The sequence below is a fragment of the Erpetoichthys calabaricus genome, chromosome 10 (genome assembly GCF_900747795.2).
Source record: "Erpetoichthys calabaricus chromosome 10, fErpCal1.3, whole genome shotgun sequence".
Classification (NCBI taxonomy): Eukaryota; Metazoa; Chordata; class Cladistia; order Polypteriformes; family Polypteridae; genus Erpetoichthys; species Erpetoichthys calabaricus.
Window position 1 is genome coordinate 60,966,494 of NC_041403.2, and position 288,358 is coordinate 61,254,851.

At 37.5% G+C, this 288,358-nt stretch overlaps 2 protein-coding genes across 5 annotated transcripts in view; one reads left to right on the plus strand and one right to left on the minus strand.

The window, feature by feature from the left end:
- Positions 1-2,164: 2,164 nt before the first annotated feature.
- pappa2 (pappalysin 2) lies at positions 2,165-242,207 on the plus strand. 2 transcript variants are annotated; one of them, XM_028810464.2, is made up of 23 exons: positions 2,165-4,154; positions 26,644-27,694; positions 58,216-58,364; positions 88,992-89,285; positions 91,416-91,608; positions 92,565-92,686; positions 100,806-100,988; positions 113,919-114,219; positions 118,226-118,354; positions 123,881-123,972; positions 131,299-131,495; positions 131,796-131,909; positions 136,051-136,186; positions 137,434-137,647; positions 141,821-141,986; positions 143,498-143,675; positions 173,636-173,849; positions 174,958-175,126; positions 177,977-178,109; positions 178,369-178,478; positions 194,322-194,393; positions 222,707-222,805; positions 240,805-242,207. In XM_028810464.2, the coding sequence occupies exons 1-23, from the start codon at positions 3,263-3,265 to the stop codon at positions 240,907-240,909; spliced, it is 5,313 nt and encodes a 1,770-aa protein (XP_028666297.1). In that variant the 5' UTR covers positions 2,165-3,262; the 3' UTR covers positions 240,910-242,207. The 2 variants fall into 2 exon arrangements, with proteins under 2 accessions (XP_028666297.1, XP_051789156.1); XM_051933196.1 differs by having other exon boundaries at positions 137,434-137,608.
- An 18,790-nt stretch (positions 242,208-260,997) lies between these two features.
- astn1 (astrotactin 1) overlaps positions 260,998-288,358 on the minus strand; it is a 1,266,263-nt gene continuing 1,238,902 nt past the window's right edge. For all 3 annotated transcript variants that reach the window (XM_051933197.1, XM_028811318.2, XM_028811317.2), the window contains one exon: positions 260,998-264,251. In XM_051933197.1, the coding sequence (XP_051789157.1) occupies positions 264,014-264,251 (238 nt within the window). In that variant the 3' untranslated portion in view covers positions 260,998-264,013. The remainder of the gene's footprint in view (positions 264,252-288,358) is intronic.

The window sequence follows — 288,358 nt, forward strand, 5'->3', positions numbered from 1 at the left end:
CTAGTAAAGATACAATGGGCAGCAAATGCCTCAGGCACCATTATGTAACGTGCCGGCCCTGTATGTCTATTTTTATTTATATCTATATATTTACACACACACACACACACACACATATGCATGCATGAACAAAAAATATATTTTTCAGTTCATTGCAGGGTCCATTTGTGCATACTCACAGTCACGTAAGGGTTAATATGGATGGAAAGCTCCACATGGACAATGACACCAGATTTGAGCCCAAAATGATGGATCTGTGGTGCAGCAACACTATATAGTATGTATATATACTATACACTGCATGTGTAAAAGCAGATTGTTTTACAAATATATATATATTGCATTTATATATGTATATATGTGTATATATATATATATATATATATACAGTATATATATATATACAGTATTAATATATATACTGTATATATATATATATATATACATACAGTATATTACATTTGAAAAAACATTTTAAATAACTGAAATGAAATTTGAAGTTAGCCTGCTTTTAAACATAAACAGCATGGTACTGAAATAAGTCGCAGTCCTTATGGGTTAATCAGTTTGGTAAGGTGAATCTTCCATGCAAAATCAGGAACACACACTGTGGCAAAGCATAGCTAAATATTTGCAAACAGACCACATGTCCCTGTAAATTTTAGCATAAAACATTGTAGCATAGATATTTCATTTACATTACTTGTGCATTATTAAAAAATGCTATACAATACTATACCATATAGTGCAATACTGTATATTTTTAAAAGTTGCATTACAACATTTGCAAGTGCATTTTCCTGCAAAAGAAGACTTAAATTTACCATATGGACAGTAAAACAAGTTCAAAGGGCTTACGATAAGTTCAAAAGGTTGAATAGTTCATTTCAAATACTTGCTTCAGTTGCTCTTCAGATAAAATCATATCAATTGCAATGCATTTAAGAAGTTAGTGCAAATTCAGTTTTCACTTGTTTTTTCATTAAAGAGTTTAAAGTGTCCACAGCGTTGCAAACTGCAATGTAAATAGAACTGCTGCTTCAGTGGCCTTTAGGATCAGATCATCAGTATAAAGTGTGAAGCTGAGTCCTCAGCGTATGGGAATAATTGTTTGACAGATTTGTAAATTTAGTTTTCAGGATAGTCCTTTATTTTGATGGATGATCTTTTTTTACTACACCTTTTTGCACATGTCAAGCAGATGTGATTTTCTTTATGGCAGTAAGATACTGTAGCGAAAGAGGGAAAGGGGGACCCGGCCTGGCTGCAGAACACACTGCAGGTTTCCAAAGACAGAGAGAGAGAGAGAGAGAGAGAGAGAGAGAGAGAGAGAGAGAGAGAGAGAGAGAGAGAGAGAGAAAAGCGAGGGGGAGTGAGAAGTGGGAGGGGGTATCTCATGTAGAGAGTGAGAGAGGGAAGAAAAAGGGGAGACCTTCTTGTATTTAAATTTAAGAAGACATATTTGCAAGAATAGAGGCTGGATCGGTGATGTCAACGTATGAAGAAGGAGAGAGGGAGGAAAAAAAGAGCAAAACGGCGCAATGTTCTTGGATCTCTAAAAAGGGGGCGGGCTAGGGAAGAGTCTGATTTGGAAACAAGTGGAGAGTTTTCTTTTTCTTTTTTCACTATCTATAGCCGCATGTTTGGCAGTTTACTGTAATTTTTTTTTGTATTGATGTTATCAGTTTCGGTTAAATTTATTATGCTTATCAAAGTGGATGTCTGTTATAATTAATAAATTTAATCATACAATACTTTGATGATAAGTACGTAACATAATTGCTGCAGGTTTAAACGACCCCAAAATGTGACGTTTGGTTTAATTAATCTAGTAATGCTTTTCCATTTACCTGCTTTGGCGCAGAAGCTGTTAGAGCTCAATAGAACTTGAAGGGCACTGAAAAGCGCGAATGGCAGAGAGCAATTGAATCCTTGAATGAACTTTTTACTCGTGTGTGTGTGTGTGTGTGTGTGTGCGTGTGTGTGTCACTGTGTGGCAAAGGGAGGAGGGGGTGTTGAACTTTAAATTAGGGACCTTTTTTCTCTTTCTTCCCCCACCCCCGATGAAGTGATTTTTTTTTTTGGTTTCATCTTTATAAGAGTTGTAATGTAACCACAACAATCTGGGGACCTTGATGTGCATACGTATAGATATTTAAATAAGCACACCCCTAGCCGCACGCAGGACAGGAGACGTGCTGATTGATTTAACCATAAAGGCGCACCTAAGAAGTAGCCTTTTGATTGATCCGCTTAGCCAAAAGGGGGAGGGCGAGGAGGACCTGGATGTCTTATTGATTGCTTTTGCCGGCTCAAAGGAGGAGAAGCTGTTTACATCTCAGAGAAGCTGAACATCAGCAGGTTTCCTCTGAGGAGCGCGAAGCAGGAGGAGGTGATGTGATGTGATGCTCTCTCGAGAAACAGAAGGCACCAGTTGAAGTTATTCTCGCTTTCAGCAGATGCTTGTTCGGTTTGACTGTTCTTTTTAATTTTTTTTGGTCAATGTGGGACTAGTGTTGTACTGATAATAACAAGAGTACGTTAAACACTTTATGGATGGGACTTTCTGAGCTGGTTAATGCACTGCTTTTAACATAGTGAAAAGAAGCAAGGAAGAACTAACTTCTGCGGGAAATTACTTTTTTTTTCCTTTACACTGAATACAAATAAATACATATTTTGACTGTGTTCTCCTCATCCTTAGGAGAGAAAGCTTGGTAAAATATAGATCTGCTCGAGGAAATTGGCAAGGAGAAGTTCGTTTTCGTTATAACAATGAAAACCCGTTATTAAGATTGTGTTTATTAGTATTTATTTCGATACGTTCGCGCACCCTTTCTTCTGTTAATTTGTGCTCTGATGAAACTCAGGTATGTAAACCGAGCGACTCTGCATGCCAGTCAGAACGATGACCGGACAGCTTTGGCTAAGTGAAACCAGGGAGTTGGGCTGGATGCTGTCTTTGCCAGTACCACAAGTCGCCTGTACTTATTAATTTCTTCTAGCTGTATTCATCTCCCACCCCTGCTCGGTTCCGTTAACTTGTAGGTAATGGCAGGCACTGCGAGCGCAGGGAGATCACGATAAATACACAACGCGCTTGAGACAAGTGGTTAATAAAAAATGACAGAACATTAAAAATGTAGTAAATAAAGTGTGTCTACACTTAGTTAAACTGAATGTTGCTGCTATAATTCTGGGCTACCTGTGAACGGTTGCAAATATTCACCAAAAAATTGAATAGATATTCACATCTTGGAAAATGCTGACTTTTAGACTACTTGCCATTGTCCTGGTGATTGTAAATACCTGGCTGCTATATCCAGTTCATTCAGACCCCATTCGAAGATATAAGAGGACACTAACGTGGAGAGCGGAGCAGAAGCGAGCCTCTCTGACCGGTGAGAAATGCTGGCAGTACAGCGGGGTCCGACGGCGGCGGCATGCGCCTCAACACCACCCCCTTGGGGCTTTCCCGAGAATACAGGACGGGACAGCAAGATTTTATTATCACCGAGCTTTTCTTTCAGATCTAAGATGGTACCAAATCGAAAATAACAGCTTCTACGAACTTAAAAAATCATTCGAAACTGGTGTGGGAAGTACATATCACACCAGAAACTCTCAAACAAACGTGACTAAAAGCAATTGGGCACCATCAAAAGGATTTGAAAGATACGCGCGAAAGAGACGTTCCCTTCCAGCTGCTGTAAATAACAAATCGAGAAAAGTTTTGACGGCAAAGCCTACATCGACCTCGACGTTCAAGTTAAGGAAAAGGCACGGCGCAAACTCAAGGACATATCGTAGCCATAAGTCTAGGCGATCAGTGGAAGAACGTGCAACAGAAAATGAAGAGGAGAAAGTACGGTTGAATCACCAGAGGCTGACCAAGCCCAAAAGCACCGATTATAATGGAGAATCTGACGATTATTCTGAAGAACATCAAGTGGCGTTAGATCCCAGCGGTGACATGTGGGAAATAGAAACAAACGTCGAATCACCTCAAACGATGAAAACAATGTACTTCACCGGTAAAAAAGAGCAACTGACGGTCCATCCTAAAGCTGCACTGGAGTTGCCCCGTCTGGAGTTCAGTCTGGAGCTGTGGGTGAAGCCAGAGGGAGGTCAGAATAACCCAGCAATCATAGCAGGTGATTACCGAGTCCGTGTTTGTGTGTATGTGTGTGTGTGAACAAGAAGAAAAAGTACCATCAGCTTATGTACATTGAAAAGGCTATTATATATGTCATCGTACATTATAGCTATAGTAGATATTATAATGCTTGTAGTTAATATGTCCCTCTATCCCAATACATTTTGAGGTGCTTAATGAATGTAAAAAAAGGAAAGTCACTATTATGATTTTTATTTATTTTTATGGTATCCTGATGTAGTCAAAAGTATTGGATGATTTTCTAAAGACAAAATGATGCCTTTATCCTTGCCGACTTGCATCATTTGAGATACACTTGGTTATGTGCCTTTTGCTTTTCCAATTGGAGCACAGGTAGCCGAAGTGACTTACTCATGGTCATAAAGTGCTAGTGGCAAGATTTGAAGCCACAACCTCTGGGTTTGAAGTCCAAAGCCTTAACCACTATACCACACTGTGTGAAACTAATTATATTTTACTATTTGAATGAAACTAATTGCATTATATTATCCTTTAGTCCATTTTAACCTGCTCATCTTGCTGATGTCCACAGCAAAACATACACACCCTTGACTAGTCCATGACAGGGCAAATACACAGAGAGAGCGAGAGAGAGTGAGAGAACTGAGCCATCTCAAAGTTATGAACTAATATAATATGTGAGAAAAAAATGCAGAAGAAGAGAAAAAAAAGCCATACTAACACAGAGAGAACATTCAAAACCCACACAGAAAATGATCAGGCTAGGCTTCAATAATGGTCTCCTATCTGCAAGGATGCTGTCCTAAACCCTGTGTCACCAAGGTGCCCTCAGTTAGGCAATTATAAGTGCATTTCATTGTGCTCACTGATGGCTGTACCTACTAACATTTAAATCCTTAGGGCTTCTTTTGATTCCTTTAAACAGGAGAAGTTTGAATCAGTACTGACCAGTGTGGCAAGGGGAAAATTAAATGGGGAAATAGTAATCAATTGGGGTGGGGGAGGTTTATAATTAAAGCTACAGAAAACTGTTTTGATATGGTATAAAATTTTGTAAATATCCTTGTAGAACAGGGGTGGCCAGCTCTGATGCTGGAGAGCTACAATGGCTACAGATTTTCTTTCTATTTTCTTAATTAGTGGGTAGTTTTTGCTACTAAATAACTTAATTTAATTTATGTGCTATTTAAGACACAGACCGTTTAAATCAGTGCTGAGTAACTTCGGTCCTTGAGGGTAGCAGTGGCTTCACGTTTTTGTTCCAACCGAATTGCTTCATGAGAAATCATTCATTGCTGATGAAGCACTTATTCCTCAAGTGACATTTTTCTGGTTCATTTTAGTTGTCTCAATTGTTAAGATTTTGTTTATTTTAGTCTTAAAAAGCTGTAGTAATTGTTTTAACTGCTCCTTATTAGCAATACGTTGTAAATGACAAAGGAACCAGCAGTTTTACATCTAGCATGTCTCCAATTATACCCGTGTGTATTCATTATTTTGTTTAATAAAGTATTCAGCAGAAAACTGAAGAGAAAGCAAAGAACTGAAAATTACTCGTCCATTTTAGGGTTCAAATCACTTGGATGATACATGCATCATTAGAAAGGAAAAAAAAAAACTTCTATGATTTCAAAATGAACTGACGTGAAATTAAATAAGATGTGTTATTGGTGAGGATTGCCTTCTAATTAAGCAACTGGGTTGGAACAAAATCTGCAGCCACTGCAGCTCTCCAGGATCGGAGTTGGCCACCCCTGCTGTAAATCCATCCATCCATCCATTTTCCAACCCGCTGAATCCGAACACAGGGTCACGGGGGTCTGCTGGAGCCAATCCCAGCCAACACAGGGCACAAGGCAGGAAACAATCCTGGGCAGGGTGCCAACCCACCGCAGGACACACACAAACACACCCACACACCAAGCACACACTAGGGCCAATTTAGAATCGCCAATCCACCTAACCTACATGTCTTTGGAATGTGGGAGGAAACCGGAGCGCCCGGAGGAAACCCACGCAGACACGGGGAGAACATGCAAACTCCACGCAGGGAGGACCCGGGAATCGAACCCAGGTCCCCAGATCTCCCAACTGCGAGGCAGCAGCGCTACCCACTGCGCCACCGTGCCGCCCATTTATCTTCTTTGTACCTGCTGTAAATGTTTAGAAATAATGCTCTGCATTGTAAAATAGAGTTTCATACAGTTTTACTGTGAGAAAATGAAGCAATTCCTAGGCCTATATTGCTAAAGACACTTCTGAGTTGAGTTGCTTACATCTTTGTTTAAATGTATAGAAAGAATATAATAGACAAACTTGTGTAATCCAATGTAGGGTTGTGGGTGCAAGCACTGGGTGAAAGGAAGAAACCAACCCTGAACAAGATTGCAGTTCATCGTAAGGCACACACAACACACACACACACAGAGTCACAATAGGCCAATTTGGATTAACCAACCAACCTAATGTCATTTGAGGGTGTGAGTGGAAACCTGAGTTCCTGGGAAAAAATGCAGGCAGACACCACATGGACAACAACAAGAGATAAAATTCAAACACAGAATGCTTGACCCAAGAGGCAGCAGTGTCAGTCAGTGCACCAGTCAATGTAAAGAAATATTTAGACAAATGTGTTGGCCTGTATTAAAAAGTGCTAAAATGCTGCCTTCTGTGCTGTAAATTCAAATACAATCCCTAACCTTACTGAAATAATAATTATTATTTCACAGACTAAGTGAAGAAGTGAGTATAATAATAAATAATAATAATAATACATTTTTATTTATATAGCGCCTTTCCCATGCTCAAGGCACTTCACAGAGTTTAAGAGAGAATGGCAGGGTATACAGTATATAATATTGTACTAAACCAGATAAATAAATAAAGAAGAGTAAGATAGTAAATTCAGAGAAAAAGCCTAACAGACAACATAATTGATGGTCTAGCACAGCGGTAGGCAACGTCGGTCCTGGAGTGCCACAGTATGTGCAGGTTTTTGTTCCAACCCAGTTCCTTAACGAGAACTCAATTATTGCTGATGAAGCACATATTGCTTAAGTGACATTTTAATGCTTCATTTTAGTGGTCTCGCTTGTTAAGGTTCTCCAACCTTAATTGCTTATTTCAATCTTAAACTGCTGCATTCAGTGTTTTAATTGCTCCTTATTAGCAATAAGATGTAAAACAGGGGTAGGCAATGTCGGTCCTGGTGAGCCGCAGTGGCTACAGATTTTCATTCAACCCAATTGCTTAATTAGAAACCAATCATTGCCAATCTCAGACCTTATTTAATTTTATGGCTTGTTAGTCTGTGCAATGTAAGGCTTTTATATCGTAGATTTTTTTCCTTTCCAAGGATATCATCCAAATGATTTGAAGCCTAAAACAGATCATTTTCAGTCTGTCACATTTTTCTATTAAGTGTTTTATTAAATCAAACCGTGCATGATGAACACACACAGATGTAATTGGAAAAAAGCTAGCTGGAGAACTGCTGGCTGCTTTGTCTTTTACATCTTATTGCTAATAAGGAGCAATTAAAACACTGAATGCAGCAGTTTAAGATTGAAATAAGCAATTAAGGTTGGAGAACCTTAACAAGCGAGACCACTAAAATGAAGCATTAAAATGTCACTTAAGCAATATGTGCTTCATCAGCAATAATTGAGTTCTCGTTAAGGAACTGGGTTGGAACAAAAACCTGCACATACTGTGGCACTCCAGGACCGACGTTGCCTACCCCTGGTCTAGCACACACACACAGGTTACACGAGCATCTTGACAGAGAAGTAAACTGAGAGGGAGGTAAAAAAGTCAGGTAGAGCTAAAAGCCTTCCTGAACAGATGAGTTTTGAGTTGTTTTTTAAAAGAATTCGTGGAGTCAGCTGATCTAATTAATTTCGGTAGGTCATTCCAGAGTCTGGGCGCTATACAGCTGAAGGCCCTGTCACCCATGGAGTGTAGATTAGTGTGGGGTACAACAAGATTGCCAGACTCAGAGGACCTTAGTGGGTGGACAGGCACATAGTAATGGAGAAGGTCACTGATGTTGTTTGGTGCAAGGTCGTTTAAGGCTTTGTAGGTTATTAGTAGAATTTTAAATTCAATTCTGTAAGACACAGGGAGCCAGTGAAGGCGAAGCAGGATGGGTGTGATGTGCTCGCTGCTGCTGGTCCATGTAAGGACTCTTGCAGCTGAGTTTTGAATAAGCTGGAGCTGTGATATAAGATTAGAAGGGGCACCTGCTGGTAGGGAATTACAATAATCAATGCGGGATGTGATAAAAGCATGGACAAGTTTCTCAGCATTAGAGAAGGAGAGAAAGGAGCGAACACAGGATATGTTACAGAGGTGAAAGTAAGAAAGTTTCTTAATGTGATTTATGTGAGCAGAATAAGAAAGGGAGGAATCAAAAATGACACCAAGATTCTTTGCAGTAGAGAGGCAGGTCTGATGAGATCACCGCCAAGACTGGGAAGGAGCTCATTTTATTAAGTTGCACTTTAGTCCCAATTTGCAGGAGTTCAGTTTTGTTGCAATTTAAATTTAAAGAGTTCTTCTCCATCCAGGTTTTAATTTCACTGAGGCAAGTTGTGAGCTGAGAAAGCTCTGATGAAGTTCCACTTTTAACATTGAAATAGATTTGAGTATCATCTGCTTAAAAATGATAACCCAGTCCAAAGCTACGAATAATATGGCCAAGGAAAGGCATATAAATACAGAAAAGCAGAGGACAGAGCCCTGTGGAACTCCTTGTATGACTGGCGCTGTGCTGGACCTGCTGTTGCCAAGACTAACAAACTCTTGCCTATCAGTGAGATAGGACTGAGTATCATTAAAGAGAAACTGCAACAAGACAACACTTCATTTAAAAGCATGGATTAGGTTCTGATTAATTAATATGATAGAGTAAAAGACAGCAGACATACTTGAGCCATAATTATGATATGTTAAACAAATGTCAAGGATGCTTAAACTACAGTGAGTAAAACAACTTAAGTTTCCATGCCATGGCTGCCAGTAAAGGAATAAATGGCAGATTATAAATCACAGTTGAAAAAGGTGCAAAATTGCAAGAGCAAAATTTTCTGACAGCAAATACATTAGAATAAAAGTTGTTTTGTGCCTGTCATATGGGCAAAGTACACATGAAAATTCAAACACTTGAATCTGCACATCATACTTATTGATAAAACATTTGTAGATGTGGACGTTTTCGGAGCTAAATTCATTACAGATATAGCTAACAATACCATGGCTCAAGTATAACTAAAAGAGATGCCTAAACTCCTTAACCCAAATATCTGGCAGTCCTATTTGCAAAACCCACTTTTGCTTGCTTAGGGTAGTAGAGTGGCTGGAAAAATAAAGAGTTACCAATATCAAATATTGGGTGAGCAAGCTGACCAGTTTCCATGGGTTTTGGCATACATTGTTGCCTTTGAGGATTCTGCATATATGACAGATTTACTTCCAAATGCAATAAAGAAATGAAATATGAACAATCTAAAGAAAGCTCCAGAATTATTAATATTACATCTATTCATCCATCAATCCCTCCCAATAGATTTTTCTGTATGTGTTTTATCCAGTACAAGTTTGCTTTGTGTTGGCGTGTATCACCAGACGCGGTCCCTACAGATTTTCTGTTTGTATAGCTTTGACTGATTAAATCAGAGTAACTGTGTAAACCCATGGGGAGAACATACAAACTTCTCAAGGAGGGACCCCATAACTTGGGTCCAAACACTGTGTAGAGGCCGTAGAAACTGCTGCCCTAATTTATTCCCATTTGTTACATATTTTTGTTGTCCGTACATTTATGGCAATCAAGCTTCAGGGTGGCAGGAGTTGATCCATTTTCTTACAGTATTATGTGGCAAAAGGCACTTAGCTCTGTTATAATTGATACCATAAAGGAAGACACCTAGCAATTATATTCTTAAAAACTTAGTGTATGCAGATGTGCTCACGGACATTAAGTGCAAATCATCTACTGCTACAGAATACTATCAGAAACATAATAAATTTCAGTTATTAAATCCGATTCCTTCTTTTTATGTGATTTTGATCAAAAACCTTTGGAAACTAATTGTGTAATTTAATTGCCTACTAATGCACAAACGGGGATCATTAGCTTTTACGTATGTGTGAACCCTTCACATTTAAAATAATGTATCTCAGATTCAAAAAATGATAAAGAAAGTTCATTTTTCAGATTGATTATATTCTACTCCTAAATAAGCCATTTTTATGCAGTGTCTAACAAACTACTGTAATTACATCAAATACTCCCAGTTAAACAAAAAAAAAAAAAAAGGAACGTAAGAAATAACAGAAGAAACATAACATAACAAAAGAAAAATGTTATTCACCAATCAAACAATACCATGAATTAGAAGGACTGGATGGATACATAGAGATGTCAGACACATTAAGGAGAACAAGATTGTAAAACTGAATTACATAAGAATGGTGAACAACATAAAGGCACATCTCATAATAAACCCAAAACACAGAGAAACCCAGCAGGTATTTGGCCTTAGAACATGTAAAACACTAAAGTGGGCATCAATTAAATAGAATTACCTGTATACTATCAAAATGAGAAAAAAATATTATAAATTTAGCTTAATTTGCAAGTTCAAGGATTCACAGTCCTGGTCCCTGAGGAGCTCCATTTCTAATGGCTTTTGCTCCAGCCATTTTCTTAATTAGATACACATTCCTGCCATTAGTTTTTTTTTTCTCTCCTGTTGACATTTTAATAATGTTTCTGTTAATTATTTCCACCGCCTACTGAATACAAAAGTGTGTAAGTTGTTAAATTAAACACCTTGGTTGTACTAAAGCATGCAGCTTAGCCTAATGAATAAAGAAATGGGCTAAAAAATTTGAATCCTGATTTGAGTCTGCATCTGCACATTCCGAAACACTTAAAATCATGAGAAACAAAAAAAAGTACTGAGTCTCGCAAACAAAACAACTTCGGTGAGAAATGTAGACAGATTAAAACACGTAGAGGACTCCTTTGTATTCTAAGTTATATTATTGACAAAAAGCTTTTGAAGTTCCTTGCAAAGGAAAAGCAAGCTAGAAAATCAGAATTACCTTCTGATAAAATAAAATGCTGATCACTCCCATCTGATAATTAGGAAGAAAAAGCCCAGTAAAGATGGATGGAGAAGGCTTTGAATACCACAAATATATGAAATGAGATACAGAAGGAGTGTAATGGTGCCTACAGAAATTTTACTGACAGGTGATCAAGCTGACTAAAGTGATATAATTTATTATTTTTAAGAATAATACGTTTTATAAGGAGGTATTCCCTGGTCACCAATAGATCCATATATTGTTTTTTTTCTTCTGTTCCCTCTTGTTTGAATTGTCTTTGCTATCCCAATGATTTCTTTAAGAAACTGAAGCCACTGCTGTGATAAGTACAGGGAGGAGAACACAAAATCAGTGCATTCAACAATATACAAACCTACAGCATGTATTTAATTAGCAACATCTGCACACTTAAGATTCAGTTACTCCATTTACCCATCCATTTACAGCCAAGGAGCCTATCCTAGTAGCATCAGGTGTAAGGCAAGAAGCAGCCATTGACAGGAGGCCTGTCTATTAAAGGGTTCACACACACCGACATTGGGCAAATGTGGAGTTGCCATGACAGTCTAACCTTCTTGTGTTTTGGATGTGGAAAGAAAATGGAATAACTAGTGAAAAGCTCTCTCACAGGCACAAGAGCAACACGCAAAACAAACAGCGGTCGGGATGGGATTTAATGCTAGTGGTTCAGAGCGGTATTGTACTTTTCCCAATCACTGTGTTGTCATGATACCCAAGGCTGAGTTAGTATTCATTATAAATGGCACTTTATAAAATAAAGAGGAAGCACTGTGCTGCTCCCATAACTCCAGAGTCTAAATTCAGGTCCACGTTTGTTCAGTGTCTGTTTGGAGTTTGTGGATTCTCCATGGATTTTCTCCTCCATCTCAGAAAAGTCACATTTATTGACAGTTATACATTAGCTTTGCATGAATGAATATGGGCAGATGCGTGAGTGTGCACTGGAATGGACTGGCACCCCATCCTGGGATGGTCTCTGCCTTGTGCATGATTCTGCACAGTTAGGCTCTGTTCCCTGCAATCTTGAATCATATAAGTTGGGTTTGATGATGGATGGATTGATGGATGGATAAATGAAATACATTTTATTTGAAATGCTAATGCTGACTGCTATTCAGTGTTTGTTTTATGTATTTTGTTGGAAACTACTGTATAATTAAATATTGAACAGTATCAGGTTTGCTGTACTGGCTCTGTCTATGTAGAATCTACACATGTTCCCCTCTGTTTTTAGGAGCTTTTTATTTGTAAACTCCAGTTTTCCTCCCACATCTAAAGATGTGTGTGTGCTTTATTAATGAATGAGTGTGGGGATGTGCATGAATGTGCCTTGTGACGGACCAGAATTGGTTTCTGTGTTGTGCTGAGTGCTCCTGGATTTGGCCCTGAATGCCCACAACCTTGAATTGATCAGGTATTTCAGTAAATGAAGAAATGGATGAATGTTTTTGTTATCATCTGTGGAAATGATTCAGATGGAATCAACATGCTGATGATCTCAATAGTGCTTTTCAGTAACAATTCATGAGAAATTAGGCAATATAAAACACACACTCCTAGAAAATCTAATTCTTTTTCACATAAACCTGATACTTAAAGAATTGCTTTCCCTTGAGCTCTGTTAGTCTGTTTTGCTTGGAGAATAGTTTGAAAGATAAAAGTTTTGTAGTCTGCAAGCAAGGGTAGTAACTTTCCAAAAATGCTCTTTATATGAGAGTAGGGAGGCAGAGCAGTCTGGAATAAAGTTGCCAGCATATTCTGCATATGTCTGCTTATCTTTTGTTGTACAGTTTATTTTATATTGCAACAACTATTAAAGTGTTTATATTTTGACTATGAGGTGGCAGAGTGGTGTAGAAATAATGAATGTTGCTTCACAGCCTCAAGGACCTGGGTTCAAAATGGATTTTTTGAACCAATGTATACCAGTTAAGGGTCTATTGCATTGACATTACATTCAATGCAGGAAACCAGTCTAGTTTTTTTCCACAGGCAATACCTTTCTACTATTAATGAACTTTCTTTTTTAATTAAATATTATTGTTCTTCTGTCTGCTTGGTATTTCCGTGAGTTCGTATTTAAGGTATAGCTTTGAAATATGTATCCATAAAAGGTAAGGAGTTAGACACTTATGAAAGCAAGCATCAGGTTAATGTGGCTCCGGTTTTCATCCCCACATGTACTTTGTTGACTGCACGGTGATGGAGCTGCTGTCTCGTAGTTAGGAGATGGGGGTTCTCATTCTGGCTGTTCCTTGTGTGGAATTTCCATGTTCATCATGTGGGTTTTGTAAGGGTGCTGCGGTTTTCTCCAACAGTCCAAAGACAAGCAGGTTATCTGACCTGGTATTGCTAAATTAGTGTTAGTGGGCTTGTATCCTCTCTGCAATGGACTGATGCTCTGTCTAGGTGTTGCCCCTGCTTTGCACACAATGAATGCTGGGATAGCCTGCAGCTGGCTTGCAACCCTCCTCTGAATATGTGGGTGAAGACTAGGAAGATGGAAGGATCTTTGCTTTGAGAATACAATTTAAAACATTTTGTTTGTAATAAAGTCGTATCCATGAAACTTATGCTCTTATGATTTAAGTGATTATATCTATTCTGAGGGATATAGTAGTTGCAGATATATAAAACTACTGTGTGTTCCATTTCTAACTATGTAATGTATCTTAAAAAGGGAGCATATAACAGTATTGCATACTGTTTTAATAATAAAAACTGTATTGTATGATCAGTTGTGTGAAATAAACAAAGCCTGCACAGCAGGTCAAAACTGAATGAAATGATGAACACTACATCAGAGAGCTGTGTGATCCTTAGTTCGTGTTTACTGAGAAATCCACATGGGATTGCCCTTTTCTTGTGGTATGTTTAAGTATGACTTCACAGATTGCTGCTTAGACCTTAAACAGATCCTGTTGAGTGTAACATGCTACTAGCTGACCATTAATTAACAGTTGCCAATGAAGAGCAAAACCACTTGTTTAACGTTTGATCATAATGCCTATATTGTTGCTTAGGCATGTTTGAAAAACATGATGTTGAAAGTTTAAATATCATAACAGTGCATCATAAACCTTGGAAACTGACATGATAATCTTTAACCATTTGCTAAGAAAAGTTCTTCCAAGAAAGGGCTGGAAACAGATTTGTTGAGAATGGTGTTTGTACCATCAGTGAAAATAATGGCAAATGTGTATGAAAATTTGGAGCAGGCATATAATGATCAGTCTTGCATACATTTTCAAATTAGTTATTTACAAGTGATATGTAATGCCAAGTGATACATAATGCATCTGCAGCCATTTACTTTCTTTAATCGTTTAAAACATATAAAATTTACAAGGAAACACTCTACTTCCACCTTTAACATGCTAATAAGTCAGCTTGTGCAATGTCCTTCACTGTCATTCAGTGTTTCCTAAACAAACATATCATATGCTCATGCCACTGTTATTTTCTGGCCACACTGCCACTTGCTGTGTGCAGGACCCGATCCCCAATAGTTTACGATGAAAACAGCCAGTCAGCCTGTGTAATGTGCCTCACTATAAAACAGAGTCTGACGTTGTTCTTTTATTGTCAGCAATGCCGTGTACCGGTGCCGCTGTTCTTTTCCTGTCAGCGAGGGTGCATGGCTGTGCCCTGCTTAGCAAAAGAAGGACCTGAAGTCCAATAACATGGTTGAGTTAGCCTGCACCTCCAGTTGTTGGGGTGTGTTATGCATATCACGTCATAAGCTCTCAAGATTAAGGTCAAGGTTTAAGGCCCAGTGGTACACAAATTTTTGAGTGACAGACAGACAGACAACCTTTAGGATTTATAGGTTGTGGTTTTTCTGTATTGAAATGTGTGTAAACACTGTGAGGTTGCTGGGTAAATTATTTTGTTTAATTTTTAAAAAATGGCTTTGATTCTTTCAGGCATTATTATGCTTTTATATATAATTACTCAAATTTAACTGAAATTTAGATGAAGTCAGAACTCTGTGTTATATCCTTGGTGCAAATCTCTTTACCTCAGAAAGGCTAAATATTAATTTGTCAGTCCTTCAGTAGGTTTAATTCAGTTTCAATGGTCTTCCTGCATGAAGAATTTAAAGATTTTAACATGTTCAAAATACTATTAGCACTGCATGGTAGAGTTGTGGATAGTGGGACTACCTTATTGCTCCAGATGACTGAGTTCAGACCTAACTACTCTGGCTTACCTCCCCATTCCAAAAATGTGTAGTTAATGGTAATTCACAACTCTAGACTACCCATGTACATCCTGTAAGGTATTTACACTTTACTACTACAGCTTGCCTATGAATTCTGAACTTGAGTAAGCAGGTTCAGGAAATGAATGGAAAAACGAGGCTGCCAAAATCATGACTCAGACTAAGTTCAACAATCTCAACAAACTTACTAAACTACACTGGCTTCTTGTCCATTGCTGAATCTGCTTTAAAACTTTGTAACAAAGTTGTATTTCCTATAGCCCAGAATGCCTGTCTATACTAATTACCATGTATTAACCTGATAGATACCAGAAATTAAAGATTTTGGTACATTTTATTTTTATTTTCTGTTTCAAGCAAACCACATTAAATTAATTATGATAGCTGGTATCATATTGCAAACAAATAAGCACATCAGCAAAGCTAAAATTTTGTGACTGTGTTCAACCTGACATGCCATTGGATGATTGTTAGAAAACATAAACAGGAAACAAGTTTCATCAGAGGCAGAACTTTACAAAACACACAGAAGGTGGATCAACTTGGGTTTGACCAGACCAGAGCCTTTTTATACAGAATGTTAGGTAATATAAAATAAAAAAACATACATTTTTGAAGACATAAACAATATTTAACACTCACTTTTAAAACTATTTTGCAAGTTTAAAGGATTGGTTATTTACTAAACTTATACAGTAACCTGAGAAATGGTGGTTTACATTTGTTTGCACAAAATATAAATGCACAACTAACACATATAATAAATAATGATCAGTTGCATAAACCCTGTTAATCACCTTCATGTTATACAACATTCTGGTTTATGGTTGCTTTGTCTCTCGGCACACTGCTACAGTATGTGTCTCAACATCCTATTCTCACCTTTTAAAAGTGAAATGTACAAAGCAGAATTCAACATAAAAGTTTTGATAGAACATAGTAGGATGGAAAACGTACTTGTCTTCTTCTAGGCATTTATATAAAAAACATCAGACAGCTATAAAGATGAACAAAAATTTTATTTTGACAGCCAGCTTTGAATGAACAAAGTCGTCCTTCAGTAACATCAGACTCTACCAATATTTCTTGAAGTGAATTGTATTCAGTTGGGAACTGTAAAGAGGAGATGAAACAATGTGAAGGTATTGGGGCACCATCCTGGTGACCCCGTATAAGTGAAATAAGACAATAATGAAAAAGTAACAAGTTGCAGGTGAAGTCCTTTCAGATGGAAGATCAGAATTTAGATGACTCAAAATGGCCAAACTTCCAGTCATATGAGTTCCAGACAGGAAGGGGCAGGTCCAGGAGGGCAGATAACAGAAGTGACATCAGTGGTGGAACAACCGTCAATCTTTTATTCTGCAGAGGTAGGAAGAGACAAGGCATTAGAACACACTGTCAGCCCCTGGTTTGGTGAGTAAAGTCAAAATGTAATTGAACTGTTTATATAATTGCAGTTATCACAAGCACCATAGAAATCACAATAGAAAAACAAAAATTGAAATTTTTGACAGTTGTATATATAACAAAGTATCTCTAATTCTTTTCTGATTAAAAATCATATTTTAGGTTTAATTTATTATAGTTTAGATAAGAATGTAGATTATGGTGTTGCTGCCACAATACAGACTTCTTTATAGAGAAATCATGTTAAGCATCAGGTTAGAATGGAAACATTGGCAAAAAATGAGTAATTATGAGCTACCAAGTGAATTGGAAGGAAAAAGGTGAGAGAGCTGGTAGTTGTTACAGCTGTGATGTTAAAAGTAGCTGTTGAGGTAGCATATTGTGGGCCACACTCTGAAATTAAAATCACAATAAAAAACAAGCTTTTGTCAAGAAATCTATCCAATTTATTTGTCTCTTTAAAGGCAAATCCATGAAGAGAATATGTTAATAATAACATAAGGAATTTAATTAATTTTGTCTAAAGTTGTCACAATGAAAACTTTTGAAACTATCACTCTATTAAGAGTTTAAAAGAAAATATTGTAGCCCTGGACTAGTGGACTTGGTGAACTACTTTGAAGGCATGGCTGTAGCCTGGTTGGCTTATCTCTGATGTATTGTACCATGAGCTACAAGGTTGCTGGTCTGTTCTCCATCTTTGACTCACTTTGTGCCTCTCAGAATGTTACTTAGCTTGTTTGTGATCTAACTGCTAAAATATCCATCAATCTATTCATTTCTTTAACCGTACAGTTAAGCAATCAATATAATCAATTTCACAATAGATAGATAGATAGATAGATAGATAGATAGATAGATAGATAGATAGATAGATAGATAGATAGATAGATAGATAGATAGATAGATAGATAGATAGAACTTTATTTGTCAACAGTGGGAAATTTTACTTTTGCAGAAGTTCTTTAAATAAATAAATGAATGAACACATAAATAAACATACATTCAAACACACTATGATATGAACACAAACTAGAATGACTAAAAAGGAAGAAAAATAAAAATAAATAAAACTCCTGACATGGCAGTTTCAGTGACAGGGATGCATTATGAGGGCATATTGCTGTTGGTATAAAGCAGCCCCAGTAGAGTTTTTTTTAACACACTTCTCCTGAATAATTCATTGGCTGAAAGTCCTCAGTGTTATTGTGTCAGAGAGAGGATGCACAGCTTTGTTCATAATGGCACTCAGTTTGGTTTTAATTCTGTCTTTCACAACAACCTCCAGGGGGTTAGAAGTGCACCCCATAAATGAACCTACCCTTTTAATTAGCTTGTTAATTCAGTGGGCCTCTCTTGAAGTGATGTCCCAAGCCTAGCATACCATAGTATAGAAAATTGCCCGGGCCATCACAGAGTTGTAGAAAATGTGAAGGATGTCACTTACCACATTAAAGGAATGCATTCTCCTAAGAAAAAAAGAGACTGCTGTGCCCTTCTTATGTAATTCCTCTGTGTTATGATACCAGTCCAACGTTTCATTGATGTGGACCCCCAAGTACTGGTAGGAATGAACCAGACATAGAGGCTCTTTGGTGTGGTGAAAGTCAATAGCCAGTTCTTTGGTTTTGTTGATGTTAAGTTGCAGACATTTCTTTCTGCACCAGGAAACAAAGTTCTCCACCTGACACCTACCCTCTGTCTCATTCCATTATCAATACATCCCATAAGTGCAGAATCATCTGAGAATTTCAGTAAGTGACATGACCTGATGTCATATTTACAGACGGGGTGAAGAGTAAAGAGGAAAAGAGGCAAGGCCGTTCCTTCTGGTGCTCCATTGTTGCTTACATCTGTATCAGAAACACACTCCTCGAGTCTCACAAACAGTTCTTTATCCAAGACACCAATGTCTCATCCACCTGGATAAGTCGAAGCTTACCTCTTAACAGAGATGGCTGGTATTGAAGGCACTGGAGAAGCTGAAAAACATACTTTTTACAGTGTGTCCAGCTTAGTACAGGAGAGAATAAATCTCACGGAGCAGTGCATCCCCCACTTCAATCTTTGTCTCATAGGCAAACTGCATTCAATCTGGGTGGTCTACCACAAGATGACTAATATAGTCCAGGACAAGTCTTTCAAAGGTCTTGATGATCTGAGACATAAATGCCACTGGTCTGTATCTATTAGGTGAAGAAATACCTGCCTTCTTTGAAAACAGAAACAATGCAGAATGTTTTCCACAGCAACAACACTTTCTGGAGCCTTAAGGACAGACTGAAAAGGTGATCTGTAATGCACCTTGAAACAAAAACCTGCACATAAAATAAATACATTTTTTTGTCATATGCAAATCTTATCCAAGTTCTTCATTAGTGCTTCATTTAATAAATGTGAACATTATATTAAACTAGTAATCAATATGTAGAACTGTAGAAAAATGTAATATTGACTAATAATTTATTAATGATCCACATAAGCAGTTGATATGTAGATTTTTACATATTACTATTTGGCATAACATCTTGGACAATATTATATGAAAGACAGAACATACTATCATATTTTTAAACTCTGAAGGGTACACTTAAAAAAATAAAGCCCATTGCATTATGAATAATATGGCAATAAATAAAGGAGATGTATTAAAAACAAGTTTACTTTTAGTCAGTATGCTGCAGGTTTTCTATCCACAAAGAGTCTAGGGACAATAAAATGAAAGACAACTCTTCATGGTAATGTCTTTTCCCTGTCCAAGGGCTTCCCTTCCCACAACAATCAAGTAATGTGATAATTTGTTTTTGTTTTACAGTTTATGTCAGATGTTTTGGAATGTTCCAAATACCTTTTTGTGTGGTACTCATTCATAATTATGGTAGAAACACAATGCACGGAAGCTTTTTTTTCATCTTCTTTTTTTTACTTCAGACAATAGTCTGTAGGAAAACTTTATACATTTTATATTCTTGTTTGCTTGTGTTTTTCTTCATGAGTCATTACAAGATTGAAATACAAGCGTTGTCGACAATTGCTTGCTGCGTTTATTCCCTTGTTAGATGTGGAATAGTAAATAAATGTTTCTGGTTAGAAAGATAATAAATGTCATCCACTATTATGAATAATTTTAAAAATGTTTATTTGCAATAAAAAAATTCACTCCCACGGGCTCTTTCACTTTTTATGATGTTTAGAATAGCAAATCTTAATGTATTTAATTAGGATTTTGTGGATAATCAAAAAAAATGAAACCAAACTTTTAAAGATTCTTAAAAATATTTTGGATCAGAAATATTTGTTGCCATTATTCAACTGTGTTTTTTTCACAAAAACTTAGGTTAATAACATCTACTGTACATCATCCCTAGGAAGTCTCTTAATTCATCAAACAAAAACCTTTGTAATGAATATTAACAAACATTCAAAGCAAACCTTTTCTAATGTTTCTGAAAATCTTCAATCAGTGTAAAAATATTGTAAAATGTTCACAACCAAGATGGAGAAAATATGGCACAACTATAACACTAGGAAGAACAGGTTGTCCTCTAAAAGTGAGTATCCAGCCAAGAAGGACACTAGTTAGGAGGCCACCACAAAACTATTTAAAATAAATTACAGTCCTTTGAAGCTAAGCTGGGAGCCACTGTGCTTATAACAAGACTTCAGGGCCAATAGAAAAATTTCACATCAATTCACAATTAGACTTTGCCAGAAGAGCATAGGAGAATATATGACCAAGTGAGAGAAGATTTGATGGTCTGATGAGATCAAAATTTTGGCCTGAATGCCATGTATTGTATTTCGTGCAAACATTACTCTACTTGTCTTTTAATGCATTATGCAGTTGAGTCGATTCTCTGTGCTGTGGCCTGAAAAACTCTGGATGATGAGTAGGTAAACATATTTTGAAACTCTGGCTGAAAACCTACTGTTATTTGTGTGTAGACGAGGATGAGAAGAAGACTCTTGTTTCAAGCAGGATAATGATACAAATCCTATATCCAAATCTACACTGACAGGCTTAACAATGAAGTAGAACAGAAAACACTAGACCTCATCCCAATACAGAAAATGAAGTAGAATCTGAATATTATTGTTCTTCAATGGCTCCAATCAAACTGGCAAGAGATTGGGCAATCTTTAAACAAGAAAAGCTCAAAAACCACTGCTCTTAATTGTATAAAGTTGGCACAGCAGTATTGTAAAAAATGTATTGCTGAATGTTCTACTGTTCCAACTATTGGGGTTCAAATGTGTTAGTTGCTATTTTTTTACTTACTTATAATTCATTTTGAAGATTTTTGATATTTTTACCACACTACTGTATCAATTCTATCGGAGTGTCCTTCTCAGCCATTAACCTGCTTCATGCACTTAGTCCCTGTAATGACAAATTCAACTAAAGAAGCAGGCAGTTAACTTAGTTTAATATTGCATTGCTGAGAATATCAATATTCTATAATCATATAATAATGTGCCAGTCCACACCATACAACATGGTAATGCAAGATGTTATGAACTTTTTCTACGTTGCATGTACACCTCAGTCACAGTGGGGGTGGAAGACCTTGATCAGCTCATAGACTGGCCTTATAAGACTTACATGAAGTGTCTAATTCCTTATCCGCTTCTGGCCTTGTTCCAGTCAATTTTTATCCCTGGGCTTATTCAGCTAACTCCCTGTCCCTGTTTGTGAACTCACTTGGGGCTTACTGTATGTAGCTAAAACATGTCTCTGATATCCAAGGAAAGTGACAGGGAATTATCAAAAATGCCAGATTTTACAGGTGTTAAAGGCAGTTCTAAGTAGCTAAGCAAAATATTAGTAAAGTCCATTACCATCAGAGATAGATTTTAAAATACATTTTGTGTAGTCTTGAACTCTGTTCATTCGTGAGCATAATTATAGTCCACATATAACAGTGTTTTACTCTCCCTGTGTCTGCATAGATTTTCTTCTTGGTTCTCCAGTTTTCCCCCCAAACTCTCAAATAATAATAATTCCAATGTGATCCTGTGTGATTGAGTTTGGGTCTATTGCTGCAAGAATTTGAAAAATAATGTATGACAAAAAGCGAAAAGTGGACAATAGAGATACAGTGGATTCAGAAAATATTCAGACTTATTGTATTGTAGATTTAATTTTAAACAGATAATTTTGCCATTTTTGCCCTTCAATCTACACTCAGTTTTTCAGAAAGGTTTGCAAATGTATTAAAAATAAACTCTACTCAAAGAGTTTCATTTTTGTCTCATAACACCAGAGAACCTGTTTCCTTATGCTCTCTGAGTTCTTTAAACTGTTATGCGTCTTTTACTCAAGAGTGGCCTTCATATAGCCACTCTGTCATTAATGCCTGATTGATGGAGTGCTACTGAGATGATTGTCCTATCGACAATCTTGATAGAAGACTTCTAAAACTGCTAGAGTGACCATTAGGTTCTTGGACACCTCCCTGACTGAGACCTTTTTTGCCCAGTGTCTCAGTTTGGCCAGATGGAGAACTCTAGGAAGAGTCCTGGTGGTTACAAACGTCTTCCATTGTTCAATTATTGAGGCTACTGTGCTCCTGGGAACAGTCAAAGCTTTACAGATTGTTTTATACCCTTGTCCTGCTCTATGCCCCACCACAATATGATCAAGGAGGTCCACAGAGAGTTTCTTCATGGCTTGGTTTTTTGTCCTGATATACAATGAGAATTGTGGGACCTTGCATAAGGGAGTGCCTTTCTAAACAATATTCAATCAAATTCCATTTTCCATATGTGGACTCTAAGTTCTAGACACATCTCAAGGATAACTAAAGTAAATGGTATGCTCCTAACCACAATTTTGGAGTGGCACAGCAAAGGGTCTGAATACTTACTGTATATGAATGAGAGATTTCATTTTTTGAATTTTAATACATTTTTGTAAACCTTTTGGAAATCATGTTCTCACTTTGTCCCTATGGGTTATTGAGACTAGATTGATGGGCAAAAATATAAAATGTATCTGTTTAAAGTTAAATTAATACTTTCTGAATTTAATGTATATTGCAAATGAATGGTATATACAGTATTCATTTGTTATGTCAATACAGTGCATATTTGCAGGACTGTTACTGAACTTTGCATATCAACTTCATATCAAACAGCCTTACTGTAGTCAATATTAAAAATGTTTAATTTCCCTTTTTGGAGTTGTAATTGTTTTTTTATTTCTTTCCATATTTTAGTTATTTACAATGTTGTGCTTTTCATTTCCACCTTTCATTTGTCATATAATTGTATTTGTCTTTTAAAAGCTCAGATTTTTCTGTTCAGTTATTGAATTTAATTGCCTCTACTGATTTGTGAAAGGTTTTAGGCAACTATTACTATTTTTCATTAGTACTGATGAATGCAAACCTCTGTCCATTTTATGAACTCACTTAGTCCTTTTCAGGCTGTCAAATGGATGAAGCCCCTTTTCAAATGGAAAAGGTGCACATGTGTATAGAATGCCAGTCCATCGCAGGGCACACGCACATACACCAAAGCTTACTCATACAGGGTTCACCTATTATCTATGGAGAGCAGCCCGGATACAGACAGGCAGACACAGATGGTTTCAAACCACATACACGTTTTTCCATCCATCCATTTTCCAACCCACTGAATCCGAACACAGGGTCACGGGGGTCTGCTGGAGCCAATCCCAGCCAACACAGGGCACAAGGCAGGAACCAATCCCAGGCAGGACACACACAAACACACCCACACACCAAGCACACACTAGGGCCAATTTAGAATCGCCAATCCACCTAACCTGCATGTCTTTGGACTGTGGGAGGAAACTGGAGAGCCCGGAGAGAAACCCACGCAGACACGGGGAGAACATGCAAACTCCACGCAGGGAGGACCCGGGAAGTGAAGCCAGGTCTCCTAACTGCGAGGCAGCAGCGCTACCACTGTGCCACCGTGCCGCCCACACATTTATTATACATACTATTTACAAGTGCGCACACAACCCAGTGCCCCTGCACCAAGCACCCTTAAATCCAGGCCTTCCAACAATACTTCTCTCTCTCTCTGACCGCCTCCACTCCTCTCCTCCAAGCTCTGTCCTCTTCCACCTGACTCCAGCTGACGAATGGAGGGACGAATGGCCCCTTTTATGTATACCCGGACGTGCTTCAGGTGCCTCCCGATGAACTTCCGCCGGCACTTCCTGGTGTGGTGGAAGTGCTGGCTGAGCACCCGGAAGCACTCCGGGTGTCCCTGGTAATCCTTCCGCCAGCACCAGCACAGTGGTGGAAGTGATGATGTCCAGGCCTTTTCAGGCATCCGGGCGCCCCCAGGCGGTGACCATGGGCCCCTATAAGGTTGAGCTTCCATGCTCTGTTCCCGTGGTCCCCATACCAACCAGGGCAGCTGCCCTTTCGTGGTCTATGGGAGGCGTAATCCCTCTTCCAGTCCTTCCAAGCGTCCCGGCTAGGTACCGCCCCCAGCCACTCGCCACATACCTTATGATTCCTGCCTTTGGGTTGTGGACAGAAACTGGAGTAAATGGAAAAAAATAAATAAATACAGGGAGAAAATGGAAACTCCATACAGACTGTGGTAGTGTCTCTGGATCTATTGGTACATTGCCCTACTGTGCTGCCCATAATGCAAATACAGTACATGTAAAAAATTTGCTGTTAATCAATTTAAAATCTAATTTTTCTTTAGGAGCATTTCATATATATAGTTTATTAACTAGTGATGTGTGTGAAGGCCAGAAAATGTCACCATATAGGAAAACAACCATAGCAGAAATAAGCCCAACTGAGAAAAACAGCTAACCATTAGAATCAATTAATAGTAACATTCCTACAAGGCCAAATATGCTGTTACTGGATTTTGTCACAGAAATGTATAAGTTCAAGTCAATTTATTTAATGCTGCATGTTACATTCACACTTTGATTATTTAGATCTTATAAGTTAAAAAAGTAATTTGACAAAAAAGAACTAAATGACAGAAAAGACCTTTCTAAGTCAGGTCATTTATTATGGACAGTATTTTTGGGGGGCCAGCCTGGCCTTTTACATCATTACATTTTGGACAGTAGTACACTGCAATTGACCAGTTGAGCACTGAGTTGTAGTTGGTTGTGTGGAGTGGGAATTAAAATGTAATTTGCTTAAGAGAAATGTAGCTGGGCACTGGCAAACAGACATGTTTTGTTTCAGTTCCTTTATGTGGACAGCAGCAAACCCTAGTGGAACTGATTGGAAACCTTCTGATCATACTAAAGAGCAAGATGCAAAGGGATTTCAGTAGAACAGCTGGGAGAAGCACTTACCAGTGGAGTTCTCAGCATGTTGTAATTCCACATATTTTAGGCAATCTTTTCTCAAGTTTTATAGTGCTTGGATGGCATAGCCATAAAAAAAGGGAAATTAAATGTGCAACAACACAATATATTAGTGACCATAAGCTGGTAAATGAATGAAGTGATGGTAAGGTGCCACAGTAGTAGTAAAAAGGCAGTTGAAAGGGAGATAATTGGAATAAGGCAAAGGGAAGCAAGTGAGCAAATCACTTACACTTGTTAGAAACCCAAATGTCACGAGTCTTTTTATCTTTCATCTGCATCCTTAGTAAAGCCATATTTTGAAAAACGTGACTCTGTTCTGTTGGTAATCAGGGGTCAGGACTTTGCAAACAAAGAAGAAATTTCCAAAATGTCCATGTTTGAGCACTTTTAAAATGATCTTATTTTGGAACGTGCTTATACAGCACTGAAATCCTCTAAGTCACTGTATTAATCTTTTACTTAAAGTATAAGAATTCCAAGACTCCAAAAAATGTAATTTTAATTGAGCTTAATATTCTGGGTGAAATTTGGAAATTTCCTGTTTTTGGTTACGTAATTAGTTGTTTTTGGTAAGGAAATTTGCAAATTTAAGATTTTTTGGAGGGGCAAATAAAACAAACTTGTACCTTGGTGCAGTGTGCTGTAGATTTCCATAACAAAGTACATAGGCAGATATGATGTGGGCTCATTTATGATCTCATGGCACCTATGAATAGCTTCTTAACTGAGAGCTAGACAGCGATTATAAATCTTTTAAGTAACAACTAAAAGTATTTGATGTCTCAGCAATCTTTGAACCATCTCCAGGAGGAAATTATTTAGTGCTTAAGGGAGATTTTGATTGAGAGATGTCTTGGCTAAAAGGCTAAAATAGGGAAGGAAAAATAAAAGGAAGAAATAAAAACAGAAGAGAAAGCACTCTCTGCCTGTCCTCTCTAGAGAAATGCTCTTGAGAAGAGCGCATTCCAAAATAACAAGATGACATCATCCTTTTTGTTGTGTCCACCTGGAGTGAGATAATTGTTTCTCCATGCTCTAGTCTATATCTCACCTCATGCCCGCTTTCTAAAATTCCGCACTTTCCTTACTTGTCTTTTACTTGGCCAGGTTAAGATGATAAATCTTAAAGTTTAACTCAAATGCTGTTATAAAAATGTTAGAACATAAATTGTCATTTTTAGAAAAACAGAAGCTACAAGCTAATTTTAATAATCATTTTGTAGGTTTTGTCCTTTCTGTCTAGGTATTAATTTGGTAAACACAGTTTTCTCAGCAGAATTTTTTAAATGTGTCTTTTTAGTTAATATTAAATTTAAAGGGTAAAATAATTGAATTAACCTATGTGAAATAATATTGTCTCATAATTCAAGTCTGACTACTTAATGACTCAGTTGAATTGCATTACAGGTGTTTTTGACAACTGCTCTCATTCCCTGAGTGATAAGGGCTGGTCAGTTGGCATCCAAACGGTGGACCCTACAGGAAGACATGAAGCCCGCTACTTCTTCACAGTCCGCACTGACCGTGCTCTCAAAGCTACTACTGTGTTTGGTCATCAAAGATATCATGCCAATGCATGGACTCATCTAGTGGTAAGCTATAATGGACAGAGAATGGTCCTTTATATTGATGGAGCAAAAGAAGGTGAAAGTGACATGCAATCAGGTGCCCTTTACAGTTCATTTATGGGCACTTGTCGAACCCTGATTCTTGGAGGTGACCAATCTGACCGTCCTCACAATTTTCGTGGATACCTAGGAACAGTTTTATTGCACAGATCATCCCATGGTTTGCATAAACTGCCCATTAGCATTTCTCACAAAGGGCCCTATTTTACATTTAAAGGTGATTTCTCTAAAGTAGAAGAACAGTGGACAACTTACAAAGATGGTGACCGGCCTCTTTTAGAAGCTATACCATACCTAGAAAAAGAACTAGTGTCTCCATTTGTTCCAACTCATTGTGGGATAACAGTATGTGAAAATGTAGATGTTATCTTGAACTACAATAACCACTGGCCTCTCAGAACTGAAAAGAAAATCCATTACAGAGTGGTTAATATTTGTGAGGATGATGGAGGACACCCTACTGTTTCGCACGATCAAATTTCTCTTCAGCATCGGGCTTTAAACAATGCGTTCAAGCGCTATAATATCACTTGGGAACTAACAGTCCATCAAGTCTTTAATTCCAGCCTCCGTCAAAGGATTATTCTAAGTAACTGTGAAAAAAGCAAAATTGGAAATGATCATTGTGACACCGAATGTGATCATCCATTAACTGGATATGATGGCGGAGACTGTCGATATCATAATCGCTGCTACCCATGGAAGAGACAGGATGGTGTTTGCAACATGGAGTGCAATAATATACTTAATGAGTTTGATGATGGCGATTGTTGTGATCCTGAAGTCACAGATGTTACAAAAACTTGCTTCGATCCTGAATCCATATACAGGTAAGCATTTGCAAGTTCATTACACATTATTATCACTTTCACAATATCATATATATATATTTGGTTTATTATTAACACATATAAATTATCTTAAATCGCCAAATGCTCATCCCTATCTTTAAAAGAATTTTCACCTCCTGTTCAGCATTCACAGTTAACCCTGCTTTGAAAGTGGGTCTGTTAGTGAGTATGGAGTACTCAGTCATGCTTAAGTGTGTAAGAAAAGTTGGAAATATTCTAAAAAATGAATGGTCAAATAAAAAAAAACTTAGCAGGCAATCAGTAGAAATAAAAATACTCAAAGAGAAGACAAAAATGTCAGTTGGGGATTGAGGACAAGGATATATATGGAAACATGGCATGGTGTGACAACAATCCTAGATAGACTCTGTCTGGACGAAACTGTGCAACATTCTTGTGACCATATCTCAGTTCTGGCCAAGGATTTTAATTATGAACCCATACCACTTTCTAGGCCACCTTAACCCTGATCAGGGTCACAGAGGTTCTGGAGCCTATCTCAGCATAGAGTGCAAGAAATGAACAATAGGGCACCAGTCCTGCACTGGGGAACACACTCACTCACATACACCATACACCTACTAGGGCCAATTTAGCCTTACCAATCTACCTGCATGTCTTTGGACTCTGGGGGAAACAGGAGCACCAGCGGGAAACCCACACAGGCATGGGGAGAACATGCAAACTCAACACTGAAAAGAACTGGGACGTGGACCTTAGAGTCCTTAATGCAAGGCAGCAGCTCTGCCACGGTACCACCCAAATTATGAAATGGTAACCTACTGTAAATTTATTTTAATTATGACTATTAATTATTATTCAAATTAAAAGGTAAATACTGAATTGTACTTGGCCACACATGTTTCACAGATTATTCATTCTATAACTGGTGGGAGATGCTGTTTATGGAGAAAGGTACATGAATGGTTAATGACACATTAATTAGTTGAAAACTGATTTAAACTGAGTAGTCAAATTGGAAGTCTTTCTAGAATCCATTCTTCTTACCAGTGTACTTACCTCTGATTTATAAACACCTTCTTAAACACTTTACATATAAGGTGCATTAAGTATGTTTACTGCCTGGACCCAATCTGGTTAACCGGTTTTCTCCACATACTTCACTGTGATCTGGATGAAGTGGGCTTTGATAATGAATTAATTCATAAAGGAATGAATAAATACACATTGCTATTATACAATTCTGCAAAAAGTAACCAGCATGTACTGTATATTGCTCTAATTCATATGAAGCCATTCTTACTAAACTGTGACTTTGATATATTTGTAACTGAATTCAACAAAACAAGCAGAGTTCACGGAAAATTCACAACAGAATTTGATTAAAACCTATACATACATGGAATAACCATAAAATAATGCATTTATACTATTGGACATGTGGGCGGATATCAGGGTTTGCGTCCCTGGTCCTCCCTGCGTGGAGTTTGTATGTTCTCCCAGTGTCTGCATGGGTTTCCTCTAGGTGCTCCGGTTTCATCCCACATTCCAAACACATGCACGTTAGCTGGTTTGGCGATGCTAATTTGGCCCTAATGTGTGGTTTGTGTGTGTGTGTGTGTGTGTGAGAGAGTATATGTGAGTTTACCCTGTCCAGGGTTCGTTCTTGACTTGCCCCCAAAGATAGCTGGGATAGGCCCCAGCACCCCCGCAACCCTGTTCAGGACAAAGCAGGTTAGAAAATGACTGACTGAAAGGACTGACTATTGGACATTTTATTTTATTACAGTATGACACCCTAATTAATGTATCTGAGATATTATGAAATCGATCATCTTGAAAAATTCTATAAAGTCAAATTGAATAGTCTCTACTGACTTAATTTTGTTTATTGTGACTGGGAACTCAGTTATGATTAGAGAGGTAGACAATTAAGTATACAGTAAGATAAAAGATCCCTAGCAATGACCACACTCATAGCCAGGCCATGGGAAGTGGGCATCAGCAGTGGCTGCTGTGCCTTATAATTTGGTAGGATGACCTAGAAAGGTAGCAGTAGGGGTGTCTGAAAAGATATGGAATGAATTTGCCCAGGACACCAAAGGGGAGTCAACTGCATTTGTCAGGACTGTCTGTCCATCTCCTTCATAAGAAGATGAAGCTAGTGCTTGTTTTTTTGAAACCCTGGAGATAGATATTCTCAAAGTGTATACATGGAGGAAGGATAGTAGGGAACAAAAGTTTTTTTTTTGCTATCAAATTTTTATTAAGTAAACAGTAAATACAAGTTACAGTAAATCAAACATAACACATGAAAACATCAATACAAAATAAAACACCCATCCCACTACACAGCCCCAAACAGCACAAGTTAATCAAGGAGGAAAGAAGGCACAGCGGCACACTGGATAAACTATTTGGACATCACGCAAAGCTACCATCCAAGTGTGACTGAACGTGTTGTATTGAGATTTCCAACTTAAAGCCAGGCCTAACTTTGCAGTGGTTGTGTACAAATTGAAAAATCTTTGCTGGAGAGAGGGAAGAGGAAGAACAGAAGGATCTAAAAGAAGGTAAACGTGAGGACTAAATGGGGTATAATAGGAAAGGACAGAAGAAACAAACTGCAGAACCAAAGAGTTTATGTCAGAAGTTCTGCAGTCCAATAAATGGCAGAGTGAAGGACCTTGATGTTATGCATGCCATCTTCTGCTAAGTGCTCTAGTGGACAGGTAGCGTGGAGGGCTAAATCCTTTATTTAGAAAACTAGGGAGAATGCTAGGAGAATGGTCTTGGTAGTCACTAGAATGTTCCTGGAAGTTGTCCTGAAATAAGGAGGAAAATTATTCAGTTTCAGTTCAGTTCAGTTCATTATAAATAAAAATATCAGTAAATATAAATTTTACAAATGACTAATAACATAACAAATACACATAAAGACACAAATTTGTTTAGATGTTAGAAAAAGAAAGTAGTTAACGTAAATGGAACCCAACAACATCTGTCCAATAACTAACTGTTGAACTATGGGCTATGGCCAGTTGATAGTGGAGGGTTTATGGCAGGATCTCAACTTAAGTGGAAGGACAGAGCATAGAGAGCTTGGATTTAAATGAACAACAATACCAGAAACTGGATCAGCCACTCTACCTGACAGATTGGACACAGAACCAGTAAGAGGTTATATTGTATACCTTGTGGCTCCAATATTCATCCAGCCATCCATCCATTTTCCAACCCGCTGAATCCAAACACAGGGTCACGGGGGTCTGCTGGAGCCAATCCCAGCCAACACAGGGCACAAGGCAGGAAACAATCCTGGGCAGGGTGCCAACCCACCGCAGGGGACACACAAACACACCCACACACCAAGCACACACTAGGGCCAATTTAGAATCGCCAATCCACCTAACCTGCATGTCTTTGGACTGTGGGAGGAAACCGGAGTGCCCGGAGGAAACCCACGCAGACACGGGGAGAACATGCAAACTCCACGCAGGGAGGACCCGGGAATCGAACCCAGGTCCCCAGATCACCCAACTGCGAGGCAGCAGCGCTACCCACTGCGCCACCGTGCCGCCCTCCAATATTCAGTACACTAATATCTATTTTTTTAATTAACCCTTTCTTTTATACTTATTTTGGCCCCCATGGCATTATTTGTATTCAGGAACAGCTCAAACACATTATTAGGAATCCATTATCAATATAAAAACTGGTAGTCTGAAAAGTATTCTGTTCATTTGGTTTCACTCTGGACTTCTGTAGAAGTTATCTAAGAATTTCATATTTGATGTTTCCCATGATTTCAGGTTAGATACGCTTATTTCTGGCAGGTCCCAAACTTTTAGATGGCATAATGCCTTACAAAAACTACTGTCATTACAGGAAAACCAAATCACTTACATGGTTATTATCATCCAGCACCAATCTGAGAAAATATAAATGAAAATTTGAAGGCAAGGAAATATCAGACAAATCTCAATAAAGACAGGTAGATGTACAAGTCTATGTGAAATGGGGTTCAATAAGTGAAGTGGAAAATTCTGCAGTCTGATGAAGTGAAAAGTAACTTTTTACCTCTCAACATAAAATGTGTTGTTTAATTTGAATTTAACCCTGTGCATCAGTCAAAGAACAGGATTCATATAATGGAGGACTGCATTGTAACAAAGGGCAGAGAAATCCAAAGAAATGTAACAAAAAAGTTAGAGCTCCAGGGAAAAAAAGGCATGCTTAAGTCTGTAATGGAGGCTTTGAGAGGAGATTCATCTCCTTCTGGGTTTGGGGGTGGGCTTACTGGGTGGTTTGGAAGGTAGGGGCAAATACTCCTGACATCCAGTAAAATAGCAAAATCAACAATGTAGTGTCTTACAAAAGAGAAAACTCTGTCGCCAAAGTTGAGTATTATTCTTCATCAACAATCTACATTCAAGTTGAGCGACTGATGAAAAATGGGCAGAAACTATAATCTAAAGATATGAGAAGTGATTAAAGAAAAGTTGTAAAACACTAGCCTGTACTAAGTCGGGGTTGGGGTGAATACTTAATATATTGTGTGAAAAAAGATCATATCTTTGTTTTAAAAATCGATAAGGAAAGATCAGTTGTCACTTTAACTATATAGTATTTTGTTGTTCTGAATGTATTGCTGCTCCCATTTTGGTACATACATAAGTTCTAAAAAAAATTGAGACAGATGAATATTTTATTGGCACTCTAAGATGGCTGATGGTACAAACATAATCTATCACTTAACATGTAACATGTGAAGAAGGTTGGATCAATTCTAAGGACTGTAGGGTATTTGATGTTACAGATTCATTTTCATCTACAGCCTGTCAAACTGGAAATACAGAATCTCACAATGTAAATGTGCACTTAGAGAATAAGGGAAAGAGATCCGAATGCCGACAATCTTGCGACATGTCTGTTCTAACCTAGAAGCACCTGCTTTTTACAAGCAGAGGGCTGCACTAAAACTCTGCAAATTTCAAAATGCACCTTGAACTGTACATAATAATGTGGCACCACCTAGTGGTAATTTTCTACTGTGATCATACCCACTACATCATACAGTGCAAGTATATAACTTCCATATAAAACACAGCCAGTGCTTCGGGATTTCTTTTGTTTCTCATTCAAGTAAATAATAAGCAAATGTTACGGTAATGCATACAGTCTTTATAATCCTAATGATTTCTCATTCTTAAAGTTATATTAAGTTATAAACGTTCTTAATAGGAAATAATCTTTCATCACTATAGTGGAATACTTTTTATAATGTTGGGAACTGCTATTTTGAACGACACACGGCATGATCTTATCATGATGAAATTCATAATAAATTAAAGAGGCATTTGATCTTGTGTATTGCTGCAGTAACAGTTGCATAATGTAAATAATTATCAGTGTGCTTGTAGTTAAGCTTTAAAATAGCTGGCCAAAATGTGTCCTATTTTTCCAGCTCTAGCTCTTTTAGAAAAAGCAAGGAGCGCTTTTTTTTCCACTGCATGATAAATGATTGTACTATTGTAGGTCATAACCTTATTATAATGTATCAATTGTAACACACATTTTTCAAGCGTTATAAATAGCTTTGTATGACTAACTGAATGACTATTCATTGATGTGCTAATTTTTCCATGTAGTATGCAAGAATTTGTATTGCTGTAGTTTGTTTCCACGGTCAGGTGCTGTCATGCTAAGGTGAAAAGCAAAGCAGGACTTTTTTAAACAAGGCACTGCACCATATTCTGTATCTGTTCTTAAAGAATTCCTGCTGAGATGAATTGGGCCCCAATGATACATTTGGACAGGAGGCCGAAAACACTTGGCGGCACCAGCGTTGTTTTGCTCTGGGCTGCCTTGTATCAATCCTTTGAAGAGTGCAACAGCAGCTCAAAAGCCAGACCTAGCAGGAGGAGGAGGAGGGAAACGGAGATAGAGGTGATTGCCAGATTGAAGGTATTCATTTTTGGCTTCCAGCTCTAGAAAGTCAAAGATGCACTCGTCTCTTTTTATTTTATTTTTTTCTTTTAAAGGCAAAAATAAGATTTGCACTGAAATAATCCGGCATCTTAATAATGCCCCAAACCTAATGGGTGACTCTGTAAAGAGATGTTTGTTGAAATCCAGTTTGGATGTCTGAATTTGAATTCCTTTTAAACAGGCAGACAAGTAAACAGAAAGATAAGTCAGCCTTGTGGCTTCATGTGGCATTTGGACAATCTTGTAACCAGCCTTAACACCCTTGGTGAATGAATAATAACACCTTGTGATACTCAGTCAGGCATTTTGTGTCTGGTTTACTGGCTGCTTTCCTTCTATGTACTGTAGAAGTCTGTTTTCCAGCTATTTTAATATTCCTCTCTTTCTGTTATCAATGTTTCTCAACTTATTTTGATTTAAGGAACACCCTTCCCCTCTTTAATGATCACAGCCTCATCCTGTGAACTTCATCAGAGCTCCTACTCTGCAGCGGAGAACCTGCATTTTCTTTAAATAATTTGGTGAATTTGTTTGATTACTGTCTTTAAAAGAGTAATAGTTATGAAAAGCTTTAAGGTAATTTGGATAACAAGTATGCATGCATTATGTAATCCACCTTTATATTTATTTGGCAGAGGAAAAGATTTTCTAGCTTTGAAAGTACGCACTGCACATTCTGAAAAGTACAACAGGTGCCCTTGACCCCTTTGTTAGAAAAATCTTTGAAGTAACATACTTTCTTGTTTTAAGAAGTGGAAATAAATGTAGTAAAGACTCTTTTATCAACACTTTCGTCACTTTCTTAGCAGAAAATATTCTGAGATCATTCCCCAAACTAGGAAACCATAGTAAAAGTTCTCATCCATCCATTTTTATTCTATTAAAGGGTTGTACAGAACGAGGATTGACAGCATCAGCATTGTGTGTAAGTCAGGAAACAACCCAGGATAGTGCACTGGTTGAATTCAAGGTATATATCCTCTACACCATGCCAAATTACAGTTTCCAATTTTACCTATCATGTCCATATTTGCGATGTGGGTGGAAAACCATAACCAGAGTAAGTCTATGCGAAATGTGAAGGATGTGCCAACTCTACACATACAGTAAGACCACCAGGAATTAAACTCAGGTCCTCAGGGTTCATCATGCTGGCCTAGAATATAAGTACAAGGCATAACATTCTCAAACATGTTAAATACAAACAAGGAGACTATTCTGAAGGCATCATGTGCATGGTACAAATGTTGGGTGGAAAACCATAACCAGAGTAAATCCATGTGTATATTTGGAAGACTCTACACATGCAATAATCAGGACAGGAATTAAACCCAGGTCCTCAGTTAAACATTTACATTTATATAGCACTTTTTTGACACTTAAAGTGCTTTACATAGAAAGTAGAGAACCTCTTTGACCACCACCAATGTGCACCATCCACCTGGATGATGCGATGACAGCCATTTTGCACCAGTACACTCACCACACTTTAGCTATTAGGTGGCAAAGGGATGACAGAGGTAGTTGGCTAATTAGGGACAGGGGATGATTAGTTAGCCAGAATGACTAGGCTGAGGTGGGCAGTTTAGCCTGGACATCAAGATACACCCTACTATTTTTGAAGGATATCTAAGGATCTTTTATGTCCACAAAGAGTCAGGACCTCTGCTTTATATCTGATCCAAAAGATGGTGCCAATTTTTACGACACAATGTCCCCGTCACTACACTGGGAATTGGGATCCACACAAAGACCACAGAGTAATTGCCTCTTGTTGGTCTCACCAACACCACTTCCAGCAGCAGCTCACAGTTTTCCTACATGGTCTCTCATCCAAGTACTGGCTGGGCCCAAACATGCTTCAGGTGGATTTCCTGTTCTGAAGTGCATGTGCTATGGAAAGTTGCATCATGCTAGCCTAGAATAAAAGTTCATGGCATAACATTCTCAAATGCGTTAAATCCAAATATGGAGCCTATTCGGGAGACATCATGTGCATGGTAGGAACCAACCCTGGCTGTATACATTCACACTCAGATGCAGCAAATTTAAAACTGCTAGTAATTATAATGTTTTCCTTGGAGGTGTGTAAAGTAGTACCCACAGAAAACCCACAAAGACATGGTGAGAATATGTAAACCATTGGGTGCAGGATTTAAAGTTTGCAGTCTTTACAGAAATGTCAGTTTATTGCCATTAGTTTTGTAAGTCCCATCATTCAATATGTAACTCTGAGATGGTCCAGGGAATGTTGAGGCTAATATGATTATTCCAACAGATCACAAGCTTACATTACTGACTTAGTTTTTTTATTAATGCAACAAGTGTTCTGCTTGGATATTTAACCTTCACAATAGTATTGAGTCAATTCTAACCAGTTTTGTGTTTGAAATCAATAAAAGCACTAAAACAGGGGTGTCGAATTCCAGGCCTGGAGGGCCGCAATGGCTGCAGGTTTTCATTCTAACCATCTTCTTAATTATTGATCAGTTTTTGCTGCTAATTAACTTGTTCTGCCTTAGTTTTAATTAACTTGACTCAGACCCCCTTAGTTCTTTCTTTTTCTTTAATTAGCAGCCAAACAATAATGAGACACAAAACGAGCAAACAGGTGACCAGCTAACCACATTATCTGAACATAAAGAAAGGTGATGGCCTCAGTAAGGTTGATCTCTCAGGTATATAATCAGAAACAGAAAATCAACAGTTTGGGAAATGTCTACTGTAGCAAAATAAGGGCAGCAGCAAGCCGTGGAATTAAGTAATGGGTTTAATTAACAGCAAGAATCGGCTTCCCATTAAGGAACTGGTTGTAGTTTGAAAACCCCATTTCGCTGGTCATCTGTTGGCTCGTTTCATGTCTCGTTTCTGTTTGGCTGCCATTTAATGAAGAAAAGAATCAATTCAGAGGACTGAATCCTTAAAAACAGGGCTATTAAAATGAAGGGAAAAGCAGTTAATTAACAGTGAAAACAGGTCACTGATTAGGAAAAGGGTTAGAATGAAAACCTGCAGCTACTGCGGCCCTCCAGGCCCGGAGTCCAACACCTGTGAACTAAAAGCACCCTATATTTAATCTGTTCAGGATTAAACTTTCTGATCATTCTACATTTCCCAACATTAATGAAAAGTTAAAAAAAGTTAAACATCCCATTTGTACAGATTCTAAAAAATGTTTATCTTGCAATGTCCTATGGGTCAGTTTTCACCCAGAATTGACTTAAATGGATTTTCAGTTCATATTGTTGTTTACCACCCATAGAAACATCCTAAAAGTCATCTTTTCATCACAGAAATATGAAGGTTTTCAGTGAAGTGACCTATAGTAAGTTTACAAAAAAGCAAAAAAGTTTCCAAATGTCACATTTTTGTACCACTGCTACACATGTTGAACATTGTCATGTCCTTCAGAACAGTTTTGATCCACAATTGAATTTAATGGACTTTCCAGTACATGTAGGTTATTTGTATAGCACATTTTCCATACAAATGATATAGCTCAAAGTGCTTTGAAGATTTTAAAGAAGTAGTTTAATTCAAAGAAAAACAAATTAAATAATATGCATAAATAATATACAAAAAATAAATAATGCACACTTAATTAAGACAGTGCAAGTGGAGTGGATGGACTAGGATTTCAAGGGGGTTCGAGGTTAATTTCCTACCCAACTGGGAAGCTGTAATGGAAGGATGTGGATGGATAGGCATCCTGGCTGGTTTAGTTGCTGGTAACTCTCCTGGTTGGGAGTCCATAATGGGCTTCCTGGGGCCATATATTCCCTCTGTACACAGGATCGCAGCCACCCTTATATGGAACTTCCATTTGTAACCCCGCAGGTGATATTGGGAGCTACAGTTTTGAGAGGCAGCCCTGTTGGGGTATTTGGGTGTCGTCAGGCGGAGCTCCAGGGGAATGCTAGCCAGAATTTGAGGACTTTCCACCATGAAGTAGTTTCGGTTCAAAAGACACCACCTCATCTACATCATGGAGTCAGAGTCAGGAGGAGTTGGATGACACTCTTGGAGGTGTAGTGTAAGGAGACAGAAGGTGACCAATTGTGTGTGCTATTATTGTGCTGGACTGATTTAACTTTGTGAGAGATTTATTGTATATTAAACATGCTTTTATTTTACCTGAAATTGTGTTTGGCTGAGATGTGTCTGGAGTTGTGGGGTGCCCACTGGTGGTCACAGCAGATATATAATTAAGATAAATAGAGTCCTTAAATATAGAATTAATTTTTTAAGTATGTAAATGACAGTCCGATGATAAGATCAGTTGGTCAGGATGGACAAAAAAAATAAAAATAAAAATCTGTAGGAGTACTGGGCTAAAAAGACCGCCATGCCCCCACTGGGCATTCTGACTGACATAAATGTTCTTAAGTAGTTATTTATTTATTTATTTTTTAAAGACTTTATCGTAGAGGATTTGAAGCAATGGATCCCGTGGCTGGTTGGTGTATTTGCTTTCATTCAAACATTCAAGCATTACATATGGCAGCACAGCACTTTGATCAGGTGGTAGTGGTAGCACCACAGAAGAACTGGAAAAAATACAGAGAAAAATAAAGATTAATAAAGAATGCAGATTCATTTCAGAGTATGATGATTCTATGCATATCTAGTTTATTAAGTGTAGAACAAAAATGTAGCTACAAAAAAGCCAAATTAAAAAGTTGTTTTTTAGAATTTTTTTTAAAAAGATCCACATTGTTAGCCTGATATATCTCTCTTGGTAAAGTCTTCCAGAGTTAGGGTGCAGAAAAACAAAGGGGTGCCTCACCACTTCTTTTATGTTTAATTCTTTTAATAAGCAGATTGCTATTAGAAGATCCAAGGTTACAACTTGAAATGTAGGGGGATAGGCACACCAAAATAAGTAGAACGGAGCAAGATTATTTAAAGCTTTATATACCATCACCAGTGTTATAAAGTTAATTCTAAAAAAACACGGGTAACCAATGTAACCCGTAATGCTAAAACTGGTGAGAAGAGCTCAGAAAATGAATAGAAGGGTAAATGTGTAGTTCTAATTAATATTTAAATACAATGAATGTCCTTGTGATGGTCAGCCTATTGGCAAATCCTGTCCAGTGGTGCAATAACATGACCTCTTAATAAGTAAACATAGAACTCCTCACTATTATATTAATGTATATAAACAATGACATATATTTGCACACATATGTAAATATTTTATGTATAGTGACCAATAGGGCACTTTGGAATGATGCATCCACCCAAAAAGACACCTAGGGCCTCATGTATAACACGTTGCATAGAATTCTTACTAAAAAAATGGCATATGGATAAAACTAGAAATGTGGGTATGCACAAAAAATTCAGATACATAAAACTGTGCGTAAACAAAGTTCTACGCACTTTCCCTTTATAAATCCCAATTGATGTGAATTTTAACGCACATGCACAACCCTACAGCCCCACCCCTCCCAGAATTTCGCCTATTTGAATGTGCAAATCAATATCAGCGTTTTGTTAAAAGACAATGGCAAATGCATGTGTATGAAAGAAGAATTTCAGTGAATGCAAAATGGAGGACCTACTCAGTGAAATGGAGCCATGGATAAACATACTATTTGGTGGCATAAGCAGTAGCATAAGCAACAAAAGGAACCTGATGGAATAGCACAGCATGGCAGTGCCCGAAATTAGAAAGAAGTAGTCATCAACATAAAAAGGCGAGTTGCAGCCCATCGTCTGAGTGTCAACACCACTGGAGGAGGTAGCGGAATTCTGGGGCTCACACCTTTTGAGCAGCAAGTTGCTGCAATTAATGGCAAGACATTTATATATCTTGCCAAAACATTAATGAGATGCCTTTTTGCATCACATATAATTTGCACATTAATAGAGTGGAAATGCTTTCTATTCATTCTCTGAAGACCCCTTTATAGCAATGCGTGTGCAGTCGGTCGCTCCGATTACATTTGGTAAAATGGACGTTGCTGCGAATTGCGCTTTGATTTTTGCCCATTCAAACACAGTGTAAGGAAATCTTATATATCTATATGACAAGCATTTAATATCTTTCCATACAGCTGGCATGGTGCAACTCAGTGATGATTGAGAAATACCCGATTGGTCACCCAGTTCACATTGAAAAGCTCCTGTGGCTAAAAACCAGAGGGTGGACAGAACTTGCCTAAGGAGCAGGTACAGCACAATTCCTCAAAGTCTGCCTTTGTAAAGCCGTCCCTAGTTCAGCACGCAGCTCCAACAGGAAAGCTCTTGAAAGTCTAAATCGACTAAGAAGCCAGTCATCATCATGGGGCAAGAAATTAGTATGATCTCTAAATATGGGCTCTCATCTATTTCTTCCATTTGCAATGTCTTCTAACAACGGTAAAGCAGCCATTGTAGTTGGAATAGTTTGGCAGTTCCACACACCATTATATTGTTACAGATTGTTTACAATCATGTATTTTAAACTTGTAAATAATATGAAGTTAATTTCAATGTATTTAATAAAGCCTGTGTCATGGATGCGAATATAAAAAAGAAAGGAAAACCACACAGAAATAGTTTCACTGCTTTAATGCTGGGAGCCGCCTGTTTACAAAACCAAGCAGAAGCCTGTGTACGCATGGTCTGAGGCTGCCGTGAAAATGTGCATGACATTATGTCAAGTTTAGTTTTTATACACCTCAATGTGGAAACAGGCATACGCAACATTTTTATGCATACGCATCATTTATACATGAAGCCCTTGGTCAGTGCAGTCACTGGTTAAAAAGTAGTTTATTATAAATAAAAACAAATAAAACAGGGCCAAGTAAAATGGAAGGAGTAAAAGATAACCTGAGCTAACTACCCAACTCTTTAATAACATGTTTTTTCTCGCCTTTTACCATACAGTAAAGACAAAATGGATTACGCTTAATGCCTGCTAAAGCCACACAAAGTATGCTCTCTAAAGTAATATTGAGTTGGTATTATTAAAGTAAGTATCAGAAGTGCAGCAATGCATAATAATGGATGTGTAACAATTTAAAAACATTCTGAACATGACATTCTGCACACTAGACACATATTCTACACTATCACAATGATGTTTAAGTCTCTGTTTTGTATGCCAGTAAGCAGATAAAATAAATAGAAAATAGTTGTGTTATGACTATCTGAAATTGATAAATAAACATGGAACTTTTTCATTCTTTCGATGCTAGTGGATGTATCATTTAATGGCACCTATCCATCATTCCTCCATCTAACCATTTACAATTAGTGCAGCCCATTCTGGCTACCATTGGCTCAAGGCAGGAATCACTACAGGGCACATTCAGGCAGCAATAAATTCACACTCAGCCTAATTTTAAAATTTTCATCTTGAAATTATGGATGAAACATATGCTCAAAAAGAAAATCTATATGGACAAAGGGAGAACATGGCCTTTCTATGCAGAAAGATGCTGGAGCACAAAATCAACCCAAGTCTTAAGAGTTGTGATCAACAACAATCATGGTGCCTCTCTAAGCTGATATCAACCTTATTAAAGGCATGACAATGTCTGTCAAAAGTGTACATGAAAGTTAATAGTGTGCCAACAGTATAACTAAGCTTTAATGTGTGAAGGATGGCTGCAGTCCTGTGATATTCTGACTTTCAGCATCTGGCTTTTTTATGAATCAAAATAGTCAGCCTGAGCAGTATGTCAGGTTGTTAGATCTCACGTTTATTTGCTTGTACCACGTACAGCCATTCATAAGTTGAATTTCCAGAAGTGTAAATTTGTATGGTTTTTCAAAAATAGTGAAGATTAAAGAAAACCATGCAAGAAAGCTACCAAAATAAAGTGACCAAGGCTTTAGATCAGAGTTAATAAATAAAGCAGTGTCACCTTTGAATGTTTGTGCTGTACACCAATTATTAAACAGATGTGCCTTTCAGTATAAAAATAAAAATATGTTGTAAGTTAATAGGATGATACCCATTACACATGTCTTGACATTAAAAAAAATGTTGCTTTGGGGCAGAATGCAGCACTGTGTGATTTAAACCAGCATTTTTAGTATAGGAGATAATAGATAAACCACAGGCAGACCATAACTGTTCCTTGTAAAATATACAGAGTCATAAAAAACTTTAATATATTTTCTATGGGTTGAAATGTTATTTACCACATGCTTTTTTTAAGCATTGGAGGAAACCTTTGAAAGAGAATTGTAAAAATATGTACATAAAATTTTAAAAAGAGGACAGAGTGATCCTGCCTGGCTTAGTCCAGAAAACACTAGTAGCTTCTGGCTAAACATAAAATCTGTAGTAGGCCTCAAAAACGGGGGCAACATTTGAAAAATAACCTGTCTGATAGTTTACCATGAATATCTAGGGCAGACATGCAAAAAAACATTTATTTATTTATTTATTTTGCCTTTTTCAGGTTGATAATTATTTATTCAGAAATTCTGTTTTCTCAAGCCAGGGGAGAAATGCTGGGGCTGCATTATTTTCTTTGGCTAGCAATGGCACATTTGAAACCCTCAATCTGACGAAGAAAAAAAAATAAGAATTATGAGGGACTATTTCTGAACAAGGCTTAGTACCTTGAAAACTATTAAAAGGGTGACCTATCAGATATGCACAATGGGTTCCAGCATTTGAAGTCCATTGTTAGTGTGTGAGTTTATATGTATGCTTGTAATATTTTCTAGTGCTTGTGTTGTGAGTGCAAGAGTAAAGAATTTATATTGCTGGTGCTTATCACTTTGGTTGGCATATATTTTACTTATGTTGTCAAGAGCATGGGTTTTTCATTACCACTCTAATGTGCATCCTATGACAAACTACATTTTCATGTTTGCTTGTACACTGTATCATATATTATAAAAGGATTAAACCCATTTTGTTCTCCCTGTACTGTATATAAAGTGATAGGGGCTGAGTGCACGAGGGGTTGTGGGCAGGAGAATGAAACGCAGATTATGGCAGCCTTTATAGCCTTCTAAAAGCCCAGCTTTGCCACTTTTTTCCTCCTCCTACTACTCCTCTACAACTTGACAAGTCCCAGCCTATTTCTTCCCAGATTACAGATTACTTTTGTTAGACCTTCCAAGTCACCTCGTAAATAAACAGAGATTAGGGCCCAGCTGGCAGTGCCTTTACTCTAACACTGGCATGGGGACATGTGGTGTCATTACCATTATATATTTCCCACTCTCCTTTGCATAAACCTTGCTCATCTTTTCTACTGCTTTATTTCACTCTTTCTTAACTTTGTCTTTCAGGACATAGATAGATAGATAGATAGATAGATAGATAGATAGATAGATAGATAGATAGATAGATAGATAGATAGATAGATAGATAGATAGATAGATAGATAGATAGATAGATAGATAGATAGATAGATAGATAGATAGATAGATAGATAGATAGATAGATAGATACTTTATTAATCCCAAGGGGAAATTCACATACTCCAGCAGCAGCATACTGATAAAGAAAATATTAAATTAAAGAGTGATAACAATGCAGGTATATAGACAGATTGACATACACCTCTATAACGTATTGTGTTTTATGGCACCTTAATTTTGGATCACACTGTAAGGCATAATTTCATACTGTATATGCACAAGTGCCCAAATCCTCCATTACACATTAATGATGGTACTCATTTAGATATTATACACTTTAATGGTGTTGACTACTTCTACTAGTAATTTAGTTTAGTCTTATATTGTACTTTAACAGAAGACAAAACACATGCGCAGATTTACAAATGAAAATTAGCGTATGCTATCCTAATGCAGGATGTTCATAAGAATGTAGTGATTTACTTCTATAAGGTAGAAGTACATAGTAAACAAGTATGGTTGTATCAAATGTTTGAAATATTAAAATGTGTACTTCAACTTAAATGTTGAAAGATTCAGTATTCACAATGGTAAAAGAAAAAACAAAAATAACATCATATTTGTAATCACTGACCTTAGTAGTCTAAAATGACACCTCACATGCTTTTTTAACCTTCTGGGAGTGGCTCTTAGAGGGCTAGGATCACTGGTAAAGAATAAAATATTATTCTTGTATATCTCTATATATAATACGCTACCGTGGCTGTTTGTTTGCCTGTCCAGGATTTTAAATCACCTGTAGCTCACAAACCGTTTTAACTATTGACCTGAAATTTGGTACATATATACTATGTGACATCAACTATCCGGTTTCAGGGTGATGATTGACCTCCACGGTTATCCTCTTTTTTTTTATTTTATTGTAGAGTCAACTCTCAGCAGCGGCCAGCAGGGTGGCCGTGCGGTGCATGCGTACAGGCACCGTTCTCATCCCTACCACCTTCGCTGTCACTTCCTCTACCTCTTCACATCTTAAATCATTCTTGAGGCAGATTGAAGACTTAAGTGCCAGCTCAAGTGAAAAATTAAAGAAAAAGTACTAAGTAATTGCAACACAAACACTGACTTAATCAGTTTTAACATGAAAAGATGCCAACAAAAGAAGAGAAGAAGCGGGTTGCTAGGGTGGAGAAAAGAAGAGCTGCTCAGGAAGCAGCAAGCGCATCAACCTCTGAGCAAATTAATGCTAAATGTAGAGAGAAAGAGTATGAAAACTAGGAATGCTCAAGTCAAGTGTGTTCACTGCACGTTATCGTGCAGTGCGCCATTACTGGTTCTTATAAAATATGGTACCATGGCTGTCAGTTTGTCTGTCCAGGATTTTAAATCACCTGTAGCTTGCAAACCATTTGACTTATTGACCTTGTTGTACACATATACAACGTGACATCTACTATCTATTTTCGGGGTGATGATTGACCTCCAAGGTCAAAGGTCAACCCAGGAAGGTCAAGGTCAAAAATCAAATAACCTGTAGCCTGAGTTTGGTACACATATGTTTACTATGCTGAAACTCTGCACTACAGCTTTATATTAAAAGTGAAGAGTTTTGGAAATATTACACTTTTTATTTTTATTTTATTTTATTGTAGAATCAATTCTCGGCCGCGGGCAGCAGAGCGGCCGATGCGTACAAACACGTACTATGGTCAAGTCAAGTGTATTCACTGCACGTTACCATTGAGTACACCGTCACTGGTATTATAATATTCATGATCATCAACCTTGAAATAGCAAAAAAATGACACTACACATGCCTACTGTATATTACCAATCCCCATTTCTTCAAAGTTTTGTGTAAAGAAGTAAATTTAGCCCCTTATATATCGTTAGTGGTGAACCCTTGTGGTTGGCTGATGTAGCATGCTCAACTTCAAGTCCTTCTGATCAGTTCTGATGAAGACACCTACTGATGTACCCTTAATATAAGGGTGTAAAATCCTGTACAAACTATGATCCAAAATGTTCTGAAAATGAGGGTTTTTTGAGGTCTAGAAGGCTAAAAACAGGGGAAGTCCAAAAAAGCTTAATATCTTGTATAACTAGACATGGACAAATGAAACAGTATATCATATGTGGACATTTTCTTGTACCAGTCAATCAAGAGGCACCAGGCAAAGAAAACTGATTTTAAAGTGTTCTTAAGTAAATCTTCTTTCTCATTATGTTGGGAATTGGCTGAGCCTCCACACCTAACCCTTCCTTTTGCCTCAGTCCCTTCTGTGAATATTGCATCAAGAAAGTTAAGTTTTGGTTAAGTATTGCTATCTCTGTAATAGTCACCTTCTTACTACCAGGCTAAAGAACAGCTTTTACCCCAAAGCAATCAGCCTGTTAAATGCACAGCGATCACTGCCCCTTCCTAGAACAGAAACCACCACTGATTGAGCTGAACTTCTGCATCCACCACACAGTCACACACTTATACATGACCCAAGTGGAACTCATGACCATTACATTGACTGTAAGTCTCACTGTGACTTATTTACTATCTATCTATTTATGCTTATATTTACCTTTATTTTTACTCTGTGTATATTTTTGAACTGTTAACAGTAACGGTGCTTCTCATAGTTTAATATCTACTCTTATATAACTTTATCTAAGGCATCTATAGGCTTGCTCTAAATTATATTTCATTGTATTATATAGTGACAATAAAGGTATCTTACATCTTACATATTCAAATCTTTCTTCACCTTAAATTCTTTTTATTTATTTATTTTTTTGTTTATTTTTGACCTTTTTCCTTTTCTAGTGAACTTACGTGTTTGGGTTTCAGCTTTTTATACTCTTTTAGTGTTTTCATCCTTTTTGGATTTTGATAGTGTTTTTATATGTCTGCTTTTGACCATTCTCTTTGGCTAAGACTTTTTATTTAAGCCACATAAAATTAACCATTTTGCTCTGCCTGGCTTGTCTAGATTTGCAGTGTAACCAAGGTGCAACACTGCTGGCTGATTTTCAACTGGCATCCTAAAATACTGGTTGAAACACACTAGTTTTCATAAATACGGACAAGTCATGCATCTGTCATTGTTGATTCCCAAATAAAATTCTGAACTACAGCTTAAATGGAGTATCTTGTTTAAGGAAGTGTTATAACAGAAAACCTAGAAGAAACAAGAAAATTATTAATAACAGATAGACATGATAATTTTGTTGTCTGTGCCATTTTGTATACTGACAATAACCATTAAAAAGATGCTCGTGGCAGACAGTTGTATTTTGTAAAGATTTTGGTGCTGAATATTCTTGTGTTTTGAACTTAACACTATTTGTGCTTGTCGTAATTGTCTGGAATTTTTAGACAGAGTGTGTCATTTTTAAATTCAAAGATATGAAGGCAGAGCTTTTGCTCACAACAATTGGCATAAACCCTCTCTCATGATAAGATGTCATGCACTTTGGCTGGAATAATTTCTTACCCATTGATCCTGAAACATAGTTTACGGCTTACTTGATGTATTTAATATTTTTATGCCATTTCCTATGAAAGTCAAGTTCTTTTTTCACAAAATGTTGATAAGACTGCTAAAGCTAATTTGTGATATTGGGACTTTTAGAACTTTTGAAATTAATTAGATCGTATGGTTTTTATCTTAGTGTTTAGGCCTAATACCTTGCATTCAAAGCAAACATTAAATTATATACACACCCATTTCTCACAGTAATCCTGGAAAGTGAAAAACACATATAAGACTGTGTCCTCTTATAAGTAACACATACTGTATACAAACCTTTATTGGCTTTCTGTTTTACATGGCACTCCTCACATTCAGGGCGTGTTCCACAGTAGACAGATTTTAGGGTTCGCTTTGTGGTTTCTCACTAAAGTACAACATTGTATAGTAACAAAGTGGAAGTACTTTGGAACTGTACTGTAGTATGTTTTGAGAATATTTCTGTGTTACAGGAATATACATGTACATTTTTCTTCACTTTTATTTAACTACCTTTTCAAATGCAGTTACTTTAACACTTGTATATTTTTTGCTAGAGACATTTATTATCAAACCATCAAACCAGAAAGCACTTGACTACGCAATTATGCACAATGCTTTTCTCATTTTTCTAAATACAGCTTCAACTGATTTTTAAATGTGCTCTGCTGGCACTCACACTCAGTTATCTCAGTTATCTACTCAGTCATTCCAAGTACATCACCCGCAGCATGCAGTACAGGACGGGGTTGGATGTCGATGACGTACAGTCCCAATCTCAGTCATTCTCTGAGCTGATGCCAAGTTCAGACACTGTCCTCACTGCAGCCTCTGAATGGGGCGGGTTTGGATGTTTGTGGTAAGGCTGAATATTGGAGATGCCCAATCCAACTGTCAGTTATTTCCACAACTGATACTGCTGTGTTCAGACACTGTTCTCATGGCAGCCTGCTGAACGGGGGAGGGGGGGCTGGGGGGTGGGTCTGTTGGGCCCTTAACCTGCAATTGCTGAGCGCTTTGAGTAGTAAGAAAAGTGCTATATAAATGCAAAGAATTATTATTAATTATTGATCATCCTATGGTATCCTGGGCATCATGGCTCCAACACAGTTCATAAACTAGTAGACAGGCTCGTAGAAATTTTGAAAACCAATTTCAGTTTTCATGAGAAAAGGTAGCTTGAAACTGATTAACGTAAATGGAACCCAACTGTATCTATCCCTTGAAATATTGTTGAATTTTAGACTTTGGCCATCTGATAACACAGGAGTAGGAAAACAAAGACTAGTTAGCAGCATCTCTTTGGGTTCAATGATCAATTATCTTCTTCTTCTTTTGGCTGCTCCCGTTAGGGGTTGCCACAACGGATCATCTTCTTACATATCTTTCTGCATCTTGTTCTGTTACACCCATCACCTGCATGTCCTCTCTCACCACATCCATAAACATTCTCTTAGGTCGTCCTCTTTTCCTCTTCCCTGACAGCTCTATCCTTAGCACCCTTCTCCCACTATACTCAGTATCTCTCCTCTACACATGTCCAAACCAATGCAATCTCATCTCTCTGACTTTGTCTCCCAACCGTCCAACCAGAGCTGACCCTCTAATGTACTCATTTCTAATCATGTCCATCCTCGTCACACCCAGTGCAAATATTACCATCTTCTCCACCCATTCCACCCTGCCTGCACTCTCTTTTTCACCTCTCTTCCACAATCCCATTACTCTGTACAGTTGATCCCAAGTATTTAAACTCATCCACCTTCACCAACTCTACTCCTTGCATCCTCACCATTCCACTGACCTCCCTCTCATTTACACACATGTATTCTGTCTTGTTCCTACTGACCTTCATTCCTCTCCTCTCTAGAGCATATTTCCACCTCTCCAATGGTCAATTATAATAGAGAATTTCAAAGATAAAGTCAGATACTCTCGCAGTCCTGGAGACCTTGGTTAACTGGTTGCCCACCTCCTCCTGGGTGTTCTACAGTACAGTTTGTGCTGGAGCATCTAATCTGATGACAGAATCTTTCCACCTGATGATTCCAAGGTTCCCAGTATTTCAGATGACTTTTCCATGTGCATAAAGCAGCTTAGTTATTAATTAGGTATTTGCATTATAAAAATTCACTGTACAAAGCGGCTTACAGAAATGAATTACCATTTTCTTAAGGCAAAGAAAGCCCGAGCTCTGCTCCTATTAACGCCTACCCCACCGAATTAAGATCGCTGCTTCAAGTTGCAATTATTTAGTTCACACACAAGGAGAAAGTAGTCTGAAGTATTTTAAGTTAACCTTTTTTGACTATATATAAAACAAGGAGAGATTCCATATTTACCTGCACTTTTGATAATTAAACACACTTAACACACTTTATTCAAAGTATCACTAGCGCAGTGTCTCTACCTGACACTTGCAGTCACAGAAGTCCATGTGTTAGAAAGTGAAGCAGTTCATTTTCAATACTATGAAAAGCCTTTTGAATTAAACAAAATAAATTGTATATTGCAAGATAAAACATGTCACCTGGAGTATCCTACTCATGTTTCGACTAAAACCAAATCCATTACCCCATTAATAGAGTGTCCTTGTCCATAGCTAGAGAAAGGCGCTAGCTGCAAATGAAACTGAATAAGATAAGACGATGGTTGGATGAACGCCTGTAATTCTTGGACCTAAAACTTTCCAGGGAAGCCATGACTAACAGATCTCCTCTCTTCCAGATTGGGTATAAGCCACTAATCCGATTTATCCCTATAAAATGTCCAACACAAACTATATTTAAATGCTTATGCTTTGCTGAGCCTGACACACAATGTGAGTGCAAATCTTAAATACACTGAAGCCTACTGTGGCATACTCAGCACACTGCATAGAGAGGCGATGAGAAATGTTAGTTTTTCTTTGGGAGAAGAGTCAAACATGAGCAGCTACTGTACATATACTGCTTCCAGCTGGCACAAGGAATAGATGAGTGGGTTCTTGAACGAAAAACAAATATATTGTACATCATCTTGTGCTACTTGGTTTTCCAGTAGAGCTAAGCACTTCTGTCTCTGGTTCTAAATGAATTTTAACCAAATGTGTCTGCTAAAAAGCGGCGTTCAAGTATGTAGTTTATGCAGTCTCCCTTTTCGGAAACATTTAAGCATTTTCAATTCATATACCAGTGTTTGGTCTTTTAGAATAATAGGACATGTAAAGCAACCCAATATATAATTATAAATAGTTTATTACTCAGCTAACCAAAACTTGCCATTATGGAGAACGTACCAAACACTTGAACTGACCTAGAATCACGTGAAGGTTTTGAAATGTATCATCTGTTTAGACCAATTATGCATTTCAGTTCATAAACAGTCGCTGTTGTAATGCTTAAAAAGTGTATCAATGGCAGTGCCGTATGCACATACACACTTTTGTGGGTTACTTTAACACTATAAGAATTAATTAAAGGCTGGTGATTTTGATGTGATATTTACCCTAAAGTAAAAAGTGTGATATTATATTGTAACACATTCACAGTATCCTGGCATGTTTGCAGGTGATGAAATTTTATGTTAAATAGCATATGAAAGTATGGAAAGAAAAGCCAAAGGCAAAATCATACAAAGTTTAATTTGCTCAACACTCATATTCACAAAACATACTGCATTATATTATTATATTTAAACTTCATGCATTCAAGTTTATTTAAATGGATTTCTTACTGATTTTCAGTATGTGCTACTACACATAGTTAGAGAAGAGGTGGATAGGATTCTTCACTTTTATTCAAGAAAAATGTATAATTTGTATGTGATATGACTTTACGCCATCTTTGTCCAATTTTCAGTATATCCAAGGAAAACTGTCTATAGAATCAATTCAAAACTGCAATCAATAATAACAGAAAAAATGTTTGAGAACTTGTATCAATTATAATATCAAAATCATTATTACCTGATACAAATATATTTATATATTACATAGTGAAATAAGAGCTGACTTGGTTGATGACATTGAAATGAATACAGTGTATTGAAAACAACTTACACAACCAATAGATAGATAGATAGATAGATAGATAGATAGATAGATAGATAGATAGATAGATAGATAGATAGATAGATAGATAGATAGATAGATTTTGCTTTTTAGAGAGCTCAATAAATCAATAATTAAATAAATACACAGTGTGATCTGAACACATACCAGAATGACTAAAAAGCAAGAAAATTAAGAATAAAGAAAACTTCTGACACAGTCCCAGTAAGGCATTATGCAGACGTATCGCTGTTGTTATGAAGGAGCCCCAGTAGTATTCTTGACACACTTCTGATAGTCTAGCATTTATTGCAAGATGGTTTCATGCTCTTGGAATTTAAGTGTAATGGTTTTAAAATAATTTAAGTGACAACTTAAAATTCCTCAGTTTTATTTTTAGTTCAATTAATTTTATTCGTATATACTATAGTGTCCTTTTCTGAAGACAGCTTAGAGCACTTCGTTAATCAAAATATTCTAAATGAAAGTTGTTCACCATGAGTAATAATTTGATCAAACTGTAACACATAAAAAAGTGCCAATATCAGTCATGAGTAAGGACTATGGATTAGGATGTCAGTAGATTAGAAATGCAGTTGTATTTGATTCTGTTTTAATATTTAATATTAACACCTCAAAATGCAAAATCATTTATGTTTAGTTAGGTTATATAGTGTGTACAGTATTATTAAAAGAAATCAATATATTACTAAGCCAAGTACCACTGAGTAAACACAGGTCATCCTTAAGAATTACTACATTGCAGTCTACCAGAACAGGTTTTTTTTTCTAGCAAACAAATACTAGGAAATAAACCATTAAAAAATCAATAGAATTGTGGAGACACCCAAGTATTCCATTTATTTTGAAAGGCTACAGTATGTACATCACATGTAAATATGTCAATTCAAAGATCACAGAATATTGGTTGGCCTTTTCTCTCTTTATTTTTTAACTGTCTGCTATTCTCATTCTTCTAGGACATCAGACAGTGTCTCTTTAAAGGGGGGGATTTTTTTCACAGCCTACTGGTAATCAGGTTGTGTTTATTTCATGACAGGCTTCAGGCTTATGATGGGTGTGATTATCATTACAGAGGAGGCCAGGAAAAGGCAGCCTAAATTCCTGGTATGACACTCCATTCACTCTTTAGCTCCCTTAAAAGTAAGTTAGTATAGGAAGAAATTCATACTTACATAAGTGGTCTAACATTTTCTAATACTATAATTTATAAACTACTACTACTAAAAGATGCCTGCCTGTCATGGTGAAAGCCACTTTTCATTAAAAAAATACAATTCTGAAAGTTTTCTTCTGGTTTTGTGTACATTGACATAGATGTTCTCTAACTTCAGATTGCTAACAACTATTATCACTAGTGTTAAAAACACAAAATAAGGCCCAATTCTAATTTTCTCACTCCAGACGTACATAGCTAGGCTTTATAACAGTCAGAACTATGGCATCACTGATAATGAACACTTTATTTTTACCATTACCATACATATTGCTGAATGCTAAACATCTGTTCTGGGTTTGAATCAGTCAACTTTGGTACTGATTGTACAAAATTTAGACCCTCTTCTTACTGTCCGAGACAAGGGACTTTGGCCACTGATTGATGACCACAGGTCATACTGAGGCTTCTGGAGCTTTGATATCCAAGTAGGAATAGCTAACTATTGACTTACTTATCTTTTAATTTTGTAATTCTTGGGCTAACCCAACACTATAACACCTTCGTGAATAAGAACATCACATTTATGTTAAAATAACATTTTGACCGTTAATTTCTTGATGGTTCTTGTGCTGATTATTCAGAAAGAAATGGACATGTGCCTAACAGTTTAGTCCCTTAAAAGCATTACCAAATCAGGGAGCGCATACTGTATAGCATCTAAGTATGCCACCTTTGGTTGTACAGCAACTCTGTCAGAAGAGTGAAAGCTCAAGACAATCAGTATAACCTGATGGGCCTGATCATAAACTGACTTTATTACCAGTTTTAGTTTCACCAAAATAATTCATTACTACCCATAATAAGCTGATCTTCTCAAAGCCGATACACATATAAATAGCAACAGACTGGTGTCTGTTACAGGGTATACTGTAGATTTGCATTGCGTTTGCTGAAATGCTTTATGCTTTAGTTGATGAAATGTTTTCAAATGATAGAAATTTTTGCCCATGCTGGCTACTTTATATCTCAGGAGTTTTGAAAGTGCCTTCTATGCATCTGATAGTTTAAATGGAAATATCTCAAATAGAAATGTTTTTTTTTTTTTTTTTTTTACAGAAAATAACAAAAATGGTTCCAGTTTTTCAGGCACTGGTATTACACTCATGGTCCAAATATAACAATTATAAAATCTATCTTTTTCCGCACACTTTAGGCAACACTCATTCAACTATTTTACTCTGTGCTGTTATTAATCTTAATAAAAAAGATTGTGTGCTTGGCTAAAACAGAGACTCTCTAATCCCATCACAAAGCTGCCCAAAGCTGGCTCATCCCAAAACACTTACCACTCAATTATGAATTTTTTTTCCTTACCAACCTAACCAGGGCTTCTGTAATATAGTGCTTGGCAAACACTAAACAAGATGCTGTACATGTGAACATTTAGTATTTCAGATTTTTATCATGTGTGCAAAAGTGTGTTATTTAACAATTCAAAGTTAGCATATAGTGTACTGCCTTCTTAGTGCTTAGTACTGAAAAGACACCATGTAAAATAAAGATTGAGTGATTGACTATTTGAGAAACAATAAGTCCAACACATTTTTTTCATCTTTTCACTACTACCTACACTTTCTCTATGCATCAAATGGACAAGTTATTTCATGTCAAGGTCAGTATGAAGTAGTATTATGCCAAATATATTCAGAAATGATATCACAGATGGACTCTGATCTGAATTGCAGGATATAACCTTTGTATATTTTTCTTTTTTTCCAGTGTATTTGTGCTGCTGCTTCACACTTTGAGGTGAACTGGAATTATTAGATTATCTTAGTTTGTGACAGCTGTAAAGAAGAGGCAAAGTCTTATTATAACTTTCTTTTTAGCTTGGATAGGTTCCATTAAATCTTAGCATTAGTTAAGGTTGGACAAATATATTACAATTATTGAGAATGTAGAGATAATTTTATATTTTTATCAATCTCTCAACTCTCTTACTCTCTCTCTGTATATATATATATATATATATATATATATAGTGATAATAGAGGCACTGTCGAACCCTTGAACCCTCAGACCAGATGTCAGACACCAGATAAAAGTCCAAAATGAATATTTATTATTATAAATAAGTGCACAAAGCACCCTCCTCTCCACAATACTCAATAAACAATCAATACACTATAATCACAATACTCAATCCTCCACTCCCAGACGCCTAGCCACCCTGCCTCCCAACTCAGCTCAACATCTGGGATTTCCCACAATCCTTTTATAGTCCTTGACCTGGAAGTGTTTCGTCTTCTCTGTCCACGTGACATGGGACACTTCCGGGTCAGATAAAAATCCTTTTTCTTCACCCCGGAAGCACGTCATTCCTTGTGTTGCTGTGATTAAGACCCACTTCCGGGTTATGGTGCAAATAACAATCCCTGGGCCTCCCTGCAGCGACTCCTGGTGGCCCCCGTGGTATCCAGCAGGGCTGTGCATTAAAAGTCCACTGTCCATAATTCCCTGGTGGCATTTGGGGTAGCTCCATGCTGCAAGGAGGGCTCCACCTGGCGGCCAGGGGGTATTGGCCGGGATAAATAGCCGGCCATATCTCACAGTATTTCCCCCCCCCAGCGAAGAACCAAGGTTCGAAGCAGCCAGCCCCGCGAGGGATGTCCTCCTCCAGGAGGATCCATGGGTCGGGCCATGGCTACGTCGTCGAGACTCCCCGGAGAACCTAGGGGGAACGTTGTATCGGGAATCCCTCTGATCCCCTATCCTCCGAGGACAACTTCGCAATAAGTGGCCTGGCCAGTGGCAGTCGTAGCATAGCCGCCGTCCTCCCATTTGTATCCCTCTGCGTGACTGGAAACACTTGGGAAACTCTGCCTCCGCCCCTTTTTCCACCGAGGAGGGTTCCACGGCCACCTCTGTAGTTCCAGTTCTCTTTTCTATTTTATCAGGAGACCTGTGCTTCATTTTTGGGATCTCCTGTTTAATCTGGGGCATATCCACAATTTGGGTCTCTCTATGTGTATGAGAAAGCCCCTTTACTGTCTGAATCCCCTTTGATTTACATATAACTAGTGTTGGTGTTTTCAGGGTCGCATCGCTCCGGCAGACAGCACTATTCAGCTGCTCCGGCTCGATCGACCCTTCCATCAAGCACCCGGTCCACGTTTCCGCCTCTCTTGTAGGGCTCGCGGTGACTTGGCACTGCGTCCCTATTTCATTATATATGGTACCGATTGAACTCACCTGTACCACCGCATTTATCATGACAGGAGGCTCCCAACCAAATCGCCGTAGGTACTCGTCTACCTTTCTTAACGGCACTTCAGCCGCTGCTCCCAGCTCTCCAACGATCTTCTTTATTGTTGCCACAATCTGCAAGAAACTGTGCACGGGCTGAAGCAACTTTTCCAGCTTGCGCACGTCCAAAAAGTTATTTAATTCAGCAGGAGGTATGCCAGGAGATAACTAGCCTTACCCTCCGGCTGGGAGCCAATGAGCACGCCCGCTCCTGGCACGTGCTCTGACGGGTTCCGCAAGGGAGCCTGGGATTTGGAGTTTTCGGAGGTCTGCGGTGCCACTTTTGGCTGACTGCGATCCATCTGTCTCAATTTATTGACGGACCGCTCAGTCATTTCCCAGACTTCCTTACCTTTTTGTAGGGAGAGTGGTGCTTCGCTCGCCTTCCCTTTCCCTTTTGGAAAAACCAAGTCCGTCTTTTCCTGGGTGAAGACGCAAACAGCAGGATACGGACCTTCTCCTTCCCACAATCCTTCAGGGTGGGTCACATGTCTGTCACCGGCACCCGACTTCTGGAAGTCTTTCTCGCTCGACTGCTCCACTGATGTGAGTGCACTACTGCCTTCAGAATTCTCTCCTGCCTCCTGCAGAACCTCCGGATGGACCCCTGGGAGGTATGCGCACAGGACAAAATTCATTATTTTAAATAAGTTTTCAAATTCGCTCCCGGCACATACCTCATTGCCATCGTCCTCTTCTGGATGCTTCTCCCGAAGCACGTAACTGCTCCGTGGCTCATCTTGAGCGCAGGCAATGTTGAGCCCTAGACCTCCGCTGTTGCTGGCGCTCTGCTTTGTCTTCTTTTTTCCCATTACATCCTTGGTAAAGGTGAGGTTTGGCAATTTTTCTCTGCCTGTCATGACACTGCTTTCTTAGGGTTCACTGTCCACAGTAAAAAATTTTTAAATTCAGGTCCTCTGACAAACCAACGGCCAGAGAATCCTGCCGGCTACACCAACTGTGATAATAGAGGCACTGTCGACCCATTGAACCCTCAGACCAGACGTCAGACACCAGATAAAAGTCCAAAATTAATATTTATTCTTATAAATAAGTGCACAAAGCACCCTCCTCTCCACAATACTCAATAAACAATCAATACACTATAATCACAATACTCAATCCTCCACTCCCAGACGCTCAGCCACCCTGCCTCCCAACTCAGCTCAACGTCTGGGATTTCCTACAATTCCTTTATAGTCCTTGACCCGGAAGTGTTTCGCCTTCTCTGTCCACGTGACATGGGACACTTCCGGGTCAGATGAAAATCCTTTTTCTTCACCCCGGAAGCACGTCATTCCTTGTGTCGCTGTGATTAAGACCCACTTCCATGTTATGGTGCAAATAACAATCCCTGGGCCTTCCTGCAGCGACTCCTGGCGGCCCTCGTGGTATCCAGCAGGGCTGTGCATTAAAAGTCCACTGTCCATAATTCCCTGCTGGCATTCGGGGTAGCTCCATACTGCAAGGAGGGCTCCATCTGGCAGCCTGGGGGTATTGGCCGGGATAAATAGCCAGCCATATCTCACTATATATATATATGTGTGTGTGTGTGTGTGTGAATATATTTAACTGTAAGAGTTAAAAAGTAGGCACAGACTTTTGTAGTTCAATTACCTCCTCCAAAAGCAATTCAAAACATGCATGCAGCAACATCTAACCATTCAGTTCATTCACAGGCTGGTCAGCCTTATGCTGACTCATAATCTAACACTGACATAATAAATTCATAAACAAACATATTTTAAGGCACTTGTCCTCAGATGGACTCGGTTTGTTTTGTACACACTGTGGCAGTGACTTCAACAATATGGTGCCATTTTGGATACACCATGTTTGTCATGAAGCATAAACAACGGCTCCAAACTTTGTGAACCCAAATACATTTAAACCCATTGTAACAGCCCCTCCCTTTCCCCTTCAACACTTCTGCTTTGGCCGTATCCCAAAATTCCCTCTTAAAACTGAAAATATGCTCAGCGTTCCCTCTCGCGTGCCTCCCTGTCAAAACCACTTTTGCGGAAAGCCGTCAACATTAAAACCTTCCATGATCAGAAGATCACCACCCCCTGCTCTTTGGAGGACAGGCCAAAATCAACAACAGATTTTTGCTTTTCCTTTTTTTTTTTTTTCATTTAATAAAAGGGCATCTCTTCCTTACATCGACTGACACGTTAACTTTTTGTTTTGACTTAATGGCAACAAAGTTTTACAAGACAGAAAAGGTCCTATAAAATGCATCAACAAATTAACTTAAGGCCAGGAAACTTAAGTGCTGTTATGGGAAGCATGGCGTCTTTACCTCCTTTTTTTTGACAAAGCTTTTGGGTATGGTATGGCTCAGTTGCTGAAGAAACAGCAGAAAAATTCTGACATTTGGCACAATTCTAAGAAATATGGTGAAATCTTAAAGCAATCTTTGTTGCAATGATTAAAAGAATCTTCACAAACCAGAACTGGCAGAGTTGCTCCTTTGGCTCTGTAATAGAATTTTTGTAATGGGAGGCCAGTTGCTGAAATTCAACACTTATTGTTGCTTCTCTTCCTCCAAAGAAACATGAAACAATTTAAAAACGATTACTGTACTCTACCTTGCCAATTACTTTGTCCTTGACAATTTAAAGCTCATAACAAAAAGTGGATGTACAATATTGCATTGTACTTTGTGCTATGTTAATAGCAGAAGTTGTTTGCATTTCTAACAAAAAGAAAAAATAATGCAAATAAAGCACAGCCTTAGAGTGCCAGTTAAAGTTGATGCTGTCATTTACTTTGTACAAAATAAGTTTATTTCTAGCAAACTTGCCGTCAATAGTCTGCATTTGCAGGTTTCATTTGGATCCATTATGTGATTCATTAATATAATAACAGCTAACACAGTAGTTGTTCACTTAGAAATCACTTAGAATAACTTTGCATTTAATTACTGCCATCAGGTCCATCAGACCACCGTAACATGTGCCGTCATGTCAACAGCCAACTCAGCAGGCTTCCCGACACTTCAAATGCAATTTTATCTTGTATGCAGTCATGATGCTAGAAGCAGAACTTGCTCATATTTAGTTATGGATGATGTGGAACAGTAAGAGGCTTACCCGGACAGTCCTGGATAAATGTCTTATTTAATACACAGTAAATTGCAAGTTTCTAAGGTAATTTTTCATAAAATTAATAATCAAGGAATTCTCTTTTTCTCTCTCTCTCACAGAGCCTACATGAGTGTAAAAGAACTTAAGGAAATACTACAGCTGAGCGGTTCTGACTTTCTTAATGTATACTTTGCGAGAAATTCAGTCCGCGAAGAGCTGGCAGGAGCTGCTACATGGCCCTGGGCCAAAGAGGCCCTGAGTCACTTAGGTAAGAACTATTTAAATTCCTTACTTTTTCAGACTTTTCTTGTTTTTTTGAAAGAAATTGACAAAATTAAAATTTTAAAAGTGTTTTATGTGAAGACCACACTTTTAGTTTTCATTTAGCCACACAAGATAATACAATGCAGAAGTAATAATCACTAATGTGTATTCAGAAATTAGTAAAATGTTAACTTTGAAATATTACTGATACTGTTTAAGAAATCAACTGGAGATCTTGGTGATCTTACCCTCCTAGCATCCATCCATCCGCTCTTTGTTACCCTTCATATAGATCATAATGGTTTGCTCTGTGGAATTAAACATGCCTCTTTTAAATATTTAATGGACATATAAAACACCTTTTATGTGGAGTAAGTCAGCTGAATTTTCATTCATATTTTAAAACTGATACTGTGCAGTTATTGCTAAACAAGCTTAAATTAAGGTATTAGCACATTTACCCACTGATTCTTAGGTCTCAGGATACCCAATATATTCCACAAGATGGAGCTGTCATTGCAAGAAATGCTGGGTTAAACCATATATCCAGTTCTTTCTTCAGAAACTGTCAATCAGTTAGAAACTTTGTCTAGTGCTTTTTTAAAAATAAGGATTAATGTTCAATCCGCCATTTGGTCTTTGCCCTTAACCTGTTACACTGGCCTGGAGAGGACAGCATGACAACAAATATCCATAGCTCTAGCACCAAATTTTGTTAGTTATGTTAACAAACTGAAAGGCACTGTGTCTTTTTCATTCACTTTCAAAGATTTTAATTCCTGGCATCAAAAATTCCCATTTAATCATAAAGATCAACACAATTTCAGAAATACAGTATCTGCAGAACACTTTGGAAGCACTCAATACATATTTTATGGGATATATTATTGCATATGTCTCTGTAAACTAGAAGGATATCAGAACTAATTACTGAGATATTTAAGACTGATACAAATAGGTATAAACTCCTTTAACTTGTGTTACACAAAAATGGTTGTCATTACACAAAGAATTTAATAATTTGACTATGAAAATATGGCAACAAATGTTTAACCATGCTACTTTATTATGAGCATGGAGAAAAGGCTCATAAAGTTCTAATTCAACAAATACATGAAAAGCAAATGTGAAACACAATTAAGGAATATTGTAAGTCTCAGTACATATCAGAATGTAATGGAGGAGAAGTTCATGTCAAGAGTTTCTTCAATAAATTAAAATTGCTACAACTCTATAAACTATACATAGAGAAACTAGACATGGCTGGTGTTTGTCATAATTCAAGGTGCTATTAAATAAATGGGGAAACCTACTGAATCAATTGGAATTTTATAAAGAGATTCCTCCTAAACTAAGTAGGTTAACGCTCATTATATCTGAGGAAGCTAGAGTAGATGCTGTCCTACCCCATTTTCTACTCCAGGTATTCCTTACTGTCTTTCCAAAGAAGAATAAAGATGCTCCTTAATGTGTATGTTATTGGCCAATTTCGTTATTGAATAATGATGTCAAGGTATTGGAGGAGGTTTTAGTGAACAGAATAGAGAAAATTCTTCTTTCAATAATATCATATGACCAGGATTAAATGGATTTATTACATACAAATATCTATAATCAAATCTACCATTACTTCTTATCCATGGATAAAGAAAAAGCTTCTTAAAGAGTGGAATAAGGTTATGTGTTTGGGTGCTGTGAACATGTGACTTTATCCAAAGTAGTTGTGCTTGAGTCAAATCACTATGCTCTTACCCAAAAATCCCAGGTAAATATCACAACTATTTCATATTAGAGCACAGAAGTGTACAGTGTTACGTAGTATATTTTTTTTATAATTATTCATTTGGTTTATTTTAGAATCAATTTTTGGAATTTATTTTGCTTATTAATTTTGATTTTACATAACAGTATTATTTTTTTAATGTTATTCTGTTGACTATATTTCACTGCTGTCTTGTAGATTGTTTCTGACTTCAGGTGCCTCCATTATGTTTAGTTTGTTGTTGCCAATGGTGCCCCGGTTGCTATTACATTGCATCATTACATCAAACATATAAGGATGGTGGCATCCTCTTTGTTGCATCTAGTTTTCTGGTTAAATGCTAAAAGACTCATAATTTGTGTTCCTTTTGAATTTTTTATTTTGATTCAAGATTTTTTTACTTTGTTTGTGCTTTCTTCATATTTGATTGTGGCTAGTGTATTGGAATGTGGTATTTTGGTGATCTGATTTTTGGTTCTAATCTTGGCCTATTATAACAATCTGATTCTTCTCTAATGTTCTGTGTCCAATGCTTTTCTGAACTGTCTTTATTGTCCAGACAAAACGTGCTTTTAACATCTGCAGTCTAGCTGCTACAGATCCATCTTTGGAAATGGTCAGAAATAAAGTGAATGATAACTTTATATAACAAGGAACAAAAAATATCTGTCTATTCAGACAATATGCTTCATACTGACGATGAGTTTGGATCATGCTAAACTTAGTAAGTGAATTTTATAGAACTTCTGAGTCCAAAATGAATCTGAATAAAACCATGCTCTTTCCATTTAACTTCCAGACTGTTGCCTCCTGACTGCTTTTATACTTAACCTTCTTTGAACTTCAGAGTTTGAAGGCAGTCATTGGCTGCTATACCTTTACTCCTTCTTATGTGTCTCACATTCACACTTCTACTTACGTACAATAACGACACCAAAGCCAAACTGACCAATCACACCAAAGTCAAACATATTAATCAAGATGCTCTACAGCAGGGGTTCACAACCTTTTTCATGCCATTTTCATGTCACTGTCCCCCTAAAAGACTTACTTTAGGTTGAGGACTACCTACCTATCACTATCCAAAAAAATTACTTATCACACATGTCTATAATAAACTGCTATACAGACCTACTATCCGTTAAGTACATGTAATAAAACTATATAAAATAAGGCACTTTTACTAAGGAAAAAATAGACTGATCATAATAAATAAATAAATAAAATTCACCCTAGCCCAAGTGTGACTTTTGGGCTTGGATGTTCTTGTACAGTTTGTTCACTCTGGGATGCAGTTGGCTTTGGAAAATAATTTGAGAATGTTCCTCATTTACATGTGTTCTGTTTTTGGTTTTCAGCACTTTCAAATCTTCCTCACACAAGTATCTTGTTGAAAATGGCAAGAAGCATTGGATGCCTTCTTTGCTCAACAGTGGGTATTCATTTTTGAGACTGCTCCAAAATTCTGACAGGGGAATAGCAGAGAATTGCATTTTCAAACTCCCATCATTGGCTATTTCAATTAATTCCTCTTGTGACTTCAAATCAAGACAATCCTCTTCAGTTCTGGACTCAAATGGATTTCTGATGCCATTTACAGTAAATGATGATTGTCCAGGTCTTGGAAAAAGTTGCTAAAATATACCTTCAGATGTGTCAGATGTCACAATATTACAGGCAGGACTATGTCTGCAGGCACGTTTGATGTTCCTACGTCCTGATGAAAGAATGGAAACATTACAGTGTTTCCTTCATTTAGCTTTTTTCCCAAAGTCCAATTTTTGTATAAATGCACAGACTTTATTTTGCAAATTAATTATGCTGTAATCATGGCCGTGCATGCTCCGATTCAAGGTATTCAAAAGTTAAAATACGCCGACCAAATACGAAAGCTTCTGAACCCATGACTGGTTGTCAAAACAGCTAGCAAACTGTAAGTTCTATGACGCAATTCACGCAGCTCTTGCAAAGACTGTAAAACTGAACTGCGAGACAGCCACCAGACCCCAGAATGCAGCAGAAGGCTTTCAAAACTGGCCGCCATGTCACATCTTGAAGCACTTGTTGCAATTTGTACTCCAAAATTTTAGTGACAAGTGCTTCTCTGTGAAGTATGCAGTGTGTATCCATTACATCTGGCACTCTAGCCTTTATTAACACATTTGAAAAATGTCCTGACCTGTTGTCTTCTCCTGAATTTCTTGCAGAATAAAAGCTCCTCAACAAACTTTCCATCTCCAGTAAATCTGACACAGACAGTAGGCTGTGCTGTGTTAGATACATCTGTTGTTTAGTCTAACTGCAGTGCAAACCAAGGGCTGTTTTTTACCTGTTCAAGTAATTGATCTGTTATATCCTCAGCCATGTCAGATATCTATCTACACACTGTGTTGTCTGACAATGGGACAGTATCAGTTTTACAGGCAGCTTCCTCACCAAGCAATTCCCTAACTATGTAATATTGAGCTTTCTAGGTAAGGGAAATGTGATATGACACCAAAAAAATGCCTTCAGTGTCCTCTCTGAAACTGTTGCTTGCTGTGTGAAAGTGCTCACTTGTTTCACAAGCAGGGCTGCTTTTCTTTGGAAAAAATCAACATGTTTCCCAACATCAGTTGAATGCTTTTGTTCTAGATGTCTTTTCAATTTAGATTATTTTAGATAGATAGATAGATAGATAGATAGATAGATAGATAGATAGATAGATAGATAGATAGATAGATAGATAGATAGATAGATAGATAGATAGATAGATAGATAGATAGATAGATAGATAGATAGATAGATAGATAGATAGATAGATAGATATTCGTTTAACAGAATTTCCTGACAAAGAACGCTTTCGGGGCGTTCTAGACTCTTTTTTCCTCAAACAGCACAAGTCCAAACTCTGTGTATGACGCTTCATACTTTTTAGATTTAGATTTTGCTTTAGAACATATAAATTTAAAGCAGAACTACAAGATGGGTTTTCTTTGGAATGTTTACTTTTTAAAAAATAGTCCATCATTATGTATGTTTTAGCATTCGACACACTATGTCTAGCTTGCTTTGTACTGCTTTAACACCACAATGCAATGTGTATACAGTAGCCTTCAAGTAGCATTTGAAAGATGCATTTATTAATAGGAATAAGTGATGATGATATTATTAAAAAAACAAGGTAAACTAGAAAAATGCTTTATTGTTTTTATTATTTACAAACTTTTTAAATAATAAAGTCTGTTTTTTTTCCTCATTTTGTAGCGGACCCCCTGCCATATCCTTGCGGGTCCCAAAGGGTTACATGGACCCCAGGTTGGGAACCACTGCTCTATGGGACCAGGCACACACATACACCTTAGCATTTTATCATACAGTAGATTTATTATACTGTTGACATATTGACAAATCATTTTTCAAAAAGTTTGACTCATTCATAAGCTGATTTAGAAGGCAAAAAGCACTACATAATAAAAAGGTGACTTTGCCAGAATTAAAAGTGGGGTGACATGTCATTACCTGACTTTCGTAATTTTTTCTAGGTTGCAAATATTTGCACTATGGGATGGTGAAGGAAAATAGAAGGTAATGGAAATGCACCTGCTTAGTTAGCGTCCATGTCTCTCTTTATATGTTTGCTGTGTCCTCCAGTCATCAATAATTATTATCAATGTACTAACAAGACTTCATTATCCTTTCGAAATAAAGCAGAAATTGCACTCCCTGCAACACCAATTCCAGGATAGTTTTATACTCCTGACCGTCTTTAAAATATTGAGTATTTAGCTCATATAAGATATTAAATATCTGGACCTTCCAGAATCTTTATATTATTGATAACGTATTTGTACCTTTTGATAAACTATGTCTTAAATATGGAATTATTTCAACCCACCACTTTATTGAGTTGCAAGTCAAAACCTTAGTTAAGAGTAACCTGTCTTACTTCCCTAACCTTCTATCAGGTTAAATATATTTTATCTAGTAATGAGGAGACTATTAATAGTATTTCTAGAATTTATTTATTAATGTCAGCATTAGATGATATTAGGAAACACTAGGACCTCTCTTTTAAAATCTTCGGCAAGGAGTTGGTCTTGGTTATTCATATAGTACATTCTCCATCAGTCTTTACAAAAGGTGATGTAATTCATCTTAAAATTGTTTACATCTTTCTAGAATACAGTTATCCTAAATAATTAAAGAGCTGGACCCTTAATGTGAACAATACCATCTAGCACCATCTTGACTTGGTCATATGTTTTAGGACTGTCCTAAACTAAGACCATTTTGGGAGAAGAATATATTCTCACCTATCACATAGTGCTGGATTTATAGTTATTCGTAACCCTGTTAATGACATTGTTTGGAGTAATATCTAATGGAGTGATATAAAGTTATATGGAGTTGTATAAAATTTTTAGTTTTTTTTTATAGCTTATATTTTCAGTGAAGGCCTGTGTTTTAAACATCAGAGAATGCAGATTTAAAGTTATTTTCTTGAATTATTTTTTTTTATGCCTGTTGCCATTTTTAGGTCCAGTAGCTAGGACACTAGTGATTGTAGCTAGTGGTGTGTCTCCAGACGTCACATCCAATGAAGTCATTAGTGCAACGGTTTATAAGGCAACACCAGGGACTTCATTCTCCAAGTTTGAGGATACTTAGTGAAGACTATTTGTCAGAACTACTTTAGCCTTCTATTTAATAGACATGTTTTGTTTCTCCCTTTGGCTTGATGAAAGATAGGCATCCTTTCTGGTTTTGACCCAAGCTTTTTTCTCAGACTAAATTTTCATTTCTTGGACCTTTTCGTCTTCTAACTCTGCATTTTTGCCAGTGGCAGAACAACATTTTTAGCGAATTTACTTATTTTACTTAACTCTAAAATGATATGTTATATTATCTAAAACTAGACACATTTTCTGTGGGTTGTAAAGTGCAAGTTTTTTTTCAGAATTTGGCAAGAATTTAATAATGTTATTCTAAGATTCGTCTGCGGGGATGTGGACATTGTTTCTGTTTTACCTCCAATGTTATAATTTCTGTGGAGAACTATTTTATAAAGGGATTTTTAAAAAATAACTTTTCAAGTTGGGTAAGGGTAGGGTTTTAAGTGTTAATAATAATTTAATGTGGTCTTACTTTCACTGTGAAATATTGCATTAATTTTTTTTAAGGTGACTGTGCTTTACACTCTATATTGTACTGTACATTTTATAGTATTTTGTATCTTATTGTATAGTTAGAACTCTATTAATTTTAATCCATAGAATTCATATTACTTAGCCTAAAAAGGAGTTGCTTCTAAGGATCTTTGAAACCCATACATCATGGTTGAGCGCAGGCAGTTACCATAATGTAAATGGTGCTGTGATTCCATGAAAAAAACACTACCACATAACCATGAAAAATGATCAGAGGTGGGTGTCGCGTGACATCTGGGTCATGCACTTCCTGGTCATTGTGGATAAAACCAAAACAGTATTTGTTGGTGCGTTTATTATTCTTAACTGGTTAAAAGAATGTTTGGTTTTGTCTTTAATCATGATTTATGATTACAGTTTCTGGTCTTGACAAACAATGGGAAGGATTTTTGGTTTAAGAATTTGGCTTAGCTATCTAATATGTTTCATCTTCCGGTCATTATATTACATCTTTGAAGACAAAACTTTAAAGAAGCATATATACTGTAATTCACTTTCATTTTATTTTACATTTATTTGCTTAGCAGACACTTTTATTAAGCAGCTTATAAAACACATCAACATTTTCAAGTAAACATGAGACTGAGGAACTGTTTAAGGAACAAGTCTACAGGACAAGGGTACAGACTTCATCATTACAAGTGAAGAGCTCAGAACAAGATACAAGCTTGCTACAACTGCTTAGTTACAGAAACCTCTTCTGCTTCTTTCGGCTGCTCCCGTTAGGGGTTGCCACAGTGGATCATCTACTTCCATATCTTTCTGACCTCTGCATCTTTTTCTGTTACACCCATCACCTGCATGTCCTCTCTCACCACATCCATAAACCTTCGCTTAGGCCTTCCTCTTTTCCTCTTCCCTGGCAACTCTATCCTTAGCATCCTTCTCCCAATATACCCAGCATCTCTCCTCTGCACACGTCCAAACCAACACAATCTCGCCTCTCTGACTTTGTCTCCCAACCGTCCAACTTGAGCTGACCCTCTAATGTACTCATTTCTAATCCTATCCATCCTCGTCACACCCAGTGCAAATCTTACCATCTTTAACTCTGCTACCTCCAGCTCTGTCTCCTGCTTTCTGGTTAGTGCCACTGTCTCCAACCCATATAACATAGCCGGTCTCACTACCGTCCTGTAGACCTTCCCTTTCACTCTTGTTGATACCCGTCTGTCACAAATTACTCCTGGCACTCTTCTCCACCCATTCCACCCTGCCTGCACTCTCTTTTTCACCTCTCTTCCACAATCCCTATTACTCTGTACTGTTGATCCAAAGTATTTAAACTCATCCACCTATGCCAACTCTACTCCCTGCATCCTCACCATTCCACTGACCTCCCACTCATTTAAACACATGTATTCTGTCTTGTTCCTACTGACCTTCTTTCCTCTCCTTTCTAGAGCATATCTCCACCTCTCAAGGGTCTCCTCAACCTGCTCCCTACTATCGCTACAGATCACAATGTCATCAGCAAACATCATAGTCCACGGGGACTCCTGTCTAATCTCGTTTGTCAACCTGTCCATCACCATTGCAAATAAGAAAGGGCTCAGAGCCGATCCCTGATGTAATCCCACCTCCACGTTGAATGCATCCGTTGCTCCTACTGCAGACCTCACCACTGTCATACTTTCCTCGTACGTATCCAGTACACTTCTTCTCCACTCCTCAGGCATCCTCTCACTTTCCAAGATTCCATTAAACAATCTAGTTAAAAACTCCACTGCCATGTCTCCTAAGCACCTCCATGCTTCCATAGGTATGTCATCTGGACCAACGGTCTTTCCATTTTTCATTCTCTTCATAGCTGTCCTTACTTCCTCCATGCTAATCCATTGCACTTCCTGATTCACTATCTCCACATTATCCAACCTCTTCTCTCTCTCGTTCCCTTCATTCATCAGCCTCTCAAAGTACTCTTTCCATCTGCTCAAAACACTCTCCTCACTTGTGAGTACGTTTCCATACTTTATCCTTTATCACCCTAACCTGCTGCATATCTTTCCCAGCTCGGTCCATCTGTCTAGCCAATTGGTACAGGTCCTTTTCTCCCTCCTTAGTGCCCAACCTTTCATACAACTCATCATACACCTTTTCTTTAGTCTTCGCCACCTCTCTCTTCACCTTGCGCCTTATCACATTGTACTCTTGTCTACTTTCTGCATTTCTCTAACTATCCCACTTCTTCTTTGCCATCATCTTCCCCTGTATACTCTCCTGTATTTCCTCATTCCACCACCAGGTTTCCTTTTCCTCCTTCCTCTGTCCAGATGTTGCACCAAGCACCCTTACTATATCTGCTGTAGTTTCCCAGATGTCTGGTAACTCTTCACTGCCACCCAGTGCCTGTCTCACCTCCTCCCTAAACTCAACATTGCAGTCTTCCTTTTCAACTTCCACCATTTCATCCTTGGCTCTGCCCTCACTCTCTTCCTCTACTTGATCTCCAACATCATCCTACAGACCACCATCCTATGCTGCTTAACTACACTTTCCCCTGCCACCACTTTGCAGTCTTCAGTCTCCTTCAGATCAACTTTTCTGCATAGGATGTAATCTACCTGTGTGCATCTTCCTCCACTCGTGTACGTAACCCTATGTTCCTCCCTCTTCTTAAAATACGTATTCACCACAGCCATGTCCATCTGTTTGGCAAAATCCACTATCCTCTGACCTTCTTCATTCCTGTCCTTGACACGATATCTACCCATCACCTCCTCGTCTCCACTGTTCCCTTCACCAATATCCCCATTGAAATCCACTCCAATCACCACTTTCTGTCCCTTGGGTACACTGTTCATCATTTCATCCAACTCACTCCAAAAATCTTCTTTCTCACCCATTGCACACCCAACTTGCTGTGTATATGCACTAACAACATTCATCATCACACCTCCAATTTCCAGCCTCATAATCATTACTCTGCCTGACACTCTTTTCACCTTCAAAACACTCTTGGCATACTGTTCCTTCAGAATAACTCCTGGCCTTACTCCCCTTCCATTTAGTCTCTTGCATGCACAATATATCAACCTTCCTTCTCTCCATCATATCTGCTAACTCTCTCCCCTTACCAGTCATACCGCCAACATTCAAAGTTTCTACCCTCTGTTCCACTCTTACTTTTCTCCTCTCCTCCTGCCTCCGGACACGTCTCCCCCATCTTCTTCTCCTTCTTCTTCTTCGGCCAACAGTAGCCCAATTTCCACCACCATCCTGTTGGCTAACAGTACTGGTGGCGGTCGTTGTTAACCCAGGGCTCGACCAATCCGGTATGGAAATTTGTATTGTTGTCCGCATATTGATTTGGCAAAATTTTACACTGGATACCCTTCCTGACATAACCCTCCCTATTTATCTGGGCTTGGGACCAGCACGAAGAAACACACTGGTTTGTGTATCCCCTGTGGCTGGGTTGGTTACAGAAACCTAAATGTTAGAAAGAAATTACCAAACAAGAGTGCTTTCAGATGCTTTTTAAACACATTGACGGAGTCTGAATTTTGAATGGAGGTGGGCAGCTTGTTTCCCCAGCTAGGAGCTACACATGAAAAAAGTTTGTATTGAGATTTCTTGCCATGCAGAGGTGACATCACCAGTTGCTGTTCATCAGCAAACCTCAGTGGGTGAGAAGGAGCATAGGACCTCACAAGTGCTGATCCACTGAGCATTTTGTAGATAAGCATCAAGATTTTTAACTTAATATGTGCTGCTACGGGGTGCCAAAGTAGTGATCTGAAAAGAGAAGTGACATGTGCCTGCCTCGGTTGGTTGAACACCAGATGTGCTGTTATATTTTGAATCATCTGAAGTGGCTTGGTGACACATGCCGGTACTCCTGCCAGCAGAGATTTGCCGTAGGCCAGACATGTCAAGACCAAAACCTGGACCAGGAATGCATACTTCATTTATCATTAATGGTATTGGCAGGTTAAATGAGAATATTTTTCAGTTGTGTTAATTTCAAAAGTAGTATTTTACATACTATAGATGTGGGTCTTAAACTTCTAAAGAGAAAAGTACTGAGAGAAATGCAAACACTTTAAAAAGGGTACCCCTCTGCTTAGAATTAATGTAATGGATAGTCTGGATTGAATTTTACCTTTCCTTGTATTAAAACATTTTACAAATCCCATTGCTGCTGCCAGCTTCTGAAACTGAAGACAATTTTTAAAAAAAGTATAAACTATTTTATTCACAATTCAATGTGCTTATTTTTATAACATTTTAAACATGGTGCTTTTGGCCACAGTGCAATATGGATGGTTTAAAGTGTTAATATGACAAAATGTTAAGTTGTTAACATTTGCATTTATAAAAAGTATTTGAAGGTTGAAATAATAGCTAACACAACCTGATGTACTGAATCAAAAGAACAATGTTGTATGAATAATGTTTTTTGATGCTTACATAGTGAATTAAAAAACTTTATCTTTAGTACATATTTAATTACAACGTAATGTAAAAATAATTTTTCTGTTATTTTACTAAAGACATTTGATGGCAGCCTGGTCAACGTGCATTGTGCACCATCCATCCATCCATTATCCAACCCGCTATATCCCAACTACAGGGTCACGGGGGTCTGCTGGAGCCAATCCCAGCCAACACAGGGCATAAGGCAAGAAACAAACCCAGGGCAGGGCGCCAGCCCACCGCAGATTGTGCACTATTTGAAGCAAACATTTTACATAACACATTGACTGCTGGAGCATTATTACCACGATGCTGCAGTATAGGCCTATGCATATATGATAAATAATGAACACTGTCATTACCCATAAAAAATCTAAAGAAAAGTATTAGAAAGGAATAGTTTGATTATCAATTAAAACTTTTTCAAAACTCTGAAAATGTAAATAAGTCCAATGTAAAATACAAAGAAAGTGTTAGTAACTTTATTTTCACAACAATATGAATGACAGTCCTCAAAGCATGGCACCACACAGAGTGCAGGCTTAGAAGCACAAGTGCTGCAAATATAACACGTTTCTTTGCGCTGTCCACACTTGTTTCACACAACACATTTGGCAGTTGGTGACTGTTTGAGGTCAGTGGGCTGCAGAATGTCCAAGGGGAGCTGTCCTAACAGTCGTGACAAGTCGGATGCCTTGTGATGAAGAAACGCCTTTGGACCAAATATTGTCAGAACTTACAGGTTCTTCATCATCCAATTTATTGTCACTATCTTGATCACTGTCATTATCATCAAAATATTCATCTTGCAACAAATCTAGCTGTTTCAAAACATCAGCAGCATTATACCTTTTTTGAAAAAATATAACAATGGACTGTCTATTTATAACACTGTTTACCATAAACTGTTGCCACATAAAAAAAAAACAAACAAAAAAATCAATGGCTGTCCACTAGATGACAGCACTGTAGTAGGTAACTGAGATGTGGTATTAAAGATCACCTGCATGCTGGTGGTATACTGAGGAGCGAGTTTCATTATATGTCATGCTTTAACAGGCTCAATGACATAAAAGTTAGCACATACCTCATGTTCAAGGTGTTAAGAGTTACAGCATGCTGGGGCGCCAAACTCAAGAAGGAGATGCAAACTCTGGGGAAGAAGCCAGTTTCTCACAGGCCAAGTTCACACACTCATCTATATTTAGACTCATTCAGCCAGTTTAGAGAAGACAGTTTAGCTCAGGGATCTCAAATTTCAGTCCTTGAGGGCCACAGTGACTGCAGGTTTTCATTCTAACCCTTTTCTTAATTAGTAACCTGTTCTTGCTGCTAATTAACTTCTTTAATTAATTAATTTGAATTGACTTGCTCTTGAAGACTCAAAACCAATAATTGTTTCATTTTCCTTAATTAGCAGCCAAACAATAGTGAGATACAAAATGAACCAAAACATGACCAGCAAACTGTGACCATCATACAATATCTGAAAATATAGAAAGGTGACGGTCTCAGGAATATTGATTTGCTCAATGCCCAAAACAGTTTAACAGTGCCCTTAGAAAAGTAAAAGAAAAAATCAATTTTGAAAATGTATGCTATTGCACAATGAGAGCAGCAACAAGCCAAAGATTTAAAGAACGAGTTTAATTAACAACAAGTATCGGCACCTAATTAAGCAACTAATTGGCGTGAAATTGGTTGGATTTTGAGGCCCTGACTTAGTTGGTCTTCTGTTGGCTCACTCACTTCACATTTCATTCCTGTTTAAGGAAAGAAATGAATCAATTCAGAGGAACGATGAAGAAATTCTGGGGAACAAATTTTAAAAAACAAGTCAATTAAAATTAATTCAAAAGAAGTTAGTTAATTAGCAGAAAAAACAGGTTACTAATTAAGAAAATTGTTAGAATGAAAACCTGCTGCCACTGTGGTCCTCCAGGACTGGAGTTTGAGATCTCTGGTTTAGCTGAAATGTGGGCTTCTGTTTTGTAAGAGCACATTTCCATAGCCAAAAGCTTGCCCAAAAACATTCTAACATTACAGGCTGACATGTAAAGACATTAATATATTTTCTAACCTGTTGCACTCTGCCCACACTTTGTTTTTCTCTCCTTTTTTCAGGATCCTGACTGCTATCATGAAATTGAGTCTTTTCAAAGGCAAAATGAGTGTGAGGTCTCCAAACATAATCCAAGAAGCAGGTCAGGATCCTCACTAACCTTCCCAGAAAAGGCTTACCCTAACTCAGCCAAGCCCCAAATGCTACTTGAAGGCTTCAGCCAGTACAGGCCCAAGAAATGGGGTGCTGGCAAAACAATTCTATCAAAAAGACCGACAAGAGGGAGGATAAGTGCCATCCCCCAGCTTGTGAACAAAAAGAGAAATGAAGGATCTTTATAAATCAAACATTTATTACCAAAAATAAAAAAGAGAAAATGTATTTCCTAGAAGGCAATCCTAAACAAACAAGATCAAAAGCAGTATCTGGAAATCCAAATTCAAGAAAAACAGGCAAGGTTTTCCCAAAAAACAGAAATAGCAATACTGAGAGAACTCCACAATGATTAAAATGATCTCCTGCTCCTGTGAACTTCGAAGGCTGACTTTGAACGCCAGAGAGCGGTGATGTCAGGGTGGCCAAGAACAAGAACCAGCCATACATTTAAAAAGACAGTACACAATAATAAACATTATGGAAAATACTTAAAAATATGACACATAATAACTCCAACACAACACAAATAACATTAAAATACATACACACAGCACAGTCCAAAGACATGCAGGTTAGGTGCATTGGCGATTCTAAATTGTCCCTAGTGTGTGGGTGGGTGAGTGTGTGTGTCCTGCGGTGGGCTTGCGCCCTGCCCGGAGTTTGTTCCTGCCTTGCGCCCTATGCTGGCTGGGATTAGCTCCAGCAGACCCCCATGACCCTGTGTTAGGATATATGGGGTTGGACAATGACAGACTGATACATACACACAGGTTAAAATGTATATATAACAATGAATATATTTCAGAAATATACTTATCCACAAGTTGTGAGATTCCTACCCTTAAAATTCGACGAACGTCCAATTTTCCTTCTGTAAGAAGCGTTGTTTGCAGGGTGTTAGTAAATGATGGTTAGTGTTAACCTCATGCTTTATTTTATATGGGTATTACAGTATATTCCATGCCTCTGTGGATCATAAAAAAATTAGACACAATTTAAAAGAACTCTCTAACAGTTTTTTAAAGATTAATCTTCACATGAATGCCTGAAAGTTTTTTTTTTACATTTTGTCAGGTATAAAGATACACATACACATATTCCTTCCTCAGTCATGACAATTCCAAAATATTGTGTGTACCTGACCAATAAATAGAGTTGTCTTCCTCACTAACAATAGCAATGAAAAATAAAAAGAAAACAGCCAACAAAAGTATCTGAAGACCCATGAAAGATCAGTCTTCCCCCCTTTGATTGGTCTTAGAATCACTAGAAGCCCCTGAACATCCTTAATGTACAACCCCGATTCCAATGAAGTTAGGACGTTGTGTAAAACGTAAATAAAAACAGAATACAATGATTTGCAAATCCTTTTCAACCTATATTCAATTGAATACACTACGAAGACAAGATATCGAATGTTCAAACTGATAAACTTTATTGTTGTTTTGCAAATCTTCACTCATTTTGAATTTGATGCCTGCAACATGTTCCAAAAAAGCTGGGACAGGGGCAGCAAAAGACTGGGAAAGTTGAGGAATGTTCAAAAACACCTGTTTTGAACATTCCACAGGCGAACAGGTTAATTGGAAACAGGTGTTTGTCATAATTGGGTATAAAAGGAGCATCTCCAAAAGGCTCAGTCGTTCACAAGCAAGGATGGAGCGAGGTTCACCACTTTGTGAACAACTGCGTGGGCAAATAGTCCAGCAGTTTAAGAACAACGTTTCTCAACGTACAACTGCAAGGAATCTAGGGATTTCATCATCTACTGTCCATAATATCATCAAAGGATTCAGAGAATCTGGAGAAATCTCTGCACGTATGCGGCAAGGCTGAATACCAACACTGGATGCCCGTGACCTTTGATCCCTCAGGCGGCACTGCATTAAAAACCAACATCATTCTGTAAAGGATATTACCAGGTGGGCTCAGGAATACTTCAGAAAACCATTGTCAGTTAACACTGTTCGTCGCTACATTTACAAGTGCAAGTTAAAACTCTACCATGCAAAGCGAAAGCCATATATCAACAACAACCGGAAACGCCGCCAGCTTCTCTGGGCCCGAGCTCATCTGAGATGGACTGATGCAAAGTGGAAAAGTGTGCTGTGGTCTGACGAGTCCACATTTCAAATTGTTTTTGGAAATCATGGATGTCGCGTCCTCCGGGCCAAAGAGGAAAAGGATCATCCGGATTGTTATCAGTGCCAGTTTAAAAGCCAGCATCTGTGATATAATGGGGGTGTGTTAGTGCCCATGGCATGGGTAACTTGCACATCTGTGAAGGCGCCATTAATGCTGCAAGGTACATACAGGTTTTGGAGCAACATATGCTGCCATCCAAGCGACGTCTTTTTCAGGGACGTCCCTGCTTATTTCAGCAGGACAATGCGAAGCCACATTCTGCATGTGTTACAACAGCGTGGCTTCATAGTAAAAGAGTGTGGATACTAGACTGGCCTGCCTGCAGTCCAGACCTCTCTCCCATTGAAAATGTGTGACGCATTATGAAGTGCAAAATACGACAACGGAGACCCCGGACTGTTGAGCAACTGAAGTTGTACATCAAGCAAGAATGGGAAAGAATTCCACCTACACGGCTTCAACAATTAGTGTCCTCAGTTCCCAAACGCTTATTGAGTGTTGTTAAAAGGAAAGGTAATATAACACAGTGGTAAACATGCCCCTGTCCCAGCTTTTTTGGAATGTGTTGTAGGCATCAAATTCAAAATGAGTGAAGATTTGCAAAACAACAATAAAGTTTATCAGTTTGAACATTCGATATCTTGTCTTTGTAGTGTATTCAATTGAATATAGGCTGAAAAGGATTTGCAAATCATTGTATTCTATTTTTTTATTTACGTTTTACACAACGTCCCAACTTCATTGGAATTGTGGTTGTATTAGTTCATTGGACTACCTGAGAAAACCTTTATGCCAAAGATTTTCATTCTTTATAAACATTTCAACAATTAGTAGTTACATTGTTATTAATTCACTTTTATTTCTAATATGAACAATTAGAATGATGCAAAATCAACTACATTATTGTAAATGATTTTTAGCTCATCCATAAAAAATAGCTCACACCCACCTCCTTGATAAAGTACATTTTAAAATATCAGTCAAAGCTTTACCTAAAGGCATTGTGGCTATGTCTCTAATCCACCTTTCAGTATTTAATAGTAATAGTAGCAAGAGTGTCATTGTTTATGTCATGTTTTGTGCTAATATTATGTCATGAAGCAGAACAGATGTATTTAATAATGAACAGGTATTTACCAACTAATATAACATTTGTTTTATGTCAAGGAGCTTGCATTAATACAGTGTTTAACATTTTAGATATATTATTTTCTAATATCCTAGGTGGAGGATCAAGGACAGATTGTGGTGTCTGTAGGTTCATTATACGATTTTCATTACACGTTTTAGGTCATAAAAATAACGTCACTTTAAGATGTCCAGTTCAAAGGAATTATGAAAGACTGATCATATCGATGATCTAAAATTCTGTACTATAGATGATAATAGCTACTGTAAAGCTACACCCTTAAAGATAATGATTCTAAAATGGCACTTTATTGGGTTGCATGGTTCTTCATAGAATCATTGATTGACAAAAAAACATTTCATTCTGAGAGAGGTTCTTTGCATAAAAAGTTGGTTCTTTGGGCTTTATATGGGAACAAAAAAAAATCTTTAATGTATAGTTGGCTGGCTAGCAGGATACTGACAGATCAAGAAAACCTGAACGTAATCTGTGTTATTGTACGTAGAAACAATTTATTAAAATAATAATTGGTATTTTACAAATTTCCTATGTATGGAACCTGTAACAGATCTAAATATATAAAAGTTTTTCTGGAACTTTCATGTGGATGGATCTTTTAGGAACTAAAATGGTTCGTTCTCCCGTTTCATTGCTTGAAGAGCTTCTTTGGCACTTTTGTTGCTAGGAGTGTATACTTTCTCTGTAACAGCACAAAGATCCCTTCCAGAGACCCTTTTTACTTTCTCATATACGACGTCTAGGGAAAGTATTGTAATCATCCAAAGATTCGATGTTGAGATTTTGATGAATCTCAACGTTTTAGACCTCCCTGACTTTCTCGTATATGAAATCTAGGGAAAGTATTGTAATTGTCCAACGATTCGATATCGACGTTTTAGACTTCCATGAGTCCAAAAATACCATTTTTAGAATTATGTCTGTGTGTCTGTCTGGGTTTGTGTATATAAGTATGATAACTTGAGTAAGCTTTCACTTAGGTCAACCAAATTTTTCAACAAGTATTAGGTACAAAGCACAGATTTCTATCAACTTTTAGGCTATTTCAGTTAACTGGAAGTGATACTTTACCTTTTATTCATGCAGCTGCAGAGTCTGATGTAATCAACTTTACTTTTATAATAATTGTTCAATATATTATTAATTTGATTTGTTGTCGCTTCTTCTTTAATGTACATAATATAAAAATATAATCATTGTCTTGTGGTTTACTCCTCAAACATCCATCCTCAAAGCTGAGTATACGAGAAAGTCTAGGGGAGACCACTCCCGATTATTTTTAAACTAGCCTGGTTTTCACATGTTTGTACTGAACACTGAATATCCTGGGTATCATGTATTAAAGGGCCAGAGCCAAGGAAACTCTTAACATCTTCTTTTTGTTTTGATTTTGTGAACAAATATCATCATTGTTAACAAGCTGGAAAAATTTAGAAACTTCATTACTATTAGACAGAGTTTAGCTCAAGTCTAGCCAATTTAGTCTCTGTTTCAAATATCCTGGCTTTTATTTTATCATCTGTGCACCAAAGCTTTTGGGTTCTTAGAGCTTAATGTGACTATAATTCTGTGGATAAATTAGTGCTGCTGTAGATTGAACACTGATTGTTACATCAGACCTACTGCATTTCTCAAGAGATTTCTTCCTAGCTAAGGCCGCTATTTCCTTATGCAGAATCTGAGACTTGTGCTACTTTATTTCCTACTTTTTCAGTTTTTCTAGATTTACTGTGTGTACTATACTGACCCATGCTTTTGTTTTTGAAATTTTTTTGTCTTGCGCTTCTGCTTTAGGATTTCACTTACTATAAATTGCTTACTTTACATTTTTCCCCAAGTTTATCATAGCCTTATATCCACAGGTGATTGCTTTCCATGCACCTATTCAAATCTTCTAACCAGCACAAGCAGAATTTCACTATTTAAGACTATTCTCTTTGTTTATTCTCCACTGTCTTGGCACTTTCATTTGGACAAGTTCTTTTTCAAAGACCTTTGGGTCTGATATTTGCATATTTCTCTCTAACACTGAATAATAATGGGGCCCAGAAAGACACAGATGTCCTAACTGTGTAAGCAAACTGGGTCGATCCAATTTTCCAACATGGTCTTCCAATTTTCATGTTTTTCCCATCACATTTAAATGAACTAAGCATTTTTGGCAGACAAAACTATCAGTAAAGTATTGCAGCACTTATAATATACACATGTACCCTGAGCAAGCATTGTTACAAAGGAACATAACTGCGGAAGGTTTTGCTCAGTTGCAGGGCAGCTGGTATTTAGACCTGTTGCAGAATGAACAGCGGTACTCTTAAACAGCCACTCTAGTTGACTATGCATTTGTATGCTTTTCAGGTCTTTAATTGTGTGGGCTGAGGGCTGCTGGCAGAGGCTCTGACTTGGAGAATCTCTGCTGCACTCTGCTGTCATAGCTCCCAGCTTGGAAAGGCTTCACTGGACCACTATTGAACTTAGTCCATTGAGTTTTGGCAGCTGACACTTAAACTCGTCTGCATTCTTCCTGCTTCTTGCGCTCACACGACTGCACATATATCTATGAAGCAATTATTTAACTGTGGTTTGTTTACCTACTCAGGATGAACAATGAACATACTTTGAAAAGTAATTGGTTCCCTTTTTACTGAGAAATCCAGCTTCCTTCATTTTCTACCATTGAACCACAAATATTACACTTTGACATCTTCTTTTTTTCTACATCCTTTACCTTGCCAGTAAACTGTTTTGCACACTTTTCTGAACAGTGCACCTGTCTAATGTCTTGTAATCATCTTTATGTATTTCTGTAGGGTTACACAATTAGACTCTTTGATATTTCCATGATAACAGTCAAGTGAAGTTCACAAGATTGTGTTGCTATTATGCAGTGGCACTTTCTTGTGTTCCCTGTCTGATCCCCGTCACTGAACCCGTTATGTATTTTTCAGGATCAAGTACACACTGTCATCATGGAGCTGATTTTCCTTGTATAACGTAGTATACTATATACTATACAACATTACCTTACTACAACCTGCAGGAATGAATACAAATAAGTAATATGTTTAAATTTATAAAAATGTATTATTATTATTATTATTATTATTATTATTATTATTATTATTATTATGTGTCCTCTGCACACAGTACAGGAAAGGGACAACCTCTGTTTCTGATATTTGATATATGCAGTACTTTTTGTCAATACAATGTTTGTGTAATAAATGCATGAAAATGTCAATGTGTGTAAGACAACTCTCAATTTAAACAAAATTAAGAGGCAAACTAAATAGCATATTTTGAAGTTTGATTTGTTAGGGGTATGTATAGAATTACTGCTGTTATAAAATTACTGTACTGTGGTATGGCAAACTTGAATAAAAATAATTAGATGAGAAGGAAAAAAGTAGTATTAAGGGAAAATAGAACTGTTAATGAAAAAATAAAGTGAGGGAAACTTAAGAAGTAGTCAAAATATTAATAGGAAAATTCAGTGGCAACTATGCAAAAGAATGTCGTACTGGCAAGGTAAAGCTCGGGGAGGTCATATATGGAAATAGATTTTAAATTAAATGCATGTGGTAAAATCTTTTGATATTGAGTTGGATCAAATGAAAAAGTGTAGTTTAGCAATGCTGGGGATGTACGAAAAGATAAATTAAATTGTAAGATCATCTCAATGCTGGCAGTGACACAGAAAGTGTTGGCTCTTGTTCATTAGTATGGTGGGCTAACAGGTAAGAGTCCATAGGTTTATTGACAGCCTAAAAGCAGAGGGCCTGCTGGAATTCTTCAGGCACAGCTGGTGGATTAAAAAAAATTACTAACTTTATTCATGCCCTTTTTAAGCTTCAGAAATTTCTTGGCTGTGTAAACTAAGCGATGTTCTTTGTTCAATGCTTTTTCATAGGACATAACAGTTTAGTGGTGGTGTATGATTAATCAAAGACCAGATTTGCACAATTACTGTGGTATTGCAGATCAAAAATTGAAACTGTATCTTGTTAGTAAAAAAGGGATGATACATTAAAATGACTGAGATAGTGATTATTGTCACCAGGGGGCACCTCTAAGCCATTGTTTAGAATGCCTGATGTCTGGAATGAGCAGTGAAGACAGAGAATACTGTATATAGGATAGTACTCATACTGTACAGTATGAAGTAAACCATGTATTACGGCACATTTGTTGAATAAATTGCATATATATATAATGACATTTGCAAGTCTACCCAACATGACTAAATGAATCCCGCTCAGTCTTTTACTTTTGATGATCATTTCTGGGATTTAAAATTCTCACAAAGTTTAAGTTCACATCAGGTTACAAATAAAAGAATGTCCTTTGCAGTAAAAAAAAATCATATGCTTTGCCTATAAATGTATCTTTCTGTGTTATATTAGCTTCAAATCAAAACAATGTAAGAGATGTGTATTTTGGCCTTCAATGGAGGGTGAGCGAGGTTGCAATACTTCCAAATACATTGTTTTTTTCTGCCACTGTGAACAGATCTCACACTGCTTAGGGTCTGCTACATTTTTGTTCTGCATCCATCTATCCAACATTTTCACTAATGAACACTCAGCCTGATCCAAATGCATGTTTGGCTTTGGTCCACTCCTAGACATAGTACCTCCATAACAATGAAGATTTATTTAAAAACTAAAGTTCCTTTTTGCTATTTATAAGCCTAGCAAAACCCTTTGTATTATTATATTTCAAACTGTACACTTTCTTACTGTAAATAATTACAGCAAAGCCTATTTTTCATAAGTAATTACCATGTAATCCTTGACTTATATGCAGAACAGGTTTTGGAGGAAAAACAAGCTTGCATTTCTCTTTTAATATATTGTACTTTTTTCACAAAGTACAAAATCATGTGGTTAGGTTGATTATCAACCCTAAACTGTATTTTTCTGACCAACCATAACATACACTTGCTGGCCACCATGTTAGGTTCAACTGTCCTTCTCACATGCAGACATTCACTGCCCAGTCAGTGACAGTGTCACAGAGTATAGGCACATAGTAAAAATCAAGGCAGATAGACTGGAACAAAGAGACTGTGTCTGCAATTCAGAGGTAGAAATGGCAAGGCTGATTATTTAATTACACTTAGCATACATCATAGTAGTGTACAAGAGCCGTTATGGTGCATTGGAGTTTTTATACTTGATAGTCTCTGGCATGTATTATGAATTCATTACCAACAAAAATGCAACCAGTAATAGTGGCCCTATTGTCTTGTTAAGCCTTGTCATTAATAGTGTTATGAAAACAGCAGAGCGGTGTTAAGCCAACAGACTTTGAGTGAAATTACATTTTGACCAGGAAGTGACAAGAGAATAGTCCTTTATTAGGAAGAAATCCAAGCAGATTTAGTTCTTCAGGTTAAACTTGAAGTCCAAATGAAAACCACCAGAAAGGCCATAATCTTAATGCTGATCTCCTACTCTTTCCATAGTAATCCTAGCATTAGTATCCTGAATGCTTTTTCATTGGTGACATATTTTCAATACCCTCAAGAGTGTGCCACCATCTTTTATAGGGGAATGTGTGATCACAGGTCGCAACCATGTGGCTTGTCAACCAGGGGGAACTTGCAATAAATAGTATGGCAGCACGCAAAAATTGAGGTGCTCACAGAAGAACAGCAAACAAAATGGCAATGCAATCACAACACAAAAATAATGACAAACATAAATAATAATTGAAATAACAGTACTAGCATTTCCAAAAATGACACCAAAATAGATCAGAATGATGCAAAAATCCAATCATAACTAGCTGGGTTTACTGGTGACTCAGACTCTTTTCAACAAAACTCTAGAAAGTATGTCTTCATTGTACTACAAAACCAAAGGCTACCCACAGACCACATTGCTTGGCTTCAGTTATTCCAGCTACTGATAATTTTGTTGTGATTAGAGGATCAGGATGAGGGAAGAAATCAATAAGTCAAAGTGTTCATGCAGCTATATTTCAGCAATGCAGACTGGTGGTGAAAGTATCCTGGTGTTGTTTTTTGGCAAACACTGGGTCCCTCAAGTATGAATAAAGCAATAGTTGAGAAACATCAGTGCTGGCTAATGCTCTATGACACAAACCTAGGAACTTGATACTGAATTAATCTTAATACATTGTCCTGCAAACTAAACATATATTCAAATTCAGTCAAACATATGTTCCAGTATGAGGTGAGAGAGTCAATTTTAACTACTAACCCACTATTAGCTAATTTTCCAAAGATCATGGGACAAATTGGAATAAGGTCAGAATGTTGGTGCAATGGTTAGCACCACAGTTTCATAGCTCCAGGAGACAAGTGTTTGAATTATGGTCTCAGCCACAGTGTGGAGTTTGCATAATCTCACTGTATGTATATGAGCTTTTCTCCGCTATACTCAAGGTGTTTATGTTAGATGAATTGGTGATTCCAAATGCACGACTTGCCTGTGCCACATCCAGGGTTGGTCTTTGCCTATCTTCTGATGCAGCTGGGATAGACGACCCTATTTGGACAAAGCAAGCATGAACAAATGAGAAGTTAACAGATGCTGGAATAAACATGTAGAGACATCCCAGTGATGCCCTTTTGACAGCCTCTTGCATTCATATTCCTGACTAATGTAGGCTTTCGTGAAGGCAGATCATTAAAAGGTTCACTATTAGTTAAGTACACATAAATGTACAATTAAACTGCAATAATCCAGTCTTAACTAGCAGTATATGTTAGGTGGAAGTATGGCTTTATTGCACTAAGAAACTAAACACTAGACCCACAGAGAATGGGGAGAATATTGCATGACTTGGCTAATTCCAGTTACCAATGATTTTTTGTGCTTAGAGGATGAGGATGTTGGAAAAAAATCTAATCTAAGAGTGTTAGTGCTGCTATATTTTCAGTAATGACTGGGGCAGGCAGCATATTGATGCTGTTTTGTGGCAAGCATAAAGGTGTTGCTTTGTAGTAACACCAACAGGCTATCCATCCATCCATTATATCCTAACTACAGGGTCATGGGGGTCTGCTGGAGCCAATCCCAGCTAACACAGGGCACAAGTCAGGAAACAAACCCCTGGCAGGGCGCCAGCCCACCACAGGGTACACACACACACCCACTAGGGACAATTTAGGATTGCCAATGCACCTAACCTGCATGTCTTTAGACGGAAACCGGAGCACCTAGAGGAAACCCATGCAGACACGGGGAGAACATGCAAACTCCACGCAGGGAGGACCCGGGAAGCGAACCCAGGTCTCCTTACTGCGAGGCAGCAGTGCTATCACTGCGCCACCGGGCCGCCACCAACACGATACTAAAACACTAATGCCTGACCAAGTGAATGACAAAGTGATTTCAAAGTGTAGAAAGTGCTCAAATGAAGATAATGCTCAATACAAAGTAGGTTTACTATTTTAGCAGACAGTGTTGGTTTAGTGTTGGATTGCTTATCACAATATTAATGAAATTGGAACATTTAGATTCATTTTTACAGTGAAAATGTTAATAACTGTTTCTTCACATGATTTCCGTTTGTGTGGAGTTTGCTTATTCTCCCCATATCCACATGGATTTTTTTCTAAAATGGTCCAGTAGTGAGTGATTCTGGGAGTGTGCATAACTGTGCATTGTAACTAACTGCATTCCTGCATAAAATTGGTTCATTTCTTATATCTGATGTTGCTGGGATAGTCACCTGCTCTCTGGACTAGGAAGGTTCATGAAATAAAATACATTTCTCACCAGGAATCAACCTTATTTCAACAGATGTATAAACAGCTATACTGTAACTTTACTATAAAGTGGAATTGAATGATATTTACTAGAAAAGGATAGCGTATAATATTATTATTATTTTTTTATTCATTGGCTTGATAATTGGATGCTTAATGCAAGCAATGAAAAAAGATGTTGTATGCAACTATAATGTGGGTCACATGGTGGAGCAAGTTCTGGCACTTGACTGCCTGTGGTTCGCATTTTCTTCATATGTATATGCAAGATTTTTCTGGCTACACCAGTTTCCTCCCACATCCAATGAAGAGGAAGGTAAATTTGTCTTGTAACCGTAAGCTAGCCCTACAAGAGTAAGCAACCTGAGCAATGGACTGGTGACTCAGTGTTGGTTCCTGCTGTTGTGCTTAATGTTTTTAGGACAGGTTTTTGTCAGTTACATGTTATGTGATGTGTGTTCTACAAAGCAAGTCAGTCAGTGATTTGCTTTTCCCACTTGGCAATTACAAGTCGGCATTTTAGTCTAGTTTTTCTATCATTCTTAAATTTAACACCTATCTAATAGTTGTGTGTTGTGGCCCATTTCACTCACCTTTCAGTTTCAGTTAGACAGCAAAAATTTCCAGAGATGAAAAAAGGAAGGGTGCTGTTTGCCCTTAATTGTACTGTGTTCACTGCCATCATTATAATTCAAGCAGCTTCTGAACATGAGATGCTGAATGATAATAGCATGCATTTCTTCCAGGAAAGGCGTTGCAAGACCCATAATTAAACTTTTTTTAGCCAAGAGATATTGTCAAGCTTTGGTCACTAAGTTGCACATGAAACTAGAAAAGGGGAACAGGTTTCCAAGGAATAATGTCTTTATTGCTGAACTGGCAGGTACAAACACAAGACTTTTTCCAGACAGGGTTTGTCAACAGCAGAAAAGCACACATGAAGCAGCTGTCAAACGTGACGCTTCAGCTCCCGTCTCTATGTCAAAAGAACACAAAGTCCTCCTCATTAAGTGGGTTCAATGGCTCAGAGGCAGCAACTGGAGCAGGGGAAGTCTGATTGATCGAGGACAGGAGAGTGAGCCATTAGGTTGGTCAGGGCTCGATCTTTTAAATGTTCTAAACCTCGTGCGATAAGCATGTCACACAGAAAGCCCACAAGCCAGCAGCTGATCCTGCAATGGGGATGGGTAAGAGTTTGTTTGTTTCTAGAGCATGCTGCTTCAAGAAATCATAATCATCAAGCCCCTCAAGAGGGAGGCTTTGCATAACCTGCAGGGCATTTCCTGACAAAAAAAGGGCGACAATGGCAGCCCAGTTTCGTCTGTACCAGCACATCAACGTGGCTGTCTGCTCAAAGCAGAAGAAGAAACTCTCTGGGTCCTCCAAAGGGGCCACCTTCACAAGCATGTCCCTGGGAAGGGCAGTGGGTGAAGCCAGCACATCCTCCGGGTCTGCTGGAAGGGAAACATTCAAAGGATCCATCTGTGCAACACCCCATTCCTGGTACCACTTGTCAAGCTTGGGTCAAAAAGTTGCACAGAAGACTAGAAAAGGGGAACAGGTTTCCAAGGAAAAATGTCTTTATTGCTAAACTGGCAGGTACAAACACAAGACTTTTTCCAGACAGGGTTTGTCAACAGCAGAAAAGCACACCGGAAGTGGCTGTCAAACATGGCGCTTCAGCTCCCATGTCCAGGTCAAAAGAACACAAAGTCCTCCTCACCAACTGAGTTCAACAGCTCGGTGGCAGAGACTGGAGAAGAGGCAGTCTGAGGGAGAGAGGACAGGAGAGTGAGGCATTAGGTTGGCTGGGGCTCGATCTTTTAAATGTTCCAAACCAGCTTTCAGCTGATCCTGTAAGGGCAGCTGTATTTCTTTGCCAAAGTATTACTGTTAAGAGTGCCGACACCAGTCACAATCTTTGCAAATGGCACTTATCAACCAAAAGACAGGTTTTGTCTGGTAATCCGTGCTTTCATACTTTGTGTCTAAAGGGGGGGTCAGAGTGCATGGTATCAAATAAGGAGAGGTGATGAAGTATTTTAAGGAGATGTTCAAAAATGACCACTGTTCTTCAGGCCAGTAATTCATGTACATTTTGCCACATTATCATTTCTATTGATGACATTACTGACATTGGGTCTCTGAATAGTCACTGCTAGGATACTGTGTTATTTCTAGGGATAGGCATGTGCATGTGGTGTTTTCCACAACACGCAAAGTCACAGCTGCCACCTTATTTGTCATAAATAAAAGAAGCGGGCTTCAGTGAGAAAACAAATTTATTAAATCTTAGGAATTGTTTTGGTTTTCAACTTCTCCCTTTTCTAGTGACATTGGTTACTTTCATAACAAAGAGGCCATTCTTCATTTATTTGAGTATTAAACTGCACCCCTGTGACTACTCTAATTGTTTTCTCCCTTAAGATAATTACCTTGAAGATTGCCTTTTGTATTTGGGTCAAGACAGCCAGGGTTGTGTCCTGATGGCTATTTCTGAGGGAAATCAGTGAAGTCCTGGTCGGTATTTGTTTGCTTTGAGGCCAGTTCTCCCCTTTATACTATTTTTATGTCCCTGTTTCATATCAAAAATAATTTAATTTTGTACATTGTATTCATTATATAGTACAACAGAAACAGGTACAGCAATTAAGGCATTCCACAGTTTATGGCTGAAAAATATTTACATAAAATAAAACTCACTTCCAAAAGTAATATACCATAAGATTACACATATAATTCAAGAAAAAAAGTTTATTTATTTTGGATCTAGTTTTTGGTAGAGAGCATCCTTACCTCCTGTGTTACAGCATGGTACAGCAGTTGCTCAGGCGCAGACAGGACAGCACTGTAGTGTGTGGTTAAGAGTGCACAACAGATCATTGGCAGCAACCTACCTAGTATCGAGGACATTTACATCAGCAGGTGCAAAAGTAAAGCCTCCTCCATTATGGAAGATGTCATTCATCCTACACATGGACTGTTTGCCCCACTCATGTCAAGCAGGAGATGGCGCAGCTTATGGGCTACCACTGCCAGGTTAAGGAACAGCTTCTTCAGGGATTCTTTTAGACTAATCAAACCAAATCAAATCAAATAGCCTTTTACTGTCAATTCTCTATATGTGCAGAACATACAGGAGAATCGAAATACTGTTTCTCTCTCACCTTCGTAGTACAATAAAATATAATATAAAAAAAGAAAAGTATAACATATAAGATAAATAACATTACAACTTGTAAAGTAGACCTGTGTACAATGTTCAATAGTCAGTAGTGCAAAAGCCAATTACAGTAAAAAATGAGAAGGTGCATTATAGAGTAGCTTATGAGATGTTCAAAAAGACAGACAGTTAGCAGCAGATGTAATATTGAGTCTTTATATAATACCAGCTGTGGTAAGGTACTTGGTAGATAGTGACTCTTGTTACGGTCCAGGGGCAGGGGGCAAGGGGGGAAGGTAGTGGAGTTCAGCATCCTGACAGCTTGGTGGATGAAGCTGTTAGACAGTCTTGTGGAGCGGGCCCAGAGGCTCCGGTACCTTTTCCCTGAGGGGAGGAGGCTAAAAAGGGAGTGTAAGGGGTGGGAGGAGTCACCAGCAATGCTGATGGTTCTACGGGTGAGACGGGTTTGGAAAATGTCCTTGAGGGAGGGCAGTGGGGCTCCAATGATCTAACTGGCCGCATCCACTATGCGTTTCAGGGACTTCCTACAGGAGGCAATGCAGCCTCCATACCACACAGAGATGCAGCTGGTGAGGATGCTCTCAATTGTGCCCCGGTAGAAAGAGCACATGATGGGGATGGGTTGGTGGTGGTATGGTTAACTTGTGCTCTCCTCAGTTTGCGTAGAAAGTAGAGGCGGGTATGAGCTTTCTTGGCCAGTGATGTGGTGTTATCTAACCAGGATGTACATCCCCAGGAACTTGGTGCTACTCACCCGTTCCACAGCTGCACCATCGATGGTCAGTGGGGGGTACTGTGAATGACCTCTCCTGAAATCGACCACAATCTCTTTGGTCTTTCCCACGTTCAGGAACAGATTATTGTCTTTACACCACTGGACCAGTTGGCTCACCTCGTTCCGGTAGTTGGCTTCGTCATTGTTGGTGATGAGGTCGACCACGGTTGTATCATCTGCAAACTTGACAATGTGATTGGAACTGTAGATTGGTACACAGTTGTGGGTCTGCAGGGTAAAGAGCAACAGGCTGAGCACAAACCCTTATGGGGCCCCTGTGCTCAATGTGATGGTCTTAGAGGTGATATTGCCGACCGCATATTTTGTGGCCTCCCTGTAAGAAAGTCCAACACCCAGTTGCAGAGAGAGGTCTTGAGTCCCAAATGGCTGAGTTTTTGTATTAGATGCTGGGGAATGATTGTGTTGAATGCTGGACTAAAATCTAAGAACAGCATTTGTACATAGGAGTTCTTTGAGTCCAGGTGGGTGAGGGCTGGATGGAGAGCAGCAGAAATGGCATCCTCTATGGACCTGTTTGACCTATATGCAAACTGAAACGGGTCATGGGAGGAGGGAAGAATGGACTTAATGCTCTGCATAACCAGCTGCTCAAAACATTTCATGATGGTAGAAGTCGGTGCTACAAGCTGATAGTCATTATAGCTAGATGGGAGGGGCTTCTTAGGGACAGGAATTATGGTTGTGACTTTAAAACATGTGGGAACAACAGCTTGGTCCAGGGAGATGTTGAAGATGTCAGCAAGGACATCCTTCAGCTCCTCAACACAATCCTTCAAAGAATGATCAGGTATGTTGTTTGGTCCGACTGCCTTCCATGGGTTGATCCTAGAGAGGGTTCTCTTCAAGTTGGCTGTGGCCAGACATATGGCCTGCCTACCCTAGGGAGGAATGGTTTTCTGTGCCGGTATGCTCTTTTGTGTCTTGAACCTGCCAAAGAAGTCATTTAGGCAGTTAAGCAGTGTGATGCCACCTTCACAGGTCTGTGGTGGGGGTTTGTAATTATTGAGGGTTTGGATGCCACGCCAGAGAGACTGTGCATCTCTAGTGTTGCTAAAATGTCCAGATATTTTCTTGCTGTACTACTTTTTTGCTTCCTTGATACCACGGGACATGGTTTTGTTTTAGTAGTCTCATGTACTAAACTATTGCTACTGCCTTTTTTATTTGCTGTTAATTACAGGGCATACATTTATCTGTGAAACCTTTATCACACTGCGGTGGGCTGGCGCCCTGTCTGGGGATTTGTTCCTGCCTTGCTCCCTGTGTTGGCTGGGATTGGCTCCAGCAGACCCCCGTGACCCTGTGTTAGGATATAGGGGTTGGATGATGATTGACTGACTGACTGACCTTTATCATAAAGTCTATGGGGTTAAGGGGCTACTTTTTATTATGTATTTTTTATGGGGTTATTGTGGACTCTGTTTAATTGTTTAATTACCGGAACCCGAGTACCTAATTTTGTATCTGCCTATGGATGTTAGAATGACTATGAAAGATCCTTGATTGATGATCCCTGTCTACCAGGTCAAGTGACACAGTATCACAATAAGCACTTCCTTCCTTCCTTCCTTCCTTCCTTCCTTCCTTCCTTCCTTCCTTCCTTCCTTCCTTCCTTCCTTCCTTCCTTCCTTCCTTCCTTCCTTCATTCGAACTCCAAAGCCAATGCTTTGATCCTGATCCACTGCTCAGGATCATCTGAACCCAGCACTGATAGACTAAAGGTTTTTGGTGTAGTCAAGATTTTTAGTCATATAAACAATGTAAATTGAAATTAACAGTTGTAAGACTTTAACTCTTTGCTTTCTGTTCTATTATTTGTTAGTTGTAAAAGGGAAATGTGAAGTACAGTAAATTTTGTCATCAGTGATAACTCAGCAAATCCAAAATCAAGCACAGATTTTTTTATTTTTATTTTTGTTCTTTCCTTTTGGTAATTCATCATATCTTAACAGTTTAGAACATTAAGTTATTTGTATACAGTTTCCATTTTTGTAATGTAGCTGTGCTTCTTTTTCTTTTAACCTTTACAGGGGGAATGGTACTAAACCCATCATATTTTGGAATAGTCGGACATACACATACTATGATTCATGAGCTTGGACATATTCTGGGATTATATCATGTGTTTAAAGGAGTCAGCGAGAGAGATTCCTGTGATGACCCTTGTCGAGAAATGGTGCCGTCTTTGGAAACTGGCGACTTCTGTGCTGATACAGCACCAACACCCAAATCCAAAGTGTGCCGAGATCCAGATCCAGTCAATGATACCTGTGGTCCAATTCAATACGAGGGAACACCCTTTAATAACTACATGAGCTACACAGGTATCATGTTCAAAATCATTTTTTGAGCCTATTTACTGTATTCAAATGGATGGTAACGGGAGGCACTTGTTACATGAAAAAAGTCCTTTTCCTTATATACACAGATATCAGCTCACAAAGAAATCCCATAAAATAAGCAGTACAGGAAATAAAACTCAAAAAGTATAGAAAAGCAGCACATTGCTTGATTTTTAATGCTGGTGTAAATTCACACATACAATCAGCTGTACAGAAAAGTGCCATATTATCATTATCAGGGCAAGAAGGTCTGATTCAACAATTAAAGCAGGATCACATGCACGTTTCTCATCTTTTGCAGAGTTCCTTATTAGTGTTGATTGGCGAATTTTGCCCAAGCTCTGTTCACAGCAAATATACTGTATTCACTGGTAACCTTGTTCATCAGATATTTTCCTGTAGATTCACCCTGTGGCTGGCTAAGGTGAACTTTTTCCAGTGCCCCATAATGCTTTGCAGGGCCAGCATGACATCACAGGGCTGTAGCAGCCATGCACAGAACTTTAATGCATGTATATCATAAGCTCCTTGCTGGTCTGGTGCTTTAGGCATGCTAGATGTCACAACCCCATAAGTATTTCAGCCTTCTATCCTACATTCTTTTAAAACACAAAAAGCCAAAAAACGTATCAAACCTTCTTCCTTCAAATATTCTTTTACTGTATGTATCCACCTCCCTTTCTCTTTCCATTGAACTTCCTTTTCCATCACTTTTTGCCCACTTACTCATTGTCTCTCTTTATCATATGTCCATATCACCTGCTTTCCCATACTTTCTTAGATTCCTCTCCCACTTTTGTTTTATCTCTGATTGCCTCATTTCTTATTTTGTCATTTTTTGTAAATCCACACATCAATCTCAAGCATTCTCATTTCTGCCACATACAGCGTCTTCTCCTGCATTCCCTTTACTGCCCATGTCTCAGCTCCATACATCATTTCTGGTCTTAATACTGTCTTAAAAACCTTACCTTTAACCTTTGCCTTATTCTTTGATCGCACAATACTCCCAATACCTTCTTACAATTGTTCCATCCACACTAAACTCTATGTTTTATCTTTGCACCTAATTCTCCATCTTGGGCTGCTTCTGATCCTAGATATTTAAATATAATCATTATTTTCAATAGCTCTCCCTGCAGGCTAACTCTGAATCCTGATCATTATTAAACTTCAAATATTCAATATTCTTCCTATTAATCTTCAATACTCTATCTTCCAAGGCTCTTCTCCATTCTTCCAACTTCCTCTCCACTTTTTCCTTTCTGGTTTTACACAACATAATGTCAGGAAAAAGCATGCATCAGGAGCATTGGATTGTTATCCCATGGCTCTACACACCAATAACCAAATCAAAGAGGTAAGGGCTTAAAGAAGATCCCTGGTGCAGACCTACTGTAACTGGGATCTTGTCTGTTACCACAACGCCACTTTTAATCCAAGTCCTAACTCCTTCATACATATTCGGGACAATCCTCACATACGTCTCTGGTACTCCTTTCTCCTTCATCTAACTCCAGACCTCATGACTTGATACTCTATCATGAACCTTCTCCAAATCAATAAACATCATATGCAAACCTTTTTCTGTGTTTCTCCATGAGCTCAATGGAAAGACTGATGGTAATGTTTTGATCTCAGTAAACCTTTTTAGATTACGATCCATATAAAAATAAAATAACTTTGCTTCTTAAGGGGCCTCCATGTAGTATTTTTTGTTAAGTCAGGGTGGCAATCAATTCCTCATCGATGAGTAGCCTTGAAATTAACATTACCATTTGACATTTAAATGGTTAGCTACATTTAAAATGTGAAGCTCTTAACTTTAAAATTTGCCCGGAGTCTGATTACACCACTGCATACAATATATGCATATATCATATTGTCTTTTGTTTATTTCCTCTTGATTGAATTACTTCCTTTTATGTCCCAGTGGTACTCCTGCAGAAAATATCAACCAACCCCTGTTGGAATCTTGACCTAAAGCCAGGATTATGAAACTTCTGGCCTAGCAGTATTAGTTTATGACCCACTTCAGAATCATTTTGAAGACTCCATGCATAGTCTGTGCCAAGGTAATAATCCAATAGTAATATTGACATCTTTTTACAGATGATGACTGCACTAACAGCTTTACTCCCAACCAAGTGGCCCGAATGCATTGTTATGTAGACCTGGTATATCAGATGTGGGTCCACAATAAAAAACCTGCTCCAGTTCCCATTGCTCCCGTGGTGATTGGACAAACAGAAGAATCTGTGTCTATTTACTGGCTTCCATCTGTGAGTGGAACATCATATGAAAGGTATGAGACATTCCTACAGATAAGTAAAAATCTAGCCATGAGAAATTACTGAGAGTTTTCTTCTCTTTGTAGCCAAGTCAAATTCTGACAACACTTTGATATTACATGTCTTCCGCATGGATATCTGAGAATTGGTTTATTGCTGTCCAAGTCCCCTGGAGAATTGCCTCAAGTTGTTATTTTGACATCAGCAAGTGTATCCTGCTGCAGAATTAATCTGTTTCTTGTTTCGTGACTATTATCAGGTGCAGAAAATGAAATTGCCAGCAAAATTAAGTCATAGAAAGTTTTTTTTGCAAATTTGATTCAGTCTACAGACAGATAAACTTCTGAAACCTGGCCATTCCATCTCAGCAATTAACTCAAGGCATATGCAGCAGTCTTTCGCAACTTACAAAGGACTTGAATTATATCCCCTTCTGTCAGCTTGCATCTAAGTGAAGCGTCTACCTTTTAACTCAAATTGGCAAAGCGCTCTAAAGAAGAGTCTAATTTCAAAAACATGGAAAATGAGCTGCCATGTTACTCCCGTTGAAAACACGGGAGACAAAACAAAGGTATCCTTTTAACTGAACCATTCAAAGGAGTGTTTAATTCTGTGATTAGGAATTGTTGAAAGCTGGATTATAGAAGGGGAATTGGTGAGTAGCATTAAAGGAACTTTTAAAGCTAATTCAAGAGGTAAACACCTATTATGCTTCAAACCGGAAAAGAAGAAGAACAACAATAAAGGCGATTTTATATTTTATGTCCCATTTAACATTTTAACAGATGCTGTCTGGTGCCGGCTGACATGTTATAAGTTCATTTTTAAAATGTAAACAGGGACTTTTTTAGAAACCTATTTATTGTGCAAAAAGTATAGTATGCTTTTCTGTGTTTACTATCTGTTTGGTAATTATTGTGCAGTTAGGTGGAAGTAAAGTGCAGTTAAGCTCAATTTCTTTCTCTCCTAGAGAGGTGGGAAGTTTGTGCGAACAATGCAATGAAAATGGAGCATTTCTTCAGTATGCATACTATGCTACTTCACCAAGGAAATGTGATTCCTCAGGTTACTGGACACCTGAAGAGGCAATAGGTGAGAGGATGTGGCATATTTGGTACAGACTGGCTGGCTTAATGCTTTTGATTTTATTTACTGTTCTTTTCAGTATTTTATTGATCCATATAGTTATATAGTGACATCATAAAGGAATATCCAGACCTGGAAAATGTTGCTTTTTGTCAGTTATTACCTTGAAAAAACATTTATTTTCACATTTATGGAAGAAAATCAGTAATAAAGGTCCTTATTTTTTGGTGCAAACATAAAATTCTTACACTGTAGTGGATATAGAGCAAAAACTGGTTTCATTAAGACTGGGCATTTAATTTTAATATATTTAACAGCCTTTATATTAAAGGTTAGATTGTGATGTTAACTGTACATCTGCCATCTACAGCCACCAATTCCTTTGCAGGGTTCTGGGGTGCCATAATACGTTAGGGCAGAAACCAGCCCTGGAAGAGACACCACATTCCCTCTGAGACCATATTTCTTTCCTATACAGTATAACTGATAAATGAACTTGAAATCAAAAGATCAGTTATTTTTGAACCAGTGGGGGCTCCCTCCTCAACATATTCACTTCTCCTACTTATATATAGAATGTATGCAGTTTATGACAGTGTATGTAAAAGTCTCTGAGCAATTAAAACAAAGCAGGATACTAAAATAGTCAGTGTTTCATGATACTAAAAAAGGGTTGCTGCTCCTTAATTTAACGTCATCATATTTTATTTTCAAGGTTTTGAAGGTTCAGACATGTACTGTAACATCTAATTTGATCGGTGGTATTCTGTCAGCTTAGGCATGAAATGGTCAATGCCCTTGAATTAATACATAACATCAATGAGTTTACTGCTTTAAGAAGACTAATTACTGATCATGTTACAGTCACTGATGATTCAGTCCTAACTAGAGTATTATTAAATAGTATTATTTTTGGTTTCAATATATTTTTGTGCAAAATATATTTTTGTATTGTAGTGTTTAGTAGTTAGAGCTAGCAGTAGAGGCAGCAATATCAGATGACTTTCTCTTTGAACATTTAAATATGCATGCTCCTCTTGGATATCTTCGAGACAAAGTGAACCTGTAACTGGTTAAAACACTCAAACCATTTGGATTACTCACAAAAATTATTTATTTTATTTTTACCTTATTCATAAAATTGCTAAATATGAACTCAGGTACTGTATAGGTGAAAATAACAGGAAAGTGTATATCCTGCATTACTTCTGCATCAATGCTATCTATAGATACTTTTGAAGTAATGATATATTAATAATAATAATACTTCATTACATTTATATAGCACTTTTCTCAGTACTCAAAGTGCTATCCACACAGGGAGGAACCGGGAAGCTAACCCACAATCTTCCCACAGTCTCCTTACTGCAAAGCAGTAGCACTACCACTGTGTATTACTATAAAGACTATTATTATAATTTGTCTCATGTAGAGGAATGTATATCAGACATATCATCTGCAAGTGCTTTCAATAATAAACACATTTCGCAAACAGAATTTCAAAAGATCTTTATCACTTTTAAAATTTAGACTGTCCTGATGAAATATATTTTTTCACATTGAAAAAACAAAAACTGCTTTACGTTCCTTACAGATTATGAGATTAATAAAAAATTGAATAATCTCATTTTGCCATGTATTAAGTCTAGTATAAAAAAATCATTTGAGTTATGTACTTTAATTAAATCATGTACAGCAGGCACAATGGAATCCTATGAACTACATATATATTCATGGTGTCAGTGTTTATCCATTCATTTATATTTATGACGATGACAGTAGGTGCTTTTCGCAGTTCATGAAAGCACAACTAAAACTGAAGGGAAATAAAATGTCCATAGCTGTCATGTCATGTCATTTTCTAACCCGCGTAAGCCATACAAGGGTTGCAGGGAGTGCTGGAGCCTATGTAGCTAGCATAGGGTTGGAACAAACCCTGAAAAGGGTGCCTGTCCATTGCAGGGCGAACACACATACACCAAACACACATTAGGGTCAATTTAGCATCACCAGTTCAACTAACCTGCATGTCTGTGGACAGTGGGATGAAACCGGAGCATCTAAAAGTAACCCACACAGACCCCATGCAGGACTTGAGACACTGGTCTCCTTACTGCAAGACAGTAGTGCTACCACTGCGCCACCTGTCACCTCTGTCCATGGCTGTATGATACTGAAATTAAATTATATTTTTATACTGTATAAGTTGTGTAATGTTTTGTTATTTTGAAAGTTAAATGATGATAATTTAATTATGACGTACATGACTTTTGGTCAAAGCAACTTTAAATCTCCAAGTTCATTTTGTTTTTCTTATTGATAGGGTACCTATGAAAGAGACTCCATTGAATAAATTTGTCTAAGACTAAATTAATCACATAATTTAGTAAAATATACAAATGCACATATACTGGGCTCTTTAATTTACTGCATCATTTATAACAATAACTATGCTTTGGTGCTGTATGTTGGTTACCTGTGATTATTTAATAACTGACTTGTTGTAGAAAATCACTTTTATAATATTTTTGTAGAGGCTTTCAAAACAGAAAAATACTATATCTTTCTCTATAATGTTTGTAGATTTTTAGTAGTAACAAAGCAGTCTTTATAATCTTAATCTAATATATGTAATATGATAATTTTGTACACTGCAGTACTGTAAAACCAAAAATCTTAGCACCTTCAAAAAGAATGAAAAGACTGAGGTATTGTATGGAACTATAACATACAGAATACACATACTGTATAACTTCGCAGTACACATTATAAACGAGGTAGCATACAAAACATAATCTATAATATTGTTAACCTTGCCTAATTCACTTCAGGTTTAGGTGGTGATGGAGCCTATCTCAGCAGCATTGCGTCCATGGGATCCAGAGATCCAGTTTGGAACTGTAGATATATTTAATTAATTAATGTATGTTTAGGATGTAAGAGGAAAACCAGAGGGCCTAAAGAAAAAATTCAGGAAGACATGTGCAGATGTTCAGGCAACAAACAAGTGAGGGGTTTTAACAAAGGACACTGGATTCATGAGGTAGCATCACTAACAACAGCAACACAGTGACACCCCTTCTGCCATCTAAATACTGCATCATACTCTAGTGATGAATTTAAGCCTAATTTATGTGAAACACTTCATCAATAACAAGCCAAAATCATGAATGGCTGCCCAAACAAAATTAAAATAGGGATTACCTAACAAGCTACATATTTTATATGGTTGAGTTATTAAATTATTGTTGTAAAATGTCTTAATGTTCAGATATAATGGCATACTCTGGTCCCAGTGTCTGAACTTGGTCTAAGATAAAGGGAGGACCTGCTTTTCTTTGCCTGTTGGGGGTGTGTTTGGGTGGGAGAAACTGGAAAAGATGAACAAAGAAATGAATCATAAAGGACTAATTGCCTTCATATCTTAAGGGAAAAAAAGTGTCTTGTTATGAACAACTTAAAACCAAAGGATCTTGACATATTTCTGCAGTTGGGTAATGCTGGTTCATTTCCAAAAATTAGTTACACACACATAAATGTGTACCAAGTTTGTTTCTGAAAATGAACAGGTTTCTAACAGATGCAAATGATTATTTTAATCAGGATACTTTTAGGATGTAGAGGCGTACACCTGTAATAATGCATAGCTTATATTTTTTCAGATAGCTGAAAAGTAATATGATGAATGGAAAGTTTAGTAATTCATCAGTCAACAAAACAGATGCTGAATGGAAAACTGTCACAGGATGCACTGAGCTCATTTACGTGTAATATTTTGTGTATGTCAGAAAATTGTGTGATGCTCACAGAAGAAAGAGCAACAGTAATTTAATAAAATGAGTATTTGCCTGGAAAACAGCTAATATATCCTATAATCAGAGTAGAAGCATTTTCACATTTTCCACCTACTCATAACATGAGGCCTTTTAAGTTAACACAATTTAACACATGCAATAAAGGATGAAAAAGGAGTCAAGATAAAATCACATATCAGTAAGGAAGAGAACTAAATTATAGAATCTAATAAAATCGAATATTCATCTTTGGAAGTTAATTTTATTCAAGCTCTGGGAGCATTGCTTGATTCCTATTAATAAGAATGAGTAGAAAACTGTAATTCACATTTAATTTACTTTTTTCATAAGTGAATTGAAGTCATTCTGTGACCATTTCTCAGTTTTAACACCCATTGTAGAATTAGTAGCCTGTATTTGTTATGTCATCTAATCCCATTTATTAAATTAAGAAATATGACAGATAGCTTTAGACACAAACAACTGAACGTTTTCTTAAATAAAAAATGTTTTTTGGGCTTGTGCCATGAATAGAAATATGAAAACTTAATAATAATCGTAGACGTTTTTAGTCATTGTAATAGAACAGCAGTACATGCCATATTGATACTTTGCACAAAATTACATATTGTTTCTCTATTTTTGTTACAAGTCACTAAAATGTAGTAATGTGTTATTCATTTACTTTAAATTTTGACTATTTTTTATTTAATTTTATCATTGTCTTTCTCTGTAACATCATCACATGCTTCTACTTTGAAATAAGCTACTATGTCATTGCACATTGCTAGGGTGGATTTTCTATGTGCATGACATCTTGCTTTAAAAAACGCAAGTTGCACGCTTACAAAATTCTGTACATTGTTTTTGAATAAAGGAAGAACAGTAGTAAAAGCTTTGTAAGCATCAGCATTTTAGTGAATATGTTTTACATAGAAATTTATATTAAAAGCTTATTGAATAGTAATTACTGTTTGGCAAACAAATTAAAATTTATTGAATGGTATTACAACATCAGAAAAACACACCATACAGCCCAAAAAGCTTCCCAATCCTATAGACCTAATTCTTTCAAGACAAAATCACGTTAAATTTTGGATGTCCCTAGAGTCCCACTGTCCACTGCACTACTTAGTTCTCTATTTGAAAAAAACCTACTAACGTTTCTGCCAAATTTACCATTAACAAGTTTTCAACTGTATCCCTGTGTTCTTGTTGAACTGATTTTAAAGAAAGAGTCTCAATCTACTGTACTAATTCCTTTCATAATTTTAAACACTTAAACATGTCACCTATTAATCTCTGTTGGCTTAAACTGAAAATTTGCAACTCCCTTAGTCTTTTCTTTATAACTCATACATTGCAATCCTGGAATTAGCCTAGTCTAGTGGACTTTCTGGACTTTCTCTAATGCTGCCAAGTCTTTTTTATAGCCCCGAGACCAAAACTATACACAGTACTTCAGGTGAGGTCTCACCAATGTGTTACAAAGCCTGAGCATAACCTCCTTTGACATGTACTCTACACAACATATACTCTGCACATCATACTATACTGTGTAACATTGTATAACCAAACATTATGTTAGACTATTTAATGGCTTCTGAACACTATCTTGAGGTTGATAGAGACAAACAGCAATGCACTATGATTTTCTTTACATGACTGCAGCAGAGATTCAATTTCCATGCATATTGAATTCAACTCTTCGAAGGGTGAGTTCAGTGGTTTAACATCTGCCTTTGTATATGTGTGTTTAACCTAGCTGTATCACACATTAGCCTTGTGCTAGTTTTTCTTTATCTACAGCATCTAATTGCTTTACTAATTAAATATTAAGACAACAGTTCATCAATGGTGATATTTTAGCAGTCGCGATAGCAGCATGCAGTGGTAGACTAAGCTATTGAAGAGTCATTCTTGAATTTGCCTATGTATACTGTATATTTGATTTGTTTTTATTTTTTTGTTTCACTTAAAGGTATATATCTAATGTTGTGTGTGTTGGGTTTAAGAATTCGTCTAACCTAAATGCCTTTGGGCATATTGGAGGAATCTCCACACTCCACACAATATACGAATGCGCCTGAGATTCAAACCAATGGTGTTAGGCACATGAAGCAGCAGTGCTAATGACTGTGCTGCCATGCCATCTTCCATAAGAGCAAGTCACCGAATTATCTTATAATTATCATTGTTTATCTTGCTGGTGAATAACATTTCCATTGCAAATGCTATATGGCTGTCTTTTTCACACCACTTAACTATCAGATACAGTTCAGTCATTCACCTGGATAATGTTTTGGATTGTTTAAACACGTTTTTAATTTATTTTCACATCCTCAGATATGTGCATTTTTTAAGTATTTTCTGAAAAGGCAGTGATCTTCTAACATTTTAGATATCTGAGTGATTTTGTGCTGTTTTACTTCCTTTTTACCTGGAAACTCCACCCAGTACAGTTGCTGTGAATGGGAAAGTGAACAGAAGCATTAAAGTGCTAAAAACTTGTGTTAAAAATTATGACTTACTTCTAATTTTCTTTTGTTGTCATATACATACCTCAGAAACACCAAGGCACACTTTCTGAAACTGAAACCTTATGGTAAATTTTAAGGATTTCTTTTACATTTAGACTTGTTCCCTATAGACCCCATTTTAGACTGCAGGTACAGACACACCATTGTTGACATACAATTTCCTGTGGCAAATTAATCTCATCATCATCGTTCAAAAAAAAAAATCATCATTTAATGTTGCTTAAAAAACTTTTGGTTTCCTGTTACCATATAATAAAAATAACTGGTTATGGAAATTAATAGATGAATGTAACATTTTTTTAACATTTTGTAAGGTGTTTTCACTTGTGTTATTTTAGTTGATGTCCAATAATATATTTGGTGCTTTATAAAATTGTAAAAGGCTTTGGATTTAATTTTTATATCTGTGTTTTTTCAATTATTACGTGCATACCTAATATGTTTTAACAAAGTTGTTAAAGAATCTCATGTTCTTTCTATAAAAAGAAGTAATGCTGTACAGGTGGCTCCCATACTTTAGTTTCTCATGCTTACCAACTATGTTGTGCCTAATCCTGTAGCCAGCAGAGACTTAAGACCTTGCCAATGTGGACATTTTGCCAACAAGTACAGTATATTATAAATTTGTTCCAGATCTGCACACCTCCATTTTAATGGTTTAATGACATATATCACTGAAGCTTTAATGATATGTATCACTGGACTTGTCATGAAGAAGTGAAATAAGACTGACCTTTGTCGGTACGTGGACTAACCTTTGGAATTTATCCATTCTTATGTTGTTATCTTTAAATTTGGCACAATATAAATAAGTGAATTAACAGCTCTGAGTGTCAAAAGAGAGCACAACACAAGGAGTAAAACATATTAGACATCTGGTGGCCATTTGCTGGATCTTCAGGGATACATAGGAGTGGAGTCGTAGGGTGAAAGGCAAACACTTGAGTATTACAGTAACCTCTGAATCCTTGACTGGTGTTCCTCTCAAAATGGTCCCTGTAATATTGTACTTGCTGTCAGCCTTCTGCATACAGTATATCACACCCAGTAAGCACTCTGTTTCTAAGTATTCTGCCAGTTGTGTATTTCATGTTATTGAATATTCCCCAAAAAGATATCACCAAAATGCCATTGCATAAATAGTATATACATTTGCATTGTAAATCACTTCTTGTTATCTACTGCTGTACAATAAGTGGTCTTCCATGTGCCTCTACCATTTATCTATGTGACTATCCATTAAAAATATTCCATCGCACAGTATTCAGTGGCAATTTGAAAATTGTTACTTTCTTTTAATGGTAATATTTGAGAAACCATTTCATTAACCAGCTAAGACATTCAATGTTAGTGGTATATAAGTGGAACAGAACAGACATGGCTGATTCAAGTACAGATTTTATTATCTCTCTTGTCTCAGCTCTGAACATAATTGAGTCACAGGTAGAAAGGGTATCTTATAATGTCTTAGCAAATAACTAAATTCTGTTACACATCTTTACAACGCCTTAACAAGTAACTGAATTACCAGAATAATTGAATGTGGGGTATTTGATTTCAGTGCTGTGAAAAGTGGGTGAAGTATCATCTGGTTTAAAATGAAAACCAAAACTTCTATAATAATTTCAGTGACAATGCTTTATTTTCCAAGTTTAATTTTATGAATACTGTATTATGAAAAGCTTAAGTGATTAGGTACAGCGCACTATACTATACACCCTGCTAGAGTACATTATTTGCAGCCATAAACACACTTATATTAAAATGACACTGTTTTCTTTTTCCAATAAGGTTCCCCTGATGTTGATCAGCCTTGTGAACCAAGCCTCCAGGCATGGAGTCCAGAGCTGCACCTGTATGACACCAACATGACAGTTCCCTGCCCTCAGCTCCACGGCTGTTCTCTAGAACTTTATTTCCTTCATCCAATTGTTGGGGAGACTCTTACAGTGTGGACTACATACATATCTGCTGGTAAAATTGTGTTTCATTTATATTATTTTATTTTCTGTATTTCTTGTGTATACATTGTTTAAAAATCATGACTTAAAATAAAACCATTTATAGTAAATAGCAAGTATAATAACTATTGATCCATTAATCCATCCATTCTCTGAACTCTTCCATCCATCCAGGAACAGTCAGACAGAGAGGGAAAATGGGAGCACAGGAGCTGGATCTGGTTAAGGCAACCAGTGCCAATGCTCAAAGCTTTATTAGCTAAATTATTTAAGAGCTATATCAATAATACTGCAATCAAACGTAAACCTTTTTTATAGCATTTTAACAAACATGGTAGGTCAGTAATTAAATGCGGATAGACAATGAAATAAGACATAAGAAAAGTACTTATTTTAAAACTGTACAGCTGTCAGGACTTAAGGGGAAGGTGCCTTGTGTAGAACCAGGGAAGGGAGTGTCTGTTCAGGAATCATGAAAAGACCATGTGGATCTTTCTGGGTTGTTTGTGCTCATTGCACTACCTAATAACTTCAAGACAGTGGAATTTATATTAGTTTAGTCATTTACTGTATATGGTATGACTAAGCTGGGACTCCTGCTATCTTGGTTGGTTGCTGAGCAACTTTCCCCAAGCAGCAGTTACATGATAGGAGCAGCAATGTGGAAAAAAGAGAGAGCTTGGCTGATGGCTCTGCTCAGACTTCTTGTGTATGTTAGTAGTTTTGCAAAAACCTCACCTAAGTTTCTTTAGTGTCTTTTTGTGATCATGTGCCTTGACTACTTTCACTGATTTTTGGATTAAACGTTTGTGTTGTGTCTTGTTTTGGTATTGACTGTAGATCACCGGCCTGTTTTGCCTCTTTTGCTCATTCTGGACTATTCTGGTGCAGTGGCATGTGCAGCCTGCTGAGATTGATTGGGTTCTCATTGTGACCATCAAGATTTTTACATAAAAGTGACAATGGACTGAAATTGTTAAATCAAGAGACAAAGATTTTAAGAGATATTTACAGAAGGGGCTTAAGGCATTTGCCAAGGACAGTACAAAAACTGTCATGTTCAAAGGATTTTCCTAATTTTGTAGTCAAAAACAAGTTCAAAATCAGGAATTACTAACTAGCATTTTTTCCACAACAACTTTCCTTTATTTTTTTCCTTTCTTTTTCAGCATTTGTGCACCTACATTTAATAGCATGGTTGATATGCAGTGCATGCACTACATGTCTGGAAACATGGAGCAACCTTGCAACTACCATCACCCAACCATATACAGTACAATGAACACATAAAATCTTGTAATGATTTGCCTCAAAAGCAAGGTAAAAAGGAGAGGGAAACCACCAAAATCCTGGCACTAAATAAAGAACTAAAAGAAAATACTGTAAGGAAGTTTAGAAAGTAACCAGGAAGCAAAAATAAATTCCAAAAATACCAACAAATAATAACAAGTTTTCAAAAAACAAGAAGTAATAAACAGAAAAGGTCAAAACTGAAACAAATTCTCAGTAACAATGTCAAATCCTAAATTGAAATCAGACAATAGACCAAAAATCCAAACAATCAAAACAAAAAGATCAAAAAGGCCAAAAGAGTGAATGTAAACACTAGTAAGATGATCAAAACTATGAAGGAAAGATTCAGTGCTTTAACAAAAGGCCTAACTGAGGTTTAACCTGTATAGGCACCATGGGTGCTTGTTGGGAGGCCCAATCAAAGCAACTATGGCTCAGAGTTTAATTAAGAGTATTGTTCCACCAATATCAAACTCAATTTAACATTTAGTTACATTATTGATGGAAACCAAAGCTAAATTAATTACACAGATGAAAGGAATAAACACAGAAAGTACAAAGTAAAAGAAAATCAACTGAAAGAAATAATACAAAATTAAAAAGAAACATTAATAAGAATCCCCTTGGGATTAATAAAGTATCTATCTATCTATCTATCTATCTATCTATCTATCTATCTATCTATCTATCTATCTATCTATCTATCTATCTATCTATCTATCTATCTATCTATCTATCTATCTATCTATCTATCTATCTAAAACAAAACCAAGGGACGGAGCTAGTACAATGCTATCATACAATCTTAGCATCACCAAATAAACATTAAAAATATTTTAAAAATAAATACAGAAAAAACTGAAATCATTTACGTAATCCCAGTTGCGACTCTCCTCATATGGAACGGGGACATTTGTTAAGATGGATGTCTTAAATAGAACTGGTTGCAGCAGTTTTGGTGCATATCTTTAGCTGGAATCCAAGAATGGCCTTCTTGCCCATAACCTCTCCAGTGAACTAGACAGAACGTTATTTGTCTCCAGGAGGGATAGTTGGCTAACAAACTAGCTAACTATTGCATGCGAGAATCCAGTAGGTGGATTTCATATTCTGGTTCCCCAACAATAATACCTGAATGTGGTGCTGCAGTTGGCAAACGATGGCAACTGGAATAAACAGACTTCAAGCAAAATATATAAATTAAGGAAGAATTTTAACGTTGAGCTGGCAAGACCACCTAATGCATAACTTGTGCAGTCTGCTTGATTATTTTAATATGGCCAAAATACCTTGGAGACAGTGTCTGTGATGGAACCCTCAGCTAGCCCTTCTAGCCAACCAGAAATTTAGGGTAACTTGTTTTGTTTCAAAGCTCCAGCTTTCAACAGGTTCTCGCAAACTCCGGTCTAGACATTTTTAAAATTAATGAAAAAATAAGAGGCACTAGGGACTGCAGACATAGATGGAACAATCAGACAGTGGGTGGGATGTTTAAACCATAAATGCACTTGAAAGGAAAACTCAGCTAAAGGAAGAATTGCTTTCCAGTCTGACTGGAAATCATCTATATTACATCTTAAGCAGTATTCCAACTCTTGATTAATCCTTTCTGTATGTCCATTACCCTCTGGATGATAACCAGAAGTGAAATTTATTTGTATTCCTAGTTTCAAACAAAGTCTTTGCCAGAAAAGGGAAACAAACTGGGGATGTCAGACTGATACAATGTATTTTGAAAATCCATGTAAATTAAAAATTTCTGATTAAGATTAAGATTTTGGCCAGCTCTTATGCAGATGGAATCTTCTTCAAAGGCACAAAATGGGCAGCCTTAGAAAATCTATCAACTGCAGTACAACTGCAATAATAACATAACATTGTGAGGGAGGAAGATCAGTTGCAAAATCAACAAAGATGTGCTCCCCTGGTCTCTCTGGAGGCCACATAGGTTGAAGAAGTTGAATGAAAATGGGTATTTAAAGTCTTCTTCTTAATACACATTATTAGTATCTTAATGTAATCTTCCATGTACTGTCTGATAAGGCCAGCAAAAGTTTTAGGAAATTAATGTTTTAGTACTTAGAACTTCCAGATTTTGAGAAAGTTAATTTTAAACTTTTCGAGGTACCAAGTCAGGCGTAAAATATAAACCCATTGTCACCTTCTCAGGAGGGGGATCTTTTCAAGTACTTTTATGTCAGTTGGACCAGCAAATTCTACTGCTGCTGGTGATTTTTTTTTTCTGCAGGAACTGTAAACTGAAGCTCATACACAGTATCATTAGAATCAAAAAAACAAGATAGAGTGCTGTCTTTGACATTCTTATCACCTTCCCAATAAGAAACTACAAAATTAAATTGACTAAAGATGGCATCCACCATTCTTGCTTTAATATTAATGCATTTAAAATTATTTAAATATATTGCATTCTTGTGATTACTAAATAATAAGAAATGTATCTCAGTACCCTCCTACTGAAGTAATTTGCCGTGGTTTGAGAAGATGTTCAATAAATCTGGAACCAATTGGACCCCCATCTACTGTTAAATTTGTATTTGTAGGATGGGTGCCAAGATGGTATTGCTACAGCAATGCTGAATAAAATTACCTGCAGCACCAGGATCTACCAAGTTATATATTTTGACATTATTCTTCAGTCATTGGTGAAAAACTCTGAAACACAATACAGTGAGTTCATCAGGCCCTCTTGTATCCTCTTCCTTTGTTCTCTAGATGTTTCAGAACTTTTCCCGTCTCTCTCTGTGGTTTAGACACACATACTCTGTAGCTTGTTTATTCTTTTTCTTTAGGATAGTCTAGTGCCTAATGTTAAAGGCAGGCTTATAGCCTCCTTTAAGTTTTTCACCCATGTCATGGCTGGCCATTTCATTTCTTTATGTAAAGAAATTAGGGCACTATTGTTTTACCTTAATTCTGCCAAAAGTGTTTTGTAATTATACTGTGTCCCCTTGTTATGGCCAGCCATAATTACTTACTCTAATTAATTATATAGATGAACCATTTTTACTGTAACTAAAGTGTTTTATGCTCTCTTAAGGTCATCAGTAATGGTTGCTTCATGAAATTTAAAGTTGCTGACCTTCTCCACAGCATCCCCTTCTATGTACATATGAGTATGTTCTGTGTCCTTCTTCCTGAAGTCTATGAACAATTCCTTGGTTTTGTTGACATAAGTGGTAACACCTGTTGTCCTTGCATGACTGTGTCAGAAGGTCTTGTCTATAAGCCTACTCAAAATTGTTGGTAATCAGGGCGATGATGGTGCTGTCATTAGCAAATTTCATGATGGAGTTTGAGTTGTGTTTTTGTGATGTGGGAGAAATGAGAAGTGCATGTAAGAAATACATGGAAAAAGGGACACACATGTCATTTTCATTAAGATGTTGATCAGGTTAGGAAGTTAGTTCAGGTACCTGGAGCAACGAAATATTATACAATATTTTGATGCCTTGAATATAGGAAGAGAAGAAAAAGCTCAACCCAGTTTCAACCCAGTTATTTCTTGAATGAATTTTGAATTTATTGCACCACACATTTGTCAATGAACACTGTTTAAATAAATCAGCACAATGTACTTTTGCCCCAGTTTTTGTTGTTTAAATGTTTTAATTGCTCTAGCCATCCTGGTCATGACTATCAATATCCAGATTCAAGACGGTGATGCTAGGGCAACCCAGGCATCACAATAAAGAGTCCAGAAATATTGCAGACATTCAGTTTCAAAAGTCAAAGCATTATGGACTATAACTCTTTAGCAGTGGTTAGGAACTATTTACTACACATTTAAAAATAAAAAAAAACGTATGTTATGTGGGTGTTGTGTACTTTTCTGTGTAATTTAACTATGGATGCTTCCAAAATATCCTAAAAACTGATTAATTGAATTCAGAGTTACAGGTTTGGTCAAAGGGCAGCTTTGGATGTAATGCAGGAACTAGCCCTGGACACAATACCAGCCCAGTTTAATTTAGAATCACCTTCTAACCTAACGTGTCTGTGTGTTTGTGTTTGTGTATATAGTGATGTGTGAGTCACTGTCTTGCACCCAAGAGTAGACGCTGAGTCCAAAGGCTCAAGAAAACCAACTTTATTCCAATCAAAACAGGAACATTCAAGGGATTTATTCGAACGGGAGCTCCCAGTTCAATACATACAGACATAGCAAACAAGCAGTACCGGTGCCAAGTCAGTGGCCGAGTTAGAATGTTCCCTGCATCAACCATCGGGTGACAGACGCATTACGCAACTTGGTGGTGCCGTGAACCTGTGGTTACATTGGTGATGGACAAGCAAACTTTGACAGATGCATCAACCTGCGTTTTGGTATGCATCACAGTTGGGGAGGGTTTCAAAGGGTCTGAAATCATCTTACTATATTTAAATATATATACATACAGTACTGTGCAAAAGTTTTAGGCAGGTGTGAAAAAATCCTGTAAACAAACAATGCTTTCAGAAATATAAATAATGATTGTTTATTGTTATCAATTTACAAAATGCAAAGTGAGCGAACAAAAGAAAAATCTAAATCAAATCAATATTTGGTGTTACTACCTTTTGCCTTCAAACCAGTATCAATTCTTATAGGTACACTTGCACAAAGTCAGGGATTTTGTAGGATTATAGTCAAGTGTATGATCAACCAATTATACCAAACAGGTGCTAATGATCATCAATGTCACACGTAGGTTGAAACACAGTCGTTAACTGAAACAGAAACAGCTGTGTAGGAGGCTTAAAACTGGGTGAGGAACAGCCAAACTCTGCTACCAAGGTGAGGTTGTGGAAGACAGTTTCATGTCATGGCAAGATTGAGCACAGCAACAAGACACAAGGTAGTTATACTGCATCAGCAAGGTCTCTCCCAGACAAAGATTTCAAAGCAGACTGGGGTTTCAAGATGTGCTATTCAAGCTCTTTTGAAGAAGCAAAAGAAACGGGCGACGTTGAGGATCGTATACGCGGTGGTCGGCCAAGGAAACTTAGTGCAGCAGATGAAAGACACATCAAGCTTATTACCCTTCGAAATCGGAAGATGTCCAGCAGTGCCATCAGCTCAGAACTGGCAGAAACCAGTGGGACCCAGGTACACCCATCTACTGTCCGGAGAAGTCTGGCCAGAAGTGATCTTCATGGAAGAGTTGCAGCCAAAAAGCCATACCTCCGACGTGGAAACAAGTCCAAGCGACTCAAGTATGCATGAAAACATAGGAATTGGGGTGCAGAAAAATGGCAGCAGATGCTCTGGACTGATGAGTCAAAATTTGAAATATTTGGCTGTAGCAGAAGGCAGTTTGTTCGTCGAAGGGCTGGAGAGCGGTACAATAATGAGTGTCTGCAGGCAACAGTGAAGCATGATGGAGGTTCCTTGAACGTTTGGGGCTGCATTTCTGCAAATGGAGTTGGAGATTTGGTCAGGATTAATGGAGTTCTCAATGCTGAGAAATACAGGCAGATACTTATCCATCATGCAATACCATCAGGGAGGCGTATGATTGGCCCCAAATGTATTCTGCAGCAGGACAATGACCCCAAACATACAGCCAAAGTCATTAAGAGCTATCTTCAGCGTAAAGAACAACAAGAAGTCCTGGAAGTGATGGTATGGCCCCCACAGAGCCCTGATCTAACATCATTGAGTGTGTCTGGGATTACATGAAGAGACAGAAGGATGTGAGGAAGCCTACATCCTCAAAAGATCTGTGGTTAGTTCTCCAAGATGTTTGGAACAACCTACCAGCCGAGTTCCTTCAAAAACTGTGTGCAAGTGTACCTAGAAGAACTGATGCTGTTTTGAAGGCAAAGGGTGGTCACATCAAATATTGATTTGATTTAGATTTCTCTTTTGTTCATTCACTGCATTTTGTTGATTGATGAAAATAAATGATTAACACTTCCATTTTTGAAAGCATTCTTTGTTTACAGCATTTTTTCACAGTACTGTACATATATATGGGAGTGTGGGAGGAAAACTGATATTTTAAAAGATGTAATTGTGGATATAGGCAGGTCAGTTGAAAGTCCTGTTTCTGTGTCAGCTGTGCCTATACAAAAGGCAGAACAGGTAGACCTTTTAGCTTCCTGACTTGAGGCTCAGCTCCTTCCAGTGTGTTTTTCTAAATTTTCTCTCCATAAAAGTGTCACAATGATAACCCCTCCTGATATTTTGTGTCAAACCATGACCAAAATGGAGGAATATTGATGCTTGAAGTATGACATAAAAATGAAATGTGTTAGGCTATCCATGTTTGTAGCAGTCTTGTTTCATATCTTAATGTGTTTCACCATTGGAAGTTTGTGTTGCATGTGTTGATGCAAGACATTTATTTGGCAGTGTGAATAAGAACAAGATAGCATATAATGTATCAGTTTGGTGCCATGCAGCTTTTCCTTGGCAGCAGAAAAGTTTCAGATAAGTGTGAGTTCCTCTGCTGTCATGTCAGAGATAGATGTATGCTTGAATATGTGTATGTATAAGTTTTTGTGAAGGTTTCTTCCAGTGTTATTCTTCCTTTTTGCCATTTTCAAAGGTGCATGACACCTACCACTGTTTTACCTCAAACCTTAACACCTGCTGTGTCAATATTTCTCTATGCACCCAAATTCATGCCACTCACATTGTAATGGAGATAACATGTTTGCAATGTTTTATGACTTGCATCATAGTCTGCTGAAACCTGATTGTTTCTTGACTGTGGAAAGCATGATGATAGTCACTATGAATCCAGTTAGTCAAAAGAAATGTATGCTGCTCAGCTGCATATGATTTAGCAGCTGTTAGTTAAACATGTGGAGTTTATAAAACATTAATTCTTTTACTAGTGGTTAGCCCAGCCTCTTAGCAAAGGTATTGTTTTCCCTGCTATTTACATGTCAGCTGGAAATTTGTTGTACATTTAAATTCTGATTGCAAAATAAAATCTACAGATATTATTATATAATATAAAGCTGGTGATCTATACTTTCTTGGACAGCAATAATTAGAAAATTGTTTTAAAATATAAAGTTTTAGCTCAAGTATAACTTCAAGCAGAGTTGAAATGCTTATACACCAAGTGTTTGATGGAGGCGATTCTATGGAGTCTGGGGACCCTAGGCAAAATAAACACAAATCCTTTATTTTAATTTTCTGGAAAAACAGATTATATACAGTATACAAAACAATACAGTAAATACCTGTGTATTGAGAATAGGAAAACAATAATAAAAGAGTAAAGTACATTTTAAAAATCTAAATAAGCAGAAAAGTAAATAAAATATAAAAAGGTGCACATGGTAATAAAAAAATAAATTAAAATTTTGAACATTGCGCTCTGTCAAAATCACAGTTCTGGCTGAAAGCCTCTCCTGGCACATGGTAGATTGTGATTTTGTGGATTGGCTCCATGCTCTCACTTCTATTTGTGAACCCCTTAAGCTGACCACCGGCGATAAACATAACCAAGATGAGCTGAGCAAATGAGGACACACATGTAGCAAGGGGTAGTTGCAAAAAGAGTTTATTTAAAATCAGTCCAAATCAAACAGTGTCTAAATAAATAGTGAAATGCTCCAAAGTCAATAAATGAATAATCCATAAAACAGTGACAACTGTAGAGGTTAAAATTCCATAAATAAATCCATATAAACAAGGTTAAAAATCCTGCAGCAGGAGGCAATTCTTAAAAACACATTCCCAGGTGCGTCTTTTCTAAAACCAACGTCTCCTCTACTTTTTCTGCACGGGATCTTGCAGCAGAGGAGACTCCCAACCAACAGGCACAGCTTGCCTTTTTCACAGGCCCAGGTCGCTGTTGTCCAAGGCTTCCAAGAGGGCACCACCGCTCCTCCCGCTGCCAGCCTTACACGAGTAAGTGATAATCTGGCCACTCCAACTCCCCTACAAAATAATCAGCTGAGTGGCCTTCTTCAGCCCCAACCATTGGCCTTATGGTCCTCTTAAGCGCTCTCCTCCTGGCTGCCTGCCTCCTGTCTTCCACACTCTGGCATCTCCAAATCCTGCCACGTCTGATAGGAAGAGTCAGGAGGAGCCATAGTGCAATACTTACATTTTCATAGCAGTCTAACAGCTTTCAGTTTGCCTTATCATTATTAGGTTCCTAACGTTGTCCTACAAAGTGCACATCTTCCCAACCAACTCAAAATATATGTATACAGTTAGGTCCATAAATATTTGGACAGAGACAACTTTTTTCTAATTTTGGTTCTGTTCATTACCACAATGAATTTTAAATGAAACAACTCAGATGCAGTTGAAGTGCAGACTTTCAGCTTTAATTCAGTGGGGTGAACAAAACGATTGCATAAAAATGTGAGGCAACTAAAGCATTTTTTGAACACAATCCCTTCATTTCAGGGGCTCAAAAGTAATTGGACAATTGACTCAAAGGCTATTTTATGGGCAGGTGTGGGCAAGTCCGTCATTATCAATTAAGCAGATAAAAGGCCTGGAGCTGATTTGAGGTGTGGTGCTTGCATATGGAAGATTTTGCTGTGAACAGACAACATGCGGTCAAAGGAGCTCTCCATGCAGGTGAAAGAAGCCATCCTTAAGCTGTGAAAACAGAAAAAACCCATCTGAGAAATTGCTACAATATTACGAGTGGCAAAATCTACAGTTTGGTACATCCTGAGAAAGAAAGCAAGCACTGGTGAACTCAGCAATGCAAAAAGACCTGGACGTCCACGGAAGACAACAGTGGTGGATGATCGCAGAATCATTTCCATGGTGAAGAGAAACCCCCTTCACAATAGCCAACCAAGTGAACAACACTCTCCAGGGGGTAGGCGTATCGATATCCAAGTCTACCATAAAGAGAAGACTGCATGAAAGTAAATACAGAGGGTGCACTGCAAGGTGCAAGCCACTCATAAGCCTCAAGAATAGAAAGGCTAGATTGGACTTTGCTAAAGAACATCTAAAAAAGCCAGCACAGTTCTGGAAAAACATTCTTTGGACAGATGAAGCCAAGATCAACCTCTACCAGAATGATGGCAAGAAAAAAGTATGGAGAAGGCGTGGACCAGCTCATTATCCAAAGCATACCACATCATCTGTAAAACACGGTGGAGGCAGTGTGATGGCTTGGGCGTGCATTGCTGCCAGTGGCACTGGGACACTAGTGTTTATTGATGATGTGACACAGGACAGAAGCAGCCGAATGAATTCTGAGGTGTTCAGAGACATACTGTCTGCTCAAATCCAGCTAAATGCAGTCAAATTGATTGGGCGGCGTTTCCTGATACAGATGGACAATGACCCAAAACATACAGCCAAAGCAACCCAGGAGTTTATTAAAGAGAAGAAGTGGAAAATTCTTGAATGGCCAAGTCAGTCACATGATCTTAACCCAATTGAGCATGCATTTCACTTGTTGAAGACTAAAATTCGGACAGAAAGGCCCACAAACAAACAGCAACTGAAAGCCGCTGCAGTAAAGGCCTGGCAGAGCATTAAAAAGGAGGAACCCCAGCATCTGGTGATGTCCATGAGTTCAAGACTTCAGGCTGTCATTGCCAGCAATGGGTTTTCAACCAAGTATTAGAAATGAACATTTTATTTCCAGTTATTTAATTTGTCCAATTACTTTTGAGCCCCTGAAATGAAGGGATTGTGTTAAAAAAAATGCTTTAGTTGCCTCACATTTTTATGCAATCGTTTTGTTCACCCCACTGAGTTAAAGCTGAAAGTCTGCACTTCAACTGCATCTGAGTTGTTTCATTTAAAATTCATTGCAGTAATGTACAGAACCAAAATTAGAAAAAAGTTGTCTCTGTCCAAATATTTATGGACCTAACTGTATATATGTACTGTATATTTTTGACAGGTAGTGTTTCTATACTGATTGATGTAAACCTAAGCTGTACATGCAACAGGAGTCAGGACATACAACATATAAACGTGTCACCGACAGGCTGAGAACAAATTGAACCAGCGTTTAATTCCAAGTTTATCATTGTCTAGGAGTTTTCAATTCTGAGGGTGTCAAAAAAAAGCCAAAAAAAAAAAGCCAGTATATATGTATATATATATATTTATGTATATAAAGCCAGGGTGTGGATCTCATGATGTTTTAAAAACAGTTCTCAAATAAAACTGGCATCAGAGAAGGCATTTGGTTATGTAATCATTAAAAAAAGAGCATTCAGCTATGCAATAGACTGATTGGGGGACAAGTGAACAACAAGGAAGGTAGCACAGGACAAGGAAAGGAATTTCTAGGGCCCCATCATCGGAGATGAAGAAGACACTCTGTCAGTGCAGAATTACAGTGGTCAGTATATACCTTCTATTTAATATGTGCCCCTAATGAGTAGGACGCAAAGACGCATACACCAAGAGAAGGTAGCAGCTTGGAAAGGAGCATGTAATTGTACCTCAGGATGCTAACAATTTGGCAATCCAATAATTTGGTTCAGAATTATCATGGAGTGTTCATACATTTGTTAGTAGTAGTTCTGATTTGGCAGGGAAGCCTGGCTTTCATCTGATTGAGGTAGTGAGGGTGTTGTTAAAATGTTTAAACACTTTCTAGTTACAAAAGGAGACATTCACATGTTGGAAGCTTATGTTACAGCAATAGTAGAAGGGGTTACAAGAGAGACTTACAATGTAATGAATGGGGAACATCCCCTGATTTTGGATGTGTTTACGGCATGACTGGAAGTGATCCTTCAATTAAATTTTAAATCTCCTCATAGCCAGGATTTTTAATATCCTTAAGGTTTGTCTCATTCTGCTCACTATGTTTTGCTAATCATTTGCTTAGTTTGTAATCACTATGGACACCACTATTTTGTATTGTTTTGTGAATGGGCATTGGCATTGGCATATTGTTTGCCCTTGCCGGGTCATGTAACAAGCATTGGCCGATGTCTTTAATTATTGTCTTGTATGTATAAAGTAGGCACAAGGTTATGAATTTGAGTTTTGGATGAACTTCATTTAAAAATCTCTGTAGATTTTGTTTATTGTTCTGATTGATTACCTGTTTATGATCTCCCTTTTTCACTCATCTCTTGAGATTTTTTAGCGTGCTTGTTTTTCCAGTCACGTATACTATTTGAATTCCAGTACAAAAACACTCCAGGGCGAGATCCTCATGAAGCCAAGAAAGTGCCACTGGTAAAGTTAAGATGGATCATGTTAAAGGTGGCTTTTAAAAGAGGAAACTTATTTTTGCTTTTACAATTTATTTTAATAAAAATAAGGGGTACATTGTAAGGAGTAGTGGTGTATTGTTAGAAGAAACTGTAATTGATCTGCTTTGGAATGTGTGTTGAGAGGATGGATGGAGGTTAATAAACTGTATCAGTAGAAATATCTAATAAGTGTGAAATTATAAGAAACCATGCTGTATAAAGAATCAATTACAATACAGTGAATCATGTTCAACTGTGTAACTTGATGAAATTTTTACTATATGACCAAACCACTGAAATGTTAAATGATTGTGAAATGTAACATGTTTTATTTAACATAAATCAAGAATCTTGGCACTTTCATATTCAAAAACATTTGTATAGATAATTGAATCCTCTATCGGTAACACCAGTAATTACATTCTGTTTCTCCCCTTTTCAATTATACCAGCATTTTAAGATACTAATGAAGGTAATCTTCCCTCAGAGTCTTCCAATGCTATCTCAAACATTGAGGTCGTCACAGAGCACGGAGATTCTTTCCAGATGGGTCCTTTCCACACATTCTGTGATGTGCCACTTACCATTCGTCTGAACACAAACAAGAAAGTAAAAGGGGTGAAGATCTTCACTTTTGATGAAAAAATGGAAATTGATGCAGCCCTCCTTACTTCTAAAGAAAATGACCCAATGTGCTCTGGCTGCCGCCCACTTCAGTATCGGGTGCTGAGAGACCCTCCTTTTCTCAAAGGCCCTGTAGTTCAGCAAGAACGCAAGTTTACAGATAAGTAAGAGTTTTCATTTTCTTGAGATGTAATGGGTGGAATACAAATGCATGGAATTTGTGGGACTTGTTATTGTGAATTTCAATCAAGTGTGTTGTTTAGTATCGTACATGGGGCATCAACACATAAAACTATTGCTAAACCACTTCTCCTGCATATGCTGGTGTTATTATATCTTTTTACTTGATTTGTATAACTGAACTATTTGTATCTATTAATATAATTTATGAAAGCTTCAAAAGTTAATAAAGTGCTGATCACATTTAATAGAAAAGTCATGATGTAAAAAATGTCATCTGAAATACAGTGTAATGAAGACAGGCTTTGAGAAATAGTATAATTTAAACCACAATATTGGCAGTAAAAGCTGCTGTTTATCTCTTTAAGTGTGTGCCAGGTCTTTAAAAATTAGACTTAAATATACAAAACAAGTGCAGTGAACATTTATTTTGTAATCTGCAACCTTTATTTTACAACTTTTACTACTATAATATAACAAGAGTACAATTTATAGTGTAAATGCAATTTTAAATATCCATTTTTCTTTAAATGATGCTTACTATTACTACTTAATAATATTGTTTTTTTAGCAAACTGACAGCTTTAATTTGTGTGCTTGACGTTAAGAAGAGCTGTGAAACTCTGGCTCAAGAATTTAAAAACTAAAAACACAGAAAAGACACTGTTTTTATTATAAATATTTATTGATATTCTGTATCATGGCAGAAATAAGTTTAACAACATAGTTAAAGGTACACTTTAGAATGTTTTTCACCTCTATTGGTGTTGTCAAGTGTTGGTCACTATTGGGTCCTGCACTTTCTCCATGATAGCAAGAGATTAAACATTTTTCTCGGCCACCACCACATTACATGGTATAAATAAAATAAAAAGAATGTAATTTTTGGCTGGAGTATTACTTAACATGTCCGGAGGCATTCATGTTAGTTTTAGACAGCTTCAAACAGGTTTAATTTTCAGATTCAATTGTTCAAGCATTTAGAAAAATAAAGTTAGTCCTCAAGCTAACTATATTTAAAAATAAACACAATCACCTGGTTTCATTTTGACAATTCAAAAGAAGACAATGTGTTTCCAGGTTATGTCAGTGCAATAAACACAGGCTGAGCAATAAGTAATTATTTCCGGCTTATAAAATTAATACATTTACTGCAAAGTTCTTTAATATGTAATGAAAGAATATAATTTTATAACGTTATAATGCATTCCAAGTCTTAAACCATTCTGGAAAGGCAGTTCACCTATCAAAGAAGACCTAGAATTGTGGACTTTATTTAATCCGTGCAGTTGGCTGGGATGCGTTCTTTTGGTTGCTTTTATGGCTTTTAAAAGTGCTTATCATTTTATTCTTCCAACTTAGTCTGATCTTCAACATTGACTTTACTGGCACTGCTTTGTTTTGCCAATGATTTACAGTTCAATATATAAAAGAATCATTTGTGCAGACAGTGTTGCTTAAAATAAGCACTCATGGACCAGCAAATTGTATTTTGTGTGGAATTCTTAGACAGAACCACCTTTGAGTATGGCATTATAGTGGGCACCATCTGCAGTGAAAACTCTGCTTGACTTTTCATGAATAACAGTGGTAACAGAGATGTAGCATCAGTAAGCCAAAGGTGGTTCTGTGGTGGGATACAGACGAATGAAGGTTGACATATAATGAAAGGGTAATATGCAGGTACATAACTACAAGAAAGACTAAGTTACAGCTTATGAAGAAACAAATTATGTTCCCAGAAGTTGCTAAAGGACATGCAATCCATAAGGTGCAAGGGATGCCTGACTGTCTATCAAGAGAAACCGAATAAGGCCAAGGAGAGTTGGTAGAAAATTACTAGACCACAGCGGTAACCATGTTGAAGTCAGGGACTATCTCCTTGTAGGAAAGGCAGACCCTGTGGAGGCCTAGACACCACAGCATGGTTCTAAATGGGGCCTGACCTATCCCTTAGAGAGAATGGGCAGCAAAAGGGTGTCTGAGAAAGCCCACCCTTTAAGGGCAACTGAAGGCTCAGGGTTAGAGTGGCAGGAGTCCTGATGTGTATTAGCAAATGTATCTCGATTATTGATCCAGAAAATATTTATGAGGTTTAGCCTGAAGTTACTATATGGATAAAGTATAACAACAAGTGACAGATAGAGAATGAGAAAAAGAAAGAGATTTGTATATGTGTATATGTATTTATACAATATAAACATTTCAAGAGAGAGAGCGCAAGAGTGCTGTGCAGAGGTCTTAGGCACATATAAAACAATCTGTAACGCAAAGATGCTTTTAAAAATAAAGAAATTAACATTTTCTATATGGCTAAAAATTTTACTATAAAGAGCAATAAACATTAAAAAAAATAAATCAATTGATTATGGCTACCGTTTGCCTTTAAAATTGCATTCATTCTTTTTGGTACATTTTTGTGCAGTTTCAAAAGACAATTGGCTGGTGGTTTGTTCTAAGCATCTTGGGGAACTTGCCCCAGCTACTCTGCAGACTTTGGCTGTTTCGCTTGCTTCTGTCTTTCCAGGTAATCCCGGGCAGCCTCACTGATACTGAGATCAGCTATCTGCTGAGGCCATATAGTTTGTAGCAGATCTTCTTATCCTTTTTTTTGCCAAAAATATTTCTTTATAACTTTGGCCATGTGTTTGGGGTGATTGACCTTTTGTAGAATGAAATTGAGACTGATCATCTGTCTCCCTGATAGTATTGCATGATGGATGAGAATCTGCTTGTTCTTCTCATCATTGTGGATTCCATTAATTTAAACCAGCCAGCACCATACCTGTAGGAAAGCTCTGCCATGGATGTTGGCTGCGAAACACTATTCCATGTAGAGCTCTCCAGCTCTTCTACAGACAAGCAGCCTCCTGTTTGAGCCAAGTGTTGCAAATTTTGACTTGTCAATCCAGAGAACATACTACCATTGTTCAGTACACCAGTCATTATGTTTTGTGTGTAGAAGAATGACGTTTTGGCAGTAACTCATTCATGAAGACCATTTCAGACAAGATTTCTCTGAATGTAGAGAGATGTACTTGGCGTCCAGTGGTTTCTGTGAGTTCAGAGTTTGTAGCAGTGCTGGACTTCTGATGATTTTGAAGGGATGTCAACTTGATGTATTTTTTATCTGGTGCACTCTGTTTCCCTGACCAATGACTGCGTTTCTGGTCCTCATCGTTACCTGTCTCTTTGTGCTTCTTCAGAAGAGCTTGGACAGCACAACTTGAAACTTCTGTCTACTGTGAAATTTCTGCTTAGAAGAGACCTTGCTGACTCAGGATGGCCACCTTGTGTCTTATTGCTGTGCTCACTCTTGTCTTGGTGTAAGAAGTAATGATTTGATGGTTAAATGGTCTTATATGCCACATCATCAACCTTATCCCAGTCTGATTTCTTCTACTTCCATTTCTGTTTCAGTTAATCGGTTTGATTCAATCAACTTTTGATGTCATTGATCATTAGCACCTCTGTTTTTTTGTTTTTTTGTTTTTTTGTGTAATGAAGCACTCAACTATAGATTTGCTATTTAATTAGTTTTGGTTACTTAATGCTTAATGTGTTACTTTCTTAAATGAAATACAAAAATGACTCTTTGATCTTTTATATGAATGCTTGGAAATAAGACATTTACATAAGACTTTTGCAGAGTACTCTCATTCTCTCTCACACTCTGTACAGTATATATTAAATGTATATACAGTATGTGTGTATAAACTGAATATGTATATTTATGTATATAAGTAGATATATACTGTATGTATGTTTGTGGATATATTCTGTTCATATAATTAACTTAACCCTTTTTAAGCAATATAACACCTTTCTCAAGGCACATTCAGTTGATTCCTTGTCTTTTTTCTTATACAGTTTTGAAACACAATGAATCATTGCTAACACTACAAACCTTATTGTTAAAATAACTTTATTTGTAAAGTATTAAGTATTTACTAATGTAAAGTGTGTTAAAATAATCTGTATCCATTTCAGAGAAGTTACCCTGGGAAGAAGGTACAGTTATAGAATAATTGTGGAATCAGAAGAAGAGCACAGTGAAATTTCACCAGCCCTCCTACACATCCATGGTGCCCCATACTGTGGAGATGGACGAGTACAACAGTAAGAAAAGTTATAGCTTTACAGTTTAACTAAATATCACAAAAGCATTCAAATAATTAGCTTTTATTTTATATTGTAAATATTTGTGTATTTTTAACATCTTATAAGGCCGTTGAGGAGGTAAAAAAAGAGTGCGGCCAACTTTTTCCTTTGGAAACTCCTATTTACTCCAAAATTCCAGGAACTCACTGCATTCGAGTGGTGACATTAAATTGGCCTGGTGTGAGCTAACGTTGGTGTTTGTGTGAGGTTTCCCTGCAATAAACAGGCATCCCAAACACAAACTTGTCAATGTTGTTGGAATACTACTTCTGTTTCTGCTCTTTTTCTAATTCTGCGTATGAAACTCATAAACATAAACACAAAGATTTTCTTCAAGGAATGTTTTCTATGCCAGTGTTATTATTAACATTGTTGCTTTTTACAACAACAGAAAACATGGGTTTTAAATTATGTCTTCATTTTTACAGGATCATTGCATACCAGGTGCAAATTAAGTAGAAGTAAATAGGAACAGTACAATCATAAATACATGTGTTCTCCATTAAATTGTCTTTTAAACAGACACCAGATATTTCTTTCTAAAAGAATGCAAGCTAACAATGTTTCCATATGCATTTCTATAAAGAATGATTTAAATTTTGAGAGTATCTTGCAGTGTGGCACCGTGGTTAGCACTTCTGCCTTACGACTATATGTGAATGGATTTGAATCCTGTCAGGTTACTGTCTGTGTAGACTGTGTACATTCTCCTGGTGTTCAAGTGGATATTTCTTTAGGTACTCAGATTTTCTATTTAAACTGTAAAGATGTACAGGCCTCTGTATCGTCTGCCGCATGAATGAGTATGGTTTGGTGCATGTCTGTGCTTTGAGGTGGACTTGTGTCTTATCCAATCTTGGATCCTGCCTCGCTCCAGATAACATTAAGTGATTTCTAAAACAAAAGGATTCTTTAGGCACATTGATTAGGGAACCTTAGGACAGAAATCTCATCATATTTTGTAAAACAATTCTGAATCCGAACAGTGCAGAATCTGATTGGCTAGGTGCTTATTCTGTTTGATAAAACCGATTGCTCTGGGTACTAGAAAATTAGAAAGAGCAACTGAAAATTCCAACAATTATTTGTTTCTGATTGACCAAAGTTATTCTGTATCTCATCTTAAAAACTTTAATTAGTTGTATTTAATCTTTAAACAGATTGCTGAAGCACTCATATTGTGCATGTACATGTGAAAATTGGATACTTTTTCTTATTTGTGAGTAGTTTTGTTGTTTGACAAAGGGAGTTTATAAAAGGATACTTTGATAGTCTGGGTGGAATACAGTAAATTCAATACAGGGACCAAAACGAAAGGGGATAAACAGAATCTGCAAAGTTTTAACAGGTGTAGCTCAAAATAAATATACTAAATTAATATACTACATGAAAAAAGCAAAAAAATGTTCTAGAAGCTTGACTTTGTGTACCAAGACACCATTTCTTTGAGAAACAAAGTGCATACCTTGAGAAAGGCAGAAAATGTAGGTACATGCACACATGGAAAAGCAGCTTAGTAACAAACAGAATTTTGTAGACAACAGAAACACAAAATGGCGATGATGACATCAGAAGCAGAAAACAGCAAATAATTAAAAAAAAAAAAATAATAATAATAATAAAAAAAACCACTTAATTCCTTACAACACCCAGGTTGACAGTTTAGAAAAGTATACATTTCCATCAGCTGACTTGTACACAGATATGGAGTGTGTTTGCCTGTGTGTTGTGCATGGTCACCTTTACAAAACTGTACAGCGGAAAGAAGTTAAACTGGTAACCAGAGTAATATAATTTTTTAGATTTCTAATAGTTCACCAATAACTTTAATTTACTAGTGATTTTGAGGGTGATAAAGTACCATTAACAGCATCAATGAAGTTAAGGCTAATAGATGAGTAAGCAAACAAATGAGGTAAAGATTCTCAATTGCTCCATGAATCCTCACTACAAATGATTATTAATAATAAACAGGCAAACATAAATTAGTATACTTTATAAAATATGTATGGCAACCCTTTACAGGGTTGTTTCCTGTCAGTCCATTATAATGTACATTTAAAGACTTGTAGTACAAGTGTAGAAGTGTAGAAGTCCTTTTACATCAGGCCAGTTTGGAATTATAAATTAACCTATTACATACATTGTTGTGATGTGGCAGGAAAACTGTAGTTTTTGGAGAGGGGTGAACCTATGGACTCCACACAAACCTAGATTCTGAATATGGGACACTGCAGCTATAAGTTGGCAGTCCTAACCACAATACTGAACCAGAACTGTTGCATTTCCATGCAGATTTTCTCAGCAATCACACTGTAGATAACTGAGATCAAAAGAAAAGGGGATTAATAGAGAATCATCACTAAACTGACATATTTTTTTTATTATTAGTGAACAATATATAAATATAGCAAATATATACAGTATGTATTGTACCAGTATATGGTGCTTGTCAACACTGACCCAATCATTTTTTGCACATTTCAGCACTCTTTTATGTAGCTTACTATTCTTAGAATGATGGCTCAGTTTAGCTACACTAGGATGGAAGTCTTGTAACTGGTGTAATGGTGGCAGGTGTAGTGACTCACTCACCCAAAATGGCCAATGTGGTGTGAGGCCTCTGAGAACAGCCGGGGAAATAGGCCAGAATTCCCATGTGCCTGCCATGCACCCAAAGGCAGCCTAATGTCCCACTCTGGTGGCTGCCTTTGGCCTACACCATGCCAAAATGTGCTTTGTTTCAAAAGATAAAAAAATATAAGTAAACTTCAGCCCCACCTATAGCCCCACCTAAGGGAAGATGACCATAAACCTGGTAAAAGGAGATTTATTTCACAAAAAATTCTGAAAATAAAACAAAATCCTCAAAAGAGCGAGCAGAAAAAAGGCAAAAGGAGTTGTCAACATGGCAGTTCTAAGCAAACAAGTCCCAAAACTCTATCCAGAAATCAGAATCTCAAAAACAGAAGCGATATAGTCAAAAAGCCAGTAAATACAAGGGAAATATCAACAGCAAAAAAAGAAGAACTCACCCACCGCCAGGCAACTACAATGTTCCTTGAGGGACTGCAATTTAAAGGTCTGGGAGCAGTCCATCAGCAGAGAATGTCACCTCTTGGGGAACCACCAAGAAAACACAAGGAACAAGAAAGAACATACTCTTATAAATATAATCTAATCAATAAAAATGGACAGTTCATTAAATTAAATAATGATAGTCAAAGAAAAATAAAAACATTGATATATAAAAGAAATGTAAGCATAAGTCAGAGAGGAAACTCTTGCCTTTTTTATATGCTCCTCTGCAGTTGGCGCTGAAGCTGCTGATTTGAAAATGGAATGTCAGCTCATACTGCTGCTGACTCTGTGCTGATGTCATCTCCAGAGTGATGCAAGAGTGTTCAACAGTGAACAAGAGGCACTTAGCATATTATGTACTTCCGTACACTCATCGTAATGTGCCTGATATTGAATCACTACTGATATTAACAAATCAGACATAACAAAAATAAGGTTAAAGGCCATAGTTCAAAATGCTAACATGTTATTAGTGTAGATATGCAGCAGAGAAAACAGAAAAAGAAAAAAGTTGGTTCAAATTTGCATAAGGTCAGTCTCAAGACTAGTTGGTCTTGCAGTATCTTAGAGGTCTGCTAAGAAAAGTGATTTCCTTCCCATAATAAATTGAGCTGGTTACAGTGAATAAAGTTACCGTAGAACACTTTTTGAACTGCTGTAATAACTAACCTCTTTAAAATGGCAGGTTTGGAAAGTTTCTTTAGAAAATTATTACCCACATGATTCCAATGTAACACCTCATAACAGTTTCAAACTGACTCGATGCAAATCGGGGTTGTAGACCCTATTCATGCAATACTGAGAGCAAACTGTAAACCAACCCTGTGTGAGCCAACAGTCCATGGATTGGATTGTTGATTACAGAAAGAAAGAAAGAAAGAAAGAAAGAAAGAAAGAAAGAAAGAAAGAAAGAAAGAAAGAAAGAAAGAAAGAAAGAAAGAAAGAAAGAAAGAAAGAGATATTCACCAATATTTTTCTAATAGATTATGTTTCAGAAAACAACCAAATACACAAATTAAAAACACCATACTTTGTGTTCTATAATTGTCCACTTGATCAATTGCCAGTACATGGTCACTTCTTGTAATGACACTGCTCACCACTATTAGATATCAGCTGTGGTCTGCAGACACCATTGTAGCTACAAGCTGTGCATTGCACAATGAACATGTCACACTGTGATGTCTGCAGTGATCTTTTTTGCACCAGTTTCACATTTGAGTGACTAGGCAGTTCACACCATGGTTTCCCTGCAGAGAGATCGACCAAAGTTAAATAACAGAAAAACTGACAGAACCCACATCACTCCTTGTAAGATGCATTGTCTTATGCAGATGTATTACCAGCAGTGATGGGTAACAAACATGATTAATAAATATGTTTAGTTTCAGCTGGTCAACAATGAATGTTAAGGGTAAAATTTGAGAGGATAGTCAAAAAGGGCCTTGTTTTATTTAATTTCAGCAAATCATTAGAATTAAAAGCATTCTGATTAATAAAATCTTCTGATGACTAATATCTTTTATTCATCCATTCATTTTATTGCTTTATTTTTTAGATCCTATTAATCCAGCACAGTAAGACATTCATTAATCACACATGAATCCCTTGTTTGGTGCTTTGCTTCTTGTAATATATAAACAGTTACATATTTAGTAAGTTTTCATAGCCTTCTGCAAATACTTGGGATTGTGCACGCCTAGAGTAAAACTCAGCTATAAAATCTTAGTAGGCTTTATCTGAGAAGCCAGAAAAAGTCTGGTGATATTTTGTCTGGGGTTTTTCTGTTTCTTTATAAATCACTTTTCCCTACATGTGAAAACTAGAAAAACTGAAAAGCAATGTTAAAGGAGAAGTCCATTATTTAACAACATTTTAGGCATGTAATAAGGTGTCTAGAAAGGTGAAGCGTCCATCCTTGATATAAGCTTTGCAAGATATAACCAGTAGTGTACATGCAGGGAGGCTGAGAGGGATGCTTGATGTTGTGTCAAAAGTCCAACACAATTACCAGCCAGACTGGCCGCTGGTTAAATGGAGTTTTCTATTTAGCTCAGCAGTAGAACCCGCTGCTTGTAAGTCCCAATGACCCGATTTTGTGTCCCTGCCATGCTGTCTCAGTGTAGGAGGGAGCTACAACCTGAGTGAATCCTCAACAGAGACATAAGGTCAGTGGGAGGATGCTACAGTTAAAGCACTTATTGAGAGCTTTCTTAAATCTGCACCTGATTATGTTGATACAAAGTGTCTTCCCAAAACATAAAATGTCCATTTTAACTTCTTATTTTGAAATGTACTTTTGACCATAATTTTTAGTAGACATAAGGTAATAAGCTGAACAGCGTCAGCATTATTTGTTATGGTAATATATACATAATCTAAGTTTCCATTTACAATTTGTAGGATTTATGGAGAAGAGTGTGATGATAACAATCTTCTTGATGGAGATGGCTGCTCTAAGCAATGTAAAAAAGAGGAAGGATTCAGTTGTGATGGTATGTTACAGTTTCCAATTCATTAAGGAATTAATATTGTTATTTATGTACATCTGTTTATGCAATAATCTTATTTAGCAAAGCTTCACTTTAACAAATATTGCTGACCTTGACAAAAACAGATATCCCATCCTATGAAGAAATGTTGATTAATTACAGTATAATACATGTTTTCTTTTGTTTGCAATCAGAAGTAAAACAAATGCAAGCTTTTGTATCATGTAAAGCTAATAACAATAGATTAATACAAATATTTCAGTCTCTACACCTCCTCCTGAAATTTGCACAGTGAAATAAGTATTGTCTAACAGTTATGCTGTTACACCTTTCTCCTGATATCTAGCTAATACTGTCCTTGTTACTGAGAGAGTAATACAATCTAAGCACACAAGACAAAGGCTAACAAAAAAGAAATTATGGGTTTTCAATCTGTAAGCTCATGCCAGAATATACAGATGTCAAAGGTTACAATGCATTTTGAATTATAATCTAATAGAATTTGATTATTGAACACTGACTAAAGAATTACACTCAGCTATTGGGCACACCACATACTTAAAGCTACTCTGCATTACTCTGCCTTATAAACTAATATAACCTCATCTTTATTTCTGTAGTGTTCTCTCTTTTAATTTTTTAATTGCTGATAAAGACATCAAAGTTGAAATTTACCTAAAAACAATATATCTTATTTAATACTGAAACTTTCTGAACTGTGTCATAATAAATGGTTCTGTAATTCTTATATTTCACGAAGACAAACTTTTGATTTCTAGTTTCATAGCAGCACTTCAAGTTACAGCCTTGTGCACAGCAATCCAATTATAAATCCTTGGACACTACACCAGATCAGAAAATATCTGGTCTAACACAAAAGCTATGGGGAGGCAACCCCACCTACAAAACTGTTTGTCACAAAAGGATTTGCAGTATATGTGAAAGTTATAATTTTGAGGCAGCATATAACCGAACACGTACATCTTTGGAGATATGGGGGAGAGGGATTCAGAGTACCTCGAAGAAGGCATGGAAAGAACATGCAAAGTTATTACAGACAACTAGAAGCATTGTTAGGCCACAACACTAACTACTGTATCATAATGCTGCCCTTATATTCTGCATGACTTTAATAATACAATTATGAGAACATAAATCTGCTTGCATTCGTAAATCATTAGCACTTACAACATAACTGAACTCATTGCGGCTGTAATTTACTTATATACAGTATGCAGGTCTTTGTAGATCAGTATCATCAGAATCAGTCCGTTTGTGGTACTAGTTCCAAAATACCCCAAGTCTCATCAGATTGTGTTCAAGGATACTTCTTCTTCTTTTTCTTTCGGCTGCTCCCATTAGTCTCCCATTTAGTCTCTTGCACGCACAATATATCAACCTTCCTTCTCTCCATCATATCAGCTAACTCCTTCCCTTTACCAGTCATATAACCAACATTCAAAGTTCCTACACTCAGTTCCACTCTCTTAACCTTCCTCCGGACACATCTCCCCCTCTTCTTCTCCTTCTTCGACCAATAGTAGCCCATTTTTCACCAGCACCCTGTTGGCTAACAGTACTGGTGGCAGTCGTTGTTAACCCGGGACTTGACCGATCCGGTATGGAAATCTATCTTGTTGTCCACATATTGATCTGGCAAAATTTTTACACTGGATGCCCTTCCTGATGTAACCCTCCCCATTTATCCGGGCTTGGGAAGAAACACACTGGTTTGTGCACGACTTGTGGCTGGGGTTAATGTGTTCAAGGATACAAAAATGTTTAAATTGATAGAGAATTCAGAATTTGGACTTGCGCACAATATATATATATATAGATAGATATTGTCACACAAATGACCAAAACACATTGAGAAGGTTTGGGGCAGCCACCCGTATAATTTTTCCCGGTTGCAAAATTGATGAAAGAGAACAGATATGTTCACATGACTGAGTCCAAAACAGAACTGATTCACTAGAAACAAGATGGCGGCTTTAAAGGCCAGTACAGGAAGTGAAGTCATCAGGACCAGAACCGGAAGTGACGTCATTGGCTGCCCGAGAGCCGGGTGGGATTTCCCTTAAATGGTCTGCAAGGAATCGAGAAAGAAAATTAGTGCACTTCGCCACCCCCTGGTCCTGCGTGGAATTACACCTATTCAGGGCCTTTAGTTGTCCCGTAAACACATGTGTGTGATAATATATATATATATATATATATATATATATATTGTAAGAAAGGCGCTATATTGTGCCCGACCCGGCACAGACTTGACATGAGAGGCACGTGTAAAATAAAAGACTTTTTATTTTCAGCTGGAGGGCACGTCTTCCCCGTAATCCCTCCAGCAACAACACAGTTCCAAGCACAAAACACAAGCAAAACACTCCTCTCTCTTTAACCACCACTCCTCCCCAAGCTTTGTCCTCCTTCCACCTGACTCTGGCCGTTGAGTGGTGGTTGCTGGCTCCTTTTATGGCCCACCTGGAAGTGCTCCAGGTGCTTGATCACCTGTTTCCGGTTGCACTCCCGGGTGGGGCTGAAGATTAGTCCAGCTGGGCTCAGGGACCCATGCCGTGCCCCCTAGCAGCCACCCTAGACCCCAACAGGGATATGGAGAACTCCATCTCCCATGAAGCCCTGCGAGATACTGAGGCACCACTCTAACCCAGGGGGGTGGCCATCCAGCATCCAGGGGGAGGTACTGCATCATCCAGGACTGCTCCCCTGATTACACATCGAAGAGGCGTTTCAGCCGGGCATAGGACCCGGCTGTCCGCCGCAATATATATATATATATATATCGCTTGGCCTATGTATATATATATATATATATATATATATATATATATTTATATATATATATATATATATATATATATTGTAGCAGTAGGGGGCGCTACCGCTCCCTTGAACCCTCAGGTACCACGCTAAACACCAGGTAAAAGTGTAATACTTATTATTTTTATTATAATAAAGTGCACTAAGCACCCTCCACTCCACACTACTCATACAATTACCAATACTCTAATTAATCAATAATAATACACAATCCTCCACTCCCAGACACTTAGCCACCCGTCCTCCCAGCTTAGCTCAGTGTCTGGGATTTCCCATGGTCCTTTTATATCTCCTGACCCAGAAGTGAATCCACCCTACAGTCCATGTGATTCCTTATCACTTCCGGGTCAGATAAAAAGTCCTTTTCTTCATCCCGGAAGCACGTCGTTCCTTCTGTTCATGTGACCAGGACGTACTTCCGGGTTATAGGGCACGTAGCACTCCCCAAACTTCCCTACAGCGGCTCCTGGTGGTCCCCATGGTATCCAGCAGGGCTGTTTATAAAAACTACAAAGTCCATGAGGCCCTGCTGGAATTCGGGGAACCTCCATGCTGCTGGGAGGGCTCCATCTGGCGGCTTGGAGGTATTACTAAGTGTGATCAAAAATGCTGTTGTCATCTTTAATCTATTTCCACCTATTCCAGTTAAAAGTCATTGAGAGCTGGGGTCTTTTTAACCAACAAGAAAAACAAAACAGGACTTGCCAGTGGAGAAATGTAAGCTTATGACATACAGACTTCACACAGTAGACACCCTCGTATAGAATCAAACCTGAGATGCATGGAAAGTTAGGTTCAAATATTACCTGCATAGCTATTGTGCTGCACAGTTCAGACTAATTGAACATGAATGTGCCAGAACTGTTGAATATAGTACTTGAAGTCTAGAAATGTCCACTTTAGTTAATTGCTGCTTGGGAATGTTCACATGTTCTCTTTCATCTTTCAAATGTTAGCCCTACTGTTTCTATCCCTGCTCCACCACTTATCGAAGCTTGCCTTTTGTTAGATTATGTTACAAGGATAACACTGATTGGCTCTTTTTAACAGCCTAGTGGGCTCTATATATGCATTATTCTATGACCTACTTCAAAAATGTCTTTTATCTGTGCCCCAGAACAGCGTGTTATTCCATTGTCATAATTGCTTACTTCTGATTTATGGTAATGAGACTGTAGTCCGGGCAAATACCAGAGTGATAATGATGGGACAAACATATTGGCATTTCTGTTAGAGTACTGCAACAGTGATCAAAGCTTAGCCTTAGTGGCCATTTAAGGTAAATTATGAAACCGTTTGTCAGAGAAGACAAATGCGACTCTGTATCTGCTACATAGTGGAAGTCATGTAGGCTGTGCAACTAAATGGAGAATGAGTCTTTATCGTATTCTCAAAAATGTTTGTCTTATCTTCTAACTTTGTTTGAAACTATCCATTAAAATGTTTTATATCATTACTTTAAATGATCCCCAAGAAAATAGACAGAGAGGAATAAAATGTTCAACTTCTGTTTTAAGAAATAAACACAGGCACTGTTCTTTATGCATAGTAAATCTCACAATGTATTGCAATAGTAAAATGCACAATTTTCTTTCTGCACATTGATGCAAAGATGCAAATATTTGAAAATGTTACTGTAAACATTTTGTAATTGAGTTTTCTTTCCTAGCAAAGTGATATTATAAAGTTGCAAGAAAATGTTTCTGGAATTACCTGGATACTTGCAATCATTATTCATAATAATGTGGTCTGATCTTCAAGTTAAGTCACTATAATTGATGTATAATCTGTTTAAGCTAATGACACACAAATAATTGTACTTCTTTTTCTCAGTAATACTGAACACATTCTTTATATATTCACAGTCAAGGATGATAAAAGTATGTGAACTCTTATATTGAGTAACTGGCAGTTATCTCCTTTAGCTCCATTCCTCCTTACAAAACTGTCTGGGTATCTTTGTATGAACAGCTCTCTTCAGGACCTGCCGCAGCAATTCAATTAGGCTGAGGTCTGGGCTCTGACAGGCCAATCCAGAACAGAAATTTTCTTCTGTTTAAACCATTCTGTTGTTGATATACTGCTACATTTGAAGTCAATGTCCTGTTGCATCACCCAGTCTCTGTTAGACTTCAGGTAAAGGCTACAACCCTGACATTCATAATAATGTAGTCTGATCATCAAATACATCACAATAATAAATGTACAGTGAAGTTCTATTCAATTATGAACATATTCTTTAAATATTCATAGTCAAAGGTTAAAAAATTATGTGAACCCTTGTATTGAGCCTTGGGACAAAATGTCTAAAAGAAATTATATACAATTTATATAAAATTTTCAAGTGAATTGTTCCCTGTATGACAGCATGCAGTCCAGGCCTGAAGGCAGCAGATCTTCAAACATTTACCATGCTACATAGTTGGAGTGAATTTTTATTTTTTGGGTTAGTGTGAAGTACTTGTCTTTCTCTAAAGTGTGGTCGGCTTGTGCCAGCTTGAAACATGCATCATTGCTTCTTTTAGAGAGCACTGGTTTCTCCCATGATGTCCTTCCACTAAGACCATTCTTCTTCTTCTGTGTTTTTTTTAAAGCGGATGCTTGAGCTGAGTCTTGACAGGTTCGAGTTTTCTACCGGTCCTTTACTATTACCTTAGAGTCCTTTTTCACTTCCTTCAGCATTACACACTGCCCTCTTCCCTTGATCTTTGCAGGACCACCCACTCCAAAGGAGTGTCATAAATATCAGCACTTTGTAAATGTTTTAATTTTCTTGAGTTAAAGAAATTTGTCATTTAGACTTATTAATCTTTTTATTGTTTTTTTATCCATGAAGTACTTAATTTCACTTTTGCTTTGATTTTGAACTTGGTATTTTATTTTATCATCATCTTTTGAAATTATTGCAGCACCATCTTTTTATATTTTAGAGAAGGTCACCATTATTGGTATTCGTGGTTATGACTAATAGTTCTATGTTAGGGATAACAACCAAGGATGTCATAATGAGTGACATTAATGGAAAGACCCTATTTAAACCAGCATTGTGTGTTGTGGTGTGTGACCGGCTAAATATTCCAGCCCTCACCCCCAGGCCGCCAGATGGAGCTCTCCCAACAGCGTGGACGTTCCCCAAATTCCAGCAGGGCCTCATGGACTTTGTAGTTTATATGCACAGCCCTGCTGGATACCTTGGGGACCACCAGGAGTCGCTGTGGGGAGACTGCCGGACTCTTACTTGCCCTATAACCCGGAGGTGCGTCATGATCACGTGACAAGAGGAAACGACGTGCTTCCGGGTTGAAGAAAGGAGCTTTTTATCCGACCCGGAAGTGTTCATGATCACATGGACAGAAGGGAGAAACACTTCCGGGTCAGGGTGTATAAAGGACTCATGGGAAAGCCCAGACACTGAGCTGAGCTGGGAGGAAGGGTGGCAAAGTGTCTGGGAGTGTGGAGGATTGATTAGAGTATTGTTATTATTGATTTATGAGTATTGTGGAGTGAAGGGTGCTTTGTGCACATTATTGTTCCAATAAAAGTAATATTTGGACTTTTACCTGGTGTCTGGAGTTGAGTCAGAGTTTTCAAGAGGACGGCAAGGGCCTCAATCTGCGACAGTGTATATCCTTGTCCAAGTTTGTGGATATTCCTTTTTGCATACGATTTCTTGATTTTTGGAGACTTCTTGTTTTTTACCCACAAGTCTCTGATTTTGAATTACATTTTGGGTTCTGGTGCTTGTTCATTCTGATTTATTATAATGACTGCCACTTGTGTCTTAACTTACATTTTCATCTCCTGGTTCTTTTTGTGTTGCTCTAGTGCTTGTCAATATACAGTATGGCTTCTGGCAGTATAATGTAAGAAGAGTAGCAACAGTACTGAATTCCCATCAATTGTATTCAGTTCAACACACTACAGATTGATAATCACCTAGGACTTTATAAATTCTTTTGTGGTCTTTTACAGCTTTATACCCCTGCAAAAAAATCTTTTTGTAATGTTTCCTGATATTTCTTTTGATCTGGGTATAGTTGACATGAACAGATTTTTTCTATGAAGAGTGAACTCAGCCACCAGACTTTTTGAGATTTTTGTATTGGGCAGGTCTCCTCCAACACAATACCTCCAGTCTCATCTCATTGATTGAAACACCTGACTAAGGTTAAGTTCCAGAGAAGTTATGCTATAGGTTCACATACTTTTTCCAACCTGAATTGTGAATGTTTAAATGGTGTATTCAGAAATGAGAACAAGAAGCAAAACTGTTTGTGCAATATTAGCTAAAACTGAATGTGTTTGTTTATTGTCACTTAATTGAACATCAGACCACATTGTTATGAGTAATTAATGCAGACACTGATGTAATTCCAAAGGGTTTACATACTCTCTATTTGTATCTGTATATTACTAAACTATTTTAGGCTTGTTTAAAGTATACTGTAAAAATGTGGAAATCACTTCTGAGTTTTTTTTGTCTGCCAGGTGAACCCAGCAGGTGCTATGTGTTTGATGGAGATGGTGTGTGTGAACCTTTCGAGAAAGGAACTACAGGAAAGGACTGTGGGTTCTTTACTCCACATGGATTCATCGACCAGTGGGCTGCAGAAGCATATGCTTCTCACCAAGATAACCTGAAATGCCCAGTTACAGCGGTGACAGGAGAGCCCTCACTCAGTCAGGTACTTCTTCGTCTGGTATGATTTAGAGCAGGTCTGGTGGACTGATGCAGGCAATGTGCTTATTGTTATGATGTCAAGTGCTGTATGGCAAATTGAGTACAATTACAGGTTTTCAACAGATATAGATACTTCTTCATGTCTGAATACATGTTTCAGTTATACTCGGTTTACAGTATTTTCTTATCAAAATGCTTATGAGTAATAGTGCTGAAGTTCTATACGTAAAGCTTTCCTGTTAATCAATTGCTTATAAAAACGTTTCAGTGTTCCCTTAGTAAATTGCATTTTCTTTTATTTTAGACATGTAAATCAAAGTTTCTGGAAATAAACAGTGGCATGTCACAGTACGCTTGGTTCCCTTGTACTGTCTCAGAAGATGGCTATTTTGATCAAGAGGAGATTGTGTGGTTAAAGGTATATGGTTGTATGCTGAATTATTATATCTGTTTGCCTACAAAGTGTGTTAGATAGATAGATAGATAGATAGATAGATAGATAGATAGATAGATAGATAGATAGATAGATAGATAGATAGATAGATAGATAGATAGATAGATAGATAGATAGATAGATAGATAGATAGATAGATAGATAGATAGATAGATAGATAGATAGATAGATTATATTGTCAAAAGTATTGGGACACCCCTCCAAATCATTGAATTCAGTGTTCCAATAACATTCATGGCCACAGGTGTATAAACTCAAGCACCTAGCCATGCATACTGCTTTTACAAACATTTGTGAAAGAATGGGTCGCTCTTAGGAGCTCAGTGAATTCAAGAGTGGTACTGTGGTAGGATGCCACCTGTGCAATGAGTCCATTCGTGAAATTTCCTCGCTACTAAATATTCCATGGTCAACTGTTAGTGGTATTATAACAAAATGGAAGCAATTGGGAACAACAGCAACTCAGCCATGAAGTGGTAGGCCACGTAAAATCACAGAGCATGCTGAGGTGCACAGTGGGTAGAAGTCACCAAATTTCTGTAGATCAGTAGCTACAGACCTCCCAAAGCTCAAGAACAGTGCATAGAGAGCTTCATGGAATGGGTTTCCTTGGCCGAGCAGCGGCATCCAACCCTTACATCACCAAGTGCAATGCAAAGCGTCGGATGCAGTGGTGTAAAGCACACCATCACTGGACTCTAGAGCAGTGGAGACGTGTCCTCTGGAGTGAAGAATCACACTTCACTGTCTGGCAATCCAATGGATGAGTCTGGGTTTGGCAGTTATCAGGAGAACAGTATTTGCCTAACTGCATTGTGCCAAGTGTAGAGTTTGGTGGAGGGGGGATTATGATGTGGGGTTGTTTTTCATGGGTTGGGCTTGGCCCCTTAGTTCCAGTGAAAGGAACACTTAATGCTTCAGCATGTGGAGCCATTGGACAATTTCATGCTCCCAACATTATGGGAATAGTTTAGGGATGGCCCCTTCCTGTTCCAACATGACTGTTCATGAACCAGTGCACAAGTCTATAAAGAAATGGATGAGCGAGTTTGGTGTGGAGGAACTTGACTGGCCTGCACAGAGCCCAACTTCAACCTGAAAGAACACCTTTAGGAAGAATTAGAGCGGAAGCTGCGAGCCAGGCCTTCTCATCCAACATCAGGGCCTGACCTCACAAATGCTGTCCTGGAAAAATGGTCAAAAATTCCCATAAACACCTTGTGGAAAGCCTTCCCAGAAGAGTTGAAGCTGTTATAGGTTGGCCATCTCCATATTAAAGCCTATGTATTAAGAATGGGATGTCATTAAAGCTCATGTGTATGTAAAGGCAGGCATCCCAATACTTTTGGCAAGATAGATAGATAGATAGATAGATAGATAGATAGATAGATAGATAGATAGATAGATAGATAGATAGATAGATAGATAGATAGATAGATAGATAGATAGATAGATAGATAGATAGATAAAAACAAATTACAATTCTTAAATGATTCATCTTGTACTTTGCATAAGGCTATTATTTTAAATTGTAATGCTAGCAACAATATTTTAATGGTGAAGACATATGTGGTATCTGTGAGCAAACATAAGAATTAATTTTTAATGAACTGTTAAATTAATTATTACACAGACATGACCTCATGTCACTAAGTGGCACTAATACAATAATAACAAATATTCAAATTAGGATACATGTTGATGTATGGTGTTCCACATGGGGCTAATGGGAAGTGAAATCAAACAGAGTTGGTTATCATATTATTAGCATCTTTGAAGTAAATGTCATATAAATTGGTGCATCAACAATAACTGTTTCATAATATTACATAGCTTACTACCATTGTTGTCTCACATCTCCTGGCTAATTCCATTGTCAATCAAGTCATGGTCTGACTGCGGAAGCCGCACCCTCAGTATCAAATCAAAGCACGCGAAGGGTGTTCCTCTACTTCTCCCTCCATCTTCCAACAGTGATGGGGGACAGGCAATGGGTGTAGGGGCTGACATGTCCTGGAAGTATCATGTTCAGAACCTGCATGTTGGCATCTTGTGCAAGAAGGTAGTTCACTGAATGAAATGGCAGCATTCACGTTCAGCAGCTACACAAGTGTCAAAGACGTCCTATTGAGGGAAGCACCTAAGCAAAGCCCACCCCATTCAATTTGCCTGGATTACCACATTCAGGAAGAATGGTTGTCTCTGCGGTTCGAATAGTGTACTTAAGAAACGGACATCCTTTCGGCCAGTTCTTCTTGGATCATGGAATGTCAGAACTTTGCTTGATTCGAAGAGAAACAACAGTCCTGAAAGATAAACGGCCTTTGTCACTCGTGAACTTCAGTGCCACAATATCAACATTGCAGCTTTGAGCAAAATGAGACTCGCAGATGAAGGAAACCTCCAAGAAGCTGGAGCAGGCTACACTTTCTTTTGGAAAGGCAGACCCACTGAGGAACCCTGTACTCATGATGTAGGATTTGGACGAGTTGCCTTTGAGGCAACTCAATGGGCAATCAAGGAAAAAAAAAGAGAGCGCTGTAAATGTAGTGTTGCTAACCTTGTTACTGACATAAATCCAGCTACATTCACAAATCAAGTATGTAGCCAGCACATCACCTCCAGAATTGGCTTGACTGCGCACAAGAAGAGTCATCAACAGGCCCGAAGCAGAGGAACAAATCCTTGGACTGAGGAATGCCAATGATGACGATAATGAGGATGTTTTTGAGGATGTGTGAAGAAAACCAGAGGACCTAGAGAAGTGCTGACCCCAGCACAGGGAGAATATGAAATCAAAGTCCAGGCATGAGATTCAGCCCCAGGGTGCTTGATACATAGGATAATAGTGCTAAGTACTGTGCCACTGTGATGCCTCCAATACTTCATTAATTGAACTAATTTACTCACCATCTAAAATATGAATCTAATCTACACACAGAAAATAATTGCATAGTTAATTCATTGAACTAGTCAATAATTCCTTGTTAACATAATTTTAAAATTCCATAATGTGTTAGTGACAGTAGAAATAAAACACTGAAAAAGAAAAAAAAGAAAATTCTGTTGAATATAAGTGGTTATCTGTAGATAAACAATACATGTACTGTATGAGAACTACATTTTTATTACCTATACTTTTTCAAGTATATTAACATTTCCTTTGAAACCCCCAATGCAACAGAAGGATTTGTGTAATAATTTTATAAGACATAGGGTCTATAGAAAAAAAATGATACAAAGTCAGCCCTAGATAGAATGCATTTTTCCTCAATTAAAGTAAAACACTGGATAGTTCAGTTCATAATTCAAATTGTGTATTACACAATTCTGTGTTAAATCTGGCTATTATAAATATTCCTAGATTAAACTCTTCCTAAAAAGGTTTTGGCTTTGTTATTGCCTTATACCCAAATGGAGTACAGTTTTGAGCTGCATATCAAATAGCGTTAATGTTGTCATGGATTATTACCATTTTGGGTTCCTGCCTTGTGCCCTGTGTTGGCTGAGATTGGCTCCAGCAGACTCCCGTGACCCTGTGTTCGGATTCAGCGGGTTGGAAAATGGATGGATGGATGGATGGAGTAATACTGGAGGTAGCAACATTGCCCTGTCCTGTCCTGATAATTTCTACATTACTAGCTAACTCGCCTGCTGTTACAAAAGGAAAGTGATGTATTATTTCAAATCAGAAAGCAATAATGAGTATATGTAATCTGGAACAACTCAGAAATTTGTCTGTAGCCCTGCAGTCCTTTTCTTCATTTGAAGCTTTGTTAGCAATCATTGACCCTAGTTGATCCTGTACACTCTCTAGCCTTTTTCACATTGTATGTAACATTAACTTTTTCTCTTCTCTCTTCTTTACCTTCCCTTTACTGTATATCTTATTTTTACCAATGTTTAGGAATTAATATGATTAATGTGTACGGTAGATAATATATTCAATAAGTATATATTTGAGCGTAGACAGTTTACTTGCAAGGTATTTTAACATACGCTACTTCTTCTTTTGAATTTTATAAAAACATAAAAAAAATCTAGAATTAAAATCTCATAAAAGCAGTAGTCTGTAGAATTTTTCTGTCGTTCCTTTTTGTTTTAGGTGTGTTTCTCACGTCCTGCAGTGGCAACCTCCATTATTGTTTACCTTGCATCAGATGGTTTAATGCTTGGAGATCAAAGCAGGAAAACAGTATCCATCCAAATTGGTGACACTCAGGGGGAAAACCATACCTTAGGTACAATCTGTTAATGTTATTGAAATCTAATATTATTGCTTTCTTTGTTGGCTCTTCCATACTTAAATGTGAGACTTGGACATGCAAAACATTCACAGAAGTCTTAGGAGATATTTTTTGTGTTACTGAAACATGATTTAAGCAAGGAATTAGGATAATGTAGGGGAAAACAGTGATTGACTTTAAAATCATCATTGATATTTAAGACTTCTGTGTCCACTGTTACTATCTGTGGCTGAAAAAATATGTAGAGGACATAGCTTCCATTGTTCAATATTATCGTCCATCACTGATAAATGTCTTAAATATGAAGAATTCCGATTCTATTTTCCATTATGGTGTAATGATTAAGGCACTGGACTCTGCACCTTATGCTTGGGCATTCAATTCCTGCCTCCAACTCACCATGTGACCCTAAGCAAGTCACCTGACTTGTCTAAGCAGCAATAGTAAAAAGTGTATTTAAACAATTGTACTTTGTCACAAATATTTAATTAAACTTGGTTAAAGACTTCAGTCAAACATACATTAACAAATACAGCTGTTCAAGTTTTGGCTCACAATTTTAATAAAATGTACACTATAACTTGATAAAGAATACTTATTTTCAGTCTCTTGCATATAAACATTTATTAAAGTTGAATGAAATGCTAGGTATGTTCTGTGTAAATGAATCTTTATCATAAATGAGGATGCACAGCATAGTTCTTTGTAACATACAATTTTACTAACAGAGCACATTCACTATATTAGTCATGTGTCACTCTATATACATGTAGTCATTTACTTTAGTAATGCTATGAAGTTAACATATTTCAAGAATTAAAGCTACGCTCAGTTTTGTATTAGAATCAATAGGAGATGCTGATGAGGTATAAAGGGCTCAATTACATTTTCTTGATGGGCCTTTCATCATAGTTCTTATGAAATGTCTGCACCATAAGTTCTTAAGCGTGCACAAAGTACAATAATCCTGTGGTCTGACTTTCTGATTGCAATTGTTTGGTAAGAGTCATGCTGGTATTGTGGTCCTAGATTTCAATGATTTGCATCAATCGCTTGCATTTCTGCCTTCTGAGGTAATAATCTAAAGTGGTATTTTGAAACATTATGATTTGCTCAGATGGCTTTGCTGTTAGTATATATAGACTTTCTACTGTGCTTTGAAATTGTATTTATAGCACAAAGCCTGTTTTTTTATATTTATTCATTTACTTCTTTATGTATGTATTTATGCTTCTTTTCAGGTTCATACGAGCTTTCATGCCATCAAAACCCTCTCATTGTGAATGTGACCCATAATTTGATTCTTCCATTTTTTCAAACGGCCTCAGTGCTGCTGAAATTCTCTTCTCCCCTTGTCGCTGTCTCAGCTGTGGCACTTCGCACCTCATCCCAGTTTTCTGCCCTCACCATGAACGGGTGCGCTGTGGGTGTGGCCTTCAATCAACAAAGACAGATGTACTAACTTGTAACTAATTCTTCTCAACTCGCAGGGGAATCTTTGTGTAGATGTATTATTTTTCTTAGATGCATTTCTGTAGATATTTTTGGAGTTATATTATGTACGTCTATACTTTGAATTCATGATGACAGAAATCATCCGACTACAATGTATAAAACAGGTGAAATGGTAGGATATACCGTATAGGATATGTATATTTTTTAGGTTTAAGCAATCATGTTTCTGATTAAAACGTATCTGCAGGTTACTAAAATTGAATTATCCCTTTGTAGTATGGTGCATGGCCAGGCTGGTAGGATAATGGTTAGGGCTGCTTCCTTATAATTGTAATATTCTGGATTCAATCCCTACTCCCAGTTGTTGTTTGTGTGGAGTTTTTCACTTTTTTCCTACGTCATTGTGAGTTCTACTCTTGGTTTTCCAGTTTTCTTCTATAAGATGTGGAAGTATGAGATTAATTGGCAGTTCTAAACTGATCTGTGTGAATGTTAATGTATGCATGAGTGGACAACAGACTGGCACTTTGTCCAGACTTTGTGTCCAGTGCTGCTGACATGGACTGTGGTCCCCTTAATTTTGAACTGAATATGGCTGAAATGTTATGTAGAGATGTGTGTGGATGAGTGGCTTACAGTTCCTGGCTCGATCATCGTCTGTGAGGAGTTTCTACATTCTCCTTCTGTCTACTTGGATTGCCTGTGAGGACACCAGTTTCCTTCCATGTTCCAAAGATGCACATATTGGTGACTAATTTAGCCCAGTATGCATCAGTGTGGAAGCTTTAATAAATATGCCTGTAAATGACTGGTGTACATTCTTAATTCTTTCAAAATAGGCTCTTGTTCCTGTTGATTCCGTAATAAAAAATATAGGTTCAGAAAATGATTGTAAGGTTAAATATTGGCATTTGTGTGTCTATATAAAAAATTATGTGTTTTAGAAAATTGATTAATTTTAGGTGAGACAGTGCAGCCATGTGTATGATTGCATCCTCCAGCCTCTCAGAGCTTGGTTTGAATTGTAGAAGGCTGTCCTCAGTTTGGACTATACTCCCCGTGTTGACATGTGCTTCCCTTGGGGACTCCATTTTCCTGCTACTGTTCAAAAACTTGCTGAGTTTCATTAATATAATGATTTGTAGCCAGACTTTATGCATATATATATATATATATATATATATATATATATATATATATATATATATATATATATATATATATAGTGTAACATCATTTTATGACAAAATCAAGATTTACTAACATTTTCAAATGAAAGCAGCCTAAAGTATCCACACAATTTATGAGTTCTCCTGAATATGTGTGTCTTATACAGGAAACAGAACAAAAAAGAAGAAGCACATCTTCCATATTGTTAACCCATTTTATCGTTATTCTTATTGGTATAAAATTTTTCATGAATGACATAATTGATTATTTGTACTTAACATAAGTATTATATTCATAGGCTCAAATTATGATTTACATTTTCACATTTTAAAATGTCACAAATTTTTTCATCAATACACCTATATACTACTACATGAATATAGATTTATTTCTGATGATTACCAAATATTTGGCCATTCATTATTTTCATTATTATTATTATTATTGATGTCACACCAGGTTCAGGATACATGCAGTGCATGAGAGGGCTTTTTATGAATATTTAAAATCAATATTGACTAATGTTTAACAATTTGGTTTTCTTCCATAAAGAACATGCATCCAGCTATTTTAGAGAATACAGTACATATTTTGTCTCTGAAATTTTATAAAAGAAATTACTCTAAATGAATAAAGGCAATAAATAGGATATAACTATTACCCTTGTTCTGTAATTATATGTAAATCAACCACTCCCCCGTACCTGTCACTATGGAATGCAAATATAAGAACAGAAAGATAAAACAATTAAAGCAGTTCAGACTGGAATAACCAAAAAGAAAGAGGAGTCTCCAATAATGGTACACAATTCTGCAATTTGCAAATATAAATGGAAGGAAATCCTTTTTCTAACCATTAGGTCTGCATTTAGTAGTCCATTATGAAGGCTGAATGCATGCTGTAAATTTTAATGAATCCTACTCCAAATTTCTATACAAACTATACACTCTTTCGATTTTAAAGCATGTATCTTTATTTACATTTACATTTAAATTTATTTGCTTAGCAGACACTTTTATCCAAAGTGATTTACAAAAGAGGTCAGAGTAATTGAGTAACATCAGTCTGGGAACAAGTGCAGCAGGGCAAGGTTACAAAACTGATTACCCCAACTAAAAAGCTCAAAACAAAATTCAAGCTAGTTACAATTCCCAGATTTACAAAACCTAACAGCTATCAGTTAGACAGAAATTTACTGAACAAGAGACTCTTCTCGAACACACTGAAGGAGTCAGAGTTTCGAATGGAGATGGGCAGCCAGGAGCTACAGATAAAAAGAGCCTGGATTGAGATTTGATACCATGCAGAAGTGGCACCACTAGATGCCATTCATCAGCAGATCTGAATGGTTGAGAAGGAATGTAAGACCTCACAGGTGTCTCCATATATAGGTGCAGACCCACTGACTACTCTGTAGGCAAGCTTCAATGATTTGAACTTAATATGTGGCACAACAGGGAAAAAAAATAAAAATCGAGCAATAGTGACTTGAAACTTCTATCCTGCATATTACTAAACTGTAGTTTTAAAATATATGGGACAAAACGAAATACATCAAAAAGCTTCACAATCCCCACAATGCACAAGCCTCTTTGATTTTTTTGCATGATTGTTTTTCTTTTTTCTTTTTCTAGTTAGGTTTTCTCACAATTTCTGACAGGCAAGTCCAGAATAATAATGACATTGGAAAAGTACTGGCAACAATTTTTAATTTAGGGTATTTTCACAAAGCAGTAAGGACTCCTTTCTTCAGTTATATAAGGCAAAATCAAAAAATAAAGTCCTGATCTGATGTGCAATAATACATTACTGATATACTTGTTTTAGTTTTTAAAATGTAACCATGCTACCTACCACCAAGTCTGAAAAAGCATAAAGGTGGTAAACAGAGTGGTTAGGCCAAAGTATTGAATTTCACATGTCTTTAAAAATTACATCAAGTAAGATAAGATGAACGACAATATAATACAACACAATATTCATTTGTAACTTTTCCACACTTTGAGACAGTATTTGCAGGCAGTATGCACTGTGACATTCACTTGCCGTATTTCGCTGGTCAAGCAGAAAAACATAAGCCTGGAAAAAGCTCTGCATTTTGTATTCAGAGAGTTTAAAACTTCACCTGTCTACTTAGCATCAGATGACTGCACAGATGTCTGTCTTATGGCAGAAACGGAAAGTCAGAACATCGACCCCCCACCCACCGCATTTAAACTTGGCCTAGTCTGGCAACAGTGACAGTAATAATAAGACCCAAACCTGAATAAGCACTTCTTTCATTAAAGTCTGGGTCTAGATCAAAAACCAGATGATGTGCAGAGACATTTTATATACTAAGAGGGAAATGTATTGTATAAGCACACAAGTCCAGAGCATTTTCATATATAAGGTTCAACCTTTTTTATCCTACATTGTTTAAATCTCAATTTGTACTCTTCTCTCAAAGTAAAATAATTGAAAATGAAAAAAAAAATTAGTGCAGAATAAAGAAATGTAAAAAGAGAAAACAACTTACAAGCAAACAGAACACAAAGAGAGGCTCAAAGCTTGCAAGGCAGATGCTTGAAACATTTTGGGTTCGTGTGGTATCACACAATAATGTAGGCACCACGCAGTTGAAACTGGGTGTCCGCACGGCATGATATGCCTACCAGCACACTCAGAACAGAACATTTCAGTGTTTGCAAATATCAAGTTAGCCAGTACTGGCCACCCTCTGTTTGAGCACAAAACATTTGCTGGAGCAGGGGTGAGAGTGATGGAAGTCCATTTCTTTGAATTGAACACAGCTTCACCATTCAGTCTCACAAATCAATAATTTTTCACTTCTGATGAGCATCTTTATGTCACTCTCACCAAAAGCTAAACTGAACAATAATCAGAAGTGAGGCACTTAACTTTACTAACTTGTTTGATTGTCATGTGATGAATTTTAAACTAATATTAAACAAAACTTGCCTGTTAGAGTATTATTTTTTAACTGGTGTTCTCTTTTTCCAGTTGCATGCACAGGTCCTGCAGTACTGAGAAGTGCAGCCCTATTGAGTTAAAACATGCATCAGTGAACTGCACCTCTGAGAAAGAGTCGCATCTTAAGTGTTCAGTGACCTGCCATCCAGGTTTCAAGCTTGAAGTAGTAGGGAAAAAGCATGTACATCCTAAGAAGGTTAGTTGTCTGGCAAATCAACTTTATTTGTGAAACAATGTGTATCTTTTCACTTACAGTATAGCATACATTTTCCATTTATTGAGCAAATAAGTGTATTCTTGTAACAGTAAACGCAACGTAGAATCACGCTCAAGAGAAGACCATGGATAATAATCAGAAAATAAAATTTGCCATCTCTAATCATCCACAAAGGAAGAGCCAGGTGGCACAATGATTAAAGCTGTTCCCTCACAGCTCAGGCATCCTGGATTTGCATACCACCATGTCCTGTCTTTGTTTCTGTGGAATCTGTCTGGGTTTTTATAAGGATGATTCCACATCACAAAGATGTATGCATTAGGTTATAGGCAATTCTAAGTTGACCCTTATTTGAGTTTGACTGTGCGGGCCCTGTGGTGGACTGGTGGCCTGTTCTGTCTTCTATCTACTGCTACTGGGATAGGTTTCTGCCAAATGTGACCCTGAATTGGATTTTTTGTGCGAACAATTTGTCTTGAATGTAATGTTATTATCACTTTAAACAGCTTGCAAGAGAAATGATTGTGATGTACCATCTTTTGGAATGACAAAGACATAGCAATCAGAATGACATACAGACAGGCACTTGTCCTTTTATTAAGGTTAATGACAAAATGTGATTTCCTGAAGTGACTAAGTTTTATGGAGTAGTACCATTACTGTATATCTAATTGTGATAAAAATACTAAAACTCTTTTTTGCATTTTGGTTTCATCATTATGTCATTGGTGACTGCTTAAATTCTGCTAGAGCTGGTAAACAAATAGATGAAAACAAAGTCAAAACGCTGCAAGAGTCAAAACCAAAATGACTGATGACCATGCGACTAAACAAAATACATAATAAAAACTCAATGTGGGGCAGTACAGTGGTGTAGTGGTAGTGCCGTGGCATTGCAGTAAGGCTTCCTGGGTCCTCTCTACATGGACTGTGTATGTTCTCACCATGTCTGCAAAGGCTTCTTCCCACTGTACAAAGACATGCAGGTTAGGTGAATTGGCAATGCTAAATTGGCCCTGGTGTGTGTGTGCGTGTGTGTGTGTGTGTGTGTGTAGTCGCCCAGTGATGGACTGGCACACTGTCCAGGGTTTGTTCCTGCCTTGTGCCCTATGTTACCTGGGAGAGGCTCCAGCAAACCTGCACCGGATTGAGCGGGTTAGAAAATGACGTGACACGACAAAACGTAAGGTCAGACGAATAGTCGAAAACCAGAATTTCAAACAGACAGGCATTAACGAAATGTTTTGAGGTTGTATTCATAATTTCAGTACAGTAATGGGGCTCAGCATTTTAACAGAAGTTCAAAAATGTTCACAAAAATAGAGAAAAGGGAAAATGTGAAACCTCTGATCTAATACAAAACAAAGCAAGTTCCTTGTCCTGCATTTAAGAACAGAAAAATAGAAAAAGAAAAATCAAGGTAGTAACAAAAAGGAGCAAAAATTAGGTTTTGATAAAAGATCATTTTTCTGTTATTTAATTTTTTTTAGAGAGACATTGCCATTGAGTGTGCATATGGAACCTGGAATCAAGCAGTGACTTGCAGCCCAATTGATTGTGGATATCCTGATGTCTCCCATGTCTACTATGCATCATTTTCATGTCCTGGAGGGACCACATTTGGGAAACGTTGCTTCTTTACCTGCAACTCACCAGCTAAGCTACAAGGTACAAACAAAATTATTTTGAACTGTTTATGTTATGGCAGCACTGTGGCGCAGTGGTAGTGCTGCTGCCTCGCAGTAAGGAGACCCAGGTTCACTTCCTGGGTCCTCCCTGCGTGGAGTTTGCATGTTCTCCCCGTGTCTGCGTGGGTTTGCTCCGGCTTCCTCTGACAGTCCAAAGACATGCAGGTTAGGTGCGTTGGCGATTCTAAATTGTCCCTAGTGTGTGCTTGGTGTGTGTATGTGCCCTGTGGTGGGCTGGCGCCCTGCTTCGGGATTTGTTGCTGCCTTGCGCCCTGTGTTGGCTGGGATTGACTCCGGCAGACCCCCGTAACCCTGTGTTAGGATATAGTGGATTGGATGATGACTGACTGACTCTTTATGTTATTTGAATTACTCCTAATTCATGTCTTAAAGGTACAGTAGTTACTTTACTTACAATATTTCTAACAAGACAAAATGCTATGCTGCAGACAGACCATGGTTAGAATTTCAAATAACAGATTTTACTGAGGTTTGTAGTAAACTGCATTTAAATTTTGTTCACTAAGTAATACAGTTCCTAATTATTAGATGGCTAAATAACAAAAATTAAAAAGCTTCATTGTAAACACAATATTTTCCTTGTATCTCAGTATATATTACTGTTTGTTGTGTACTTTTACAGCATATCTAAATATTTTCTTTATGTGCAGTAGGAGCATAAACAATTTTTGTCCATTCTGTGGGTGAAATATATATATATATTTTTTGTATGTGCTTTGACCCTTTAGTTTTCATGGACATGTGTCCGCATCTATTTAAATATAAAACTCAAACTTTGTAAAGCTTTTTTTTATGTAATGTTTCAGATATCCATGCTTTAGAAAATAATTATTTTAAGCACAATTTTTCTATTGCAAAGAAGTAAGCAATGCAAAGGACCTCAAATTGAGACCAGGGGGGCCACTGTGTTCCAATTAATATCTGCTATTGATTGGATTCCTGCATTAAAAAATGTGCAGTTATTTCCCTGTTTCAATCCAGAAATTTAAATTCGGAATTTTTTAAAAGTGTAGCAAACATGTATCCATTACAAAGAAATTCATTAGCTTTATCTTTATTTTAAAATTACACTAAGATTTTTTTAAATTAAATTTAATGTTATTTAAGTATTTAGCATTTAGTTTCATGAATTCAGAAGAAGCTGACATAACATACATGCAAGGATTTGAAACTATGGCAAAGTACACAGCTTGCAAAACTTCTCAAACAGGACAAAAGAGAGCCAAAGAAACCATAAGATTAATAATCATCATAACAGTTTAGGACAGAATGGTGGTGTAGTGTTAGCACTCCTACCTTACTGATCCAGTGTTCTAGGTTCTAGTCCTGAACCCGATCTCTCGGTTTCAACATGTTTGATGGGATTTTTTTTCCAGGATCTCCAGTTTTCCTCTGACATCCCAAAGATATTTGTGTTAGGTGCTTCTAGACTGGCTCTGCAGGAGTGTGGATGTGTAAGTGAGTTGCATCCTATTCAGAATTGCTTCCTGCATTGCACCCAACATTACCAGGATAACTGTGGACCTCTGCAACCCTGAACTGAAGTAATTTAGTTTGAGAATGTTATAATAATAATTTATACAGTCTCACTCAAAAATGCAAGGATGCAATACAAATAGAACACAAAAGAGTAGATACATAAACAAATTACAAGATAAGAGTAAAAATCTAAACAATAAAAAGTTTATACAAGGGCTATAGTAACAATTAAAAGTAAGCATGACTCACATTTGGTGAAACTTGTTATAAGGAAAACCTGCAGCCTTATGGCCCCCCAGGCTTGATCTTGAAGACCCCTGAAATACTGAATGGGAGTTGTGATCATAGCACAAAGTTAAACGAATATGGTTTCACATGCTCAAAGTATATAATGGTACTGATTTTCATGTGGCTGTGTGCCAGAAGACATAAACAGTGTGTCTCAAATTTCAGCTGTATAAGCATGCAGGAGGCAAAGAAAACTACAGACAGGTGCAAAGAGGGAAAAAAAAAACTTGAAAATACCACTAAAGCTGAATCAGTCTGAGTGATGAAAGCCTGAATTATTTAATAGATGTCAGAAGGCTGGCAGTCAATAATGGAACATAATGCACTTGATAAATAAAATGAACAGGGTATATTGAAGTAAAAGCTGCATTTTAAAATGTCATTTTTTCTATCCTGTTCTGTAGTTAATGTGTAATGGTCATCCCTACATATACCCGTTTTGATCCTAAACATGTGTGTGTGAGATGAATTGTTGATTCTAAAGTGACTGTGTTTGAGTGGTGGTTTGATTCCAGCCTTGCATCCATTGCTGTTGAAATCGGTTTTAGCTCCTAAAACCATGAATTGGTTTAAAGGGTTAGAACATAAGTCCATCAAGCTCATTTATTTAGCTAATAGCTAAGCTGTCTCAACAACTCATCCAGACACGTCTTAAAGGTTTTCAAGGTTTTTGCTTCTGTCTTGGTAGTCAGATTCCTTATAGCTATAATCTGATAGTTTCAGATTCCCACAACTTGTTGCATGAAGAAGTTCTTTCTGGTTTCAGTCCTAAATATACGTCCTCGTAATTTCCACTGGGGTCCTCAAGTACAAAATTCACTGAGTTAAAAGAAGTTAAGTTAAAAGAATTTTGCTGGATCTTCTTTGTCAGTGCTTTTGAGAAGTCTCCTCTGCTTAAGACTTAACAAATTTAATTCTTTGAACCTGTCAGGGTAGGACATGGCCTTAAGTCCTGGGATGCTCTCTTCTGTACAGCTTCAAGTCCTGCTATGTCTTTTTGAAAGGTGGTGACCAGAACTGCACCCAATGCCCAAGATATGGTCTCTCTAGTGCATTATGTAGTCTGACCCTTAATTGATAGTCAAGTTTTAACAATATAAACTAACATTTTCTTGCCTTTTTAATCGCTTCTTCACATTGCTTAGATGAAATGTTGTGTCAACATAAACCCCAAAATCCTTCTCAGAGGTTGCTTCCTTTAGGACAGTGTCTCCCAGCTTGTATTTATAGTTGACATTTCCTTTGCCCAAGTGTAGCACTTTGGACTTTTCTGAGAATGTTATGTTCTAAGGTCTGAACAAATAAATCATGAGTAGCCTCAGGCTTAGACTACGTTAGCATAGCTTTATATTTAAATGAAGTGAGCGCGAGACTGGGCCATGGATTTACAATTAGCACGTCTTGGAGACCAACACCACATAAATGGAGTTCCATTCTGATCTTTCAGAGTTCTTCTCTATATCTGATATATTTTGCAGTTAATACATCACTACTACCATCATGCTTTCTGCTTTTGCTTAGCGCAGTATTCACTTTTGCCTAAACAAGATTCATCATTCCACCTTTTTTCAAACCTGTTAAACTAATTCAGGTGTACAGAGGACAGTAGCTGTTCTGTTCAGTTCAGTTTAACTTATTTTTGTATAGCCTCTTCACTAAGTACAGTCTCGGAGCGCTTTCACAAATTTCCCACTATAAAGCAATGAGAAAAATAACGAAACCACATACTAAAAAAGAGCCTATCCCAGGAACCTCAAATACAATGCAGTAGTCAGTTCTGGGCAGAGTGCTAGTTAATTGCAGGGCACACTCACGCATGCAGCATCCATTTAGAGTCACAACATGAACGTAAACTGAAAGTGTTTGAGATGTGGTAGGAAAAGCCACATAGACACTGGAAAGTACACACAGACAGTGGCCAAGCCAGTGTTTGATCCCATTGTCTTGGAGCCGTGAGTCAACAGCACTAACCAGTGCACCACAAAAACAAACACTTGTTTTAAAACTTACATCCATCAAGCTATCAACATATTTTTTCTAAAGAAAAATGTTTTTCACGCAAGTAGTGCTTCCTTTATTTATACTAACCCTTTATTGTCCTACAGTTAGGAGACTGACAATGCAGAAGTAACTTCACAGATGAGTAAAATGTCAGTCAGTTTCCAAAATTAATAATAATAATAATACATTTTATTTATAAAGCAATTTTTTCATGCTTAATGCTAAACATACACATCTAGGATCACATGTGTAAAATATGAGTTCAATTCAGTTGTTTTCCAGAAGTGCTGTTTCTAATGAAGGGCAAGAGAAATGGCTGCTGGTTGTTACAAAACTTCCTTAAAAATTCCTGTAATGCGCACTGAGTGATTTATAATACCATAACATGTTTTTAAAATGCACTTTTATGGCCCCCAACAGTTTTGACTTTCAGGCTTTCAGAGAGTTCAATTAATTAATTAGGGGATTGCAGACCCTTCAGTATTTCATATCTTGGAGGTTCCATCCATTCAGTACAACATCAAGATCGCCTAGATATTACACTCTCTCCTTCCCAAATGTTGAACCAAGTGGCAAATGTAATCTGTCATGTGGCATTATTCATTTTTAAGCTTGTGTACCGCAGAAAAGGAAGCATGGTGCAGTGAATTTTGACATTTTAAACATTTTTCATAAGATTTGTAATGTATAACCATCTAAATTTGTGCTGTGTGAGAAATTGTTTGCAAGAGAAGCAGCAATGGGAAACTTTATCACTGGAGGAAGGGGCTGAAGTAGACTGCACAGTGAGTACATTCACACTTAGGAGATAATCGAAGAGTATGTAGCACTGCAGTCTGCAGTATCCTTGAAGAAAAAATACTTCTGGGTGGTCAACACTTGATTATAATGCAAAGATGTTGTCAAAGTTGAACACAGTCATAGTTCTGGAGACATACGACAACTGGCTGCCTACACCCCCATGGGCATCTTTCCATATTATTTCATTTTCTGCGGGGCAGTTTAATGAGAAGACAAAATTCTTTCATTCCTGGATTAATCTGTTGGATTCCACGATTCAAAGTATCTCTGGTGTTTTTCCCATGGGCCGTAGCAGGTTGGTAGTGTAGCAGTGATACCAAGTGGCACAGAAGGATACAGAGAAGAGAATCGGAATAGAGGAGGGTTAGTAATGGTTCTTAGTTGTGATACTTGCTATATTGTTTGTGCAAATGACTAACAAAGAGAGATGTAATGCACATGGCTAATCACCAGCAGTAAATGTTGCATGCTAGACTAAATTAGTGAGTCTTCAGCCTACATTTAAAAGCTGAGACAAGCAAGTAGACCATTTAACAGCATTAGGGCCCTGTAATTTTATTAATCCTTGGGATATTTTTTAGACTGGCATATTGAAACCTAAATGCCTGCACTGGATTGTATGTAGTGATAACTTCAGATTGGCACCTGAAAGGAGGTCCAATTGGCCGTTTAAAGCATTATATGTAAAAAGAAGGGTTTTGAAATCAGCTGTAAACTTAACTAGAAGCAAGTGTTAAGAGCTGCAGTTATGCGATTGTATTTCTTACATTATTTCTAGAATGATTCCTGCAGCAGTATTTTGAATTTTGAATGTTGTACATGGAACAGTTTGAACAGCATATGAATAACATATTACAGTCATCAATTTTACTACAAACAAATGTTCCTGTATCCATTTCTCAGTATCTTTCTTTTTGTGAAACTGTATTTCTTTTCCAGCATTTTTAACAGGTAAAACAGGTTTTAATATTGTTGAAATTCAGTATGTATGTTAAAAGACAGGTGTCAAAGGTAACACCTAGATTCCACACTGATTCAGTAAAAGAAATATTTAGAGTTAAAAAGTGATGAGACTTTTCTGTTATTTGCGTCATTTTCCCCAATTAGTGGCATTTCAGTTTTTCCTGTATAGAAAGACAATTAGTTACCATCCATCCACAATTATTTTCAAACTATCAGCACCCACTGGATGACTGACTGTGCCACTGTTTCTCTGATTAAAATAAACAATCCACAGGTCATTAAAGAAAAAAAGGGTTTTTTTTTTTTGCAATCAACTACTGCACATTGTGACAGCCAGCTGCTTTCTTCAGCTCCATTCAGGCTTTTGGAACTATGCTTTTAATATCTGCACTTGAATTAGAAAGTTGTTCAGTGAAAACGTTTGTTAGCTATGACCTCCGTCCAATAATGTCTCTGTTAGCCCGAGACTATCCAACTCTCGGTCACATCTTTATCGGCTCTTTTTTTTCATTACTCAGTTAACTTAATGATCTGAGTAGTTAGTTATCAACTGAATTCTTGCAGCATCTTGCTTATTCACCATTGTGAGAGTCCACATGATGGAGAGTGATGCAGGCATTCATCTATATACACATATAATCTTTGTACACACTCTATACTGGTCTCGAGTACAGTGATAAATGATTATATGGTGTTAAGATCAAATGATATTATCATCCTTTTAAAACATTGTTTATTAGCCTGTAGGGGGCGCTCTGAGGAAATTACTACAAAGAGCCCAGTTCACAGCGGTGTGGCAGTGGTTGTCTCTCTTACCTGCCTGTCCCTCCAGTGAGCATTTCATCAAAAACGTCACCTCCTATGTCACCCATGTGCTTGATCAGATTCACTGGAGTGGTCCTCCCATAGCGCCCACTACAGGCTATAAGGGTAAGGCCACCTCACTTCTGTCTTTAGAGCTGCCTGTCCATCTGTGAACATTTAATCTAAAGAGGCATCTGCTATCTCACAAAAATGAATGAGTCTCACAGCAGTGAAATTTCCACTGTGCCCCCTACAGGTTAAAAAAGTAAGCTCAACTCATTTTTCCCAGAATTCCTGGTTGTACTTTAGTGAGGATTTAATGTAAAAAAAATGTATATACAAAATCTTGTCATTTTAAAATATTATTATTATTATTATTATTATAAATCTCCATGGGTCTTTCTCTTGGCACTCTTGGTTTAACCAGTGACTCTAAATTGCCATGGCGTGTGAGTGTAATACATTTATAACCCATTAAGGATTGCTTCCTATCGTTTTCTCAGTGATATATGTGAATCCCACCCTGAACTTCCCATAACTCCATGGGTCTTTATCTGGGCACTCTGGTTTTCCGCATTTAACCAGTGATTCTAAATTGACCTGGCATGAATGTGTAATGGATTCATACCCCATTAAGTGTTGCTTCATATCATCTTCTCAGTGATATATTGGAAACCCCTAATCCAAACTGGAAAGGCAGTTTCCGCAAGAAAAGATGTCCAGTGTGTGGACTGCATTATTGAAAATCAACACAACACATTCTTCATATACAGTATTATTGAAGTCTCCATATTGACAGTGACTAGGCCAGGAATCAAATTCTGGCCCCCAGCCACTAAGCCACTGTGCTGTAAGGTCACTCCATCACAAATCTCTTTGACATGTAGCATATTTAAAAGTGGCCACTTTGGTAATCTGCCTTATTTGCATTTCCTTTTAAGGCATTTCCAATCTTTTTTGTCACCTGATAAAAGATATCGAGCATGTGTACTGTAACTCTGTATATAATTCTTTGTACGCTTGTGTACAAGGTATAATGGAGTAACAGGTGGCTATACAGTATTGACTTATTTTTTTTGAAATTTTATTTATACTTAACATACAATGGACAGTAAAACAATAAAAATATTACTACGCATATTGGCCATTATTAATGCATGCTTTAAATGTTTATGAGAGCCATACAGTTGAGTTAATGATTTACTTCTGTAATAATAATAATAATAATTCATTACATTTACATAGCTGTAGGTGAACACCTGCATTGCATATTATTTATAAGTTTAATTTGGAGTATTCTTTCTTGCTTCATAATCAACCACATTGAAACTTATTAATTAAATGAATTACTTCTTCATTTTCTAAAACTTATACTTCTGCCTTTTTCACCAGATTAATACAATACATAATATAGAGGCCTTTATATACTTCATGTCACCTGCAGACCCTAATACTTCACATAGGTGAAGGAAACTAAATTATTTAGGAACATCCTGTAAGTGCTGGTGCTACCACTGAGGATTGAATTTATTTCCATGCAAATGTCATCAAAGTTTTACTGCATTCATTTCCTCAAATCATTTCACTCTATATATTTTTAAACATCTTTTTTTTATTTCAAGATTGGTGAGAATACAGAGTCACCAATTAAACTACCATGCATGTCTTACGTTATATAATTTAATTTACTTGGTTGTGTGTGTTTTCAGCTGCAAACCTTTCATAATTGCATCGTGAATGTGGAGTAAGTAAAACCTGTTGTACAAGGAATGCTGTGCATCCATAACAGGACAGAACAGTATGACATAAATCATACACATGGTGGCACTGTTGCAAGGCTGGACAAACTGATGCTAATACTTTTATCCTTTTTTTCTTTTGCATCTTGCTGTCTTGTGAGTTGTGCTGTGTAAGTCAGGTCTTCTCATGTAGCATAACCCCGTTCTAAGTGACTTGCAACTTTGTTGTTTTAAATCTTGACACTCCTTCCAGTAATAACCGGCAGATGATTCTTTTCTCAGGCAATAAAATTGCATAAATCACTCTTGCCTCGGCATATGAGGTTAAATCACAGAACATATTCAGTCTTGTGACAACACAAACACATACTATACAAATATTTTTCTCAAATATTGCATATTACAGTTGAGCAACTTCGTAGCACAGGGGTTTCTGAGGGCAAGATGAGAACCAAAATTTCCTTACAGGCATTAATCCAAACAGCGGCTAGGCCAGCCTAAAGAAGTACCTTTCACCAGTTGGCTTGTAAGCCTAACTCTGCAGTTTTACATCTGGGCCACCCCTGGCTTAGGGGACCTTGAAGCTAAGCAGCTGCCCTCTCATAATATTTACAATCAGTAAATAAAAATGACTTAAATCTGGCAGTGCCAAGCAGACACTAACAACTTGCATAGATTAGTTTTAAGGTAAACACTTTTTCTATAATTTTCTGAATAGTTAAACGTGTGTTAAAATACAATTTGATGAGCAAATGAGTAAAAAATATAAGGCAGGCCATATAGAAAAGTTCAAGTTCAAAGTTTATTGTCATGTGCACAGTAAGGAAACATTTCCCTGTACAATGAAATTCTTTCTTTGCTGTCCACATCAAATGACAAAACCAACGTATAAAGATAAACATAAATAATAAGTAGCAGATAGATAATAAGTAACAGAGGCAGCATAAAGTACAAAGTGTAATGTGCAGGTAGGTGTGTGATGGACAAGTCCAATACAGTTACAGTTGTGTGAGTTAGATAGAATGAGATGAACCATGGTTATAAACTCCAGTCAGTTATTTAGGAGTCTAATGGCCTTGGGAAAGAAAGAGTTCTTTAGCCTGGAAGTCCTGCATTTCATACTTCTGTACCTCCTGCCTGAGGGTACAAGTGTGGACAGTTTGTGTTGAGGGTGGGTGGGGTCCCTGAGGATCGAGGCAGTTCTCCTGCAGACTCTGCAGTTGTAGATGCTCTGCAGAGAGGGCAGTGAGGTCCTGGTGATCTTCTCAGCAGTTTTTACCACTCTCTGCAGGCGTTTGCGGTCCATAGCAGTAGAAAAGCATTGTGCCTAGCAATAGTACAGCTTTGGATGTTACGCTGTACAGTCTTTCTCAGTAGCTTAAGTATTCCAGTCCTGGTAGGTTGTCCCAGAACAACAGTGCAGCTGGTGAGATGGAAAACCACGAAGCAGATGTAAGTCAGAAAGAGACTTGTCCTGATTTCTCTCCCCGTCTACCACCATTAAGAGACGGAGATGATTAGCTTGATTCTGCCATAGTAAACTGTACAAGAGTCAAAAGTGCTTTCCAGGTTTTATTACAATACCTTTTAGACAAGTAAGATTCAGTTTTTATACTGTTAAAAAAATAAGTAGCAAAACAAGTAGCACTCCTTCATCTGTAATGTAAAATTTTCTAAATGTAATAACAAAATTTTTGTTCATTGTTCTGAGGAAGAAATATATAATAAAGGTTTAAATGGTTAAAAAAGATGACAGACTATTTTGGAAATCTACTATACATACCAAATATCTGAGACAGATTATGGTTGTTGCCACTGTTGTCTGCTCACTTAAGAGTTCTGGGTTTGATTATAGCCACAGATCCTGCTTACTCAAAGAGCGAGGGATTGTGCTTTGTGCTTCATTTTATGCTGTTTAAAATGAGGTTTTGCGCTGGTCTGCATTTACACTTAATAGCTCACATGAGATGACCAGGTAACAGGCTGAGGAGTAGCAGACTCTAAAGATGGTGTCTTTTCTCTTTGCAGATAAGAATATAAGATAAGAATTGTTCTGTTTAGAAGGACTGGCCTGTCAGCTTTGATGTTGGCTGAGAAAAGTAGGAGCAGACATAACATAATAATTAATGTGAGACTTGTTAATCCAGTTCAGGGTCACTGAGGGCCAGAGCCTATTCCAGAAATACTAGTTGCAAGGCAAGAATCAACCTTGGATGGAATGCCAATGGCTATAAAATGCATTCACTCCCTTTGGAATTTGTGACATTTTTTTGTTTTCCATGAAATAAAATTAGAGGTTTTATCTATTTAGCAGGGATTTGTTTTTGCTATTGTTTAGTACAGAAGATTTAAAATTTGTATATTACAGAATATATATAGTATGTACTGTATTCATCACATACATATATATGTGTGTGACTTTACTGTACTGTATATACTGTGCATTTATTATATACAGTATATGTATACATTGTAATGGACGGTATGCAGGTACTGAATAAGGATCCTTACCTGGCCAGGAGGCCAATATAATGGAAGGACAACTTATTTTTGGTATTTTCTTCCCCAAAGCCCTAGGTGACCGTCTTCCTGGGTTGTAGTATCTCTGCAGATACTCACAGGGCATGTTGAGAACTATAGTCCCATGGAACAGTCCTGTTGGGTTCTGTGAGTGCCACCAGGGGACGCTGAAGGGATAAATGGTCCCTGCTTAATGGGACTTCAGCCTTATATATCCATCCATCCATCCATTGTCTCCCGCTTATCCGAGGTCGGGTCGCGGGGGCAGCAGCTTGAGCAGAGATGCCCAGACTTCCCTCTCCCCGGCCACTTCTTCTACCTCTTCCGGGAGAATCCCAAGGCGTTCCCAGGCCAGTCGAGAGACATAGTCCCTCCAGCGTGTCCTGGGTCTTCCCCGGGGCCTCCTCCCGGTTAGACGTGCCCAGAACACCTCACCAGGGAGGCGTCCAGGAGGCATCCTGATCAGATGCCCGAGCCACCTCTTCTGACTCCTCTCGATGTGGAGGAGCAGTGGCTCTACTCTGAGCCCCTCCCGGATGACTGAGCTTCTCACCCTATCTTTAAGGGAAAGCCCAGACACCCTGCGGAGGAAACTCATTTCAGCCGCTTGTATTCGTGATCTCGTTCTTTTGGTCACTACCCATAGCTCATGACCATAGGTGAGGGTAGGAACATAGATCGACTGGTAAATTGAGAGCTTCGCCTTGCGGCTCAGCTCCTTTTTCACCACGACAGACCGATGCAGAGCCCGCATTACTGCGGATGCCGCACCGATCCGCCTGTCGATCTCACGCTCCATTCTTCCCTCACTCATGAACAAGACCCCGAGATACTTGAACTCCTCCACTTGGGGCAGGATCTCGCTACCAACCCTGAGAGGGCACTCCACCCTTTTCCGGCTGAGGACCATGGTCTCGGATTTGGAGGTGCTGATTCTCATCCCAGCCGCTTCACACTCGGCTGCGAACCGATCCAGAGAGAGCTGAAGATCACGGCCTGATGAAGCAAACAGGACAAAATCATCTGCAAAAAGCAGTGACCCAATCCTGAGCCCACCAAACCGGACCCCCTCAACGCCCTGGCTGCGCCTAGAAATTCTGTCCATAAAAGTTATGAACAGAATAGGTGACAAAGGGCAACCCTGGCGGAGTCCAACTCTCACTGGAAACGGGTTCGACTTACTGCCAGCAATGCGGACCAAGCTCTGGCACCGATCGTACAGGGACCGAACAGCCCTTATCAGGGGGGCCGGTACCCCATACTCTCGGAGTACCCCCCACAGGATTCCCCGAGGGACACGGTCGAATGCCTTTTCCAAGTCCACAAAACACATGTAGACTGGTTGGGCAAACTCCCATGCACCCTCCAGGACCCTGCTAAGGGTATAGAGCTGGTCCACTGTTCCGCGACCAGGACGAAAACCACACTGTTCCTCCTGAATCCGAGGCTCGACTATCCGACGGACCCTCCTCTCCAGGACCCCTGAATTGACTTTTCCAGGGAGGCTGAGGAGTGTGATCCCTCTGTAGTTGGAACACACCCTCCGATCCCCCTTCTTAAAGAGGGGGACCACCACCCCGGTCTGCCAATCCAGAGGCACTGTCCCTGATGTCCATGCGATGTTGCAGAGGCGTGTCAGCCAAGACAGTCCTACAACATCCAGAGCCTTGAGGAACTCCAGGCGTATCTCATCCACCCCCGGGGCCCTGCCACCAAGGAGTTTTTTGACCACCTCGGTGACCTCAGTCCCAGAGATGGGGAAGCCCACCTCTGAGTCCCCAGGCTCTGCTTCCTCATTGGAAGGCATGTTAATGGAATTGAGGAGGTCTTCGAAGTACTCCCCCCACCGACCCACAACGTCCCGAGTCGAGGTCAGCAGCGCACCATCCCCACCATATACAGTGTTGACACTGCACTGCTTCCCCTTCCTGAGACGCCGGATGGTGGACCAGAATCTCCTCGAAGCCGTCCGAAAGTTGTTCTCCATGGCCTCCCCAAACTCCTCCCACGCCCGAGTTTTTGCCTCAGCAACCACTAAAGCCGCATTCTGCTTGGTCTGCTGGTACCTATCAGCTTCCTCCAGGGTCCCACATGACAAAAGGGTCCTGTACGACTCCTTCTTCAGCTTGACGGCATCCTTCACCGCCGGTGTCCACCAACGGGTTCGGGGATTGCCGCCACGACAGGCACCGACCACCTTACGGCCACAGCTCCGGTCAGCTGCCTCAACAATAGAGGCACGGAACATGGCCCATTCGGACTCAATGTCCCCCACCTCCCTCGGGATGTGGTCGAAGTTCTGCCGGAGGTGGGAGTTGAAGCTACTTCTGACAGGGGGCTCTGCCAGACGTTCCCAGCAGACCCTCACAACACGTTTGGGCCTACCACGCCTGACCGGCATCCTCCCCCACCATCAAAGCCAACTCACCACCAGGTGGTGATCAGTTGACAGCTCCGCCCCTCTCTTCACCCGAGTGTCCAAGACATGTGGCCGCAAGTCTGACGACATGACCACAAAGTCGATCATCGAATTGAGGCCTAGGGTGTCCTGGTGCCAAGTGCACATATGAACACCCCTATGCTTGAACATGGTGTTCGTTATGGACAATCCGTGACGAGCACAGAAGTCCAATAACAAAACACCGCTCGGGTTCAGATCGGGGGGGGGCCATTCCTCCCAATCACGCCCTTCCAGGTCTCACTGTCATTGCCCACGTGAGCAATGAAGTCTCCCAGCAGAACGAGGGAGTCCCCAGAAGGTATGCCCTCTAGCACACCCTCCAGGGACTCCAAAAAGGGTGGGTACTCCGAACTGCTGTTCGGTGCATACGCACAAACAACAGTTAGGACCCGTCCCCCCACCCGAAGGCGTAGGGAGGCTACCCTCTCGTCCACTGGGGTAAACTCCAATGTACAGGCTCCAAGTTGGGGGACAATAAGTATACCCACACCTGCTCGGCGCCGCTCACCGGGGGCAACTCCAGAGTGGTACAGAGTCCAGCCCTTCTCAAGGAGATTGGTTCCAGAGTCCAAGCTGTGCGTCGAGGTGAGTCCGACTATATCTAGCCGGAACCTCTCAACTTCGCGCACTAGCTCAGGCTCCTTCCCCTTCAGAGAGGTGACATTCCACGTCCCAAGAGCCAGCTTCTGTAGCCGAGGATCGGACCGCCAAGGTCCCCGCCTTCGGCCACCACCCAACTCACACTGCACCCGACCTCCTTGGCCCCTCCCATAGGTGGTGACCCCATGGGAAGGGGGACCCACATTGCCTCTTCGGCCTGTGCCCGGCCGAGCCCCATGGGTGCAGGCCCAGCCACCAGGTGCTCGCCATCGAGCCCCACCTCCAGGCCTGGCTCCAGAGTGGGGCCCCGGTGACCCGCGTCCGGGCAAGGGAAAACACCGTCCAAAATTGTTTTTCTTCATAGGAGGTTTGTTTAACCTTATATATATATATTATATATATATATATATATATATTAATATATATATATATATATATATATATATATATATATATATATATATATATATATATATATATATATATATATATATATATATTAACCTTATATATAGCCATATATATATATATCTATAATAATAAAAGGCAAAGCCCTCACTGACTGACTCACTCACTGACTGACTCACTCATCACTAATTCTCCAACTTCCCGTGTAGGTGGAAGGCTGAAATTTGGCAGGCTCATTCCTTACAGCTTACTTACAAAAGTTAGGCAGGTTTCATTTCGAAATTCAAAGCGTAATGGTCATAACTGGAACATATTTTTTGTCCATACACTGTAATGGAGGAGGCGGAGTCACGTATCGCGTCATCACGCCTCCTACGTAATCACGTGAACTAAAAACAAGGAAGAGATTTACAGCACGAGTCACACGCGGGAACGAAGGTAAATGACGTTAATTTTTGACTGTCTTTTAATACTGTGTAAGCATACATATTAACACATGTGCAATTAAACGTGTGCATTTACGGGGTGATTTCTCAGGCTTAAAAGCTCGCCTTTTACTAAAAAGGTAAATGCAAAACTATTTTCAATCAGTTTATTGAAACGCTCCCGTTAAGGATTGCAATAACATATTCGCGAGATAAAAGAACGAAGTAGGGGGAAATGGAGGAACAGCCGCAAACAGCGAAGAGCAAAAAATTAATGAAACAATTGAGAACGGAGCGAGTTAAGCATACAAGCATGTTCATAAGGGAAACAAAGCACGGTGTAAAACGTAAGTTTTAATTAAGTTTATAGAAACGCTCCCGCTGCGGATTGCAATAACATATTCGCGAGATAAAAGTTTAATGAGAAGACACGAGGTATAAACGAACCACACGCCGTGGCGCAACGTTAGGGGCAACAGTTTCAACCATTCTATGATCTGCTTCTCGCAACTGAAAGACGGCACATGGCGGATGTTAGCCGACTTGCTGACCGCAACGTTAGGGGCTTCAACTATGGCGCTGACGCCATATCTCAGTGCCAACACTTTGCAGACTGTACTTAAAAGACACGCCCTCCTCACTGGACAGTTAAAAACACCAATCAAACTAACGATGACATCAAGTATTACCCAATCAAAAGTAGGAAAGGAGGCATCTTCATAAAATGCGTGTGGGATGATTTGCATGAGACGCTGCTTTAAAAAAAAAATGATAAAAAAAATACGGGATAAATCCCGTCCAGTATTGATTCAAAACGGGACAAGCAATTTCATTCTCAAACGCGGCACGATTCCGTATTTTAAAGGACGGGTGGCAACCCTACAGTGCCAGGTAACCACCCATACAATCAAATTGTGATTCAGACTAGGAATGCAATGAATGTAATTACCCCGATCTACATACAAGGCGAAAGTCTTGCAACATTCAAAGATGATGGTTTGGGATAAGTACACCATACAACATAAAAGAGCTTATGAAGCCTTGAACCGAAAAAAGCAAGATCTCAGAGATCGTAAAAAAAAAAATAGGAGGTAATGTCGTTTTACTCGCTGTACATTTTAGTCAAACATTACCAGTTATTCCACGAGGGAGACCAGCAGATGAACTCAACGCGTGTTTAAAATCCATGCTTCTCCCACGCTCGGTTATATGTCGCGTGTTCTCCGGTAGGTGCACCAAAAAATGTATACATTTAAGCATGTAATGGGCAAACAAAAAATGAGGTATACCCGAAGGCACTGCAGTAGTACTTAATGTAACTTTACTTCTTAAATGTTAATGTTTTACTGTTTAATAATTTATACGCTTCTTATATGTTGTTCAAATTCTTTTATCAAAATACCAGTGACAGCGCAATGCACGATAACATGGAGTGAATACACCATAAGCATCCGCCCACGGCTGCCCTGCTGTGCGCAGATACCAGTTGATTCTACAATAAAATAAAATAAACATAAAAAGAGTAAAACAATCATCACCCATAAAGCGTGTGTGTGTGTATATATGTGTATATATATATGTTGATATGTGGATGTGTATATGTATATATCACCCATAAAGCGGATAGTAGACGTGACGTACTATTTGTGTACCACATTTCAAGTGTATAGGTGAAACGGTTTGCGAGCTACAGGTCATTTAAAATCCTGGACAGACACACAAATTGCCACGGTAGCAAATTACAGAAGAAGATTTTACTGTTTAATAATTTATATTTATATGAAATGTGCTTCTTATATATTACTTCATATTCTCATATGATAATGATGTTAATGTTTATATTGATTTCTGTGTTATTAAAACTGCATGTATGTGTGTATATGTATATATATATATATATATATATATATATACTAGCAAAATACCCACGCTTCGCAGCGGAGAAGTAGTGTGTTAAAGAGGTTATGAAAAAAAAAAGGAAACATTTTAAAAATAACGTAACATGATTGTCAATGAAAGCCCGTTTCAGTCAGTAAGTCTTATGTGTGTGTTTATGTATGTGTGTATATATATGTAGATGTGTATATGTAGATATGTATATATATGTACTGTATATGTATATAAATGTTTATGTGTGTGTGTATATTATATATATAATATATATATATATATATATATATATATATATGTATATATATATATATATATATATATATATATATATATATATATATATATATATATATATATATATATATAAAAGACAGCAACAGTTATAACAATGACAACACTATTACATTGACAATCATGTTACGTTATTTTTAAAATGTTTCCTTTTTTTTTTCATAACCTCTTTAACACACTACTTCTCCGCTGCGAAGCGCGGGTATTTTGCTAGTGTATATATATATATATATATATATATATATATATATATATATATATATATATATATATATATATATTCATAGTATTGGTAGTGTGAAACACAATCTGATTGTATGGGTGATTACCTACCAGGTAATGCTTGTGGTTGGTCTACAAGTCGGCAAATATCCGCCATGCCCCTTCTCAGTTGCGAGAAGCAGATCATGGAATGTTGCATAGTTTACTGTCAAATAATGCAAAGAGTACGCGACACGTGTTTTGCCCTTATTTGGGCTCATCAGGTGTACACACTCCACTGCTCCCCCGAACCACACGCTGTGGCGCAACGTAAAGGGGCTTCACTTCTGATGCTGACATCTGAGGTTCAATCCCCACAAGGGGAGCAGAGGAGTATGTATGCCTGATGAGATCAAATAAGGGCGAAACATGTGTCATGTACTCTTTGCATCATTTGACAGTAAACTATGTAATATATATACTGTATATATGACATTCATAGTCTGAATCACAATCTGATTGTATGGATGGTTACCTACCAGGTTACACTTGTGGTTGGTCTGCAAGTCGGAAAACATCTGCCACGGTGCCCTCTTCAGCTGCGAGAAGCAGATCATAGAATGTTGCATAGTTTACTGTCAAATAATGCAAAGAGTATGTGACGTGTGTTTCGCCCTAATTCTGGGCTCATCAGGTGTACACACTCACTGCACCCACTCTCGGTATTGAACCTTGGACGTCAGCGGCGGAGCCTCTTTACGTGGCGCCACGGCGTGTGGTTCGTTTATTTGACAGCATGTAGATCGGGTTAATTATATTCATGACAGTAAACTATGCAACATTCTATGATCTGCTTCTCGCAACTGAAGAGGGCACCGTGGCGGATATTTGCCGACTTGCAGACCAACCACAAGCATTACCTGGTAGGTAATCACCCACACAATCAGATTGTGATTCAGACTACGAATGTCATGAATGTAATTACCCCGATCTACACGCTGTCAAATAAACGAACCACACGCTGTGGCGCAACGTAAAGAGGCTTCGCCGCTGACATCTGAGGTACAATCCCTGAGAGGGGGTGCAGTGAGTGTGTACGCCTGATGAGCCCAGAATTAGTGCAAAACACGTGTCGCGTATTCTTTGCATTATTTGACAGTAAACTATGCAATATATATATATATATATATATATATATATATATATATATATATATATATTGTGGGAAACAGCCCGGACACAGACAGACGGACACGTTCATGTCACCCAACACACGTTTATTTACAATTATCTACAAAGGTGAACACGCAAACCCAGTGCCACAGCACCAATCACCCCAAAAGTCCAGGCCAATACACAATGCCTTTCCTCTCTTCAGGCTGCCTCTTTCCTCTCCCAGACCTCGTCCTCTTCCACCCGACTCCAGCCTTGAATGAAGGGAGGCAGCCCCTTTTATTGTCCCCCGGATGTGCTCCAGGTTTGTTCCGGCAATCTTCCACCGACACGCCCCAATAACTGATTTTTAATTTATTATTCACATATGGTCGCAGAACCCTATTTTCAGCAGCCACTACTGAAGTGTTCTAAACTGTCTTAGCTCATCTTTAATTAGTTAGATTTAAATGCTAATGGGTTAGGAGAGAAACTTTTGTAGTTGTGTTAGCACAGCTGACTCCTTTTACTCTCTTCAATAATGCAAGTTGTCTTTCCTTGGGTAGCAAGGTGCTGGCATTCCTAAAATTCAATTATGGGTTCAGAAATAGGCCAAACAGATTATTCAAGAAATGTCTTAACCTATTACTGTTTTTCAAAATAATGTTTTTTTCCATGCAATATGTTGCCAAGAAATTGAAGATTTCATGCATAGGTGTCCATACCAACTACCAAAACATTACTGTCTTGAGAGTAGCTGGTCCACTGTCTCTAACATCAGTAGGACAAGAGACAGAAGGCCCAGATGCACAATTCAACAAGAGGATAAGTAGTCTGAGAATCAGACACTTTACAGGTCCTCAGTTGACTGCTTCCTTAAATAGTACATGCTAAACATCAGTGCTGTCTTTTGCGAAATCTTTTTGTAGTCCTAATGCTTTTTTTATTATATGCACCAAATCTCAACTACAATAATATTAGATGATAGATAGATAGATAGATAGATAGATAGATAGATAGATAGATAGATAGATAGATAGATAGATAGATAGATAGATAGATAGATAGATAGATAGATAGATAGATAGATAGATAGATAGATAGATAGATAGATAGATAGATACTTTATTAATCCCAAGGGGAAATTCACATACTCCAGCAGCAGCATACTGATAAAGACAATATTAAATAAAATAAAAAAAACAAACTATTAAATAAAGAGTGATAAAAATGCAGGTAAAACAGACAGTAACTTGTATAATGTTAACGTTTACCCCCCCGGGTGGAATTGAAGAGTCGCATAGTGTGGGGGAGGAACAATCTCCTCAGTCTGTCAGTGGAGCAGGACATTGACAGCAGTCTGCCTCTGAAGCTGCTCCTTTGTTGGGAGGTGATACTGTTTAGTGGATGCAGTGGATTCTCCATGATTGACAGGAGCCTGGTCAGCGCCCGTCACTCTGCCATGGATGTCAAACTGTCCAGCTCCATGCCTACAATAGAGCCTGCCTTCCTCACCTGTTTGTCCAGGTGTGAGGCATCCCTCTTCTTTATGCTGCCTCCCCAGCACACCACCCATAGAAAAGGGCGCTTGCCACAATCGTCTTATAGAACAACTGCAGCATCTTATTTCAGATGTTGAAAGATGCCAGCCTTCTAAGGTGCCAGTCCAATTTATCATCCAGCTGCACTCCCAGGTATTTATAGGTCTGCACCCTCTGCACACAGTCACCTCTGATGATCATGGGGTCCATGAGGGGCCTGGGCCTCCTAAAATCCACCACCAGCTTCTTGGTTTTGCTGGTGTTCAGCTGTAGGTGGTTTGAGTCGCACCATTTAGCAAAGTCTTTGATTAGGTTCCTATACTCCTCCTGCCCACTCCTGATGCAGCCCACAATAGCAGTGTTGTCAGCAAACTTTTGCACGTGGCAGGACTCCAAGTTGTATTGGAAGTCCGATGTATATAGGCTGAACAGGACCGGAGAAAGTACAGTCCCCTGCGGCGCTCCTGTGCTGCTGACCACAATGTCAGACCTGCAGTTCCCGATACGCACATACTGAGGTCTGTCTGTAAGATAGTCCATGATCCATGCTACCAGGTATGAATCTACTCCCATCTTTGTCAGCTTGTCCCTAAGGAGCAGAGGTTGGATGGTGTTGAAGGCGCTAAAGAAGTCCAGAAACATAATTCTTACAGCACCACTGCCTCTGTCCAAGTGGGAGAGGGATCGGTGTAGCATGTACGTAGATAATGGCATCCTCCGCCCCCATCTTCTCCTGGTATGCGAACTGCAGAGGGTCGAGGGCGTGGCGGACCTGTGGCCTCAGGTAGTGAAGCAGCAGCCGCTCCATGGTCTTCATTATGTTAATTTTATACTATAACATTACTATAGTTGAGGTATTACCAGTTGACAACAGAGGAGAGGAAATCAAAAACTCCACTCAGCACCATTTATGGAGAATACAAACCTCTGGGGCATCTGTAGTCAGTGATAATGTAAAAGACAAAGTCAGACACAATTAAAGTTCTGGAGACCTAGAACAAACGGCTAGCCAACCCCACCTGGGCATCCCACATGAGTATAAAAGTTGGTGCTGGGCAGTCTAGTAAGATGACAAATTCTTTCTTCCTTGGATTCATCCTTACATTCCAAGACTCCCAAGTACTTCTTGTCTGGAGTTATAGAAGAATAACTGTGTTTGGTTTCAGAGTAAAAGAAGAAGAATTTCTTTACATTTGCCTCTGTGACTGCGCTTCTCACCTGGACATTCTTTTTTTCCCAGATTTACAGCTGTGTTTCCTTTTATTTGTAATAATCTTTAGAACATAAGTTTGACAAATGAGAGGACAGCATTCAGTCTGCCAAGCTCATTGTGCCAATACCTCACCCAGATAGTTTTTAAAAGATGTCAAGGCATCTGTATTATTGAATCTGCACATCAGTTTAACTTGATTTATATTCAACAGTTTTTACAATATAGCATAACATTTTATAATCTTTTTTTATTGCTTCTGCACATTGCCTGGATATTGAAAATATTACATCAACGTCAATACCGAACGTTTTTGTAGCGTTGCTTCCCGTGGATCTGCACCACCCATCAACTATGTGATGTCTATTTATCGTATGTTTTGCATTTACAGGTTTTTGTCCTATTTTAGAGGATTTTTTTTTTTTGCTGCCTGCTCGGGAGTTTTCAGTCCATCTAGTCATGGTGTCATCTGCTAATTTCACAACTATTCTAACTATATCAGAATATATTAGTATTTCTATAAATTATATAATAAATTAATATAAATTATATTAATATTAATACATTAATTGAAAACAGAATAAATAATTGTTAGAAAGCTGAGTCCTGAGATACTCCACTGATAAGCAGAAAGATTAGTTTCACCAGGTCATCCTCTGTGTGTGCATGTATTTAGTACTAGCCACAGTATCTTTCACAGACAGGTAATAGAATAATTAAAAAATGCTTGCTATCTCTTGCTCTTCATGTACCTTCAGCACCTTTCCTCGGTATTCGCGTTAGTGTGAATGCCTCTTCACTGTCTCTTCCTCTCTTGAGCACGTTCCTATAAAATCTGAGTCTCATACTCTTTAGTTAAGGTACCTCTCTTGTTTCATGTCTGGTTTTATACTTGCTGTCTTTGCTGCCGACTCTCTCTGTGTGGCTCATACGCATTTAGTCCTCTTGGTGCGTCTCACACTCGCACTTCCTCATTCGTTGCATCACCATAGCCAAAGTGACCAATCACACCAAAGCCAAACTGAACTATCAGATTACTCAGAGAGACTGGACACACAGACGTATGTGTTTTATTATAATGTAGATAGATAGATAGATAGATAGATAGATAGATAGATAGATAGATAGATAGATAGATAGATAGATAGATAGATAGATAGATAGATAGATAGATAGATAGACAGATAGATAGATAGATAGATAGATAGATAGATAGATAGATAGATAGATAGATAGATAGATAGATAGATAGATAGATAGATAGATAGATAGATAGATAGATAGATAGATAGATAGATATTACTTTTATGCATTTTTTTCCTCTAAAAATATTTTGATTGCACTTTCTACAGTCTGATGCTATACAGAAGCAAGACTGGAGTACCAATGGCAACTTCCCAGTCTCTGAGTATTTTTCCAGTCTTAATTGATAACTGCAATATGCTTATTTCAGAGTTATCTAAAATGTCTTTCATTTTTGTGAAGTACTTTAGAGGATTTTCATTTACTTCAATTAAGTTTTAATATCTGCTTTGTGGCTTTTATTAGTCTCATCCCAGATGTGTTTTGTCTCCGTTATGTGCTTTTCATTAGGAGCTGTATTAACCAGCTGCAATGTCCGTGTATTTAACCTAAACCTATGTGAAACACTGTTATAGTACATAAATGGACTATATTCAACTGATTCCTGCATGAGGCTTCTAAAGATGATTGGCTGCATCAAACTATAGTTAAACATGTTATAATAATTAGGGGTATACTGTATGCTTTTTCAATCTTGTTTTAATATTTCTCTTAAAGAGTTTTTTTTTATCGGTGAAAGGTTTAAGGTCTGGAGCAAATATGTGAATACATTCCAAAATCTATATACTCAAAATAATAGAAACGACCTTTTTGTTTTGATTTGTTTTACATTTATGCTGAAGCTGATTTTTTTTAATTTATTTTTTTACTGTTTTTAGATTAGCTACAGAGATTAAAATTATTTACATTTTATCACTCTTAGGCATTTTTATGCAGCTAATTACAAATTCCTGTTTGTAAATGAGTGACACCATCCTGAATTTACTCCAATGTTTCACACACTTACTTTGCCGAGCCTGTGATTGTCATTGGGGCAGACAGTTTTATTCCATTTCAAATATTAAAACATTTTTCTCATGTTTTGCTTAGGCCAGTTCTATCCCAAAGAAATATTTATCACATCCCTTCTTGGGGGGGACTGCCCATGGGCCTCATAAGAAATGTTGAATAGGCAGAAGGTGTTATTTATAATTTTACAATCATTAATTTTATTGATTTTTTTTTCCAAATCAGTAAAATGGCATGTTCTATGTTTTGAATCCCCTTAAAATATTTATTATTTTTTATTGTCCATTAACAGGGTTATGCACAAGGGCTTTCATAGTAAAATAAATGTCTGAAATTGTGCTGTAAAAACTTCCATAAAGTTTTCTACACTGCATAAAACACTATACTGTGCCTTCGTGCATGGAGAAAGCATTATATTGGATTTATTTTTCCTAGTAAACTCACAGCAACCTTCAAGACTGAAGCCAGGGTTCTCAGAAATCAGCTATACCTGACAGAGTGGAATACTTACTTTCATTATGCTAGAACAAATGTGGCTCAGGCAAAATGTCACTTCTGAAATGAACTGGCACATTGGCAGATAAACATTTGCTCAGCATAATGGCATGCTTTCAGGACAAAATAATAGACAATCGTGAAGTAATATTTGTTCCAGTTATACAAAGTATTGCAATTGATCACAGTTAAGCGTTCCTCTCTGAATATTCTCATTATTTCATCTTATCTGTTTCCCTCTTCACTGATGTGCCACATCTTCCTCAGTCCATTCTTCAGAAGTTGTTTTCCTATGCATGAACACTTCTTGTAAGGCTTTTTAAATTGTTTGTTAGTAGTTATTTAAGCTGAATATAAGGGGTGTGTGGTGTTTGTTATAATATGGTCTCTTTTCCATTTTAACTTTTAAGTGCAGCTTTTTCTAGTTTTCTTTTGTTCCAGAAAGCAGAACACATTCATATCATTTCTTCAGTATTTTACACACAGGTCATTGTTGTCCTTAGCTTATATCTCAGAGAAGCTTGTACAGCTGGAATACAGTTAATACGGTTTAACTTGTGTCTCATAACATAAAATAATACTTTAGAAGAATAAATCTAGCTTTGGTTAATAATGTATCAAATAATGCATCCCTATTTTACTACATCACTAGTAAGAAATGCTATACTCACCCAATGGAGACAGTAAGCCAGATGGCAGCATTCTCATGCTTTCATTCCATTTTACAGTGCAATTATTGTCTGAGAAACTCTTGCGCGAATGCTGCTCTGTGTTGTTCAGTTAAAGAGCCCCTTCAGTGTGCCGAGGGCCTCTGAACAATTCACTTTTAGAATAACTGTGGCATTATTTCCATCAAGTTCACCTCTAGGTAATCTTAGACAAGACTTGAGAATGGGGCCTTTCAATTAAATTTTCAGATAAAAAAAAAATAGAAGTCAGCCATCGATAAAATACACTCTTTCTCAATGGATGTAAAACATGGTCTAATGCACATCCAAATGTAACATCATAGACATTTTTCTCAACTCATACTATTTAAAAGCTATCTGGGTCAAGACCCTAATTGTGTGCAATGTAGGCTGACACTTGCTTCCCTGGATCAGGTGTTTTCAGATTGTCCTCTGTTCGGTCTTTATTGAAATAAAATCTTTTCTTTATTGTTTGAACACTCATGGTTTTGCAGTAACACTTAATTCTCTATCAGGTCTTTTTGGGGGGAACACTTGATGGTACTTACTGTTTAATGAACTATCATTTTGTCATAGCTTAACCTTCATTGTTAAGCTTGAAGAACTATAAAAATCCTAAACTAAAACTACCAGTCTCAATGGGAGAAGGATGTCCTGTTTTACTTAGGCTTAGAAAAGTTAAACTCACTTGATGCAGTGCAGTATGGTTCAAAAGTTCTTTCGAAACTGACAGGCATTGGGAATGTTGTCCCCAATTAATTTGGCATTGTGAATGATTGCTAACCTTTTGGATATTTCAGTATCTTTGAATAATGCCTTCATATTGAACCTCTTTATTTCTGTACTCTTTAAATAGGAAGGGAGAGGGATATCTTATCTGATTTGAATAACATTTGGTAATGTGCCTTTTGCTGATTTATATACTGTGATGAAGTCCTTAAACTTAATAAAAAATACTGAATATTAATGAATGTGGCTTTATATATCCCCATATAGACAATCACTTAGGAAGTAGGACTTATGATCAATAATTCATGCAGTCTCATCTCTCTCTTTATGAACATTCACTTACCAATGCATCCAATCTCTGCAGGTTGTGCTCTCATACAACTAGCCATTTAAATGGGACAGGTTTCAGATATCAATTTCCCCATGAAATGGTAATCGCTGGCCAATGCATCTTACATTATCAAGGTATCCCAATCCTATTTGCCAGTAGAATGGTAGTGGGCTTATATAGCCATTTCCCCTGCTAAGGCTCTATAGACAGTAGGACTCCCTATCAATAATTAATGTTATCTAAGTAGATGAGGTTTTATGTATCACTTTCCCCTCCATGTGATTGCTTATGACTGTATCCTCTGTAGGGGTATGTTCTATAAAGTTACCAACAGCCATGCTTGAGTAAAAGTAGAGAAACCCTTTTAGAAGAGTAAATTACTGTGAGAAAATTACTCAAGTAGTAGTTTTCAAGTATTTGATATCAAAAGTACAAGTAAAATGTGGGATTTCTCCCTGTTTTGTACATATAGTCAAAAAAGATATTCAAAGAAATTAATTGCCTTTTGTTTTTTCTTCATCTTTTCCAATTATTCCAGGATCTTTTTTGAGTTTTGAAGCACAGAATAATGTGAGTGAGATGTAAGCAACACACGTGACAATATGAGTGAATTGCAGCATGTGAACGCACAAGTACACCTCCTGCAGCCAGGGAATCAGCCCCACTCTGTTAGGCAGACTGCCACAAGGACATCATCAGAGCACAGTGGCCATTATCTATGGAAATAACTGACTGGCATTGCGTATCAACAACATTGAGACCCGCCCCAAATATTCAGCTCCACCCTATTCTGCAGTGATGGGAATGACTGTGTTAATGGTTCAAGGGTTAGCATCAGAAATGATGATTTAATAGTCATCCCAGATTCTAGAGGTATGATGTAGTGGTGCGTTTGTGAAACAGTGCAGTTGTCGTATTGATTCATGTGAGTGTGTACAAAATTCTTAACCTGCAGACACAGCCCACTTTCATGTACAGTGATGTCCATGTTGTGTACTATTACCTTCATATCATTATACAGATAGTGATTAAGGGTTCTGCCAAAGTGCAGCAAGTTTATCATGGTACAGTATATATTAGTTCTAGTTTTTCAATCAGATTTTTCATTTCCCTGCATTTGATGAAATACATTTTGGACTGCTGTTGTGTTTCATTTCAATCATGTGGTAATGTCATACAATGTACAATACATGATACAAGGCCATATTTTGCATTGGCTGTATTTTGTATTGCAAAATTCGGTACAATTTTTGTCTCATGTCTATTCAATTCTATTTAACAATGGACAATTCATCATTTTAATGAATGAGCACTCTAAGAAACCATATAAATTGCTAAATTGATTTTGCTCCACCATAATGACTTGCTTTGGGTAGCTACCTGCAGTATATACAGTCATTCATGCCACTGGATTAATTAAAAGCAAGTTCTTATACTAATAGAATATCCCATTTAATTGGATGGCTTGACCATGCTTTTACTCTTTCAGTGCATTTTTTGTTTTTAATAGAATTATCTGTGAAAGACAATGAAGCTGAGGAATCTTAAATATCCCTTATGTTTTAATGTTTTTTGACGTATTTCAATCTTGATAAACAGTATCAGAACAAAAACACAAAGTTTTGCCTCATTGTCTTATTTATTTGCTGCACTGTGAGATCATTTTATTTAGACTTTATGTTACTATTTAATGACTGCAAAGAGACTGTTCTCTTTAGAGTGGCCATTCAAATGAAGGGGCCCTTACTAAAATATTATATTCAGAATTTAACTGGCTCTATAAAGACTTTAAAATGTGTAACGAGCTATAGTTTGTGCTATTTAGGGGCTACGTTCAAATGTGAAGGGCTCCACTATGACATTGTTCTATTTATACTTTGAGATTGTGCTGTTAAGGGGTTAGAAACAATCATAGAAGGCTGTGATATGAAATTATTCTCTTTATAACTTGAATACGAATATGGGAATCTGTGATATGAGATTGCTCTATTTTGAATCTTTCCGAAAACAACTTCAAAAGCAAAAGTGGTGCTGCATTTAGGTGGACTTCTTATAAATTCAATTTGACATTCAGTGTAAGATGCTATCTTAGTGATTGTATTTAAATCAGATGCTAGTTTAACAGGGGTGCATACTTCCCCTACTTTAAGAAGGAGCTCATCCATTCCTGAAAAATGTAACATAAAGTGAATTTTAAATTCAAATTTATCTCAAAGTGCTGTGCTATAAAGACTAGAAAGATATACTCAGATGAATTTAAAATCTAAAACCTAGTATTGTGGGAAAAGTCTGATTTAGCATAAGCCACCCTAGTTCTGGGTGTTCATACAAAATGTAATTAATTACTTCAGGAGGTAAAAGCACATAAATAAACAAATAAACAAGAACAGTTGTGTCCAACATTTGAAATGTTAAAACATGTGCTTCAATTTAAATGTTTAAAGACCAAATTTTCTCAATTGTAATAGAAATATGTTATATTTCACCCTCTTATAGGGATTCTTTGGAGGGCTAGTAAATCATCAAAAATAAAAAATAATAATATATTCATAATAAATAACCTTGAAATAGTCTAAAACAATACCCTACATGTTTATTTTTGAAATTTGTCATTTTTAAACTTCTTGGAGTGGCTCTTAGAGGGCTAAGACCACCAGTAAAGGATTCAGTATCAAAATTATTATCATATTCATGATCAGTAACCTCAAAAATAGCATAAAACAACACTCCACATGCCAATATTCACTATCCCCATTTTTCCCAACTTTGATCCCCTCATATCCATTATGATGTTAACTCCTTGAGTCGTATGATGTGACATGCACAACGTCAAGTCCTTCTGATCATTTTTGCTGAAGGTATCCATTGGTTTACTTTATCATCAGGGTATCATTTCTCGCATGATATATGGCTCAAAAATGGCCTAAAGTTCCTTACGTCTTTACAGCCAAACATAGAGGGGAGCCCCGAAAAGCTTGACATCTTGCATAACTAGATATCAAGACAGTATGTAATATGTGGCAGTTTTCTCATACTAGTGAGTCAGGAGGCTGCAAGAAAAAATAAAAATAAAAAGTAGGTATTTCAAAGCATTCATAAGTAATGCTTATGAACACAATACTGGACAAGGTTGTTCAGGTATGAACTTTGTGAGACAGCTTTTAATGCCATTTTATAATAGTACTAGCTGTGTAAGCTCGTTCTGTAAAAAGCATGGAGTCCTAGAAACTATTGAAATCAGGTAATTGAAAGGAACTGCTCTGGGCATCTTTCTCCTAGGGGGTTTCGTTTTGCTGATGTACTTGCATCGTTTGTGCATTAACGGCTAAGCGACTTTGTCTTTCTTTGGAGGTTTCGTTTTGCCGACGTGCTTGCCTCTCTTCTGTATTAGCGGCTAAGCGAGTGACTCTTTCTTCGGAGGTTTTGTTTTGCCGACATGCCGGCTTCGCTTGTGTATCCTCGGAGGTGGAGCTCTTACCCCGACTCCACATCTCACTTCTGGGCCAGACAAACAGACACACACACTTCCATTCATAGACATTTATACTGAATATAAGATACTCTGTCTGTACAACGCAGTATGGTAGAGTAAATGCCTTCTTCTATTGCAAAACCACTAAGCTGCTTCAAAAGCATTGTTTCTCTGATGAAATATGGTTTAGTTTCCCTTTTTTATCTAGTTGGCATGTCTTTCTTGTGCTTGGGCCAAATCCTTTTCAAAATCTAAGTTGTACGTTTCTAAGATATCTACAGGTGGATTACTGTTTGTCACCCATGTGGCGAATGTATGTGCTTTCATGTTTTATGTGCATCCTGCCTGCAGATGGGTGTTTTTATTCACTCAGTTGTTGTCAGGTTAGTCTCCTGTATTACTATATAAAAATTAATAAAAATAAATAAACAGACAAATGGATGGATGATTGTGTTTGCTGTATTTTAATTAGAACCCACTGTATCGGCCTTTTAAACTTTCATGTCCCATTGCTTAACAAACTATTAAAAATGCATTTTGGATTGTAAAATAATCTTGTTGCTGTATTTGGGCTTTTTAAAGACATTGACTCCTGAACCACATCAGACAACACTTTAAGACTTGACTTCAGTCTTAAAAAATGAAACTGTTTTGCCAGCTGAGAAGAGTTTAGTATGACTGTTGAGTCTTTGAAGTGAGGCTGCCTTGGCCGTGTGAAGTAAGTGACTGTATACTACTCCACATGCCCTTCAAACAATCCGATACAGGGTGCCTGTTCAATTATTGCTTTCATTTTGATTGCCGCATGTGCTTCAGTGTTAACATGCACACACAGCAGTCTGAGAAGCACTTCTCATGTTTACAGTAAATCAAAAAGGGAACGCGAGAGAGAGAGAGAGAGAGAGAGAGAGAGAGAGAGGACCCCACGGTAAGTTTGGAATGCTGTGGTTTTCAGTAAAGTGACTCCAGATGTACCAGACTACCGTGCTTTGTTTTGTTTGTGATTTTCTATTTTTTTTTTTTTTTAATATTTCGTTTTATTGATAGTGAGCCACAGAAATAAACATGTGGACTGCGAATAAATGTAGTGACTTGTCTTTCGCAAATGATCCCATCTCTCCTTGACACCTTAGCCACCAAGCACATTACAGCCACTAAGTCAGTCATTCTGCCCTCTTCCAAGTTCAAGACAACTTTTAAGTGAACAGATTGTGAATGATGTTGAAATGCACTTTCTCTCTCTCTGATGTGGAGAACAGCACATTTAGACATGAAGCCAGAGATAGCTACTGTTTTTCTGAATGTGCTGTTTTTTGTTTATGCATTTCTTGGCAGGAGGACGAAACTGGCTGGATTGTCTAGAAGACGGACTGTGGTCCTTTCCTGAAGCCTACTGCAAACTGGAATGCACCCTACCTCCGCTTGTTCCCAACGCAAAATTGATGGTGCCACGCTGTCAACAAGAAGGGCATAGTGTCGGGTCTATATGCCGTTATAAGTGTAACCCTGGGTATTATGTCACCGGCACACATAACAAGACAGCAAGAAAGTGAGTTTTTAGTTGTCTGCATTGTGTAAACACGGCTTTTTACAGTTATTTTGAAGGCTGGGTCAGTGTGGTGTGTATTTGTAGCTTTCAAAAGTGCCACTGTAATCATTTTTGTAATTAACATTATTAAGTGCATGTCCACAACACCATCCATCCATTTCTGGAGCTTCTGTTTCTAGTAGAGGGATCATGTAAAACTGGAGGTTGCCATGGCAGGGTTGGGTGCAAAGCAAGAAGCAACCTTGTATAGAACGTCAGTTCATCACAGGGCACAATCATGCACACATCGAATCAAAGAGTTCAGAGTGATCAATAATGCTACTCATCATGCCCTTGGGATGTGAGAGGAGCATCCAGACAGAATTGTCATTTTAGGAGCCTTGTTGAAAAATAATTTATTTAATGTCAATCACCCTCACCAGCTGTTGACCGCATCAATCACTGTGGGTACACAGTTTTGTGTTTTCATTATTTTGTGCATTTTAATAATGTATTAGCATAACAGTCTCAGATCTATTTAATGTAAATAGTCATGGGTGGGGGGATCCTGTGATAAAAACATTAGGCACATGGTAGAAACATTCACATGGCACACTCATGTATACACCCATACTCATACAACATCAGTTTACAGTTACTATTCAACCGAGCACATACATCTTAAGGGGTGGGAGAGGAAAACTGGAGAATGTGAAGACAAATCTACACAGACCACACCTGGGTGCAGAATTCAGACCCAGGAGCTGGATCTGCCAGGCAGCAATGCTAACTACTGTACTTTGCCATCTGAACTTGTTGAGTAATAATTTTAATTTACTGGTAATTGGCCCAATAGTCAGAGCCCTGTTTACAATTCCAGCTGTGGAGATTACATGTTTTCTTTGCGTTTTGCCTGTGTATGCTGGTTTCCTCTCACATCCCTAGTTAGACAGTTTGCTGAGAAAGTCTGCCTTGCAATGGACTGACTCCTTCAGTCTTCTAGTGCAGGACTGATTCCTGTCTTAGGTCCAGCTCTGACAGGGTAAGCTTTGATTCTGTATACCCCCTTATTGGAGTAAGACAGTTCAGAAATGAATAAATTACAATTTATATTTTGTTTTGCTGTCAGGAAATTTCTGAAGATTGAATGTTTAGAAGGGGGCTACTGGGAGAAGGGAGGCTGCAGTCCTGTTCTCTGTCCTCCTCCTCCCCCTGTATTTGAGGGAATGTACACTTGTACCAATGGCCTGGAGTTTGACAGCCAGTGCACACTTGAGTGTCCTGATTCTGATGAAAGGGTGAGTACTAAATATGGAGGTTACAAATTTCTGTTAGTGCCTTCTTAAACAGAAATTGCAATCCATATATTGCTGCTTTTTGAATGTAACACAATTACAAACAAATGTAACAAATGATTCAATTATTGAATTCAATTTTAATTCTTTAATTCATCCAGCTTGAGCTGCACCATTGTATTTGTAAATGTGTCTTAACTTAAAATGCTTACCACTTTACAGTAATCTCTGCATAGACATAGAACTATAGTGCACAAAAAATATAACAGAAGTTATTTTCCCCATTAATCAAGGAAGCTTTTGAAAATTAAAAGGAAGCTATCAGATAAGTGATGTTTAAAGGGGAAATAAGATTAAAAAATACCAAGACACTTACTTAAAATTCAAAATAAAGAAAATTTTGGTTGATTCTCTCACTTAAAAGAGCTTGGTCTTTCTCTCTTATGTTCAACACACAATAATTAAAATGACAACACATGCTTATTTAATGTTAATAGCTTTTTTTAACCATTATCAGATACAACTATTAGCTTTCAATAAAAATGTGAAACCATAAACCAATAGAACAAGAACAAAAATGTTTATACCCTATTATAATTTATATGATCATTGACTGGCTGCTGCTACAATATGAGACCTCACAGCTCCATGGAACAATAAAAGGGGCACAATCAAAGTCTAATTTCAGTATAAATGCATGAGGACACAATGGAAACAAAGTGAGAAATCAAGATTTTGTTTTAGGACTAATTTTACTATTAACAACATATTATAAGCCTTTTAAACAAGGTGTAGAGCAATGAAAAGTGCTATCATTTCTTAAAATAGCATACTTAATATAATGTTTCTAGACTGTTAAAAGCTAGTTTGTGAAAGTGTAATCAATAAATTTTCTGTATTAATTTTGCTGTAATTCTCTAAGAAAACAAAATATCAAGAAGAAGAATTTTTTAGTTTTTTAGAAATTTAGCAAAGGTATCTTATATTCAGAAATCCCAACTACAGAGTTGTAGTCTGCTTCGTCTGTTAATATGAAGACCCTCAGTGTTTTATTATAACAGTAATTTGCCTTCCAAATTTTGAATCAAAAGTAGGAATCGAATAAGGAAAGATTTTTATGTATAAATCAAAGTGGATTTATGGCAGTAATTGATTGTTGATTTATTGCTCTTCATGTTTATTTTCTGTTCTTATTTTAAATATTTTAACATGTACACCAGTCTGAGGTTTTAAATAAAAAGTGTGCAATACAGAAATATATCAAATTCAATTGAATGTAGTTATTTATTCATATTTATTTTTTGAGAAAATTTTAAAGAAATAAAGAGGTCATAGATCCTTGTATTTTTCCCTGTTTTTGTCAAAATAATTCATTCAAGTTAAAGTTCAATGTGTATTTGGAACATACAAATGTGTACCTAGTATACAAATATGTACCTAGTGGTTATAATGACTCAACACTGCCATCAGGTCTGATGCCTGCTTATTGTCTGCTGTAACTATGTGCCGCAGGAAATTAGTAGATCAAAATTTTGTTGATGATTTTTAAAAAAATGATATTAACTGTTTCTGTATAGACTCTAATACAGTATAATTACTGAATGCACTGATTAAATGACATATACAAGAAAATTCTGTCAACCTCCAGCAGTCTTTGACAGCTAAAAAAGGGAGAACACCATTGCTTAATATACATTAGTAGTGCATTTTTTTAAACTGTTTTCATGATCAGTACATCATTATTTACAGATTGTTTTACTATTTTTCAGGTGTCATATTATAGATTCTCTAATATTGTAGCAAACGTGGTTGTCCTATAATCAGTTTACAGCTGACAGTATATGTGCTTTTAATTATTGTTTTATTCAAGGTAACCTGATACATAAATACACACCCATTAGTTTGGAAGGTTAGAAATTTAAAATTCATAAATAAAAAAGAACTAGCTTTAACGTAAATCACAAGCGTTATGTTAAGTTAGACTAAACGCATGAAAGCTAAGAGTAGGACTAAACTAAACTAAACTTTCATTTTCAAAAACGCTGTACCTAGTGGTTATAATGACTTAATACTGCCATCAGGTCCGATGCCTGCTTATTGGCTTCTGTTCCCAAACTTTGAGAAATGCTGAACTCCTATGCCTTTCAGGAAGACAATAATGGAAACATTCAAGACCAGACACAGGTGCAAATGAGAAGGTGCTGACTATAACCAGTATACACGTTTCACCTAAAGCATAGTGTTTAATGCTAGCGAAATATACAAATGTTTAAATGTGCCTATAATACACTAAACGCAGCCCCATAAACATCTTCAAAGCAGCACAGTGATGTGTAATGTTTCTTCAAAAAATAAATGCAATAAATGTGAATTGTCATTATAAAAACAGATAATGCAAAAAGAGGTGAACAAAACAAAAAAAGTAAAAAACAGATGTAGTGAGATGCCGGAATTATCCTTGAATTAAAAACTTGTCGGGAATTAAAGTTGACAGACAATGAAGTTGTTGGGAAACAGAGTTGGAAACTTCATACTTAATATTCCATCTTTCAGAAGGATCCACTTTTGTACAGTTTAATATTGTGTTATTACATATACAATAATGCATTATTGTCCATATACAATACCCACCAGGAAAATTGTAAACAGATAAAAAATAGTTCATTATGAACATGACTTTCATCCACAAGATGTTATGGTTAAATTTCAGATTCCATGTTGCATTTATCAATACTTGCAATAGTGCATATATAGATTTTGAATGCATGATTTTGTCCTCCATTGGGCAGAGTTAACTTGATAAACATTGGGTGACTGTGCAAATTTTTGAAATTTTGTTCTCTTTTTTCTTAGTATACTATTCGCTGCAGTAAAGAAGGCACATGGACAGAGGAATTCAAATTGTGCACCACACTGCAAGGTTCTTGCTTGCCTCCAACTAATATCAATTTAGTGGAGTACAATTGTGAAGAAGGGTACGATGTTGGTAAGAAAAACAGCTCTCTTACTTTTCAGGGAATTCATTTGATATAGCATGTCTTATATTTGGCTGGGAAAACTGAGTAACGGTAGTATTTTGTTATTGTCACATGTGCGAATACAAGTTTAAAATCTGGAATGCGAAATGAAAGAAGTAAAATCTGTCAAAGTGTTTCTTTTAACTGCTAGTCTTTTGCTCATTATGAAAGAAAACCCTAAGAATTATCACTCAGTATGTGCTTATCTCAATGCATATAACCTTCTAGGTGCTGTTTGCTACCCGTCTTGTGTTATTGCGCTTAATGACCCAGTAGTACTCCTCCATAACTTCACAGCTGATACAATCAAACATTGGATGGATCCAACCAAAACTGAGGTAAGAAATGAAGAATAAGATATTAAGAAATGACAAACAATCAGGGGTGTAATGTCAATACAAAACTTGCTTTATGATAATTATTATAGATTTTATAGTGGCATTGTATAAAGTAGGAGAGTATTGTAAAATATATACAGTAACAAGTGCCAATACAGGCTGGTGGGTAATTTGGCTTAGTGATGAAACTATTTGAAATGCCAGTGCCAGCCAGCCTGTGTCTGCAAGTTTTATTTCTTTGAAAATATTGTATCATTAATGCGTTCACTTCATCTGTTTTTTAATAAAAATAAGCACCCATATTTTCAAAATTTCAGTGAAATATATTTAATTTATTAATAAAAATAACTATGTTGACTTACCAAAGATCATCTACTGAAGATAAGCTAAACATTGTCAAGGCTGATTGTTAAAGAGGGCTGATGTAGAGTGGAAAACCAATACATGGCACAGCACTGACGTCTCTGCAATTTCAACACATCTCCCTACTGCGCCTCTCCTGCGCCTAATTGTTAATATCAAGGAAAATGCTCTCATATGTGGACTACTTTTTAGTAAGCACAAACCTGTATAGTCAGGTTCAACAATAATTGTGTATAATTGCAAATATATGTTTAGTATTTTAAAGACATTTTCATATTAAACTGACTAAGGTAAAATTGAATGAAATTTTATTTTTAAAAATTTCTAAAGATCTTTCAATTTAAAAAGCATTCCAGTCCCCAGGATCTAACCACCCGTTTTTGCTCCAGCTGTCACTGATATTGCATTTTCAAAATAGCTTACTCAATTCTCTACAGCTGTTTGTACAACTTAGCGGGTGTTTTATGTCATTACGGTAGAGCGTGCTTTTCCTGGCTACTCAAACACTGTTTTCATTGTAACCAGTCGCTCACACAGAAGAGCTCATTTCTGTGTCTTATCATTTAATGAGGCTTCTTGTTTCTTGATTACTGAGGATTTTGTATGCAATCAAAGTTAGTGCTTTGTTTTTCTACTACTTTTAGGAAACCTGGATTCATTTAATTGTAGTGTATAGGACTCTATTGAATGTACCAACAATTTTCTCTCTATAGAATTTTACAATAAGAAAATGCGATAGTAAGTAACGAGCCATGCTGAGGAGTGGCTCATTCAGTGCCTCTCATGACTGAGCCTGTTTAGTGCACCATGCTTACAATTTAGAAATTCAATTAGCCTCAGACTGAGACTGTGGCCACACTAAAACTCTTCAGGCAACCTATGTCTCTTCATGTCAAATTCTCAGTCTGAACTTGAAGATAAAATAAAAACGGAAGACTAACGCCACTTTTAAACTGCATGTTCATTCCCATTCTTTCTCCATCTTTGAATCATTTGCGGATTTAAAGTGGAAACTTATCTTGTGTAATGGCTAGTACTCAGATAAATAGCACAAAATTGCAAAAAAAAAGAATGATCGTATAAGAAAAATCAAAATCTTGGTGTTGAACAAATTGAGTAGAAAATAACAATACATAAACCTGTACACTAAAACAAAATCACATTAAATATCAAAAATTATTATAACCAAGTAAAAATCCCTGGACACTGAAGTATGTAATCCAAGGAAAAACATATAAATATAAATGAAAAAACAAACAAAATGTTATAAATAAAAGTGAAACAGAAAAATCTGGTTATAAATGGTTAGGTGAGTCAAAACAACAAAAAATAATAATAGTGAAAAGATGAAAGAATCAGATTACACTTATATGAACATATACAGTGAATTAACTTTTTTCACATTTTGCTGTGTTGCTGCCTTTTGTTAAATTCATTTAAATCCATTTTCCCCCCATCAAGCAACATTCAATACCTCAGAATGACAAAGCAAAAATATATTAGAAATTTTTGCAAATTTGTTAAAAACGCAAAAATGAAATTTCACATTGACACAAGTATTCAAACTTTTTACTCAGTACTTACTATAGTTGAAGCCCCTTTGTCAGAGAGTCTCCTTGGGTATGACACAACAAGGATTTGCACACCTGCATTAGGGGACTTCTGCCATTTTTTTCTGCAGACCCTCTTAAGCTCCATCAGTTTGGATGGAGACCGTTGGTGGACTGCTGTTTTCAGGTTTCTGGAAGGATGTTCATCTGGGCTCTAGTTGGGCAACTCAAGAACATTCTCAAAGCCACTGTTGATTCGTCTTTGTGCTTAGGATCATTGCCTTGTAGGAATTTTAAATTTTGGCACAGTCTGAGGTCCAGAGCACTCTGGAGCAGGTTTCCATTAAGGATATTTCTGTATTTTGCTCCGTTCTACTTTCCCTCAACTCTGACTAGTCTTTTAGTTCATGTTGCTGAGATAAAAGCCCACAGCATGATGCTGCCACCTGCCACCATCATGCTTCACTCTTGGAATAGTATTACACCGATGAAGAGCAGTGCCTGGTTGATAGTCTTGTTTCTCATAATCTGAGAGCACTTTAGCTGCCTCTTTGCAAACTCCATGTGGGCTTCTATGTGTCTTTTACTGAGAAGAGGCTCTGTCTATCTACTGTGTCATAAGGCTGAGATCGTTGGACTGTTGCAGTGATGGCTGTCCTTTTGGAGGTTTCTCCCATCTCCACACAGGTTCTCTGCAGCTAAACATAAGTGTTCTTGGTGACCTTTCTTACCATGACCATTCTCCCACTATTGCTCTGTTTGGTCAGGTGGCAAGCTCTAGAAAGAGTTGTGGTTGGTCCAAACTTCTTCCATTTAAAAATTATGAAGGCAACTGTGCTCTTGGGGACTTTCATTGCTGTGGGATTTTTTGTAGCCTTCTCCAGATCTATGTCTCAATACAACGCTGTCTCTAAGCTCTGCAGCCAATTCCTTCAGCTACATGGCTTGGTTTTTGCTCCACCCTGGGATCTTCTATAGAAAGGTATGTGCCTTTTCTGATCAGTCCATCCAAATGAATGGACTACAGTTGGGCTGCAAACAAGGTATTGAAACATCTCAATGATGATTAATAGAATGGGATGCATCTGACCCAAGTGCCAAGAGTCATAGCAAAGGGTGTGAATATTTGTTTCAACGTGATACTTCACTTTTTTTATTTTTAATAAATTTGCAAAAAATTATAACATTCTGTTTATGCTTCATTTTTCTGGAATACTAAATAAATTTAAAACGATTTTAACACATTGCTACAACATAGTAAAATGTGAAAATGGTAAAAGTGTCTGAATACTTTCTGAATCTGGTTTATAAACATAAAAAGTGAATGAAATTAAGGAGAAGTGACAAGCAGTATTTCCAAAAAAATATAAATAAGGTAGAAACTCATTGTACTTCATGCATGAAAAGCAACAAAAGAGTAATGTAAACAGAATTAAATACTGGTACAGGAGAACATAAACACTGTATTGTGTCTAATGCATGCATGAGTTGAAGAAGCCACTGGCAAGTTAAAGGTTTCCAGAGCATCTGCAAAATTGAATGCTCACAAGATGGAGTAACTCTCAAGAAAGCCAAAATGTTTAGTGCAAAGAAAGTGACCAGTCTGAACAAACTTTAGTTATTAGAATAATAATGAAAAAACAAATAACATAAAACTAACAAAATAACAAACACACAATTGTGTAGAACAAACATGCTGTTGGGAATATAGCAATATCAACACAACAGAAAATATTTCAGCTCTTTTAATTTTAATTTATGTGAGTATAAATTAAAGAGGAAAAAGTGAGAAAAAGCAAGAAAAAAAAATAGCATAAAAGTGTATGAAGACCTCAAAATAAAGAAAAGTCATATCAGGGCTCAATTAGGTCTAGGGTCCAGAAGAAGGCCTCTCCCCAGGCAGCATTTTTTCAGTGTTATGTGTTAGATCAGATTTTAATATGTTTAGATATGGTTTACTTATGTTAAATGTAGAACTCTTTTCAGTGGGTGCATTTAGTTTTTCTGCAAATTTCTGATTACTTTGTCCATTTTCACAAATAAGCTCAGAGGTTTTTCTAGATGAGCTATTGTAACACTGTCTGAAAAGCAGACATAGACTTATATAGGGGAGCTGTTCCCTATTCCAAACTAGAAGAAATCAAATGTTGGCATGCATTCCAAATTAATAAATAGAATCATCTTGCACCAGTAGAGGGATAGACTAGTTCAGTTAGCTGTGAAGTAGCAGTGAAATGGATATTCTTTTTCAAGTGGAAATCAAATTTTATGCGGTTTTTAGAAATCAAGAAACTGTGGTTCTTGTTACTTCTCAATTCTTCTAACAAAGGTGTTGGTTAAAAAATCTAAAGTATTTGTTTTGAAAAGGGTAGTAAAGCAGAACCAGCCTAGCACTGGATCAAGTTCAGCCTATTTTCCAATAGGTCAAAACAACTCTGTTTTTGGGGCTCACAGTTTTCATAACTTTCTATGCTATACTTCTTTTGTCTAGCACTGTCTAGTGCAGTGGTCTCAAACTCTGGTCCTGGAGGGCCACAGTGGCTGCAGGTTTCCATTCTAACCCTTTTCTTAATTGGTGACCAGTTTTTGGTGCTAATTAATTCCTTTTCATTTCATTTTAATTGACTTGTTTTTAAAGATTCATTCCCCTGACTTTCTTCATCATTAAATGGCACCCCAACAGAAATGAAATATGAAGTGAGTGAGCCAACAGAAGACCAACTAAGTCAGGGCCTCAAACTCCAACCAATTACACTCTAACCAGTTGCTTAATAAGGCTTTGATCCTTGTTGTTAATTAAATCCATTTTTAATTCCATGGCTTGTTGCTGTTCTCATTGTGCAATGGCATACTTTTCCAAAATTATTGATTTTTCTCTTTTCTAAGAGCACTGTTAAAATGTTTTTGGGACCTGAGCAGATCAGCATTCCTGAAATATTCAAATATTGTGTGATGGACACAGTTTGCTGGTCATGTTTTGTCTCATTTTGTATCTCATTATTGTTTGACTGCTAATTAAGGAAAAATAAACAATTGAACTTCAAGAAGAAATCAATTAAAATTAATTCAAAAGAAGTTAATTAGCAGCCAAAACAGGTCGCTAATTAAGAAAAGGGATAGAATGAAAACCTGCAGCCACTGTGGCCCTCCAGGACCGGAGTTGGGGACCACTGGTCTAGTGCTATCAAGCTATTTATTTCTTGACTCCTTGCAAAAAATTTAGATTCTGATTAAGTTCTTGTCAATCAAATCAAATCAAATTTTATATGTCTCATTCAAATTATACATACAGTAGTATGTAGTGAAATGCTTAGTTGTTCAACTCCAGTGACTGTGCCTTTAAGAATAATATAAAAGAACATTAACCATAATACATGACATTCTAAACATCAAAAGTCATTAATAGAATTCGAAATATGTGATAAATAATGTCTAAATAAATAACTTAATGTTAGAGAGTTTACAATAGGGCATCATCACGCAGTTCTAGGCAGTTTTGTTATGTACTGTACTGTGGAATATAAGACTGGACTGAACATGGTCAAAACTAGTGCTGTCATGAGTTCTACCTATGAGAGAGGCTGCTGAACAAAGGAGAAATGCAAACATTTGCCAAATGTAGTACACCAGCACTTGAATATTTAGATGGTTTTAGTGGCTCTCCATTTCAAGTTGTTTTTTGGGAAAGCAGCCAGAGTATTTGTTCTGGGTAGTTTGACGTTGGTGCTGCAAAAATGAATAAATGGATTCTGAAGTTTACTCTAACACAGACAAAGTCAATATAATCTGGCCAGTTTTACAAGCCACATGGAGAGTGAGGGACAGAATTTGAAACTTCATGTTTAGCCATTAGGTCACATGCTTCGTATTTCCTGATGAATTCCAAACAATTAAGGCAAAACAAATATAACTCTTGGTGTCAAAACCTGGTAGACTAACAAATTACAATTTACTACCTTAATATTTTCACTGGTAACTATAAATAGACTACAGACAATGACATGTTTATGTCTTGGGATTTAGCACAGGTTCACTTTTCGTCAGTTGTTTTTTTCTCTTGTTTAATTATAACTGTGTTGTTTTAGGTTTACCTCATTTACCCTTTTTGAAGCTCAAAAGCAGAATCTGAGAGGTATGATGCATAACAGTAATGTCAATCAAAGATGAAAAATTCCACCAGCTGACAGTGTTCAAAGTGCTAACCATAAGATCTAAGCATTTCATTTTAAGGGGGATAAGTAGCCCATTGGGATCTATAGGAATAAAGACAAAAGAAAGAAATGCAATGTTTTCAGAGCTACCATTATGTGACCTTTCAGTTGTGCTAGAAAGCTACAGCCCTTCAAATCAAATAGTCTCCAGCAAAATTTCATAACATTTGTCATATTTCTGGCCTCCTAATACCCAGAAAGGGATAGCATTACTTCATAGTTAAGCAAAGTTTGCATCCAAGGCCCTTACCACCTCGTGTTTGGAGAGCCCAGGGGAGAGTTCATTTATCGCCTCTGGGCATTCACTTTTTGACGAAAGACGTATGTTATAAATCAGTATTTTAAAATGAAAACAATAAACACTGAGCTGCAGATTAAGGGCTATTGGAAGCTTAAAGCCCCATGTGGGTTGTTTGATTACAAATGGCTGGGTTCCCGATCTGCAAGATATTGCTTTTGTTTAAACAGCTTTGTTAGTCTGTGATTGCGGTTTGTGTGGTTACAGTGAAAGAATGAGTATCAGGCAGCACAGGAACCTAGGCTTACTGCACTAGTAGTGTTGTACTGGTTTTAACATATTTCTGCAGGTGCTCTTAGACATTAAACTTGTTTACACACTGTAGCAATATTAATAGTAGGAAGAATTTAGGTCTTTAAAGCAGCTTCCGAAGATATATATCTAAAACAAAGAAAAAACAAGAAATGTTAGCAGTTGTTTTAGTTAAAGAAGGTTAAATGGTCTGCTTGTTTTAGATGAGGCATGACATTTCTTCTCCAAGTATTATTGGATTGTGAACACTGTCAAGAAATATTGCCCACACACTTTGAGTAATGCTCAATAAATTGTTCTGTTAAAAGTTCTCTGTTCACTGTAAAGCAGCATATTTACAATTCCATAATTATTACAAAAGAATTTCATTTTTAATGTACTTATTTCCCATGTAAACAATTGAGGTTTAAGTTTTAGCCGCTGTTAACATTGCTGCCACACTACTATTTGAAAGTGCCAGTTTGTCTAGCCTAACACTTTGTGGCCTGGTGTAAATAAATCATGTCATCTGATTTATGCACAGTCTCCTTGTGTATTTTTGATCCCAGTCCTCTGGTTGTGCAAATTATTAGAGGCTTTTCAAAAGCTTAACGTAATGATTAACTTGAATTACCCTTCATGGTGGCATTTGCATTATTCTGAATGGCTAATCATTCTGTTTTTTGGTTTTTGAGCCCTTCTTTGTAGCATGGCAAACCTATACCATACCAGGCAGATAATGCAACCTGATCCGCTTGTTTTCCCACAATGCATGAAGTAATGTTTAACCTCCTTAGTTTTAGATTTACCCATGGGAAAACAAGCCGAAAACACTATTATGTGTAACAGAAGCATGCAAATACCAAAACATCAACATAAATACACTAGGATAGGTAAAGTATGTCTTCAATCCACAGCTGTACTGATGCAGACACGTTCTTCATGTGATCTGTTTTGAAACAGCCACCAATGTACAGACTGACATTGTAATTGGGACAAGAGAAGCATATTTTGTTGTGCAGTTTTCTTTTAATTTTTTTTCTGTTGCTTGCTCATGAGAGGGCAGAATGTCAGCACCTGATCCACATGATCAATGCCACCCACCGTGTTATTGTAGGCAACCACAGCGCAAGGCTCAGTGACTTCCACAGTTCCCTCAGATATGAACATTGATAGTTGCATTGGAACAGGGAACACTGCTTAAGGAGGTAATATCTTTCTTGTCCTTCCATTTGAATGCAATTATTTTGCCAAGCCTACACCTTGGTGAAGCTTCATGCAACCAAATTCAGCAGGTATATCAGAGCGGTTTCGTCATACAATGCTGTATGCATCGAGTTTCACTATCCATATCAACATGACCAATTCACATTGACATTTACTTTCACTTGATTCAACTAATGGTTCCATTTTAGTTTGTTCTAAAACTGGCTTTACAGCTTTTCATTTACACACCATATTTTTTTTGTTTCAAGGTTACACCCTACTCATGAATATTGATGAGTTACCATAAAGTAGCAGATAATATAGAAATATTCAGGATTTTTTTTCAGCACGATGCTATTTTATTCACTAGATGGCAGCAAAATATTGTTCCAAGCATTATTCAGGCGTAACCCTGAATATCGGATTATAACTGTCGGAGTTAACCATATTTACATAAAATTTCGAGCCTGTGACAGGCTTGAGATTATCTCCAAGGAGGTCAATAACTGGTAATGAAATGTTTATAATTTATACCTGTTTGTTATATTATTTGTTCAGTTAAGGAAAAACTATTGTACTCTATCAACCTTCTACTCCCATGGGTTTTGAATTGTGCACCACTTTTTTTCAATTTGATAAAAAGCTGTTCACACATTTATTTATTCATCCATTTATTACACCTGAGGGTTATTGGAAATGGGTCTAAACCACGGCAGCATTTTTCCAAAAGAAGGATCTGACTTGGCGGCACGGTGGCGCAGTGGGTAGCGCTGCTGCCTCGCAGTTGGGAGACCTGGGGACCTGGGTTCGATTCCCGGGTCCTCCCTGCGTGGAGTTTGCATGTTCTCCCCGTGTCTGCGTGGGTTTCCTCCGGGCGCTCCAGTTTCCTCCCACAGTCCAAAGACATGCAGGTTAGGTGGATTGGCGATTCTAAATTGGCCCTAGTGTGTGCTTGGTGTGTGGGTGTGTTTGTGTGTGTCCTGCGGTGGGTTGGCACCCTGCCCAGGATTGTTTCCTGCCTTGTGCCCTGTGTTGGCTGGGATTGGCTCCAGCAGACCCCCGTGACCCTGTGTTCGGATTCAGCGGGTTGGAAAATGGATGGATGGATGGAAGGATCTGACTTTGGACAGGGAATCAGTCCATCACATAGCCTAGCCACTCAAACCAAGCCAATATGAAATTATGAATCACTTTAACCAACATATCCCTCTGATGGGTAAAGAAACCCAAGTATATGGAGAAAGTTCCCATTAAAATATAAAGAATGAGTAACTCCACTGTGCTTGAAGTTGTTCTTCTGAACATGGTCACCTTAGTAATTTCAGCTCAATAACAGAATAAGAAATTCTACCTTGGATTTCGAAAATGAAACCTACCATTTGTCACTTAGAATCTGCCCCATCTAAGTGAGTAAAAAGCTCTATCTCTGTTCATGCAGTGCCCATATTTAAAAATTAGCCATAGATCTATTAATTAGCACAGCTCATAATCTACAGAGGTATCTATTCTAAGACAACAAGGGGGCTCCGCCCCCTGCTCGCTTCGCTCGCCTACCCCCGGCGTTTTGAACCCGTGCCCGCTGGGCAGCCACGTGTGAGGATGACGCACGTTTAATACGGAGCATTCGCCCGTGTCACTCCGGGGCCCCCCACTGTTAATACGGAGCTCCGCCCGTACTATTATGTGGTGCATTGTGGACTACTGCGGACCCCGTAGTGTTTCCCGTTTCAGTTTGTATCTCAGTCAGTCGAGCTTTTGTTTTTGAAGCTTTTGAATTCCAGTCTACGTTATCTGTAACCTGCTGTCCATGTGTTTGGCCCCCTCGTTTAACCTGTTTATGACGTTCTTTCATTTCTGATCTCGCTTTATTCTGCTTTTGTTTCAATGACACCTGGTCCGTGGTGAATATATTTTCCCTTTTTCGAGTAATAATTTTCATTTGTTTGTGATACTGTGATGTTTATCGTACTGTTAATAATGCATCACTGTAATGTGATTCACCTATGCTGTATAGTGTGGACGTGTGAGGATGACGTATGTTTAATACGGAGCGTTCGCCTGTGTCACTCTGGGTCTCCCCACTGTTACTACGAAGCTCTTTCCGAACTATTATGCGGTGCATTGTGGAGCACTGCGGACTCTGTAGTGTTTCCCGTTTCACTTTGTATCTCGTTTAGTCGAGTTCTTTCTTTTTGGAGCAATGCCTGCCTGGTCTGCGGCATTTCAGACGCACATTGTAGGCGCCTGCGTTCATTAATTATATCCAGGCAGGCGCGTGTTTGTATCTCGGTCACTCGAGCTGTGTCATGTTGAATCCGTGCCTGCTTTGCCTACGCAGTTTGAGACGCGCGTTGTAGGTGTCCACGTTCATTAGATCTGTCCACGCGGGCTCGGTGTCGAAGCTGTGTTAGTTGTTGAGCTGTTTGGTTTTGGAGCCGAGACAGTTTTGCTTCCGTGGTTTCAGACGCATGTCCGTACCATCTCGGGTTTGATGTATGAACCTTTGTGGACTCCGTAGTGTGTCCCGTTTCACTCTGGGGCGGGGCGTTGACTCCTCTTGTTTTACTATGTCTCCTCCTGTGCTTTCACCACGCATTAGTGCCACTCACAATATGGCGGCGACGCCTGCGCCTTCCGTATTATGTCGGTTTTTACCATGCTGTGTAGGCGCCTTTGCCTTTTGTACTTTACCGCGCCTTCCGACGCACGATGTAGGCGCCTGCACCTTCCAGGTCTGCCTCCGCTGTGTGGTGTGGACGTTTAACTGTCGTTGTTTCTGCCTTTATATTCTGTATTTCGGTGTGCATGTGTTTCGTGCCTAGGTTTTTTTGAAGCTGTTGCATTCCAGTTTTCATCATCTGTAACCTGCTCTCCATGTGTTCGTCCCTGTTCTTTAATCCCTTTATAAAGTTTTACTTTGTTTCCTACTCTGTGTTTTATTTCTGACCTCGCTTTATCCTGCTTGCGGCATGTCAGACGGTTCGTAGTCTGTCTCGTTTTACTCTGGGGAGGGGGGCTTTTTTCTGTAACCTGCTCTCCATGTGTTTGTCCCTGTTCTTTAACCTCTTTATGACGTTTTACTTTGTTTCCTACTCTGACGGTTCGTAGTCTCTCCCGTTTTGCTGTGGTGCGGGGGGGGGGGGGGTCTTTGTGTGGTGCCTGCGCACGTGCGTAGTCTCTCCCGTTTCACTCTGGGGGGGGGGCTTTGTGTGGCACTTGCGCACTATGTCTTTTGCGTCCACAGGCAGGTCCCTGCGTCCATATCCGGTTTACCATTCTTGTATAAAGACAATGGCAAAGGTTCTCACACTTCGTTACTGTGTTGTCTCTATTACAATTTTATATTTTGCAGTGCTAAGTATATCTGTATTTGGTTTTATTCTGAATGAAACATCAATTTCCTTTTCTTACAATCAAATTTAAACAAGTCAACAATACCCCACATTTTTGATGGTGTTAGTGTTTTCTTTTAATTGTTACTTATTGTAATTTGCAAAATAAAATATTTTTCCTTATATACTAAAAATTAGTACTATGTATACATACTATATATACTATATGCATCATATCTACTGTATATATCTATATATGAGACTCACACAGTTACTCACTCATCAACAACATCTACATCAGTAGTTATCTGCTAAGAAAGTACATTTCAATATATTAATAGTGGTAAATTAGGGGTAAACATCGCCCAAAATAATAATAAAAAAAATTACCCCAAAATCTCCAAAATTGCTTCACAGATTTGACTGAAATTTCATGATGTTATAGAAAAAAGAATATTAGATGCCCTGTGTTTTTTATTTGTTGATTTTTTTTGATATTAATGCTGAAGCAAGTGGGCTATTCACAGGCACAACATACATTGTTTGTGTTATCCATCCTTTTCAAGCCCCTGCTACAACACAAACCAGAAGCTACGGCATACCTTGGTCAAATTTATGCAGCTCAATAAAGGGGTCCGCGGCAGATATAATTTAGAGAAGGTGGACATTGTACATAGTTTATCACATTATTTCTTTTTCCCCTGTTCTTTTCTGTACAAAGCTTAAAACATTCATTGCATGTGCTATGTAAATGTGAAAATGTCAGTACTAAGATAAATTAAAGTAAACCACAATTCAGTGTATTGTTTATTGATTATCTAAACCCTCCAAAACTTTGTAACAGGTGTCACAAGAACGACAAAGAGTCATTGGAAAGGTTTGGGGCAGCCACCCGTATAATATTTCCTGGCTGCAAAATTGATTAAACAGAACAGACATGTTCACACGACTGAGTCCAAAACAGAACTGATTTGCTGCCTTAAAATGGTGGCCTTTAAATGCAAGGATAGGAAGTGATGTCATCAGGGCCGGAACCGGGAGTGACGTCATTGGCTGCCCCAAAATCGGGTGGGATTTTCCAAGAATGGTCTGTAAGGAATTGAGAGAGAGAATTGGTGCACTCTATCGCCCCCTGGTCAGGCATGGAATTACTGTTATTCAGGCCCTTTAGTTGTCTCCTAATCGCACATGTGTGACACAAGATTACAGATCAAAATGTTTCATTCAAATCTAAATGAAGCTGACATTTTTATAAGATGTTCTAAAGGTAAAATTATATTCATACCTAAAATTCCCATTATTCCTACTAAATTACCTGTTTGAATTTAAAAGTACTTGTATACAGGTTCCCATAAAATTGTGTTTTCTATAAACCATCAACAAAAGCTAAAGTCAGCCACTACGAAAAGCAAGAATTGATCTACTGTAGGAATGTTTTAGTGATGGGCAGTTGTATGTAGCATATTCCAAAAAGCAATCTAGAGAAGATATTGAACTTTAATCACGCCTGGACAAACTGGTGAGGAAGGCAGGCTCTGTTGTAGGCACGGAGCTGGACAGTTTGACATCTGTGGCGGAGCGAATGGCGCTGACCAGACTCCTGTCAATCATAGAGAATCCACTGCAACCACTGAACAGTATAATCTCCAGACAGAGGAGCAGCTTCAGCAATAGACTGCTGTCACTGTCCTGCTCCACTGACAGACTGAGGAGATCGTTCCTCCCCCACATTATGCGACTCTTCAATTCCACCCGGGGGGGTAAACGGTAACATTATACAAAGTTATTGACTGTTATACCGGCCCCACACTCTCCACCTTGCACTTTTTAACTTGCACTGTGTTTTTATCACTCTTTAATTAATATTGTTTCTATCAGTATGCTGCTGCTGGAGTATGTGGATTTCCCCTTGGGGATTAATAAAGTATCTATCTATCTATCTATCTATCTATCTATCTATCTATCTATCTATCTATCTATCTATCTATCTATCTATCTATCTATCTATCTATCTATCTATCTATCTATCTATCTATCTATCTATCTATCTATCTATCTATCTATCTAATTGAACTATTAATCAAGTATTGCATGTTTACATCTTCTGCTTTATGCACTTATTGGGAATATTAAAGAGTTTACATCTGCTCACACGCGAGTATGACTTGTTCTTTTTGATGTTTTCTGATCAGCTTCTCTCTCTTTGTCTTCACTTTACTGTACTTTCCTCTGCAATCTGACAAAACCTTGATTATTATTAAAATATGTGAAATATAATGTAATTATGGGTGTGTTTGTTGTGTTTTAATTATTTATAATGCTTACACTTGTGGAGTTTAAATTTATTAAAAGAATTATTATGTTTTATTTTGTACATTTTATGAAAATATTGTCCTAATATCAAGTTGAATTAATTACTTTTTATAGATTTGTATAAACAGAGATCTTGCCACAGACAGCAATAGTACTACTAATAATCGGCTAATGCTATGTACACTGAATTTACTGTAGTATATAGTTTGTGCATATAAAATGGTTATGCAGGGGTATGTATGTATATCTTGCTTTCTGCCTGCTGGTGTTTTCTCAAAAGTGTTGTCACCAGTTAAACATAGGGTATTCTGCAAAGCATTAAAAGCATCATTTGATCTGGGGTGTGGCATATACAGTACAGATAATAAATAAAAGGTGGCATGTCCTGTAATTGCTCCAGGGGCGCTGTACAATGGCTGACCCTGCGCTCTGACCCTAATGGGGTATGCGAAAACTAACACATTCCAAATACAAGAAATTGTATAAGGCGAAATAAAGAACAAAAAAAAATGTCACTCATGGCAGGTTAATAATAATAAAAATAATCCTTTGCATTTATATAGTGCTTGTTTCACTGCTCAAAACGCTCAGCAATTGCAGGTTAAGGGCCTTGCTCTAGGGCTCAACAGAGCAGAGTTCCTATTGGCATTTATGGGATTTGAACCGGCAACCTTCGATTGCCAGTGCAGATCCCTAGCCTCAGAGCCACCACTCCGCCAATGCTTCATGTCTCATGCAGGAAGAATAGGCTCCAGCTTCACCTTAGTCTTTCTAGGATGGATGGATATAAAGTTAAACGGAATTATAGATGAGTTTTTATTTATAAAACATACATATAAACATTCATTGGAATGCACTTGATGTAGCAAATTTCAGCAAAGTAATGTAATTGTAAATGAATCTCTAACAATATTCATGATTTTGCTACATGTTCATAGATAAATGATTCTACATAGTAGATAGATAGATAGATAGATAGATAGATAGATAGATAGATAGATAGATAGATAGATAGATAGATAGATAGATAGATAGATAGATAGATAGATAGATAGATAGATAGATAGATAGATAGATAGATAGATAGATAGATAGATACTTTATTAATCCCAAGGGGAAATTCACATACTCCAGCAGCAGCATACTGATAAAAACAATATTAAATTAAAGAGTGATAACAATGCAGGTATACAGACAGACAATAACTTTGTATAATGTTAACGTTTACCCCACTGGGTGGAATTGAAGAGTCGCATAGTGAGGGGGAGGAACAATCTCCTCAGTCTGTCAGTGGAGCAGGAAAGTGACAGCAGTCTGTCGCTGAAGCTGCTCCTCTGTCTGGAGATGATACTGTTTAGTGGATGCAGTGGATTCTCCATTATTGACAGGAGCCTGCTCAGCGCCCGTCACTCTGCCACAGATGTCAAACTGTCCAGCTCTGTGCCTACAATAGAGCCTGCCTTCCTCACCAGTTTGTCCAGGTGTGAGGCGTTCCTCTTCTTTATGCTGCCTCCCCAGGACACCACCGCTGATAGAACATCTGCAGCATCTTATTGCATATGTTGAAGGACGCCAGCCTTCTAAGGAAGTATAGTCAGCTCTGTCCTTTCTTACACAGAGCATCCGTATTGGCAGTCCAGTCCAATTTATCATCCAGCTGCACTCTCAGGTATTTATAGGTCTGCACCCTCTGCACACAGTCACCTCTGATGATCACGGGGTCCATGAGGGGCCTGGACCTCCTAAAATCCACCACCAGCTCCTTGGTTTTGCTGGTGTTCGGGTGTAGGTGGTTTGAGTCGCACCATTTAACAAAGTCCTTGATTAGGTTCCTATACTCCTCCTCCTGCCCACTCCTGATGCAGCCCACAATAGCAGTGTTGTCAGCAAACTTTTCCACGTGGCAGGACTCCGAGTTGTATTGGAAGTCCGATGTATATAGGCTGAACAGGACCGGAGAAAGTACAGTCCCCTGCGGCGCTCCTGTGTTGCTGACCACAATGTCAGACCTGCAGTTCCCGAGACGCACATACTGAGGTCTGTCTTTAAGATAGTCCACGATCCATGCTACCAGGTATGAATCTACTCCAATCTACCTCCCACCACTACTCCCAATAAATATAATATAATATTTGTACAGTAAATATCCAAATTAAAATGTAACTTTGATCTGATCGATGATGTTTTTCAAAAGACAAAAATGCTTTGCATGCTTATATTTTGAGAATTTGGAAATAACGTTTTTGAGACATTACTAATTTAAAAATGTGTAATTTGAAGAAAATTGAAGGAAATTGCTTTTCTTAATTCAGCTTGATTTTATTTCTGATTCTATGCAGAGTATTGTGTGCACAGGAAAAATGAGATGGTATCCAGATCCACATGTAATCCACTGCATCCAGTCATGTGAAGTAAGTCTTAATGTACATTCACTATACTGTATTTTTCAATCCTTTTGTTTAAATTTCTTTAACATTGATTGCATTTATTGTATATACTTTGTGAATATGGTTGTTACATTTTGGACTTCAAACTCTGAGATTGTGGGTTCAAATCTGACTGACACTGACACTGTGTGTTCTGCCTGTGCTCCAATTGGAAAAGCAAAAGAAATGTAACCAATTGCATCATAAATATTGTAAGTCTCGTTGGATAAAGGCATCAGCTAAAAAAGGTAATGTAACTTAAATAAGTGAAATGTTGCTGTTGCATGTGATGATTTTTGTTTTCTACTTCCTTTTATGAAAATATAATTTTGAACCTACATTTTTTTTTGTAGACAATCATATCCAATATTAATGCAAAAGATTTAAATGTGCTGTGACTGATTCTTAAACTTGGAAAATCTTGAAGACAATTTTATTTCCAGGCATTTTGTCCATGCTACAGTTTTAGATAAGTGCACTGGTTTGTGTAGCTGTTCAAGTTATAAGAGTATGATGAAAGCTTCTTAATACATGAGTGGATATATTTAAAGAGTCATTGGTGTAATGGAATGGGTATGTTTGGTTTCCATTTATTTAAACAGCATTTTAAGACATACAGTACACAGTTTTGATACCCTGTGTACGTCAGCTTTTATGTGCGTCCAACTGACAGTTGCTGAATATTTCTAAGAGTTCATACTTTTTTAATCAAATAATCATTCATCATTTATAAACTCCTCAGATAGTGATCAAAATATAGTGCACAAATCATAATGATAGTGTATTCATTTGAAATATTAGTCATATGCAGATGTTAGCAAATGCTACTGAACTGAAGCTTTTTTATGCCAATAAATGACAGAAATGATGAAGAGCAATTTAAAAACAGATTTTGGATGCATATTTCGCCATTTCAGATATAGTGTACTATCATTCAATGTACTCACTGTCATCAGATGATGATGATCCAGTGCAGACAATTCGATATTAGAACAGCAAATACATCTGATTACATGATGAATTTTCTCTTACACACTACATAAAAAATATTTTGAGTCTGAACGTGAACCGTTTTATGTGTGAAATTTATTTGTATGGTTTCACATTAACTTTGGCAGTGTGGCTAACTTCTGTGCCTCACAACTCAAGCAGACTAAATGCGTATCCAAGCCCAAGCGCTGTCTCTTTGGCACACTCTCCTTGTGGCTGCATGGATTTTTCTCCTGGGACTTATGCCCTGTCCAGGGTTGGTTCCAGCATTACACACAAAGTTCTCAGGATAGGATCAGAATGTTGACTACCTTAAAAATGGATCAAGAGGGTTTCAGTGAGTAGAATGGATGGATACAATCATGTCTGTGGATATAAAATCATTTATTTTCATTATTCATTATAGTTATCTACTATGCAGGAAAAAAATATGAGAAACAAATAGATTTTTATATTTTTTTAAAAACCCGCCTAATGCGAAGGATTTCTTATTAAGCTCAGATCATTGGCAGCTGCAGCAGGCATATTTTAATTATGATCTTTTGGCATTTTTGAACATTCTTGCAACTAACTAAATTCTTTCATAGTTCAGCTTGTTCAGTGATGAGATCATATAAACCAGGGTGGCCAACTCTGATCCTGGAGAGCCACAGTGGCTGCAGGTTTTTGTTCCAATGCAGTTGCTTAATTAGAAGCCAGTCCTCACCAATAACAGATCTGATTTACTTACATGGCTAGTTAGTGCTTTAACTCTACCATGTCAGTTCATTCTTAAATCATAGATTTTTTTCTTCCTTTCTAATGATACACGTATCATCCAAGTGATCAGAAGCCTAAAACGGATGAGTAATTTTCAGTTTTTCACTTCCCCTTCAGTTTTCTTTGGAGTACTTAATTAAACCTAATAATAAATGATGAATGCACATGGGTGGAAACGGACACCCTTTTGTCATTTGCATCTTATTGCTAATAAGGAGCAGTTAAAACAATGAATACAGCTTTTTAACAAGAAAATAAGGGTTCAAAATCTTAACAAGTGAGATAACTAAAATGAACCAGAAAAATATCAAAAAGTCAATAAGTGCTTCACCAGCAATGAATGATTTCTCATGAAGCAACTGGGTTGGAACAAAAACCTGCAGCCAGTGCTGCCCTCCAGGACCGACGTTACTCAGCACTGATTTAAAGGGTCAGAGTCTTACATAGCAAATAAATGAAATGAAGTTATTTAGTAGCAAAACCTATCCACTAATTAAAAGAATGGTTGGAATGAAAACCTGTAGCCACAGTGTGAGTTGGCTACCCCTGATATAAACTATATCCAGATGCACTATAAAAATGATATTATGTTTCTCACTAAAATAAGTAAAATATATTTCAAGTTAGATAACCTGTCAAATATAGGATGACACAGTAGTACAGCAGGAGGTTATGTTGCAGTCAGTGATCACTAAATTTGATATTTATGCAGTTTTGTCATAGCTGGTTATTACGTTGAATTTAAGTTTTAAAAGTTCTAAAACATACCAATGCTGTTTCAGGAGGGTACACATATAATTAGCCCATAATTAGGTAGAGATGTTACTGATTAATTGTAAAAATACCACAGGTGTGTGAAATGATCACATTCTCAAGCAAAACTATTATATGAAACACTGGTACAATTTATTATTTCATATTTTGCCACTGGTACCACCTTTCTCCTGTACATATGTTTTTTCCTGTCAGACTACAGAACTATGCAGAATAATTGCAGATCTTGCAATAGACTTCATTCTATCATAGTGTTTGTTAAAAAGGGAGTTTACATTTAGTGGTCTGGTATCAATCATGAAATGACAGTGGGGATAAAAGAAACAGAGCACCAAGAGATACCATAGTGAAGCTTTTGCACATTACCTCAAATCGGGAATTATGAACTTTTAGCAGAAAGGGTGCAGTGCTAAATTATCAGAACATTATTCTTCCTGGTTGAGTGTATTATACTATGAGACTGACTGGTGAGCTGTCTAGGCTATGCCTCTCAGCAACCTTGCACTGGAATATTTTGAATGGGATCAGAAAATGAATACATTATTGCATATCCATTGGAGATACGAGCAAAATAGGTAAATGACATATGTTAGTGTAAGGAAATCTCTCTAAAATGTGTATATTTTGCATTTTATTAAGTTAATCAATGCAATCGCTGACTCTGGCTTATTCTTTCTAGCTGTGTGGAGCACTAGGTTGCTAGCTGTGAGGTCTTTGCGTGAAGCCTAGTTTATGAAAAACAATATTAGTGCATTTGTTATGTAATTATACTTAGTTTAGTTCTGCCTCACAGAACTCATCTGTTTTGCAGCCATAATGAACAGTTGTGTAAGTGAAGTCCATTGGCTATGGCAGGCAATCATATTTAATCCACAGGCTGTGTAGAATTATTTTGCGCTGAAAACTACTGCTTAATTTATGATATCGCTGCATTCAACACTTTTCCCCATTATTCTCAAATCCATTATTCATGACACGAAAAGAGCAATTATATAACTTAAGCAAACATATGTCCATGAGTGTGCTCTCGCTAGTTTTGAGAAAATCCAAAAGAGCAGATTGTTAACTTTGATATATTTGTTAGGAATCTGACTATAAAGATACCAGAACTTGTAGACCTATGGCATGATTATAAATAAATATTATTACAGGATTAGGTCTGTCTGCAGTGTCTTTGACCCTTATAGCTGAACTCTCCAGGTGTGTTATATTACCAAGGAAAACATTTTTGGGTATCCCTATGGGAATTCCAGTAGCTTTTCCACAAGGCACAGTGCAGCAGTGATTTACACTCCGTGTGATACAAACTTGAAAAAGAAATGAAAAAAAGCGGAAAGCTGATAAATCACATAATCTTCAAACGTTCTTGATTGGACTAAAATCCAGAGCCAGCAATGGAATCTGATAAAAGTCGTAACTACCATGACCTGGTCAGTTTTTTTTTTTTTTTAATAACCTAGTTTTTAATTCTGCTTCTAGCCTTTCTAATCATTGATGTTAAAATAATCTCTCCATTTTTCACACCTGACAAGTTTCTGTGTCTCACTTGGCATAAAAACACAGTAGCAATCCTCTTAATTAATCATACATGGGTTGTGATAAAAAAAAAGAAAAAAACAAACAATTTTTATGAATTTCCTCTTATGCCTGACTTAAGCCTATAAAAGCATTTTTAACTTAAGTATATAAGAATAATTTCCTTTTGCGTTCTGCTCATCTAAAGCTGATGTATGTGAAACAGATGTAGGATACATTCACCTATCACTATTCCTTCAGTCATACAAATGAATTGTTCACATGACTGGTTCAAATTAGCAAGCACAGAAGGGAAACACGGCTGTCTGAGGTCACAGTTTGAAATGGCAGGTATGGCAGCTGTATTCTTTATTGGTTCACAAAATATTCTTTTCCTGTTTATCCATACTTTTAAGTCAGGTTTGTTTTGAGGGTATGCAGATATAGTAAGGTGAAAGAATGTGCTATGGCAAAATGGGTATTTTGAATAAAAATGTATAAAGTTGTAAAGGTGCCTTTTAATATACAAAATGATGTAATCTCAGAAGGGTCATGTTAAATATAAATCATATCTTAATTACATTATTTTCTTTTCTACAGTACAATATGGTTTGTATTTACAGATAAAACAAGTGCTTTAGATTCTTCATCATAACTTTGCCTGCTACAGTAATTTAATAATAATAATTATATAGTAATAATAGTAATAGTAATTTTTTAGTTCTTTTTAATTCTATCCAAAACCCTAACTTACCAATTCTGGCTTACATTGGGATTCTTAAAAGCCAAAGAACAAAAAAAAAAAAGAAAAGAAACAAAGAGAATTTTTTGTTGTTTTTTGTTAGACTGTGGCATTTAAATATCACAATGTGATATAATAGTTTCCAGTAGGTTCATCAGGCATTCTTTTATACAAAAGTAAATGTTTGACACAATCATTTCAAAGTATTCAATTTATCAGTGTGACATTCTAAACGTAATGTATTAGAAGGTTCAAACCATAGATCTTCTGATCTTTGGTTTTTGTTGCAAAATTGCTTCGTTTATAAATACAGGGGCTCAGCAGTCCATCTTTTAAAATTTTGATGCCTTCTGGGCCTTTTGTCCACAGAGTTGCCTTGGTAAGTTTTTCTCTGTGGCTATAACGAAATCTTCACTTTTAAGACTATATTTGTCTTAATAGTCTTGACATGACAAACTCTTATATTTTTATTTTTTTTCTGTTACTTTTATCTCCAGGATTTTTAAATGGCAGAGCTCTTACACACAGTAATTGTGTGAAATTTAAATGATCTCCTTATTGTCTATGTGTGCTCTTCTTGGAATAGGCAGTGATTTTTCTTCCACATCCTAGTAACTGGAAAATCTAAGTTGGGTCTTCATTTGTGATTGTGTGTAAGGGCGCCTTGAGTTCCACTCAGGGCTGGGTTTCTACTTTGCACCCATGCTGCCTACATAGCCACCATATTTCAGTGAACCTGTATTTGGATTAATGGGATGCAGAAAATGAATGGATGGTTACAGTTTGACATGGTTTGTCATTGTTATGCCTACTGCACTTGGAAATGCACAATTTATTACCTTTAATAATTACATGATTTATTATTAGTATTACTGCAAATTGCAATAATAAAATAAAAATTAAATTCTCTAAATATTTGATTTATTTTTAAACTTTTTTATCAATTATTTTTTAATTCAGAGCATAATTAATTTAGAATGTAATTACTTTATATGTCTGTATTTATTATTAATAATCATAGACCACTTTTTTCAATGAGATAGACTATTATGAGAGTAATTGCAAATTGAATTATTGCAAAGAACGCAATATTAAAATAATAATGAATTAATTCCTTGCATTTGTAAATGTTTGCAATATTCTGTGACTATATCAGAGTATTTCACTCATTAAAGACGTCTGTGAAGTTCCTAATGAAGTTGTGAAGTTCTTGAGACACCTTTGAACAGATTTCACCCCCTTCTATGATTTGACTGTAATATTTTGAGTTATCAGCATTATTAATACCTACTGTGCATTGCTTTCATGGAAAAGAATATATGTGCTGACTATAATATACATCCCTTATACAAAATGTTTACGTTCAGGATTGTGTATGATCAGCACCAATGTAGTGTCAATACTGAGCTCTTCTCTTGTAGAAATAGTTCAAAATGCAGTTTATAATTCTACAGCCTAGAATAATTAAATCAATCCGGATATACAGTACTGTACATATGGCAAAAAAAAGACTGAAATGATTACAGGGACTAAAACAAAAGTAAAAAACAAGAAAAAGTCTAAAAAGCCTGTCTTCCCACTGGTCACATGATAAACATACTGTATACGAAGTCACAAGCCTGTAAAGAATGGTTACCTCTACTAATCTCAACTGAGGGTCTCATGCAGCTCTGAGGTCTCTAAGTCATTGCTAACATATTGTTTACTGTTAAGTCCCAATTACTTCCGTTCATCTTATTGAAAAGTTTAAAATACTCTTTGTTTTGCTACTTCTTATTTTGGAATATTCAGTGTATTCACTTTGACCTTTTTCCTCATTTAGACAATATTGGAATTTAAACATACAGTGCATGAAGCACTCTCTTGTTCTAACAAAGCATTGTAACCATTTTCTGAGCATTCAGAAGTAGTTGGTCAAATTCATTTTTCATGGTTTATACACATAATGGTAAAGTAAACAAAAAGGCAAACAATAACATGCTGTATTGTTAACAGCAATAAAGTATGATTTCACAGAATACACCAAACAAAAAAGTCTTGTAATCATTGCCAGAATGCAAAGACAATCATACGTTTTAAAAGAAGATACAACTTCAGGAATGGCTCGGCATCAAGGTGCCCATCGGCCTCTCTGTTTGTATGGCAGCTTTGAACTGATGACATTATTGGTTTAAGATACCTTATTCCCTTCTACCTATTATGTATATATACTCATAATAAAATCATAACCTTTCTTCAATTTTCTCAAGCGGAAAATTTATATTTTAATATTTAACATCTCATTTTTAAAACTGCAATATAATGATGTACTGTAAATGTGAAGTCAGTTATACTTTGCATAACCTATAAATGATTTGCAGTATCAATATTCAGCTTTAATGTGAATTTGAAACTTATCATAATACCTTTTGCTTTTGAAAAATATTGAGTTGAATTTTAAAACTGAAAGTTGAGATAACAACATCTGCACATATTCCACTAATATGATTTTAATAATTAATAAATTCCCTGCATAGCTTACAGTTCTAATGTAAATACATCACTACCCAAGTATCAATGCTTTCAGAACTTCTATGTTTAAATTAAGAATGTGAATATGCATAGTTTTGTTTTTACATAGCGCCATAATTCTATTTTTCATTTATTTTCAAAATGATTTCTGTAGTTTCCATTCTCCATCATTTATATATAATTATTTATCATCTGAGGAAATAGAAAAAAAATGTTCTTAGGACCTGAAGATGTATTTTTGCATACATTACCACAAATACCAGGTATTTTTCATTAATTCATAATAAGATTGGTGTACCATGCTGATCCACATTACATATATTGCATGTAAATTGCTTATTAGGGTCTAATACTTGAATTTGCACAGCAACAAGGGTTTGCAAGTCAATAAGACATGTATAATTATTTTAATATTGATAACAATAATATATTCATGATCATATTCTTTACTAACTGAGGAGTGACATCAAATGCCTGACCTCTATCTCCAAATTCCTGAAATCCTAAAATGGAAACTTTTGGCTTAATGAAGAAAATGCATTGCCCTGAATGTTAATAATTGGAAGGCTTAATTATTTAATCTTAAAACGCAAAGATTGGCCTGTGCTACTTAAGGCACATTTCTGCTTATATAATTCCCAATTTTTTAAAAGAATATTTTCAGTGAGGTTCAAGACAAAAATGTTATGCATGTAAAGGTTTTCCCTGTTTTTCATTTCATTTGGCACTCTTGTAGCAATCTTGCTGATCCAGAATCAGATCAAAGGGGATGGGAGGATGGGGGGTGTTGTACATCCAAAAGACTGCTTAGTCACCATCTTATAGGAGAGCTAGTTGCACATTTGCTCAGCTCATGTACCTTGCCAACATATTTGCCTCTGGCTGTAAACCAAAAAAGAGTGGAGGAACTGAGAGCCAAAATGAGAAACCAATGGTCATAATAAGAATCTAGCCAAAGTCCTGATCAGTAGCTGTTAATTCTTCACTTTAGCTCACCCTACATACTAATAACTTTATGTTTTGGAGAGAACCCAATACATGGATAAAAAACTTATCACACCATCATGTTAACCAATGACAAAACTTGTCATAGTGATGTCCAATCGTGTGACTAACATTGTTCATATAATCAACATGAGCATATAAAAAACTACAAGACAGTGGAAGGAATAAATACATAAAAAGTGTATCGTGTGCACCTGCTATTTTTCTAATTTAATTTTAATGTGACTCAAGTCAAGGTCAACTCAAGAATGGTATGGGTTATGTAGCCCCGAATATATCTAGCAGTGAAAGTTTAACAGGGACTGGACCCATGGCAAGCCATCATTGAGTTTTCTTTTTCTTGTTTCCAATGTGAATTTACTTCTGAGTTGCACAAAGGCCATAATAATGCATGTAACACCCATTGGTCCCAAGTAGTTTACATTGGCTTGTAGGCCCTTTAATCATAATCTTCATCCTTTCAACATGGCTCTTCTGTACTCATTACTCTTTTGCACTCAGGCTCCCTAAAGATGAACCAAGTACCTGAGAGCTAGTAGATAGATAGATAGATAGATAGATAGATAGATAGATAGATAGATAGATAGATAGATAGATAGATAGATAGATAGATAGATAGATAGATAGATAGATAGATAGATAGATAGATAGATAGATACTCCAGCAGCAGCATACTGATACAAAAAACAATATTAAATTAAAGATTAATAAAAATGCAGGTAAAAACAGACAATAACTTTGAATAATTGATTAATGCTGGTGTTCAGGTGTAGGTGGTTTGAGTCGCACCATTTAACAAAGTCCTTGATTAGGTTCCTGTACTCCACCTCCTGCCCACTCCTGATGCAGCCCACGATAGCAGTGTCGTCAGCGAACTTTTGCACGTGGCAGGACTCCGAGTTGTATTGGAAGTCCGATGTATATAGGCTGAACAGGACCGGAGAAAGTACAGTAAAGTGTATCATCCTTTCTTTAGACTTAAATAACATTTGTAATGACAGCAGCTTTCTTTAAAGACTGGCCCATCTCTTCTACTGAAATTATCAAAAATATACAAGATATTTTGTTAGGTAATTGCCAAGCAATTTAGAAAACTCACATGGGGGGATTTCCCAGAATCTTTGCTGTGATCCTGAATTTCAGCTAATCAAAATGAAAACACATGGAGAACTTCTAAGGTCAACATCTTCAAAAACACATTGCTTTATCTATATCTAATACAGCATTCTTTGTACCACTTAGCACCTAGTAGCGCATTATAATGATTTGTTAGATGCTCAAAAAAGATGAAACCTGATAAGAACTGGAATCGGCTGAAGAACACATAAGCTCTGATACAAATTTTTCTGTTACCAAAACATTCCTCCTACCTGCCAGCCATCCATTAGTCTTTTGTTCTTGCCTGTTGCTAAGCAAAACAGTTTCTTGCCACTGGAGACTTAGTGACAACATAATAAATTACAATTCACCATATGTCTTGTGAATGTTGCTTACAAGATCCTATCCAGATGCTTTCTGACAGTAAGGGTTGATAAAAGGATATTGAGTGATGTAAGATCTAGTTTTTTTTTTTAGGATTTTATGCTCTTCATTTCACAATGGTCCAGGTAACAGCAGTTGAGTAGCAACCCAATCTTAGTTTTTTTTTCTACTTATATATGAACTTTAGCACCACTTGCTATCAATGACTATTTTACTTGACATAGCAGACAGAAGAATATCTTTGACTCTATAACAACTAAGAAGAAACATAATATTACAGTATAATATTACTGTGACACCAAAGGTATACCTCCTGAAATGTCTTTGTAATATGGTAGCACTGTGTAGTGCTTGTCACTGCTGACTCAACAGGTTCTTGCTCTTTTATGTAGTTCACTATCTTTAGAAGAATGGAGATCGTGGAACTCTATGTGTGGCAGGCTTGCTGTTTTATAGTTTCCCCTGTGGCTGGCACTAAAGCTGGTCATTTGAATGATGGAATGCAGCTGATGCTGCTTCCGACTCAGAGCTAAAGTTGTTTTCAGCTGATGCAGGACTCAGTCCTGTAACACAGTCCTTCCTTCGACAGACCAGCTGTCTCCAATGACCACATTTAACTCATTGAAATGACGCACAAACTCTTTAAAAAAACCGTGGGGTGGTTTTCCTTTATGCTACGGTTGATGAATGCAGAGCAGTAGGGATGTTGAGCTTTGTGCTGTCAGGTGATGTAGCAATGATGACAAGTGCTATGCTGGCAGGCAGTGCAGTAGAGGTGTTTAACGCTGTATTTCTGTGCAGTCATCTGTCCTTTATAAATGATCAGGTGAACCTTCCCTGTTTGAAGTTGCAGAGGTAGCAATCTTCTGGCTATCTTCCTTCCTAAATTGGCACTGCAGGCAGTACGCCAGGTCTCAGATCTCAGCTTCAACAACTTGAGGTATACTTTTTGAATATCCTTGGATTTTTTTCTCATTTTGTTGCTATTTTAAATAGCTCGCAAAGGACACCTTGCTTGGCAACAACAGAATGGAGACTGTGTGTCTGTGGCAGGCTTACCCTTTTCATAAAGTTCCCTGCAGCCAACATATAGTGCAGCTGATGCAGCACTGACATCATATAGTGTACATTGTCACAATCTGTGTTCTTTTGTTGCACATACTGCATAAAGTTGATTTAGTCTTTTTCAAAAGCATATTTCATTCCATAGTTGTAGGAACAATTGTAGAGTCTTTAACTAGTTCTTAAAGGCATACGAGAAACTGAAAAAAATGTTTTTGGAGGAATTCGACTCCTTCTCTGTCTTTTTTAGACCCAATAAAATCCAATGGTGTCATCTTCAGGTCTTGCAGAGGAGAAGTCAAAAAGAAGAAAGGTCTGTTCTATTAGAGAAACAATAGATAAAGGTTTTCATATCAGTCATGTTGTATCCTTAAACCTATGGTGTGTCTATCTGATGTATGAGATTAGCTCACTGAATGTTTCAGCACCTTAAATGAGCCCCACCACTTTTAACGTTCTTTTAGCAAAGATGCTTAGAGATCCTACCAGATCTGAAGAGACCAAAGAGGTCTAACTGCCTAGCAATTGTTGCTAGGGGGTTAACTGTTTATTAGTGAAAATGCTTTCTTTGGAGTGTTTGTCACATTTCATTAAACTTTTCTTTAAGCGTATCCTCCTTGTTGTTCTGGTCCAGGCTTTGAAGTTTGATTGACATTTTCAAGGTGGTCTATAAGGTGGACAAACAGCTTAGTGACTGTTGCTATGGGGGCTAATTGCACTTGTTGTTTTGTGGAAATATTGTGGCTTCATTTTGACACATGGTGCTTTCACTGATAAAAAGAAACTATTGTTTTGCAAAGAAATATTTCTGTTCATAGGTATTTGTATTTATACAAGGAAAAGGCATACCATAGCAATTGTTGCTAGGGGTTAATTGTGTTTCTAAAAAATATTTTGTTTTGCACATTACTTACATAATAGAGGTTTTTAATGTGATTTGCTTCAAATCAAAATGGGTTCCTGAAGCTACTTTAATCAACAATGAATTCAAATAATTCTGCATGTATGTAAGGCCGTACAAAATAACAAACTACGTGTTAGTTTCATTGTAATGTGAGAAAGGGTTAAAGTTACTTAAAGCTTTATTCTAAATCCTTAATCTAAACAATATCATATGTTGAAGCAAACATTGCGGAATACAGACCTTGGAATAGATTTCAAAATGTAGTGTTTTTTCAATTTCAAAGAAATTTTCATTGAAATTTCAGAATCCACAATAGTTTAGAGCAGAGGCTCCTCACGTTTTTTTCCAGGGTTTTGCATTTCTCTTACCTCCAGTTCCAGGTAGTTTCTTACCCAGAGACCTGAGTCATACATTTCATTAAATGTGTTGTAGTATATTAAGTTAGAAGCACTCAGATGCAACTACTGTGGCTCTGATTTTAGTGTTCAATAACAGTAACCTGATGTAGCAAGGACTTCACGTAAAAGGTAAAAGGAACTGCTGATTCTCACAATCAAATATAGCAGAATCTGTCTAGGGATATTTTATTTTACTATTGTATACATGAAGAGAAATGTTCTCAATGGCTCCAGTACTGTTTTAACTCCTGTTAGAACTGACTGGCATGTCCACCCATATATGTTCTGAAATGTGATTTTTTCTTTTCTAGATGTGGGGTGCTAAGGATACTGCAATGCCCAATAATTTATTCTGACGTGAAAAAGGCTCTCCACCTCACCCAACACAAGTTGCACACTTTATGGCACAATGACAAAACCAGATCTGAAGCCAATACATTAAAAAACAAAATACAACAATACACCTCAAGTGAAATAAAAACTGTTTTTATTATCTAGGTTACCCAGTGTTCACCTGGTGAGAAAGTGGAAATAATACATAATACCAAACTTTATTCACCTTAAACTTGTTGCATTTAATACATTACTATTGTTAGTGCAGGATATCTTTTTTTGTGTATAGTTTTCTTGGTTTTTCCTTCTGGTGCAAAGTACCCCAAACTGAAGCAAGTAACTCAAAAGACAATATGGCCCCATCCAGGGCACCTTGGGGCCATGATAAAAATAGTGAGGAAAATCCTTGATTAAAGAAAAAGTTAAATGTAATGGATGTGAATTGAACTCAAATTTTGGTTGAAGGGAAGCATTCTAATGATTACACCACTATGACAACTTGCATGATGCTATTTCTCTGCAGTATTTCTTACTACTCACTCTGGCCCTGAGTCACTCCCCAACTCCCCATTGCCTGGGGTGGAGATACAGCAGACAGCTATATTGTATGTCAAAATCCTGACTTACGATGAGAAGTTTCTTTGTGTCAAATTTCAATTCAGTGATTTAAAAATAAAGGTGTTTCATACAGAAAAAGCAAGAAAACTGAGGTTGTGCTTTACACATACAGTATGGTTATAAAGTCAGCAGAGAATACTAAACCAAACAGAATAATTCAAATGATGTGTTCAAAAAGAAGTTCATTTAAATAGCATAATTATTATACATTTAATTTTATTATACATATAGTGGTGAATTTACTAAGACCACCCTACTACTACGTAGGAGCGCCTTGTTCTCCAGAGTAGCTTGAATTAACCAAAGCTCGATTACAACAATGTGCTGGAAATATTTTTTTGGTCCAGGCCGATCTTTCAGCCACACATCCTTGTTATGAACCTCCCAAAGGTGAGATCTAGCTTCAGTTTAGACAACTGGAATAAACTAAATTCAATGTGAAGTTTATGGAACCAGCCACTGTGTATGTATTTTGTACTGGAAGTAGCCATTTAAAAAATAGTTGCCTGTAGCCATAAAAGAATGCACAGTTAGGTACCCTTTGGAATTCAGTAGATCATGGTATTAAGAACCCCAGTGAATGCCAGGAAAGCATTTCCTTATCCATTGTAATACCTCCACCAGCCGGTATTGTTGACCTAACAAATGGTGAATCTATAAATGCATACTTTTAATGGCACATTCTGACCTTATAATCTGCATATCACAGCAGATGTTTAGATTCATCAAACATTTTTCTCATCTTCAGTTGTCCAGTTTTCATGATCATATGCCCACTGAAGTTTCTTTGTGACGCCCAGGATGCTTGCAGTTAGTATACTTCCTTAAACCTGGGACACCGATAGTCATAGAACAAGATGGACTAGGACGAATGATGACACAAAACAACAGTGCTAGTTAATAAATAAATAATCCATTAAAACAAACAAGTGTTTGCTGGAGATAATTAATTAATAAATATATCTAAATAAATAAGTTAAAATCCAAAGTGATGGAGAGATGAAACCTTTTTTTTTCTTTCTTCCTAGCACTTCCTGTCCTTGTCAAGACTTAGGGAGTCCTCAACCAAGCAGTCCATCACACACCTTGGTCAACCATTCAGACATGGACTATGGTTGCCCACAGCTACGGCTGCCCTTCAACAATGTTAAGCCATGCCAGTTCTGCCTCTTCCAATCTCCCTCATGCTAGTGATTACACCTATGCTCCATTCTCCCCTCTCAAACCTCCTACTTGGACCTTTTTGTACTGTGTGGGTGCAGGTGCATTAAACGATCCACGAAACCCCAATGAGAGATGGCTGAGCAGATCATACTTCTGCACATGAATGCCTAATCAAATTATTCCCCCATTATGTCTCTACAGCTACTCACCGCTCCTACCCACATCCAACAATAATCTGAGCCACACTGTTCTAAAAACTACCTGCATTGATTTGCTATGGACCCCATACACACTTCATCATATTCTTCTGCTGCTATTGCCCATCTTCTTCCAGGTCCAATATGTTGTGCTTTGAGAGATACCCTTCTGTACATTATTGCCAAAATGTGTAATTTTGAGTATTTGTTGCCTTTCTGTTTCATAGTCTGGTCATTCTTGTTCGCCCTGTCTCATCAACAAGACCTGCCACTCACTGACTGAATGTTTTTGATCACATCATTCTCTGTAATCTATACAGTCTGTACAACATGAAAATCCCAAGAGGACAGTGGGTTTCTGAAACCACTGTAACTAGTACCAACAATCATAACATGGTCAATGTTTTTATTCTCCATTTTTATGTCTGGTTGAACACTGACTAAGCCTCTTGACCAAATCAGCATGCTGTCTATATTGAGTTGCCACAGTATGATTCCCTGTTAGGTGGACCAGGATTTTTGCATTAATGAGCAGGAATATTTAATAAAGTGTAGTGTATAAGTGTATAATTTGGAATGTCATGATAATAGATTGTTGAAGACATGAATTTGATCGAAGACAAGGTCTTTCCCTTGATTCACTGCTGTTAGAAAGGTCTCACACTCATAGAGGACTTATTTTGCAGGATTGGAAACAGATTTACAGTATGAATGGTATGTAAAAATATATTGAAAAAAATCCATGAATTACAGACATTTGTACATAGATCATAATGCCTTTGACTCCCTTTTGAGTGATGAGCTTTTCACATACAGATCTATAGCAGCGAGAGTCACAAATTAATGTGTATACATTACCTAATCGGTCTGTTTCCTATTATGCTCTGAAATGCAATTTGTTGTTTTTTTAGGTGTTAGTTTATCTTTTGATGTATTCATTGTTAAAAAAGTATAAGATAAAAAGGAAAATCAGAGAATATAGCAGCGCCAATGGTTTGTTACGTCACATAGAACATATACTAAACATAGGAGTATAAGGGTTTTGCTACAAATAGAGGTCTCTAGGCAGCTCAAACTACCATATACTATTAAAATCCTTTATGATTTTAGGTAGTAAAGTTAAAGACGTCCCCTCACTTTATCTCATATTGTCAGAAAATGTGCAGGGTTGGAGTCTGTACTTTTAATTATAAGGATAAGGAGGTCATAATTTGACTTGCACATCTTTTTAATATTTTGAGGGTTTAAAAGGTTACATTATTCAATTTTAGGCTAAAATATTAAAGATTATATTAATGTTTCATAAGTGATAAGCATATTAATATGGTTTATACAGTATAGTCAAACTATATATCACATTGCCAGCACCAATCCACTGGATGTTTACTCATTTCATTGGAGTGGTGGCTCTGAGGCTAAGGATCACGAAGGTTGCCAGTTCAAATCCTCGTCACTGCCAAAAGAGATGCTACTCTGCTGGGCCCTTGAGCAAGGCCCTTAACCTTCAATTGCTCCAGGGGCGCTATACAATGGCTGACCCTGCGCTCTGACCCCAAGGAGTATGCGAAAAGATGCATTTCACTGCATGTTGTCCTGTATAACTATGTACTGTATGTGACAAAAAAATAAATAAAGACTTATTTTAAGAGACAGTAAACTGTGGCAGGTTAGCTACTTTAATAGGATCCCTTGCAGATGGTAATGTAGCTCAGCTCATGCTGCTGCTGACTCAGTAATGAAGTCATCCCTAGGCAATACAAGAGTTGCGGCCATTACACTCTTCAAGTGGCAAGCTGTCCCATCAACCACTTCCAACTCCTTGCAATGTCACACAAACTCTTGGCAGGGTGGTCAGGCAGCTGGAGACAAGAGCAGAGCAGTAGGGATGTTGAGCATTGGGCCAGCATGGGGTGCAGCTGTGGTGTCTGATGCTGCATCTTGGGGTGGTAATCTGACAATTCTGAATGTGGGATGGCATACTTCCTTGTGTGGATCTTCAGAAGTAGCACTTACTACAGATTTCAAGTTCAAGACTGTCCTTTAACAACTCAGAAGAGTCCAGCTAGTCTGTGGTTTGGTGAATGCTCTCCACTTTGTTGAGCCAGACTGGATGTCTTCTGCTTGTTGTATTGTTGACATCAATGTAAGATGAAATAGTAGCTTGCTGTCTTTACAAAGATGGCACACCACTGTGATACAGAAGGGTGTGCCAAGTAGGACGTGAGATCAAGTTAAGAATCGATTGTTTACTGCCATCTGTGGCACCTCCTATGTAAGCATTGTTTGATAAATGTCTTGGGGTAGCCATTTGATGGGAACAGGTGGAACAGATAATGTCTTTCATTCTTTTTAGTATTTTTTATTTTACAGTGGTTGGGAATCCTTCTGAACAGAGTTTTAACTCAGTTCTATATATATATATATATATATATATATATATATATATATATATATATATATATATATATATATATATATATATATATATATATATATTACAAGACAGAATGATAATCTTAACTGTAGGCAGAAGTTTGCATTAAATGAATGATTTGTTTGATGGTTCCATTAACAGTGTAGCAGTATTGACACATCTTTCTTTGGTATGCTGAAAAGGAGTCCTAGTATTCAATATTTCTAATTTCTATTTCATTATGGAAAAACTTTCTCCCTAGACAGACAAAGGAAAAAGAGATATTGCTACCACACAATTGATTAAAATACCTTATGGTTCAGAATTGCACAGAATATTAAAATGTAATCCTTGAGAAATTTGATAGTCATTATATAACAAACACATGAACAAAAAAAGTGACATCTATCAACATTTAAATATTCCGAGAAGGAAGACATTTTCAAAGTGATGGATCATCATGGATAACCTTTTTTGTCATTTGAGGCATCCTGGCTCTGTGTCATTTATAGAGACTCTCTAATGTTAGAGTTAGTACTGTGCAATATTATACAGACAACTGTCCTGAAACACATGCAAAATGTAAAACTGTTGTTCTGGTATTTTAAAAATTCATAACTAGATGTACAGTAATACTCTATTTCTATAGACTACATTTATTGCAATGTTTCCAAAGCATCTCTGGTGCTTCAGGGTCCAGTGAGTGCCTCCTAATCCAGTTCTTCTACTGTGAGCTCTTCTGACAACAAAAGTTAATGTCAATGTTTTTTTAATATACTGCTTTGGCTGAAATTTTTTGTATTTTTATTAAACTCCATTGGCCAGCATTGTTTTATATCAAAAACACCAAATACAGTATTACATGTTCCCCCATACTCAGTGCTTAATTTTGTGATAAGGGATTAGGAGTTTTTCTTTGTTCCAGAAAGTCATCCATTAGAGCTTGAAGATTAATATTTTTTTTTTATGCAAGTCTATTGTAAAACTTAATAGCTGTATTTTCAGTCAGGGTGACGGTTTATGCCTGTCTTCCTTTTGGAATATTTTCTTTTTATTTTCAAGTTCTTGTTCTGAATAGATTCTGGTACATATATTTTGTTTGTGTCAATTGGAAGGTAAACTTAAAATTATTCTCTTTCATTGAATACAAGCAGTAAATGCATTGTCTACTTCACCATGGATGATTTTGATTGCCTATTTAAAGATAGGTTACTGAGTCAGAAAACTCGTATGACATTCTCAAACCCTGCTAAATCCAATTTAGGAGGCAGAGCCTATCCCAGCAACTCTTGAGAGAACACTACAGGAAACAGCTGTGGACAGGACAGCAGTCCATCATAGGGGGTCACTCACCTACACACCCACACTTACACCGGACCAATGTGGAATTGAAAATTAATGGAGCCTTTCCATGTTTGGAAATTTAAGAGGAATAACTGAAAAACCCAGAGGTGAAAACCATGCAGAAATGGGGAGCACAGAGACGCCACAGAGATAACAACAAAGCGCTAACCTTGATTTAGAAACCCTATTTAAAATTGATTGATCATTGAGCAGTATTTATAAGCTAGTCTTTTATAAGGATTTTCCAATACATTGTTTTACTTCCCTGCATTTATGATGCCATTACCTCATAGTATTGAGACCAAGATTTCAATTCTTCAGGATGCGGTTATCATAATGCTTGGTTTTATTGCCAATCTGCTCTTCAATATGATTGATTTGTATTTGTCTTGCCATCTTTTCATTTTGCCCCCTCCCTCACAGTAAACCCCATTGTCTTTGGGGGAGAACTGAAAACTTTAGATTCATCAAAAAATTCCATTTCCGGTTTTTGATGAATCTCAATTTTTTAGGGTCCCCTGATACCGAAAACATTAATTCCTTGATGATAGGTGTGTACAACTGTGTGTGTGTGTCTGTGTGTCCCAGTTTCTTGAGGATGGTGTAGAGCTAAAACGCCTAGACAGAAAAATGACAAACTTGAAACTTAAGCCTGCTATGATATGACAATGTGCTGAGTGGGTTTTGAGCCAAAGCATGCAAGAGAAAGAGGCACTCTAGAGGAACCAAATACTGTAATTCTGCAATTAATTATGAATGAATCTCATTAATTGATAGATAGATAGATAGATAGATAGATAGATAGATAGATAGATAGATAGATAGATAGATAGATAGATAGATAGATAGATAGATAGATAGATAGATAGATAGATAGATAGATAGATAGATAGATAGATACTTTATTAATCCCAAGGGGAAATTCACAAACTCCAGCAGCAGCTTACTGATACAAAAACAATATTAAATTAAAGAGTGATAAAAATGCAGGTATAACAGATAATAACTTTGTATAATGTTAACGTTTACCCCCCCAGGTGGAATTGAAGAGTCGCATAGTTTGGGGGAGGAACGATCTCCTCAGTCTGTCAGTGGAGCAGGACAGTGACAGCAGTCTGTCGCTGAAGCTGCTCCTCTGTCTGGAGATGATACTATTTAGTGGATGCAGTGGATTCTCCATAATTGATAGGAGCCTGCTGAGCGCCCTTCGCTCTGCCACAGATGTCAAACTGTCCAGCTCCATGCCAACAATAGAGCCTGCCTTCCTCACCAGTTTGTCCAGGCGTGAGGCGTCTTTCTTCTTAATGCTGCCTCCCCAGCACACCACCGCGATATCTTAATGACTTATTTTATAATCGGAAAGATCAGCATCAGAGTGGTAAATAATTACTGAACTGTTATAGAATAGTTTGGGTAACTTAGTTCATAGGGTGCGAAGCCTTGGAAATTCATAGCTTATATTTTCTTTTCAAGTTTAAATATATGTCAGGCTTACATACAGTAACTTGTCTTCTCTTACTTAAATAGGACCTTTTGAAAGAATCAAAATTATGTCATGATTAAGGTCATTCGTATAATTTTTGCATATTTTAGATTATCATCTGTGCTAAATATTTTAGCCATGTGTTTGTCTTACATCCAGCTATGAGCAACATTTTTTTCATTTTATGATGATGAGATGGAACAATAAAAGACAGGGATGTTTTACTTCTAACATCTGACACACTGTATATCTGTGAATTAATTTATTTCCCAGTGTTCTAATATGCTGTCAAGCATATACTTGTAATTTGTTTTTACAAATTAAAAATTCTATCAGTTTTCTGAAACCAGTAAGTCCATGTGTTCAAATTAGAAGGTAAAATTGGACAGAAGGCTAGCCCATACATATCAGTTCCAAGTCAAACAAACTATGGCGATTTTGTACTAATTAACCAAAATAACTCCTGTTGTAAGAAACATATTATTAATTTATTTCCAGGAATAGTCTATTTTTATGACACATTTTACATTTTGTTTAATGATTGTTTAAATTGTAAATGTTATTTTAATTATACCATTTGGTTGTAAAATTATGTTTTTATGTTCATGGGGACCACTATTTTTATTTCTGAATTGCATGTGTGCATAAATATTAAACATCTTTTGGCTATGATGTTGTGTTGTTGTCAAGCATGTGATACATGTGTCATGTGACCCTTGACATCATGTCAGTCATATATAAGATGGTCGCCCATTTTAAACAGTGACCATACAATAAATACGACCTTGTAAGAGAATTGTGCTTAAACAAACAAACAAAGTAGTTAGAATAAAGAATCTGGTCTTCACTTAATTTTATTTTGACTTCTGATTTGTTTAGAGCTAGAGCTTTGGTGAACAAAATAGCAACTGTTTGTTATATATCGGTAAACCATAGTTACTTGAATTAATTATATATATTTTTGTTTTCAATAAATTTTTATGTCCTTGTTGGACTGTTACTTTTTAGTTGGAGGAAGATATGCATTTTTTGCAGTATATAAAATCTGAATGCAAAGCCTCAGTATTTCTGCAAGATTATGAATTTGATTCTGAAAAAAATCTTATTCTAGAGCATGCATTGCTTGATATTTTGGTTATGAATCATAACTTTGTTTCTTAGTTTGATGCTTAGTTTTAGCTTTTCTTTCTGGTTACACTTGAACACTAAAAGACCTTTGGCAATTTGTGTTTCAACAGTGCTTATGGTTTGTCTGGTGGATTAAAATTTTTTTTTTTTTTAGTTTTTTGAAAATGAAATGTTGGGGCTCAGTAAACTATTCTGCCTTTTGAAAACACACTAATCTCCTGAATCATTTTGAATCCATTTTAGTGGTTGCCCAGTAAGCACTGTGCAAGTATGCAAAATAAAAAGGCTGGTTAAAAATCCTAACACGGCGAAATGAGACTGGGCTGCAATCCAGCCAAGCTGATTTTGAGCTCCCATCACTCACATAGCAGTGTATCAGCCTTTGCTTACATCTTTGAATATCCTCTTGAAATGCCCCTTAATTTAAGGACCTAAAATGATCTCTTCCACTAGTTACTTCTGACTGTCCAATAGGACACAATTTGACCTCCTCTGTAATGTATTCAATTCTCAGATTATATATGTCACAAAAAACAGATAAATGGACAAAGTAAACACTTTTGTGATTTGGTTTAAACAAATTGGGTGGGCGTAGTGGGTAGCACTGCTGCCTCGCAATTAGAAGACCCGGGTTCGCTTCCCGGGTCCTCCCTGTGTGGAGTTTGCATGTTCTCCCCGTGTCTGCGTGGGTTTCCTCCGGGCGCTCCGGTTTCCTCCCACAGTCCAAAGACATGCACGTTAGGTGCATTGGCGATTCTAAATTGTCCTTGGTGTGTGTGTGTGCACGCCCTGCAGTGGGCCGGCTCCCTGCCCAGGGTTTGTTTCTTGCCTTGCGCCCTGTGTTGGCTGGGATTGGTTCCAGCAGACCCCCGTGACCCTGTAGTTAGGATATAGTGGGTTGGATAATGGATGGATGGTTTAAACAAATCACAAACAATTCTAACCTAGGTTACAGTACCAAAGTTTAAACGATTTGGAAGTGTCATATACAGTGCCATACTGTATATGAGCAAATTGATCTCTTATATGTGATTGCCAACATGTCCATAGTCAGAATTATTATTTTGTTTTTCTTTACCTTCAGATATTTTTCATATTACTTAACTGTAACTTACAAGGTTCAGGCAGCAAGTGAAAGGAGCTGTAATATAGTTGGCACATATGCTAAACTGTCTTAACCATAAGAGTAGTTTTAAACTGAAATTAAAAGTTACTTATATTGAGTAAACAGTCAAATCTGTCTATCGATAATTTAATGCACATACTATTTAGGCCCTTAGGTTGTGTGACAGATGAATAATGTTTAATAAACAGACAGTTGAACATTATCTGCGCAGTAAAACCAACTTGAAAAGATCATCTGACTATTAATTCTTATTTTAATTAGATTTAACCGCATCAGTTCCTTTTGCTTATTTTTTTTTAATGGCAGCATTTCAAAATATGCAAATCAATGTATTGTTGAAAAGCATTATTACACCAATATCCCCAGTATTCTGTACATTTGTACACTATTAAAGGAAAAAAAGAACATTACTTGCAGAAGAAACACACACAAAACTTCTCTACACAAACCACCATGCAAATGACTTTTACCTGAAGCCAAAGTATAATTTCTTAGACAATTAGTAATGTGTCTTAGTCATTGTATTGTTCATCAGTTGTTGTAACTCTCACCTTCATGCTTTGATGGACATAAAAATGGAATTAACATAGTCTTTATGTGTCTAAATGATACACTAAATGAGGCACAATAGTAATCTTCATTTAATGTCCAGTTGGCAAAGAAAAAACAGTTTGGAAAAATAAGTCTCTTTAAATAAAGTCATCCTGACATAAGCAATTCAGCTCTCTTCAGACTTACATCCTCATTGAACTCCTGGTCACAAATAACCATCTTCTTCCTGGTCAGGTGATATTTAAGGAGGCAGAGTCGGAAGAGGCGGGATGATGGGCAGAAGTGATGTCAGAATCCCTCCCCTCTAGAAATCGGGTTAGAGCAGGTGTTACATTCAAATTCCTCCCCGTAAGACACACCCTAAGCTCACATGTCTGCAGGTGCTGTTGTGTAAAAATAAATAAAAAACAATAATTTAATGTATTGTTAAAATATGTATGGCAAACTCAACTTTGTTATCATAATCAATATTTTCTCAATGTTCCATTATATGATCAATGCCATTTCTTATGTAGAAAAATATTTGTACCTGGTGCCACTAACTTGTTTCCCGGTCCTTGGTACAGTTGTACTAGTCTTCATGCGTGTTCTTTTAAGTTTTCTGTCTTGTAGCTTGAGATCTCGATCCCTTTTAAGCAACCTATTGATTTTTTTTAATGACTTGATTTATAGGTTACGTGAACTTGCACATCTTGCTATTTTACTGTCATCATTATCATGAATCATGTTAATCACTTTCTTTGCATTCCAGTTTTCACTGTTGAATATTTCATGTTACATTTTGTTGGGTTTTTGGTTTATTTATTTATGTATTTTTTGAGAAAAACAGTTGTTGAAGCTTGTCACATTGATCATATTAATATTTTACTGAATGGGGTTTGTTGAATTATCACTAACATTATCGGTCCAAATTTAAATATGTATTTTTATTGATTTCAGAAAAATTACGGCTTCCATAAAAAGACATCTTTCATGGAATAATTAAATTAATCTCAACTGTTTAAACAGGAATTGTATGAACATTAAATTTGATGCTAAAGTATTGTTTCTTTTTATGCACTGTACCTATTTTAAACTTGTTAGATTTACTAACAAATGTTAATATGTCATGTTATATTAAACTGTTTGCTGCCTGATAAAGCATGCTTGCACATTTCTGTGTTAAAATTCTTTTTATTTCATAGCGTTCACTGAAAAATGCACTACCTGAAGGGATGGTTGTAAAAATACACTCTGAAGTTTAGTTGAGTTATTGTATTAACATTTATGGTGGAATGGTGATGAACAGTTCTGAGTAGATTTCATGTTAATTATTCTTTCTAAATTGTTTCCTTATGATTATTGTTTTTATGACTGTGCTCTGCTATGGACTGCCATCCCAGTCAAAACTGGTTCCTAACTGCTGGGATATGCTATGACTTATGGAATAAAGTCACTTTTAGAATATATAAATGGATGTTAAGGTGTAATCGTTACTTTTAAAAATTTGGGTATCATTTCACACCATTTCACGGGACTTTAGCTACATTTAAATATTCCTAAAGCTTAGCTTTAATTTGTTTTGATTGAAATACATGTGCTCCATTAATGTTAATCTATGAAATCTATATCAAGAAGCAGGCATAAATAATGTAATGACATTAATAAAATTATATGGAAACATACAGTACTTATACGTAATCTATCAAATCAGTAGTACAAATAATTGTGGTGATTTCATAAGTATCATTTATAATCACATTTAAAGAAATAACACAAAACACACAGAACATATAATTTCCTTTGTTATTTATGCACCCTTCTTTTGATGTTTGAATTAGCTGGATATTAACAAGTTCTTTCTGTCACCTAAAACATCAAGTTAATAATGCATCTGGAAGATGTTAAAAACTGTTTAATAATAGACGTTATTTGAATGTATTTTAAACATCCAGCAGATGCATTTATACTTACTGGGCTATTTTTAACAATACCTGGAAAAAAGAAAGATTCGGAAATTTGTCCAGAATTCACAAAGTGCAAGTAATGTGAAGGCTGCAACTGCACACTGTCTTACCTAATATGCTACCTTGTAGGTCCCCCCTCAGATTTTACACAGTGAGCCTCTGTTTTCTTCCTTCAAATTGCAGATCCACAGGAGTTCTGGGAAAGGTGAATTTTCCAGAATGTCTAAGGCATTCATTGAAAAGTTGCCCAGTATAACAATCCCTACAGGCAAATCATTCCCCTGACAGTTTTCAGACACTGCTATACACAGTATTATCAACATTAAAATGAAGGGTAAAGGAGTTCATTTTGTCTGTACAGAGTTGCACAACAGTGTTCAGCATGAAACCTTATTTTTGCATTTCTTCTAACCAGCACAGCTCACAATGCAATTTTTTCCAGTTCAGTTCAAATCAGGTAAATTGCAAAGAGCACTTTATGCATTCTTGGAGTGTTTTAAAAATTGTCAAGATCTTAAAATCTAGTATATTTTACAAAAAACAAATGTAAAAATAGGAACTCATTACTATACAAAATATGCAAAATGCTTTAAGACTACAGAGGAGAGGAAAATAAAAAATCCAGTGTGATGTAAATTTTGGAGAAACTAAATCAGACAGACTCTGAGTAGCTGGTAACCCAAACTCTTTCTGGAATTTCTAATTCTCTCCGGTCATATACTGTCAGTGAAGTGTTCAGGATTGAGTTAGCATTCAGTAAAGATATCATCTGGAAGTTGGTCCAGCACTGCCATCTACTGTAATGCTGGTTTGGCAGGGCACACTGGAAATGGCAAAAGTGGTGCTGAGACAGCCAGAAGAAAAAGAACAGAAAAAAATGGTAAAGGGGTAACAGGAATTGGAATATAAATTAATTTACTGTACAGTATGATCTCTAAATGGCACATGGAAACTTAAAACATAAGCCTCACAAATCAGAAAGTGAACTGGGTTCAACTGCAGTGAAACAGAAAAGCTACCTGTTATGCCAGCTTAAATCAGGCTGCTATTGTATTTGTTTCAATTTTACTTTGTTTTGTAAAGTACTGTGGAATTTGACATGATAATTAAAATGTTTTTATCATACATCTATGCATTTTAAAAAGTGAACTACAGCAAGATACATTCATACTGTCTTTCCAGAAACATTTCCAATGAAGCTACAGATTTAAAAAAAAAGAGGTGTTGATTTTATAACATAAAACACAAATGGTGCATAACAAATACACAAGCAAGCAAAACACAAATAAAAAATGTAGCTGTCCCACTGACATGCCTTTACAGATGTTTGCCTTGTTTATAAGCTGTGGCAATAGCGCTACATAGCACCCGACCCGGCACAGACCCACACGGAGGGAGGCACGTATAAAATAACACAAAAATGTTTATTTTCTTCACCTGTGGGGCACGTCTTCCCCGTGAACCCCACAGGCACAACACAGTCCCAAAATAAGCACAAAACAACCAAACCAAAACACGCCCTTCTGGCGCCTCCAACTCCTCACTGGCAAGCTCCGTCCTTCTCCCACCCGACTCTGGCTCCTGAGTAGTGGCTGCAGGCTCCTCTTATAGCCCACCTGGAAGTGCTGGAGGTGCTCGTTGACCTACTTCTGGCTGCACTTCCGGGTATGGCTGTGCTCCTGCCCAGACGGGCTTGTTAAGCCATGCAACTCTATGCAGCTTCCCCGGCCGAGGTCACGGAGCCCAACCAGGATGAGCTCCAGTGTCCCACAAAAGTGGCCCCGGCACAACCCAGGGGGCTGCCAACAAAGGTTCCGAGGGATGTAGCGTGGCTCCCATGGCTGCTCCCCTGAATCCAGTGACAAAGGAGCGTCCAGGCCAGGCATGGGTCCTGGCCGTCCGCCACAAAGCCTATTCCAAAACACACAATTGATTGAATGTTTAGGCAACTGACCACCTTATTTGGCAAAGTCGTCTATTTCTTTGCATGGCTCACTGATCATCCATCCAAGTGCAGTCTTCACAGCGTGAGGTCCTCACGGTTTGATAGGTATGATTTGCCATGGCTCGAAGGCATTGGGTATGTTGACACCTATTAAAAGATCAACTCCAGAATCTATGAATGGATGACATAACTCCTCAAGATATGTCCACTTCTTGATGTCTTCTTGGAATATTTTCTCTTCCCACTGGAATAGAGACCTGCGTATAGACCTTTGGCAAATCAATATATTCATTATCATTGAGACCACAGACTTGCAAATCTGATAAGACGGAACATTTGGCTGGCATTTTTGAATCATTGTTATGATTATTTACAGTTCTTTTCTATGAAGGTTTAACCGTCTCTGAAGATGGTCCAGCTAACCATTCAGTCCACCTCTATAGATTCATCTGACCTTGTGATTCATGATGGATTTATACCTACCTAAGGTTATTCAACCTTGAATCATTTCTGGAATGAGGGTCGGCCCTCATTGCGGGAATTCCATGTGGTCCGTGCATCCCTGATTCCTTTTCAGCCCTTATGAAGATGGCATTATCAGGCAGTTTCTGTCCTGCCTCTCTTTACAACACCATTCTCCTCCAGTTATTGGCCTTTTGGCAATTCTCATGGTTTTTGTTTTATGTGGGTAACATTGTACATATCATTCTCCTATTAGCTAGGTGGTATTCTGTTTTTTGTTTAACTTCCATGACCTCTGATGAAGTTGAGTAAGTTCCTTTTGGGGCATTCTCTGCACCAGCAAGACTTTCAGCTCCTTTTTTTACCATCTTTAGACATGCACTCACATTAATAGTATTGGTTTTCCTTTCTTTCTCATGTGTTACTTTATTGCTGTTCCTAGCATCTGATTACCAACCCTGTACCATGACATATTCATTGTTGTATTAAATAAATCTAATTACATAACTGAGCTCAAAGCATCTAGAATGCTAAGATGAGCAGAGAATAGTGGAGTACTTTTATCAGACCTTTGCAAATAATTAAAACTGTTTATTATATAGAATTCAAATAGGCTGATCAGACATCGTGGTTTTTTTTGAGGCAGTACAATTTTTTTTTAAAAATTAAAAAAATATCCCACGCTCACTGGAATAATGAGTTGTGTCCCATTTTGGAACAGTGAAAATCTGGTCAGCCTAGATTCAAACCATCTAAGAACATGAGCCAATGCAATAAAATAGTATGCACAGTTATGTTACAGTATGTCAATGGCACGATATAATCTAGGAGTGTGGAAATGGTACTATTTCACATATCAGTGGATAGGAATACACCAGACACTTCTGTTGTATTAGTTACATAAAACCAATTTTCCAAGGTTGATGTTTGTAATTGCTGGTAGGAGGTGTAATAATCCAACAGAGTGTAATTGCAGGCCACAGTATCTAGGACGTCAGTCTAGTAATACCGCAACATCATGAAATGCCCTCAACGTCAGTCAAGAAATGCCCATTGCATTACACTATGGTTAAAATTAGGGTTGTGGGAGGAATCTATCTGACTCAAAAGGGCATTTTATGACTGACGCTGTGGGCATTACCTGACCTACGTCATAGGTATTGCAAGCTGCAGTTAGACCCATCTCAAATAATCAGGAGAATTTCAAATAAATAGTTCAAAGTACAAAGTGGTGTGAGGGGAAACCATTGTTTAGTGTGACAGGTTGTGAAAATACCTTGCATTAACCATTGAATTGTTAAGATTTATTATTATTATTTTATTATTGCTTTTATAGTATATAGCAGAACTGTGTATATCAAATAAAAAAACTTTAATAACTGAAATGCAAAGTTTAATGATATTATTGGTATCTGAGTTTTTCATCAAACTTTTTACGTTTTCAGCCTTTTCAGGGAGATGGCTGGTGTGACACTATTAACAACCGTGCCTATTGCCAATATGATGGAGGGGACTGCTGCCCCTCGACACTTTCATCAAGAAAAGTAAGTGTCTGCCTTGTTCAGTTTTACTTACATTATAATACAATATAGATCTACATCAGTTTTGGCACATGTGCTGTTTTATATGTAATATTTTCTGATGTCAAATTTGACATGCTGTTTTGGAAAATAAACAACTGCAATCCTTTCCAGTAGGGTGTAAGTACTATTGTGTTTATTTCAAAGTAGCATTACACTCATTTGCTGTTTCTTTTGAATTTAATTATATTTATATACCTAAAGACTATATATTATCATTTTTATTTGAGCTAAAGTACTGTATAATAACTCTTCCCACTAACAAATGTACTCTACTCTGAATATACGTATATCTCTAGTTACAGTAAAAGCACCAAGTAAACTTACTAAAAGTATTTCAATTGTACTTTTAGTGCTTCTAAATGTTATAGCTTAATATCTAATAAATGTAAATGCTCTAATTGCCATTATGATAACCAACTATTCTTGTAATGTTGATGATAGTGGCACAACCAGTAACAATGCCACCTTATATTGCTTGAAGTTTATATCAGCTCCATGCATCTGTATAGCAGATAAAACAACTTCAGAAACTGAGAGTAAATATTGATATTGTCAAAATGATAGCATTATTATATCTTGGGTTACCAATGGCTTATTCAAAACATTTTGTGTTTCCATTTCAGTTTTTTTATTTCACAAAATGACAAAAATAGATATTGTGCATACTTAATGTTTCTTCACTATTTTATCAGTGTGTAATTATTTTTTCTCATGATTTGCTTTCAGAGAAAAACACATTAATTACATTTATTATAGTAGTCTGTATTTTAAAATATGCATAACATCTATACATCATTGAAATAAACTAATTAGATAAACTTAGATGAACTGTTTTCATGGTTGGTACAAGAAGGCTTGTGCCAGTAGATGGCACTGATGACCAATCAATAACACACTAAACTATAAGGTTCTTTCGTTTTTTTCTCCTATTGTTAGAAAATAAAAATTATATTAGCCTTCTTTTTAATTTGAAATAAAAACAATCATAAATGCAGTTATGATATATCATAATGTTAAATCCTAACATTTGTTTTTTTTCAGGCAAACAGCATCATGAAACAATAAGCAAAATATTTTGTATGTCAGGCATTTCCAAACACTAGAATAAATCTTGTAGTAAAACAGTCCATAAACATTATATTGGTTTTCACTACTAGAAATTTAATACCTGGATTTAGAAAAGTACACAATGCTCTAATATATTTGGGATTTGCTACCTGAACATGACCTTTCAGTATTTCATCAAAAAGGAATACTGATAGAAAAATCCCTTTCTTATTTATATATTGAAACTAACTGAAACTGTAACATTATACATATTCCATTTGAGGAAAGATGCCAGTGTATTAAGATTACCCAGAGAGCTACTCCGGTAGTTTTGGAATGGCGCTGTCACTGATAGCTCAGGTGCAGTTTCTGGGAGTCTTTACGGGACTATTATTTCAAAATAAGCTCAGTAACTATTGTACAAAAATTACTCAAAAATCAGTTGAAGCTTATCAGAATATGTTCCAACTCTTTGCAGCCCTATAGTGGAAAAAGTGCATGGCTCAACAAATTAGAAATAATCCATTGAGTTTACAGAATTATACAAGGAACCCATTTCATTAATTATATTTGATCTGGCTACATAAAGAATTTATAAACAGGTATGAGTGATGGTTGTTATATTGTTTTCTGCATTTTTATCATTTATTTTCTTTTTCTGTTATTTGCTGCCAATCTCCATTTTCTTCCATAGATCCAAGATAGCTCTTGTGTGACAACTTGGAAAATGATAACTTGGTGAATGGGTGATGTGTCTGGGGCATGTCTTCAGAACATGGTCAAATGGTCAGCTCTTCTGATATTTTCAGAACAGCCGGAATTTATTATTGTAATTAGGTTTTGTAGATATTTAGAAGCAGTGTTTCTTTTGATTACATCTCTTTTTATACATTTATTTCTATAGACCTTTTTAGCAGATTTGTTTTGTGCTTCTGTTTTCTGTGTATGATAATGGGGTTGCCTTTTTAATTTTTTCAATTTTTTAAATACTCATTTAGGAGATAGCTAATGTAGGCAGGCAGCCACTCCAGCTCTGCAGAGTTGGAGTCGTGATATCATTTTGGACCATATAGTGTAATTTTTAAACATTTTTTCTTTATTTACATAATTTTATTATGTCATTATCATGATGATTAGCTAGTGTTTATAGCACTGATTTTGTGATGGCATTTCTGCACCATTTTCTGGTTGAATGTTTTCTTATGCAGCATCATTCTAAGCTTTTGTCTTAACAGCCTTGTTGTTTGTAGCTCATAGCTACATGTGATATCACAAGATAAACACTATTTATGATGGCAGTTGAGTAATGTTCAAGCTTTGGATTAAAACGTAGAATCTTAAAATTCTATTGATAACCATTTGTGTATATTTTCACAGGGAAAATATAATACATTAGGAATCTCTTATTTTGTTTTTGTCCTTGACTTTTGTCTCATGCTTTTAACACAATGTTTTTTTCTGTTGTTATTGTCAGCAATTTCATCCAAGCCTGTTATTAATAATTCTTGCGGATGCTCCTATTAATTTTATTTTCATTTTCTGGCTTTTAAACCTCATCATATTAACTGTGGGTGTTGAGAACAGTCATAGAGAGTAGGTCTTAGAAGTTCTTCCTTTTTGCTTTCCTTTCTGGCTGGTGATAGGAACTGTCAGGGTTTTTAAACCCACATGTTGTGTTTGTCTCTCAATTGCTAGAAACTTTGCAATTCTGAGGCATATATGTGCAGTTTTTTTTTTCTTTTAACATACCTGCTGGTGGCTGCAATATAAATTGCAGTCCACACCAGTGCATTCAGAGCCAGACGTTCAACACTTACTAGGCCATGTGTCAATACTCCAAATTGCTAAAACCTTACAATTTTACTATTATAGTAAATTAAAATCATTTAGCAATACTAATTTACAAAAATCTCCGAAGGTTAATCAACAATGTCAAGCAAAATATATATATTTTTTAACATAAGGAAGGGTTCATTATAATAGTAACCAGGTCACATGTCAATACCCCAAAGTGTTTCTGGATTTGTTGCTTTGATTTTTTAATAAATTGTATTTCTCTTCTAAGATGTCTTTTTAGAGTGACATAAACTATTCTAAGATTTTATTTATTTGTTGTGTAGAATGTTAAATGGATTTCAAAAGTCAAATATTGCATTTTAAAAAATAATATTTAAATGTCATTGGAACCAAATGATAAATTCATCTTTTTAGCATATGGACTCAATGTGAAACTTACCAAGGCCTGTGTTGATGTCCAAACTGGTTTTGTATCTGTACTTGGACTATTAACAAGCTTTATTTTTCCTCCAAAAAAAGCTTATTTTGAAAGTGACCTAAAATGCCCTGAAAACATATTGATTTATCATGCTATTACCAATGTAATAAATGTCAACATTAAATTTCCAAAAATTCTGTTGCACATCCGCCAACTTAGAGCACATATCTCGGGGGCCAATAAAATCTCATCACAGTATTCATCCGGAGTGGTTTCCTCATTAGTTCTGTTGTTCCACAAAACTGCAGCAGTTATTTATGGTAATTAAGTTTTCACAATCTCCCCAAACTATTAAAACACAGTGAATTATTACAAATAAAGAACTACAGTACATAAATGTGAATTAGGTTTAAGACACCTTGGAAATTGTAATACATTTTGATATGGCAATTATTTAGATTATTTTTCAATTAAGTAAAATGTTTATCTTCATATTGATAATGAAAGGAAACATTAAAGTATGTTTTTTTATAATACTGAACTATGATAAACTGCTAATTGTGACATTTGAATTTCAGTTTTGTATTCAAGTTGTACTAAACTTGTGACTAACATAGTACTATCTATCTATCTATCAGAATGTTTATAATCAAGATGTTTTCACTGCAGGGAACCTTTTGTAACAGGTTAACTTATTAATCTTACCTTACACAACACTGTGCATGTAAAATGCTTTGCCTTTCTTATATGCCATTGCATATTTGTTAAAACATACTGAACCAGCCCTTCTTGTACAGTATTTCAAGAAGCAGGAAATCAGCATTGATGGTAGCATCAAGTCCAGTGAAGATATTAGCATTTAGAAAGGGTGTCTTTCACAGCATACTTTAATGCATTCCCACACTTAATGAGACTAAGTGAGGTATATTTTGATTTGATAAATATCTTCACATGATCATTTGAGACTGGAGAAAAACCAAACGTTCCAAAGGAAACCCACATGAGAACACTGAAAACTCAGTCTCCAAAGAGTTAGAAACTGAACCATTGTCTAAATGTTGAGAGAGAGTGACACCACCTACTTACTATTGCAGAGTGCTAAAGAGGTGTTACTTGTACATAAATTATACCGGTCATATAAAACAGCTATATTGTATGATTAGCCACAGGGGATATATTATATGGAGGAAAGTACTGTACATGTTTTATTCACTGCATTTTTATACTCACTTTTAGTTATTATTCAGCAATCTTTTTTACATCACACAATTTTTGTGTCTTTCAGCTTTTTTCAATATTTCTATACTTACTCTCTTCTCATGAATTTCAGTTTCCAAATCATTTCGTAAACACTTGAATTCTATTTACATTTCAGTGCATTCCTGGCTTTATTTTTCTCAAACTAACCAATCCAAAAGAAACGGTGCTTCAGGTACGGCCATGTCGCTTGCACTGTAACAATCTACAGTATGTCAAGGACATTTCTATAGCTTAATTTGAAATGTTAACAATCTTAACAGTTTCACATACAAAATAGCAGCAAAGCAAGCCTTGTGGTCTTTTTGCTTTAGAACTCCTAGAGGTTTGTTTTCTAAACATCCTTGCCAGTCGTCCCAGATATTCTTTTCCTCTCCTCTCTGGCCATCTGACCATAACATATGTTATCATATCAGATGTGGACTTTTACCAAATTTGTGTTCATTAGAATTATTTATGAATATTTTGAAATCACTTCAGCTTTTTTCTTTTTTTGGTCTGGCACCTCTTGACTCACTGGTCCAAGAAAACCCTCAGATACAATATACTGTTTGACACGTCTTGATGCGTAATTATGCATGACATCAAGTTTTTTCCTCTCTCCTAATTTTTACACCATTGATAAAGATAAAGAGTAAACCGATGTGTATTCAGCATTAAACATCAGAAGGGCCTGAAGCTGTGCATGTCTCATCAGCCAACCACAGTGGTTCACACCGTAATGGAATTTGTAGGGTCAAAGTCCTTAGAAAAAATGGGGATTGGTAATGTAGGAATGTGTAGTGTTGTTTGATGCTATTTGAAAGTTGCTGATCACAAATATGATAATATTTTTGATATTTGATTCTTTACTCGTGGTCCTAGCACTCTAAGAGCCACTTCCAGAAGATTAAATATGATAAATTTCAAACATAAGGATGTGGATATTGTTTTAGACTATTTCAAAATCAATGATTATGAATATGATGTTATTTTTGATTTTTGATCTTTTACTAGGGATCTACCTTTCTATAGAAGGTGAAAAACACAAAAAAATCTATTACAATTGAGAATATTTAGACTTTAAACATTTAAATTGAAGCACATCTTTAAATGTTTGATGCAACTATTCTTGTTTATTATGTATTTCTACCTCATGAAGTAAATCATTACATTTTAATGAACACTGTGAATTAGGGCAGCTTATGCTAATTCAGATTTTATAAAAATTAGAGGACTTACAAACTACCTGACATAATTTTTATTAATCTCTGTTGGATTCTTCCATGTTACCTTTTGATTGTTTTTTAAAGCACTTTGAACAACATTTCGATATGACAATCTGCTATATAAATACGTGTTGTGTAAATTAGTGTTGTTGTATTGGGAGCTGGTATTTCAGATTACACATACATTTTCACAAAGTCAAAGTGTCCTTTGTAAGTGCAAATGAAATTAACTTCAAAAAAGATTTTAACAAAATTACAGATTAATGATGAAATATGGCAATTTTCTCTCTATAAATATAAGAAAATCTTAGAATATTTTAAATTAAACTCCTCTTGATTCTTAATTTTTTTGTTTGCTTGGAAAACTTTTATCTATAACACATCCCTCAATATACTCAATCAAAACACTGCAGAGTAGCTGAACGTTTAAAGTTGAGTGCCGCACTGCACAGCACAAAGTATTATCATAAAATAAATTACTTCAATGCATTTACAAAATGTAATACTTAATTATAATTTTGTTCTTTATTATGTAGTTTTTGTTTTCAATTTTGAGTTGTTAGGGACTGTAGCTTTTCTTGGATTGAAAAATAGCTTTATTGAAGCAGCGTTTTATTGGAAATGAGCACGGACACCAACCAAATCCAGTTAGGACAGAATTCCATTCATGGAAAAATGCCATTGTCTTCTGGTAATTTAAAAAAAATTTAAATAGTGAAATATTCATGTTTATTCTTGGTGCCACATTTACTATGTTAGCATTTCCACATTATGTTTATATAAATCTTATGAAAATGCTTAGATAGAAAAAAAATGGAAAAATTCTAAATCTCATTACTTTTAATATAAATGGAGGTCTAATTTCACAGCAGCATCCACACTTAATTTGAATTGATGGTAGTAAAACTCATTATGGTATTTTTTTGTATCTGTGAAAAACTGCATGTATATGAAATAATGTTTTATTATATTTTGTGTTCTTACACTCTATATGCTTCATTTCTTTAAGATAATTACATTGTTTGATATTTGAGTACTTTAGTTCATACAGTATGAATTATCATTTCCTTTATATATTTACATATATATTCAATTTAGTGATCTCAGAGAGATCAAACTTATTCCAACATCATCAACCCTTGTGATTTGCAGACATTCAGTTTATGGTTACTAGTCAGTCTAACAGTGTGGGCTCTGGGGGAAAATTGGAGGCCTTGAAGAAGTGCCAAGATAGAAAAGAACAGAAAACATTGTACAGAAATAACTCCAACTATCAGTGGAGTCTACAATGTGAAATGTGATACTGGCAGTGTGTAATGATATTGTTGTCATTCTTTGCTGTGCTATGTTTGTCTTATATGTAAAACAAGCTTTCAAACAGAATAATAAAACCCACACATCCTTACCATTTCTTAGTTAATATCAGACTATTTCCATGGCCAATAAGAATTGCTTGCTGTCTACTAAAACTGCAAATGTCAGGATGGTTACTTGTTCTAAAGATGATTTTTCAAGGCTTGTAATTTGTGTAAATACTTAATAAGCATTGGTTATATAATGTCATTGGGAATGCCTTTTAAGAATGCATCTACTACTAAGTAGGAACCCTTTTAACATTGTTGGAAAATATTGATTATTGTGTTTAAAAAATTCCTAGTTAATAATTGTATTGTTTTTATTTTTCCTTCCTAATAATAAAACATACACAATCTCAATTGATATGAAATGCCATAGTACAGAAATAATGTAAGTACAGCTAGCTGACATCTAGTGGCATGACTAGGGTATCGTACTCAGCTGGGCATTTTGATATGTAGGGTGGGCACCTAAATGCCTAAAAAAAGTTAAAACGTTACTCATACTGATTTTAGTTTTTTTGGGTGGGAACTGCCCACTCCTCACCTACCTGTAGCTATGCCTCTGCTGACATCAGTGTGAGACTGACACGTCATGTTAGATACATGAAGGTATGATTACTGTAGATTATTATAAAATTTCAGAACAAATAAATGCTGATCAAGATTTAGAAATGTAATTTTTTAATCATTAAACATTGATCAGTAAATTAATATTGCTAAAGAATTGTCTGTATGAATACTCATATTTCCAGAATTATACTGATTGCAAGATAAATACATCCATCTACATTTTTTCACATATATACTTAAACCAAAATTATTTTGTTTGCAACATGTTTATAAAATAGCGCCCCCTTTCTTCTTTTCTCTATGTCATGCATTTTAAACCAGAGAAAATAAATGCAGGGTGGGCACCTAAATGCCAAAAACAACTCAAATGCTAAATTTACTGATTTTGATTGATTTAATAATAGGTGGAACACTATGCTGCTACCCATCTAAAGAGTTGGTTCTTACCTTGTGCCCGATTCTCTGCTGGTTTACGTGGGCTTCTTGTGACTCTGAAATTCTTTAAGAAAGTTTGAAAATAGATGGAAATGATGAAATGCCCTGCTGGAATAGAGTCTGGCTCCCTGTAGCCCTCAAACTGGATTAAACACATACATCAAATGGATGGATGTCTTAATTTATTGAAACTTTCATCTCTGATATAATGACTACTTTAGAATTGTTTCTCAATGTTTTTTAAAATTTCACTTTTTAAATTAACTTGAAGAAAAAGTGCAGTCTATTGATGTGTGGCGTATGTTCATTGTAACAAAATGTCCTAAAAGGCTACAGAGGAAAAATATCATATTTCTACAAAGCAGGGATATTCTCCAGTGAAATGTCTAGTATTACCTTAGACAACATATATTAATTAATTGTTTATTAGAAGACAAGGAGCAGCTGATTTTTTTTCTACTGTCTTCATCTGGAATCACTCATGCTTATTCATTTGGAGCTGTGTTGTTTTAACTTATTATCCTTACCAAATCTATGTCAAAATTAGAACTAATTCATCACTCCACATGCTTCAAGATTGGCATTATTGAGCAATTGCACTGCTTTACCACAACATAAATTTATTGAGTTCTTTTAATCCTAGACGCCTTTTTCTTACTCCAAAAACTGTTCTTTTTATTCCTTTTTTTGGGATTGCTTCTTTTAGAATAAAGTAAATCTCAACTGCTATACATCATGCTTTTATTTCGCAAGGACTGAAATTCAATTTTGTCCCATAAATTGTAAGAAGGCAATGTATGCCATTGCATGAATATTTTGTTTAATAAATGAATTGACATTTTTTTAATAGTTTATAAAAATGCCCTCAATTCTCAATAATTATTTCTTTCAAAATTGATAAAGTGAATGCCAAACTATTGAAGGCAACTGATGCAGGTGTTAAAATGTTTATATTAAAAGTTAGAAAACTGCTCAGATCTTCCAAATTTAAAACAACACTCAGTATATAAGCATTCAGCACACAAAAAAAGAATTTATGTCTAGAAAGTGAAATATGGCTTCCCATCTATAAAGTCAAAAAATACAAAACATGCTGAAGAGTGTCTCTGCTAGGATGCTTAGGGTCACTACAGCCTGTTTATGACTTGAAATGCTTTGCCATATTGTCAGATGAAACTAAACTAAAACGTTCATTGAAATCACTGAAATTCCATATCATAAGTATCAACTTAGGCAATCAGTGCAGAGATTTTATCAACAGAAAATTAAGCTTCGGTGTAGGTAAATGGCATAACTATACTTTATCTCTCATGTTTATGGTATCTCGATTATGTTCTTTTTCTAATAATTTCCACTTAATCCTTTTTGTGTTTTTTGTCTGATTTACTGGATATGTTTGGTATTTTTCTACTGCATTTGACTTTGCATCTGTCTATGCTTGATTCCAATTATTTCTTGATCAGTTATTGACCTTTTGTATGTTGATGGCTCTTGATACTTCCTCATTTTCCAGCTTTCCATTTTTTTATCAAGACAATTAACGGACACTTTCATAAAGTCTCCATGTAAACCTTAATTCAAATGTCTAACAAAAAGAAATGGCTGAGCACCTAACAGGGAATAAAAATGAAGTTTGTACTCTACCGGTGGATTTCCATAATGATTATGTTTATCTGCCTAATATATGTCTCTGTGAACCACACGGTTTTTGTGATTCATACATTCAATTCTTTGGATGGTTTTAATTCACTTCGCTCAGGGTAGGGTTTTTATCCTATTATCAGATCACAAAAGGTTCCAAATAACAAGAAAGGTTCCAACTAACCTCTTAAGTTAGGGTATAAGAAGAAATGTCAAAACCAGCTATTCAACTGTTACCTGTCAGCCCTTACCTGTATCACTGTCCATATTATATCATGAGCATTCAATACTAGGAACCTCTAATAGCAGGCTGTTTGCTGACTGGGACTGTCTTTACTGGTAAATCTTTAACTGAAACCTGTTTTACCACCAATAAAGAGCTTAACCCGAGTGTCCTCAAGTGCCCTTATGGGGCAGGAATTGGACAATGTAGCTTTTTTGCTCACGGGTAATAATTAGATAATTATTTGATTTACTTGAGATTTATATTAATTTGCAATAAAACTATACACAGCAGATATATTGAGATACACAGATTTAAACAACCTGTGTGCTTTAAATCTTTATTCAGATCAAGTACAAGTAAGAAAATGCTGATGACCATTCCACTCCCAGGTGTCCTCTTTGTATTCTCAAGCAAGATAAAAATAGAGGGAGACAAAGATAACACTTTTGTCAGTTTTTAAAAAAGCAGTTGAGGATGGAGCAGGGACATGGGGCCCTCCAGCAGCTCCCCTCTTCACGCTCACAAAAGAACAAGCACACATCATTAAAGTGCATTATATTTTTCAGTTCTGATGTTATTATTGTTGTCAGAAGCTCAAGGTCTGTTCTTCAAGATTTCCAACTAAGTAGACAAAAGTATAAAACAATAAAAAACTCTAAAGTCCTGCTTCGTGAACCAATTTCCCCAGCATGCACTTTAACTCCTATACATAGAGCCTACCATTTGACCGGTTACCACTGTTACTTTTGATAGAAACTATTTTGGCTCCACAAAGTAAAAATATTTAGTTCTCCCCTATTTTATCTTAAATGATCAAAAGCACAGTAAATTTCTTCCTTGATTTTGCCTACATATGACATATAGTAGAGTTTTGAGGAATCTCAAGAAGAAGCATTTTTGGCCCTGTATTTGAATTTATTTTTGTCAGTTCATTTTAAGGAATATTTTTGTAGTGTAAAATTAATAGACTCGACACACTTAAAAAGGTTTGGGGCAGCCACCCGTATATTATTCCTGGCTGCAAAAGAGTCTTTTAAATACAGAGATGTTCTCTATACCGAGTCCAAAACAGAACTGTCGATGGTTTGTCAAGATGGCGGTTTTAAAGGATAGGACAGGAAGTGATGTAAGGGAACCAGAAGTGATGTTCTTCATTAGTCAGACTAGATGCTGGAAGTGATAATCTTCTCTGCACAGGAACCGGAAGTGATATTTTTCTGGGTGCTGGAACCGGAAGTGATGTCTTCTGTTCTAAATCAGACAGGTTTTCTCGCGGCTGGTCTGCAGAGATAACAGGAGAAAGTTTAGTGCACCCCGCTACCCCCTGGCCTGGCGTGGAATTACCTTTGCTTGGTCCATACAGCATCTTCATAGTCGCACGTGTGTGACATGGCCCCCCCCCCCCTCATCCCAGACCCTTCGGGTCGGGTATACCGGTCCGAGAAGTCGTGGCATCGAGAAAGGGCATCGGCATTGGCGTGCAGTACACCACAGCGATAAACGACCAAATACTTATAAGGCTGCAGATCTAAAAACCACCTTGTGACACATTGATTGGACTCCCTATGCAAGGCCATCCACTGTAAAGGTGCATGGTCTGTCACAAGAGTGAATTCACGCCCCAAGAGGTAATATCTCAGCTGAGTAATTGCCCATTTAATAGCCAAAGCTTCCCGCTCCACTGCCGCATACCTGGTTTCACGATCCAGCAGTTTCCGGCTCAGGTACATAATGGGGTGTTCAACTCCATCGACATTTTGACTCAGCACGGCTCCAAGACCTGTGTACGAAGCATCCGTCTGGAGGATGAATAGCATAGAAAAGTCAGGCGCTTTCAATATAGGAGCTGACGTAAACGCCATTTTCAGGTCACTGAATGCAGCCTCTGATGTCTCATCCCATACCACATGATTAGGTTTCCCCTTCCATGTGAGATTTGTCAAGGGTGTTGCTCTCTCAGAGAAACGGAGTACAAACCGGCGATAGTAACCCGCTAAGCCGAGAAAGGCCTGAAACTGCCTCTTGTTAATCGGACGGGGCCAGTTCAAAATGGCATCTATTTTAGAACACTGTGGTCTCACCATACCCCGGCCCACTAAATAGCCTAAACATTTGGCTTCGACCAACCCAAAGTAACATTTCTTCGGATTAATACGAAGACCAGCTTTTGCTAATGACTGCAATACAGCTCGAACTTGCTGTAAGTGTTCCTCCCATGTGTTGGAATAGATAACAACGTCATCCAAGTAGGCAGCACTATATGAATTATGAGGACGGAGCACTATGTCCACCAGACATTGGAATGTCGCAGGTGTCCCATGTAATCCAAATGGGAGAACACGATACTGCCAGTGCCCACTAGGGGTGCTAAACGCTGTCTTTTCATTAGCAGAGTCTGTTAAGGGAACCTGCCAGTACCCCTTAGTCATATCTAAAGTAGTCAAGAATTTAGAGTTACCTAGCCGCTCGAGGAGGTCGTCCACTCGCGGCATCGGATAGGCATCGAATTGGGAGACTTGGTTAAGCCAACGGAAGTCATTGCAGAACCTCCAACTTCCATCAGGTTTACTGACCATGACAATAGGACTGGACCAGGGACTATAACTTTCTTCAATCACACCAAGGTCCAGCATGCGTCTGATCTTCAGCTCCATTTCAGCCTTTTTTGCTTCGGGAATTCTGTATATATATTCTGACTATAACTCCAGGTTTCATCACAATGTCATGCAAAATCAGGGAGGTCCGTCCGCGACTTTCACTTACTACCTCAGGGACAGACAGGATAACTGCTTTGAGCTCCTGTCATTGTTGGTGAGTCAGATTATCTCTGAAAGTAAGGTTTAATTTATGAGCAAAGAGAAAGCGGGGCTGTCCAGAGGAGGGCTCGTGATCCCTGTCCTTCCACGGTTTCAGCAGATTGACATGATAAATCCGCTCGCTGGGACGACGATTCAGTTGTTTCACCAAATAATCAACCAATCCCTTTCTCTCCTTAATTTCATAGGGGCCTTGCCAATGAGCCAGTAATTTAGAATGTGAGGTAGGAACTAAAACCGTGACTCGATCTCCCGGGCAGAACTCCCGAAGAGACGTACCACGGTTACAGCATCAGACCTGGGCCGCTTGCGCCTTTTCCATATGCGTTTTCAATATTGGTCTAATCTTTTCAAATCTATTGCGTAACTGTGCGATATATTCTAATACATTTATTGACGGGAGGGCCTCTTCCTCCCAGGCTTCTTTTAAAATGCCTAATATGCCCCGGGGTTGTCGTCCATATAGCAATTCAAAAGGTGAGAACCCCGTGGAGGCTTGTGGGACTTCCCAATATGCAAAAAGGACGAGGGGGAGGAGCTGATCCCAGTCCCTTCCGTTCTCGTTGACTACCTTACATAACATTTGCTTGAGAGTTTGATTGAACCTCTCTACAAGACCGTCGGTTTGAGGATGATATACCGAGGTTTTTAAATGTTTTATTTGAAGTAGCTTGGCAGTCTCCTTGAACATCTGCGAGGTAAAAGGCATCCCTTGATCCATCAGGATTTCTTTAGGGGTGCCGACACACGCAAATACACCTACTAATTCCCATGCGATAGCTTTTGTAGTAGCTGAGCGCAGTGGAACAGCTTCTGGAAACCGGGCAGCATAATCTACCAGGACCATTATATATTTATGACCTCTGGCTGAGGGTTCTAGGGGTCCTACTATATCGACCCCAATACGCTCAAAAGGGACATCTATTAAGGGTAATGGAACTAGAGGAGCACTGTTCCTCCTAGGAATCTGCCTCAATTGACACTCTGGACAGGATGTACAAAAGCGGCAGACCTCCTCATTAACTCCGGGCCAAAAAAATCTGAGCTTAACCCGCTCAAGTGTTTTTTCGGGTCCCAAATGGGCTCCCAGGAGATGGGTGTGTGCTAATTCACAGACTTGTCGCCGGTAAGTCTGTGGTATTAACAACAGTGACCTCATTTCCCCCTCATGGTCAGCTACCCGATATAACAGATCATTATTTAACACAAAGTGAGGACTTTGTGGCATTGGATATAATGTGCGTTGGCCATCTATCAGAACGACTGCATTCTTTGCAAACTTAAGGGAGTTGTCGTTCCACTGCTCCCTTTTAAATGAAGCCGGGGTCTGCCTAAATTGAAACTGCAGGAGTGTGAGGGGATCGGATTCGACCTCAAGGGGTTGGGTTTAATCCCGAGTCAACTCCGCACTTGATGATGACGTATGTGGCTGAGACGTCCCGGGTGTTTCCCCATCATCACCAGAGGCCAAACTCCGCTCCCCAGCTGGCTGTAAACACAGCGTGGAAGAAGTTGAGGGCACTGATTCCGCGTCCGTGACTAGACCTAGTGATTTTGGGGAAGAAGCGTCTGTGCTACCGCTTTTAATGTCTACCCAATCTCTGCCTAATATCATGGGGAAGGGAGGACTATCCATCACCGCCACCGTCAACTTTTTTAATTCGCTGTCCTGATATATATAACATCTGGCGGATTTATCATTCCGGACATCCCCGTGAATGCAGGTAATGCAGGTTTTAATCTTTAACCATTGTCGCGGTAGTACCAGATGGCGAGCAACAATAGAAATGTTACTGCCGGAGTCAAATAAAGTTGTAGCTTTAATTCCATTAACTAACACTTCTCCCGTATGTATAAAGGCCAGAGGGTTAGCGAGTGAACACCCTGCCTCCCCCCATATCACTTCGCAGACCCCGTCGTTGCTTTGCGGAGCCTGCCGACACGTCCCAGGTTCCACTCGAGTACGCTTCGCATTGTATCTCCGAGACTCTATGTTAGGGACACAAGTACGCCCGGGTTCACACGAGTCCCGTTCTGATACTCCCAAGCCGGTTTCTGCCCTGAGGAGTTCTATAGCCTCGGCTAGCAAGACAATATCAGTAAAGCCCCAGGCCGGCTGGGCGATTTTTCCAGGTAGGGCACAGAGCAACAAGGCGCAGGCTACCTGCTCCGCTATTTGATAGCTTGATTGTTTGTGTGGTTGTAACCACCTTACCACTTTAGCCCATAAAGCCATGGCCAGCTTTTTCACTGCTTGAGCAAGTTTATAGGTCCAAGCCATTAGATTTTCCAACTGCCAGATTGGGTTTCTCCCACCTTTATCAAAAGGCTAGCATTTTGTGGGGTATTTAGGGGCAGTCCCCATACTCAAGAGACTATAATAAGTCCTCGATGTGTTCCCAAACGCACCAGGCTCTATCCTGTGGTTCCCGTTTCTACTTTTCCCCGGACCTTTAACAGGATGATGGGTCGAAGCATTCTCGAGTTTTCCCTGACACGCCCCGACCGACCCCCACTCAGCAATTCGGGAGTGGTACTTACCCATCTGACTTTTCTTGCGTTGGGTGTAGTGTGTCGAGTCTTTGTTTTGTTCTGACTTCCGTTCTCCCCATGCAGGTTTGAATCCTGCGGACTACGCCACTGTAAAATGAATAGACTCGACACACTTAAAAAGGTTTGGGGCAGCCACCCGTATATTATTCCTGGCTGCAAAAGAGTCTTTTAAATACAGAGATGTTCTCTATACCGAGTCCAAAACAGAACTGTCGATGGTTTGTCAAGATGGCGGTTTTAAGGGATAGGACAGGAAGTGATGTAAGGGAACCAGAAGTGATGTTCTTCATTAGTCAGAATAGATGCCGGAAGTGATAATCTTCTCGGCGCCGGAACCGGAAGTGATATTTTTCTGGGTGCCGGAACCTTTAAGTGATGTCTTCTGTTCTAAATCAGACAGGTTTTCCCACGGTTGGTCTGCAGAGATAACAGGAGAAAGTTTAGTGCACCCCGCCACCCCCGGCCTGGCGTGGAATTACCTTTGCTTGGTCCATACAACGTCTTCCTAGTCGCACATGTGTGACAGTAGGCATATCTTGGCAAAAACTATATTTTTTATCTTTGTGTGCTCCTTTTTGTTTCTCCACAGTCCCACATTTTATTACAAGGTGAGTTTGGTGTGTGAAATCTATGTTTTAAATAGGGTACTGTTATTCTTTGTACCAATCCTTATGTGGATGCAATGCTCCAGTTTGTCATTGCCTGGAAATGACAATTACTCTGTTGCCTCTTATAGTCCACTTCCAGTATAAATATTTTCATATATAACCAGGCCTCTGGCAATGACTTAGAGGTTGGCTATTGATTCAAGCCTTAGTATTCTCATATTTACTGCATTTTCCTGTTGTGTTCATAGACACTTGCTGTGATATCATTTTGGAGGTCCCAAAACAAGGAAAAGATATGATATACAGTACATGTTGATGCTGACCTGTACCAATCCCTTCTGTTTGGCAGTGAGAACTTCCCTCAATTCTCCTGCTTTCTTGGCAATCTGTTTTTAGTAGCATTTTATTTTCCTCTAAGAACCCCAATATTCAAAACATTCAATTTAGGGTTGGTCATCGCATTTATTTTACTCCCAAAAACATTTTGCCACAGATCTAACCACTAATCCCTATTATCCCTTCTGTCAACTGAGCATCCCAGGTCCTTTTTTACATGTGTTTTGGGAGTGCCTCGGTTTTATGGTTGTCTACCACTAAATTTCTCTTGACTGTTTTTCACATTAACATCTCTTCTCTTCTTTGGATTTTTCTGACCTGATTGGACCTCTTGTCTCACTATCACTGTTCTATCTAGCAGAGGCTATTTTTTCAAGGCACAGTAGCTGGAAAGACATCATCAGCTTCTTGCTGGAAATCTGACTTTTCTTTCTCCTTTGCATTTGGCAAGCTTCATTTTTTAGTCTTACTCTCCTAGAACTCACAGTGGCAGTGATCAATGGGTCATCCACTTCATATATTACAAATGGCGTGGAATTTCTACGGAGTCGGATAGCCTGTGTTAACTGTCAGTCTCCTCTTTCTGTTTATTAATCCTGTGTCAGTGGGGTCTGAGGTTTTGGCCGTGTTTCCCTCCCAGGCTTTGCTCTGGCCATGTTTCTTTTTACCATTTTAGCAGGGCAAATTTTGTGGGACTTTGTATTTTTACTGTTATTACTGTCTTTAAAATTGTTTTCTTTTGACTATTTTATAAGAAACATGTTTGATGTTATTATCTCTAGTACTCCATAATGTTATTTAAATTGTAATAAATATTTGATCAGAAAAAAAACATATGGTCCCTTTCAGAGTTGTTAAAATAATTTTTAGTCTCTGGTTTACAATTTATTTGGTATTTTTACCATTATTGTGGTGGCATCATTTTTTCACACATTTCATTTGGTGCTCCTGTTTTGTGCATTTGTTTCTGTGGGTGTCAGCATTTTGTGTTTCTAGTTTTCATGAATGCTGCATGGTTGCTAAGATTTCTACATGACAGATGTATGATGCACATACCGCATTACCTGTGATGTGAAGAAGCTTCTGAATTTTGTTTAAATAAACAAAGAGCTTCTCCAAAACACTTGGGTTTTCAACTATGAGCTTAGTTTTGTCTTAAACACTTTGGCGGTTAGTGTAAGACTGTGTTGTCCCAAACTTTGCAATGTCTGAAAATACTTTGGTTTGCCCTTAAAAGAATAACAATATAGAAATCTCTGTTACTTATCTTTACAATTGTCTGACAGTACTGCTATGATAGATAGATAGATAGATAGATAGATAGATAGATAGATAGATAGATAGATAGATAGATAGATAGATAGATAGATAGACGTTTATTTGTCCCCAGGGAGAAATTTGGCTTTTTAAATAAATAAATAAATGCACACTATACATTCCACTGGTAGCAACAACATGTAATTCATTTATTTGGAAATAGAACTGAGAAATGAAGTAATTTGATCAAGGTTACAGAACAGTCAAATAAAAAAACAGACAGGTCTTTGCACAAATGCTTTATTAAGCACAAACCTGTGCAGCTAGAGACTGCTTACAATCCATGAATACATTTGGTGTCATTTTGCTGTGGGTTTGTTGTATTAACGTTCTCTAAGTAGGGGAAAAAAAAACTTGTGACCTTATGTTTCAGGTTATTACCTTTGGCGCTGCCTGTGACCAAGATGAGTGCACGTGTCGTGATCCAAAAGCCGAAGAGAATCAACAAAGTGAAAAGCTGAGAATTGAGAATCCCTGAATCTGCAGTTCTTAACTTCAGTATCTACCTGAAATCACATACTGTATGTACATAAAGAGGAGAGTATCACTATGGCCAAAACAGCTACACGTTTCTGAAACAGAAATGGGATGAACTTAACTGTTTTCTTATTTTGGCTCATAAGGAATTTGAAATGGACAGAAAGTAATCATTAGCTACAGTCTTGAGTGTATACTGTATCAGTTTACAAGCTTATAGATGTGTGTAATATATTGTGACAGGTTTACTAAAGTTAGATGTAATTTCATAATGGATATTCAATTAAAAGTGTATTAGAGAATAATAGCTATCTTCTTGATTAGTATTTTTGGAAACATAATGAAAAGTTTTATTTCTGTATTATCTTCAATGTAGGACCTGCTGCTCATAATTGTGTAGTCCAGTTCATCTTAGTCTTTGGCAGTATAAAGAAATCTTGCACATAATTTTTCTGTTTTATTGGTTTTTTTGTTTTAAGATAATATTTTTCACTTATTTTATATAGTGATAATGCAGTAAGTTTATGCATGCATTTTCAGTAAATTCTCATCAATGTGACATGTAATACTTTTGACATAACCAGTATTCTGATAATCTAGATGCATGCCTTTTGTGCTCCTTTAAATATATACTTGAATGCCACTGGTTCATGTTTTTGAGTATTAATGCAATGACAAGCCTGGAGATATTTTTGAGTCCCTATGTGTCCATTTTAAGAGAATACCTGCTTACTGAAATGGATTATTTGGCTTCATTAATGCTGTACCAGAAAATACAATAAAGACATTTTACCATATGTACGATGATGCCTTTTAAACAATTGTAAAATTGACCATGTTAGAGTTAAACAAAATATAAAAATAAATAAATAAGTAGACAGACTTCTTTGTTTAGCACTCTTGTACTTCAGTAATATTCCATACTGAATAGGGGTTAACTTTTATATGATGCTGAAAAGTTCCATAAATTTACTTACCCAAAAAAATGAGGGACATTGTATCAAAATTATTCATGTGATATCTGCTTTTAACTGTTTCTTTTACATTCCTGTTACTTCAGTACTTACATTTTGGTCAGAAGCATGCTTTAACTACCATATATTTACCACTCAGCTGTTACTGTTTTATCTTTGTTTGTGTTTAAACTTCTAAGGACTTTTTATTGTCTTGTATATTATATGTCCATATTTTTTCCCAAGCTGGCAGCCAGTTGTGCTGAAAAAGATGTACACTTTGATCAGACCAAAATAAATTGTATCTGCACTATAAATATAAAACTGGCAAATATGTTTTTTATAATATTATAATTGTATTGCATATACTGTACAGTGCAGGATGCTGTACCTAGTATATTATACCTTTTAAAGATTAGTTTTGGGTATTGAAATACACTTACAGTAGAAATCTATGTGTACAATAAATATTATTGTAAATATGTCCTCACAGGTGGCGCAGTGGTAGTGCTGCTGCTTTGCAGTAAGGAGACTGTGGGAGATTGTGGGTCCGGTTCCTCCCTGTGTGGATAGCGCTTTGAGTACTGAGAAAAGCGCTATATAAATGTAATGAATTATTATTATTATTATTAGCATTAAACATCTGAGGGGTGCTTTTAAAATACTGAAATTAAATATAGTGTAAATACAGCAGAAAAAAATTTTAAATGCCAATCAGGGTGTTTGGGTCAGAGCCTCGGGGCATAGAGGAGTAAATATATAAAGGCAGAAATGGTCTCCCCATTGTTTCTTCCTTATTAAATGAATATCCTTCTTCACACTGTTTCCATTAACTTTTATGGTTCAACTTTAAGTAAATTACTCATAGTAATGTTTCCCAAAATATAAAATACACATACCCACCACTGTTGGCAGATTGTCATATTTATAGAGTCCATGTACTGTAGGAGCAGGAGCAAACCCTGGGAATGGGCACATTTGCACAGAACTGTCCCAGTTTATACTGGGCACTCAACATGACATGCATATCTACAAGAGAGCAAGGATTCAAACCTAGTTACCTGGAGTTGTGAAGCCGAAGCTTTAACCATAATAAAACCAAGCTAACACATGAGAAATGCAAAATGATGTAAAATTAAGTTGCCAGTGAAGTGTCCCAAAAATTCTTAACTTTTTTTTCAAAACAAGGAACAACTGTAAAGTAACAACATTTTCTGTAGTTGTTTCTCATCAAAATATTTCACTGTTAAAGTAGCCATTTGGCCTGTATTCATATGTTTGTTTAGGTGGGTCATTTAAAGAGTGTTGTAAGAAATTGTGAACCAGGTATTTTGGCACATTTGGAAATTAGAAATAAAAAATACTCTATTATTAAGATTTTTGCAAAACTATTATCTTCCTTAAATAGTAAAATAGATGAAGGGGTGGCAGGTACATTTACTAATAAAGTAATTGGTATAGTATTCGTGTTTGGGTAAGGACTGGGTCCAAGGGGGCAGTGGTAGTGCTGCCACTTCACAATAAGGAGACTAGGTTAGTGTCCTGGGTGCTCAGTCTGTTCTTACTGAGCCAACATGGGTTTCTTCCATGTGTTACCACAGTCCAAAGGTGTGCAGATTTGGTGGATTGGTGAAGCTAAATTGGCCCTAGTACTGTTTGCTTGCCCTGCAATGAATCCCTATCCAAGTATTGTTCCTGCCCTTTGCCTTTTGCTTGCTGGGATTAGCTGCATCTGCCCTGTTACCCTGCTCTGCTTTGGATAAGCGGGATTGGAAGATGTAGAGATGGATGAATGAGCGGTACCAACAAACGTAGGCAATATAAGAGAAAAAAAAAATAAGCACAGTTGTGAAACAGAGCATTATGGGTCATAAAAGATATTCATAGGCAAGAAGCTGAATGGGTCTTCCCCATGAGATCAGCTACTTCTGTTTGTTAAAGGAAAATTAAAAGTATTATTGAATTATTGTGAGAAAATGGAACAGGAGAAGGGTGTGTAAGGCACAAGACAATGTCGTAGTGAAGGAGAGGCACAAATCAAAACCAGGACAATCAACAGCAAAACTCAATATTCCAAAGTTTTGGGGTCAAAGCAATGCAAAATGTTTTGAAGGCAGGATCCAACCTACAAACATTGCAATCAAGTTCCAGCCTCATTGGGCCATATGTTTTGGGCGTGCACCAAATTAACATCATTCTGAACCAAACTCTTTAAATGCCTTTTAGACAGCCTTGGTGTCACAATACCTCCTAACCCACTAACAGCTGTGAGATGAGCTTAAAGTGGAGAAGGACAAACAAACTGTAATTGCTTTTACAGGGTACTACACTATTGGCACGTAGACTTATCTTGCTCAACTGGAAGAATCCTAACCCACCTCTTTTAAGTCAGTGGGTAACTGGTGTTATATACTATCTGAGATTGGAAAATGAAATTCTCGCTTAGAGGATCTGTATAAAACTTTTTCAAAACCTGGTAGGATCTAATCAATAACATTTTATAATAAGCATTTGAATTGAAGAAGCAGATTCTCTCCCCTCTTTCTTATTCTATTTATTTTTATTAATTTATTATTTTATCTATTTACTTAATTTTACACTCAGTTTTACTCTGCTGGCCTTGCTCTCTTTCTCATGGCTGGGGGTTGATTTGTTATTGTTAAACTTGACTTGCTTGTATGGAATTTAATTTGATTTTAATAAAATCAATAAAGTGCAAAAAAATGCTTGGAATCAAAAGGCAAAGCAATGTTTAAAATGTAATAGGAACTACTGTGCTGACAGAAATGAAGAATGGAATATGGGTTAGGGGACCTCTGGGCAACCCATTTACTTTCTTCAGTAAAAATAGGTCATTCGTAATAAAGCAAACAGAAAACAGAGGGGATACCTCCACCATCTAGTACAGTGTCATCTAGGCTTGATAAGGTGCACATCTGGGGCAAGATCCATCATCTGCACTGCCTGGTCCGTGAATGACCACTGACTTCTGGGTTTCACTCCATTGAAATAGCTAGTATGTTAGAAGGGATGGGGATTTGGGTTTGTCCTGGAAACCTACCATTCTCCCTCCTGCTTCTTGTCTTCTGCTGTATGGAGGAAAAAGAACTAGAACAACCAAGCAACCTTGTGCTCTTGAAATGGGTTCTTTATTTTTGCATGGCTCTGAAGACACTCAGCTAGCATACTTGCTGAACACTAACAATGACTGAGAATTTTTTCTTCCAAATTACTGTGAAAAATGGTGAGAACAAGGCATATTAATGGTTCTGTGAGCAATACACTGAAACCAAGAATCATTCCATCCTTTCCTCAGAAGTTGTCACCATAATTGTGGATTATACATAAATAAATCCTCAATAAGACTATGTGATTATCATAACAGACAAGTGTATACAACATTGTATTAGTGTGTACTGTATGATTTGTGGGCTATTTTTTGTTTACCACTATGTACTATATTTTACATTGAACAAGTAATCTTGCTGACTGTTATACTGTTACTTACTCTACAGCAATAATTTTAAAGCTCCATCAGGCCCCCATGACCCTGTTTTAGGATATAGGGGTCGGATAATGGATGGGTGGATTTTACCTTTTTTCCCCCATAAGATTGGCAAATTGTGAGTGTAGGGTGTGTTTGAAACTAGTAACTCTACCACTAAAAGTAGAAGAAGTGAGATCATGAGAGCAACCATTAAAAAGAATATTAGGAAAGCTAAAAGGCAGCTGGTGAGAAGTATTCACAAAAAGGAAAAAGATAATCCAAAGGGATTTTTCATTATTTCAGTAGTAAAAGAATTGTGAAGGAGGAGGTGAAGAGTATAAGGAACTACAACGGCAATCAGAATATGTAGCTAATAAGTGTTCCAAAACTTTGCATTTTACTGGTTTACAGTGCATGTGTGAAGAAGTCAATAACTTCTCAATGGTAACAGGGACTACTAAGGAGGTACGTTACTTAATGATTCGCAAATTGTAGAGGGGGATGTACACTTAGATTAAGAAGGCTGACATTTAACAAATCACCAGAACCAGGTAATATTCATTTTCAAGTTTTTAAGGAAGTTAGTAAGAAATATATAAACTATTAAATTTTCCAAAAATCTCTGCACACTAGGAAAACTTCTAATGACTGGGAGTTAGCAAATATTATCCCCATGTATAAAAATGAGGACTGCAGGCCAGTAAAGCTTAAATTGTATCACCGATAAATTAATGAAAGCAGTTATTAAGGAAAAGATTGAACATCACATGTCTAGAACAGGAGTATTAGAAAATAGGCAGGATGGGTTCAGAGAGAGGAGTTCATATTTCACTGATTCCTGCAGGAAGTTGATCAGGAAGCAACAAAAGCATCCCATCAGAAAAGTGCTGGTGATGTTATTTATGTTGATTTTCAGAAGGTTTTTTGATAAAGTACTACATGAAAGGTTATCGTCAAAGTAAAAGAAATGTGTTGGTGGCTTCAAAATGTCTCAAACACAGGAAAAATATTAAATATTTATTAAAATATTTAAATATACATAAATAATCCAGATGAAAACATTTAACAAGCTGGTACATTTGCAGATAATACCAAACTAGGTGGAAGAACAGATAATGTACAACTAAATTGGTACAGAGGCACTTGGATAGATTACAGGCTTAGGTGGATTTATGGGAGATTAAATTTAACATAAGTAAATGTAAGGTACAGTATTACACATAGGAAGTAGAAATGCTAAATACCCAATTGGAGGTCTGAACAATCTTGGAGTCGTAGTGGACTCATCGCTATCTACATCTACTGTACAGAAGCAATTAAGGAAGCTAATAGGATGTTAGGTAATATAGCATGATGTGTGGAGTATAGGTCAAGGGAAGTTATATAACACATTAATGAGGTCTCACCTTGAGTACTGTGAACAGTTTGCTCTCCATATTGTAAAAAAGCTAGCGAAAATTCAGAGGAGAGCAGCTAGGCTGATCCTGAAACAAGGAGGAATGAACTATGAGGGAACAACATTGAAGGAGATGCACCTTTTTAGTTTAAGCAAGAAGAAATTAGGAGGTGACCTGATTGGAGCATTTAAAATTATGAAGGGGACTAGCTATTACTTTAAAATAAAGTCTCCAACAAGAACACAGGGATGCAGATGGAAACTTGTTAAGAGTCTAATTTTAAGTTAAGTTTTTCATCACACAAAGAACCACTGACACATGGAATAAATTACCAAGTAGTGTGGTATAGAATAGGAATTTAGGGACCTTGAATTATCAGCTCGATGTTATTTTAGAGAATCTAGGTGAATAGGATTGTCAAGCATCTTGGGCTGAATGGCTTGTTCTTGTCACAATTGTTCTAATGTCCTAAAGTGATTGTTGAGAATGAGCATGCCTGTTCAAGCACTGTCGTTAATACAGTAGAAATCAAGCTCAGATAGTATATCAGCCAGCCATTAGGCACACAAACACACTGGGTCACGAATCAACCAGATTTCTCATTGGCATAAGAGAGCAAATAGGATTACCCATAGAACACTCATTACCTTTGTTTATCAATCCAGTCTTTGTCTTATCTCAACAATTTGCTCATTAACCAGTGTTTTGTATCCTGCCTGTTCAACAACACTCTTCCTGTGACATATATATCACAATTGAAATACCCTAAGAGGATTTAGAAAATGGAAATCCATCACCATAGTTGAGGCATATTCACTGAATCAACAATCAAAGTTACTTTTAAATCAGAATAAATTTCATGACTATCCTGAGTCCATCCAGTGAAATGTGCCTGAATTTAAAAAAAATAATTTTTATTTATGTGTTTTTTTCCCAAGCATCATATACCTACAGATGATTTTTCTGGAAATATAACATTGCTGCTTCCTTATTTTTTATTAAGTGTCATAATGATGAAACATACACAATAATTTTATAATAACATGCTTGAAAATTTCCAGCCGTAACATACTACTAATGTTAGCTCTGCTACAGAGGTTATGACAAAATAAGTCCCTACCACAATGTCACAGGGAAGGAAAGAACTGGATGTGAACCATGCAACCTCTAAGAATTGTGCTAAAAAATAAAATACTCTTAACAACTTTAAAAGTTAGACTTCCTTTAGTTGACTGTACCAATGAATGCTAACTTTCTACATTTTCTTAATACACAAATTGATGTAATCAAAGAGGAAATGGAGAAGCAAAAACTATACACTATGAGTCTTTTACTTCCTTGTTTGCAAAAATTAGAATGAGAATTTTGTAAGAATTTAGCGGTTAAATTTGGTCACACTTCACTTTTTTTATCTGTGTATGTCCCATTCCTTATTTCTCAGGTGAATTGTAGGGAAATTAAAAATGGTAAAATTAATTTAGTAAAAGGGGGATTACTGATCTCATATGCAGAAATCAAGCAGAAAGATGAATTCTGCTCGTATCAAAGTTTTTCATTTTTTAAAACAATTTATTTAAAACATAAATAAGGAGGAAGTGCAGTCTTGTGTAAAATATAACTGCAGTAAAATATTTTAATGCAGTTGTGGCCCACCCAAGTATACACAAATCAAGTCAAAAGAACTGCCATAAGACAATCGTGGTAAATATGGCTGTAACAGGCATTTCTTCTTTAATGACTAGAAAACCACATTTAATTTTAAATTGCACATATCCATAACGAAAATCTTTCAAATGTGCTTTTCACTATAGACGTATTGTATAATTTTGTTATATTTATTTTAAAGAGTCTAAGCACAGACATAATTGATGTAGTTGACTTCACATAGTGAATTAGAAGCTAAATTCAGTCAGCCTTACTCTGTGTGTGTAATTTTGTCAAACAAAATTAGTTTGTAACAACTTAGTGGGAGAAGAAAACAGCTAAGAATGTTTTCAATTTAAAAACAAACCACTTTGCTAGTCTTGCTTTTCACATTTTATTATGTATTTATTAGAAGGCATATAGTTTAATTAGCTAATTACAGAGTAGAATGCTGGAGTCACTTATTGTAATTATAGTGATTATATTTTATTTACTATTCACATGTAAGTAGTATGGCACTGCCTGCAGTAGCCAAATGAGAAAGCACACCAAATAGCTTTCCTTATTTCAAATATAATTCCAGTTCTTGTGACCAAAATGAGATGTGTTATATACAATAAGGCAAAACCAATATCACAAAAAAAAACACAACCAACTTTTAGCAAAAGTGTTTCTATTGACTACTTTGGTAAATCAATTTCTAAATTGATAGTTGGGGTTTCAAGCAAAAGTGTAATACAATAACACATGACAGCTGACTGGAATACTAATACACTCTGAGGACAGGAGGCACACAAATGCCAGAGATTGTCGTCATGCAGTAAGGCTTTGCTTACTGTGCTATGCATAAAAATCTTGATAATGTGGCAAATTAAGCATGAATCTGTCGGGCTTGTATATCATTCCAGACTTACTTGTAGAAAACAATTTTAACATACATAAAAATAAATAAAAAGACAAGAGTGTTTGTAAAAGCTTTGCCTTTCAGTCTTCTAGTGTTTCACATCAGGAAGAATACCAGACCCAGTGTTTGTGCTTTTAGTTCTGCTATTACTTGAGGATATGGAGCAGAAAGTCTATTGGAAAATGTCAGGAGAACATGTACAGTATTAGAAGAGGAAGTTTAAAGGGTTTTAACATTCACAATGCTGGCCAGCAAGATGAGTGACACTTTTCCTAGATATACAGTAAACTTTAATTTTATGCAAACACTTCTAGATTTTCTTTAATATATGTGAATAGTTCATTTAGTTTCAAATGTTCTGAAAAAGTAATCTCCAATAATTTAAATCTTTTCTTTAAATCATTAATTTCTGTATTCAATAGATACTGTGCAATACAGATGATCAAACTTGTATTCCCAATAGACTTGCTATTCTAAAAGTAAGTAATATAATATTCACCTTGATAAAAGGACAAGTGTGTGTGTTTGGGTATCTGTGTGTTTATGTGATTGCAAGGGTTAGGAAAAAATAGGCAATACATGTAGAAAAGGATAAAAAAATTATAATAAAAATACCAAATAAGGGTCTAAAAATAAGACATTTGGTCTTACCTGCCTATTCTGTTGTCTGATGTTATACACTGGCAACAGCAGCATGGTAGCCATTTGCTCCACCTGCTTAATGCTAATGACTGATAACTTTGTATGGTGGGCAATGAATGAGTGAAAATGCTAAATTGATATGCACGTCGGGATACCAATGCCCCAACAGAACTAGGCTAAAGGCGCTAAACCAGACAAAAGCAGTAGTGACCACCACTACATTTTTCCAGCAAAACACTATAACTATATCAGTAGTTCAGTTTGACAAGTGATGCAGAGATGAAGCGACGGAAAGAAAAAGGCTGCTGTGTGGGAAAGACATTATACCAGACCCAATGGATAACTCATTTATCAAATAAAAAACTTGAGGTTTATGTTAATTACACAAATTTCAACCCATGTTAGATAAGTAGGCCAGACAGTACACATAATTTGACATTGCAATGCTGTTAATACAGTAGTTCATTATATTAAAAAGTTTAGCTGTTTGCTAGTTACAGATAGTCAGGTTTCAATGCCAAGGTCTAGTATGTCTGGATTTGTTCCAGTTTTACTTTTTGCCAAGCATACATTCTTCATCTTGTGGATGGTGATCCTCCATGGTGGCTCCACATGGATTTTCCAAACAATCCTGTCAGGTTTACATTAGTCAACTAGCCACCATGTTTTGTTGGTGAACATTGCTCTCGGGCCAGGCTGAATGAATGACTCCTGGCATCCCCAAGCTGGGCAATGTACTCTTTGATTTAATTGAGACTACCATGAGAGTTATTAATGAAGTGTTCTTTGTCTGACTACTCCATTTAGATTAGTTTGCCACAAATGCCCCTATCAGAATTATATGTCTCCAGTTAATGTAGTTTTAATTTTTATTAAGAAAAAAACCATGTCAAACAGGCCAAGGATAATTAAGATTTACTGGGAATGTCTGGCTGATGCCTCTGTTTAGGACACATTCAATTTTCATCTCCAGGTATCCCTGGGGATAGATCAGAGACATAGTGTATAAATGGACCATGCACAAGATCTCAGCGATGAGGTGCCAGCAACGAATTGTGGCCTACTGGTTGTTGGTACCTGTTATGAGAATAACCATGGGAACTGCTGGTGGGCAGCAGACCAGGGGATGCATGTATAATACCATGCATAGAATTCACATTAAAACATGGTGTATAAACAAAAGTGGAAATGTGTGTATGCACAAACCTGTGTGAAAGCCAAGTTCCACGTACTTCCGCTCCATAAATCTTTGTCAGCGTGAAATTTAACGCACATGTACACATGCCTGCTTCCCCCCTCCGACTCCTCCCAGAATTGTGCCCCTTTGAATATGTAAATAAATATAAATAGCCCCTTATGTTCAGCATTTTTCAAAAAAACAATGACAAAAGCATGGGAAAAAAAAACTTCAGTGAATGCGAAGTGGAGGCAAAGAGAAATGTACTATTTGTTGGCTTAAGCAGTGGTATAAACAGAAAAAGGAAGTTGATCGAGTGATACAGAGTAGCAGAGGCACTCGAAAATTCAAGTTCAGAAAGTCGCACAATGCCCGAAATAACAAAGAAGTGATCATATATCAAAGTTCCCAGGAAAACGCAAATCATAGCCCACCGTCTGAGTGTTATACGGGAAGCATATTAGGGTACAGAGAAAAGAAAAACAATAGGAACACAGTGAGGAGAAAAGTTCAAAATGTCGAGTTTAATCATGTAGTTTATTTTGTCATTAAAGTAGAAAGTTGTAATCTTCATCTTAAAATAAATGTTTAATTCACTAGAGTTTGTCATATTCCATCATAACTAAAGTAGCACATTAAATGCTTCGTATTCTATGTGTTCTATGTGTGTGAATCACTATGTGCTTCTTAAACAGGCTTTCTCTTTTGTAGACAGGAGCACACAGGCAGTGATTGCCTCATAGAATACATTACATTCATGATATTACAGCTCTCTGAAAATTTTAGGATAGTAGGATATATACTTGATGTCATCTTCATGATGAGATGCATTAACGCATGTATTAAGCATGTGGGGGCACGGTGGTGCAGAAGTAGTGATGAGCTGACGCCCCGTCCAGGGATTGTTCCTGCCTTCTGCAAGATGCTTTCTAGGATGTGCTCTGTTATTGATGAAACAATTTATTGCAGCAGTACTGTCTCTGTCAAAAGTACCAACCCCCAATTCCTGTCTTTCTGTTTTCTTTCTCCACATAACCAATTGCCACACAATGAGCTCTGTAACAAATGTAAAACCAACTGTAAGCTTAGAATGCCAGTTCATCAAAACTTTTATGGAACACTGAAAAATCTTTACTATACATGTTTAACTATTCCATCCAGGATTCCTCAAGTCCCACCAAGCTTGAAGCGTGGGACAGGAACAATCCCTGGACGGGGGAGGCAAGAACTTTCCTTGAATGTTGCTACTGCTGTGCCACCATGCCCTCACATGTTTATTTACTAACAGTACAGTAATCCCTCCTCGATCGCAGGGGTTGCATTCCAGAAACCCCCGTGAAAGGTGAAAATCTGCGAAGTAGAAACCATATGTTTATATGGTTATTTTTATATTGTCATGCTTGGGTCACAGATTTGCACGGAAACACAGGAGGTTCTAGAGAGACAGGAACTTTATTCAAACACTGCAAACAAACATTTGTCTCTTTTTCAAAAGATTAAACTGTGCTCCATGACAAGACAGAGATGACAGTTCCGTCTCACAATTAAAAGAATGCAAACATATCTTCCTCTTCAAAGGAGTGCGCGTCAGGAGCAGATAATGTCAGAGAGAGAGAGAGAAAAAAGCAAACAATCAAAAATCAATAGGGCTGTTTGGCTTTTAAGTATGCGAAGCACTGCCGGACAAAGCAGCTGCAAGGAAGTGAGCAATGTGAAGATAATCTTTCAGCATTTTTAGATGAGTGTCTGTATTGTCTAGGGGTGCGAACAGCCCCCCTGCTCACACCCCCTCCGTCAGGAGCAGAGAATGTCAGAGCAAGAGAGAGAGAGAGAGAAAAGCAAACAATCAAAAATCAATACGTGCTGATTGATCTTTTAAGTATATGAAGCACCATGCCGGAAGCATATCGCTTGACAAAGCAGCCACATGTAAGCCCAGCAAGGAAGGGAGCAATGTGAAGGTAATCTTTCAGCGTTTTTTGAGGAGCGGCCGTATCCTCTAGGGGTGTGAACAGCCCCTGTGCTCACAATATATTTGAGGTGTTTTATTTAATACGTAATACGCGCTCTGGTTGGTAGTTTCTCAGCCATCTGCCAATAGCGTCCCTTGTATGAAATCAACTGGGCAAACCAACTGAGGAAGCATGTACCAGAAATTAAAAGACCCATTGTCTGCAGAAATCCGCGAACCGGCAAAAAATCCACGATATATATTTAAATATGCTTACATATAAAATCTGTGATAGAGTGAAGCCGCGAAAGTCGAAGAGCGATATAGTGAGGGATTACTGTATACATTATTTAAATTAATGATTTATTTGTAAAATGTAATATAGATACTTTAATGGATTTCATCATCAATATGATATCAAGTATACATCCTAATATTCTAACAGCACACAGCTCCAAGAGGATAGCCCTTGGAAATATAAATCGACTTAGAAGCCAGTTATCATCATCTGTAAATATTTGATCTCTTCAATTGAATTGAATTGAATTGTTTAATTGTCACTGTATGGTACAATGATAACCAATATGCAAATCCTCCATAAAATTATTTTGCTATAAAATGATAAAATAAAAATAATAATAATAAGATAAAAATAATGAAAAATATACAATATGAAAGCATAAGTACAATAAACATGTGCATATAGTGCAAATGGTTCATAAAGTAACTCAGGTTGTGCAATGTTACAGCTGTAGCACAAGTTTACAGTGAGGTAATTGTAATTATAAATACAAACAGTTGATGGACTTGATGGACTAATTGAGTGCGTTTATAGCTTTTGGGATGAAACTGTTTCTGAGCCTCGAGGTCCATGCAGGAAAGGCTCTGAAATGTTTGCCAGTTTGGAGAAATTCAAACAGACCATTGCATGGGTGAGTGGAATCCATGCAGATGCTGGTGGGTTTCCTTAGGCAGCGTGTGCTATAAATGTCCTCCAGGGCTGGAAGTTGTATCCCGATAGTCCTCTGCGCTCTCGACACAATCCAGCATAGAGCTTTCTGATCATCTGTTGTGTAGCTATGATACCACACACACATACAATGAGTTAAAATACTCTGAGTGGTGCACTAAGAGTAACAAAGCTAAAGCAGCTGTGGTATTTGGAATAGTTTGTTCATTCTGTGCACCATTATATTGTTAAAGAATGACTACAATCAGGTCAGGTCAGGTTGGGGAGCATGCACTGGCACAGCGTGTTGCCGTACCCACCACACGGCAAAACAGCTCGGAAACCTGGTTGGCAACTCCCCAGGCAGACACACGGTTCAGTCCCACCCTCCTGAAATGACCTTCTATCTACCGCAGTCAGATGTTACGTGGGCATCCCCTTGGCCTGGTCCAGCCACTCAGGTCCTCAACAATGAGGATCCTGTAAGCTGGATCACCCTTGGGGAATTGCAACTACAATCAAGTGAATTAAATTTGCAAACAATATGCAATTAATTTTGGTGTATTTGGTAAATTCCGTGTCACTGATACAAATCTGAAAAAAGGGAGACCAGGCAGAAACAGTAGCACTGCTTTGACACTGAGTGCTGCCAGTTTGCAAAACTGAGCAGAAAAGTGCGTATGCAAAGGGGGAGGCGGCCGTGAGAATGTTCGTGGCTTTAAGGCTAGTTTAATTTTTATAAATCGTGTTGTGAGCATGGAAACGGGTGTACGCAACTTTTTTCTGTATACTCACCGTTTATACATGAGGCAACAGCTGAGTAAGATGGTGTGAGGGATGGCCGGCTTGTTATCCTGGCCAACACCCCCAGGCCGCCAGATGGAGCTCTCCCTGCAGCATAGCGGTTCTCCGAATTCCAGCAGGGCCTCATGGACCTTGTAGTTTTTACAACCAGCCTTGCTGGATACCATGGGGACCACCAGGAGACGCTGTAGGGAGCCTCAGGGAATTCTACCTGCCCTATAACCTGGAAGTACGTCATAGGCAAGGTGACAAGGGAAATGATGTGCTTCCGGGATGAAGAAGAGGATTTTTATCTGACCCGGAAGTGATAGGAGATCACATGGACTGAGGGATTGGAAATACTTCCGGGTCAGGGATTATAAAAAGACTATGGGAAATCCCAGACGTTGAGCTGAGTTGGGAGGCAGGGTGGCTAAGCGTCTGGGACATTGGAGGATTGTTTATTTGTTGTTGTTTATTGAGTATAGTGGAGAGGTGGTGCTTTGTGCACTTTATTTATAATAATAAATATTATCATTGGACTTTTATCTGGTGTCTGACATCTGGTCTGAGGGTTCAAGTGGTCGACAGTGCCTCTAATAGTTGCAGTTGGTGTAGTTTCAGCAGGTTTCTCTGGCCGTCGGTTTGGCAGAGAACCTGTATTTAAAAAAAATTTACTGTGGACAGAACCCTAAGAGGACAACGTCCAGACACGCAGCAACGTCGCCAGGACCTACCTTCACCACTTCCGATATGGGGAAGAAGAAGGACAAGCAGAGCGGCATCGCCAGCGGGAGAGCCACGCTCGTAATGGCCGATGCTCGGGAGGAGCTATGGAGCAGCTACAAAAGTCGGGAGAAACCTCCGTGGACAGACGATCGCTCTGAGGTACGTGCTGGGAATTTAACAAATAATCCGTTTAAAATAACTCACTTTGTCCTGTGCATGTACCTCGGAAAAGATCACTTGGAGGCTCCGCAGGAAAAAGGAGATATTCCTGAAGATAGCTGCATGCTTCTGTTCTAGCCGACGAGCATTTAAAACAACTTCCGCATGTCGGCGGCCGGCGAGGGACACGTGATCGACCCCGGTTTGTTCTGGGAAGGAGGAGGTCCGTGTCCCACTGTTTGCACCTTCGTCTCCGAAGAGATGGACTTGGACTTTCTGAAGGGAAAGGGGGAGGCGAGCGAACCACCGCTCACCCCACAGAAAGGTAAGGAGGGCCGGGAAATGGCTGATCGGTCTGCCGACAAATTAATAAAGACAGACCGCAGTCCACCAAAGAAGGCAACCCGGTCCTCAGACAATGAGAATTCCAAATCCCAGAAGCCTCCGCGAAGCCCGTCAGACACGTGCCGACAGCGGACGTGCTCATTGGCTCCCGGCCGGTAGGTAGGCAGAATGAGGAAGTAAGCCTACCTCTGGCCGAATTAAATAACTTTGTAGACGTACAGGAGCTCGAAAAATTAATAGAGCCCGTGCGAAGTATTTTTCAGGTGCTGACGAAAATACAGAGGATCGTCAGAGACTTGGGAGCGATGGCCGAAGCGCCGATAAGGAAGGTGGATGATTACCTGCGACGGTTTGGTCGGGAGCGTCCCGTTTTATATAATTTGGCGGTACAGGTAGGTAATGTCGGTACTGTATATAATGATATAGGGACGCAGTGTTTTCTGGGCCCACGTTTGATAAGTAGCGGGTGCTAAATCACTGCGAGCCCTACAAGAGAGTGTGGGATAATGACAGAAGGGGCGGGGGAAGCACTGATCGATCCTGAACAGCTGGAAAGTGCTGTCTCCTGGAGCGATATGGTGCTGAAGACGCCGCCTCCTTCTAATAATAAATCAAAGGGTGTTCAGACAGTGAAAGGGCTCTCTTTTGCTAATAGAGAGACCCAAACTGTGAACAAGCCCCAGATCAAACAGGAGATCCCGAAATTAAAGCGAGGGTCTCCTAACAGACTTGAAAAGGGTGCTGAAAGCACAGAGGCGGCTATGGAACCTCCTTCGGTGGAGAAAAGGGCGGAGACAGAGTTTCCGAGGTGTTTCCAGTCTCGCGGAGGAAGGCAGATATGCTATAACTGTCGTCGGCCGGGCCACGTATGGCAAAGTTGTCCTCGGAGGACAGGGGATCAGAGGGATACCCATTATAATGTTCCCCCTAGGTTCTCTGGGGAGGCTAGACAACGTAGCCAGGGCCCGACTGATGGGTACTCCTGGAGGAAGACATCACTCGCAGGGCTGGATGCTCCGCCCCATTGGACTTCGCTAAGGGGTGGGAACTGTGAGGGATGGCTGGCCTGTCATCCCGGCCAACACCCCCAGGCCACCAGATGGAGCTCTCCCTGCGGCATAGAGGTTCCCCGAATTCCAGCAGGGCCTCATGGACCTTGTAGTTTTTACAACCAGCCCTGCTGGATACCATGAGGTATGATACCTCCAGGAGACGCTGTAGGGAGGCTCAAGGAATTCTACATGCCCTATAACCTGGAAGTACGTCATAGAGAAAGATGGGAAGTTGAAGCAAGATGCGCTCTGTGCAATGCTAGCAGAAGGGTCTTCAGATTTGACTGAGCAGTATTAGCAGGCCAAAAAGGTAGCTGTTATAGTAGTAAGTAAAGCAAAGGACATGTGATGGTAGAATTTGGTGAGACTGTGGAGAATGATTTTTGGATAGCCTTGAAGATGGCCTGGTATACCATTTGAGAACTTAAGAAGGATAGGTGGGACCAGACACCGGCTGTTCTTGAAAAGGGTTGTGGAATTCAGACTTCAATCATTATATTGTTGAGAAGTAGAAGGAGCAATATGAGGAACTTCTAAACTCAATGGATACACTCTTCTTGAAGCAGGCTGTACAATAAGGATTTATTGTGTATCTGTTCACTGTGGTGACCCAAAGGCTTCTTAATGGCCAAGTAAATGAGATCCATCTATAAAAATGCTAAAGCAAGTGGATAATGATGGGTAGTTTTGGCTAACATGCCTCTTTAAAAAACAAAAGTGTGGAGCGTAGGTACAGTGTATTGGCAATTGTAGACTGGAGTCATTTGTAAAAAGAAGACAACATGCACAGTTCAATTACCAAATGATCCCACACTTCTCAGCTCTCTGGGAAAGCTTACGCTGAGATATTGACCAACTACAATTTCAGATGCTTTCTGTTTCAAGGTTCTGAGTATTTTTGGAAAACACTAAAAAATTTTTAAGGCTTTAAACTCATAACTGTATCAATACCTTTGTACTTGTCATCAGTCCCTAGTGTTAAAATCATCGTCAGCTAGGTGAAATGTCCATCAGGAGGCAAGATCTTCTCCTCCTCTTCTCCTCTGTGGGGATCTCTGGCTTAGCCCTTCAATGGTTCACATCATATCTTTCTAACAGGCAACAGTTTGTCGCAATAAATCCTTCACCTCACCTGTGTCGCGTGGTATCTCTCAGTTTTCTGTCCTTGGGCCATTACTCTTTCTACTTTATATCCTTCTTTTGGGTCAGATTATTCACAGACATGGCCTTAACTTCCACTGTTATGCAGACGATATACAGTTATATCTTAGTACACATTCCCTTACAGACTCGCCTCCCAGCACACTCACTGACTGCATCACTGATCTTAAGCTGTGGATGGAAAATAAGTTTCTCAAACTTAATGCCAATAAAACTGAAGTGTTACTGGTAGGCCCAAACTCCTTACTTTCTAATGATCCAACTTCTCTGTTTCTACTTGTCAAACCTGCTCCTGTTGTCAGAAATCTTGGTGTTTTGTTTGATTCATCACTTAACTTTGAGCCGCACATTAGGTCTCTTTCCAAAACATCATTCTATCATCTCCGTAGCATTGCATACCTCAGTCCATTTCTGTCCTTTAATGAAGCTCAAACTTTGGTTCATTGTTTCATAATGTCTCATATTGATTACTGTAATTCCCTCTTCATCTGTCTCTCTGAAAAATCTATACAGAAGCTACAGTATATTCAGAACTCCGCAGCCAGAGTCCTCACCCACACAATGCGTTTTGCTCACATCTCCCCGTTCTCTCCCAACTTCACTGGTTACCAGTTTCATTGAGGATTAAATTCAAGATTCCGCTTCTCACCTTCAAACTCCTACATAACCTTGCCTCTCTCTACTTCACTCAGCTCCAAGCTCCTTACACTCTCTCAGATCCTCGAGCAGTCATCTCCTTACTGTCCCACGCACCAGACTCTCCACCCTGGAAGGCAGGTCCTTCAGTGTTATGGACTTTCAACTCTGGAACTCTCTTCCTCAGTCTCTCTGAGATTGCTCCTCTTTCTCCACCTTTAAATCTCATCTCAAAATTTTCCTCTTCTACGAACTTTTGTCTTCTGTTGGATTTTTTTTCTTTACTCTGTATGTAAAGCGACCTTGGGTCTGTGAAAGGCGCTCTATAAGTGCAACTTATTATTATTATTATTAAGATAAAGAATACTTATAAATATTTTGTGAACTAGAAATGGTGAAAGCCAGTGTTTTTCTGCAGTTTCCCTGTTTACAATGAGCATTTAACTTGTCAGAGTAGCCAACTCTCTCATTCATTAGTACATCTAAAAAAAATCATAAGCTGGTGTGGTCAGTAACTTACAAAAATATCCGCCACATGTTTCCTAGTACTCTTGTCTTGTACTTCTTTGCCTTCTTTGGTAATAGCTCTCCGAAATATGAAGTTAAGAGTATTCCATCCAGGGAGAAATTATTAATTTTTTAGTACAATGGAGGACATCTGGTCATGAAGAATGAGCCTGGGAAGCTGCATGAAATATAGGTGCCCAGGAGATTATTGCAATGTTTTCATAAACATTTCTTATGTGAAAAAGCTTGATAGTATCATGGCTCAACAGACCTGAAGATTAATAATCAAAATGTAAGTAGCAGTGCTCAGCTAATTTCCTTCTGGGATAATAAAATCTACCTAATGGAGATGAAAACAAGCCAGGTGTTTCATCTGTGGGGTCGTTTTTTGGGCAAGAAGGGAGGGGGGTAAGCAGCTGCCTCTTATTAAGACACTTTTCAGTTCTCTCAAGTGATTGACACTTGCAAGGAGCTTTTCTCCCTCTCAGTTGCTGCTTTCCTGACATTTTTGCTAAAAAAGTTAGCTAAGTTGCTGCCTGGTAAAAAATGGACAGTTAAAAGATGTTCTCTAATTGCCACTGCTGCTTAGTGATGGACATTTTCATGAATTTCTATCTCTCCTGCAAAAACATTTTCTTTTTATTTTAGATTAAGGATATATGACCTGTCGCTAAGGAATTGGATGACCTGGAGTGTCATCTGTGTCTTGCTAATGGGAGTGCGTGAAGACTTGAACTCAATCCAGGTTGTATGATTCTTTCTTTCTACTGCTTTAAATTTGATGCTATTGGTTTAGAGGTAAATGAATACAACTTTTGGGTGCAAACTCACAGCCAGTGTCTCTGTCTGACTGCTGCTAGCAAGCCGGGAGGGAGGTTAGATTGTTCATTCTTTATGTACCTACAATCCATTAAGGACTTGAAAAGATGCTCTAGTGAAGCCATCTATTGGTGGTAAAGTGGGCTGAAGTAAAGACTTGAAAGTAAAAACTGCCCCAGTCAATGAGCAGCATGCCATAGAGGTCCCTAGGGTGAATGTGGGATACAGCATGGACAAGTAAGGGGTTACAGGTAACAGGTGAAAAGCTGGTTATGAAATTTCTTCCTATCCATTAATTAGAAAAGAACCTAAGGAGGTAGGAGCACGTCATAGGTGATATAAAATACCATAAAGTGGATTGTTGTAATGAGTATATTGCTTCACATAAAAAGGATTCCTTAGTGTTTTTAGAGCATGATCTAGAATGAATATAGCTATGGTTGCATATCCTCAAATCGATCGGAAATGTGATTGGAAATTGTATAAAAAATGTAATGTTTAAAGTCAGATTTCCCCTTGGGGACAAATAATATTCTATCAATTTATCTTCTTCTTCCAGCTACTCCCGTTAGGGGTTGCCACAGCAGATCATCTTCTTCCATATCTTTCTGTCCTCTGCATCTTGCTCTGTTACACCCATCACCTGCATGTCCTCTCTAATGGTGCACAATGCTGAAAGTACCCAGCACATGATTCAGTACACTCAATCAGAAGAAAAACTTATTATTATTATAAAATGGGTATAACACCCAAAAACATGAATACAATTACCAATAATAACACAACATGCTAAATAATTTGTAACATTCTCTTTATTTGCATGTTAAATCTAAAAGAATAAGTGAAATGTTTACAGTACATTCATTATACCTGTAGCACACAATTGTCAATTTAGGGTTTACAAAAACATAAGCACATGCAGATTTACAAATGTCTGTGTAAAACAAGATCCATCTTTGCCTAATTTAAGTTTCAACAGCAGTGGGTGAAGCAATATGTACAGTAATACAGTGCTGGCAGCTCTTTCACCATCATGTAGAATGTTCAGTCAGTCCCTAATGAAAGGACGATCCACTGACGGTTTGAGTGTAAAATGAAGGAGCTCTCATATCAATATACACTGAAAGCTAACACAATTATTTGAAAGGGAAAAGCATGTTCTTCATTAATATTATAAAAAAATGCATGCCAGCTTCAAAGAGTTGCATTCCATATCACAGAGCTTTGGGGTATGTTTAAGTTTTCTTTTTCTCTTTTGTACCAGGATGTCTTTCTAATTTGACAACAAACTGTGCACTTTAAAGTATTAAGCATTGAAATTAATTATACAGGATATCTTGTAATAAACTGTAATAATCCATTGATAAGAGACCAAACCAATGAAGAGTTACTGCTGTTTTGATTTTAATAGCATATGCATTGTACTTCCATAAGAATCATTTATTGTGAAATCCATTACACAGGATATATTTTCAAAGTAAAGAAGAAACATATTTCTTAACAAAATGTTAAAGTCCACGTTCACTTAGTCAAAAATATTTAATCTAAACATTAGTAATCTTGTTAAAAGTATGCTGACTGTAACATAATACTGGATTATGGCAAGGCTGGGTTATGAACACTTGATTTGCCAAAAAATAAATTGCACTGTAAATATTTAAACCTTTTAACAAATTTATAGTAAATATTCCATAAAGTGATAATTAGTAGCTTTTTGTAATACAAATTAAGTAATCTATGAAAGCATAACTGTTGCTTTCGTGTTTGTCTCCATGTCAGTATACTTGTTATCAATCATCCTGTGGTATAAATCACTGCAGTGATGCCACAAACGCTCATGCTAGGAGAATAACCTTGGATTTGCGTGCTTAGCTTAATTTAGCAGACTAAGTCACTTGGTTCTTGTGATGCACACAAGGGCTGGACAAAACAATATTATACAATAGGAGTTTGCAGCCTTTTTATCCTGTTTACTCTTTTCAAAAGAATATTTACCCCCACCCTGCTTTGTTCAGTAATTTCAGTTTATATTTCTACCACAATAAAGCGATTGACAAAGGGAAAATTTTAAGGTAATGTTTTTAACATTTTTATTATAAGTTCAAATAACAATAATAGCGCAAAATAAAGTATTTCACTTATTTTAAAACAACTAATGATGAGCAGTTACTGGTATACGAGAACGTAACACATTAAGTTGATGAGAATACATCATTCAGTGAGACATGTATTTTTGTTTTTCACATAGAATTTTGGATATTCTTGGTGCAGTTTGAAAGCATAGATCTCATGTTGTCTTTGGGAGCTAATTGAGATCCTTACGACTTTAGCTTTTTAAAGCAAATTTACCCGCTGAGTAGCCAAAATTTACTATCAGTTGGGAATCTCTGCTATAGCCAGATTGGCTGATATTTCACCAAGTGTGGTGTTTTTAAGTGGAGGTCAGCATAAGAGAGGCAATAAGTTTAATGGTGCAATGCCCTCAGCACAACATGCTCAAATAAAGTGACTGTAGTACAGCAAGCTTTGTTGGTCTTTCTTCCATCCCATGGCTGGTTGTTAGTTCACTCCATGTGGGTACCCCACAGCAGGTTAAGCACATACCTACAATAATGCCTAAGCATGTAATATGTTAAAGTTTAGTATGGATATATTTTTTAATGTGACAGTCAAAATTTGTTTGTTACTGTTTGGTTAGTACAAGTGCATATGATAAACATAATGATGTCATTTTAAAAAATGTGTTTAAAAGACTAAAAAAATTACTTTCAGATTGATTAATACTGCTATTTGCAACAAGTCATACAAAATAACATCTGTACACAGCTGACTACTATATAACCTTATTTGCTACATTCAGAAATTATTTTTTCAGAAATTAAAACAGTTTCAATTTCACTTATATTTACATTTTGGGATTGTTTTCACCAATATTCCCATACAGATTTTATATTTATATATATATGACTTCACAAATCTCCACTGAGCACAAAGATGTTTTAAGGTTTTTTGCCACTGAAACTATTTTTAGTAATGTTATTTCAAAGCATTCATCCATGAAGATGCACTATAGATGGGAACGTCAGAGTAAACGTTTAACCGTGTTGCTCTGTAGAGCTGAAATATGAGCCTAATTCCAAACCCTAAATGAATATCCATGTCATCTTTATTGCACTTAAATGTTGACATTCTCATCCTTAATCATTTAATCAAGCCACCATTTTCTTAACTCGATTTTACTTTGAACGATGATAATGCGTAGCAACACCTTTGTCCTTCAGCAGTCCATAAGATTGCCCAGACATATACACACACACATACAAAATGGGCAATTTAAGAATCACTAATCAATCTAACCTGCATGTGTTTTTGACGTGGGAATAAACTGGAGTACCTGGATAAAACCCAAGTAGACAAACTCCACAAACTGACCAGGTAGAAATGACTTGCGTCTCTGGACCTGTGAAGCAGCAGTGCTAACCACTGTGCCTCCTTGCCAGCAGATCCTATACTACTTTATTATCTCTTTCTAAATCAGTCTTTAAATATTCAGCAAGTTTATTTGTTTGCTTTGCTATACTTAATTAAGGCCTTGATTGTTTAAAATTGTAATATTCCAAACTACTTTCCAAATCTCTTTGTGTTTGTACTTGCAACTTTATATCAGGAAGAAACTGACTGGAAACGTGAGATCTTAGTGCAGATATTCTATGTTTATAGTTTAAAATATCATTAAAACATGTATAATTTCTATATCAATGTTAAGCACTCCTGTGCCTTCCGAAACACTCAAAAATATCTGAAAATTCTTCACAGCTCTTTTGACTCCCCATAATCATTATACAGCACTGACAGAGTTTGTTCTTCACAGGCCTTCCTAATGTCACGACTCAAGTCTGCCCAGTTCAAGCCTGCTGATTTGGTGTCAGTGTAGCGGCAGGCCAAGTATTTCAGAGAGACTCTGCGAAGACCGATCTTTGGTTCCTGAAGTAAGCCTCTGCACCAGCCGCTGAGATCATCTAACTGAGAAAGGATCAGTCCAGCTTTTCTGTAAATAAAAACACAAAAGTGTTACTACATTAGAACATCTGAATAAAGTAGACAAGAACAGGCCATTAAGCCCAACAAAGCTCACCAGTCCTATACAGTTATTTCTTCTAAAAAAATCAAGTCTTCGAGAGTCCCTAAATTTTTCGTGTCTATCACACTACTTGGTAGCTTATTCCAGCTGTCTATGGTTCTTTGTGTAAAGAAAAACGTCCTAATGTGTGTGCGAAATTTAACCTTAAGACCTTTAACCTTAAGAAGTTTCCAACTGTGTCCCAGTGTTCTTGATGAACTCATTTTAAAATAAAAACCTCAATCCGCTGTATAAATTCCCTTCATAATTTTAAACACTTTAATCAAGTCACTTCTTAATCTTCATTTACTTAATAATAATAATAATAATTCATTACATTTATATAGAGCTTTTCTCAATACTCAAAGCGCTATCCACACAGGGAGGAACCGGGAAGCAAATCCACAATCTTCCACAGTCTCCTTACTGCAAAGCAGCAGCACTACCACTAAAACTAAAACTTAAACTAAAAAGGTTAAGTTCTTTTAATCTTTCTTCATAAGTCATTCCCTGTAGCCCTGGAATGAGCCTAGTCACTCTTCTCTGGACATTTTCTAGTGCTGCTATGTTCTTTTTATAGCCTGGAAACCAAAACTGCACACAGTACTATAGATGAAGCCTCACCAGTGCATTATAAAGCTTGAGCAGAACTTCTTTAGACTTTAGACATTTACTCTACACATCAGGGCGCTATATAACCTAACATTCCGTTAGCCTTCTTAGTGACTTCTGAACACTGTCTAGAACTTGACAGAGTAGAGTCCACTATGATTACTAAATCCTACTCATAAGGTGTACTCTTGATTTTCAGACCTCCAAATGTGTATTCAAACCTAACATTTTTACCTACTATGTGTAATACTTTACATTTACTGACATTAAACTTCATCTGCCACAAATTTGCCCAAGCCTGTATGCTGTCCAATCTCTATGTAATGATTTAATGGATTCTAGATTATCTGCCAATCCACCTACCTTGGTATCATCTCCAGCTTGTTACTTATATTCCTATCTAAATCATTTATATATATTAAAAATAGCAGCAGTCCTAGCACTGACCCCTGTGGAACACCACTCTTAACATCAGCCAGTTCTGATGAGGTTCACTGCACCATCACCCTCTGTTTCCTGTGTCTGAGCCAATTTTGCACCCATCTACAAATATCACCCTGAACTCCCACTTCTTTTAGTTTGATGCCCAACATCTCATGTGGCACATTATGAAATGCTTTCTGAAAGTCCAGATAAATGATATCACTTTGATCATACCATGTTGGTTGAAGGCAGGCTCTATTGTTGGCATGGAGCTGGACAGTTTAACATCTGTGGCAGAGCGAAGGGCGCTCAGCAGGCTCCTATCAATTATGGAGAATCCACTGCATCCACTAAATAATGTCATCTCCAGACAGAAGAGCAGCTTCAGCGACAGACTGCTGTCACTGTCCTGCTCCACAGACAGATTGAGGAGATCGTTCCTCCCCCAAACTATGCGACTCTTTAATTCCACCAGGGGGGGTAAACGTTAATTTTTAACATTATACATAGTTATTGTCTGTTTTTTTCACCTGTATTATTATCATTCTTTAATTTAATATTATTTATTGTATCAGTATGCTGCTGCTGAAGAATGTGAATTTCCCATTGGGATTAATAAAGTATCTATCTATCTATCTATCTATCTATCTATCTATCTATCTATCTATCTATCTATCTATCTATCTATCTATCTATCTATCTATCTATCTATCTATCTAAAACATGTTCATTACAATCAGAGGATGAATGCATAGCTTCTGTTCACTGTTCTGGGCTATGTATGGTACTGTATTAAAAGGTGAATAATCTGACATTTCAACTCCCACATTTAAATGCACAACACTACAAAATTAAAATGACTGCTGACCTGACAGCTAATCGGTGACATTTTTTGTGTTCCCTCATGTGAAACAGTTTGAGAACAACTGCTTTATTATAAATAACTTGAAATGCTGGCATGTTTTTGATGTAACCTTAACTCTGGCAGAAAGTCAAGGGTTTATTCATTTGAAAATGTAAGAATTCAATTTATGTATAGAAATTAATTTAACATAGCAAGAAAAAAAACAAAGATTTAAACACATGAATATTATTTTCTGTGATGTGGTGTAATAACCAGTTCTTCAAAACTTTACTTTTCATTATAGCATGTGACATTTCTTCATAAGTATTTGTACTGGTACTAAGTCTATCTATCTATCTATCTATCTATCTATCTATCTATCTATCTATCTATCTATCTATCTATCTATCTATCTATCTATCTATCTATCTATCTATCTATCTATCTATCTATCTATCTATGTTTGTTGTATTTCATCTTGCCATTGCATAAATTGTGTGCATTGTTGGACATCACAAGGAGGAGATGGTGATCTCTAATTTGCAGTAAGACATGCACACATTCTTTTTAATATGGTATTGTAATGAATGATTAAGTCAACTCTAAAATGTTGAACATATTTGTGAGGGAATTTACTTACTAATGTTTCACATAGGCAACCTTATGGTTGAGGTTTGGTTCAATCAAAGACTTATATACTATACTTATGTAAGAAAATGATTACCATAAAACTGAAACCATACAAGACTCATATAAAAGTCTTGCTTTTCATTTGCATTTTTCAATATTTGCTGTAGCCTCATTTGAAAGTGTATTCTCTCAATTGAATTAATTCCTAACTGGCAGTTTAACGTGCTAAATTTGAGTTGCCTTCTCTAGCTGTATTTTTGACGTTGTTGGACGAAACTCAACAGCATGGATTGTGATTCTAAAGAGATTGTTAACATGAGAACACTCACCGGATTCACTAGTACTTAATACAATGTTACATATATGGATTTAAAAGATAGAAAAGCAAGTCTGCACAATGCAAGACGAGAGTTGGTTTCAGGGCACACCTACAAAAGGAATATTTACCATTGCCAATTAACCTCACCTTTCTGTCCTTTCAGAATGACAGAAAAGCAGAGATCCTGAAGGAAACTAATAAAGAAGAATAAAGAACATGCAACCTACATGCATACAGTGATCAAACTGAGGTGCATGCAAATTAATGCACTACCATCCATCCTTTATCAAACGCCACTATTTGCTCTGTACTGCTGTAAAGGCTCCTAGATCTCTGGATTTAATGACCAAAGCATCAGGTGTAAGAGAGAAATCAACCCAGGACAAAGTCAACAAAATCCTCTTCAGGCTAGTTTAGTGTTGTTGTTTTTTTGCAGCCCTAATTTTTTTTAATGTACATGGAAGAAAATCATGTGGCCATGGGGAACATTTTTAATATAGCCAGAGGGAAACATTAGTATTCTTGTTTCCTTCAGCAGAACTCAGGTCCCTGACAAGTTATTAGCTTCTATAAAAGTGTACTTCACGCATCTTACAAATCTAATATGCCTTCTATACTAATCTTTTTGTGTGGCCACCTCATTCATTTTGTATGTAGTTTATATTTGCTGCTTATATTGTGGTGAAATTTGATATAGTATTAGTTGCTGAGATATTATAAAATAAAGTGTAGAATAGCCAATTAACACAATGGAAATATACTGTACAAAAAAGGCATACTGTGAATTTCCCTTTGGGATTAATAAAGTATCTATCTATCTATCTATCTATCTATCTATCTATCTATCTATCTATCTATCTATCTATCTATCTATCTATCTATCTATCTATCTATCTACTGTATGCACAGACCTGGGAAAATTGAGTATCTCTGCTTAATTTAGGGGCTGGACTCTATTATAAATACATGGACATGTCATACAAAAGGCACTTTAGCATAGATTTAAATAAAACAAAGAGCTGTGAAGTTGCAGTACTCACTATTACATCAAAATGCATCCCATACTGATCTCAAACTGTGAATAAAGTTTCCTAAAAGGCTTATGGCTGAAGCATTGGTTTATTCATTTTTTTTTTACTCCTAGTGACATATCCGAAATTCTTGTGGCCCCATAAATATTTCAAGAGGTACTGTAAGTGAAAGTTGAATATATGTGACATTAGGCCTCCATGCATCCCTCTGAAGACAAAACAGAACTCCTGGAGACCACGAAAACTATCCTTTACTTTGGCAAAGCTTCACATAACACGATAATTGAATTTTAATGATGTCAGAAGTCACTGGGCACAATTGAAGAAACCAAAAATACATTTTTCTTGGCGGCTGTGGTTTCATTTATTAACCCTCCTTCCCCTGTCGCCCCCAACGCTTAACATTCTCTTCCAAAAAAAAAAACAGCAAAAGCGAACCTCTCCGTGAAATTGAGAATGACTGTCATTTCTCTACTTCTTTTAAATTATGCTTCCAGTATTTTGCCACATCTTTGGTGGTTTAAAGAATTTGAATGTTTATTTGATCAGATGAAAATAACTCAAACCTTGAGGCTTGATTTTATTAAAATCTGCATAACTTTTTCCAAATAGCAACAGTTGTCACCATAAATCTAAAGATATAAATTTTAAGCAAAAATGGAAAACGGTGCATATTCACCTCTAGTGCTTTGTTTAGAGATTTCTTCAGGGTTCATGCTGGCGTACAAAGCAGAACTACTGTAGCCTGTCCTAATGCAAAACAAGTGTTTATGCTAAGAAAATCACTGCTGTTGTTTAACTAGCACCACGGACTGCACTTGTTGACCATAACTTCTCAATTATTTGTAAAATGGGAAAAATTTATTACCTCAAAGCTTTATAAAAGATGAAATACAAATGCCTCTTGAAATAATGAATGAAGTACGCTGAGGCCTTTTGGCACCCTGAGGATCTGTAGCAGTGATCTGATCCAAAACAAAATATTTATATAAAAACCAAAACCAGCAACATAAGTACAATGAAACGCCAATACACTGTATTCCTTAGTCTGGACAGTTTTCTTAAAGTAAAAAATGCATTCAGTAAATATGAGGGCATCGTCTTTTGCTGGTTATCTGTCTATTGTCCACAGCAGATTTGCAGCTGTCACTCACCAACTAAACATTGTGGATCTGTGGATCGAGAACTGGACTCTCTGGATGTTTATGGTCACACAAATTACCATAGCATCACAGGCGACCACTGATAATGTTGACTATTCAGAGTGTATAAATCAGGAACAGATCTACTATGCTTAAAAATAATGTTTGCTTACAACGGAAAAATTACAGTCTGCAATTCCAGAAGAATGAATGCATGTTCAAAGCCCAAGGGAGGCAAAAGTGTCAAGGGCATTAAGTAAAATGTACAACACAAAGAAGGAGCTAGATGTCAAAAGCAACATAAAATAGATAGAAGACAAGACACTGAATTAAACTGCTTTTAGAAAGGTTAGATGGATACAATGCAACAGCAGCGACAGCCAGTCCTTATTCCTCTTGCACCTCCGATTACATGACTGTTGGTTATTTAGCTAGGTCTAACTAGTAGCCGGATAGCTGAGAGCAGGGTCGAAAAAAACAAGACTTCAGGTTTTGAGGCAAATGCTTTACATGTAAATTGTTTGGATCAAAGCTAAGTCCTTCTTTTTGTTTCTCCGTTTAAGGACTAGAACTCTGGATTACATAGAATTTCACAGCTGTTGTGTTGTTTTTGTTTTTTGGTTGATGTGCCACCAAATGTCTTGTCAAACTGTACATCTTTTGATTTTATAAAGGTGGTTGTAATGTTTTTTTTTTTCAATTTTGTTTAATTGAAGCTTTGTATATACCCAGCAAAGGTTGTAAACTTCTCTCAACCCAAGCCAGCCGTTCACATTATTGCAAAGTAGAGAAAAGCCAGGGCTTGTGTTGGTCTACTGGAGCTTGTTGTTGAGTGTCAGTTTATTGCCAGTCTGAGGAGCAAATGAACACCAGTGACCACTTATTCCTCTTCTTCTACTTGTCTCTGCAGCCTACTGGTCCTCATGCAACTGGCAGCTCCAGTGTCAGAACTGCTGGTTGGTCCCCAACCTCGATGTCGATAAAAAAAAAAGTCTTTCCATTTTTTTGATATGCAGCTCTATATTGGGACAGTGTGCAGGCGAAGGAAAGGTGGGTGCCTCTATGGAAGGAGTTCATGAAGTGGACCAACAAATTGGTCCCGTGGTTGCATGAGGTTTCCTTTTACCGATCAATTTATGAAAAACATTAAGACAATGAGTGAAAGTGATTGCAGTTACAAATGGTCACAATAGGCTTATAGTCTTTTCTCAATGATACAATGAAGAACACAATACTTTGAGAGGATGTCAGAGCAGAGCCACAACTGCCAGAAAAGTTCCTTTAGCCAGTTAAAGAGGATATACTCTAGGGACTTTTTATGAGTGAAGACCCTGAGCAAAATTAGGAAATATTGGAATACTTTAATGTTTTATCTAAATTAGTTAGGACTGGGAATCCTCTATTTGAGGCTATAGATTGTTGTTACAAGGGAAAACTGGTTGCCATTCTCAGCTTGTTAAAATGGCAGAACTCTAAGGGAAAAGTCAATGCCTGCCTTGTCTGCGTTTTCAGTGTGTTTTAGCCTAAACTGGATCAAGATCAGTAAGTGGAGGGGTTTTATTTTACCTTTATTTTGGAAACATATAAATCTTGAACCTTGAAGAATAAATAAGCAAGAAATAACAAAAAAGTGCATTATCTCTGTATTGAAGAAATTAATGCTTCAGTGGCACTCATCAACATATTCAATAGTCATAATATGTTTTTTTAAAACAAGAGAGGCTTTTGGCAGCTTCCTTTCAAACAGTTTCCCAAAAGAGTAATATGAGCAAGTGAATTATTTTAACAAAAATAAACATTTCAGGATTACACATATAATTTTGCCTAGATTTAAAGTGCATCCAAATAAATAAAATGAATGTTATCAATAAGATGTATGTTTAAAAATGCCGTTTTAAACTGTAGATCTCCTTAACAACAGCTGTATAAATCATTCTTAATTATAAAGAATGCTCCACAGGTAAAAATTTTGATAAGCCTTGATGATGAATTGCAAGAACTACAACTTGACATACGGTACTGCTTGACAGATTTAAATAAATGAGCTGAGATTTTATTGATGGTTTGGCTGTTCCTTTCAATTCATCCCCTTATAATGGTCATGTTGATGTTAGTGGTTTACTGCAAACGTTCAAGTGTAATTTTCTTTGTAAAAAGTACTACAAATACAAAATTGGGAGGATGCCCACTTGATAAAACATATGTCTCACTAAACTTGCATACTGAGAAACAAACTTATTTATCTGACAGTTTAGGACTCATAAATCCTCTAATGGCATTATTAAGTTTGTCAGATCTAAATCTATATAAGTTATCTATTCTGATATCTCAGACTGTTCGTTTGTTGTCAATCCAACCATCCCTCAATTATTCAGTGGGGAAAGGATGTTTTATTTCATTTTAAATTAGAACCATCAAATTATCTCAAAAAGCAATGGTGCACTGAAAGCCTATTCAGATGTTTTCTTCACAAATATCATTATCACAATCCAAAATTGTGGATGAATTTGACTGGGAATTTTTATTTATAAATCAACAGGTCTTTTACACAGTGCTATCCAAAAACAAAATTAAATTCCTAAAACCAAAATATCAGTAAGTCTTTTGAGGAGTCTCTATTAATATTGCACAACATGTTGACGCAAGATTTGCCTGTTTATTATAAATTGCTAAGATTGTGCCAGGTTATTTGGAAAGCCGTGGTGTGCAGTCATTTTTTTCAGGTCACAACATACCATATATACTCACATCTAAGTTCTCCCATGGATAAGTCGGGCTTGATTTTACAGTATAATTTCTAGTATTTTATAATGTTGGTCATATAACTCAAATTCGGAAAACTCATGCTATTGGTCCAAGAGATTACAATATGCTAATCCCCACCAGAGGGAGTAACGACGGAGCACTCTGCCTTTTTTTTTGTATGTATTGTGCCTACATTACCACACAGTAATACCCAAACTATTTCGAAGCAACTTTTACATTGTTTTGTGTTTTTTGTATCTCACGCCCCAATATGCCTTTATCGTAAGGGCATCCCCTATCTACGATGGAGTGTTCGATCAGAAGAAAATATGAAACTGGTTTTAAATTAAAAGTCGTTGAACTGGAAAAAGAAATTGGTAACTGTGCTGCTGCAACAAATTTGATATCTGAGAAACTGGTATGAGATTGGAGGAAGCAAGTAGATGTAAAAAAAAAATTAAAGTGTTTTATTTTTGAACAGGTGTATAAGTCGGGATCTGATTTTATGATCGATTTTTTGGGTTTCAAGACACGACTTGTATGCGAGTATATACGGTAAATGTTTGATGAAGTTAAGGTCAAGACTCAGTTTTCCTCATTTTAAAGCCATTCAATTGTTGCTCTTGCAAAGTATTTTGGGTCATTGTCCCATTAAGAGGGAAATGTCCTTCTCAGCTACAGTAGGGGTCCTACAGGACCGCATTAGCTGCAGATTTTCCTTCCAAATAGTTTCTTAATTTATAGACAGTCCTTGCTGATAATGAAACTTTGTATTTAACTATTTGCCTTGTTAGTCCTTTCATTCATCAAAGAGAAATTTTAATTCCACTATAGTTTCCTTCTCTGAGAACATTATCCATGTGTTTTGTGGGCCAGAACAGATTTAAACTTAACAGTTCTTCCAATTCCCCACTCACTTATTTCTAAACATTTGTAAACATAGACACCTCATGGTGCATATGTCCAGTTTTAAAAGGAAGCACATTAGCTGGAGAGCTGTTGGTTTACTGGTTATCTACATTTCATTATTAACTATCAGAATATCTTTATTGTCATTGTAACAAACACAACGAAATTAGATGCAGTCACTGCAGTGTCAAAATATAAATAAATATAATTACAAAAGGATAAAAAGAAATAAGGTAGAATACAAACATTCAAGATAAGACCTTAATTGCACATGAAACACTATTGTACAAGATGTCATCTATTGCACTGCTGCATTGGAGGTGATTAGGTGGCATTCAGTGCCCTAATAGCAACAGGGTAGAAACTGTTATTCAGTATATTAGTCTTTGTTTTGATCCTCCTATATCTTTTGCCTGATGGCAACAGTTGGACATGTCATTAGCGGGGTGTCAAGAGTTTTTAAGATGTTTCCGCTTTCCTGAGGCAGCGAAGGCTGTGCAATTCATCCGGAGAGGGTAAAGAACAGCCGATGATCTGCTGGGCAGTCTTTACGATCCGCTGAAGTGTTTTCCTCTGCGCGGTTGAGCAGCTGGAAAACCACACGCAGAGGCAGTAGCACAGGATACTCTCAATAGAACAACGATAGAAGGACTCCAGCAGTTTTTGGGGGATACTATTTTTCCTGAGAACTCTCTGGAAATAAAGTCTCTGCTGAGCCTTCTTTGCCAGCTCAGCTGTGCACACACCCCAGGACAGGTCTTCCATGATGTGGATTCCCAGGAAGCGGAAGTCTGACACCCTCTCCATACAGTCCCCTCTGATGTAGAGTGGTTTGATGTCCATTTTCTTTTTCCTGAAGTCCACAATGAGCTCCTTGGTCTTAATTGTGGTCAGGAGCAGGTTGTTGTCAGTGCACCATGTTGTCAGCCGCTCCACTTCATCCCTTTAGGCGGACTCATCCTCCCCAGAGATGAGCCCCACCACAGTGGCGTCGTCTGCAAATTTGACAATGGTGTTGCTGTGGTGGGCGGTGGTGCAGTCATGTGTGTACAGTGTGAAGAGCAGGGGGCTCAGCACACAGCTCAGAGGAGAGCCGGTGCTGATGCTGATGGCCGAGAAGATGTGAGGGCCCACCCTAACACTTTATGTGCGGCCTGTCAGGAAGTCTTTAATCCATATACAGGTGGAATATGGAAGTCCCAGGGCTAGAAGCTTGCACACCAATCTGTGAAGGAGGATGGTGTTAAAAGCAGAGCTAAAATCAATAAAGAGGAGATGTGCGTAGCTCCCCTGGTGCTCCAGATGGGACAATGTAGCATGGATAGCAGCAGCAACAGCGTCCTCAGTAGACCTGTTAGCCCTGTAAGCAAATTGGTGTGCATCAAAGGTGGGAGGGATGAAGGGACGTGATATGACTCCGGACCAGCCTCTCAAAACACTTAATCAAAACCGGGGTGAGCGCTACTGGCCGATAGTCATTCAGGCAGGTTATGGGTGATTTTTTTGGTAAAGGGAGTAAGATGGAGGATTTCAGACAGGGAGGAACTGAGGCCTGGAACAGTGACAGGTTAAAGATCTTTGTAAAGACCCCAGCCAACTGCTCTGCACAGCTCCTCAACACACATCCAGGGACACCGTTGGAACCTGCTGCCTTCCTAGGATTGACAGCCTGGAGCGAGCGTCTCACCTCGTGTTCCTCCACCCTAAGGGAGGTGGTGATGTTATTGTGAGCTGCTGCTGCGTGCGTAACAGCTGCCTCTGGTAGTTCCACCTCAAAGCGAGCAAAGAAGTAGTTCAGCTCCTCTGCCATTGAGGCGTCACCTTCAGCAGCTCCATGACTGGTCCTGTAGTTGGTGAAGTGCTGGACTCCCTGCCAAACCTGCCTGCTGTTATTACTGTCCAGGTGCTCCTCAATCCTTCTCCTGTAGTCCCTCTTAGCCTTTCTTATGCCTCTCTTCAGGCTGGACCGTGTCATGCTGTAGAGAGCCTTGTCATCACACCTAAAGGCAGTGTTCCTTTCCTTTAACAGCCGCTGAACCTCTCTCTTGTCATCCAGGTCTTCTGGTTTGGATAGACACGGATACGTTTCTCCACTGTGACAGTGTCAATGCAGGTTTTAATGTAACACAATATACTGTCGGTGTAGAGTTCCATGTATGGATTTTCAAAAATGTCCCAGGTAGTCCTGTTGAAGCAGTCCTGCCGCTGCAGAGAGGCGTCATCAGGCCAGGCTGTGATGGATCTTGTGGTGGTAAGAGCAGATTTGCAGAGAAGGGTATATGCAGGGATCATCAGCAGTGACATGTGGTCAGACTGGGCCAGGTGTGGAAGCTGTTTAGGTCTGTAGCCCAGCTTGATGTTTGAGTAGACCTTGTCTAGTGTGTTGGCTCCTTTAGTAGCACACTTTACGTGCTGGTGGTGTTTGGGGAGCACTGCTTTTAAATCCATGTGATTAAAGTCCCCTGCGATAATGAACAGTTCATCAGGGTAACGGCTCTGTTGGCTGCTAATGCTGCTGTATAAATGTCTCAGAGCCAAGTTAGCATTAGCAGCTGGTGGTATGTAAACAACGGTGATCATTACCACATTGAACTCCAGCGGTAAATAGGTAGGTCTACATTTCAAGTCAGGGGAGCAATGGCCATCCACTATCACTGCGTTCGTGCACCAGTTATTATTGATGTACACACACACACCCCCTCCTCTGCTCTTACCGGAATCTCTAGTCCTGTCGTATTGCCGCGATGTACAGCCTGTTCACTCAATAGCCAAGTCCGGTATGTATGAATGAAGCCAGGTTTCCGTGAACACAAACAAGCAACTGTCCTTGATCATGCAGTCTGATGCAACCTGAAGTAACTAATGTCTGGTTAAGAAAATAGACAACAATTAAAACTTAAATGCAGCTGCTAAAAACTAAAACAGGCAAGTAAAGGTTCTGGGGCCTCATGTATAAACGGTGCGTATGCACAAAAATGTTGCGTACACCCGTTTCCATGCTCACATCAGGATGTATAAAACCAATTCCATATTCCAGGGCACCATAGGCTGATTCCACGTGCTTATCTCTGAACGTACCCATGGTGGTACTGAAGGTGATGGGAGAAATCAAAAAACATAATCCTCACAGTTTTGTTCAGGTGAGAATAAGCCTTGTGGAGCAGATAGGTAACTGCATTCTCCACTTCAATCTTTGTCTGATAGGCAAACTGAAGTGGGTCCAGGTGGTCTACCACAAAAGGACTCATAAAGTCCAGGACCAGTCTCTCAAAGATATTAATTGTGTGAGATGTTAGTGCCACAGGTCTGTAGTCTTTAGGTAAAGAGATGCCTGCCTTCTTTGGGACAGAAACAATACAGGATGTTTTCCACAGAACGATACTTCCTGGAGCCTTATGGACAGTCTGAACAGGAGTCAGAGGATACCACAAAATTAGTAAGCACAGGCATTAAGAACTTGCAGAAGTGAACTTGTCGATGTAGTAGAGATGGTGTGGGGAGACTGGCCATTGGTAGGAGGTGGCAGTGGGAGGGAAAATCTATAAAAAATGGGTCCAGGGTGTAGCTTTGTCCACATTCCCTTTTACCACTTGAGCCCTAGATTCCTGTAATTATGTCCAGTCCTTTTCAGACATCTTTCATGTTATTCTGAGTGAGTTTGCTTTCTATTTTAGCTTTGTAAGCTTCCTTTCCTTCACACATTTTTTTCTTCATCACACACAGTACATCCTTTAGACCCTCTTTGCCATCAGATTTGAATGGTCTCTATTTCTTATTCAGGAGACCTTTTTGCTCCTTAATAATCCAGTTAACATAGTCTCTGATACAGTGGCTGAGTCTCTCAATATTGCTCCTATGTGACTCACAAATCTGTTATTTGGAAGCAGTCATTCTGAGTCATTTCAGCCTCAGGGCTTCACTTCCTTACTATTCTGGTGGTAACAGGTTGCTGTCTTATAAAAGACTTGTATCTGAGAATAAGATGAATCAGGTTGTGGTCAGATCTGCCCAAAGTGTGTTAGTAGTTTACACTTAAAGGCATCTTTAACATTTGAATAGAATTGGTCCAGCTTGTTACTTCCTTGAATGGAACAAGACACAAGCTGATTGACATTTGTCATAGTTCCTTGCAAAGTCACATGGTTGAAGTCACTACATATTACAATTGCTGGGATGGAATAAGTTATATTTAAAGTGTTGGTGACAAAGTGAATTGTTTCAAAATGATTTGTCAAAAGACATACTTTTTATCACATATATTAACTGAAGTATAAGCAATTAAAGGGGCCCTGTGATGCTGAATTAGATTAGGCAAGTTTGAAAATGTTACATTATGCTACAAGCTTTAAGGAATAAGAAGGCCAAATGACAAAAAGATACTTTTTTTTTCTTTTTAGTACTGAAAATGAAATGCTTGAGAGAAAATAAAAATACAAAAGATGGAAGCCTGTGAAAGAATGTTAAGTTTGCCAGACAAAGGGAAATTTGTTGAATAACACAAGTTCAACAGTGATAGCTCTGTAGGCCTCTGCTGATGGCGAAGTAGCCAGGAAAATTAGTAATTTGCTTTTAAGATAAGATATTTTTAAAATGTTGGTTCCCATCAACACAAGACAGCTGACATGATGAACAACAGTGTCTCAGTTCTGTAAACTAATCTTTCAAAGTCAAAATTTATGGTATTCAAAAAGATGATCATAAAATCCCCAAGGTCTGAACATTTGGAAATAAGATCTTGTTAAATTGGAGTAGCATATGGAACCACATACCAAAACAGGTGAAATCATCTCATACTTTGAATGCTTTCAAAAACAATTAGAATAACCACTTATAATAATGTTTGTCCGTGGGTTCTTGTAAAGTTAAGATTTAATGAGGAAGTATAGGTTGAAGCCTATAATATTATTTATTCTGGGCTACAGGACTTTTTTGATTTAAATTTTGACATCTGGCACAGATTAGCACAACTGTCTCTTTGAATTTGAAAAGGTATGGAAAGAAAGCAAACGATGGTCCACTTCATGCCAGAGTGTAGTTAACATTATTGGTCCACTTATCCTTCTCAAAATGTAAAAACAAATGCTAATAACTGGACAAATGTAATTGTAAAATGGTTATGAGAGCTGAGCAGTTTTTTATGTTATAAATACCTTTTTGAAATAGAAGAGACTTTGCTTGCTGGACTGAATTAAGTCTTTTTATTTGGCTTGTATTTCTGAGTTCATTGGAGCTTTTGCTCAACCTTGAAAACTCAATTAGATGAATGTCCTGCCTGAGAAAAATCTGGCTTGAATCACTCAGAGTTTTGTCACTTCTGATTTTCATTAAAAACCTTTAAATGAGTTTATCCGACAAAACCTTAAGAGTAAATTCCTTGGGGGTCTGAGTGTATGAGAATAAGTGTTAAAACTGAGGCTGTTTATGAACAAAGCAACTTAGATTTTTGCTCTCTTTTCTCCCTGAAAGAATATGAGGGTAAAACATTTGGTTTATCATGCAAATTGCAAGAAAATCCAGAAACCCAGCATTCAGTAATGAAAACGGGTCCCCTTTGACTGCTTTATCAAATGTCTGAGATTTCCAAATCTATCTTTTTTTTATTACTGTATTTTTATCCTGGATGACATAAGGTTAAGCAGCACAAACAAGTAAAATATTTGCAGCAAACATTTTTTTGGTGCTTCTAAAGCAGCCTTGTATCCAAATATGTAATTTACTCCAATACACAAAAAACTTGTCTTAAGATTTCTGTGTTACTGAAAAAAACTGCATCTACTTTTTTGTTTTTAATTCTAATACTGTTTTGGAAGATCCATTAAATTATTTAAAATCTGTCTAAATCATTCAACAAAATGTACACTGAGTAATATTTAAGATTTTTTTATAAATACATATACAGTCATATGGAAAAAAGATTGTACACCCCATGAAATGTTTTTTTCTTTTGTAACATACATGGATATAAAGATTTGTTTTTCATTTAGACAATATCTTTGGATAAAGGAGATGTAATTGTAAAAGTAAAAAAAAAATGAACATTTGACTTTGCAACAATTTATTTAATGAAAAATGAAGAGATATGCCATGTAACAGATATATTTCCATTTGTGGTAGTGCCCACTTTGGAAGAAACAATGATGGATGTTGTAGTGTCATGGATTTTATATTTTATTTTTTGCTTAAACAAACAAAAATTAACTTAGTCTTACAAGGACAGTTAACAAATTTTATCACTTTAAAACAAATATTTTGCTGAAATGGACTGGATAAATGAATACTTAAGGAGGAAGGACTTTAAAGCATCCTGTTTTCTTGAATTGTACCAGTATCAATCACAGTAACATCTGTTTCAGCAGAGCAGAAAATCCAGGAGATGCCTCAAGCTGTAATGATTATTTTATCACCTGTGAAAAGATGGGCACCTAGGACTAAATTGGTTTACAGTTTGGGTTAAGGAAGACATGCTGATGCTTCAAGCTGTATCCAATTACTTTACAGCCTGAGAACGGATGGGCATCTTAGACTAAGAATTACTAAATTGGTTTACAGCCTGGGAAAGCAAGCCATGCCATGAGGAATCTTATGATAAATATGCCTCGTCTGAAAGGCGACGTCAGAAGACAGCGAGAGCGATTCCAAGAGAAAGAGTCAGAGTGACGTCAGGAGAGGACACCAGCAATGTGCAACCATTTTCATCTGATCATCAGCTAAAGCATTTCATGAATATCAATTACTAAATCATCGCCACCCTGGACATTCATCTTTGACATATTTAACTTTTTGTAAGCTTTTTCTAAAGACTATATATAACCAGACCCTATTTTTTTATTTAAATTTTCATATCTGGCACAGATTAGTACAACTGTCTTTTTGAATTTGAAAAGGCATGTAAAAAGAAAGCAAACGATGGTCCACTTCATGCAAGAGTGTAGTAAACATTATTGGTCAACTTATCCTTCTTAAAATATAAAAACAAATGCTAAAAACTAGACAGAAGAGGGTGAAAATGATTCCCAGAGGAAGAGACAGAGTGACGTCAGGAGAGGACACCAGCAATGTGCAACAGTTTTCATCCGATTGCCAGCTAAAGCATTTCATGAATATCAGTTACTAAATCAATACTGCCCTGAACATGTTTAACTTTTCGTACGCTTTTCCTAAAGACTATATATAACCAGAATTTGCTATCTACATTTTCTTTTATGCTTTATTTCTACTGGTATTGATGATCTTTAATAAATACTACGGCTTTCAACTTTCTATACTTCATATCTAGAGTTGATTGAATTAATAAGGTAATTTTTTAGAGCACCTGGAGTAGTAAGGAAGTGCCATATGATCCGAGCTGCAATGTTTATTGGCTGAGGATGCAGAGCTCTGTCCAATAATGAACAGTGCGTTAAAGTAAGACATTCATTGGTTTATAAATGGCCTATAGCCAAGGATGTTGAGCCTTTGTATGTTTGAATATATTCTTGGAGACCAAAAGTAACATTTAGGTCTGAGAACTATCTAAGACATCATACGTTGTTTGTGTCTATGATAAGCAAGTCTCTTAGAGTACTAGGGAAAGCGGACTGTGCATGTGTTATTCATATGCCACTTGTGTTGGTTAAAGTGCTAGTGAATAATGTGCATGTGTACACGTCTTTCATACGGTACTTTTGTGGTTATGGTCTGTCTGTATGCGTATATCTATGTATGTGTGTTAATCTTAGGGTACAAGAGTAGACCAACCAGGTAGCGAACCTGATGAGTACACTTATCCCTTAAGAAAACAGGTTAATGGTAAGTAGAGGGAAATATCACAATAATACAGAAGTGTTATATATAACTGTCTATCACTATCTGGTGTCAGTTAGGAGAAGGTTTGTTCCAGTCCTCCATGCAGAATTCTTTCAGCCGTGTGATGGTTGTAGGGTGTCTTGTGTGCACAGTAGAGTAATGACTGGATGCGGACGGGCTAGTAGACTTTATTCATGTGGTCATGAGTGGGTTCTCAGAACTTAGAAAATTCTTGAAAAACAAACAAATCTATCCATCCATCCATTTTCCAACCCGCTGAATCATAACACAGGGTCATGGGGGTCTGCTGGAGCCAATCCCAGCCAACACAGGGCACAAGGCAGGAGCCAATCCCGGGCAGGGTGCCAGCCCACCGCAGGACACACACCCACACACCAAGCACACACTAGGGCCAATTTAGAATCGCCAATCCACCTAACCTGCATGTCTTTGGACTGTGGGAGGAAACTGGAGCGCCCGGAGGAAACCCACGCAGACACGGGGAGAACATGCAAACTCCATGCAGGGAGGACCCGGGAAGCGAACCCAGGTCCCCAGATCTCCCAACTGCGAGGCAGCAGCGCTACCCACTGCGCCACCGTGCCGCCCAAACAAATCTATATACAGTTATTTTATTATTATTATAATTTATTACTGATGTTATAATCCCTATTGTTTTACTGTAAAAACATATGCAATAGATGTATGAGTGTGTCAAAAGATAGCGTGCATACATCTGTGATGCAGTGGTGTCTTTTTTTTTTTTTGCTTTATACTGAGTTTTCAGATGAATCCTTTCAGGCACTGTGGTGAATATACATATTGTAATGCAGATGTATGATATGATTACTATTTGGAGTGCTGTTTTGTCTCTTTCTTTCATTTCTATATTGTTTTATTTTTGGGTGGATAGAATTAGCGACGCATCTGGTTGTGCAGTGGTTGGCTTGCATCTTTCCTGAGTAACTAGTGCATATTTTAAATGCTTGTCTTACAGGCATATCTATCCATCTATCTATCTAGTAGAGTTATGGTTTATGGTTTTCAAAGAAGACGCTCTAGGGAGGGTTATAATCGAAACTTGACACACACCTTTACAGTAATCCCTCCTCCATCGCGGGGGTTGCGTTCCAGAGCCACCCGCGAAATAAGAAAATCCGCGAAGTAGAAACCATATGTTTATATGGTTATTTTTATATTGTCATGCTTGGGTCACAGATTTGCGCAGAAACACAGGAGGTTGTAGAGAGACAGGAACGTTATTCAAACACTGCAAACAAACATTTGTCTCTTTTTCAAAAGTTTAAACTGTGCTCCATGACAAGACAGAGATGACAGTTCTGTCTCACAATTAAAAGAATGCAAACATATCTTCCTCTTCAAAGGAAACAGAGAGTAAAGCAAACAAATCAATAGGGCTGTTTGGCTCTTAAGTATGCGAAGCACCGCGGCACAAAGCTGTTGAAGGCGGCAGCTCACACCCCCTCCGTCAGGAGCAGGAAGAGAGAGAAACAAAGTCAAAAATCAATACGTGCCCTTTGAGCTTTTAAGTATGCGAAGCACCGTGCAGCATACTTAAAAGCTGCACACAGAAGATAGCAACGTGAAGATAATCTTTCAGCATTTTTAGACGAGCGTCCGTATCGTCTAGGTGTGTTAACAGCCCCCCTGCTCACACCCCCTACGTCAGGATCACAGATAGTCAGCGCAAGAGAGAGAGAAAGAAAAGTAAGTTAGGCAGCTTCTCAGCCATCTGCCAATAGCGTCCCTTGTATGAAATCAACTGGGCAAACCAACTGAGGAAGCATGTACCAGAAATTAAAAGACCCATTGTCCGCAGAAATCCGTGAACCAGCAAAAAATCCGCGATATATATTTAAATATGCTTACATATAAAATCTGCGATAGAGTGAAGCCGCGAAAGGCGAAGCGCGATATAGCGAGGGATTACTGTATATACAATGGTTCTTTATTAATTTTTCTATTGAAGCAATTAAATCAATTTAAATGTCTCAGTTTATATTCAACTACTTACTAAAAATTTTAAGTACTTGCAAGATTTCTATTTATCTTACATAGTATCTATCTATCTATCTATCTATCTAATATCGAAAAATGTTCCATTTTTAGTACATCAAATGTCTTAACACCTGAAGTAGAAATCAAGACAGCTACATGAAACATAATGTAGGTGAAGTCCTCCTTGTTTTTACAAATGAAATGATCACTTTCAGTAGAACATTTTCAAACATCATGAATCTAGCCTCTTTATGAACACTCTTCCTTAATAAAAGTTTATGCTTTTTATAGAGTGAATAAGAGATTTAAGTTGCAAATACCAGATCTACTAACTGATCATTTGGCCCCCTAATCATTATGAACTCTTAAAAATAAAGGTGCCAGAGTGGTTCTTCAGAGTGATGTCTTAGGGGAACCATTTTTTTTCCTTAACACATGTCTATTGTGACAATCAATATATATAAAATTCCATTTTAGTGCCCACAAGAGGGCTTCAATGTCCAGTGATCAAAGGCAACAAGATGAACAAAGGCAACAAGTTGCACAAAGAAAAAGGAGGTAAGGGCTAGTATAACCAGTGAACAGAGGATTCCGAATGCACAGGGTGACTGAAACAGAAATCTTACCATTGTGCCATTATGCCTGTTTTACTAAACTGGCATTCCGCTGCTCTAGTAAAATGTTTATTTGACCATTAAAATACATGGGATCAATGTTCCTGTTATTGACAGTCTGTTTTTCTGATGTGGACGCTGGGGCGGAGCCCAACCAACAAGTACTTTAAACTTGTATGTTAAATGTCAAATAACAAATGGCTTTAGGCTTATTTTACCTATGTCTTTCATTACCTCGTATGCTATTAGCCAAGATCAGGGAACACACCCCTGGCAGGGATCTGAAATGCAGAATTCTGAAACTGTGATGCTGCACTGCTAAAAGCTACACAGTGCTCAATTTAGTGAATGACCATTTATGCTCATGAAGCATGTATTGTTATACTGTATGTTGTAATATTTTTAGTTATGCACTGATGACTGTCATATTAGTTAATCTTCTGTCCCCACAGCGACCCATTTTCCCAATAGTGAAAGTGCATTTTTGCAGGGATTTTTTTTTTTTGTGTTCTTTTAAAAACTGTTGAGCTGCAAAGGAAAGGTGATAATAAGGGTGGCTACAGCTGTCTCAATCAGAGGGCATAACGCCCGAAGCTTGTGACTAGTAATATTATAGAGGCAACTGATTTGCTTTTTTAAAATTTCAAAAGTGTCCTTATTTTCTGAGGCTGCTGGAAGGTGGTTTATGTTTGGCAGAAGAAAGTTTGAGCAATCTAAAAGTTTTGCACAAAAATATTTTAAATTTCATATTTCTCTACATCTTAGAAAAAAGGATGAACAGATAATTCTTTGATGGAACTGTGCCTCTTACTGAATTTTCTGTGAGACAAGCTTAGGTACACTTAATGTGAATTTCCCATTGGGATTAATAAAGTATCTATCTATCTATCTATCTATCTATCTATCTATCTATCTATCTATCTATCTATCTATCTATCTATCTATCTATCTATCTATCTATCTATCTATCTATCTATCTATCTATCTATCTATCTATCTATCTAACACTATAAACTGGTATGCTATTTTTGATTATCAACCATAAATTCACTTGGAATGAGTAGTGAGTGTGGATGATTCGCCTTGCCCTTTAATAGGCAGACAACCTCTCTCAAATTATTTCCCATTTTACATGCGATGGTGCTGGTGTAATAAAAATGCAGAGCCCCAAGAAAATCAGAGAACTGTGTACTTTGTGGGCAATTTGAGGAGTTCTGTTTGATGGATCCCTGGTATACCAGCACAGTTTAGTTCTGAAGCGATTGAAAATTTGCCATTGTTCTGGGTCCCAATAACATGTGTCTGACTGAACTGAAAAAAATCATCATCTAATTCTTCCATGTGAAGCCTGTAAACCATGAGGACTGTTTTATGTTAGGTAGAATGCCCAGTATGGGCTGTACGGTCTCGTGGCCTTGGAACCCCTGCAGAATTTGGTCCTCCTTGCCATCGGACCTTACTTTATTCTTTGTTACTTAGTATTGCCTAATCTTATTTTTATATTTTTCTTTTTTCTTTCTACATCTTGTAAAGCACTTTGAGCTACATCATTTGTATGAAAAAGTGCTATATAAATAAATGTTGTTGTTGTTACTGCTAACACATAAGGTAACCTGGCATTGTACATATTCTCCCACAGAAAAAGTACATACAATCACAATACTACCAGAAAACACTATGAGGCTGCATCAGCAGCATGGTCCCAGTGCAAGAATTAAACATGGGAGATTCACATATCAAAAGCCTATGTCCCAAGAAATGGGGATCCTGTTTCATCTGTTTAATTTTTTTTGTTGCATTCTGAATATTTTTCAGTTTTATATTTTGCAAATTTTATATTCATAATTAAATTTAATGTATTAATTTTATTTCCTTGTTTGAAAATTTTAAAAATTCTTTTTCACTTTATTTCTAACTGCATCACATCCTCATGTTGAAAGCTCTTGCAGGCAGATAATGAGTTGCTAAGGACTTCCCTCCTGATGTGAACTGATAAATTAAGATGCAGTGCCACTAGCTATTTAGTCTGAGATACAAATTCAACCAGTGAATTAGTGATTATGGAAAGTTTAGTATTTGATATTCTGATTTTTGATTATCTGTCCTTTGCCTTGACTCACTTTTTTGCTTTATTGTTAATGTTATGGCTTTGCAACTCCATTCTGACTATGGTCCAGTTAGAAAAAATAGTGTACTGTATGTTCTCTGAAAAGTTTACCTTTTCTTTTTAAATTTATTTCTAAGTCTTTGAAAAAAATAAATCTTTTTATTTTTGTTTATGAAGTAAGCCCTCGGTCATCCTAAAACATCACATCACTGCAAATTTTGAGTGGTCAGCTTGGGAAAGAAGGGAGGCAGCTCATTTGGAAGAGAAGACCAGGGGTAGGAGTCTATGTTGTGGGCTTTTCACCATTTTCTGGTGACATAAACCACAAAGAATGTTGCCTGAGTAAAGAGAATTTGGTTATAAACGTACAATTGGCCTATTCAGACAAAAACACCGTATCCTAGCTAAAGATTAACTCTGGCCATTCATCAAAACATTAACTATAAAACTAAATGGATACTTTATAAGAGGATTTTTATATTTGTATAGACCAATATGTCCATGCTGAATCTCCTCCCGTTTACAAGTGAAAAAGCACACACACAACCAATGTTATAATTTTGCAAGAAAATTCTGAAAATTAACCCAGTTATAATTGTGAATAACCTATTATAAGAGGGGCGGGATTAAGCTCCAATAAAAAAAAGTTAATTTCTCAAAAAAATAAAAATGAAAATCCTCACAGACTTTAACAGGAAGCAATTCACAATCAAGTAATCATATAGAACAATTAAGAAATTATGTGCAGTGATCTGAGGTCTATGTGGCAAGTCACAACAAGGAGCAATTACATTTCTGCAGACATTTGTGCCATTCTTGTGAGCTATACTGTATAGGTTGTGGACGCAATGCCTAATTGTCTTAAAATATCTTTAATTCAGTCTTTATAAACAAACAATAGTGCACATGATGGTTTTTGAAAACTAACCTTTAAAAAATTTTTTTAAATTATATGCCCCAAACAATAATAATAATAATAATAATTCATTACATTTACAAACAAAGACAGATAGAAAAATTACTGTTATAAAAGCTTAAAGTTAAGTCATCTTGCATCAATGAGAAAATGTTCAAATTAGATGTGTGCTACATATAATATGCATAAAAAATATTCCAGCTGAAATTTATAGAAAATTTAATTAAACCCATTATGGGAAGTGTTTAATGTGTTTAATACAATAGTATGAACACTTCTTTGAACTGAGTCTGTATTTTCTTTAGGTTAAATTATTATTAACCAATATGATGTTTTTTCTATATACTGAAACATAAACCCAGAGTTCCTCAAGGCTCTGGATGTTGTAGGGCTGTCTTGGTTGACACGTCTCTACAACATCGCATGGACTTCAGGGACAGTGCCTCTGGATTGGCAGACCGGGGTGGTGGTCCCCCTCTTTAAGAAGGGGGACCGGAGGGTGTGTTTCAACTACAGAGGGATCACACTCCTCAGCCTCCCTGGAAAAGTCTATTCGGGGGTTCTGGAGAGGAGGGTTCGTCGGATAGTCGAACCTCGGATTCAGGAGGAACAGTGTGGTTTTCGTCTTGGTCGCGGAACAGTGGACCAGCTCTACACCCTTAGCAGGGTCCTGGAGGGTGCATGGGAGTTCACCCAACCAGTCTACATGTGTTTTGTGGACTTGGAAAAGGCGTTCGACCGTGTCCCTCGGGGAATCCTGTGGGGGGTGCTCCGGGAGTATGGAGTACCGGACCCCCTGATAAGGGCGGTTCGGTCCCTGTACAACCGGTGTCAGAGCTTGGTCCGCATTGCCGGCAGTAAGTCGAACCCATTTTCAGTGAGAGTTGGACTCCGCCAGGGCTGCCCATTGTCACCGATTCTGTTCATAACTTTTATGGACAGAATTTCTAGGCGCAGCCAGGGTGTTGAGGGGGTCCGGTTTGGTGTACTCAGGATTGGGTCACTACTTTTTGCAGATGATGTTGTCCTGTTTGCTTCATCAGGCCGTGATCTTCAGCTCTCTCTGGATCGGTTCGCAGCTGAGTGTGAAGCGACTGGGATGGGAATCAGCACCTCCAAATCCGAGACCATGGTCCTCAGCCGGAAAAGGGTGGAGTGCCCTCTCAGGGTTGGGAGCGAGATCCTGCCTCAAGTGGAGGAGTTCAAGTATCTTGGGGTCTTGTTCACGAGTGAGGGAAGAATGGAGCGTGAGATCGACAGGCGGATCGGTGCGGCGTCCGCAGTGATGCGGGCTCTGCATCGGTCTGTCGTGGTGAAAAAGGAGCTGAGCCATAAGGCAAAGCTCTCAATTTACCGGTCGATCTATGTTCCTACCCTCACCTATGGTCATGAGCTATGGGTAGTGCCCGAAAGAACGAGATCGCGAATACAAGCGGCTGAAATGAGTTTCCTCCGCAGGGTGTCTGGGCTCTCCCTTAAAGATAGGGTGAGAAGCTCAGTCATCCGGGAGGGGCTCAGAGTAGAGACACTGCTCCTCCGCATCGAGAGGAGTCAGATGAGGTGGCTCGGGCATCTGATCAGGATGCCTCCTGGACGCCTCCTTGGTGAGGTGTTCCGGGCACGTCCAACCAGGAGGAGGCCCCGGGGAAGACCCAGAACACGCTGGAGGGACTATGTCTCCCGGCTGGCCTGGGAACGCCTCGGGATTCTCCCGGAAGAGCTAGAAGAAGTGGCCGGGGAGAGGGAAGTCTGGGCATCTCTGCTCAAGCTGCTGCCCCCGCGACCCGACCTCGGATAAGCGGAAGAGGATGGATGGATGGATGGATGAAACATAATCCATTATGTTTAATTTGTAATAAGTTTTGCAAACGGTTGCAAAGTTATGTTATAAGAACTAGCTTCAGTAATCTTGTGATATTTGTAAATATTTCCTAGCCGT

Coding starts and splice junctions, on each gene's coding strand:
- pappa2 (XM_028810464.2), top strand. CDS start 3,263: ATGCTGACTTTTAGACTACTTGCCATTGTCCTGGTGATTGTAAATACC. Junction 123,973..131,298: donor GGAAGGATTCAGTTGTGATG/GTATGTTACAGT, acceptor TTTGTCTGCCAG/GTGAACCCAGCAGGTGCTAT. Junction 222,806..240,804: donor CGACACTTTCATCAAGAAAA/GTAAGTGTCTGC, acceptor CTTATGTTTCAG/GTTATTACCTTTGGCGCTGC.